The sequence below is a fragment of the Oncorhynchus clarkii genome, chromosome 11 (assembly GCF_045791955.1).
Source record: "Oncorhynchus clarkii lewisi isolate Uvic-CL-2024 chromosome 11, UVic_Ocla_1.0, whole genome shotgun sequence".
Classification (NCBI taxonomy): domain Eukaryota; kingdom Metazoa; phylum Chordata; class Actinopteri; order Salmoniformes; family Salmonidae; genus Oncorhynchus; species Oncorhynchus clarkii.
In genome coordinates this window covers 20,003,141-20,250,309 of record NC_092157.1, presented here as the reverse complement: position 1 = coordinate 20,250,309, position 247,169 = coordinate 20,003,141, and the positions used below count along the sequence as shown (strand labels likewise).

The following is a 247,169-nucleotide window of genomic DNA, read 5'->3' as shown; positions in this document are numbered from 1 at the left end:
AAGATCTCTTTGGTGATTTCTGTGGACTGAAATGGGACATTGGGATGTAATATGTAGTTTCTATGACAAGTCACAGACCTCTTCAGAGAGTAGCCCAATGAAATTGTTTTTCCAGAGATCCCAATTTTGAGAATTTCCAGTCAGATTTCCAACTAGGATCTCAAACATTGGGAATGGTTGTACTAGTGGCTTGTCCATACACACTAGGCTACAGTAAAAAAAAAGTGTGCTCAATTACTGATCGTGAATTAGGCTACTACCTAATTCCTTGATTGCCCCATAGCCTTTCCTTTGCAATATTTTATTTCCTGTCATTCAAAATACACCACGTGACCAAAAGTATGTGGACACCTGCTCATCGAACATCTCACTCCAAAATCATGGGCATTAATATGGAGCTGGTCACGCCTTTGTTGCTATAACAGCCTCCACTCTTCTGGGAAGGCTTTCCACTAGATGTTGGAACATTGCTGCGGGGACTTGCCACAAGAGCATTAGTGAAGTCCAATTCATCCCAAAGGTGTTCGATGGGGTTGAAGTCACAGCTCTGTGCTGGCCAGGGAAGTTCTTCCACACCGATCTCGACAAACAATTTCTGTATGGACCTCACTTTGTGCACGGGGGCATTGTCATGCTGAAACAGGAAAGGTCCTTCCCCAAACTGTTGCCACAAAGTTGGAAGCACAGAATCGTCTAGAATTTAATTGTACGCGGTAGCGTTAAGATTTCCCTTCCCTGGAGCTAAGGGGCCTGGCCCGAACCATGAAAAACAGCCTCAGACCATTAATCCTCCTCCACCCAACTTTACAGTTGGCACTATGCATTCGGTCAGGTAGCGTTCTCCTGGCGTCTGCCAAACACAGATTAGTCCATTGGACTGCCAGATGGTGAAGCGTTTCCACTTCCTCCAGACTCCAATGGCAGTAAGCTTTACACCACTCCAGTTGACGCTCGGCATTGCGCATGATGATCTTAGGCTTGTCTGCAGCTGCTCCTCCATGGAAACCCATTTCATGAAGCTCCCGGCGAACAGTTCTTGTGCTGACGTTGCTTCCAGAGGCAGTTTGGAACTCGGTAGTGAGTGTTGCAACCGAGGACAGATTATTTTTATGTGCTAAGCGCTTCAGCACTTGGAGATTCCGTTCTGTGAGCTTGTGTGGCCTAACTGAGCCGTTGTTGCTCATGGACATCACTGTGCTCTTCAGTAAGGCCATTCTACTGCCAACGTTCCTATGGAGATTGCATGGCTGTGTGCTCGATTTTATACACCTGTCAGCAACGGTTGTGACTGAAATAGCCAAATCCACTCATTTGAAGGGGTGTCCACACACTTTTGTGTATATCGTGTATGTGTATGTTTGAGACCCATCCGTTTGCTGAGATCTCTATACTTTGGTAACATGTTAAAGAAATGCTGGGCAGAATGTTTTCAATACACTGATACTAATCTGATTGAGACTTCCTGAGTTTGTATATTGGAAAGTGATATTCATTTGTGCTTGTCCATGAACAACGTCACTTGTCAGGGTACATGTACATGTAATCTGTTTACAATAAAGCAAACTGTAATCAGTTACGATACCAGCAAAAATATTGTAATCAGATGATGGATACTTTTGAAAAACTAGATGATTACTTCTTGGATTGCTTTGACATTTAGTTTTGTTTTATGACACCATTCTGATTTTTTTCAATGGCATTCAATTCAGCATTGAAAAAAGGCGATAGTTTAAGTTTGCTCCACCTGAGCGAGTCTGACCACAAGTCAGAGACCACTATGATGACACACCAATGCGTTTGATGGATCCTTTTTGTCTTCTTCCAATGCCTCTTAAAGGAAGAAATCGAAAACTGAAGTTACTGATTACAATTTTGGACAGGTAAGTAGTAACTGTAACAGATTACATTTAGAAAGTAACCTGCCCAATCCTGTCCCTTGTTATAATGTTGTAGCCTAAGTGCTGTAGCTTACCCTACTAGTCTAGAATACGTGAGTATATTACCAAAGAGAATATATGTTTAAAATATACATGTTTTAAAATCTGTGATATTGCTGTGATGTCTATTTCATCAAAGACATAATTATTTTTAATTTCATCCACTGGGACCTGCCATGGACTTAAACTGCCAATGCCTCTTCCAAGAAAACTCTATCTCCCATGATTTTTCGCGCTTGTACAGTGACGACATGTATGCGCCGGAGGTTCAACAGCAAGCTCCCTAACTCAACGCTGACAGTCTTGCAAGTACTTATTGAAGTATATATTGAATTGTGTTGCAATTAGGTCATTTATATCGTATAATAGTTCGACTTTAGTAACAGTTAATTCATGCTGGGAAATTTTGCGAAATAGGTGCAAGACACAGCGTGCGTTTTTTTTGATAGCTGAAGTAGCTAGCAAGTCAACGTGAATAGAGGACAACATGGTGTATTCTTTCATACTGAAAGTTGTGCAGCGTAATTTGCATCAATATCAAACACTGTCAACGCAATCCGTTCTACGAATATGTAAACGCATGCAGAACAATTTGCACCTTCAGAAACCGTCTACTGCAACATCCAGATTCGTTTTCTATGGGACTGCATATCACTCACCTATTGTGAGCAATCTATTTTGTACACGGAGTCGAAGCATTTCTGTCGACACAAGATTGAGAAGTAAAGGAGAAGAGAAGGATGGTGGACAGGTGTCAGTACCGAGGCAAGGACCTTCTACTGCACATAAAGGTAAGCCTGTCGAACACAATGTATTGTTATTCAATCAGAGCCCGTATGGAGTTTGCCTTGTTAATCACACTTCTTGCACAATAAGAATGAAAGAGACTAAACTATTGAAAGTTTTGACATTGGCATAATGGCATCATCCTTTTCTCCAGCTATCAAAGAGTTTAGAACTAGAAGGGTGTACCATAATCAGAGTTCTCTCCCTCGCAACAGTAAAGGAAGCTGGCAAAGACTTTACCTACCTCATAGTTGTGCTGATTGGACTCGGAGTAACAGGTGATATTTCACTTCCAGAATATGATATTGAAAGATCAATTGATGTAATCTGATTAAAAGACAGTGTTGCCCCAACCTGTTGACACCTCTGTGTTTTGCTCTCAGGTGGGTTGTTGTATGTGGTTTTCCAGGAGCTGTTCTCCTCCTCCAGCCCCAACAAGGTCTACAGCAAAGCCTTCAACAAAACCAGGTTACACCCAGAGGTGAGATAACAAGCACAGAAACATAACATCAACGAGACAATCTACTCTTAGTCTGCATCTCAGTTGAGTTAATTTATGTATTTGCCTTTTGCCAGAATGTGTCTCGCATATGAGAGAACTGAGTTAAGACAACATTAACCATCTACGTCTCATTGGCTCGTCTCTTTCCCTGCATCTGCACTTCTCTGAAAACACAGGATTGATAAAAGCAATGTGGTGTCAGGGGTCGCGTTAACAGGATTCTGCATTTTTCACACAGAAAGGGAAAGAGAAAAACGGAGATCTAAAATCCCTCTCTTTGTAAATTGTGCTCGGCTTCAGTCAGGGTTCGCTCCAAATCATGAATGTAAAAGGACACATTTTGTGCTTCAGTTACACTATCTTTGCTCACATCATTGGATCACAAGACAGCGCTCTGACTGATGGATGTGTAGCCTACTTTTCTCCTGTACTTTCCTCTGGTGTAGTTTTTCTCTGGTATCAAAGTAAAATGCAAGATTTACTTCAAGCAAAACATTAGGAAATGTAGCTGGCTACATTCTTTCTACGATATATATTATACATATGATGGCCATGCATCATTTTTCCTAAAAAAAAAATACCTTGCTTTTTCATTGTAAGCTAATTTGCTTATGTGTGGCTGCTAGCCAAATAGCGTTTCACGTCTGTCATCTGATGGGAAAAAATTCTGCCAAATGTGTTGCGTTAATGCGTTTTGTGGAAAGATTGAAGCAAAAAAAACACTGTCGACATTCAATATAAAACACAGGTGAAATGGTTTAAAACGGATTTTAAAGTTGATTGTTCTCTTCCTTCCTCTTTGTAAAACCACAGGTGATTGGAGTGTTCGGGGAGCCAATCAAGTGCTTCGGTGAAACGTCCCGCCGAGGTAGAAGACAGAAAATCAGGTGAGATCAACGTTTGTTTTTACCATTATGGTCTTTCTTTATACACTGTGATAGGAATACAAGATCACTGCATTAAACAGACTCTGTGATTACTAGCATGTTTATTATGTTATTCTTTTCCCCCACAGTCATGTGGAGTACATGAAAGATGGACTGAAGCACATGAGACTGAAGTTCTACATCCAGGGAGAAGAACCAGGCCGGCAGGGAACTGTGCACACAGAATCTAAAGAGGTTAGACATATTCCCTAGCCATATTATTTTATGTGCAATTTATCTGCTTGATTGACCTAAACACTATAGCGTTTAGAGACATTATTTTATTAATATCAGAAACAAGATTCTCCATTAATTAGAGAATAAATATTGGCATAAACGGCTCTTTTTGTTGTGACATAAGGTGAACGTGTTTTAACTCTTTCAACAGAACCCTGAAACTGGAAAGTTAGAGTTCCGCTACATCTTTGTGGAAGTAGACACTTACCCCAGGAGAACCATTGTCATTGAGGATAACAGATAAGATGGGGATTGATTCTCAGACCTGGTCTGAAGAGGTGCTGCAGCTGTCTAGCATCACTCAGATTATGTAGGCAATGCATCACTTTGTTGATGAACTTGTTTGTTTCAAAAAGTTTTTCAACAAATGCCAATAAAGTTTTATAGAGTCCGTCGGTGGTTAAACCCAATAATAATTATTGATGGAACCAAGTTCCTATATCTTGTTGTTTAGTATGAGTTTCAGATTTGTTGGGTGATTTAGAAAATGTACTGCCATTGCTGACTTTTCTGAGGACAATTTCCTTATTTTTGAGAACTGAGTTAGTGAGGGTGAAGTATGATCTCTTTTTGACGTGGCTGTTCCCTTCTGAATGCCAATAACTGGTGTTTTAAATTAGCAATGATTTGAAGCTATCCGTTTTAATGCTCCATAGGATAAATGGCTTCTAAAGAATGGTTTACTTTTGTTGTCAAATCACGGAAATGTAATGCTTTTAAAGAAAAGCATCTGATGCAGAGATGTTACTTGTCTATTGACAGTGAAAATGTTCAATGTCTTTGTTCCTGAATCTACTACACTGATTAGAGATATGGAAAACCGTTAAAGATTTTGAATTAACTAAGACTCCTGTATTTTGAGAGCAAATCAATAGAATTGTTTTATGAGTATGTGGAAATACAAAAAAAGTGTGACTTGGTTAAACCCCCAATAATAAAGGATTCACTGGCCATGAGAAGTTAGACATATTCTGTCACTGCAAATGTTCTATCCCACCCTGAACTTATTGGAAATACATTTTAGAAAAAGTCTGTTGTTACTTATGGAACACAGGAGGTTGGTGGCACCTACATTTGGGAGAAAGGGCTCATGGTAATGGCAGGAGCGGAATAGGTGGAATGGTATCAAACACATGGTTTTCATGTTTGATTACATTTGCTCCGTTCCAGACATAATGAGCCTTTCTCCCCTCGGCAGCCTCCATTGTTATGGACAGTATTGTTTTTATTTCATTATGGCAATATTTGATAGGATATTATAGCATACCCAATATTACGTATGCAAATGTTTACTCGGACCTGATGAAATTAGTGTAAACATCATCCTATGACTGACGGAGTACAGTGCCTTCGGAAAGTATTCAGACCCCTTGACTTTTTCCTCATTTTGTTACGTTACAGCCTTATTCTAAAATGTATCAAATAAAAATAATTCCTCAGCAATCTACACAAAATACCCCCTGATGAAGAAAAGTTTATTTTTCAATTTTTGCAAATGTATTAAAAGTAAAAAACATCTACCTTATTTACAAAAATATTCAGACCATTGGCTATGAGACTTGAAATTGAAGAAAAAAAGAAAAGGTTCCTGGCGTATCCTCTAAGGGTTCTTCAAAGAACCCCTTTTAATGGATCCTCAGAACCTTTTGGGGTAAATTTAGTAGGGTTTAGTAGGGTTATTGCACAACAATAACACCATATTTTATTTGTCCGTGTTTATTATGATATTAGTGGCAAAGCAGAATAAAATCATCCAAACTCCCAGCAGAGCCCAAAGTCCAATGGGTATATTAATGTTCTCCGTATCCATAGCCAGAATGATTTTGCAGTGCATAGTGAACAGGTGTAGGGAACAGGCATAGTGAACAGGTGTAGGGAACAGGCATAGTGAACAGGTGTAGGGAACAGGCATAGTGAACAGGTGTAGGGAACAGGCATAGTGAACAGGTGTAGGGAACAGGCATAGTGAACAGGTGTAGGGAACAGGCATAGTGAACAGGTGTAGGGAACAGGCGTAGTGAACAGGTGTAGGGAACAGGCGTAGTGAACAGGTGTAGGGAACAGGCGTAGTGAACAGGCGTAGGGAACAGGCGTAGTGAACAGGTGTAGGGAACAGTTGTAGGGAACAGGCGTAGTGAACAGGTGTAGGGAACAGGCGTAGTGAACAGGCGTAGGGAACAGGCGTAGGGAACAGGCGTAGGGAACAGGCGTAGTGAACAGGCGTAGTGAACAGGCGTAGGGAACAGGCGTAGGGAACAGGCGTAGTGAACAGGCGTAGGGAACAGGCGTAGTGAACAGGCGTAGGGAACAGGCGTAGTGAACAGGCGTAGGGAACAGGCGTAGGGAACAGGCGTAGGGAACAGGCGTAGTGAACAGGCGTAGGGAACAGGCGTAGGGAACAGGCGTAGGGAACAGGCGTAGTGAACAGGCGTAGGGAACAGGCGTAGTGAACAGGCGTAGGGAACAGGCGTAGTGAACAGGCGTAGGGAACAGGCGTAGTGAACAGGCGTAGGGAACAGGCGTAGGGAACAGGCGTAGTGAACAGGCGTAGTGAACAGGCGTAGGGAACAGGCGTAGGGAACAGGCGTAGTGAACAGGCGTAGGGAACAGGTGTAGGGAACAGGCGTAGTGAACAGGTGTAGGGAACAGGCGTAGGGAACAGGCGTAGTGAACAGGTGTAGGGAACAGGCGTAGTGAACAGGTGTTGGGAACAGGCGTAGTGAACAGGTGTAGGGAACAGGCATAGTGAACAGGTGTAGGGAACAGGCATAGTGAACAGGTGTAGGGAGGGTGAAGTCTGTGAGTCCAAATTTGTTAAATTATACACATTAACAAAAAATGCACACAACAGTATTCATACCTTGGTTTTTGAGGTAAATGTGAATGAAAAACACTTTTGATAATGGTTTCCATACACATTTAGTACCTTGTCCACCCAGTATATAGCCTCGCTTGTTATTTTACTGCTGCTCTTTATTATTTGTTACTTTTATTTTCTATTTTCATTATTTTACTTAACACTTATTTTTATTTTTTTCTTAACTTCTTAAAGCATTGTTGGCTAGGGGGTGGTTTTTTCACGTCCGGATGAAAAGCGTGCCCAAAGTAAACTGCCTGCTACTCAGGCCCAGAAGCTAAGCTATGCATATTATTAGTATAGATTGGATAGATTTGGATAGAGAACACTCTGAAGTTTCTAAAACTGTTTGAATAATGTCTATGAGTATAACAGAACTTATTTGGCAGGCAAAACCCCGAGGACAAACCACCCAGGAAAAAAAATATATTTTGAGGTCACTCTTTTCAATGGGTTTTCTGTGTGGGTCTATATTTCTAAGGCACTTGCTTGCAGTTCCTGTTGCTTCCACTAGATGTCAACAGTCTTTAGAAATTGGTTGATATTTTTCCTTTGAAAAATGAAGAGGTAGGGCTGTTCAGAACGAGGGTCACGCGACCTGAAAGCTCGCTCCACTTTGTTTTTATCTGCTATGGAACGCAGTTTATCCTGTCTTAAATTGTATTGATTATTTACGTTAAAAACTACCTAAAGTTGTATTAGGAAAGTTGTTTGAAATGTTTGACAAAGATTACAGGTAATTTATTAGATATTTTGTAGTCATGTTGCGCGAGTTGAAACCGGTGTTTTTCTGGATCAAATGCGCCAAATAAATGGACATTTTGGAGCTATAATGACAGAATTAATCGAACAAAAGGACCATTTGTGATGTTTATGGGACATATTGGAGTGCCAACAGAAGAAGCTCGTCAAAGGTAAGGCATGAATTATATCGTTATTTCTGAGTTGTGTGTCGCGCCTGGCGGGATGAAATATGATTGTGTTTGTTTGATGGGGTGCTGTCCTCAGATAATAGCATGGTTTGCTTTCGCGGGTAAAGCCTTTTTGAAATCTGACACGGTGGCTGGATTAACAAGAAGTAAAGCTTTAATTTGGTGTATTGCACTTGTGATTGTATGAAAGTTAAATATTTATAATAATTTGAATTTGGCGCTCTGCCATTTCACAGGATGTTGCCAAATCGATCCCGTTAATGGGATTTGATCCCTAAGAAGTTTTAAGGGCTTGTATGTAAGCATATAAGCATATATAAGGTCTGTCGTATTCGGTGCATGTGACAAATATAATTTGAGCTGTGAGGTGTTTATTTATTTTTATATTTTATCTTTGTTCCTATGCACACTGGCAGATCTAGTTTGACTTGGTGATGACTTGAAGTGGACCTTCTGTATTCTCCCTCTCCCCTTCATCATAGGATTTGTAATGGCACACAGGAGACATCAGGGTTTGTTTTGCAGGGGGCACTGAAGTGCAAATGATGGCACTCTTACAAAGTAATATAAACAAAAATGAACAAGAAAACGAATTGTCAAAACAACTGCCAAAGTGAATCATTTTTCAAAAACATTCATTGCTTTAAAATCAACTCTCTTGTTCATGGAATAAATATTGCTGCAAAAATCACTAAATAAACAACCATTCTGAAAATGTTATTTTGTATTCATTGACCACAGTCTGTCTTAAATCTTTTTACATTTATATTAATATTTTTTAAATAAACTATTTTAATTGTTTTACTTGTCTTTTATTTTAATTGTTTTACTTGTCTCTCTCCTCCTCATAGCCATGGAGGTGTAGAATGTATCTAATGTCACAGGTATGTCCCAAGTAAACTGCATGTCATGAGAAGGGCATTGAATAATATCTGATAAATGTTGATGAATATCCCTCCAACTCTTCGTCCAATGACTAGATGGAAACTAACTGGTTGGATCTGGTACATTTACAGAAATGTTGATTGATGTGCTTTGGCCCAGTAAATAAATAAATGACAAGACCCCCTCCCTTCTTTCCACTCTCCTATTCATAGAACTCCAGCTCATCGATGGGTATCCAGATAAGTAGTTTCAAGCAAATATCTGTGAGTTTTAACCATACCTCCGTAGCTCAGAGTTGTGCCACTTCTTCATTCCTGGTTTGAATTATATGGTTTGTTTTAGATGGTGAAGCTGTCTTTTTCCAGATTCCAATTGATGCCTAAGTTTTACTGAAGAGGTATTAGATCTACCCCTAAATCTTTAAGGCGATCCTCTGGAAGAAATGCTTCCATGACTTTGCTGCTGTTGGAGGCTATCTTGTGCAGCCTCGCGCTTGACTCAGCTGACATTTCTTTTGTTCTTTTCAAGAGGTCAACTGCTTCCTCGTCTCATGACAAACTGTTTTGCATCTGTGCCGTGCTCTTCTTCACCCTTCTGGGCTGCCCACCTCAGGCCGTAGACGGTTTGTTTGTTTTTCATTTTCTTCTGTCAGTGGTTACTGTATGTGCTCTCTCTTTCTCTCTCATTGGGGTTATGTGCAGGTGAGTTCTAACCCTGCCCCCGAACACACTAACACACATTAAGGGTTCCAATTATGGCAATGAACTCAAGGATACCATTTGTATGTCTCTGTATCCAGTATGAAGGAAGTTAGAGGTAGTTTTGTGATTCAATGCTAATTAGCATTAGTGCAATGTCTGGAAGTATATGGTATCTATTAGCATGTTAGCAGTTACCATATACATTGAGTATACAAAACATTAGGAACACCTTCCTAATATTGAGTTGCACCCCCCTTTCGCCCTCAGAACAGCCTAAATCCATCGAGGCATAGACTCTACAAGGTGTCGAAAGCGTTCCGCGGGGATGCTGTCCCATGTTGACTACAATGCTTCCCATGGTTGTGTCAAGTTGCCTGGATGTCCTTTGGGTGGTGGACCATTCTTGATATACATGGGAAACTGTTGAGTGTGGAAAAAAAGTTTTTGACACAAACCAGGGAGCCTGGCACCTACTACCAAACCCCATTCAAAGGCACTTAAATATTTTGTCTTGCCCATTCAACTTCTGAATGGCACGCATACACAAGCCATGTCTCCATTGTCTCGAGGCTTAAAGATCCTAGAAAATCTATGCACCCTCAATCATGAGAAAGGAGAATAGGTCACAGCCTATAGGTGAGCAGAAGTGTAGACGCTAAATGGTTTCCATTGGAAATTATACTATATATCATTGTGATACTGTATGTATTTCAGTCTTGCTTTGCTACACTCCATAGTCTTGTCTTCACTGTGCCAGGAAGACTGGAGATCAAGGTTCAGTTGTATTAGAGCAGTTTAAAGGGCATCAATGTCCACCAATTCAAACATGATTATGTCAGTGGATGTTAAATGTTAACTTGCCTGGTTGTGTCAGTCTTTCCGTCAGACTAACCTAACTGTGGATTGCACGACACAAGCGTTTTTCAGCTCATCAAAGAACTGGCCAAGGAGGTGAAGGATATCAGTAAGGTATGACATCGTTCACAATCACACATAAACACACACTGTCCCAGTCATTCATTACATCAACAACAAAAAATACTAAGTCAAGAAGCTGTTCATCGACAAACTTTGACATATTAAAAAAATACAAACCTTCACATCAAGACTGTTACCACAGGTGATATGAACAGATATGGCCATGGCTGTCCTTCCTTCCTTGCAGCATGCTCAGAAGAGAGTGGTGATAGAGGTAACTGCATCACTTAGCTTCGATAGCAGCAGGAGTCTCATTCTGGAGTGGTCCAAGGAGCTAAACCAACTAACCCGGGTGAGCAGGCTAACTGGGCAGTTACAACAGAAGGAAATAATTGATTAAACCTTAGTGGCCAGGCACCTGTGTTTATGTATTTACATCATGATTGCTGAGAAAGTCCCTGTAGTGTAAGGTTTGTGTCATGGGTCAGGTGGTCAAACATTTTACATGGTCCTACTCATTCAACAGAAAGGAGCACACCACTCCGAGGCTGCAAAATATTTGGAATTCAGATCAGCCAAAAACTATGTGTTTTTTTGGTTAAATGACCCTCTAAATAAACTAGCAGAGTACACATGCAAATTAATTCTGGGTTCCAAACTTGAAATACAAGCCAAAATTCAAGGTAGACAATTAGCAAATATGGATAACTGAACAAGCAGATCTTTACCATCAAACTTTAACATAACAGATGCAATCATATTTCATGACGCACGTGGATTGTTACCAGTGATTAAATGAACAGATTATGACAATGGCTTTTCTACCTTGCTTGTAGCATGCCCGGAAAAGAAAATTGGAAAAAGCTGTCACTCCACCACCTATCAGCCTAGAGAGCAGCAGGAGTCTCATCCTAAATTTATCCAAGGAGTTGAACCAACTTGAACCAGTATGCAGGCATAAACATACCATACTGCCAAAGGAGATCATTCATTGTCTTTGACTCCCAGTTCATGTAGTATTTTCTCAATTGCTGTTATAGATCTGGGTCTGCTTTACATCTGGACCTCATATCTCATTTAATATAACTGCCAAAATAAAGGAAACACTTGAGTAAATGATGGATACAAATTACAGTGCATTTGGAAAGTATTCAGACCCCTTGCCTTTTCCCACATTTTGTTACGTTACAGCCTTATTCTAAAATGAATTCAATTGTTTGTTTTTTGTCATCAATCTACACACAATACTCCATAATGACGAAGCAAAACAGGTTTAAAAAACTGAAATATCACATTCACAAAATGTTCAGACCCTTTACTCAGTACTTTGTTGAAGCACCTTTGGCAGCGATTACAGCCTTGAGTGTTCTTGGCTATGACGCTACAAGCTTGGCACACCTGTATTTAGGGAGTTTCTCCCATTTTTCTCTGCAGATCCTCTCAAGCTCTGTCAGGGTGGATGGGGAGCTTTGCTGCACAGCTATTTTCAGGTCTCTCCAGAGATGTTTGATCAGGCTCTGGCTGGGCCACTCAAGGACATTCAAAGACTTGTCACGAAGTCACTCCTGTGTTGCCTTGGATGTGTGCTATGGGTCGTTGTCCTGTTGGAAGGTGAACCTTCACCCCAGTCTGATGTACTGAATGTTCTGGAGCAGGTTTTCATCAAGGATCTCTCTGTACTTTGCTCCATTCATCTTTGCCTCGATCCTGACTAGGCTCCCAGTCTCTGCCCCTGAAAAACATACCCACAGCATGATGCTGCCATCACAATGTTTCACCGTAGTGATGGTGCCATGTTTCCTCCAGATGTAATGCTTGGCATTCAAGCCAAAGAGTTCAATATTGGTTTCATCAGAATCTTGTTTCTCATGGTCTGAGAGCCCTTTGGGTTCCTTTTGGCAAACTCTAAGCAGGCTGTCATGAGTAGTGGCTTCCGTCTGGCTACTCTATCATAAAGGCCTGATTGGTGGAGTGCTGCAGAGATGGTTGTGCTGCTGTGCGGTTTGTTGCAAACGTTTCTTTGCTACCTGCCAACTTTACAGTTTTTACCTTTTTTAATTACCGTTTTATGTTTTTTATTCAACTTTTTCCCCCCGGACGCTTTATCTGGACATGGTTCTACACGACCTCCACCAGCCGAAGCTAAGTAGTAACATTAACATCATGCCTTCTAATTGCAATCACTGTACTCGTAATATACAGGAGAACGAGGATAGCTGTGCTGCAAGCCCAGCTTCAGACGCAAACGTTAGGCAAGGGTAATTTTAAGTGTAGGAAGGGATGAAACAGCGTCTGTACCACCAATAAGTACAGATACTAGTATAAATCCCCTCGCACAGTCCCCGCAGTCTGACAATTTTCTCATGGCTTCTGGAAGGAAATGCTGTAGGAATGCTCAACCGGTGTCGCTCATTCAGCTGACAGAAACTTTCAACCGGTTCTCCCCATTAAGCAACGAGTCAGTCAGTCTTCTCTGGTCTGTCCTCCACCCGTTATGGGATCTGAGACGCTGACGCCTCCCACCATTAGCTCTGACAAATTGAACAACCTAGTCATTAGCGACTCCATTACCGTTAGTATTACACTTCAAAATAACCATCCAGCGATCATACACTGTTTTACCAGGGGGCAGGGCTACCGACATTGAGGCTAGTCTGAAGATGGTGCTGGCTAAAGCTAAAACTGGCGAGTGTAGCGAGTATAGGGATATTGTTATCCACGTCGGCACCAACGATGTTAGGATGAAACAGTCAGAGGTCACAAAGCGCAACATAGCTTCAGCGGGTAAATCAGCTAGAAAGATGTCGGCATCGAGTAATTATCTGGCCCCCTCCCAGTTAGGGGGAGTAATGAGCTCTACAGCAGAGTCTCACGACACAATCGCTGGTTGAAACTGTTTTTGTTTTTTTTTCTTAAAAAAAAAAAATCTGCCCTTTTTCTCCCGAATTTTGTGGTATCCAATTGATTTAGTAGCTATTATCTTGTCTCATCGCTACAACTCCCGTACGGGCTCGGGGGAGACGAAGGTTGAAAGTCATGCGTCCTCCGATACACAACCCAACCAAGCCGCACTGCTTCTTAACACAGCGCGCATCCAACCCGGAAGCCAGCCGCACCAATGTGTCGGAGGAAACACAGTGCATCTGTGGATCGGACCAAAGCGCAGCGTGGTAAGTGTTCATGATTTTTATTATCACTGAACACTAGAACAAAATAACAAAGTGAGAAACGAAACAGTCCTGTCAGGTGCAGAACACTAAACAGAAAACAACTACCCACAAAACACAGGTGGGAAAATGCTACCTAAGTATGGTTCCCAGTCAGAGACAACGATAGACAGCTGTCCCTGATTGAGAGCCATACCCGGCCAAAACAAAGAAATTCCAAAACATAGAAAAATGAACATAGAATGCCCACTCAAATCACACCCTGACCAAACCAAAATAGAGATGTTCTGGGATTCATCCAATGACATTGAGGAATGTACCACCTCAGTCATCAATAAGTGCATTTACGGCGTCGTCCCCACAGTGACCGTACATACATATCCCAACCAGAAGTCATGGATTACAGGCAACATCCGCACCGAGCTAAAGGCTAGAGCTGTCGCTATCAAGGAGTGGGACACTAATCTGGACGCTTATAAGAAATACAGCTATGCCTTCAGACAAACCATCAATTCAGGACTGAGATTGAATCCTACTGCACCGGCTCTGACTCTCGTCGGATGTGGCAGGGCTTGCAGACTATTACGGACAACAAACCCATTACGGACTACAAACCCAGCCGCGAGCTGCCCAGTGAAGCGAGCCTACCAGACGGGCTAAATGCCTTTAATGCCTCTTCGATAATCACTCTCCCTCGCTTGGGCAAGGGACATTTAAGGTACACTCGGATGTGACGATGTAAAATGTAATTCAAGGGCTGAGGCTTTAGGGCCGAGGGCTGTCTACTTTGAATTTGGACTGCAGCCTAGGTAGGAGGAAGTCAAACAAATGGGTGCTTAATGCCACGTTCAAAACAACTGCAAACTCTGAAAAATACCAGGTAAAATCATGACGCCAGGGATCTTAAGGTCGGAAATTCGGAGCTACTGAGTTCCCGAGTTGGAATTTACATTGGAATTTTGGAGTTCTGAGTTCCCACTTGGTTTGAACGTAGCAAAAGAAAGTGCATTAGTGTCATGGCAGCAACATTCACTTCCGGTTTCCCGATTTTGCCTACATAATTCAAGTCTGCGGTAAAATGCTATGTATGTGAAATCTAGAATTTGTGCATAGTGCATAATGTTAAAATAATGTTACAAAATTGTAACTAAATCTGGGAAAATAACTAGTACTTTATATAAGATACATAATATTATAAGGTGGAGCACATTGAGAAATGGTTGGAGCTTAAGTAAATTAATGTAAAGATCATAATATTCCATAGACCCTATTAATCTAGTCTATGTATGGTGTTATTTCTTGAATGACTGTCATCTAAATACCCAGTAGCCCTTTCTACTCCACCCATCCCTTTAGTCCCAATGCAATACACTGTACGACTGACTATAAATTACATATTAGCTTATAGGGGAAAAATTATTATATGTGCTGATGTAAAGGTGGGGTTGGAAATGCTTAGTAGGGTCTGTATATGGTGTCATTTCATGGGGCTTTGAATAATACTGAGTGTTGCTGGCCTTTTACTGTGGTCAAATGGCTTAAAATCGGGTGCCTGGACACTATACGGTACCAATCTAGAGCTGTACATGAAAATAATTTTTTGTGCAGATGTAAAAGTGGGGTGGGGAGTACAGGATCTGTAGAATCTATATGTGGTGTCATTTCATGGGGGTCTGATTAATACGGAGTGTTGCTGACCTTTTACTCAGCCCATTACATTGGCCACAGCACATTACACATTGGCTTATAGAGAAAAACCTATTATATATTCTGTTGTAAAAGTGGGTTGTGGAGTACTCAGAAGGGTCTGTAGAATTTATATATCAGTGGAGGCTGCTGAGAGGAGGATTGCTCATAATAATGGCTGGAACGTCGCAAATGGAATGGTATCAAACACATGGAAACCATATGTTAGATGTTGTTGATAACTTTCCACTTATTCCCCTCCAGCCGTGCCCGTCCTTCCCAATTAAGGTAACTCTGAATAATACGGAGTGTTGCTGGTCAAACATTTTTTTTTTGCTCTATAAACCAATATGTATTCCATATACAGTTGAGGCCAATGGAATAGGTGGAGTAAAAGGCCCCATATAATATTATTCAGAGCCCCATATAATGACACCATATACATTGTACAGACCCCACTAAGTATTCCCTATAATACTTTTACTGCGGCACCCAGAATAGTTTTTGCTCTATAAGTTGATATGTATTCCATATACAGTGATTAGCATTGTGGGCATTTATTTTTTACCTCGGGAATATGTTTTAAAAACCCACATTTAATGAAAATGTCATTTAAATATGAGCAAATAGGAATCAATGTTATTATTTAGAGAATAACTTTTCATATATCATGAATAAATACAGGTTATTTATTGACACGTTTCTACTTCTCCAGTTTCAACTGTTCTGCCTTATTATTATTCGACCATGCTGGTCATTTATGAACATTTGAACATCTTGGCCATGTTCTGTTATAATCTCCACCCGGCACAGCCAGAAGAGGACTGGCCACCCCACATATGCTCTCTCTAATTCTCTCTTTCTTTCTCTCTCTCGGAGGACCTGAGCCTTAGGACCATGCCCCAGGACTACCTGACATGATGACTCCTTGCTGTCCCCAGTCCACCTGACCGTGCTGCTGCTCCAGTTTCAACTGTTCTGCCTTATTATTATTCGACCATGCTGGTCATTTATGAACATTTGAACATCTTGGCCATGTTCTGTTATAATCTCCACCCGGCACAGCCAGAAGAGGACTGGCCACCCCACATAGCCTGGTTCCTCTCTAGGTTTCTTCCTAGGTTTTGGCCTTTCTAGGGAGTTTTTCCTAGCCACCGTGCTTCTACACCTGCATTGCTTGCTGTTTGGGGTTTTAGGCTGGGTTTCTGTACAGCACTTTGAGATATCAGCTGATGTACGAAGGGCTATATAAATACATTTGATTTGATTACTATTATGCTGGGGACTTTTATTTTGAAAAGTTTCAAAATTCCGTGACCCGGACATACTTTTTTTATGCTAGGTGGAGGGGAGTCATCACTAGGGTCCCAATATCTTTTTCTATAGATGATATTAAATCAAATGTGAAGGGAGGCAGAGTGATTGATGGCAAAAGGTTGATCAGTAGGAAAGAGTCAAAGAAGTGCAAGCTTATCAGTGCTGTTGAGGTTTGAGAAGGTTTCTCCTGGAAAAGTAGATTTGATTCCTTAGTTTCAATGTCAGAGGATTTGGCCCATCTCCATTGCAGTGTTTAAAATGCCAAGATGGGACATGTAGCTGTTCAGTGTAAAGGAAAGAAAAGATGTGCCAAGTGTAGAGGGGAACATGATTGGGGTGAATGTGGGAGCAATGTGAAGGTTTAGTGGTGTAATTGTGGGAGGGAACATAGTGCAGCATTTGGTGGATGCCAGGTGTAGAGAGAGGCTCAGAGATATAAAAGCAGTCATGATGTAGCATATGCAGAGGCTGTAAGACTGATTGGTGGAACTACAATGCGGACTGATGGAGCTCCCATGGCTGCTACTGTAGTAAGTGGACCTACTGACGGGTTGGTGCTTCTGCTGGTCCTGGCATGGTTTCCAGACCTGTTCAGAAATCTTGCACTCATGAACGTGCTGTGTCAAAGGACACTTTGATAGTGAATAAAGTTAACTTCATAGCTTTCACTGGTAAGGTTATCAACACGACTCGGGAGGGGGAGGATGTGGTAGAAGTTAGTAGGGATGTATTTGTTTTTTTAATTAGATTTTCTTAGTAGTACAGAATTTAGCAGACCATGATTGATTGCACACTAGACAACCGTTGTTTAAGGACTGCCATGATATCATAGAAGAAGAATCGAAGAACTGATAGAAAGTGCTTTACGTTGCACTCATAAAATGGCAGAAGTGGATGGTATGTTTGCATCAGATGGCATGTCGAGTCAAGATGAGTGTGAGAAGAATTGGATTACAGTGGTAAATCCAAAAGGAAATAAGAGAAGTAAAGTGGAAGTGTAATCTACTAATTCCATTCGTAGTTCTGATTAGTTTTTGGTTGGAGTAAGGGTTTTGGATCGAGGTTGTGGGAGATCCGGTTGAAGTCGCTATTAAAATTGTGGATGCGTTGGATGAGGTGGCGTCGATGAGAGTAACAAGAAGTGGGCTTATTTAGTGTTTTTGTATATATTTTTTTATTTAACTTTTATTTAACCAGGAAGGGCTCATTGAGATTAAAATCTCTTTTTCAAGAGCGCCCTGGCCAAGATAGGCAGCACCAAGTCATTACAAAACAATTACAGACAGACAACATGAAAAACTACAAGTAATCTAGCAAAAACCATTGAATTAACAAGAGTATAAAACAGCAAATTAAAAACATTGACAGGTCAGGGAATCAGCCTCAAAATCTTTCATCAGTGATTTAAAAACACCAATCGGGACAAGTTCTTCCAGAACTATATCTATGGAACAGAAAGAGCGTGCTCTGCGACTCAAGAAGATAGCGGATTGGAATGTGTTGTGTGGATCTAGTGGTTAGAGCGTTGGACTAGTAACCGAAAGGTTGCAAGTTCAAATCCCCAAGCTGACAAGGTACAAATCTGTCATTCTGCCCCTGAACAGGCAGTTAACCCACTGTTCCTAGACCGTCATTGAAAATAAGAATTTCTTAACTGACTTGCCTAGTTAAATAAATCAAATAAAAAAATCTTCAAAGCGGGGCGCTTATCATGGTGTTATCTCTGAGGTGGCGCTAGAAGTAAAAGCAAAGAGTTTATGTGAAGAATTCAAATCAAATTTTATTTATCACATGCGCCGAATACAACAAGTAGGTCTTACTGTGAAATGCTTAACCAACAATGCAGTTCAATAAATAGTTAATAAAATATTTACTAAATAAACTATAGTTTAAAAAAAAAAATATCAATCAAAAAGTAACACATCAAATGTACATAACAATAACGAGGCTATATACAGGGGGTACCGGTACCAAGTTAATGTGTGGGGTTACAGGTTAGTCGAGGTCATTTGTCATGTGATAATAAATAGCGAGGGGGGGGGGGGGGGGGGGGGTCAATGTAAATAGTTATGGCTTGGGGGGAAAAGCTGTTAAAGAGCCTTTTGGTCCTAGACTTGGCGCTCCGGTACTGCTTGCCGGAGCAAAGAGAACAGTCTATGACTTGGGTGACTGGAGTCTTTGACTATTTTTTGGGCCTTCCTCTGACACCGCCTAGTATATAGGTCCTGGATGACAGAAAGCTTGGTCCCAGTGATGTACTGGGTCGTACGCACTAGTCTCTGCAGCGCCTTACGGTCAGATGCCGAGCAGTTGCCATACCAGGTTGTGATGCAACCGGTCAGGATGCTCTGGATGGTGCAGCTGTAGACCGTTTTGAGGATCTGGGGTCACGTGCCAAATCTTTTCAGTCTCCTGGTGGGAAAAAAAAAGTTATGGACACCAAGGAACTTGAAACTCTTGACACGCTCCACTTCAGTCCTGTCAATGTTAATGGGAGCTTGTTCGGCCCTCCTTTTCCTATAGTCCACGATCAGCTCCTTTGTCTTGATCACATTGAGAGAGAGGTTGCTGTCCTGGCAGTGTGTCTCATCTTTGTCGCTGATCAGGACTACCACTGTTGTGTAGTCAGCAAACTTAAAGATAGTGTTGGAGTGGTGCTTGGCCACGCAGTCGTGGGTGAACAGAGGGCAGAGGAGGGAGCTAAGCACGCACCCTTGAGGGGCCCCAATGTTGAGGATCAGCGTGGCAGATGTGTTGTTGCCTACCCTTACAACCTAGGGGCGGCCCGTCAGGAAGTCCAGGATCCAGTTGCAGAGGAAGGCGTTTAGTCCCATGGTCTTAGGTTAGTGATGAGCTTTGTAGGCACCAGGTGGGAAAGGGCAGTGTGGAGTGTGATTGAGGTTGCGTCATCTGTGGATCTGTTGGGGCAGTATGCGAATTGTAGTTGGGCTAGTGTTTCTGGCATGATGGTGTTGATGTGAGCCATGACCAGCTTTTCAACGCACTTCATGGCTACCGATGTGAGTGCTATAGTGCAGTAATCATTTAGGCAGGTTACCTTCGCTATTTCTTGGGCACAGGGACAATGGTGGTCTGTTTGAAACATGTCGGTATTAAAGACTCGGCCAGGGAGAGGTTGAAAATGTCAGTGAAGACACTGGCCAGTTGGTCCATGCATGCTTTGAGTACACGTCCTGGTAATCCGTCTGGCCTCGCGGCTTTGTGAATGTTGACCTGTTTAAAGGTCTTGCTCACATTGGCTATGGAGAGCATGGTGGATGGAGTGAGGAAGTCCACTGTATCCGTTCCACAGTTTTTTGATGACGAGTCTCTCCCTTCCTTTTCACGTTTATTTGGGTTTTATGAGATTCCCTGTGAGAGCTTTCATGCCCAAACCCATGCAGTGTTATAAATGCTAAATATTTGGTCATGTGTCAAGTATATATATCATATGCCAGCTGAGCCTAAATGCTGCAGTTGTGGTGGTGAACATGCACCCGCATTTCTGAAGTGTCCTGTTAGAGTGAAGACGGATGTAGCAAGAATAAGGGCTGTCCAGTAGATTCTATCCGGAGCTGGTGAGAAGAGTGGAAGAAAGGAGTGAAGTTGAAGAAGTAATGGTAGTAGTAGAGACACCAGATTATTACCAGAATTACCAGATTGCATGTTAAGGAGGTGAACTTTGTAGAGTTTATTGCATTGGTTATCAACTGCAGAGCGCAAACGGGGAATCTGAGAAAATAGGCATCATTGGGATTGCGCTGAACCTTTTCTGGGACTCAAGGATTTTACTGCAGAGGCATTCCAAGGAATCCTGTCAATTAATGTTCCAACCTCACAGGCACCTGAGCCTGTTCATGGATGTGATTTGGACTGTGACTGTTTTTAAAATGTATTTTTTTGGTATTTTGTCCCCCATACAGTAGGTGGCAGCAATACACCAATAGGTGTAGTCTGCCATAATACTTTATAGAAGAAGCACTACTCTTTGTTTTCGTTTTACGGTCTTACAAATGTTTAAATCGCAATGTTTGCAAGGAAAATAAACTTTGGAAATTGACAAGTAGTCAGTGGATTACCCCAGCATGCTGATTACAATAGACAGCATTTGAATAAATTGTTGTTCACGCTAAGCTAAAGCTAGCTGGCTAACATTCGAAAATGTCCCGCAAGCCACAGCTGAAATGAAAACATAATGACAAGCCTGGGCGATTATACTCCGCTGATACGGTAAGTAACTTATTAGTTCTGTTTAGCGAATTCGCTAAGTTTACTATTAGCTAGCACGACGTAAACAACTGACTAGCAAACGTTAGCTAGCTAGTCTAATTAGTAGCTACTTTAGCTAACTAGCCAGTACCCTTGCCTTGTAATACGTTCTCACTAGATTATACATCTAACACCTAGCTAACGCTAGATACTTTATACTGTTTTTGATTTGCTAGCTAGCTGGCTGTTTTCGTTTGTATAACTCGCTGTGCTTTCTAATAGTTGACAGGCTAGCTAGTTACGTTACTAGCCAAGTAAAACGCAACTCCACGATGTAGCGTTAGTGTTCACGGAGACGAGAGGGCGGAGTGTACCTCCTCCGACTACATCGAGTCACCCGCTGTCAGTCGATATGAGGAAACAGTCCGTGGATGTATTTGTTTAACGTTTTATTCAAAAGTATAGATTTCAGCAAACAAATACACGCAGCTACAGAGGGACAAGTACACGGTAAGGGTTTAAAGGTCAACTCCGACACTTTCTACATTTGCGTTGTTATTATAAAGTATTTACTGATGTCCTGAACAGTTTTAGTGTAATTGTATGATTTCATGTCTATTGACTGGTGATGAGCAAAACCAGAAATTGCTTCTCTGTTACGTTTTTTCAGCAGGATCCCTGAGATGACTAATACAATAAATTATGGTCGGTCATTTTCATCTATATAATTTGGGTGTTAAGGGTCAAAATGAAACAGTGGTTCTAGTGTTTTACTCATGTATTCTATGTTATTGAGAAGCTTCCCAGGAACAGAGTACACTTCATTTCATGAGGATAGGACTTTGCTGAGATTTTTCTTTTTCAAGTGAACAGAAAATACTCAAAAGGTCGCAGACTGGTCAATGTTAATCCCAAGTCAATAATGGCACCAAATTCTTAATTTTAACACGTTTTGTCCAATATCTCAAGATAGTTTGGTCATATTGTTAGGACATTTTCAAGGCTGATGTAGAACACACAATTGATTCAAATAAAAGTAAAATGTATTAAATTAAATTGCAATATTATGGAAATGTGGCACTTAATATGCAAATGAGGCAGTATGGAATACATAGGTCTACTGACAGTAATTTAAGGTAGGGTGGTCATGCACTACATGGCCAAAAGTATGTGGACACCTGCTTGTCGAACATCTCATTCCAAAGTCATGGGCATTAATATGGAGTCCCCCCCTTTGCCTCTATAACAGCCTCCACTCTTCTGGGAAGGCTTTCCACTAGATGTTGGAACATTGCTGCGGGGACTTGCCACAAGTGCATTAGTGAGGTTGGGTACTGATGTTGGCCGATTAGGCCTGGCTTGCAGTCGGCATTCCAATTCATCCCAAATGTGTTCGATGGTGTTGAGGTCAGGGCTCTGTGCAGGCCAGTCAAGTTCTTCCACGCCGGTGACGATTAGGCTAAAAATAAAAACAAATACAATTGAAGTGAATGGAACTTTGCTATTCACTAACTCATTTGCATAAAGTAGTATGAAAAGTTGCATTCTAATTTCATAAGTTGTTACAAACTCTGTTTTGCAAAAAGCATGAATATTTGTTAATAATACTGTGGCTTACTTCTAAGGTAAGCATAAACCAGAGTTGGCTTACATTGTTATGTTTGGTGTTGATGAGTTACTCTAGTGATGGGAGGATAAACGGCATTGTTTCCAGCAAATAATTATCCTTGACTGAGACAGTGATTTGCCTCACAGTTTTGTTTAAAGATAGATGGAACACATTTTCAATTCACTGGTATTTAGCGATGTTTTTATCGATTGTAGGGCTGTAACCACTGCATTCTGGTAGAATTAATAAAATCATCAAACACAATTCGCTGCTGGCAATAATACAGCCTGGCATAATGCTGCCTCTGACCAAGAGCGTTACCTCAGCGAATGGCGTCAAGCCAACAAACACTCCCTCACACAGCTAGCTAGCATCTCATCATGAAAAAGGGTGGTGCCAATCCCTAATAACCCATACACCAAAATGTAGCTACGAAGTTCTACTTGGTGAGATGCTATGTTTTTTTTCTGTGTCTCTGAAAACATCTGAATGACCGAAGGGAAAACATTTTATCTTTATATTTCAGTCCAATGACATCTGATGAACGTAAAACCTCAGGACTTTCCCATACTTGTTGGCAATGCAAAGTCACATCGATCTTACTCTGCGATGGGTATTCCTCACTCTACCAAAGAGCAAATTTGAACACATCAACACACCGATTTCATGGGTTTCATAAAAAAGACTGTCTCACAGAATTGAACGTTCTAAGCACGGCACCTACTTTACATTTGGGCTCCTATCATGTAAATATCAGAATATACAGTATATATAGACTCCAATGCTTCCCACAGTTGTCAAGTTGGCTGGATGTCCTTTGGGTAGTGCACCGTTCTTGATACACACGGGAAACTGTTGTGTGAGAAACCCAGCAACACTGCAGTTATTGACACACTTAAACCGGTGCGCCTGGCACCTACTACCATAACCTGTTCAAAGGAACTTAAATATTTTGTCTTGCCCATTCACCCTCTGAATGGCACACACACAATCCATGTCTCAATTGTCTCAAGACTTAAAAATCATTCTTTAACCTGTCTCCTCCCTTTCATCTACACTGATTTGAAATTAATTTAACAAGTGACATCAATAAGGGATCATAGCTTTCACCTGGTCATTATGTCATGGAAAGAGCAGATGTTCCTAATGTTTTATTTACTCAGTTTAATAATAGCGTATTAACTAGTTATAAAGTGGTGGAATTGTCCTTTTAAGAAGTATCGACCTTCGACGACTCGGTGTAGCCGGAGATACAGTACACACAGTCTCGTCTCCGCTCAACTCTGTTGATGTGAAGTACATGGTGGAGTTGAGTTTTACTTGGCTGGCCAGCTACATGGTTGGAGGAGTAAATAACAGCCTGTAGTTTGAAGTGCCTCTCCCACGAGTTAATGGTGTTTAAAACCACACAACATCCCTCGGATCGGATGTTGAACTGTTACTCACATTGTGCCACGTGTGTCTTGCAGATTGAACGGGACTCCTTTATTCTTCACAGAGGTGATGTAGCTATGGTTTCCATTCTGAGTTTTCCATTTGGGTTTACAGTAAACAAATTCTCTCTGTCATCTTGTTTTAGAAGAACACACACAGTGGACTGTGCCTCTGGAAATGTCTAAAGACTGCTTTGGTTTTGTGTTTCAGGGACCATGATACCCTGCAACTAGTGATCTCAATATGGAGTTGTACTGGTACATGTAAGTAGCTAGCTAGTTGCATTTCTATTCTACATATTTTCCATTCACTTCAATTCACACGATGCAGTAGAATTTGATGGATAGAATTACAATGTGAACAACATTAACTTCAGCATAAGACATTATTGCTGCTACTTCTCTCTCCTTTCTGTTTACCTTCAGAGTGGTCATCGTATTCATCATCATCAAGATCTTCTTCTACGTGTGCTGGTACCGCTCACGTCAGAGACAGCTGGCAGCGTACCTCAACAACCCTCGTAATGCCCAGATAGTCATCGTGGGAGGGAGGGCCTATCTGCATCAAACGTGTGAGAGACCGAATGTAAGTAGCAGTGGTTCTTTGACATTTGTGTTATTGGGGCATCAAACCAAGGCCATGGATTGACATAATAAAAGGCTGATTATGTACAAGTAATTGTATACCAATTAGCAACCAATTTGACTAGGTTTGGGGGGAGGTGGCATCCTGTCTGCAACGTGGTTCTCAGGCACACATTCTGAGAAAATAGTTTGAGATGCAGACCTACTAATTCAGGTTATTCAGAGACTAGAATCACATTGTTTTGTTCCAGTCATGCGCGGGGAAGCATATCATATTGACCCTGAGTAAAGAAGAAGAGGTCAGGAGGGTTGCTAAAGGTTGCCCTTTCAGAGGTTTGTGAGTTGGTGGGTTGGCAGTTTGTGTTCCTGAAAGTGCTTGTGGTTTTAGATGAGTTATACTTTCACTCAGAATGTCTGAGAATGGGAGGCTTTCTCACTGTGTCGATTACTCAGCTTCCCACGTCTTGTGGTGTTAAACAGCAGGTTGACTCTTTGTTTAGTAGGTGTGTATGCTCATGTATATGTGTATCAGTAGTCTGTGTGTTTGTGTGCACGTACGGGTGTGTTTGTGTGTGAGACAGTGCCCTTGCTGAAACGTCAGGCCTCTGGAAGGTCTCATGGCTTTGTGAAGCAGTGCAAGGGCTACAATGGATGTGTGAGAGCCAATGTTGGGGTAGGTTTTTCTACCGGTGACTGTCCAGCACTTGTAAAATCTAACCCAAGCTTGTGAAAGTCTCTGAGCCAATAGGAACAGCTAAGATGGACGGGGCAAGAGAAGTGCCTTAGAGAAGAGGACGGACCACCACGCTATACATCTTGTTTCCCGGAGTTTTCAAAGTGACATTCATGGAACTTCTGCATTCCTTTGTTGTACTGGACAGGGACTTCTCCCTAAACATCAAGTGTTACCATCTGTTGTGTTTTTTTTGTCCTCTGTGGACTAATATCTCTAGAACCACTGACCCGTGACTTTGATGTTTTCATAGTCTGGGAGAAGACTTCAAAACCAAGGTTGCGTTATAGAAACTGACATCAGCCCTACTTCCAGTACTTTCTGCCTTTGTGTTCTGCGGAGGTTCTTAGAACACGTTTTAACAGCTCTTCGTAGAACACCTGGAAGTAATGAATCAAAACCCGGCTCAAACGATCTATGAGGGAACAAATTCAACATCTCTCTCTCCGACTCCTCTGCTGTCCCTTTTAATAGCGCTCAGACGGTTCCATACTATCCTGGCCTAGGTCTATATCCTTCTGATTGACTGGATAGAAAGAGCACCGGTACGTGAATAAAGGACTGCAAATGCTATGTTACTCAAACAAGTGTCTCAAAGTTTGTCAGGGGCCCAAGTCGTTAGGCTACTCAGAGCAAGTAGTCTCCTTTTTTTATTGTTACAAACACCGGATAGGTGCAGTGAAATGTCAACATGCACACCATAACAATTGTGCTTTATTACCGTCCTTGCCTTTCCTTTACTGAATTACTATAGGTGCCCTTGTCTTCCAGGTGAGCTTTTTAGAGCTATTTATAGCGTAGCTTTCTCATGGCGGAAATGCCCCAATTCTAAGAATGAAGGCTGTAGTCATTAAGGGGAGATTCCAGCCACTAGCTAGCTCTTCTTGGAAACTCTCCCCAGTAATGACACTACTCTATGTGCTTTAGTATCTCTGCCTTTGATCTGATTTGAACATTTGGTTTGAACGGAAGCCTGTTCTGCTTTTGATTGTTAGTGTATTTGGACTCGAAATGAAACGGCTCTACAAGGAAGCCAAGTTCAAATAACTGGAGATTTTTGTACAGGATGAGCAAACCTTACAGTTCTGTTAGGCTGGAATTAGAATTAGGGATGCACTTTTCAGTCAATTTTACAGCCGACTAACCGACTCTCATTAACTGGTCAACAAACTGTAAAATAAAATCTAAGCAGTAACATGACGTGAGCAACAGAAAATACTATGCATGCACAGACATTTGTAATGGAATGGAATGGAAACAGGCTTGCTATTGTTGCATATCACCTTGCAGTCAAAAGGCTATAGCCTATTATTGAACATCCAACTCCTGTAATGACCAGCTAATAAAACGTGGCAAAATGCAATTCGCGAGAAAGCACTGTTCTAAACAACGGGACTTGATTGAGAAATAAAAATAGTAGCTATTTTTAATTGTGGCCATCAACTGTTTTTAACACTCGATTTTCATTCCTAATTATTTGTTGCGCAATGACTGGGCTTACAAAAGCTAGCTTTTTGAGAACAGGTGATAGGCCATTCCGCTCCTCAAACTAGGCTCCCTATGCTGTGAGCATGTGATAAGTAAGATGCATGGCGACAAACAAAAATACACGTGCCAATTTTAATTCCAATAAATGATGCAAATGAACCTATAGACCAATAAGCATTATATCGTTTTCGCCCATTAACAGTTAACCGTTAACATGCCTAACTAGAATCTACAAATTAGAATGTCAGGCAGAATGTAGCTGTGCTCGGAACAGAACCCAGGTAAAGCTGAGTGTTCTAACCCTGTGATTCCGCCTGGTCCTCTTCAGCCACCCCAGTGAGCCAGCTTGAATGATCTGTTGCTCTCCATTCCAAGCCTTTACTGCCTCACTGCTTTAGTACCCCTCTCTGGCTCACCTCAACCTCCTTCTCTTTTCTGTTTGCCACCCCGTCTCCTCTTTCAGTCTTCTAGTCTAAAGCATGATACTCCCTGTTTAGATTGTAATGGAATGTTCAGCAAGGAGGCCCCCGAGCCATCCATAACTCCAGCAGGCAGGCAGCAGCCTCCCCGAAGGGCTCTGGAGACAGGCCAGGGGGAGACCAGAGACAGTGTGCGTTCCAAATAGCACCCTATTCCCAAAAAGTGTGTTACTTTTGGCTGGGCCCCATATGGCTCTGGTTAAAAGTTGTGCACTATATCGGGAATAGTGAGCCATTTAAGGCGCTGCTTGAGGGGGAGGGAGAGAGATGGGGAGATGCAGGGTGAAGATTCTGTCTTTTGGCCGCTAGTGAGCTTTTGCTTCTGTTTAGCTTGTGTTTATCATCACACTCCAGTTGAGAATGAAAGTGTGCGTGTGTGTGGTATTAATTCCTTTTCTCTTTCTCTCTTTCGATTCTCCCCCCCCCCCCATCCCCCAGACGTCTATCTGGCCCAGTTGGAATGGGGTTCAGGATGAGGAGTCAGTGGGCGAGCCTTCCACCTCTCTCCCCCCGGCAGCATCCTTCTCTCACATGGACATGCCTCCACCATATGAAGCCGTCTCTGGAGGTACACATACAGGATATGGTTAGGTGACGAGACACAACTGCAGAAAATTGGTCATAGAAACACCACTTAAAGTCGTACATGTCTTATCTAAAGAAGGGGCTAACATTACACTTAGAGTTGATGGCTTTTATCTCTCACAAATACTGCAGCCTACTCAAGATTGCATTGGAGCTACTTAATAAGGCTACCGTAAGCCTGTCTTCACCACTGTTTAGCTCATTAGCTAACTCCTTCAGAGGGGTTGTTCATTCTGCCATCCTGGTGCTGAGGTCTTGAGCCTTGAGGCAGCAGCCTTACAGACCACCGGGACAAACAGGGTTATATTCATTAGTGTATACCGTTCAACATGTTTTGGAACAGAAAACATTTTGCAACAACAACAAGTTCCCTACTGGACAAGTTGAGGTAGTCCCTCCCCGTTTCTGTCTGTGTGCTTCATTTTGGTCCCTCGTGAACACAACCCAGGAGAGAAAAAGCGCACATCTCCCAGTATAAAAGCACTGCTTGGCTGGCCATCTGGTACCACTGCCAAAAGGCTTGTTTTAGGCCCGTCACAGCCACACTGCTGCCAATGATACACCATCTTACCCTGTTGAAAGGAGTGATTACTCACATCCAGCCATAACACAGGAGCTGGATACAAAAAATGACTCATCGTTTGCTCTTCCCAGAAGCTCTCTTTAGTGACACAATTACGTCATTATTTCTAACAGCATGGTCTTCATCACATTCAAAAGGTGAGTGTTCTTTCCCTCATATCCCAGTCACTATTGCCACCAGTGGTTCCTGACTACAGTAGCAGGCAAGATGTAAAGGAACCGAGCTCTAGTAGCCCCATTTTAAAATGAATGAGGACTTCCCTGCTTGGCTGTACTGTCACTTAGATCTTCAGTGCTTAGATCACTCACCCTCAGTGATTGTGTGTGTGCTGTATCAAAGACACCTTTACCCCTCAGATCTCTCCATGATCACAGAGCCTCCTCCACTCACACATGTAACTGATGTCAGTGTTAAACCCACACACTGGTCCTGGTACTGTCCCTTTCCTTGTCATAAATACAAAAAATACTGTCAAAAGTACCTTATTATTCCCTCTTCCTCCTGCGTGGCTAGCGTGTTCTCCTGTCACTGGGTTGTTGCCCGGCGTTCTAGCGCTCAGGAGTGGTCTCCTCTAGGTACAGATCTAGAATCAGTTTCCCCTCCCCCAATTCTAACCTTAACCCTCAGTGGGAAAAATGCTAAACTGACCCAAGATCAGCATCTAGGAACAACTTTACCCTAAACCGGTTCTAGCCAGCTCACTGAACAGTAACAGGATGTGGTAGGGGAGGATATGAGTCTGTTGAGTGGTTACTTCCTCCTATGATTTCGCAAACTATATTCTCTAGGACAATGCCAAATAGAGGTATGTAGAAGTTGTGTGTACCCAATTTCTTTTATTCCAAAGTACTGTAAACTTCTATTAATAACCCAGACATTTATTTGTTTCAACTGCCGAGTTGGCCGGTACATATGGGAGGCTGGCGTTTAATATCACTCGAGGTGTGGAAGTTCCTCTACAGATACTGTAATTAGTACGTTCTGTCACCGGTGGCCCTGTGAAATATTTAAGACAGTGGTTGCATTTAGAACGCACTGCAAATGTTACAAACTTATCTTTTTTCCCCGCTGCTTACAGAGACTTTTCACATGCAGTGATCAATCATTTGATTCAGGTGGCAATGCTGTGACATTCTACTGGAGCAGACGAGTCAAATTTGTGCATGTGTCATTTCACTTTTTTGACCCGGCGCTTATAAGCGGACAGCATTTATTTGCTAAAATTAAAAACGATGCCCAGCATTTGTTGGAGACTTGAGTTTTAAGAATGTTTGCCGACCATCGCAACATTCTTTACAGTTTCTTTATTTCTTTAGACTGCACACAGATGTTCATGGCATGGCTCTGTATTTCTGCTTATTGACCTCTAACCTCTGACCCCACAGCTGATGACCTGAAACCTCCTCCGTATAGCGAGGTTGCCCAGAGCGACGCCATGGACACTTCTCGCCCCTCCCACCACGCCCTTCTCCCTCCCCCTCTCTCTGAGGGTGGAGACTCTGCTAGCATCATCAGCGAAGCCCCACCTCCATACACCCCCCAGCCCCAACCGGCATGAGGGCCCTGTCAACTCCAGCCAATCATACTCGGAGGACCAACCCAGCTAGACCAATCACGAACCCTGATGCCGACCGACTCTTTACCTCCTTTCCAAGTGCTGTCCTCCTCCCTGCCTTCTCACCTCGGCGATCCCTGACAGCTATGCTCACTCACTAAACCGAGAGGGCAGACTGTTGTTTTGGTTTTCTAGGTTTTAAAACAGTTTTCTATTTTCTACTGTTTGAAAGTGATTTGTGATGAAGAATATGATAAATAATAAGATATAATGTTGTGGAGTTGATGGGGAGTTTGACTGCTGGACAACTCTTCCCTCTGGAACACCCCACTGCATCATGGGAACAAGAGAGAGAGGGCTAGAGGGAGAGATTTACACAACAGCCAAGCAGTGGAGAGGATAAAGGCAACAATAACGTCCAATATCGTCCAATATCCAATGAGTCCAATGATGGCTTTTGGTGCTGCGTCCAGACACCCATTCCAGTGTCCCCATCAGAGTTCTATACTAAGCACCTTCTCAGAACTGATTTTTTAAAAGAGACTATTCTACAGGCCTTTATCTGTAACATCCAACAGCATTTGCCTTAGAGATTGAGAGAGATCAATGCATTTCCAAGAAATCTACCAGATGAAAGAACCATGTTGGAAAAATGTAGTGGTTGAATGTGATGATTATTGTACAGTCACAGAACAATAATGATCACTAACATCTTCAGTCCATCGGTGCTCCATCCCCTCTTCACTCTGTCAGTGGCTTGGTTATGCCATTTTGGCTATTCTTATGTCATAAATGTTCTGTTATTGCGTCATTCCAGGGGCCAGGAGTTTTTTTTCCTTACCAAAAACTCTGGACCTTAAAGTTTAACTAGGGTCCAGTGTTTTTCTAGGCAGGTCATGTAGTTAGGAAAATTCCTAACCGTAGTCATATCCATTCATTGAAGATTGCTGCTGTGTCAATGCAGTCTGTGGGGTTACAGTAAATATGTCCCAATTACAGTGAGCTCCGAAAGTATTGGGACGGTGTCACATTTGATTTGTTTTGGCTCTGTACTTCAGCACTTTGGATTTGAAATGATACAATGACTGAGGTTAAAGTGCAGACTGTCAGCTTTAGGGTGTTTTCATCCACTTCAAAATGACACAATACATTATTTACCATTCATTTCTGTTGGGCACCAAATCATCTGAAACACAACTAAAACAACCAGCAAATGAATCCAACAAATGTGTAGTCACAAGCTTGATGTAGTCATTGCGTGCTGTGAATATGGGACCAAATACTTAACTTTTTACAACTTTAATACACATATAAGTGAAATAGTCCCAATATGTTGGGTCCCCTAAAATGTGGTGACTGTGTGTAAAAAAGTGCTGTCATTTCTAAACGGTTCACCCGATGTGGATGAAAATACCTTCAAATGAATGCTGACTGTCTGCACTTTAACCTTGGTCGTTGTATCATTTTAAATCCAAAGTGCTGGAGTACAGAGCCAAAACAACAACAAATGTGTCACTATCCCAATACCATTGGAGCTCACTCTGAATCTCCTTCCTCCCAAAGTGTGCATTTGTTCATTACCCTTCACTGATTTGAAGAAAATGACTGCTCTAAGTTGGTGGAAACTCCCACTAGCCATGCCTCCACCAATCCAATGCTTTTAGATCTGTAGCAAGCAGTGAAGGAGTGCACACTTCAGGAGAAAGGAGATATTATTGGGACGAACCGTTAGTATCCCTGCTATCTGGTTCCTTCGTTCCCTTGGCTGTAAATGGATGGGCTAACACGCCTGATCATGATGACCTTTCAACAGAGGTTTTTGGTGTGTTTACAACGACAAACAAACAATAACAATGTTGTAAAATGTGTAGTAAAGAATACAGGGGGAACTTGGAGGAAGTCATCTAGGGAAGTCATCTAGAGACCCATTTGAAACATAACTTTAAGCATAGAATAGAAAGGTTGCCAATGAGTTTAAAATTACTTTAAAATATATTGTTATATGATATGATTATGATAATCTTCCATTTTGTGGTGACAAATCAGTGTATGTCTGTCCCAGATTCATAACCTTGCCACATGCATTATGGGGAGTTTAACCCAGTTTGATTCTGCATTTCTGAGACTTGATTTCGTATTCATACATTTTGGGGATTAATCAATTGTACATTAAACATATGATTACATTCATATCTCGTTTCTGGTGTTTTGTCTTTTCACAGTGCAAATACATTTTGTCACCGTAGCTAGGCTTCCATCCAATTGGTGACTGATTTTACTGCGGATATTCTAATATCCCCATAAAAATAATATGCACATTTTCCAACCAGAGAAGTTTCCATCAAATTGACGTCTGGATAAATGTCTGTGCTTGATGACGTAGTGCACATAAACAACAACTGCTGCTGTTAAATGGGTTTCCAACGTATTTTAAACTTGACAGAGCTGATATAGTGATTTCTTGATATCCGGAAACTCCCTTTGGTGACTGCCATTTGTCAATTCCAGTGTTATGAGACTGATGGTTTCTTGATAGAAGTCACCTTGTCTGATTTACATGGCTATCAAAACATCACCCAGGGTAAGCCTACACGAAACACAGCCCTTATTTTCTGTGTTTCTAAAATCCCCTGTTGGAAAAATTAATGGTGGAAAAATGATTGGAACCATTCCCCTGTTTGAGGTTTTATGGGTATTATGACACCTCCACTATGGGCTCTATCGGTGAAACTTGATATCAAGAAATTCCCCTAAGTGCGGTCTGAAATGACACCCTTTGTTCCTGTCCACAATACCCCCTCAACCAGTGGTGATATTTTTGAGCCACTAGGGGGAGGTGTTGCTCTGTTTGATTTCAACCAAGCCACTGTCAGGGTCTCTTTGGCAGGGAGTAGCCTAGTCTACAGGCACCAACTGTTGACCATGTTTCTCAGGGCTAGTTTATATTATGGTTTTTGGCATATCTGTTTTATTTTCCTCTTGACAGATAGAGCTAATTCTAATCAGATTGGTTTTAGATTGCTCATATTATTTAGGATCAGTGGATTTGAAAACCGTATACTATTTATTGGTGGGTGTGTGTTGGTACGTGGGTGGGTGACTGCTAAGTATAGTGACTAGTAAATGGTAAACAGACAATGCCGTTCCCAGAGGTGTGGGTGGCAGTGATAGTTTCACCCAGCGCACGATGCCACTGCTGCCTGCACTCAATTATTTATTTTTAATTGGCAGGACAAATAAATGCCCCTAAAAGGGATACACTCACATTTTCAAACACACCTCTTACTAATTGCATATGTATGAGAAGAAGTTACACTTTTTCAGTTGGAAACTTTACAAACAAGCAGTGTAGCTAGAAATGAATTGCATGCCACAGATATCTATCTCAAGGTAGACTAACATAGATGAAGTTGTCTTTCCTCTCCGAGGTTCTGAATACGACATATTGCCCTTGGCTATTTTATATATTCATCTCATCTGGTTGACAATTCACATTAATCAATGTTAGGTAGCGTAGGTGTAGAGCTAAATTAGTTGTGTATGCTGTGTTTGTCCTTGTCTAAATGTGAGGCGGTGTTCAATGTTTTTGATTCCTCTTCCTGAGAACTTTGGGTTGGAGCTGGAGATAAGCACATAGAAGGGAATAGGAGTTTTGGAAAAAACACCTACATGCATAATTGGACTTACACACAGACACACACACACAGTCTGACACGAGGCGGGGAAGGTCGTTTGTGCTTGTCACCTCAGCAGTACACCACACTGACTCCCACATGAAAAATAATATGTTCAGTTCAGGTGAAATGTTTACGTTGTAAGAAATTCATGTCTGCAATCCATACTCACTAAATGTGACATTTCTTTCATAAGCAATAAATTAAAAGGTGACACATGGGAGTTGAGGCTATTTCAGTTGGGTTTTTAAGGAGGGATATTAGATATAGGCTACGTCCCAAATGTCAAACTATTCCCTACATAGTGTACTACTTTTGACCACAGACGTATGGACCCCGGTGAAAAGTATTGCACTATAAAGGGAATAGGTTGCCATTTGAGTTGCAGAAGTAGTCTTACACCTCCCCACCACACAGCTCCGCACATGACATTTGTATAAATCCTCGGAGAATCATTGACAGCTTGAGAATCAATGAATAATTACAGAGACATGAATTCAAATTAAGATTGGGTTTTGTTTTTGTCATTGGGGCTCAGGATAGGGTATTGCTCTCGAATACCCTGCCTAAGGTACCTATCAAATGTCAAGTATTTTTGGAGAGGTATTTGGCATCCATGGAAATAACACACCTTGTGTTTTTTTAATTCCGCACGAGAACACATTCCTGCCAGGGGTGAAGATGGATAAAGTGTTGAGAGCTTTTAGTTATTTTTCTTCTCCCCTAAATAATTTCAGTTGGGGACGCCCATGAGTACCATGACTAAAGATAATATTTTAAACGGTTTAAGATGTTATTTCACTGTGCAGGAACAATATAACTTTTCCCCTCTCGCAACAAACTGATATTTGAGCTAATGTCTGATGCAAAGATCAATTAAAGTCCAACTTGTCAAAATATAAACCAAAGTTTCCTTATTAACCTATCTGGGGCACTACATTTTCAGTAAATGCTTAATTTGCAGTAATCATTCTGCTTTGGAAATTAACAGCAGGCACGCACACACACGCATACTGTACACACAAACACGCTAAACTAAGAGATGGCCAGCCAAACTCCTGTCAGCTCTGTTGGTCTGGGCAACAATTGATTGACTTTTGAAACACACACACACACACTCACAGAAATGTATTGGCTTAAGAATGCGATGGGGCAACAGCAGTAATATCCTTGTCCTCATCTCCCTATTGAATAAATCACAGTGTTCTCCTCAGACAACCTGCAAATAGACACTTAAGGCCTTCCCCTTGTTTCACAGGAACTTAGGTAAAGCAAGCACATACAGTGCCTTGCAAAAGTATTCATCCCCCTTGGCGTTTTTCCTACTTTGTTTTATTACAACCTGTAATTTAAATGGACAAATACACAAAATAGTGCAAACTGGTGAAGTGAAATGAAAAAAATGACTTGTTTCAAACAATTCTAAAAATGGAAAGGTGGTGGGTGCATATGTATTCACCCCCTTTGCTATGAAGCCCCTAAATAAGATCTGGTGCAACCAATTACCTTCAGAAGTCACATAATTAGTTAAATAAAGTCCACCTGTGTGCAATCTAAGTGTCATGATCTGTCACATGATCTCATAATATATATACCTTTTCTTAAAAGCCCCAGAGTCTGCAACACCACTAAGCAAGGGGCACCACCAAGCAAGTCAGGTCAGGTCAGGGACAAAGTTGTGAAGTACAGATCAGGGTTGGGTTATAAAAAAATATCAGAAACTTTGAACATCCCACGGAGCACCATTAAATCCATTATTAAAAAATGGAAAGAATATGGCATCACAACAAAACTGCCAAGAGAGGGCCGCCCACCAAAACTCACAGACCAGACAAGGAGGGCATTAATCAGAGAGGCAACAAAGAGACCAAAGATAACCATGAAGGAGCTGCAAAGCTCCACAGCGGAGATTGGAGTATCTGTCCATAGGACCACTTTCAGTCGTACACTCCACAGAGCTGGGCTTTATGGAAGTGGCCAGAAAAAAGGCATTGCTTGAAGAAAAAATAAGCACATTTGGTGTTTGCCAAAAGGCATGTGGAAGACTCCCCAAACATATGGAAGAAGATACTCTGGTCAGAAGAGACTAAAATGAAAATGCATTGTCTGGAGCAAAATCAACACCTCTCATCACCCCGAGAACACCATCCCCACAGGGAAGTATGGTGGTGGCAGCATCATGCTGTGGTGTTGTTTTTAATCAGCTGAGACTGGGAAACTGGTCAGAATTGAAGGAATGATAGATGGCGCTAAATACAGGGAAATTGTTGAGGAAAACCTGTTTCAGTCTTCCAGAGATTTGAGACTGGGACGGAGGTTCATCTTCCAGCAGGACAATGACCCTAAGCATACTGCTAAAGCAGTGGGGCCCTAGTCAGACTCCACCACTTCTGATTGTACTTGTATTACTCGCTAATATTCAGTCCCTGGACAATAAAGTAGACGAGCTCAGGGCGAGGATCTCCTTCCAAAGAGACATCAGGGACTGTAACATACTCTGTTTTACGGAATCATTTTTCTCTCTGGATATATTGCCCTGTCCATTCACCCAGCATGGTTCTCCATCCATCGTGCTGACAGGAAGAAAGAAGTCTCTTGAGAAAAAAAGGCAGAGGAGTTTGTTTAATGATTAACAACTAATAGTGTAATTGTGGTAACGTACAGGAACTCAAGTCCTTTTCTTCTCAACCTGTTTCAGTCTTCCAGATATTTGAGACTGGGATGGAGGTTCACCTTCCAGCAGGACAATGACCCTAAGCCTACTGCTAAAGCAACACTCGAGTGGTTTAAGGGGAAACATTTACATGTCTTGGAACGGTCAAGTCAAAGCCCAAACATCAATCCAATTGAGAATCTGTGGTATGACTTAAAGATTGCTGTACACCAGCAGAACCCATCCAACTTGAAGGAGGTGTAGCAGTTTTGCCTTGAAAAACTGGCAAAAATCCCAGTAGCTAGATGTGCCAAGCTTATAAAGACATACCCCAAGAGACATGCAGCTGTAATTGTTGCAAAAGGTGGTTCTACAAAGTATTGAACAGTCAAAGGGGGCGGTGTTGCAATCTACTAAAAAAGGTAGCCTGCAGAGTTCTGTCCTACTATCCAGGTCTGTACCCAAACAAATTGAACTTCTACTCTTAAAAATCCACCTCTCTAAAAACAAGTCTCTCACCATTGCCGCCTGCTATAGACCACCCTCTGCCCCCAGCTGTGCTCTGGACACCATATGTGAACTGATTGCCCCCCATCTATCTTCAGAGCTTGTGCTGCTAGACGACCTAAACTGGAACATGCTTAACACCCCAGCCATCCTACAATCTAAGCTTGATGCCCTCAATCTCACACAAATGATCAATGAACCTACCAGGTACCACCCCAAAGCCGTAAACACGGGAACCCTCATAGATATCATCCTAACCAACTCTAAATACACCTCTGCTGTTTTCAACCAAGGTCTCAGCGATCACTGCCTCATTGCCTGGATCCGTAATGGGTCAGCGATCAAATGACCTCCACTCATCACTGTCAAACGCTCCCTGAAACACTTCAGCAAGCAGGCCTTTCTAATCGACCTGGCCGGGGTATCCTGGAAGGATATTGATCTCATCCCGTCAGTAGAGGATGCCTGGTTATTTTTTTTAAATGTCTTCCTCACCATCTTAAATAAGCATGCCCCGTTCAAGAAATTTAGAACCAGGAACAGATATAGCCCTTGGTTCTCTCTAGACCTGACTGGCCTTAACCAACACAAAAACATGCTATGGCATTCTGCATTAGCATCGAACAGCCCCCGTGATTTGTAACTTTTCAGGGAAGCTAGAAACCAATATACACAGGCAGTTAGAAAAGCCAAGACTAGCTTTTTGAAGCAGAAATGTCCTTCCTGCAAAACAAACTTCCTGGGACACTGTAAAGTCCATGGAGAAGAAGAACACCTCCTCCCAGCTGCCCACTGCACCGAGGATAGGAAACACTGTCACCACCTATAAATCCACTACAATTGAGAATTTCAATAAGCATTTTTCAACGGCTGGCCATGCTTTCCACCTGGCTACCCCTACCCCGGTCAACAGCACGGCACCCCCCACAGCAACTCGCCCAAGCCTTACCCATTTCTCCTTCTCCCAAATCCAGTCAGCTGATGTTCTGAAAGACCTACAAAATCTGGACCCCTACAAATCAGCCGGGCTAGACAATCTGGACCCTTTCTTTCTAAAAAAATTATCGGACGAAATTGTTGTAACCCCTATTACTAGCCTGTTCAACCTCTCTTTCCTGTCGTCTGAGATTCCCAAAGATTGGAAAGCAGCTGCGGTCATCCCCCTCTTCAAAGGGGGGGACACTCTTGACCCAAACTGCTACATACCTATATCTATCCTACCCTGCCTTTCTAAGGTCTTCGAAAGCCAAGTCAAGAAACAGATTACCGACCATCTCGAATCCCACCATACCTTCTCCGCTATGCAATCTGGTTTCAGAGCTGGTTATGGGTGCACCTCAGCCACGCTCAAGGTCCTAAACGATATCATAACCGCCATCGAGAAACAATATCTTAACCGCCAACCGCCATTGAGAAACAATACTGTGCAGCTGTATTCATTGACCTGGCCAAGGCTTTTGACTCTGTCAATCACCACATCCTCATCGGCAGACTCGATAGCCTTGGTTTCTCAAATGATTGCCTCGCCTGGTTCACCAACTACTTCTCTGATAGAGTTGAGTGTGTCAAATCGGAGGGCCTGTTGTCCAGGCCTCTGGCAGTCTCTATGGGGGTGCCACAGGGTTCAAATCTTGGACCGACTCTCTTCTCTGTATATATATCAATGTGATGTCGCTCTTGCTGCTGGTGAGTCTCTGATCCACCTCTACACAGATGACACCATTCTGTATACATCTGGCCCTTCTTTGGACACTGTGTTAACAACCCTCCAGACGAGCTTCAATGCCATACAACTCTCCTTCCGTGGCCTCCAATTGCTCTTAAATACAAGTAAAACTAAATTCATGCTCTTCAACCAATCGCTGCCTGCACCTGCCTGCCCGTCCAACATCACTACTCTGGACGGTTCTGACTTAGAATATGTGGACAACTACAAATACCTAGGTGTCTGGTTAGACTGTAAACTCTCCTTCCAGACTCACATCAAACATCTCCAATCCCAAGTTAAATCTAGAATTGGCTTCCTATTTCGCAACAAAGCATCCTTCACTCATGCTGCCAAACATACCCTTGTAAAACTGACAATCCTACCGATCCTCGACTTCGGCGATGTCATTTACAAAATAGCCTCCAATACCCTACTCAATAAATTGGATGCAGTCTATCACAGTGCCATCCGTTTTGTCACCAAAGCCCCATATACTACCCACCACTGCAACCTGTACGCTCTCGTTGGCTGGTCCTCGCTTCATACTCGTCGCCAAACCCACTGGCTCCAGGTCATCTACAAGACCCTACTAGGTAAAGTCCCCCCTTATCTCAGCTCACTGGTCACCATAGCAGCACCCACCTGTAGCACGCGCTCCAGCAGGTATATCTCTCTGGTCACCCCCAAAACCAATTCTTCCTTTGGCCACCTCTCCTTCCAGTTCTCTGCTGCCAATGACTGGAACGAACTACAAAAATCTCTGAAACTGGAAACACTTATCTCCCTCACTAGCTTTAAGCACCAGCTGTCAGAGCAGCTCACAGATTACTGCACCTGTACATAGCCCATCTATAATTTAGCACAAACAACTACCTCTCCCCCTACTGTCTTTATTTATTTATTTATTTATTTATTTATTTTCTCACCTGATTTGCTCATATTGCATATAGACTTATATTTCTACTGTATTATTGACTGTATGTTTGTTTTACTCCATGTGTAACTCTGTGTTGTTGTATGTGTCGAACTGCTTTGCTTTATCTTGGCCAGGTCGCAATTGTAAATGAGAACTTGTTCTCAACTTGCCTACCTGGTTAAATAATGGTGAAATATATATATATATATTTTAAATGACTTTGGGGGGGTGAATAGTTATGCACGCTCAAGTTCTCTGTTTTTTTGTCTTATTTCTTGTTTGTTTCACAATAACAAATACTTTGCATCTTCAAAGTGGTAGGCATGTTGTGTAAATCAAATGATACAACCCCCCCCCAAAAAATCAAATTTAATTCCAGGTTGTAAGGCAACAAAATAGGAAAAATGCTTACGCAAGCCACTGTACGCGCAACGACAGTAAAGCAATCATTCAGAGGTACAATAGAGCAATCAGACTCTAAATGTAGAAGTTATTTTGAAATGGTATAATCTGGGTAAGGCTATTTCGTTAGCTAACATCAGTTTGATTGACTTTCCATTACATGACATAAACCACAGGATACTAAGTAGCTGTGTATGTACACTACTGTAGACTACATTCAATGAATACTGTAACAGCTTGTGTTATATGGAGACTGACATATCTTCTGGTCAGTTCTAAAAAGACAACATCCACTTTTAACTGTGTTTATAGCATTTGTCATAATACAATGACTGTTTAATGTAAGCCTTATGATGGGAAAGTTCAAGTGAAGTATAGCTAGCTGCTTTTAAGAGGCTTGTGCCCGAAGAGCTGAGTGTGGGCATATGTTTGCATGTGTGCTTGCATGTTCATGTTTTGTGTGTGTGTGTGCATGTGTGCGTGCATGTGTGCATGTGTATGTATATGTGTGTGTGTGTGTGTGTGTGTGTGTGTGTGTGACTCCTGAATGTATCTTCTCTCAGCCTCTTCCTTCCTCCATCTTTATTCTTTCTGTTCTCATTCTCTCTTTTTCCTACTCCAGCTTATCAGACGCCTGAGTACCCTGTTATCGCCTGTTCATTAGCGCTGGTATTAACGGATTAAAAGAAAATGTGGAATCAGAGTTTGCCTCTACTGAGGGTTTGACACTAGAGAATTCGGGGGGATGTAGAGCTTGCCATGCAACTAAAAGCTGTAAATTCAGACTTAATTGCTTTGGAGACCATATGTGATATGAATCGTTATGTAAACAAACTATGTTAAGTAACATGGAAGATGGAATAGTAAGCCACCAGCCTGACCTTTATGAATTAAAAGCAACCAAGACCTTTTAACGACTGAGCACAATTATAAACTAATTGTGAGCTGATACTATACTGTGATACGTATACAGTTTTAATAGAAACAGACTACCGAGATGCAAAACACCACATTATCAGTAATTAGACTGCTTTTACCCCTCTGACCTTCATTAATTGTTCAGTGCCTATTATTCCATTCCAATATGCTCATGTTATTTTCAGCCTTAACATTTAACATTTTCTATACAAGTCTGACATCTCAAGGCCTTTCAAACTGAATAAAATACAATACAATGCAACAGAATGAACATGTATACTTCTGTTTAAGTCCATAAGTGTGTATATTCCCCTAGTCTCTTCATGATTCTGTGCTCCATTACCAGCCATAGCCATGGTGGTGATGCATCAGTGCTCATTGTGTCATGTCTGGGGGCAGAAAGGCCCATTCTGGATGGATTGGAAGGTTTTAAAGAAACGAGTGCAGAAGTGACTGATGTGTAGGGACAAATGAGAAAGGGAGAGCGATGTTTTAGGAACGTGTGAAAGAGAATGATGTTTAAGGGAGGAGATAGGGAGAAAATTATGCTGTAGGGTTGGAAGGGAGAGTGAGTTATGTTTTACGAGAGAGAGAGAGAGAGAAAGAGAGAGAGAGAGAGAGAATGATGAGCTACTCCAATCAGTCCCATTACATTGGCATTTCTACAGCACCATCTGTGGACCAATACACTCTCTTGTCAGCTGGAAATGTCACGATTAACGGCTGTGTTGCAAAACACACACACACCCACAGACAGACACACACTATGCCCTGTTGTTTACCCAACGCTCCCGAGTGGCGCAGCGGTCTAAGGCACTGCAGCTCAGTCCAAGAGGCGTCACTGCAGTCTCTGGTTCGAATCCAGGCTGTATCACATCCGGCCATGATTGGGAGTCCTATAGGCTGGTGCACAATTGGCCAGGGTAGGCCGTCATTGTAAATAAGAATTTGTTCTTAACTGACTTGCCTAGTTAAATTAAATAAAAAATCTGGGTGGAAGCATGGGTACCAAATGAGCGCTCCTATACACCAAGTGTTGAAAACATAATAACGACCTCACCGTTCAACCAAACACAATAGATCTAATCTGTCTGGGATCAGACTCCTTTTCTGTGTGTGAAGTTGTCTGAGATTCATAAAAGGAGGATGAACACAGTGAACAATAGAGAGGTTGTTTGAATATTATCTTATTGTTAAGTTGAAGACAGATCCTGCAAAGACAACACAATACTTAATGACAACTCCAGACATCTTAATGAAATGGAAGAGTAATGTGGTTCATCGTGTTAGTTATAGACTCAATGCTCTTGTTGGGTCAGAAGTAGGACTATGCTCTAGTCTTGGTTTGATTACTACATTATTGGTACCCACCAGAGTAGGACTACAGCATATATAGCAGCAATACCTCTTGCCCTGTGGTAATTTGTTGGTCATTGGAGCCGATTTGTTCTGCGTAAGTTATCCCCAAACATTTTCGCTGAGTGGAAAGTTGTTCTTCGAGCGAGTGGATTCGTGACATACGATGAAGCTTACAGTGAATCACGACGGGTGGAAATTAAAAACTCTGTTGGCGGCTGAGAACCTCCATGGCTTTAATGCTGGCATAAGTCATTCATCTACGCTACCACTCTTCCCTCTGCAGTTTAAGGTGGGCTCCAGATATACCTGTAGAGGTGACACATCACTCCAGTGGCTGTTGAGATTTACTGGATATCCTGGATATTCTAAAACGGTTGTGTAACGGTGAATTTTGCCACCTTAAGATGTTGAATCACTATCATTTGAGTGTACAAAATCTCAGTCTACCTTACATAGTTTAAAGGCTCACCAGTTGTAGACACAAGGTGTGAAGCGCAGTTTCGTCTTATCGCAAAGCTTTCAACAGCCTGGACAAGTTCTGTTATTCACAAAGATAAGACGTGTTTATGAAGGGGAACGAGAGTAGCAGCCGGGCAAATACCAGGAGTCAAAGATCACCTGCTGATCCCTTAAAGTGACAATATCTTGCCTGAGCGACACCTGAACGCCCATGACCTTGGGCCTTATGCTAATCTGACCTTTATCCAGCGAGGCCTCGGTCTGTCTGAGTTCACCTGCTTACAGACACTATGGAAGCCTCTGTAAAACACACTTCCTGTCTAGCAGCCCCTTTGTTCCTCAGTTGTCAGCAGAATGTTACATTTACATTTGAATTGGATCATGATGTGGCCGTAGGACGCCCTACACTTGCTGTTAAACTTAAACACGTCAGAGGAAAGTGTTACAGAGCCGTGTTATTATGAGACGACTGGCAGTCAGACCAACTCACAGAATCCAAGTTAATATCCGACAAACTGACTCATGTTAGGGAGTATCCTTGGAGCGCGTGTACAAGGGTACAGCAGAATTAGAGCAGGGCCTTAGAGAGTTGTGTTTGAGTATGTGCGTACATGTGCCTGTGCTTGTATGCTTGCATGTGTCTGTCTGTGAGTATGCGTGCATTCCTCTTTCTGACCTGCATGTGTGTGGACTAGGATAACTTTGATCCATCACTCCTCTGATGTGTGATTGAAGATGATGTGTCCACTCCCACTGTCTGTTTGATATGCCACCTTCACTAACTCCGCTGACGTTACAGGACACTCTATTAAAATACAAGACACCTGAAACAGATGTGATTCGTCAGCTCCTTTGTCTGTTGTGATTGAGTTGATGTCTCATATTGACAGTACTGTATAACACTGGAGAGGAACAGAACTCGGGGAGGAACACTTGTTAGCATTGTCCTGACTATTCTGCTGACTCTGCCTACAGAGCGAAAGTCTCTGAAGAGAACCCTTGCTGTTTTCTTTGAGTTGAATGTTTTTTAATAAGGTTAGTTTAGATACAGGCGTACAGTTCATTCACATTCAGCGTTTGATCAGTATAACTCCCTCACTGCCGCCTTCTTGCAAAAAGTATATTTAAAACGATTTCTTACCGATTGTGGTAACTGTAACACTGTTGCCTCTCAACCAAACCTATTCTATTTATTTATTCCCTATTATTTTCTATCACTCAACCACACACAGCAACAACTTCTTCTCAACATGTTACATTTCCAAGCCCTGATCGTTGGGCGCTTCAGTCTTCTTTTCCACCCAGTCACTAACCCACTAACTTCAACCCTGACCCTGGAAGACAGGGGGCTAGATTGGTTCCATCAGGACCTGTGATTGGTTGAATGAGCATCATAATTGGTTCAGTCAGGATGGTGATTGGTTAGATGAGGAGTTGTCTGGCATGCACCTCAGGCTGCAGACACTGTGGCACTCCAGGACCAAGAGCTGTTCATCTGATGTGAGAGGCAGGATGTATTGATCATGTCTGGTCTAGCTGAGTGTGTGCGTGTTTGTGCATGCAAGTGTGAGCAAGTGTGTGCGTGTTTGTGCATTTGTGCATGCAACCGAGTGAGCAATAAATTGTGTGAGGATATTTCTAGGAACTCTGTACCGGCCCAGAAAAGTCAAGAGTGTAAATTGATCTAAAGGGCAGCAGAGATACTTTCTCAGTTTCCTAAAGACAGTCATTAATATACTACACTGAGAACCATATGTCCTGACCTTCCATTCTCATCGCTTCATCTAAAACAAAACCTGTAATATATTGTCCTTACCTTCCCATGTGAATATCCCCCCAAAATTATATTCAACATTAAATAGCAGGATAACAAAACAATAAGTTGACTGCGGATTGATGTCATACTGAAAGATGCTATTTTTATGGTGTCACTGAAGCTAATAGTTCATGAACTGATCATGTGACTCTATTCCGTAAGACTATAAAGCAGAGAAGAGGAGTGAAAGGGCGAGACAGAATCATGGACATTAGGGATAATAGAGAAACGTGTTCAATTAAAACTACAGATGGAGTTTCACATTGTTGAAGGTTGAATATGAACAATACAGGTTATTCTTCATTACTTTCAGTCCACAACAATGGCCCGAATTAAGGGTATGAATTTCAATGTTTTCTATTGCTCTAGGTAGGAAGCTGCCTGAGAGCACAAATCTAGGATCAGCTTAGCTCCCTTAAACTATTACGGGAAAACACAAACCTGACCTTAGAGCAGTGTCTAGGGGTAAACTTCATCCTAATCATTGTAGACTTTGTTAAGTTACATAAATCCCTGGAAATAGCTGTGTCAACCTTGTTCTTTGATCTCTTGAAGATTACCTGTTTCATTCCCTCCTCTTTCACTTCTAAAGCGAACTGCATCAGACCAAATCAATATGAGCACCACCAGGAAATGAAAGGAATTCTATTTTTAATAAAAACAAACTCAATAGATTTTGACCAAAAAACAACAACACCGTTCTTCCTTCTTGGATATGACGCTTTTGATCAACTTTCCCAACCAGGCAAGTCGGCGCTGTTTCGGTTATATCCTCGCTTTCTCTGCACCAATGAGAAACAATGTGCTTTATTCTATTACAGAATAAATCCAATCTCATGCTTCACGGTTTAGAGAGGAAAAGTGGAAGAAGCGATGAAAGAATGAGACAGCGTGGCGGAGCGAGGGAGAATGTTGACACAAATCCCACAATCCCTAGGGTGTCTCCGGTGGGCCGTAGGGGCACAGATCAGCGATTCCAATCAATTAACCAATCAATTAACAATTCAATTAACCAATCAATGACCCAGTCGATTACAGAGTTAATGGGAATTTGTGTAGCTATTGGGAAGGGGTGTGTGCTGAGAAGGGCATACCAGTAAATCAGTGTGGTTTATGTTAGCACATCAAAGACAATCACATAAAACATACCAATATACCAAACTCATAGTCCAAGCTCTCATATTGGTCAAATAATTAACTTGTTGAAATAACCAGACACACAATTGCCCTCCACAGCTGCTGTTGACTCTACTCCAAACCTGATGAATATATGAATGAATAATGAATCAGCCCCGAATTAATATAACATTCCTAGTCCTAAAGCAAATAACTTGTAATATCCACTGATGTCGTGCCTGTGGACTGTCATTCATAAAATAATGACAACATTAAACACAGTGGCACTAAGCTGGCGTCAATCAGAATACACACACACATGTGCATACTGTTTTACCCACTTCATACAGTATGTACGTATATACTGTACTCTAGTCATTGAACACTGGTCACTTCAATAATGTTTACATACAAAACACAGCATTATATGTGTGTGAAAATATAATACAGTACAGTATAGTATAGTATATACGTACATACTGTATGAAGTGGGTGAAACAGTATGCACGCGTGTGTGTGTATTCTGATTGGTGCCAGCTTGGTGCCACTATGTTTAATGTTGTCATTATTTTATTATCCCAGATAATCTATTTTTATAATAACACATTCTCTGTTTCAAAATACTTCCTGGGTTTGTTCCCTCGTTAAAATGATGGTCGAGCCTGCTATGCGTCCTTTACTTCTATAGTGCTGCTGTGAATGGATATTAGTACTGTGGGCAACACTTACCCATTGAAGGTAACCCGTAATCTCCTGTCCTTGTTTGAACCCAACAGGTAACCTGCACACACTGCTGTTCTGTGTGTGGTGGACAACAATACTAGATGTTATTTTGCACCGTTCCAGTTCTGTCATGTCAAGACAAAGCTGACGTATGACTGTTTTTAAGCCCGGCTCAGCCTATCAGAGTAGTGACGTCCGACGAACATACATTTCACTGTACGCTCGGAGGAAGAACACAAACAGCCTAACAAACCACAAACTTCTACTTCTGTCTTGCCTGTCACTCCGTCTCTCTCTCTCTCCCTCCATTTGACCCCAAGTGGATGCCTGCCAGTAATTAAAATTAATTAACTTGTCCGGCATGAAGCTAAAACCAATTATCTGGGAACACACTTGCTTGTCAACAAAGCAGCGTTTGGTTGGGAGAGGAATGGGCAGATTGTCCCACCGTTGGCTCCCGCTGGAGACCCAGTAGGATGATGGATGTTGGGAAGTTTGTGTGTGCGTGCGTGTATGTGCGTGCCCTGTGTGCGTACGTGCGTGTGTGTGTGAGTGAGTAAGATGGATGTAGGGTTTTACAACAGGGGCTTGTTTTTAATGAGTTCCAACAGCATACTGCCGGCTCATTATTATAAAAATAGATTATCAGGGATAATAAAATATAATAATATCCAAGTAATATCGATGATTATTATTGGTTAGGGAGCTAGTTTTTGGTATTATTGTTGTTGTTATTGTTGTTGGTGTTGTTGTTGTTGTTGTGGTTAATCTTTAAGGTTGTGTATTTCCCAATGGGTAGAACAGATGATACAGTGAATGTTATATTGTATATGTAAAAAGGCCGTAGAAGGAGCATGCTGCAGTACATTAACTATGAAAAGAGGGTTTTCCACGATGACGACATAGAGGCCTGTGGCTGTGGGTGATCCAGGAAGAAGAGTATCATAAGCCATTCCATGTATTTATTCTCTGTGGTACCTACACAGTTAAGGTATCCATGATCCCGCACTGTGAAAAACTCTGCAGATTTCTGTCATTTTTCTGTGCCTCAGTAGAGCCCCAAAACACACATAAATCTAGATTTGTACAACTCAGAGAAACAGAGGCAGTGTAGCGGGAAGCCTAATCTTGAATTGCTGTGCACACCTGCTCAGAAAGCATCACGGTTCACACACACACACACACACACACACACACACACACACACACACACACACACACACACACACACACACACACCCCATCCACACTCTCCACCTGTTTGTGTGTGTGAATGCATTCTTGCCTCTGTGTGTCTGTGTTTCGTCCTGTTGGAGATGTGTGACCCGATGATATAGGACACTGTGAGTGTGTGTAGCTGACACAATAAGACCTAGTGACAGAAGAAGACAGGGCTGTGAGGAGAGGCCAGGGAGGCTCAGAAACACAATCCGGTGTTGAGAGAAACAAATTGCCTTTTGGTGAGTTAGGAGGGGAGATGAAGGGAGAATATCAGTGTGTTCTTGTTACACTAGGAAAACAAAACATTCACTGTGAGAGATTCGTTTCAAGCCCCGCTGGAATGCACACGAGATAGACACTTTGATTACACTCCCCATTGCTGTTATACTGTACCTACATAATATTGGGACAGTATGAAAAGTTCAGGTTTCATATTATCATATTTGTTTTTGGATAGTAGGTCTAAGTAATTACAAAAAAACAAAGCCCTTGTCACCAATACTATTAGTGGTCGCAAATGTTGGTCACATTTTGTACCCATTGCGGTGGATAATTGCTCCCATCACATGGGATAGCGATGTAGATAATTGCTCCCTACAAATTCAGGCCATTGTCATTTGTGACATTAATTAATTCTGTGTAATTTAAAAGGCTGTCTGTGGACAGGGGACCTCACGCCTCCTCTGGCCTCCGCTCCATGATTGAATTTCACAAAGTTCATCTCTGCCGCTCTTAACTTTTCCACTCCACTTCACGTCCAAGGGAGAGTGAGAGGGAACAAAATATCCTTAAAAAACTCAAAGTATCAGCCTTATTCTGGTTACTATCCATCACGGTGGAAGCAGGGGAGGACAGGGAGGAATCTAGCCAGCCAGAGTATCAGTAGAGTAGAGGAAGATGACCCTATGGACCTAGCACCCCATGTCATTATCTCTCTCTCTCTGTCTGTCCATTCTCTCTGGAGCTGCTGGGCTGGAGGAGGCCAAAGCTCCACTCCATCAAGTTGTAGAAGCCATGAGAAAAGACAGAGGGCACACTTACAGGCAATGCATACACCCACAAACACACACACACACACAGACACAAACACACAGACACAAACACACACACACAAACACTCACACATACACACATACACACACACACACACACACACACCCACACACACACACACACACACACACCACACACACACACCACACACACACACCACACACACACACCACACACACACACACACACACACACACACACACACACACACACACACACACACACACACACACACACACACACACACACACACACACACACACACACACACACACACACACACACACACACACACACACACACACACACACACACACACACACACACACACACACACACACACAGATAGACACAGACACACACACACACACTACATCAGACTAGCCAATGCCCTAGATCAGGTATTCTCAGGGGACAGGGGAACACAATGCCGTCAGAGGTACGCCAAATAAAAATGTGATTCACTTTTTTTTTTTAAATAGATAAAATATATATATATTTTTTTCAAACTTTTTTTTCCTTCACATTTTCAAACAGTCCATTTATATTTTCCAACGGGGCTACTTGGAAGACAGCTTGGAAGACGTTTTGGACACTACAGTGAAAATGGTTGACTTTGTTAAAGCAAGGCCCCTGAACTCTCATGTATTTTCTGCACTATGCAATGATATGGGCAGTGACCATGCAACACTTTTACAACATACAGAAGTGCGTTGGTTATCAAGGGGCAAAGTATTGACACTTTTTTTTTAATTGAGAGATGAGCTTAAAGTTTTGTTTACTGACCATGATTTTCACTTGTCTGACTGCATAAAGACGAATTTCTCACACGACTGGCCTATCAGGGTGATGTTTTTTTTTCTCGCCTGAATGATCTGACTCTAGGATTACAGGGACTCTCCACAACCGTGCGGGACAAAATTGAGGGTATGATTAAGAAGTTGGAGCTCTTCTCTGTCTGCATTAACAGGGACAACACGCAGGTCTTTCCATCATTGTATGATTTTTTTATGTGCAAATGAACTCAAGCTTACAGACAACGTCAAATGTTATATAGCAATTACTGGAAACGGATGCACAAACAACTGAATTCGTTATCCCTTTCATGCCCTGCCTCCAGTTCAATTACCGATATCTGAACAAGAGAGCCTCATTGAAATTGCAACAAGCGGTTCTATGAAAATTGTATTTAATCAGAAGCCACTGCCAGATTTCTTGATTGGGCTGCGCTCAGAGTATTCTGCCTTGGCAAATCGCTCTGTTAAGACACTGATGCCCTATGCAACCACGTACCTATGTGAGAGTGGTATCTCGGCCCTCACTACCATGAAAACTAAATACAGGCACAGACCGTGTGTGGAAAATGATTTAATACTGAGACTCTCCAATACAACCCAACGTTGCAGAGTTATGTGAATCCTTTCAAGCACACCCTTCTCATTAACCTGTGTTGAGTTATTCACCGTTTTCAATGATGTTCGATGTTTAGTGTGTGTGTGTGTGTGGTAGGCTTACAACGATGGCAAAAAAACAACATTTGAGAGTGCGCTGACCCTGGTGCTAGGGGGGTACACAGCTGGAGGTTGAATGTTTGAAGGGGTACGGGACTATACAAACTTTGGGAACCACTGGCCTAGACAGACCTGAGGATGAGTTAAAGATGGATTGGACAAAGATGGTGTCATGAAAGAGACAGGGAGCTATAGGATAGCTATAGAGTTCCCACCGTAAATCCACTACAGAATAGATTTACTAAACTGCAGTTTTGCAGACAATTCACCATGTTGGCATGGAATGCTCAATGAGAAAACATTTTAATCAGCATTCTAGAATGGCATATTTGTTGCCAATATGGCAGCCATTCAAAATCTAAATCTCACCCAGATTTTGCTGAGCTTCTGTATATCTGCGGTTCAGGTGTATTCTGTTATACACCTGGGAGACACTGGGTCTATGGAGTTCAATAATTTCCCCTCACTGTGTCTTCCACAGCAGAAATACTTCTTGGAGAACCTTGGTGTTTATGACATTATTGTTCCAATCCTTCTTCCTCTGGACCGTGGCAGTTAACGTTACACAGGACATTCTGAGTCTCAGATGCTACAGGGACGTCTCCCTCGGCACCGCAGGGACACGGCAAGGCTGGGTAAGCCTGAGAAATCAGCTGCTCTTGGACCCAGTGCAGTGTGGGATGGCTCATTGGGCCCACGCAGGTACAGTGGCAGGGTGAAAGATGACTGTAGAGATTCACAGCTGGTCAGCACTCCTTCCTCCATCCCTCCATTGTTCATTCCTCTCCTCCTTTTTCTTCCTTCCGGGGACTATGCTCTCCATCACCTTTTTCCCCAATCCAATCTGACCCACGGTCCATATACACAGTACCAGTCAAAAGTTTGGAGACACCTACTCATTCAAGGGTTTTTCTATATTTTTACTATTTTCTACATTGTAGAATAATAGTGAAGACATCACAACTAGGAAATAACACATATGGAATCATGTAGTAACCAAAAACATGTTAAACAAATCAAAATGTATTTTATATATTAGATTCTTCAAAGTAGCCACCCTTTGCCTTGATGAAAGCTTTGCACACTCTTGGCATTCTCTCAACCAGTTCATGAGGTAGTCACCTGGAATGCATGTCAATTAATAGGTGTGCCTTGTTAAAAGTTAATTTGTGGAATTTCTTTCCTACTTGATGCATTTGAGCCAAAGAGTTGTGTTGTGACAAGGTAGGGGTGGTATACAAAAGATAGCCCTATTTGATAAAATACCAAGTCCATATTATGGCAAGAACAGCTCAAATAAGTAAAGAGAAATGACAATCCATCATTATTATAAGACATGAAGGTCGGTCAATCCGGAAAATTTCAAGAACTTTGAAAGTTTCTTTAAGTGCAGTCGCAAAAACCTTCAAACACTATGATGAAACTGGCTCTCACAAGGACCGACACAGGAAAGGAAGACCCAGAGTTACCTCTGCTGCATAGGATAGGTTCATTAGAGTTAACTGCACCTCAGATTGCATCTCAAATTTCTGCATAGAAAACACAAGGAAAGGATACCAATAAGAAGAAGCGACTTGCTTGGGCCAAGAAACATGAGCAATGGACATTTGACCCGTGGAAATCTGACCTTTGGTCTAATGAGTCCAAATTTGAGACTTTTGGTTCCAACCGCAGTGACTTTGTGAGATGCAGAGTAGGTGAAAGGATGATCTCTGCATGTGTGGTTCCCACTATGAAGCATGGAGGAGGAGGTGTGATGGTGTGGAGGTGCTTTGCTGGGGACACTGTCTGTGATTGATTTAGAATTCAAGGCACACTTAACCAGCATGCCTACCACAGCATTCTGCAGCAATACTCCATCCCAACTGGTTTGTGCTTAGTGGGACTATCATTTGGTTTTGAACACGACAATGACCCAACATACCTCCAGGTTGGGTAAGGGCTATTTGACCAAGAAGGAGGGTGATGGAGTGCTGTATCAGATGACCTGGCATTCACAATCCCCCGACCTCAACCCATTGAGATGGTTTGGACCGCAGAGTGAAGGAAAAGCAGCCAACAAGTACTCAGCATATGTGGGAACTCCTTCAAAACTGTTGGAAAAGCATTCCTGGTGATGCTGGTTAAGAGAATGCCAAGAGTGTGCAAAGCTGTCATCAAGGCAAAGGGTGGCTACTTTGAAGAATCTAATATATAAAATACATTTTGATTTGTTTAACATGTTTTTGGTTACTATATGTGTTATTTCATAATTTTGATATCTTCACTATTATTATACAATGTAGAAACTAGTAAAAATAAAGAAAACCCCTTGAATGAGTAGGTGTATCCAAACTTTATAATGGTACTGTACACAAACATTAAATGTATGCATACACCCGATCTCTCTCTTCAGGTCATTGTTGCAGCTGCTGTATACTTGGTGTGTGTGTGTGTGTGTGTGTGTGTGTGTGTGTGTGTGTGTGTGTGTGTGTGTGTGTGTGTGTGTGTGTGTGTGTGTGTGTGTGTGTGTGTGTGTGTGTGTGTGTGTGTGTGTGTGTGTGTGTGTGTGTGTGCTTGTTGTTTTTTAGGGTTCCCAGAGTCCGTCCAGTCCTGAGCTGACCAGCGGCTGGGTAACATTAGCTGTTTGACTGTTGCTGGAGAGCGATTTGGGAGTTATATAGAGGCTGGGTAGGCAGAGGTAAAGCTCACACACACACACACACACCTTTTCAACGGTAAACACAGTTGGGCCAGGTGAAGGGATGGAGGAAGGGATGGATGGAGAGCGGGATAGAAGAGAGGAAGGGGACTCATGCCTAGCCTAGATTTTTTGTGTGTTGCTTGGCAACTCCAGTTCATTAGACTGACTGGCACCCAGTGAATATGTGTACTGTTTAAGGAGACACACACACGCGTGCACACACACAGCACACACCAGAGAGGACTGGGGGACACTTGAATACGTGTGTGTGTGTGTGTGTGTGTGTGTGTGTGTGTGTGTGTGTGTGTGTGTGTGTGTGTGTGTGTGTGTGTGTGTGTGTGTGTGTGTGTGTGTGTGTGTGTGTGTGTGTGTGTGTGTGTGTGTGTGTGTGTGTGTGTGTGTGTGTGTGTGTGTGTGTGTGTGTGAATGCTCCCCTCTCCATCCCCCTTCCATGCCCTGATGCACTAACAGCCATCCATCAGCAGGCCCATTTATCTGGGAACTCAGTTAAGACCCACCATTGTCTGGTTAAAGAATCTCACTTAAAGCTGAGGTAAAGAACCCTTTCAGGAGGGTTTTTTGGGAGTTCTCCGGCTGGAGAGGGTTTTTGGGAGTTCTCCGGCTGGAGAGGGTTTTTGGGAGTTCTCCGGCTGGAGAGTGTTTTTGTTGTAGTTTAGGCTAGATCCAGATTGAGGCAGAATCAAACAGTAGGTTATATGCTACACATTGGGGGTGAATGTAGTGAGTTACTACTGTACCTCCATATTCTTTAAACCTTGTGCAAGGTGAAATATACATTTAAGTCATTGTAAGTTCTACGTTAGAGCGCAGATGTTGAGTAAATAAGATGTTCTTCGAAACACTTTGACAGCTAGTGAGTAATGTGTACAACTAGATGTCACAGTGATATTTGTAGGATCAGTGGTTGTAATCCCCCATGTGTCCTGTCTGCTCTTTGTCCTTCCCTGGCATCGAGGCACAAACGCATCATACATCTTGTAGGACTGCCTTTTCTCAGCCCTGTAAATATGTTAACGTTCTCTGACTACTGGCATTTTGGGTTGGTCGGCATTCTGTGAGAGAGAGAGAATTCAAAAACAAATCCAATTTTGAAAAACTCCCACATCTATTGGGTGAAATATCACAGTGTGCCATCACGGGAGCAAGATTTGTGACCTGCCACAAGAAAAGGGCAACCAGTGAAGAACAAACACCATTGTAAATACAACCCATATTTATGTTTATTTATTTTCCCTTTTGTACTTGAACTATTTTCACATTGTTACAACACTGTACATAGCCATAATATGACATTTGAAATGCCTCTATTCCTTTTGAACGTTTTAATGTTTCCTGTACATTTTTTCTTGTTTATTTCACTTTTGTTTATTATCTATTTCACTTTCTTTGGCAATTTAAACATATATTTCCCATGTCAATAAAGCCCTTTGAATTGGAGCGAGAGCGAGAGAGAAATACCACTTGAAATGTAAATCTCAGCTTTACTTTATCCTCTATTGGGGGCGGTTTGCATTTTTTTATGGAATGTTCCTGATTTGAATGTAGATGTGTGGATACAGAGAGCCTATCATACTGTATCTGTATTCACCCAGGCCAGTATATGAAGAGACCGTCTGTGTTTGACTTGAATAAATGCATCTGTCAAAGCAGCAGACGTCGCCTCTCTGTCATAGTGTCAAAAACAGGATGACTGTCACTCGCATTGGCCGTGTGTGTGTATAGCTTGACACATGTTAATTTGGCTGGAGGGATAAACATTACAAGGAAGGTATTGAATTGAAGATGTCACACTCAAGGCATGTACATGTACAGTGGGGCAAAAAGGTATTTAGTCAGCCACCAATTGTGCAAGTTCTCCCACTTAAAAAGATGAGAGATGCCTGTAATTTTCATCATAGGTACACTTCAACTATGACAGACAAAATGAGGGGAAAAAATCCAGAAAATCACATTGTAGGATTTTTAATGAATTTATTTGATTTTGACTAGTTGTGATATTAAAAACATTTGCAGACAGTTAACTTAATAGTCAACAAATGTTGGATAGACCCACACTCTTTCAAAATATTAAAGTGCAATTATGCCAATGTTCAACCTCATCCATCTCCAGCAACAAACCAGTGTCTTATGTGAAAACAGCACACTTCTATGATCTGTGGTCAAATAGATACGAGGAATAGTTATCAAAAATACTCATCTGTGATATCACAGATAGTATTACTACATTTTTTACATTGTGATTGTCAAAACCGGCAGTAGAATATTTTAACTTTATATTTTTCTTCTACAAAGCGTAGATATTTGCCGTTTTCACATGTAGACACAATTGTGTTGGAGATAATGAAAATTAGGTTTAAAAGTGGTGGAATTGCCCTTTAATGTGAACATGAATGCATAAAAGTGCCTCCTAGAAAATGCACTTTGCATAGTCCCACCAAAACATTGGGATCTCATGGATCAATGTTCCCCTATTGTATCCGTCTGCAGTACGTAATCTACCTGCAGGACAGCTGTGCGCCGCTGCCTGCCACGTCTTCCAGAATCATGCGAGAATCATGGCCAATTCACCCAGTGTGTGAATGAACGGACGCGGCAAGGGGGGGCGCACTCTTACTTCAGTTCTTTTTTAAATCCTGCGAACCCGATGGCTATCATAGAGCGCTTGCATTGCACGCAGCAACTCACATAACCGCGCATTCTGCAATGCTCTGCCTGATCTCCCTTCTTGCTACAGTTTTAACAAAGTTTTAAGAGTTCGCGTCACTTGGCTTGGGTCCTTGTCTCGTGGCCGTGGCTATTGTCTGTGAGGTGAAGCGGAGCGCGGCAGTGCAATGCGGTGTAGTGTCCAGTTACAAACAGTGCACTGTGCTGCTGCGAAGAGGCACCGCGACAGAAATATATGGCTCTAGAGAGACGGCAGAGAGAGAGAGAGAGAGAGAGAGAGGGGGGGAGAGAGAGAGAGATCTGAGAACTGCACAGTAGTCAGAGACTGACCCGGAGTTACTGGATTTTGTTTTAAATAGGAGAACGCAAACTGGGATTACTCCACCTTTACCGTATTTTTTCCCCCTGAGCCACAACAACACTCACCTTCTTCAGACTGGTTGAGACTTGCAGTTGTTCTCCTGCTAGATGAATAGGAGTAGTTGGAGACTTCACTAGGTGAGTGGTTTACACATATTGGCATTTGAAATGCTTTACCATGCCGATGTTTTCTTCTTTCCAAATCAGACCTTTCACTGGACATGCTGAACTGGTTAATTTGCCGTTTTGCAGTCTGAATGCTGTAATCTCTGGAGTAAATTGTATTACTGGTGAAATATTTAACGTTTCCACCTTCTCTTTTCTATTGCTGTGCATAATTCACGACTTCATAGGATACAATAAATACGTATAATACATATAATTATCAAAATAATGTTGGCCGTATGATATTATTCACATACTAATATGAATAGCCCGGTGTATAAGTTTACTACTATGGTTATCTAAAAGGTTTTAGTGCCACTTGGCGGTGCTAACACTGTGAGTATTCACTCTTATTACACGCACTTAATAAGATTTCTCGCCTCTGCGCTATGCAGATGTATTGCCTTTTACACATTAATTTTAATAACAAAATGTCCACGGGTAGTGATAGTTCGTTCCTCGTGCTGTGCAAACACTGTATTTTGGTCTGTGTAATTACAGAGGTAGGCTACTGGTCCCGTTCTATACTTACATTGTCAGTTTAACTCTGAAAGCATTTACTTCTTATAATATCTGTTTGTCTCCTGGTCCCATTACATGTAAACAAAACAACAGTAAGTAAGTCAGCTTTAATTGAATGCAGAGTAAGTCACTTACTTTTGGGGTGAAATATGGTTGGATATCTTGGCAATTATTCTAATTGACTTTGTTAATAAGCTATTGCTACCATGTTGGATAGTGTTTACAAATTGAACAGAGGATAGATGTAAGGTTGTATTTTGTTATATCGCTTTATTTTTGTTGACTACTTGACAGTGATTTTGATGACATACAGCGGGTGTTAAATTCTTCCATGTCCCTTCTTTTGACTTGTGAATGCATCAGGATTGGCACTTGCAGTGTGGGCAAATTGTTCCTCTCCTCAGTAACAGTAGGCTACAGTACACTGCCATCCATTCTAATTCAACACCACAGATTCTGTCTTGTCAGCCCATTACATATATTTTTTTTATTTTACCTTTATTTAGCTAGGCAAGTCAGTTAAGAACAAATTCTTATTTACAATGACAGCCTACCGGGGAACAGTGGGTTAACTGCCTTGTTCAGGGGCAGAACGACAGATTTTTACCTTGTCAGCTCGGGGATTCGATTCTTGCAACCTTTCAGGTTACTAGTCCAAAGCTTTAACCACTGGGCTACCTGCCGCCCCACATATATAACCTTTAGTTAGTATGAAGGACGTTCACATTGAGGCTGGGATTGTTTACAGTAGGCCTGTAGTGCCACATTTGAGACTTCAAGAGAAAACAAAGACAAGGAAATTCAATGCCTTTTTTCAAGACAAACTATTTACTCCAACACCTTGTCTTTTGAAGCAGGCTTTACTCTATAAAATGCACCCCAATGGTGGGACATTTAAAGGGTTTGAGGTAACAATATGCATGTGACCTGTTCAGTGTGTGTGAAACCTCAGAAACATAACTGTCTAGCTCCCGGCATCGGCTCCTAATTGGGAATCCCAACATGTGAGTTATGATTCATCTTGATTGTCTATTTCCATATGCTAAGTGGATCAAAAAATGCATCCCAACGGTGGTTCATTTAAAAGGGGTTCCGGTAACAGTATGTGTGTGTGACTGTGTGAGTTCACAGTACCTCAGAAACCTAACTGTTTAGCTCCCGGCATCGGCTCCTAATGGGCCTCCATGTCTACATGTGAGTTCTGATGAATCCTGAATGTCTCTTTCCATCATACTGAGTGGGGAATGATGATGAGGTATCCACTGTGGGTTAATACCTTACTTACAGATGCATTTTGCGAGCGTTGAGTGCATTCAGACACCCTCAGACCCTCAGAGAATATGAATGTGGCTGTAAAAATCACAACTACAAAAATATCCCTTTTTATCACAACAGAGTAATCACAACATATGCTGTTTTTATATAACAACTCAACAATATGTCTTAATGCCATTTCCATTCTTTGACACAATGATGGATGCTTCAATGATGTATTAATGTGTTTTTTGGCTTGAAGGAAGTGGCTCTCATGAACACAGCATCACTGTAATCTCAGAGCCTCTCCTTGCTGTGATGCTGTGCACGCGGTACTGTCTCATACTGTGCGCTCCGTGACAAACAGTGACCCCATCCAGATGGTTGAATTACTCTGAGAGTTTGGGCAGAGAGAGTTCCTCGAGTTCACCCCTCAGAAAGGCCTGCTCGGCTCGGACTGCTAAAGTCCCTGAATACATGAGATAAAGTGAGAATGAGAGAGAGAGAGAGAGAGAGTGAGAGAGTGTGAGTGAGAGAGAGAGAGTTACAAACGGGAGGGTGAGAGAGAGAGAGAGAGTTACAAAAGGAGGGTGAGAGAGAGAGAGAGTTACAAAAGGAGGGTGAGAGAGAGAGAGAGTTACAAAAGGAGGGTGAGAGAGGGAGAGAGGGAGAGAGAGAGGAGACTGGGGAAGAGAGAGGGTTGGGGAAAATTGCTGAATCGAGAAATGATCTGATGGGATGCCTCTCGGCAAAGTTACTGGGTTTATATTACAGCTGAGTTTCAACAAGGGAAACTGGACAGAGAAAAAAACAATATATGCTCAAAAACATCCCTCCTCCCTGCTCTTTCCTTTCCCCTCCCAAGCTTCATAACAAAGATAACCACCAGTGTGAACTGTACTTACAGATAAGTACAGAGCAGCTGAGAAGCATCTCTCTCAGCTCTTTCTTTCATTCTCTCTCTCTCTCTCTCTCTCTCTCTCTCTTTCTCTCTCTCTCTCTCTTTCTCTCTCTCTCTCTTTCTCTCTCTCTCTCTTTCTTTCTCTCTCTCTCTCTCTCTCTCTCTTTCTTTCTCTCTTTCTTTCTTTCTTTCTTTCTCTCTCTCTCTCTCTCTCTCTCTCCCTCTCTCTCTCTCTCTCTCTCTCTCTCTTTCTCTCTCTCTTTCTCTCTTTCTCTCTCTCTTTCTCTCTCTCTTTCTCTCTCTTTTTCTCTCTCTCTCGCTTTTCTCGTTGTTTGGTGTGAATAGCAGCATATGATTAGCTGGTGTGATTGATATTTGCGCGGTGCTGGTAATTTGCCCGCTCACTGACACGGAACACCAGCACAAACATAGCAATTAGTCCCTGTTCAGAGAATTCTGGAATGAAAGTGACCTCACGGACCCCTGCGTTCTGTGCGGTCACTATGGAGACAGGTTGAGTGACAGCGCCATTGTTGACCGGCTTTGTGATTGGGCACCTCTTTGGGGAAGGGACTTGGGAGCATGGGGCGGAATGCTGTTCAGGATTAAAAGAGACATTGTCATGCGCGTGTAACCTAAACATGCATTACCCTCAGTCCCTCAGTGCTCTTAAAAAGCCTTTAGTTACTCATTCAACTGACACGGGCTAGAGCCACTGAAGACTGGCCTTACAGAGACAAACCTCACAATAAGATAATAGATGAGCTTGTATTGGTTTGAAATAGGATTTTAATCTGACGTAAACTCTCTCCGGAATTGATTTACTGCTGGTCAAAGCAAACATTATATCCCAAAGAAAATATATCCTCCCTGTCCCCCACACCTCTAGTGCTCCGCTCTATCATGTCCCCCCTTTTAGTTGAAATATAGATCCACTTCATCAATATCTCTTCTCTTCCCTGTCCGGTAGCCTCTTCTAGATTAAGTAGAGGTCTTTCTGTAGGCTGGTAACCAGTAGACACACACTGGAGTATCAAAGAGCCGCCCGGCTGAATGGTTTATTACCTTGGCATAGACAGCCTGCCCCTAGGGATCCCGCCCCTAGGGATCACCTTTGTGGATCAGGGTAGACTTTGCCTGTAGGCACAGATCGAGCATCAGTTTTCCCACCCCCAAAACCTAACCTTAACCATTTGGCCGAGAGACGAGTGTAAGGTTGGAATGACCTGACCTGGTTTAAGCACTATACTTTCAATTGTATTTGTCCCAGAACATTTCTGTCAAAATAAGAAGCATGATTATTTTTCTCATCTCCTCTGTTCATCGCCCTTGTTTATTTATCTGTTTATCGAGATGGGCACATTGCCATGTCTACCCCAGGGGTTCGGGGAGGTGATTGCTTTCCGCGGGATACAATGAGAAATGGAAATGTTGACAATATGATAAAACTTGATCATCTGTAGCTGGCTCGCTGTTTAAAGGCCAGCGTTGTTAGGGTGACTGTGTTACCATAGCTACTGGGGAAGAATGCAACATGTTGTTTGCTGAGTGCTTCTATTGTTGAGATCCTGTCTGAATAACATATTGCGTCAACCTGTTTGTTTTGTTCAGCATTTGCGTCAGCTGTCAACACTATAAACGTCTATTGTTGTTATATGCAAGGCACACCATGTGGTTGATTCAAGTCAAGGTCTGACACATAATTATGCTGAAACAAGTGCTACTTAACGAACATCAGCAGCTTATCTGTGAATAGTGGAAGCTATTTAGTGAGATTGTATTCTATTTCTGGCAGTGGATAGGGGACCAGTTTATGCAAAAAAGGTGAGATGGAACACTGTTTGAGGGAAATAGGAGGGAAAGAGGAGGGAAAGACACATGTATCGATCAGGTACCGGTGTTCCATTTCAGAGGTTTCCTCTAAGGTGACTTGAGTCCTGCATTGTCATGGTTTGGGGCCCCTCGCTCTCTCCTCCTTTTCTGTCCTATCTCTTCTCTTCTCTCCCCTCCTGTTCCTTCCTCTCTCTTCCCTCCTCTTCCGTACTCTCTCTCCCCTCCTGTTCCGTCCTCTCTCTTCCCTGCTCTTCTGTACTCTCTCTCCCCTCCTCTTCCATCCTCTCTCTTCCCTCCTCTCCCCTCCTCTTCCCTTCTCTCTCAGCCTCCTCCATCCTCTCTCTTCCCTTCTCTCTCCTCCTCTCCCCAACTCTTACATCCTCTCTCTTCCTTTCTCTCTCCTTCTCTCTCCTTCTCTCTCCAACTCTTCTGTCCTCTCTTCCCTTCTCTCCTCCTCTCTCCAACTCTTCCATCCTCTCTCTTCCCTTCTCTCTCCTCCTCTCTCCAACTCTTCTGTCCTCTCTCTTCCCTTCTCTCAACTCCTCTTCCCAACTCTTCCGTCCTGTCTCTTCCTTTCTCTCTCCTCCTCTCTCCAACTCTTCCGTCCTCTCTTCCCTTCTCTCAACTCCTCTTCCCAACTCTTCCATCCTCTCTCTTCCTTTCTCTCTCCTCCTCTCTCCAACTCTTCCGTCCTCTCTTCCCTTCTCTCAACTCCTCTCTCAAACTCTTCCATCCTCTCTCTTCCTTTCTCTCTCCTCCTCTCTCCAACTCCTCCGTCCTCTCTTCCCTTCTCTCAACTCCTCTCTCCAACTCTTCCATCCTCTCTCTTCCTTTCTCTCTCCTCCTCTCTCCAACTCTTCCATCCTCTCTTCCTTTCTCTCTCCTCCTCTCTCCAACTCTTCCATCCTCTCTCTTCCTTTCTCTCTCCTCCTCTCTCCAACTCTTCCATCCTCTCTTCCTTTCTCTCTCCTCCTCTCTCCAACTCTTCCGTCCTCTCTTCCCTTCTCTCAACTCCTCTCTCCAACTCTTCCATCCTCTCTCTTCCCTTCTCTCTCCTCCTCTCTCCAACTCTTCTGTCCTCTCTCTTCCCTTCTCTCTCCTCCTCTCTCCAACTCTTCTGTCCTCTCTCTTCCCTTCTCTCTCCTCCTCTCTCCAACTCTTCTGTCCTCTCTTCCCTTCTCTCAACTCCTCTCTCCAACTCTTCCGTCCTCTCTCTTCCCTTCTCTCTCCTCCTCTCCCCAACTCTTCCGTCCTCTCTCTACCCTTCTCTCTCCTCCGCTCCCCAACTCTTCCGTCCTCTCTCTTCCTTTCTCTCTCCTTCTCTCTCCTCCTCTCCCCAACTTTTCCATCCTCTCTCTTCCCTTCTCTCCCCAACTCTTCCGTCCTCTTTCTTCTCTCCTCCTCTTCTGTCCTCTCTCTTCCCTTCTCTCCCCTCCTCTTCCATCCTCTCTCATCCCTTCTCTCCCCTCCTCTTCCATTCTCTGACTTCCCTTCTCTCTCCTCCTCTCCCCAACTCTTCCGTCCTCTCTCTACCCTTCTCTCTCCTCCGCTCCCCAACTCTTCCGTCCTCTCTCTTCCTTTCTCTCTCCTTCTCTCTCCTCCTCTCCCCAACTTTTCCATCCTCTCTCTTCCCTTCTCTCCCCAACTCTTCCGTCCTCTTTCTTCTCTCCTCCTCTTCTGTCCTCTCTCTTCCCTTCTCTCCCCTCCTCTTCCATCCTCTCTCATCCCTTCTCTCCCCTCCTCTTCCATTCTCTGACTTCCCTTTTCTCTCCTCCTCTTCCGTCCTCTCTCTTCCGTCCTCTTCTCTCCCCTCTTCTTCTGTCCTCTCTCTTCCTCTGTCCCTTCCTCTTTCCTCACTCTACTCAGCTTCAATCTCTCTGACAAGCAATTAGCTGCGACTTGCACACACACCGAATGACCGCACGAAAAAGCTACATCATAAACTGTAGCAATTTCACACCGGGTTTTAGTTTGAAATTATTTAAATTCTCACCAGAGAGGTAGAAACAGAGAGAGAGAGAGTCATGTTACTGGCTGTGTGATTATTCTCACCGCTGTTTGGGTTCCTGAATGAGTGAATGGCTGTGGGTTGTATGGAACAGGCCTGACATGTCTACATGTCAAACAGAATTAGAAGCAGCAAACCAGCATTCTATTATCCTCCACTAAAACACGACAGCTAGCTCTGCTTCCTGCACCCAAACCTGAAACCTCACTTCCTTACTGGAGCATGGAAATCTGTGTTCTAAATCTGAAACATTGTTAAGAAATCTTGTATGCCTGTTTTCTCGGAGGGATCGTGTCAAGGGGTGTTTGTGAATGAGAAGTAGAATAAAAATGGACTTAAATCGTTACTAACAGGGGTCGTTTAATAAGAATTAGAAGTGCTGTTGATCTGTTCATCTGGAGTCTGTTCTGCTTGTTGGAGTTAGAATCTCAGACTGCTGAGAGAGGAAGAGAAAGAAAATCTATTCAATCAATTCAAATGGTATTTGTCACATGCTTCATAAACAACAGGTGTAGACTAACAGTGAAATGCTTACTTCCGGGTCCTTTTTCAACAATGCAGAGTTAAATTATAAACAAATATATATATAATAATACACCATTATAATATAAATATTGACAATAAAATAGAGAGAAAAGACAAGAAGAAAATGTATCAAAAGCAGTTATAAGGAGTAGTGAGTCAGGAGAGAGCAGGTAGAATGATAGACTATTAGAGAGAAAGAGAAGGAGTGGAAGCAAGTGGAAGAAAGAGTGAAAAGGCATATTGATTGCCTACCAGTGTATCAGTACAGAGGTTGCCCTTGAAGGAGAGGTAAAGAGAGTCATTATGTCATTGTTTCTGAGTCACTTTCTGTTTCTCTCTCTCTCAATTCAATTCAAAGGGCTTTATTAGCATGGGAAACATGTTTACAATGCCAAAGCAAGTCAAATAGACTCTATCTATTTCTCTCTCTCTCAATTTAATTTCAGGGCTTTATTGGCATGGGAAACATATGTTTACATTGCCAAAGCAAGTTAAATAGATAATAAATAAAAGGGAAATAAACTAGAGGTTGACCGACTAATCGCAATGGCCGATTAATTAGGGCCGATTTCAAAGTTTTCATAACAATTGGAAATCGGTATTTTTGGACGCCGATTTTGCCGATTAAGAAATATATATTAAAAAAATTACAACTTTATTTAACGAGGCAAGTCAGTTAAGAACACATTCTTCTTTTCAATGACGGCCTACCAGGGAACAGTGGGTTAACTGCCTTGTTCAGGGGCAGAACGACACATTTTTACCTTGTCAACTCGGGGATTCAATCTTGCAACTTTACGGTTAAATAGTCCAACGCTCTAACCACCTGCCTCTCTAGGAGACTGCCTGTTACGCGAATGCAATAAGAAGCCAAGGTAAGTTGCTAGCTAGCATTAAACTTATCTTATAAAAAACAATCAATCATAATCACTAGTTAACTACACATGGTTGATGATATTACTAGTTTATCTAGCGTGTCCTGCGTTGCATGTAATCGATAAACATCAATGCCTTTCTTAAAATCAATACACAGAAGTATATATTTATAAACCTGCATATTTAGCTAAAAGAAGCAGGGAATATTAACCAGGTGAAATTGTGTCACTTCTCTTGTGTTCATTGCATGCAGTGTCAGGGTATATGCAACAGTTTGGTCCGCATGGCTCATTGCGAACTAATTTGCCAGAATTTTACCTAATTATGACATAACATTGAAGGTTGTGCAATGTAACAGCAATATTTAGACTTAGGGAGATAAAATACGGAACGGTTCCGTATTTCACTGAAAGAATAATGGTTTTGTTTTCGAAATTATAGTTTCCGGATTCGACCATATTAACGACCTAAGGCTCGTATTTCTGTGTGTTATTATGTTATAATTAAGTCTATGATTTTGTAGAGTAGTCTGACTGAGCGATGGTAGGCACCAGCAGGCTCGTAAGCATTCATTCAAACAGCACTTTCGTGCATTTTGCCAGCAGCTCTTTGCAATGCTTCAAGTATTGCGCTGTTTATGACTTCAAGCCTATCAACTCCCGAGATTAGACTGGTGTAACCGAAGTGAAATGGCTAGCTAGTTCGCGGGGTGCGCGCTAATAGCGTTTTAAACGTCACTCGCTCTGAGACTTGGAGTAGTTGTTACCCATTGCTCTGCATGGGTAACGCTGCTTCGAGGGTGGCTGTTGTCGATATGTTCCTGGTTCGAGCCCAGGTAGCGGTAAGGAGAGGGATGGAAGCTATACTGTTACACTGGCAATACTAAAGTGCCTATAAGAACATTCAATAGTCAAGGGTACAGTATATGAAATACAAATCGTAAAGAGAGAAATAGTCCTATAATTTCTATAATAACTACAACCTAAAACCTCTTACCTGGGAATATTGAAGACTCATCTTAAAAGGAACCACCAGCTTTCATATGTTCTCATGTTCTGAGCAAGGAACTTAAACGTTAGCTTTCGTACATGGCACATACTGCACTTTTACTTTCTTCTCCAACACTTTGTTTTTGCATTATTTAAACCAAATTGAACATGTTTCATTATTTATTTGAGGCTAAATTGATTTTATTGATTTATTATATTAAGTTAAAATAAGGATTCATTCAGTATTGTTGTAATTGTCATTATTACAAATACATTTAAAAAATCGTCTGATTAATCGGCTTTTTTGGTCCTCCAATAATCGGTAACGGTATCGGCGTTGAAAAATCATAATCGGTCGACCTCTAAAATAAACAATAAAAAATGTACAGTAAATATTACACTCACAAAAGTTCCAAAAGAATGAAGACAATTCAAATGTCATATTATGTCTATATACAGTTTTGTAATGATCTGCAAATAGTACAAAAGGGAAAAAAATAAATTAACACAAATATAGGTTGTATTTACAATGGTGTTTGTTCTTCACTGGTTGCCCTTTTCTTGTGGCAACAGGTCACAAATCTTGCTGCTGTGATTGCACACTGTGGTATTTCACCCAATAGTTATGGGAGTTTATCAAAATTGGATTTATTTTAGAATTCTTTGTGGGTCTGTGTAATCTGAGGGAAATATGTGTCTCTAATATGGTCATACATTTGCCTGGAGTTTAGGAAATGCAGCACAGTTTCCACCTCATTTTGTGGGCATTGTGCACATAGCATGTATTCTCTTTAGAGCCAGGTCTGACTACGGCGGCCTTTCTCAATAGCAAGGCTATGCTCACTGAGTCTGTACATAGTCAACGCTCTCCTTAAGTTTGGGTCAGTCACAGTGGTTAGGTATTCTGTCACTGTACCCTATGTTTAGGGCCAAATGGCATTATAGTTTGCTCTGTTTTTTTCGTAAATTCTTTCCAATGTGTCAAGTAATTATCTTTTTGCTTTCTCATGATTTGGTTGGGTCTAATTGTTTTGCTGTCCTGGGGACCAGCATGCTTAGGGGGCTCTTCTCCAGGTTAATTTCTCTGTAGGTGATGGCTTTGTTATGGAAGGTTTGGGATTCGCTTCCTTTTAGGTGGTTCAATTAATGTCTCTTTTCTGGATTTTGATAACTAGCGGGTATCGCCCTACTTCTGCTCTGCATGCATTATTTGGTGTTTACATTGTACACAGAGGATATTTTTTCAGAATTCTGCATGAAGAGTCTCAATTTGGTGCTTTTCCCATTTTGTGAATTCTTGATTGTTTAGCGAACCCCAGACCTCACAACCATAAAGGGCAATGGGTTATTACTGATTCAAGCATTTTTAGCCAGATCCTAATTGGTATGTCTAATTTTATGTTCCTTTTGATGGCATAGAAGGCCCTTCTAGTGGTTAGAGCGTTGGGCCAGAAACCGAAAGGTTGCTGGATCTAATCCCCGAGCTGATAAGGTAAAAAGCTGTTGTTCTGCCCCTGAGCAGGGCAGTTAACCCACTGTTCCCCCGGGTGCCAAAGACGTGGATGTCGATTAAGGCAGCCCCCTGCACCGCTCTGATTCAGATTGGTTGGGTTAAAAACGGAAGACACATTTCAGTTGAATGCATTCAGTTGTACAACTGACTAGGTATCCCCCTTTCCCTTTCTTGCCTTGTCTCTCAGATCGTTGACAGCTTTGTGGGTGTTACCAGTGGCGCTGATGTTAAGGCCGAAGGTATGTATCTTTTTTTGTGTGCTCTAGTGCAACAGTGTCTAGGTGAAATTTGTATTCGTGGTCCTGGCAACTGGACCTTTTTTGGAACACCATTATTGTTGTCTTACTGAGATTTACTGTTATGGCACAAGTCTGACAGAATCTGTGCAGAATATCTAGGTGCTGCTGTAGGCCCTCCTTGGTTGGGGACAGAAGCACAAGATCATCCGCAAACAGTAGACCTTTAACTTCAGATTCTAGTTGGGTGAGGCCGGCTGCTGCAGACTGTTCTAGTGCCCTCGCCAATTTGTTGATATATATGTCGAAGAGGGTAGGGCTTTAGCTGCATCCCTGTCTTACCTGCCGGCCTTGTGGAAAAAAAGTGTGTTTTTTTGCCAATTTTAATCGCATACTTGTTTGTGTAAATTGATTTTTTAATGTTGTATGTTTCTCCCCCAACACCACTTTCCATCAATTTGTATAGCAGGCCATCGTGCCAAATTGAGTCGAAAGCTTTTTGAAATCAACAAAGCATGAGAAGACTTTGCCTTTGTTTTTGGTTTGTTTGTTTGTCTCTCTCTTTTTCTCGCTCTGTCTATTTCTATCTCTCGCTCTGTTTCTCTCTCTTTTCTCTCTCTCTCGCTCTCTCTACCTCCCTCTCTCCCACTTTCTCTCTCTCCCTCGCTCTCTCCTCTATTTATCACTATCTCTTTCTCTAAGTGAGATGAATTGGAGTCAATGAGAGGATCTTTTCATAGCCTCTTGTAGTCGTATTTCAGTTCTGTCCTGTGTGTTTCGCACAGCAGCCTGTGGCCTGGAGTTTATCCTAAACGTAAGAGACATAGCTCTTGCACCTTCTACAGAGCAGCTCAGTACTGTAGAAATGTCAAACCCATCAGAATACATTTTTATTTCACTTTTATTTAACCAGGTTGGCCAGTTGAGAACAAGTTCTCATTTACAACTGTGACCTGGCCAAGATAAAGCAAAGCGGTGCGACAAAAACAACAACACAGAGTTACACATAAACAAACGTACAGTCAATAACACAAAGAAAAAATCTATGTACAGTGTGTGCAAATGTAGAAGAGTAGGGAGATAAGGCAATAAATAGGCCATAGAGGCCTAAAATTACAATTTAGCATTAACACTGGAGTGATAGATGATGATGTGCAAGTCGAGATACCGGGGTGCAAAAGAGCAAGAAGATATTCAACAATATGGGGATGAGGTAGTTGGGTGTGCTATTTATAGATTGGCTGCTCTGACAGCTTATGCTTAAAGTTAGAGAGGGAGATACAGTGGAGAGAACAAGTATTTGATACACTGCCGATTTTGCAGGTTTCCCTACTTACAAAGCATGTAGAGGTCTGTAATTTTTTATCATAGGTACACTTCAACTGTGAGAGACGGAATCTAAAACAAAAATCCAGAAATTCACATTGTATGATTTTTAAGTAATTAATTAGCATTTTATTGCATGACATAAGTATTTGATACATCAGAAAAGCAGAACCTAATATTTGGTACAGAAACCTTTGTTTGCAATTACAGAGATCATACGTTTCCTGTAGTTCTTGAACAGGTTTGCACACACTGCAGCAGGAATTTTGGCCCACTCCTCCATACAGACCTTCTCCAGATCCTTCAGGTTTCGGGGCTGTCGCTGGACAATATGGACTTTCAGCTCCCTCCAAAGATTTTCTATTGGGTTTAGGTCTGGAGACTGGCTAGGCCACTCCAGGACCTTGAGATGCTTCTTACGGAGCCACTCCTTAGTTGCCCTGGCTGTGTGTTTCGGGTCATTGTCATGCTGGAAGAGCCAGCCACGACCAATCTTCAATGCTCTTACTGAGGGAAGGAGGTTGTTGGCCAAGATCTCGCGATACATGGCCCCATCCATCCTCCCCTTAATACGGTGCAGTCGTCCTTACCCCTTTACAGAAAAGCATCCCCAAAGAGTGATGTTTCCACCTCCATGCTTCACGGTTGGGATGGTGTTCTTGGGGTTGTACTCATCCTTCTTCTTCCTCCAAACACGGCGAGTGGAGTTTAGACAAAAAGCTATATTTCTGTCATCAGACCACACGACCTTCTCCCATTCCTCCTCTGGATCATCCAGATGGTCATTGGCAAACTTCAGACGGGCCTGGACATGCGCTGGCTTGAGCAGGGGGACCTTGCTTGCGCTGCAGGATTTTAATCCATGACGTTGTAGTGTGTTACTAATGGTTTTCTTTGAGACTGTGGTCCTAGCTCTCTTCAAGTCATTGAACAGGTCCTGCCGTGTAGTTCTGGGCTGATCCCTCACCTTCCTCATGATCATTGATGCCCCACGGGGTGAGATCTTGCAGGGAGTCATCTTGAACTTCTTCCATTCTTGCGCCAACAGTTGTTGCCTTCTCACCAAGCTGCTTTCCTATTGTCCTGTAGCCCATCCCAGCATTGTGCAGGTCTACAATTTTACCCCTGATGTCCTTACACAGATCTCTGGTCTTGGCCATTGTGGAGAGGTTGGAGTCTGTTTGATAGAGTGTGTGGACAGGTGTCTTTTATACAGGTAATGAGTTCAAACAGGTGCAGTTGATACAGGTAATGAGTGGAGAACATGAGGGCTTCTTAAAGAAAAACTAACAGGTCTGTGAGAGCCGGAATTCTTACTGTTTGGTAGGTGATCAAATACTTATGTCATGCAATAAAATGCTAATTAATTACTTAGAAATCATACAATGTGATTTTCTGGATTTGTGTTTTAGATTCCGTCTCTCACAGTTGAAGTGTACCTATGATAAAAATTACAGACCTCTACATGCTTTGTAAGTAGGAAAACCTGCACAATTGGCAGTGTATCAAATACTTGTTCTCCCCACTGTATAAGACTTTTTCTTCAATTCGTTTCAGTCATTGGCAGCAGAGAACTGGAAGGAAAGGCGGCCAAAGTTAGTGTTGGGTTTGGGGATGACCAGTGAAATATACTTGCTGGAGCGCGTGCTGCGGGTGGGTGTTGCTATGTTGACCAGTGAGCTGAGATAAGGTGGGACTTTACCTAGCAAAGACTTATAGATGACCTGGAGCCAGTGGGTTTGGCGACTAAGTGGGTTTGGCTGTTTTGTAAATGGGTTATCGCCGAAGTCAAGGATCGGTAGGATGGTCAGTTTTACGAGGGTATGTTTGGCAGCATGGGTGAAGGAGGCGTTGTTGCGAAAAAGGAAACCAATTCTAGATTTAATTTTGGATTGGAGGGCCTCCCGGGTGGCACAGTGGTCTAGGGCATTGCATCGCAGCGCTAGCTGTGCCACCAGAGACTCTGGGTTTGTGCTCAGGCTCTGTCAGAGCCGGCCGCGACCGGGAGGTCTGTGGGGCGACGCACAATTGGCCTAGCGTCGTCCGGGTTAGGGAGGGTTCGGCCGGTAAGGATATCCTTGTCTCATCGCGCACCAGCGACTCCGGGCCGGGCGCAGTGCACACTAACCAAGGTCACCAGGTGCACAGTGTTTCCTCCGACACATTGGTGTGGCTGGCTTCCGGGTTGGATGAGCGCTGTGTTAATAACCTCTTGGGGCTAGGGGGCATAATTTTCACTTTTGGATAAATAGCGTGCCCAATTTCAACTTCCTGCTACTCATGCCAAGAATATAAGATATGCATATTATTCATAGATTTGGATAGAAAACACTCTGAAGTTTCTAAAACAGTTTGAATCATGTCTGTGAGTATAACAGAACTTATGTAGCAGGCAAAACCCCGAGGACTAACTGTTCAGAATTATTTTTTTTTGCCTCTCTCTGTTCCATGATCTGTTATTGCCAAGGGATATTTCTTAGGAACCTGTTTTCAGTTCCTTCCGCTTCCACTGGATGTCACCAGTCTTTGAAATTTGGTTGAGGTTATTCCTTTGTGCAATGAAGAAGTAGGCCAACTAGGAACTGGGTACACTTTTGTGAGTTGCGCAAGACGTGAGAAGTGGCGCTGGTTTGTTTTCATTCCTGTATTGAACACAGATTGCCCCGTCTACAATTTGATCGATTATTAACGTTTAAAAATACCTAAAGTTGTATTACAAAAGTAGTTTGAAATATTTTGGCAAAGTTTATAGGCAACTTTAGAAATATTTTGTAGTGACGTTGCGTTTTTTGTAAGCTGTTTTTTTCTGGATCAAACGCGCTTTATAAATGGACACTTTGGATATATATGGACGGAATTAATTGAACAAAAGGACCAATTGTGATTTTTTTTATTTCAGCGTTTTGTGTAGCGCCTGCAGGGTTGAAATATGCTAACTCCTTTGTTTACTGCTGGTGTAGATGGTGCAGGCTATCAGATAATAGCTTCTTATGCTTTCGCCGAAAAGCATTTTAAAAATCTGACACGTTGGCTGGATTCACAACGAGTGTAGCTTTAATTGAGTATCTTTACATTTGTGATTTTATGAAAGTTTGAATTTTATAGTATTTTAGATGAATATGGCGCTCTGCATTTTCCCTGGCAATTGGCCAGTTGAGACATTAGCGTCTCGCCTATCCCTAACTAGTTTTAAGAAGCAGTGCGGCTTGGTTGGGTTGTGTTTCGGAGGACGCATGGCTTTCGACGTTCGTCTCTCCCGAGACCGTACGAGAGTGGAAGCGATGAGACAAGATAGTAATTACTAACAATTGGATACCACGAAATTGGGGATAAAAAGGGGGTAAAATATGTTAAAAAATATATATATATTTTTGGGATTGGAGATGCTTAACGTAAGTCTTTATATTTGGGGTTGTCCACATATTCTATGTCAGAACCGTCCAGAGTAGTGATGCTAGTCGGGCAGGCAGGTGCGGGCAGCAATCGGTCGAAGAGCATGCATTTCGTTTTATTGCATTTAAAAGCAGTTGGAGGCCACGGAAGGAGTGTTGTATGGCATTGAAGCTCGTTTGGAGGTTTGTTAGTGACATAGTGTCCAAAGAAGGGCCAGATGTATACAGAATGGTGTCGTCTGTAGAAGACTATAGAAACACGGTAAATGTTTTAAATGGATCCTAAATCCTTAGGGATGGTGCATCCTGTGTCATATCTAGATTTTGCATGTCTTTACGATAAGCAAGCCTTTTCATGCAGCAGCGTTTAAGTCTACGTGAGATTCATTAATCGCGTGGCTGCCTAGCCAGAGCAAGGCAGAAGGCAGCTAATTTGATCAGTGGATGAGATTTGAGTATGGAGCCTTCTTTAATCTTTGGCTAATGAAAAAAATGTATCTTAGCTTTGAAATCGTTATGAAAGGGTAATTAAGAAGATATCTTCTGAAAGATTTATCGTTAGTGAAAATGCATTTGGTGAATGGTAATGATATTTAAAAAGATGCGCCAATGGATGAGAGAAATAAAAACCTCTCAGCGGAACTTTTGGGGAGATTGTGTGATCATATGAAAAAGAGAATACTGTGTAGACTGAGGAGAAGCCGATTGACTGAGAAAGATGCACAGAAAGAGGTGAGACAGAATAGGAGGACGATAGAGATTGGAAGAGAATGGTGAGGAAAGGAAACAGAGAAAGAGGTTTCCGGTGCATAGCCTACAGGGAGGGAGATGCAGCTTAATCTAGTGTTTTTTTTATCCATATGCACTGGACTGGGTGTTCCCAGGGGCCCCAGCTGCTCTGTATTGGCCCATCTCTGTCTGTGGACTCCATATATCACTAACACAGACCTACACAGGGGAGGGAGGGAGGGAGGGAGGAAGAGAAGGAGGGATGGAGCGAAAGAGTGTGAGAGAGGGAGGGAGAGAGAGAAAGTGGGATAGAGAGACAGGGGGAGGGTGGGAGAGAAAGAGGAAGTAGCTCTCTGTCTAGAGATATGAATTAATGAAAGGAGCTGGTACGTGGTCTACCAGTCAGTTCTCCACATGTCTGGCTTTAAATACAGTCTGCTTTTCTAATAAGCACACTCTCTGGGCACACACTCCTTGCGTACGCCAGTTCACACAGACGCTCACACACACATGGACACACACACCCCCCCATTGTGCTCCCCAAACTGTCTCACACACACACACACACACACACACACACACACACACACACACACACACACACACACACACACACACACACAAACACACACACACACACACACACACACACACACACTGCGGCTCCAGACAAGGGCTCCTGTGAGTCAGCCCTTTATTGGTGTGTGTGTGGGGGGGGGGGGGGCATGCGTGTGTCTGTCCCTACAGACACAGTGCTGTCTCTGTCCTAAAGGTGGACCACAGGCAGGATGTGTGGTCTGAACCGTAGGCTCTGCATAACATGTCTCTATTCTGCCCTGAAAGAACTGCTCAGTCAAAAGGCCATGTGGGCATGGGATGTTTTAACAGTGGAAACCACAGCTCTGTGTTGAACGCACCTCAGTGACATGATAGTTAGATTTGGGAGCTGCGTTCAAGATAAATAGTTATTTGGAGTTGAATGCTACTGTAGTCTGTTGTATGAGTGCAGGTTTAAAGTTACTCTCTTTGTGTGGGGTGAGATTTCCTAACAGTATAGTACAGTATGTATGGTACACTTGCCTATCAATCGTCTAGCCATGTATTGTGTTAACCGACAGCTCATGCACTTGAGACGATGTATAACCCTCGGTTAACCCAAAAGACAATTGAGAAACTTGAGCGTTATCACGAGGAGTGCCCCTTTTTCCAGACACTATTAGTAACCGGTACACCAGTCTGATTTGGCTGGTTGTGAAACAAGAGTGTGATGCCTATTCTGGTGTATTTGAAACCTCCTGAGATTTGGAGGCAGGTACATTCGAAAGCTGACTCTGTCCTGTTCTTTTCTGCCTCGTGTGCTGGGGACTGAACAGGGTTGTTTATTAAGGATTCTGTAGGTGGCACAGCATTTTCCTGACAACTGCTGAAGAGTTTGTTTACGCACGCACACACACACACACACACACACACACACACACACACACACACACACACACACACACACACACACACACAGAGAGAGAGGTTGTCTTGGTATCTGACAGGTGGACCAGCACCAAGCCCCTGGGCCACAGAGGAGACCTGACAGGAGAGAGGGAGGAAGGAGGGAGAGAGATAAAGAAAGGGATTGAGAGAGAAAGAGAACAAAGAGATGTGGTCTCTGTTTCTGTGTATACTTTGCTAATAACTATTCAATCCGTATCCAAACATTTGGAGTCCGATAATCCAAATCCGGCAGGACCAAGCATGACTCTGATGCTATCATTAACATCCCTGTTTTTCCATTGCAACAAAGCCCTCCAGACATAGGGTCATTTAATGTAAATGTAAAAGGACCCATGAGACACGTTTTTCAACCATTTTCCATCCTAAAACTTAGGAATAAGCAAAGGCAAAGGTCACAGATGGAAAAGGGGTCTTAAAAAACATTACTAAAATGTATTAGAAATGCATGAAAACACAATAATGTTTTGCAGAAATTATTTGACTAGTGTCTTGTAATTCTGTTACCAAAAAACCCAGATATCTTTCAGATATTTTCTCATTTCACTCCCTCATGAGGAGGGAGGATTATGAAAGTTCATAGAAGTAACAAGGAAAGGTAGACCTACCAATTAGGTATTGTTTTTTTAAATTAATTATTAAATGATTTAAACATTTCACTCTGTTACCAAATCAGTAACTGATTGACCAGAAAATCTGTAACAGAATGACGGCAATTGAATTGGGCAAAATGAGAAATCATAGTAGTCACAAACTACAGTGCAGTAGAGTAAAGTACAGTAGAGTACAGTAGAGTACAGTAGAGTACAGTAGAGTACAGTAAAGTACAGTAGAGTACAGTAGAGTACAGTAGAGTACAGTGCAGTAGAGTAAAGTACAGTAGAGTACAGTAGAGTACAGTAGAGTACAGTAGAGCACACATGAGTGTGCTTTTTAAAATAATTGTACCAATATGTTATTTGGCTGATTTCCGGAGGTGAAAATGACTTTTTAAATGGTGTCAGCATAATTTAATTTTCATTCATTTTGGAGTAGAATGTCCTTTTGAAACGTAATCAGAACTGAGCTTCTCAGATCTTCGACCCCCCCTCCCCCGCCCCCTTTGACCTTTCCCACTGCTACATATGTTAAAACTGACCTTTCCCACTGCTACATATGTTAAAATTGACCTTAGATAAGTATAGAGGCGATTTGCTTCCTCCTTCACTGGGCTGAGATTCTTGGAGAGACAAAGCACGTAGAAAGTCAATACCAGATCCGCTCTCTAGAGAGGCTGGTGTCATTTATTTTTCAGGCCTGAAAATGGTTTTCCAGTGCTAAATCTATACCGTACGTTTCTGTGAAATTCATTTAAACTCTAAGTGGGATGACTTTTGAATGAAATAAGATAAATACTTATAGCTGATTAAAATTGATTCCCCTAATGATAGTGATGAATCATTGTCCTTGTGCTACGATGAGAATACAAGAGGTCCAAAACAAGCCTGAATCTGGATGTACGGTAGATGATGCAGAATATTTATAGATAGCCTGTTTGTTTCTCATGCTTCTCTGTTTTCAGATATTTTTGCTGTACCAGCCATCCTGAGATCCTGAGGACTCACGGCTGGGTTAGAGAGGCCGGCGGCTTGGTTAGATAGTCCTGTGGCTGGGTTAGAGAGGTCTCACGGCTGGGTTAGAGAGATCTCACGGCTGGGTTAGAGAGGCCGGCGGCTGGGTTAGAGAGTTCTCACGGCTGGGTTAGAGAGGTCTCACGGCTGGGTTAGAGAGGCCGGCGGCTGGGTTAGAGAAGTCTCATGGCTGGGTTAGAGAGTTCTCATGGCTGGGTTAGAGAGGCCTGCGGCTGGGTTAGAGAGGTCTCACGGCTGGGTTAGAGAGGCCTGCGGCTGGGTTAGAGAGGTCTCACGGCTGGGTTAGAGAGGCCGGCGGCTGGGTTAGAGAGGTCTCACGGCTGGGTTAGAGAGGTCTCACAGCTGGGTTAGAGAGGTCTCACGGCTGGGTTAGAGAGTCCGGCGGCTGGGTTAGAGAAGTCTCATGGCTGGGTTAGAGAGTTCTCACGGCTGGGTTAGAGATGCCTGCGGCTGGGTTAGAGAGGTCTCACACCTGGGTTAGAGAGATCTCACTGCTGGGTTAGAGAGGTCTAATGGCTGGGTTAGAAAGATCTCACGGCTGGGTTAGAGAGGTCTCACGGCTGGGTTAGAGAAGTCTCACGGCTGGGTTAGTGAGGTCTCACGGCTGGGTTAGAGAGGTCTCACGACTGGGTTAGAGAGGTCTCACTGCTGGGTTAGAGAGGTCTCACTGCTGGGTTAGAGAGGTCTCACTGCTGGGTTAGAGAGGTCTCACGACTGGGTTAGAGAGGTCTCACTGCTGGGTTAGAGAGGTCTCACGACTGGGTTAGAGAGACAGGAAGTACAGGCTCAGGTTTCAACAGAGACTGGTTCCAACTTCCCAAAGATGGCTATATGTTACAATGGTAATGAGATGACAGGACTGCGTTTACCCTTGAGATTATAACTTTCTAGTGTTGAGCATCGAAACATCGGATTCAAATCAGGCAGGGTGGTTGTTTTGTCATACCCCAGCAACTTCCTCCTACCTGTTTTGATTGAATAGTGTAATAACACTAAGTAGCTAAGGAGGGAGGGGCTATTCAGTGGAACCATATCCTGTTGCACCACACTAAAAATAGCTTCCTGCACGTCTCTTGATGAAGATAGGCTGTTGCCAACTCTGTGCATTTGTCTTGAAATGAAATGTTCTACAGAGAAAATAAAGCAAAGATGTCATGTGAATTGAATTGAAGGTGAAGTAGATAATATACAAAAGTGAAATGAACAGTAAACATTACACTCACAGAAGTTCCAAAAGAATAAAGACATTTAAAAATGTCATATTATGTCTACATACAGTGTTGTAACGATGTGAAAATAGTTAAAGTACAAATTGGAAAATAAATATGGGTTGTATTTACAATGGTGTTTGTTCCTTTTCTTGTGGCAACAGGTCACACACCTTGCTGCTGTGATGGCACACTGTGGTATGTCACCCTGAGGGAAATATGTGTCTCTAATATGGTCATACATTTGGTAGGAGGTTAGGAAGTGCAGCTCAGTTTCCAACTCATTTTGTGGGCAGTGTGTACATTGCCTGTCCTCTCTTTAGAGCCAGGTCTGCCTACGGTGGCCTTTCTCAATAGCAAGGTTATGCTCACTGAGTCTGTACATAGTCAAAGCTTTCCTTAAGTTTGGGTCAGTCACAGTGGTCAGGTATTCTGTCACTGTACCCTATGTTTAGGGCCAAATGGCATTATAGTTTGCTCTGTTTTTTCGTAAGTTCTTTCCAATGTGTCAAGTAATTATCTTCTTGTTTTCTCATGATTTGGTTGGGTCTAATTGTTTTGCTGTCATGGGGCTCTGTGGGGTCTGTTTGTGTTCATGAACAGAGCCGGTGACGGCTTTGTTATGGAAGGTTTGGGAATCGCCCCCTTTTAGGTGGTTGTAAAATTTAACGGCTCTTTTCTGGATTTTGATAATTATCGGGTATCGGTCTGCATGCATTATTTGGTGTTTTACGTTGTACACTGAGGATATTTTTGCAGAATCTCAATTTGGTGTTTGTTCCATTTTGTGAATTCTTGTTTGGTGGGTGAACCTCAGACCTCACAACCATAAAGGGAAATGTGTTCTATAACTGATTCAAGTATTTTTAGCCAGATCCTAATTGGTATGTCGAATTTTATGTTCCTTTTGATGGCATAGAATGCCTTTCTTGCCTTGTCTCTCAGATCGTTCACAGCTTTGTGGAAGTGACCTGTGGAGCTGATGTTTAGGTCAAGCTATAGCATGTCTAGTTTTTTTTTTTTGTGTGTGTGCTCTCTCTCTCTCTCCACTCTACTCTCTGTTTTCTGGGAGTGAAAGAAGCCTCCTGGCACCAGTGGTTAATGGTGGAGACAGAGAGGAAGTGTTTTACTTCACATCTTTGTATTGACTTTGGAAAAACAGTGAGACGGGAAGAAAGTGTTAAGGGTGAGTGAGGTTGAACTCAACTCTGTGTAGCTGTAGGCTATTGATTTCTATAGGTACTGATATTCCTATTGAGTTAAGTTGAGACTTCCCCTCCCTTGCTTTCTCTCTTTCACACCCTTCATCCCCTTTCTTTTTCAGGTCTCTAAATAATGCTAAAATACCATTCTCCTATTTGTTTACAATGCAATTTGTACTGCTTAATTTTTTATATTCAAATAAGAGTTTATTCCAAATTGAACAAGCACCCCAACCTCTGTGTCATGGTTTAAACCAGATTTTCCCATGTTGCTTTACTTGTCCTCTCTGGACAGTCCCGTATCTCAGTGCCATTTCAGGTGTCCCAACTTTTCTACAAAAAAGGTCATTTTGTCAGCGAGACGCATCAATTCATTCAGGCTACAAGAGTGTAGGCCCAATGACAATCGCCGAATGTCCTTACACTTTATGGTGTTTTGTAACATCTGTTTCTTTCCATTCATCAAGTGGTGCGAGTGCATAGTGCTCTGTTTGGATGCTCAAATTATTTTGGTGTGGACAGGCATGGACAGGTAGCCTACTTTTTACAGGGATTTGTTTGACAATAAGATGAAAACATCAAAACTGATTGTGTTCATGCCAAATTAAAAGTTAATACAAAATGAAATGTCTTTTCGATTAGGCCCATACATGTTTTGGACTGGGCCTAATAGTAAAGACGTTATTTAACGGTAAAAACATGTTTATAACCAAATTAAAATGAGACCTACCGAATGTCACGGTATAATTCACATTGGTGTTAGGTGTTACGAAATACAGGACAGCAAGCCCCAGAACCCATTGCTGTTAGGTCTGACTCTGATAACTCTCAAAAGTCCACTTGGGTTCTCTCAACTTACCGGAGACAAAATCTTAGACCTGTTATCTGTGGCACTAAACCTCACTCACTCACTCACTCACTCACTCACTCACTCACTCACTCACTCACTCACTCACTCACTCACTCACACTCTCTCTCTCTCTCTCTCTCTCTCTCTCTCTCTCTCTCTCTCTCTCTCTCTCTCTCGTTCCCCCTCTCACCTTATTTCTGTCCCTCCCTCCCTCCCTCCCTCCCTCCCTCCCTCCCTCCCTCCCTCCCTCCCTCCCTCCCTCCCTCCCTCCCTCCCTCCCTCCCTCCCTCCCTCCCTCCCTCCCTCTCCATCACTGTGCATGTCACAAATATTATCTAAATGATTCCTCATTCACTATGTCAAATACAGGTTACTTTCTGGCCTGGTCCCATTGAGATATGAAAGAGGCATTCATAACTCATGGTAATTGATAGCTTTGAATGTGTCTGTCTCTGTGTGTGTCATATCATGGGCAGCCAGATAAGAGACAAGATAGAATTATGGTAATTTGCAAGTTCACCTTTTCCACTTGTTTGATTGTGATTTAAAAAAACATGTCTGACCCCCTCTCCCTTAATCAATCATGAAACTCTATATGAACCGAAAGACCCCTTATACCTTTGTGTGATTGTTGTAGTTGTTAAGAAAAGTCTCTCCTGTAATTGACCATTGACAGACAGCTTCGTGGTGAGTGGTGACTGAGCCATAGAGAATGTTCTGGTCAAGCTGATAGAGGCATAGCTGATTGTTAAGAAGGGAGATAAGGAAGGAGGGAGAGCTAGTGGGGATAAGGGGATAATGAGGGAGGGAGTGGTAGAGGGGGTTAATTTATTTATTTTATTAGGCAAGTCAGTTAATTAAGAACAAATTCTTATTTTCAATGACAGCCTAGGAACAGTGGGTTCAGGGGCAGAACAACAGATTTTTACTTTGTCAGCTCGGTGATTTGATCTTGCAACTTTTCGGTTACTAGTTCAACGCTCTAACCACTAGGCTACCTGTCACCCCATAATGAAGGAGGGAGTGGTAGAGGGGGATAATGAAGGAGGGAGAGGTAGAGGGGATAAGGAAGGAGGTAGAGGGGATAAGGAAGGAGGTAGAGGGGATAAGGAAGGAAGTAGAGGGGAAAAGGAAGGAGGTAGAGGGGGATAAGGAAGGAGGAAGAGGTAGAGGGGGATAAGGAAGGAGGGAGAGGGGATAAGGAAGGAGCTAGAGGGGGATAAGGAAGGAGGGAGAGGTAGAGGGGGATAAGGAAGGAAGGAGGGAGAGGTAGAGGGGGATAATTGGGGTTAAGTTCACAAACTCTCTTGTACCAACCAGGCCTACAGTGATGGAATGTTTCACAGAAACAGTTAGGAAGCATGTTCTGTTATTTCTGCCTGAGTAGTCAAGAGTTAGTTTAAGTGTGTGTGTGTGCGATCTCACATCTGGTCCCCCCCCCCCCCCCCCCCCCATCTCTCACTCCCACGCACACACAATGGAAAGGTGACAAGTTAAGGAGGATATTTAATCAGGACTCGAAAAGAGTAGATTGGAATGTGAGTGTGTGTTCCGGGAGAAGGGCGTTGTACACCTGGAGACCACATGTAGCCCCCCACACACACACCACTGTGGACTTCAGTCATGAAAGTGAAGGGTGGTGGTGCTCATTAGGACGTTATTTATGAGAGCTCCACTACTTAATCACCTCCAGACACACTCATACAGCACAGTCAGCCCAATACTATACACACACACACGCACAAACACACACAGGGGCAGGAACACACACACACACACACACACACACACACACACACACACACACACACACACACACACACACACACACACACACACACACACACACACACATTGACAGAAGAATAACTCAAAGTCTAGAGAAAGGGGTGTCCCCAAGAAAAACTGCTGACATTAACAGTCTAGTCATCAGTGTGAAAGCTCTGCGTTTCTCTGTTGATGGAAACTTTGTGTCTTGTTTTGCACCTGGTTTTATTTGTGTTTTATTTACGAACTGCTTGGAAAATGAACCCCCACTCATTTCCCAAATTAGTCCAATTACACACACACACACACACACACACACACACACACACACGCGCACACACACACACACACACACACACACACACACACACACACACACACACACACACACACACACACACACACACACACACACACACACACACACACACACACACACACACACACACACACTCGCCGAGGAAGTTTTACAGGCAATTTCCTCCTTACAAGGGTAGCATGTTTGTCTGATAAACCAGGGTGGAAACAAGGCGGAAACATAGAGACTTTGAATCTCTTCCTCTCACCCAATTTGAGGCTGTTTTATCTGGCTGTTTTTATTAGATTGGAGCTGTTTTCACAGTAAAATTAGCATATTTAGACATTCAAACATAACAGATACTTTAGGTTTTAACAAGGTGTCTAGTTGGCACAACTTAGAGGGCTCTATTCAATCAGATCCGCTTTAGCCGACTTTGGCATAGTGGTTGTTTTGGCGTTGGAGGAGGAACTGCGTTAGAGCTGTCAAATCTACAAGGGGTTCCTGGCATTGTACTTAAAGTGGACATTGCCTTTGGCTGCACGGAGTCACATTAACCTTCTACGACACACATTTAGGGGTTTTCCTAGAAGGTTCTGGCATTATGATAATGTATCAATAATAATACAAATAAAACGTTTACCCCCACCCAGAATTGTTTTTGTTGTCTCTGAAAATCGGATATGTTCACAACATTTATGAAGTGAAACATAGTAGAAACAAGTACTCTTTTCATGAGAAAATAAAAGTTGGGCTTATAAAAGAGTATTTCACTGCCTTTCAAACCTGATTATTGGGTCCATTCTTCCTAGCTGTCACTGTCCTCAAGTTCACTGTCCTCACTATCAGAGGGTAACTGCCCGATTTGGCTCCTTTCACCCATAGAATGTCCCTGTATCCACTGCCTTTGAATGTCAGTAGATATGTTGGCAAAAACATTATCCAAGGCCATAATTTTACAACGAATTACATGTCTTTTAATGAGCATGATATTGCCCTGAAAAGTAGCCTGGAGGCAACAACAAAAAGATTTGCTTAACTGCACAATGTTGCCCTGAGGCAACAAATAGTAATTATTATTTTTGGAATATATATATATATATATATATTTTTAAATATGTTGAAAACCTATCAAATATGGTTCTAAAAAGGTTCCTACACCAGCATTTTTTTATCGTCAAGTTATCTCTATTTAAACATTCAAAATAATGAAATGTATCTTACCCTTTGCTCACACCCTGCGCTCACGTTGCTCTGCTTCCTGAAAGAAGGTCCCTCCCCCGTTTGATTATATCATACCAACTTCCACACGGTGTTGAATTTTTTTTCCCAGACATGTCATCACATATTGTCATGTCAGGGGCAAAAGGGATTTCTGTTGTCTGAGGGCAGCGATGTTTAGTAGAGCCATGCAGCCTTGTTTACAAATTCGAGCACTGGAATGTGAGATGTAATCTACACCTCGATTAGGCTGATAGAAATCCTCATTATTTAGTTTAATGATTTTCAATTTGAGCGTCATTATTTCTATAGAGCCTACACTTCGTTCTGGACTTCAAACACCAGTGGGACGAGTTTGGATTCGTGACCATGATCAAGAGCAGCGGCTCACCGATTTGACAGCTCCAGCAGTTCCACCTCCGACACGGCCAAAACATCAGCTGTGCGGGTGTCGGCTATCTGTTTGAATCTAGGCCTTAACCTCTTGACCTGGTCTATCCAGTATGATAACATCTAAGCTTAATGGATTTGGGTAACGGTTTTATAAAGGAAAATAAAGCAGACATTCTGACATTTGTAATGTTTTTTCCCTTGATTGGACAAAATACCTATTCTGGCATTCTAGAGTATTTTAGTAGAAATAACAGAAATAAAATGTAATAGTATCTTAAACCATATACCCTGTAGGTATTTATAACTGTTATGCTTCTGTGTATAGCAAGAGAGAGAGAAAATGAGCGAGGCAGCTAGCATTATGGCTTCAGGCATTGTAGGTTCAGGCTCGTCCAAATAACCACCGTTTCTCCTGGTGTTTCCGTTCAGTGTAGAAAGTAACTCTTGCTTTTCCAGCTGCGTATGTCCGACTGCCGGTCTCCCTCACCGCCGGTCTCCCTCACCCCCGGTCTGCCTCATCCCCAGTCTGCCTCACCCCTGGTCTGCCTCACCCCCTGTCTCACCCTTGGTCTGCCTCACTCCCGGTCTGCCTCACCCCTGTCTGCCTCACCCCTGGTCTGCCTCACCCCTGGTCTGCCTCACCCCCGGTCTGCCTCACCCCCGGTCTGCCTCACCCCCGGTCTGCCTCACCCCTGGTCTGCCTCACCCCGGTCTGCCTCACCCCGGTCTGCCTCACCCCGGTCTGCCTCACCCCTGGTCTGATATGTATGGAGATCCCATGCTCTCTTTATATTTATAGCAAGGCCACTCTCTCCACACACACTCACTCTCAACCCTGCTCCACTGCTCCCTCTGCTCTCCTCACATCTCCTTATGTCTCATCTCTCCTCTCTACTTTCCATAATCCTCTATCTTTCCCACTGTCCTCTAACTTTGTTTTCTGTGTGGAGACCTTCCTTCTAGTCTAACTTTGTTTTCTGTGTGGAGACCTTCGCTCTAGTCTTAACTTTGTTTTCTGTGTGGAGACCTTCCCTCTAGTCTAACTTTGTTTTCTGTGTGGAGACCTTCCCTCTAGTCTAACTTTGTTTTCTGTGTAGAGACCTTCCCTCTAGTCTAACTTTGTTTTCTGTGTGGAGACCTTCCTTCTAGTCTAACTTTGTTTTCTGTGTGGAGACCTGCCCTCTAGTCTAACTTTTTTCCATTCACAGTCACTCTCACCCTCCTCTCCTCCTCCCCTCCCCTCATCTCTCCTCTCCTCTATCTTCCTTCTTATTTCTCTGTCCTCCACCTCTCAACTTCCTTCTCATCTCTCTGCTCATTTTGGGCCTTCTCTCTCTCTCTCTCTCTCTCTCTCTCTCTCTTTCAAATATCATATTGTGTCTTTTTACAGTGTTGTAACGATGTGCAAATAGTTAAAGTACAACATCAAAAATAAATAAATATGGGTTGTATTTACAATGGTGTTTGTTCTTCACTGGTTGCCCTTTTCTTGTGGCAACAGAGCACAAATATTGCTGCTGTGATGGCACACTGTGGTATTTCACCCAATAGATATGTGAGTTTATCAAAATTGGATTTGTTTTTGAATTCTTTGTGGGTCTGTGTAATCTGAGGGAAATATATGTTTCTAATATGGTCATACATTTGAAGTAGAAGGTGCAGCTCAGTTTCCACCTCATTTTGTGGGCTCTTCTCCAGGTTTGTCTGTCTGTAGGTGATGGCTTTGTAATGGAAGGTTTGAGAATCACTTCCTTTTAGGTGGTTGTAGAATTTAAAGGCTCTTTTCTGGAGGTATTGGCTTAATTTTGCTCTGCATCCATTATTTGGTATTTTATGTTTAATTTGATGTTTGGCCCATTTTGGGAATTCTTGGTTGGTGAACGGACCCCAGACCTCACAGCCCGAAATGGCAATGGGTTGTATAACTGATTCAAGTATTTTTAGCCAGATCCTAATTGGTATGTCAAATTGTATGTTCTTTTTGATAGCATAGAAGGCCCTTCTTGCCTTGTCTCTCAGATCGTTCACAGCTTTGTGGAAGTTACCTGTGTCACTGATGTTTAGGTTGAGGTATGTATAGTTGTTTGTGTGCTCTAGGGCAACAGGGTCTAGATGGAATTTGTATTTGTGGTCCTGGCAACTGGACCTTTTTGGAACACCATTATTTGTCTTACTGAGATTTACTGTCAGGGCCCAGGTCTGACAGAATCTGTGCAGAAGATCTAAGTGCTGCTGTAGGCCCTCCTTAGTTGGGGACAGAAGCACCAGATCATCAACAAACAGTAGACATTTGACTTCAGATTCTAGTTGGGTGAGGCTGAGTGTTGCAGACTGTTCTGGTGCCCTTGCCAATTCGTTGACATGTTTCACCCCACGGCCCTGTGGAAAGAAATGTGTGTGTTTTTGCCAATTTTAACCGCACACTTGTTGTTTGTGTTCATGGATTTTATAATGTTGTATGTTTTCCCCCAACACCACGTTCCATCAATTTGTATAGCAGAGCATGAGAAGACTTTGCCTTTGTTTTGGTTTGTTTGTTTGTCAATTAGGGTGTGCAGTGTGAATACGTGGTCTGTCATAAGGTAATTTGGTAAAAAGCCAATTTGACATTTGCTCAGTACATTGTTTTCACTGAGTCTGCTATTAATGATAATACAGAGGAATTTCCCAAGTTTGCTGTTGACGCATATCCCACGGTAGTTCTTGTGGATTGGTGTGATCAGTCCTTGGTTCCAAATATTGGGGAAGATGCCAGAGCTGAGGAGGATGATAACGAGTTTAAGTATAGCCAATTGGAATCTGTGGTCTGTATATTTCATCATTTCATTTAGGATACCATCAACACTTTTTGGGTTGAAGGGTTTGTATTTTGTCCTATAGGTCCTTCAATGTAATTGGAGAATCCAGTGGGTTCTGGTAGTATTTAATAGTTGATTCTAAGATTTGTATTTGATCGTTTATATGTTTTTGCTATTTGTTCTTTGTTTTAGGGACAAAACGATTGGATTTTGGTGGTTAGATTCTATTACATTGAGCTGATTTCTGAAGTGCTGTTCCTTCTTTTTCCGTTGTGTATTTCTGTATTGTTTTAGTGATTCACCACAGTGAAGACGTAGGCTCAGGTTTTCTGAGTCTGTCTGTTATTGGTTGGATAGGTTTCTCAATTTCTTTCTTAGGTTTTTGCATTCTTCATCAAACCATTTGTCATTGTTGTAAATGTTCTTAGGTTGTCTGCTTGACATTTTTAGATTTGTTAGGGAAGCTGAAAGGTCAAATGTACTGTTTAGGCTTTTTACTGCCAAGTTTACACCTTCACTATTACAGTGAAATGTTCTGTCCAGGAAGTTCTCTAAAAGGGATTGCATTTGTTGTTGCCTAATTGTTTTTTTGGTAGGTTTTTACACTACTTTCCTTCCATCTATAGCGTTTCTTAATATTGTGTAGTTCCTTTAGATTTGATGCCTCATGATTGAGTGTTGCTCTGTTCAGGTGGACTGTGATTTTGCTGTGATCTGATTGGAATGTTAGTGGCCTGACTGTGAAAGGTCTGAGAGAGTCTGGGTTGAGGCCAGTGATAAAGTAATCTACAGTACTACTGCTACGGGCTGAGCTGTAGGTGTCATAGGAGTCTCTCTCTCTCTCTCTCTCTCTCTCTCTCTCTCTCTCTCTCTCTCTCCCGGCCACAGTCTACAGTGCAGAGCAGAATAAGAGTGGTTAAGTGAGCGTCTGTCTACAAGTCATTACTCCATCTAATGTCTGTCTGACACACACACACACACACACACACACACACACACACACACACACACACACACACACACACACACACACACACACACACACACAGAGAGATCCAAAACAGCCATCTACTAAAATATAATCCACATTTCAGATATATAGCAGGTTTCAGCATGTAAATCATACTGCAGACCTAGACATACTGCAGACCCAGCATGTAAATCATACTGCAGACCTTTGTCCACATACAGCTCAGCGTTGGTCATGGTTATAAGTATCCTCTTTAGACATCAACCACAGTATGATAATAGAATGATGATGATGAACTTGTGTGTTATCAGCAGAGGGGAGAAGGGGTAAGTCCATACAGGTAGACAACTTTAGACCAGTACAACTCCACTGTTAAACTGTAACTCTGCACCCACAGTGACACCGATACCACACTCCAGTGTGGTTAAACTGACACAAAGACAAAAACACTCTCCTTCTCTAGACAGACATCTGCTCCTACCCTACAATCACACACATGGACTCAGGGGCCCAGGGCTGCTGCTGCTCCACTGTGTTATCCCAGGTGCTCTTTATAGAAAGACACTCTCACCTCTTCACCCCCTGCTCCTCTCTCCCTCTCCTCACCTCTCCTTCCACACTCACCTCCTGCTCCTCTCTCCATCACCTCCCCTCTCCTTCCACACTCACCCCTTCACCCCCTGCTCCTCACCTCACCTCTCCTTCCACACTCACCCCTTCGCCCGCTGCTCCTCTCTCCCTCTCCTCACCTCTCCTTCCACACTCACCTCTTCACCCCCTACTCCTCTCTCCCTCACCTCCCCTCCCCTCTCCTTCCACACTCACCCCTTCACCCCCTGCTCCTCTCTCCCTCTCCTCACCTCTCCTTCCACACTCACCTCTTCACCTCCTACTCCTCTCTCCCTCACCTCCCCTCTCCTTCCACACTCACCCCTTCGCCCGCTGCTCCTCTCTCCCTCTCCTCACCTCTCCTTCCACACTCACCTCTTCACCTCCTACTCCTCTCTCCCTCTCCTCACCTCTCCTTCCACACTCACCCCTTCCCCTCCTGCTCCTCTCTATATGATGGGTACTTGGAGTTATTTTCCAAATTAATTTATGGCATAATCTAAGGAGATTTAGGTCAGTCGCCAAGGCCAGGAGATAAAGAGAGGGAGAGAAAGACAGAGACCGAGAGAATGAGAATGAGAATGACAAAGACAGAGACAGAAAAGGAGATTAAGACAAAGGGAGGAGAGAAGAGATATAGTGGGAAAGAGGAAGAGAAGAGTAGAGACTCAGGTGTGTTGTAGTTCCACTATCATGAATATACATTGTTTTTCTCTCTGGCAATATGGGGCATTACATGCTAAAGATAGATGTTGAATGAATACATTGGAGTTAGAGTTGAAAGTGATGGCATCTTCCTTTGAAGGGAAACATAGCATCAAAAGCATCGCTGATTAGGTCGGCTGGGCCGGGCTGGAATGTATATTTAGCAGGGAGACAAACTGGGTCTGGAATGTATATTTTGCAAGGAGACCTGACGAAATGGAGACATGCCATACCAACACACATCTTCATTCAGGGTTTGTGTTGATTTAGCTGTGTGTTGTTTTGACAGAGTTGTTCAGTTGTGATGATATATGATGTCTGGAAGACCCCCAAGGTGTGGGAGTGTTTGTTACAGCCCAACACTAACACACCTGGCTCAACCAATCAGCTACTAATCAAGACCTTGCTTGGCTGAATCAAGTGCTGAATCAAAGTATGTTAATGCTGGGCGAGAACAAAAGCCCCCACAGGATTGGGCGTGAAGAAGACTGCCTGACTGGGCAGAAGAGGAGTCTTCAGCAGTTGTTGATTTGGGATGTGTTGACGTTTCCCTCTAGTCTCATCAGACAGATATACAAAGCCCTGGGACAACCTGGTGTAGTCCGGGTTTAGGATCAGAACACACGCACGCACGCACGCACGCACGCACACACACACACACACACACACACACACACACACACACACACACACACACACACACACACACACACACACAGACCTCATGGTTTTGTTGTCTGAATGGTAGGAATGTAAAACACAGATTAACTGCTATGTATAGCAGTAGTTTACAGCTGGGCTAAACGGTTTGATATGTTGTTGGGGTTGATCTGGCCCAGACAGACAGACAGCCTTGTAATCAGTTTTGTAAAGGATTTACAGGGGCTTGTTATCTAGCGTCTCACACATGCAGACAGGATATGTTACACCTATTCACTGAATGAATTTCCTCTTCGTCTTGTCTTTCTCTCTCTCTCTCTCTTTCTCTCTCTGTTTCTCTCTCTGTTTCTCTCTCTCTCTGTTTCTGTCTCGCTCTCTCTCTTTTTCTCTCTGTTTCTCTCTCTGTTTCACTCTCTCTCTCTGTTTCTGCCTCGGTCTCTTGCGCTTTCTCTCCCTCTCTCCCTTTCTCCTTCTCTCTCATCCCAGTTGAATTGAATGTCTGTGTCTGTCTGTGTAGGGAGGCGTCGCCGACAAATTATCACAGTGCTTTGTAATTCGTACAACATGCATTTAGTTAAATTAGGAGAATCTCCTTTCATGTTGCCTGTATTTTGGAGAAGTGCTGTTGTACCCTGAAGACCTGCTATTAGCTGTCTGCTGTTTAAAAGCGATCAAATATTCACAACATTTAGCCTAATCTTTAAAAGGCTCTATTAATGATATGAGTTGGAAGCCTAAAGTCTGTGATCATGCGAGTGGTGTTCAGCAACCCCACTCCAGGCTCTCGCGCGTGCGTGTGTGCGTGTGTGTGCGTGTGTGTGCGTGTGTGTGTGTGTGTGTGTGTGTGTGTGTGTATGTGTGATGCAGATGATTCACTACTCTCCAGTACAGTAGATTAAAGGTTTAGTATGTCCTATCTGTCTGTCTGATGTTTCCTGTGTCAGGGGGAGTGTGGGATTGATCAGACAGATCGGAAGTGATGTGTTATAGTGGGTCCTGATTAGATAAGGGTGGTGTGTGAACTGCCTGAAGAGAAAACATTAATAACCCTACCCTCTTAGGAAATCACTTTTGGCTTCATTTTTTCTCTCACTCTTAACGTTTGATAGATCCTTTCTGTCCTCAAAATCCTGACAGTGGAAATGGAATTTCTATTGATTGTTTGGTTGTTAACTCTTTGACATCGTATTCTATCAGAGCTTCTTGGATCGGCTCTTGAAACGTGACGTTACATGGCTGTTTACAACAGTGATACCGGTTTTGCCGTTTCTGTAATTACGAGTGGCTATCTTTACACACACCACAAACATTTTGAAACAAACTCAACTTAGTTGTGTTTAAGGATGATTTATTTTTTACCATCTGTGCTCTCTTGGGGCATTTTCACTCAATTCGGGCACCAACATCACACTCCACTTCACTGGGTCCCCCATCACCTCTCTCCCCAACTTCCCCCAGTCACTTGACCTTCACATTGACATTTACACTGATGTTCCCGCTAGCAAGCTTTCAAAGACAACCTTTCCTCTGTAGCGATGGCTTTGTTGCGCTGGCTAACGAGCTGTGAGAAGGACAAACCGGTACCTCTGATGACCTTAGCGTGTCCGTAACGACTGTCATTGATGTCACAGATATAATGATGGGGACATGAGGGCACAGGGTGTGTGGTCTGGATCTTTTAGACGTGATGCCGGCTGAAGTGTAGGTTTTGCAGCAGTGCAAAGATGAGCATACAGAATACATCTATAAAACAAAGGATGGACAGCATAAACAAAAGTCCGCCTTTGAAGGTTCTCCCTGGAGGAAATGCCATTGGAGATCTTTAAAGCCCAACATGATCGAACATCTACAGGCAGGTGTCAGGAGGTTGTTGCCCGTGAGTGGACCCTAACCATCTCGCTATACGCGAGTTCTACCAATCTCTTATTAAAGATGGGAGGACCTCTTTTATTGAGATTTATTTTAGGTATTCGTTTTCAACCCATCACCACCACTCGTTGTAGGCCTACAGTACTTCATCAGGTTCTACATGATTTACCTATTCAAAAATAGCGGCGCTGCGTTGTCCTTGTTTTTCACCTTAATGTTCTACCGTTTCATGGTTTACCATTCAGCATAGGTATAGGTCTGTGGAAGGATAAATTGGTTTGTTGTGATACTTCAAAAACACTCTGCTTTCTCTCAGGGGAAGAATGCATCAGCTCTTAGAAAGGAGGGGAAGAAACACAATTACCATCTCCCTATAGTATCATAATAACCAAGCCTTGGTGTCCTAAGAAATGTGCTTTTCAAAACGTGTTGAATTTCAAAGACCCTGCAATCGCAAATGATCTGATTTATTTACTCTCCTCTCAGGGATGGAAATGAGCTTATTAGTAAGGAGGCCATTTTGAATCTCTAACTCTACTGTACTTTATTACTGGCTCAGGAGAGATAGAGAGGTAATCAGTGTGTCATTATTAAGACACGTCTCGGAGGACCCAGTAGGGAAGTCATGTGTCATTTACTGTCCATATGTGTCAGACTCCTCGTCCTCATTCTCCTCCCCCTTTCTTCCCCCTTCCTCCTCTCCCTCCTCCTCTTTAATGAACTTCATCTAATATACTGCCAGAAGACCGATATGAGGAAGAAGCAGATAAATCACAGAGAGTATATTGGTCAAGATTTCTGTGTTGTTGGTCTAAAGTTTCTGGGCTACTTGTTTAATGGCACATCACATTGTACTGAACCTTTGTCCCTCTTTGTACAGGTTCTCTTAGGACTGTGGTCAAACCTCGGATACACATGCTCAATTCGAAGACTTCAGTCATTCACTTAAACAATTGACTTTACATATTTTAGCTGCACAAGCTTCTGCGCAAAAGGAAACCTGTGAGATTTGGGACTCTACAAATGAGCACGTGACACTGCTCTTACTTTCACTAGCGGTAGTTGAGATTCAGATCTCATTATCTGCACTGTTTCTATCCATCCTAGCAGGGAGCAGAAAGAAGGGAGGGAGCCGAAAAAGAGGGAGGTGGCGCTCAGATCAAAGGCTCTCCTCTTTTCTTAGTTGGCCAATTAGGAGTCAAATGCCCAATGCCAGTCCCTATACCCCCTTGGCCCTAGGCACGTCTTCCAGATCTGAGCGGAAGAGATGAGGAATATTGTCATTATTTTGTATGGTAGGCTGGGAGGAATTATTCTCCAGCTTGCTTATGCCAATACTCAATCCTTTCAGATCAAGTTACAAGAAGTGCCTACGGGTTGAGACTAGGGCAGAAGTCAGACACCAAGCTATGATTAGAAAATGTAAAATCCTGATTTAACTAAATCCTTGTCTGTGTAAAACAATTCACCAAACTGCTGTCATCCTCTTCCAGATCTCTCAGTCATCAGAAAACCCCACGCAGGCAGACATGCAGGCACACAAAGACGCACAGACACACACACCAGCTAACAGGAGACAAAAAAAAGGCCTCTACATCTGTTTTCCCCGGTCTAGTTGGGACGTGATCAGATCGGATGCCTCTAGGCTCTGTCTCCATTCCTCTCCTTCACGGTCTCCTCATGTCCTGAGGAGAACACCCACACGCTCTGCTTAGTCTCTGTCCTGTTCGGATGTCTCTCCCATCCTGTCTGTGACTCTCCATCCATCTCTCTCCTTCTCATTATCTTTTTCACTCACTCACTCTGTGCTGTTGTGCTAGTCTGTATTTTAACAGGACAAATGATATCCTCTGCGCTTGCGCAAGCGCACACATACACACAGGCACGGGGTGATTAATTGGTTCCACTGGTACCAATTGCTTATTTGATTTGACCCTCCACATAGTCTCAGTATCGTGACACATCAGGGCTGCTCAAGGCTTTCAGATGCCTTATGATCCTCATACTGCCAGGCTGTCCTTGTAAATAAGAATGTGTTCACAATTGACCCGTCCGGTAAAATAAAGGTCAAATAAAATACATGTACAGTAAGCCTCATTCACCCTTTCGTGTGGGACTAGTGTGGAGACAGTGAGAGAGTTATGTTTTGGGGAATATAATTATGTTGGATTTGGGGTTTGTCAACTTGTTATTATCTGTATGTGTAGACAAGTGGACGATTTTGTGTTTTGCAACATATTCTCATGTGCTCTCCCTCTCTCACTCTGATTTGTACTTTAAAAAATATACATATTTCACCTTTATTTAACCAGGTCGGCCAGTTGAGAACAAGTTGGAAAGCATGGCCAGCCGTAGAATAATGCTTATTGAAATGATCGATTATCGTAGAATGATCAGTGGTGACAGTGTTTCCTTAAGTTTGGTCTGGTTACGGGTTTTGCACCTAAGTGTCCTCATCACCAGACATCTATTAGTCCTTAACTCACACCTCTTCTCACCTCTCCTAGCGGTGTCTCTGGAAGATTATTATCTTGGTTTCATTGAACCGGGAAGTTGGTTAACTTTTTCTACTCTCTAATTCCTGTGAACAGTACTGACAATGAGAAATGTGTTTTTTCAGCTGGCAATTTACAGCGACTTATAGGGTGGCAGGTAGCCTAGCAGTTAAAAGCATTGGGCCTGTAACCAAAAGGTTATCCCCGAGCCGACTAGGTGAAAAGTCTTGAGCAATTCCTAATTCGCTCTGGATAAGAGCGTCTGATAAAATGTCTTGGCTATTGTTTATACACAGCTGTTGCTTCTTGCTTTGCTGTCATGCGGATTTGAAGAAAGTAACTATTGTGGCCTGGTTGAAGTGCTGCTAAGAATAGATTAGATTGCTGTACTTAATATGTCGACTCCCAAAAAGGTCAAACTTTGACAAAGCAATGGTTGAAACATGTTCTGCCATTCTGAAGTCCTTAGAATAACACTTTATTCTAAACTTTAAGGAGACATACAGTAGCACCAGTGGCCAGTCCGGGTAACACTCCTGTCAGCTTTTCAATTAAATCCAGTCACCTTAGGCCCTGGTGCTGTGTCCACGCTGTATCTAACAGAAAGAAAAGACAGAATCCTCTTCCACTCTGCAGCTGGAGACACTGATAGACTGTGTGTGTGCATGTGCGTGTGTGCATGTGCATGTGTGTATGACAGTGATAGTGTCATTTCCAGCCAGAGAGCCACTAGGCTCACGTTAGCCAACCATGTAATTAAAGCCTTAAAAATGTCACCATCCCTCGCCAGACGGCTTTATGTCCCTTATCACAGCATTACCAGGTGTGTGTGTGTGTGTGTGTGTGTGTGTGTGTGTGTGTGTGTGTGTGTGTGTGTGTGTGTGTGTGTGTGTGTGTGTGTGTGTGTGTGTGTGTGTGTGTGTGTGTGTGTGTGTGTGTGTGTGTGTGTGTGTGTGTGTGTGTGTGTGTGTGTGTGTGTGTGTGTGTGTGTGTGTGTGTGTGTGCGAGAGAGAGATTGGTGAAAGAGTATCATGGTATTGGTCGACCGAGGGCTCACATTTCATTGTCCGAGTTATCAACTCTCCACCAGGCAGCAACAATAAAGACCTCTCTAAATTGTATGGGTTGTGACTGAGGTGTTTTAATGTTGTGGTATAGGACACGTTGTCTGTCTTTTAAGGAGAATCTACATTTAGATTATTGACATCAGACTTGCTGATGGTAAGTGTATTTTTGTGTCGGTGTTGTTATTGCTCCAGGCATGGCATTATTCCAAATAAAATGTAAAGTGGAACTGACAGCATTTTAGCAACATAAAATCTTATTAAAATCTGTTCATATACACCCCCTGGAAGAACATGACATTTCGTTTTTTTATGCTTTCTGACAAGTGAGCACTTAAGCTGTAGTGGAGCGGGTCGAGACTTGTACCCCCACACATTGACTCTGTATCTCCTGTGTATAGCCTCATTGTTGTTATTTTATTGTGTTACATTTTGTGTTTCTGTATTTTTTACTTTAGTTTATTTAGTAAATATTTTCTTAATCATTTTACAGTGAGGGCAACCTGTTGTATTCGGCGCATGTGACAAATAACATTTGATTTGTTATGGTAATTTTCATGTTTTCATAAATTCTTGGAATATTTGGGAATTGCGTATACTAAGGCATTTTGTCACGTTTTGACCTTTTGTTTCCTTTGTTTTGTCATTATTTAGTATGGTCAGGGTGTGAGTTGGGGTGGGCAGTCTATGTTTGTTTTTCTATGATTTGTGGATTTCTATGTTTCGGCCTAGTATGGTTCTCAATCAGAGGCAGGTGTCATTAGTTGTCTCTGATTGAGAATCATACTTAGGTAGCCTGGGTTTCACTGTGTGTTTGTGGGTGTTTGTTTCCGTGTCTGTGTTTTTTTTGGGTTTCGTTCATTCCACGTTTATTGTTTTTGTATTCAGTTGTTCATGTGTACTATTTCTTATTAAAAGAACCATGTACACTTACCACGCCGCATAATGGTCCTCCGATCCTTCTCGCCTCTCCTCTTCTTCTGAAGAGAAGGAAATCCCTTACACATTTGTGAAAATTCTATAGGAATGTAGAGTGGGAAAGCAGCCGTGTGTTTGGACAATTAATATACACTGCAGTAAATAAAACCAAATAAAAACATCTGTCTTGTCCCGGACTGGAGTCTACACAGACCGGTGCGCTGTAGCCAATCAGAGGCCACAAGGGCTTGCATCATTCAATTTGAACTGGTCTGTGTGTTTACAGGAAGTTGCAGCAGCGTGACTTTAGGTCATTAGAACACATTTGGCAAAAGACATAAAATACACTTGAATGGATTTCTGCAAATATGTAAATAACATAGGAGTCCTCTTACATTTGTGAACTTTACAGTCCTATTGACTCAACAACCATAAAAATGGAGGCTATTTTCCCCTATTTATACATCAATAACAACAAGACCAACAACTAATGCTAGCCAGAGCAAGATTAGCTAAAATCTAACGAAGGAACATTAGATAAAGTCTCTCAAACTTTTTTTTAGCTTGTTGGCTGTCAGAATTGCACTTATAAACGATGGGGAATAGCCTGCTCGTCCTTCTGCAGCTTGCCTGCCAATGCATCCGTTGTCTCAACCAAGCACCCAAGCTAACTGGCTAAAGTTGGCTAGCTTGCTAGCTAGCTGCTTCAAGACACAAATAAGAGAACCTCACTCTGACCATTTTACTCACCCTAAGAGAGCTGGTTAGGCTGTTTTGATGTTATCTAGAGCGTTCGTGACTAACTATTACTTTTTTTAAACTTATGTTTACTGACACAGGTCATATTCAATGGGTGTGGCACGTTTTTAAATTCATCAGTTATTCTGTGCTCTGGCACACTCAGACAAGAGTGCCCTGAATTCGGAGTAGGTAGCTAGCCAGAATGAATTTGTGAACGCAAGAGATATGCTAACTGGAAAACAGTTGTTCAGCATAGCTAGCTACCAAAGCAATTCACATTTCTCTGGCTGTGTAGCTGCCTTTAAATGATAGGAGTGGAAAAAGTCACTCACCCACTCCTCCAATGACATGATGTCCTCCTGTCAACTAGCTAGCTATCTAGCTAAAGTTAAGCTCTGTGTTTTCAATAAATAGGCTAGCATATTAGCCACGTTATGACTGACTTGCCCTTGCTAGTTTGATCATTGCCCTTGCTAGTTTAATTGTATTGACATTTTTAAAACGTCTTATGAAGTTGGTTTTGTAGCGTAAACTGCGAATTTTATATTTTTTACTGATATTATGATTGTCTGTCTGTTCAATATCTGCAAAGTAGTTAAAACGCTGTCAGTCCCACTTTAATAAAATGGCATACACAGATTAGCAGATGCCTAAAGCAGGTGCAGCAAAATGCTTGGGTTTCTAGCTGTCCGCGACAGCAAACATAGAACAAATGAGAGAGTTTGTATACTAGAACTGAATATACCAGAACTGAAAAAGCGTATACGAGCAAGGAGGCCTAAAAAACCTGACTCAGTTACACCTGCTCTGTCAGGAGGAATGGGCCAACATTTACCCAACTTATTGTGGGAAGCTTGTGGAAGGCTACCCGAAACGTTTGACTCAAGTTAAACAATTTAAAGGCAATGCTACCAAATACTAATTGAGTGTATGTAACTTCTGACCCACTGGGAATGTGATGAAAGAAATAAAAGCTGAAATAAATCATTCTCTCTACTATTATTCTGGCATTTCACATTCTTAAAAGAAAGTGGCGATCCTAACTGACCTAAGACAGGGAATTTTTACTAGGCTTGAATGTCAGGAATTGTGAAAAACGGAGTTTAAATGTATTTGGCTAAGGTGTGTGTAAACTTCCGACTTCAACTGTATGTGTGTTGATGTAGACTCCTCTGGGTCTTCATAGTGGCCAGCTCTCTCTCCCTGTCTCTCCCTCTCTCTCTCCTTCTCTCTCTCCCTCTCTCTCCCTCTCTCTCTCCCTTGATCAGCTTTCCGATGACACTCTTCTCCTTTCCAAGTTTCAGTCTATCGACATGTCAGTCTTTGAGGTAATATGGATCTTTGATGCCGAGGCATTTCCTAAGCATTCTAATGTCTGGAAAACATCAGAGTTTGTGCAGGAAATACTTCAAACTATGTCAGAGATCACTGTGAGCCATCTGTAGACAAATATAAATGCCATTTTAGTTGTTTAAACTAAAGCTTCTGTTTACCAATGAGATTGTGTGAAATGTGCATTGTCACTCAAACACAGAAGGAGAGAAAAGACTTTAGAAACACAAAGAAACATCAGTATATGATTTGACAGCTAAGGAGTCATTTAAAATCCTCTGGATTGCTGATAAGTTGCGTCCTAAGTTTTTGCTCACCACGTGAAATGGTTTCCTGGTCAGGTTAAGTGGTCTCTACCATAGACTTTACCTTGGCATCCACTCAGAAAACATTTTCATTACATGTCAGGATTTCATTGTTTGATTAACTGAAGTTCTCCTTAACTGCGTACACAGCTTTATTTGACCTTGACCTCGACCTACTGTAGTTCTGGAGTCTCTCTCTCTCTCTCTCTCTCTCTCTCTCTCTCTCTCTCTCTCTCTCTGTGTGTGTGTGTGTGTGTGTGTGTGTGTGTGTGTGTGTGTGTGTGTTGGAGGTAGAGTCACCTGTTATAAAGCCATGAGGCCAGATCCCCCAGGCATTATTTAATGGGTTTAACTCCCATCTCATTCTGGGATACCTCCAAAAACCACAGGGCAAGGTTACCCAGGTAATTGCTTGCTTGTGTGTGTGTGTCCAAACATATATCCCCACTGCTACAGGTACCCTTCAACTCTGTATTGTAGGTGAAGGACTGCTCTGTCTAGTGTCAGTCATCAGTCCTCACTGTGATTGTCATCCCCCTTTTCTGACACACACACACACACACACACACACACACACACACACACACACACACACACACACACACACACACACACACACACACACACACACTGCTGGAGGCTGAGAGTGATGGGTAAAAATAACATCAGGATTTGGGAACCTCTGAGAGTAAGGGCGGGACACAGCTGAAATTGCTGGGTTTATTGTGATTGCGTGCGCGTGTGTCTGTGTGTGTGTGTGCTTGTGTTAGTGCGTCAGATTTAAATGGGACCAAGGCTGTGGCCAGTCAACTCAGGGTTAGTTCAAGAGTCCTTCAGACCTTTGTACAATACAGTCTGTTACCACAGTGGGTGTGAGAGAGTTTTTCTCCAAAGACAAAGATTTAGTACAGTTAAATACAGTATTTGCGTAGTCATCAGGGTTTCAGTACATTTGGATATTCCAACAATTGTCATTGAATACGGTTGCTTTTAATGTTATTCATTTTATTAGTGTTTTAGTTTTTCCTCAACCTTTTCACCTCACCCTCAACCACACACTTGCAACAGCCCCTCTTCAGCCCCTCTTCAGCCCCTCTTCAGCCCCTCTACAGCCTCTCTACAGTCCCTCTGCAAATCCTCTACAGCCCCTATACAGCCCCTCTGCAATCCCTCTACAGCCCCTCTACAGCCCCTCTGTAATCCCTCTACAGCCCCTCTCTTCAGCCCTTCTACAGCCCCTCTACAGCCCCTCTACAGTCCCTCTGCAATTCCTCTACAGCCCCTCTACAGCCCCTCTGCAATCCCTCTACAGCCCCTCTACAGCCCCTCTGTAATCCCTCTACAGCCCCTCTCTTCAGCCCTTCTACAGCCCCTCTACAGCCCCTCTACAGCCCCTCTGCAATTCCTCTGCAATTCCTCTACAGCCCCTCTTCAGCCCCTCTACAGCCCCTCTTCAGCCCCTCTACAGCCCCTCTACAGTCCCTCTGCAATTCCTCTACAGCCACTCTACAGCCCCTCTACAGCCCCTCTGCAATCCCTCTACAGCCCCTCTACAGCCCCTCTGTAATCCCTCTACAGCCCCTCTATAGCCCCCAGTCCCTCTACAATCCTTCTACAGCCCCTCTAAAATCCCTCTACAGTCCCTCTACAATCCTTCTACAGTCCCGTTTACAGCCCCTCTACAATCCTTCTACAGTCCCTCTACAATCCTTCTACAGTCCCATTTACAACCCCTCTACAATCTTTCTACAGCCCCTCTAAAATCCTTCTACAGTCCCTCTACAATCCTTCTACAGTCCCGTTTACAGCCCCTCTACAGTCCCTCTACAGCCCCTCTAAAATCCCTCTACAGTCCCTCTACAATCCTTCTACAGTCCCGTTTACGGCCCCTCTACAATCCCTCTACAGCCCCTCTGCAATTCCTCTGCAATTCCTCTACAGCCCCTCTTCAGCCCCTCTACAGCCCCTCTTCAGCCCCTCTACAGTCCCTCTGCAATTCCTCTACAGCCCCTCTACAGCCCCTCTACAGCCCCTCTAAAATACTTCTACAGTCCTTCTACAGTCTCGTTTACAGCCCCTCTACAATCCTTCTACAGTCCCGTTTACAACCCCTCTACAATCTTTCTACAGCCCCTCTACAGTCCCTCTACAGCCCCTCTAAAATCCCTCTACAGTCCCTCTACAATCCTTCTACAGTCCCGTTTACAGCCCCTCTACAATCCCTCTACAGCCCCTCTGCAATTCCTCTGCAATTCCTCTACAGCCCCTCTTCAGCCCCTCTACAGCCCCTCTTCAGCCCCTCTACAGCCCCTCTACAGTCCCTCTGCAATTCCTCTACAGCCCCTCTACAGCCCCTCTGCAATCCCTCTACAGCCCCTCTACAGCCCCTCTGTAATCCCTCTACAGCCCCTCTACAGACCCTCTGCAGCCCCTCTGCAATCCCTCTACAGCCCCTCTTCAGCCACACTACAGCCCCTCTACAGTCCCTCTACAGCCCCTCTAAAATCCCTCTACAGTCCCTCTACAATCCTTCTACAGTCCCGTTTACGGCCCCTCTACAATCCCTCTACAGCCCCTCTACAATCCCTCTACAGCCCCTCTACAATCCCTCTACAGTCCCTCTACAGCTCCTCTACAATCCCTCTACAGTCTCTCTACAATCCCTCTACAGTCCTGTTTACAGCCCCTCTACAATCCCTCTACAGTCCCTCTACAGTCCCTCTACAATCCCGCTACAGTCCCTCTACAGTCTCTCTTCTGTCCCGCCACAGTCCCTCTAGTCTCTCTTCAGTCCCTCTACAATCCTTATACAGTCCTGTTTACAGCCCCTCTACAGTCCTCCATCCATGTGTTCCATTACTCATGCCTTACACCATCCATCTGTCCACAGCAGAGAACACTCACTGTAGAACGTTTCTGTTTTAAAAACCCTCCACTCCAGAGAGTCAGCTACAAACCAAACAGATTGGAATCTCAGTGTGTTTTTCCGAGGGGACTTACATACATACACACACAGCCCACACTCGAGTGTTTATTCCACCGGAATACTGTTTGTGGAACAGATTGGGTAGAAGCAATCCTGAAAGTTAGTAGAGTTAGGTTTGTGATGGGAAATGTTCTAACTCACCGAGGGAAATATCAACATACGCGCACAGCGTTTCGTATGACTGAGGAGAAATATCAACACACACAGCTTTCTGTCTGACTGAGGATAAATATCAACACACACACAGCTTTCTGTCTGACTGAGGAGAAATATCAACACACACAGCTTTCTGTCTGACTGAGGAGAAATATCAACACACACAGCTTTCTGTCTGACTGAGGATAAATATCAACACACACAGCTTTCTGTCTGACTGAGGAGAAATATCAACACACACATCTTTCTGTCTGACTGAGGAGAAATATCAACACACACAGCTTTCTGTCTGACTGAGGATAAATATCAACACACACAGCTTTCTGTCTGACTGAGGAGAAATATCAACACGCACAGCTTTATGTCTGACTGAGGATAAATATCAACACACACAGCTTTCTGTCTGACTGAGGATAAATATCAACACACACAGCTTTATGTCTGACTGAGGAGAAATATCAACACACACAGCTTTCTGTCTGACTGAGGAGAAATATCAACACACACAGCTTTCTGTCTGACTGAGGATAAATATCAACACACACAGCTTTCTGTCTGACTGAGGATAAATATCAACACACACAGCTTTCTGTCTGACTGAGGATAAATATCAACACACACAGCTTTCTGTCTGACTGAGGAGAAATATCAACACACACAGCTTTCTGTCTGACTGAGGATAAATATCAACACACACAGCTTTCTGTCTGACTGAGGATAAATATCAACACACACAGCTTTCTGTCTGACTGAGGAGAAATATCAACACACACAGCTTTCTGTCTGACTGAGGATAAATATCAACACACACAGCTTTCTGTCTGACTGAGGAGAAATATCAACACACACACAGCTTTCTGTCTGACTGAGGAGAAATATCAACACACACAGCTTTCTGTCTGACTGAGGATAAATATCAACACACACAGCTTTCTGTCTGACTGAGGAGAAATATCAACACACACACAGCTTTCTGTCTGACTGAGGAGAAATATCAACACACACAGCTTTCTGTCTGACTGAGGATAAATATCAACACACACAGCTTTCTGTCTGACTGAGGAGAAATATCAACACACACAGCTTTCTGTCTGACTGAGGAGAAATATCAACACACACAGCTTTCTGTCTGACTGAGGAGAAATATCAACACACACAGCTTTCTGTCTGACTGAGGATAAATATCAACACACACAGCTTTCTGTCTGACTGAGGATAAATATCAACACACACAGCTTTCTGTCCGACTGAGGAGAAATATCAACACACACAGCTTTCTGTCTGACTGAGGAGAAATATCAACACACACAGCTTTCTGTCTGACTGAGGAGAAATATCAACACACACAGCTTTCTGTCTGACTGAGGAGAAATATCAACACACACAGCTTTCTGTCTGACTGAGGAGAAATATCAACACACACACAGCTTTCTGTCTGACTGAGGAGAAATATCAACACACACAGCTTTCTGTCTGACTGAGGAGAAATATCAACACACACAGCTTTCTGTCTGACTGAGGAGAAATATCAACACACACACAGCTTTCTGTCTGACTGAGGAGAAATATCAACACACACAGCTTTCTGTCTGACTGAGGAGAAATATCAACACGCACAGCTTTCTGTCTGACTGAGGAGAAATATCAACACACACAGCTTTCTGTCTGACTGAGGAGAAATATCAACACACACAGCTTTCTGTCTGACTGAGGAGAAATATCAACACACACACAGCTTTCTGTCTGACTGAGGAGAAATATCAACACACACAGCTTTCTGTCTGACTGAGGAGAAATATCAACACGCACAGCTTTCTGTCTGACTGAGGAGAAATATCAACACACACAGCTTTCTGTCTGACTGCGGATAAATATCAACACACACAGCTTTCTGTCTGACTGAGGAGAAATGTCAACACACACAGCTTTCTGTCTGACTGAGGAGAAATATCAACACACACAGCTTTCTGTCTGACTGAGGAGAAATATCAACACACACAGCTTTCTGTCTGACTGAGGAGAAATATGAACACACACAGCTTTCTGTCTGACTGAGGAGAAATATCAACACACACAGCTTTCTGTCTGACTGAGGAGAAATATCAACACACACAGCTTTCTGTCTGACTGAGGAGAAATATCAACACACACAGCTTTCTGTCTGACTGAGGAGAAATATCAACACACACACAGCTTTCTGTCTGACTGAGGAGAAATATCAACACACACAGCTTTCTGTCTGACTGAGGAGAAATATCAACACGCACAGCTTTCTGTCTGACTGAGGAGAAATATCAACACACACAGCTTTCTGTCTGACTGAGGAGAAATATCAACACACACAGCTTTCTGTCTGACTGAGGAGAAATATCAACACACACACAGCTTTCTGTCTGACTGAGGAGAAATATCAACACACACAGCTTTCTGTCTGACTGAGGAGAAATATCAACACGCACAGCTTTCTGTCTGACTGAGGAGAAATATCAACACACACAGCTTTCTGTCTGACTGCGGAGAAATATCAACACACACAGCTTTCTGTCTGACTGAGGAGAAATGTCAACACACACAGCTTTCTGTCTGACTGAGGAGAAATATCAACACACACAGCTTTCTGTCTGACTGAGGAGAAATATCAACACACACAGCTTTCTGTCTGACTGAGGAGAAATATGAACACACACAGCTTTCTGTCTGACTGAGGAGAAATATCAACACACACAGCTTTCTGTCTGACTGAGGAGAAATATCAACACACACAGCTTTCTATCTGACTGAGGAGAAATAAGCACACACAGCTTTCTGTCTGACTGAGGATAAATATCAACACACACAGCTTTCTGTCTGACTGAGAAGAAATATCAACACACACAGCTTTCTGTCTGACTGAGGAGAAATATCAACACACACAGCTTTCTGTCTGACTGAGGAGAAATATCAACACACACAGCTTTCTGTCTGACTGAGGAGAAATATCAACACACACAGCTTTCTGTCTGACTGAGGAGAAATATCAACACACACAGCTTTCTGTCTGACTGAGGAGAAATATCAACACACACAGCTTTCTGTCTGACTGAGGAGAAATATGAACACACACATATTTCTGTCTGACTGAGGGGAAATATGAGTTTGGGATAAGAAGCTGGAGGCGGTGAAATGCATTATGGGCCTGAAAGCAGTAAATGTTCACACACTGACACACCTGGGGAGAATACACACACACACACACACACACAAACACACACACACACACACACACACACACACGCCACCTGGTCTAGAGAACACTGAGCTGTTTGCTCAGCCCTGAATTTCTCTTTACCACTCTTTCTCTCTCTCTGTGTGTGTGTGTGTGTGTGTGTGTGTGTGTGTGTGTGTGTGTGTGATCCCTGTTCCAACCGCACATACCAGGCTTTAACAAACAGCTTTCTAATCTGACTGTGATAATAATCTTCTGTTTGAAATGAATCAACATTTATTCAGTGGCTCAGCCCTCACATCATTTTGAGAGAGAAAAGCTGAAAAGCCTGCTTACTGACCCAGTGACTTTGATGCTGATATCATCATTCTATTCTTAATCATATTCTTATTCTCATTATTTTACAAACACACTGATTCACACTTCACATCGGACACACAGTTCATATAGTTCATGTATTCTAGACTAACTGACAGACAACCAACCTACCAACTTAGTCAAATGACAGAAACACACACACACTTCAGGCCTCTCTTTTTGGTTTTCCTCTAAACTTAGAATGTAATGTAAAGTCTGGGGTTGCTTTACGTGTGTGTGTCTGTGTGTCTGTGTGTGTGTGTGTCTAGTGTGGAGAGAAGCAGCATCTATCAACATGGTGATGTGACCCCAAGCTAACACCCTACTGTCTGTTTACACAGATGGACCATTAGGGTGTGTGTGTGTGTGTGTGTGTGAACTCGCATGCGTTCGTGTTGACCACTAAGCTGTGGTTATTTTCAGAGGTTATTCATTAACCATGCAATATTGCTACCGTAGACGAACTCAGACATGATCAATATGGGTGTGACAGTATGATTCTCCCTGGATTTCTGACATATTGATCAGTTCAATTACACCATGTGTAATGGAGCTGGTTTGTAACCACACTCGCAAGATAAGTGACCTTGGCTGAAACATGAAGACTCTCACTGTCCCCCCAAGATATCACCCTGGTTTTAGCCACGCAGGCTTTCACAGTATTGCAACACGCTAGACACCCAGGTTTTAATCCCGATCGGTCTCACAAAGACCTCCCACTCTACAGAATAGTGTGAATGTGTTTCAGTGTGTTTTTGTTTCCCCTGAATTAAAATGACATTCAATGAGTTTCAGTTCCATAACAAAAATTTTACTCTCAAAATGTACATATTTAAAAATGAATAATTATTCATCTTCCCAACATGTGTTTTTGTATAACTCTTTGAGGGTTGGCGATAGCATTCATCTCCACCATTCTATTTCCATATCTTCTGTAGCTGTCTACATGTTGTAATGGAGATAAATGGTGTGTTGGTCTTAATACAGTCCGTTTGTCTGGGACAACACAGGGTTAAACCCGAGTATTTATGGTCTGTAATGTAAATACATGACCTTGAACACGTGTTCATCTTGTTTAGGGAGGAACACTGTGTGTGGCCTCTAATGCGGTGCTACTCCAGGAGTATTATGCGGAAGATGATGCCATTGAAAAGCAGTGTGCAAGTTATGGTTGTGTGTTTGTGGGAGAGATCAAGAACGGGTTTACACAATCGCCCTGGATAAAAATGATTTAGACTGGGTTGTATTATTACTGTATACATCTCTTACAATGCTGCTGGTTGATTTGTCCGTCCACCCACTGTAAATCATGGCGGCCTCAGCAATGTATAAGGGTGTGTGTGTGTGTGTGTGTGTGTGTGTGTGTGTGTGTGTCAGTCGTACTCTGGCCTCCACCTAACAGATAGCATCAGCAAACACACACGCACACGCACACACATGCACATACACACACACACACACACACACACACACACACACACACACACACATGCACACAGCACTCAGTCAGCCCAGTAGATCTGAAATCGAGCAGTCAGTCAATACCATGTCTATGTGCAGATTGTCATGTTGGTGACATTATGAATTCAGGCCTTGAGATAATTGACTGCAGGTTTTCCCAACTCTTTGGAATGTTTATGACAAATGATGTGCAGACTGTCAGAAAAGGGGAAAACATCAATCCAAAAAAATGCTAGAATGGTTAAATATTACTGAAGTTAAAGGCTTCCTGACAGTTTCTGATAGAATAGGTAAACCTTCCTTTAGGGAAATGATATTTAGGCTGTCAAAAGGGTAGGAAAACTTAACTAAAGAAAAATTACATTTGGACAGTTTTATTATATAGAGTTGAGGAAATATGCTCACTAAAGGGGAGACAAGCTAAAAGCCATGAGGATATTATTTCTATAGAAAAGGGGAGGAAAGAATTGCTAAAGACAGTGGTCTTGACTGGCAGTATTTGACAGGTGATTTACATTAGAAAGTCAAGAGTGCTGTACATTCCACCATCAAGCTTTCCTTCAAAAGAGACATATTTCTCTACACGATGCCAAGACCATGGAGTCGGAATAGCCATGCATGTACCTTTAAACACTTCCATTTGGAGCTGAAGTGAATGTGTTTTTATGGGATCCACGTTTAAACGGGCCCCATGAGGAGTAGTGTGTCCCACACGAAGGTCATGTGTACACACACACACGCACGCTCATGCTGTGTGAGGGCATGCAGATCTGATTCATGTATTAGGGGTCAGAGGTTACAGTTCAGGGGCCATCAGGGTGAATGTGACAGCAGCTGCCTCAGCTCTGCATGAATCTGACACTAGAACCATATCTCTCTCTTTATCTCCCTTTCTCCTTTCTCTAGCACTTTCTATCTTCGCTCTCTGCTTTTTCTTTGGTCTTATCTCTCCTCCTTTCTTTTATTCTCCCCTGCTCTCTTTCTGTCTCTTCCTCACTCTCTCGTGGTTTATTAAGAGTTCCAATTATTACCAGCTGAAATTCACAGCTCCGTCTTTCTCTCTGCCTCAGAAATACTTTTTTGCAAGCAAACTAAAGGAACTTCTGTTGCTTCTCTCTCTCTACAGGCGTGTCTCTAATGCGATTAGCTCACGGCCCAACAGGAAGTAACCGACGCCCCACCTTCCCATGGCTCCGCCCCCCGTGGGTCGCCTCTCCCTTTCCCGGCATGCGGTGCTGCTGCTGCACTGCATGCTGGTCCTGTGGGCTGGGGGCGTGGTTGGCAGGAGAGGGCCGGTGCTGCTGCCTGAGTCGCCCTGTCACCGGGCAGAACACCCCCTCATCTCACACACAGGTAGGTCACACACTCACACACTCACAGTCATGCACACACTCATTCCCTTTCCGTCGTGAAAGCTCATATTTTGTTATTCAGTGTTTCCTGTAATCTAATAACATTTTTTATATTTCCTGCATTAAAGAACATATTTTATGGAGCAGTTCAGCCATAAATAATACTATAAACCTTCACCAGACGAAAACATGGATAGAAATTAATTCAGTTCTCTCCACTAACAACATACCAGCCAAATGCCACTGCGCCCATTCCATCCTAGCAGAGACTGTCAGCTAATCATATAGCTCTCTGTCTAGGGTGTAATTGAGCGAAAGGGCAAGGTCACCACACACTCACTCACACACTCACACACTCTCACACACACACATACACACACACACACACACACACACACACACACACACACACACACACACACACACACCATAGTCTCCTCTGTTAGCTCATGGTTAGTTGGGTTGCCTTCAGCACTCAGTCTATTGAGTGTGAGGACGATGACTAACGGTCTAGCTAATGCTATCTGCTGTCCTCTGTGAGTCTCCTTGGGAGTTGGGGTGACCAACCCGCACACTAGCATTGTCACCTGAGGTCAACAGTTTGTGTTCCCTAATGTTCCAGTCCAAACACACAGTGCCTGCTGAAGTCGTGGAAATGCAGTGGTCTTAATAAAGTATGGAAACAGTTTGGTTACTAATCAGATATGAACACTGAACACAGATAAAGAGGAGAAGAGGGGAGGGGTAGAGGAGAAGAGGGGAGGGGGTACATGAGAAGAGTGGAGGGGTAGAGGGGAAGAAGGGAGGGGGTAGAGGAGAAGAGGGGAGGGGGTACATGAGAAGAGGGGAGGGGGTACATGAGAAGAGGGGAGGGGGTACATGAGAAGAGGGGAGGGGGTACATGAGAAGAGGGGCGGGGGTACATGAGAATAGGGGAGGGGGTAGAGGAGAATAGGGGAGGGGATAGAGGAGAAGAGGGGAGGGGGTACATGAGAAGAGGGGAGGGGGTAGAGGAGAAGAGGGGAGGGGGTTAATGAGAAGAGGGGAGGGCGTAGAGGAGAAGAGGGGAGGGGGTAGAGGAGAAGAGGGGAGGGGTACATGAGAAGAGGGTAGGGGGTAGAGGAGAAGGGGGAGGGGGAAGATGAGAAGATGGGAGGGGGTACATGAGAAGAGGGGAGGGGTAGAGGAGAAGATGGGAGGGGGAAGAGGGGGGGGAAGAGGGGAGGGGTAGAGGAGAAGAGGGGAGGGGAGGGGTAGAGGAGGGGAGGGGTAGAGGGGGAGGGGAAGAGGAAAAGAGGGGAGGGGGTAGAGGAGAAGAGGGGTGACTGTAGAGGGGATGGGGAAGAGGATAATTGGGAGGAAATGTCTCTAAATGTAGTATAATTAAGCAATAAGGCCAGAGGGGGTGTGGTATATGGCCAATATACCACGGTTGACGGCTATTCTTATCCCAGACGCAACGCTGAGTGCCTGGATACAGCCCTTAGCTATGGTATATTGGCCATATACCACAAACGCCTTATTGCTATTATAAACTGGTTACCAACGTAATTAGAGCAGTAAAAAGTAATGTTTTGTCATACCCAGGGTATACAGTCTGATATACCACAGCTGTGAGCCAATCAGCATTCAGCCTTCCACCCAGTTTATAAAATGTAGTATAATAGAACACGGCCACACACACACACACGCACACGCACACACACGCACATACTGCTCTCTATATGCTGTATACGTCATGTCCGGCTGAGTTCTAAAGTTAGGAGGGACATCCCAGGTCCTCCAAAGAGTGGGAAGAACTACAAAGACCTCAAACATAAATATGAAAATATATCAATATAACATAAATCTAACTCCCTGGAGAGTCAGGTGTTTTCTTATGGTGGACACACACTGACTGGGCTAGACGTGGTGGGCCTCGCTATACTCCCATGTCTTCCATGTATCCAAGGGCCATATTCAATCTAAAGTGAAAAACGGATTTCTGGGATTGTTTGAAAATAACTTATCCTGGGAATCTGGTTAGTGGGTTTGATGGAATATGGCACTAAAGCTGTTCCAGTGACACACTGTTGTGTTTTGTCTGGTCTGGTGCTTGTGGGTTGCTCAGAGCAGGGTGTGCCACTCTAACACACATGAAAGACTCAACCCTAAAGGGTGGTGATTTTCTGACTTGGCTCTTTGCTCAGCCAAAATAACTGCTACTGTACAGCAATACTCCCTTGTGATATTTTCAAAGACTGAATTATATTATTATTATTATTCTGGGTGCAGTTTTCTTTCCAAGAAAAATGTTTTATAGTGAGAAGTATTTGAAGCGGCGTAGCTCAAAACTGACAGACAGAACTTAGATCTTTGAACTAGTCATAGAACTTCTGATTCTGAAAGGAACCTTTCGGGAATGACTTCTTAATGTCAACCATGATGAAATCAGACTTTAAACAAAAATGTGTCCTCTATCAGGAAAAAGGTTCTAAAAACACAGTTCATTCTTTTGGAACACGTGTGGGTTTATGAGTCAATCAGCAGTCCTAACCTCCAGAGATATATTATTGAAGTTATGTGTTTAACGACTGTTCCTTGGCCGATGTTGAAGTTATGGAAGATAGTTAAAACGTGTGCAGTAAACAGTGTCATCTCACCACCATTCAAGGTCTCGTCTCGGAGGATCTGAGAAGACGTGTCTGTTTAACAGCGGTGTATAGACTTTCACTTTTATCACTCCTCAAAGAGTAACACATTGTTAGAGAGTTGGTGTGTGTGTGTGTGTGTGTGTGTGTGTGTGTGTGTGTGTGTGTTGTGTGTGTGTGCTCGCAATCGCCACATCAACGATTGGAGACCAAGACGATTTAATTGGTCCATGGGGAATCTTTTTTACAGCCCACTAAGTCCATTGCGAGACCAACTTGTTACATTCTTAAGCATCAGTGCATTCTATTTACGGCCAAACTTCCCACAATGCTGCATTTGAATACTGACACAGGAAATTAAATGTAGTCCACACTGCCTCTACCTTCATGTGTTTTCTTTAAGTCTTAAGTTACAGCTGTGTTTCTTTTTCCCATGTGGCACACAGAGGTCATTAGGTCATCTTGTTAAATGTTTCTTTTTTTCTTCTCTTAAACGGTTTCGCTCTGAGGTGCATGATGCATTGAACTGTTTTATTGTGGTTTGTCTGTCCGGATTCACCCTCTGCAGTGCATCTTTAAGGTTTTCTTCTCAATTCACAAAATAGTTGTAATTTCACATTTTCCCTTTACCACATGGGACAGCAAACACGCCACAGTCTCCCCAGTTGGACACATCTTGTCAGGCTGAATTCAAATTGAATATAAACGTAGGTACTCCATTTATACCCTCAACGACCCCCGATTTACTCCTAGAAACCGGCAGTATTCTAGTCCCAGTTGTTTCCAAATGTGCCTATTGTTTCAGGTCAGGTTGTTCTTTATACAGTTTGAGCACTCTGAGACTGAACACTGCCCTAGTTTCTGAAGCTAGGGTGTAAATATTTATATAGTCTGTCACTTTGTCATTGTGTGTCAGCCGCTCTGTTTCAAAACCCAGAATAACAAACCTGGAAAGAGTGATGGAGAAGGAAAAAGGCTAAGTTTGGAAAGGGGATAGAAAGGAGGAAGGGAAGGGGGAGGGGAGTGTGCCGGTTTCGGCTTGGCTCTTTGCCATGGCAGCCCTGGCCGCGTTCTCAGAGTTATTTTCCCAAACCGTGCACACACACACACACACACACACACACACACACACACACACACACACACACACACACACACACACACACACACACACACACACACATACACACATGCATGCTGTACGGTTCTGTCTCATCAGCAGCCAAGCCCCCGATGCACCCGGCTGTGGTACAAGCACAGTAATGATTCGATTACATTATCGCACACGCATTAAAAGCATGAAGTAAAGGACATGAAAAAGACTAGAGAAATGCCTGGAGAGAGAGAGCGAGTCGGGGGACCATATTTTAACACTAGAACCGCTAAAGCAATCATTTTGACTGCTCATGATTCATTTTTTTTTTACTCTGCCATTTTTAAAGTCTTGCCCCCCTCCGTTTTGGACTTTTCCTAAATAAGTCTCTATAACACACTGTCTGTGTTAGAATCTTAATATCACAAACAGAACTGGAGTTATAACCAGTTTTACAGGGGCGTGCCATTTTAAAAATGGTTTTCCCCCATTGCCCCTCCTTCTCCCAACAGTTGAAAGTGCAGTGCCCAGTTGAGAATCACCACGATAATTGCCTCGAAACTATACGGAAACAAATTTCACACGTATAAAATCAGATTAATTCAATTAAGTAAGAATGACTGGGGAGAAAGGGGGAGAATGGTTGAGTTGATGAGGGAGGGGAAGAGAACAATGCATAATTGTGTAATCACCAATTGTGATTGAAGAACAGGGGGGGGGGGCATTCTATTGTATTGATCCATTCTAATGATAATCTTAAAATGGTATGTACCCTATTTCAGTCCACTGAATAAAAAAGGTAATATCGGTCTACTCTAGGCCTACTTGGAATAGGCTACACAGTGAGAGCGTGTGTAATTTACGGCTTTCAATATCGGGCAGCAGGTGAGGGAGTGACAGAGAATGTGGTGACGAGGCTTGTTGAACCTTACACTGGCAAGGGGAGAAATGTCACCATGTACAATTTCTTCACTTCACTGTAATTGGCCGGCACCATGAACTAAGGTAGACGGCGCTCACCGGCACAGCCGTTGTACTCCACAACGGTGCTGAAGATTGACAAGACCACAGGGATGCAATAAAGAGAGAACCGGAAACTATAATGCACTACAACCAAACAAAGGTATGTCAGTGTGACAAGCAAGTGAAAGTTACAAAAATCCTGTCAATTGCTAGGACAAGGAATAACAGTTCAATGAACTCCAACTGATGCCATGGTGTGAAGATGCACACAAGCACGTAGCTGACAATAATGTTCTGCTTTTGACTGCTGTCATGTCGACACATTCATTATAATGCAACTGTTGCTTTTGTGCTGATTTTCACTATTTATCAAGGCCACTTGGCATTTATAATGATGTTTTGGCTAATGATGTTTTCATCGTTTGACCACGCGTCTTGCTGACTGTATTTCTTGTTGACCACCCGTCTTGCTGACCACCCGTCTTGCTGACCACCCGTCTTGCTGACCACGCGTCTTGGTGGTTGGGGTCTTTATTTCATTTTGTCATTATGAAAAGAAGCTGTTAACGTGTTCCAACACACATGCCTTCTGTTCCATAGTTGTAACAAACCCAACCCACAAATAAAATGTATTAAACACTTGAATGTGTTTTTTGTGTTTTATATTTTTACTTATAGCCTAACAATAACAAGCTCATGAAAATGCTATTTTAAACAAATCATTGTTACCCAAGGTCTTCATAAACACAACCAAATGATTACCTTTTGCGATCGCATATATGAAATGTATTAATTACAGTGTTAGAATGTTGCAGTCAGAATGCTCATTAACTTGAAGGGGGAGGGGTCCCTTGAGGCCCAGACGTTCTACTGTTTAAAGGGGCTATTTTAAAAAACCACATCTTGTTTAGTGAAGAAGTTCTTTAAATCCCATTGGGATCAAGGTCAGAGTTAATTTGAGGTTCAACTGTAATATAATGCTCCTAAGGGAGCTATTGCTACTCCCCTAGAGCCTTACAAAACATACCAATGTTATACTGAAGCCCTGAGGTAATCCACCAAATCACTCAATGTTCCATATAACTTTCTAGTATTCTACCAAGATCACTCAACGCTCTACCAAACCGTAATGTCCTGCTGCCATTCTCCAACATTAGTCTGGTCTGCTTCTCATTAGAGCCCAGAGCCCAGGGTAACACATCTGCTCTGGTTATGAATGCTTATCAATGCTTATGAATGTTTATGAGCCCTTCACCTTGTCATAAAACACATAAATCCTCTGTGTTGTGGCTGTTGTATTCACTTAAAAACCCTTCTCTGCCTCCCCCTCTGAGAGGGACCTGAGTGGGGCTATACCCCAGTGGGATCTTAGCATGATTTATGGGGGAAACACAGGGTAACTGAAGCCTTGGTTTCCCTCTGATGGTGTCGCTGCCACATTTGTATGCTCTGAATGCTTCCCCCCGGTATGAAAAACTAGCCTGTCACCGGCACCAGAGAGGCGCATCCCAAACTCCCGTCCCCCTGTAGAATTAGAGGGGAACAAGCCATTAACCACAGCCAAATCTTAGGGCGGAATTTGTCGTGATCTCTCCACAATATTTATTTCACCCAGGCTAATGAAAATGTATTAGCTTTGCGTCTGCGAGTTGAAAGTTCCCTCCTCCCAGTTTAACTGGTGCTCATTCTCATTAATATTTTAGACCCTGGGGAGTGGAAGGAAGAGGAAAGGAATGTCTTTGTTAGCAGTGATGCCATCATGTTAGGCGGAATGAATGTGCTATGATAGTGTTCTGTGCTCCTGCAGTTTGACAAGGAGGTAGAGTCAGTGCTGTATTTTTTAGTATGTAGCTCCTAACAGTGACTCACAGGAAGGCAGGCCGGCAGGCAGAGATTCCCTGTTGTATTGGGCTGAATGCTTTGGCTTGACAGAAGTAAACAGTGGATTGTTGGTTTGATGCAGTGAAGGGAGACTGTGGTTTCATTTCAAGATGTCTTCTGACAGGTGTTTCACATTTTTGACGCAAAGTTTTTCGAGGTGAGTTTTTTACCTCAACCCGAGCTGTATTCGATCAGTGCCAGGCCCACCCCATATCAGATTTTGTACAGGACAGGTATAGACAGATCACAACATAATATTCACCACAGTAATTGCCCTAAAATGGCTTCATTCTCTACCATGCAAAGTGTTTTGAAATCCCTGAGCCACAGTGGCACCAGATATTTAGAAATACTGTATTTAGATGAACATAAGACATACTGCTTGCAGTTTCAAACAGGGATTATTAGAATAGAATACTGTCTAGTATCAGTGTGTAGTGATATGTTATTGTGACTACAGAGCAGGTTATGTGCCGAGTGAGCGGAAACAAACGCCCGGAGAAGAACCTGCCCTAACCACAGTGTAAGAACCGACGCTGGAGTAGAGAAGCAGGTAGGGAGAAAATAACATTTTAATTTAGCACAGACATGGAATAGGACAGGAACAGCGTCAGAACCGGGTAACAAAATGACAAACAACAATTAATGCTGAAGCGGGGAACAGAGCTGGGGAACAGACAGATATAGGGGAGGAAATTACACAGGTGATTGAGTCCAGGTGAGTGCAATGAATTGCTGATGCGCGTGACGAGGGAAGCAGGTGTGCGTAATGATGGTGGCAGGAGTGTGTAGTGCTGGGCAGCCTGGCACCCTCGAGCACCGGGGAGGGAGAGCGGGAGCAGGCGTGACACACAGATCTAGAATCAGATTATCTTCTCTCCAATGTTTACCTTAGCTATTAGGGGATTGGACAATATCTGACCCAAGATCAGGGATTATGGTACATTTACTCCTAGTCCATAGCCTTAACTATTGACTCACTACCTATCAGATTACAGGACAGTAGGGGCCCGACACTAATCGCCCAGCAACCCGACAGGAATATTTGATTCTATTGGTCAAGGGCTAATGGGTTGGGCGCCATGGAGACGTGTTGAGGGTGATCCGTCTCTGTGTGTCTGGGGTTTGACGTATTGTGTGTGTGTGTGTGTGTGTGTGTGTGTGTGTGTGTGTGTGTGTGTGTGTGTGTGTGTGTGTGTGTGTGTGTGTGTGTGTGTGTGTGTGTGTGTGTGTGTGTGTGTGTGTGATGTACCAATAGGGAATCTCTATCTCTGGGTTCAGGGCCAAGGTCAAGGCACTGACAACCATGAGATGCATCCGTCTCAGATTCACTTTAGAAGGACCTTGGATTCAGACAGGCATGCCCATGCACACACACACACAAACAACCCTCCTCCTCTCACACACTATGTACTGTATGCATTAGTTCCTGCTAGCTGCAGTAATGGTTTAGTAAATGGAGTGGAAGGCATTTGGATGAAAGCCCAGGTGGGACACTGTACTTCTGTGCCCTTGAGATAGACTACAGCTATCTGGAGACACACAGGATATAGGGTACATTAGGTCTCCTTGGAAGGCTTTTTTTGACTTAATATTCATTCTACCAGGAACTCCCCTCTGGTTTGAACCTCTTTTGCAAGGGAGTGTGTAACATCACCAGGCAAAAAGCATTTGTTTTCATAAAATCACAATACAGAACGATACACACAAAGACAATATAATATAGGCCTACATCACTTTATTACATATTGGCTAATCTCTTTATCCACCCCTTTTTTCTCTTTTCCTCCTGTTTCATTGATTACTTTGTATCTTTCTCTACACTGATTGGCAGATATGGAGCCGTGGATCCACAGGTTCCGGGCTGAGGGCACGGTGGATTACTCCCAGCTAACCTTTGACCCCAGCCAGAACGAACTGATAGTCGGAGCCAGGTAATATGTTGTTTTCTCTCTCTCTCTCTCTCTCTCTCTCTCTCTCTCTCTCTCTCTCTCTCTCTCTCTCTCTCTCTCTCTCTGCTTATCTCTCGCTCTGTCTGCTTCTATTCCGCAACAAAGCCTCCTTCACTCACGCCGAGAAATTTACCCTAGTAAAACTGACTATCCTACCGATCCTCGACTTCGGCGATGTCATCTACAAAATAGCTTCCAATACTCTACTCAGCAAACTGGATGCAGTTTATCACAGTGCCATCCGTTTTGTTACTAAAGCACCTTATACCACCCACCACTGTGACCTGTATGCTCTAGTCGGCTGGTCCTCGCTACATATTCGTCACCAGACCCACTGGCTCCAGGTCATCTACAAGTCCATGCTAGGTAATGCTCCGCCTTGTCTCAGTTCACTGGTCACGATGGCAACACCCACCCGTAGCACGCGCTCCAGCAGGTGTATCTCACTGATCATCCCTAAAGCCAACACCTAATTTGGCCGCCTTTCCTTCCAGTTCTCTGCTGCCTGTGACTGGAACGAATTGCAAAAATCGCTGAAGTTGGAGACTTTTATCTCCCTCACCAACTTTAAACACCTGCTATCTGAGCAGCTAACCGATCGCTGCAGCTGTACATAGTCTATCGGTAAATAGCCCACCCAATTTACCCACATCATCCCCATACTGTTTTTATTTATTAACTTTTCTGCTCTTTTGCACACCAGTATATCTTCCTGCACATGACCATCTGATCATTTATCACTCCAGTGTTAATCTGCTAAATTGTAATTATTCGCCTACCTCATGCCTTTTGCACACAATGTCTATAGACTCTTTTTTTATTTTTTTCTACAGTGTTATTGACTTGTTTATTGTTGTTGTAAATTAGAACTTGTTTTCAAGTAGCCTACCTGGTTAAATAAATGTGAAATAAAAAATAAATAAAAATAAAAAGTATCTTTCCCCCTCTCTCTATGCTTCTCCCTCTCTTTCTCTCTGGCTATCCCCTCACTTGCCACAGAGTGTTCTCAAATTAAGCTCATTGTCTCTGTCAGGCACATCATATTTAATCCAGAGTGTCTGTGTTTGTCTGAAGTGTTCTCTGGCCAGCTGAGATTGGGCTTAGATTAACTCTAACTAGAGTGTCTGTGTGTGTTTGTGTGTGAGTGCATTCATGTGTGTGCCTTACTATGCATGTATTTCACTTCTGCTTATGGCCTAGGTTGTCAATTCAAGCCGTTCTCTCCAGTTTAGCAGATGGCTGAGGAGACAGAGAGCTGGAGGAGCAGGACCAACACAGAAAAGCAGAGCTGGGGGAATAAACTAATGTACTGCATATGGGATACAGGGAAACGGAGAAGTTGGAAAGACCTGCAGGGCCTGACAGATAAGGAGAAGATAGAGGGAGGGAGAGAGAAGAGCTCTTACCCTTTCCTTTCAAACACTAACCTGACTCTGGGGCTTTAGGGTGGTCCTGTCTCTGTCTGCAGTTGTCTGGCTTAGTCTGTCTTCTCGCTCTCTCTGGAGTCGGCTCTGTAAAAGGGATCTAGGAGAAGTGTCCAGGGCTCGGGGTTGACTTTAGGACCAGGCCTCACTGAGTCCTTTCACGCAGGCCATCAGGCCACAGACATACCCTCTCTGGCTAACTACATTTGAGTTTTAGACATTGATGTGAGCCATATTGGCACCAGAAGTTCTAAGGCAATTATAAGACTGCTCTAATGTTAAACATCTTGAATTAAACCAACTGTATCCAAAATACAGGTCTAATTGGACTCATGGAAACTCCATGTTAGACGGATTCAACACACAGTGTATTCCGAGCCCATTCACACAGACAGAGAAGCCTAGTACCAAATCAACCCCTAGCTCCTTAAATGCTCAGTGACAGGGATCTAGAATAAGTGTTTAAGGAGCTAGGGGTTGTCTGTGGCCTGATGGCCAGAGTGAAAGGACTCAGTGATAATGGAGGTAGAGAAGGAGAGGCAGATCGAAGTAAATGTCAATATACTGTGAAGATGTTCTTAGACCACAGCCTGCCCTGCGAGATAGCCACGCTTCAGAAGATGGATCCGTTTGTGCGTGTCCGTGCGTGCGTGTGTCTTCGTGCGTGCACCTATGCATATGTGTGTAAGCTATCGAGTCATCTTATGGGAAGAGGTTTCAGCTGATGAATAATATTACAGACTAGATGCATTACTCTGACAAGAGCTTGGAGGGTTGTTATATCTTCATGCACCAAGTTGAACTGAAATAGAAAGATTGATTCTCTGACATTCAAGGCCAAATTTATTTGAAATAAAACGTTTTTTAAAAGGAAACGACAATCTGCTGAAAATGTAATAAAGCTGTTATAACTCAAAAATAAGTACTGAGAACCCGGGAATTATTGTGGGAATAACTTCCGAGGCGAAGCCCAGGGCTGGCAAAACCGCTCTTAGGAGGGTGTTATTCACAATAATTCCTGGTTTTGAGGGCCTTATTGCTTTTATAAAATGGTTGCCAGCATTTCAAAAAAGATGAATGACATGTTTTCATTAAAAACGTTATTTTGATTAGTACATTTGTTTTACGTCATCCTTCCAACATACAATATAGTCTAGTCGTTAGTTCTGAGATTCTGAAGTTGCTAGCCAAATGGGGTGATTGTCCATTCCAATTTCATGGACATCCTAAGTAAAACATTTTGCAATGGAGGCTAGCTACTTCTACTTTGCTAGCTAGCCAGCTAAAGCGAACACACAATCTCATCAAGCAGCTGAAATGACAGGAAGCTATGTGCATTTTTGTTTTACCTTCGTTTTCATTGCCATTTCTTTGGATATATCCATTATACTTGTTCTGATAAAATGAATTTGCCTGGCTCAGAGAAGCTGTCAGTTTCGTAACGTTCATATGCATGGAATAACTCCCTGCTGTCAACCAATCAGTATCCAGGATCCAGACAATCGTTTTGAAATGATGATTCTGTGATGCAATAATGCTGACTTTACAAACCCATAGTGAGACATTGATAGTCAATATAGAGACTACTCACTGTCATGTTTCCAAATAAACCGTTTTTTTAGTTGGCTTACAATGGAAACTTCACAATTCAAAAGAGCTTGAGCCAAGGATAGGCTAAACAGTTTCACTGTTGGGCTTAAGGTTTCTTTCACTGTGGTTTGCACACACACACACACACCGCCTCATGGGCCTATGCTCTTTTCAGATTAGAGTATATTTTTCTTTAGACCGAGAGAGAAAGATGTACCTGTGAAAGTCTTTATAATCAGACAGCGCCAGAGAGATGCACCCGTGAAAGTCTTTATAATCAGACAGAGAGGTGTACCTGTGAAAGTCCTTATAATCAGACAGAGACAGAGATGTACCTGTGAAAGTCTTTATAATCAGACAGAGATGTACCTGTGAAAGTCTTTATAATCAGACCGAGACAGAGAGATGTACCTGTGAAAGTCTTTATAATCAGACAGAGATGTACCTGTGAAAGTCTTTATAATCAGACAGAGATGTACCTGTGAAAGTCTTTATAATCAGACAGAGACAGAGAGATGTACCTGTGAAAGTCTTTATAATCAGACCGAGACAGAGAGATGTACCTGTGAAAGTCTTTATAATCAGACAGAGATGTACCTGTGAAAGTCTTTATAATCAGACAGAGAGATGTACCTGTGAAAGCCTTTATAATCAGAACGAGACAGAGAGATGTACCCGTGAAAGTCTTTATAATCAGACAGAGACAGAGAGATGTACCTGTGAAACACAGTTTCCATTAGCCGGTAATAGCCGGCTTTTGGCCGATAAAAAAAATTGAAAAGGCGATAAATAAAATTGACGCCGGGCAATGGTCGGAGAGAAGACGAAAAAATTCCATCCCGAAATAATGCTTTTTAAACTATTAATTGATGGAAATACCAGTTTGAATGGTCATCCCTATCAGTTTCTAGGTTCATTTGCCTAATTTAGTGGAAGTAAATTGGCGCATGTGTACAGTATATTTGTTATGTATCTTATTTAGCACACACGTACACAATACAGATAGCCTTTCAGCGGAAAACATGTCTGACAGCGTGAGAGCTGCTGCTACAGCATCTCAAATAGCGAATGCGTAGTTAACGGAAGGCAGGCATCATCAGCGCGTCACACACCACTTTGCAATGAGCTGGAGGCAGTATGCCTTTTAAAAACAAATACTTAAATGTCTGAAACCTGAACATTTTACTACATATTATGAGGCATGTCTTACCTTGCTTTAAAGTAGCCTAGACAAAATCAAACCATATCCGTGGAGGAAATGAATTCATATGAACTTTCTTTCTTTGGCCAATAGCCAAAGGCACAATCGTTGTAATAACAGCAATCCGTGCTAGTTGTTGCATATTAGATCTACCCTCTAACGGATATTGTAGTCTCTGTCACATGAAACCGCTCGTATGTACGGTGTGCTTTTGACAACAGTGTTTTCCCGCTAATTGCGTTATGGAAAGAACATTCAAACGTGGCCTGCTGCACATTGCGACTCTTATAATGTGAAATAATAGTCGTTTATCAACATTTTAAGCTAAACGTTGTGATCTGTTGCATCAGACTCATTGCTTTTGAATGTTTTATTTATTTAGTCTAGGCCTATTGGGATCTATCGTCCCACAACTGTCCCATAGTCTGTTTGGAATAGGCTATTTCTTTCTCGTCAAGCTGACTAATAGAATATGTATTTTTCTCACAAAATGTATGAACTAGGCCGTTATTACTCATGTATTAACAGAGACAAATACTCATCAGCAGAGAGGAGAAAAATACTCCTCAAAACTCCCATTCAGTTGGATGAAGTTACCCGTAAAAAATATCTAATGGTTAAGGTTTGGATTTGTCAAGGGTAAGCTGATCCCACATCTGTGTCTACGGGAAAGTTCTTCCCAGACAAGGGCATATCACTGGGAGAGATGACATAAAGTATGTAATCTTGCAAACTATATTCAGTTCAGTTTTGACTGGGTTTCTATTCAACAAAGATATACCTTGTTTTGGAATGCTATAGCAGCAAAGTAGTCTAATCAAGTGTTCCTATATGTCGTTACATCTGAACAGGCGTTTAGAGTGGCCCAGAAACAAGTGTGCTACATCAAAGATGTGTTATTAAGGGAGAGAAAATGACCAAAATAGGGATAAAATAACCCAGAGATATCGTTGGACACCTATTACCAGAAATGCTCTCCTGTCCACTTTTATGTTCTCCGATGTTGTTCTTTTAGAGAAGATTCTACCTTCATCTGTCTTTTTTCTTTCAGAAACCACCTCTTCAGACTCAATCTGGAGGACCTCTCGTTGATCCAGGTGAGTCTTTACCAGCGTTACCATTATCCCCCCTCTATTTTACTATCTATCGCTCTGTCACTCCCTCTTTCTCCCTCTCAATCCCCTTCCTATATATATATATATCCCTCTCACTCACTCTTCCAGTCACTTCTCTCTTTTCTCATTTTCTCTCTCTTTCTTCTCGTATTCTCTCTCTCTCTCTTTGTTCCTCTTCCTTCTTTTCTGCCCCCTCCCTCCCTCTCCCACCACCTCCTTATTCTCTGCTGGACCACAGTGTCATCTATAAGAAGTCCCGTCTGTCTTGTCTTTGTGTGTAACACAGTTATGCAGTAATTATCGTAACACTTACTGGAACAGCCCAGCTGTCAGGCCCTTAAGAAATGGTCACAAACAAGACACAAAGCTTGTCATAGCATGCCATGGGAGCTACAGTAATGAAAACCCAGGGAACATTTCAAATAGTTCCAAAGTTTCTCGCTGTTATAGGCTATGCATCTTGACAACATCATTCAGTTAAGTGCTGATAAATGAAGCCAGGATCAGTCTTATTTTGTCAGGAGGTCCTATGGGTTTGGATTGTACCATGGGCTATGTGCAGAGGCCATCTCTAGGCTACGCTGGATCAGGGATTCAGGAAAGTCCACCAGCCACAGTAGTCAGTCTTCATACCCCACCTGTCTAACTGTAGTCTTCCCTTCAGTCAGTCTTAATGCTCCATCTGTCTAACTGTAGTCTTCTCTTCAGTCAGTCTTAATGCCCCATCTGTCTAACTGTAGTCTTCTCTTCAGTCAGTCTTAATGCCCCATCTGTCTAACTGTAGTCTTCTCTTCAGTCAGTCTTAATGCCCCATCTAACTGTAGTCTTCTCTTCAGTCAGTCTTAATGCCCCACCTGTCTAACTGTAGCCTTCTCTTCAGTCAGTCTTAATGCCCATCTGTCTAACTGTAGTCTTCTCTTCAGTCAGTCTTAATGCCCCACCTGTCTAACTGTAGTCTTCTCTGCAGTCAGTCTTAATGCCCTATCTGTCTAACTGTAGTCTTCTCTTCAGTCAGTCTTAATGCCCCATCTGTCTAACTGTAGTCTTCTCTTAAGTCAGTCTTAATGCCCCACCTGTCTAACTGTAGTCTTCTCTTCAGTCAGTCTTAATGCCCCATCTGTCTAACTGTAGTCTTCTCTTCAGTCAGTCTTAATGCCCCACCTGTCTAACTGTAGCCTTCTCTTCAGTCAGTCTTAATGCCCATCTGTCTAACTGTAGTCTTCTCTTCAGTCAGTCTTAATGCCCCACCTGTCTAACTGTAGTCTTCTCTGCAGTCAGGCTTAATGCCCTATCTGTCTAACTGTAGTCTTCTCTTCAGTCAGTCTTAATGCCCCATCTAACTGTAGTCTTCTCTTCAGTCAGTCTTAATGCCCCATCTGTCTAACTGTAGTCTTCTCTTCAGTCAGTCTCAATGCCCCATCTGTCTAACTGTAGTCTCCTCTTCAGTCAGTCTTGAAGCAGCCCCATCTGTCTAACTGTAGTCTTCTCTTCAGTCAGTCTTAATGCCCCATCTGTCTAACTGTAGTCTTCTCTTCAGTCAGTCTTAATGCCCCATCTGTCTAACTGTTGTCTTCTCTTCAGTCAGTCTTAATGCCCCACCTGTCTAACTGTAGTCTTCTCTTCAGTCAGTCTTAATGCCCCACCTGTCTAACTGTTGTCTTCTCTTCAGTCAGTCTTAATGCCCCACCTGTCTAACTGTAGTCTTCTCTTCAGTCAGTCTTAATGCCCCACCTGTCTAACTGTAGTCTTCTCTGCAGTCAGTGTTAATTCCCTATAAGTGTATGTCTACCCCAGCTCCTAAAACCATGTGTGAAATTCCTGTGGTTCCTGTGGTCCAAACCCATTCTGTTCTGCTGCATGACGATAGTAAGTTATTTGCACCTTGTGTTCTGCCTGCCAGAGGAAGAAGCACAGATGCTCATTCTCTATCTCTTCTTAGTTAAGACTGGCAGCACAAAACCAAATCAATTGAATCAAGCAAATTGATTGTTATTTGATTTTTAAAAATGTGTTATTAAAATTATGCTATAAAATAATATCTCTTATATTTTTTGTCAACCTTTGTTGTTGAAAGCAATAGCATGTGTTTGAGCAGTGCAAAGGGATATTTGTAAACATACTGTACAGTATAATTGTAGCTCTTTCCCTCCCTTCATCCCTCCATCTCACAATGGCATAGTAACCATTACCCCAGCATGCTCCCTCCTTTCTCTTTGATTTCCATGGCTGAAGGCTGTATGTGTGTACTTACCCCCTGTGGGGCTAAGAATCGTGTAGCCCAGTGAGTAACCAGTCAAACATTGACACGTTAGAGGTTTATCTGGATCTCTTCCTGGGGGAAAACAGCAGGCTCCTTTGATGCTCTGGACAGAGGCTAGACACTGGCAGTTTACTGATGCTCTGGACAGAGGATAGACACTGGCTGTTTACACCCTCAAAGACCAGGGGAGAATAGAGAGAATGGGGGAGGGGGGTTGGGGAGAGAGAGAGAGAGAGAACAAAAGACATGAAGAAGACGAGGAGAGGGAAGAATAGAGGAAAAAGAGATCGGAGATCATGATAGACAGAGATGAGAGAAAGAAAGTGAGGTAGAGTGAGACAGAGAGATAAGAAAAGAGAGATATTGAAAGGCAGAGATCCATGGGGAGTCACTCTTTTGTTGTTGCTCACTGGGACAGGGCTGGTTATTAAAGATGCTTCATCCCATCCCTTCTTCTCTCATCCTCCCCCCATCCCTTCATCCATCCCTCTTAGCCTTTATCTCATCCCTCACTCAGTGTAGATTCCTCTAGCCCTTATCAACCCTCCTTCGCCCCAGGCAGGCCCCATCTCCAAAGAGAGAAAGCCTTGGTAATCTGAACCACGGGCCAACTGCCAATTTAAACTGACCCTGAGTCTAGAGGCTGCTTTGCATCTGACTGGAACACGGTTTTAGGCTAGAGAATTAAGGAGCTACCTATCTTAAAAAAAAACAGGGCTCAGCTGAAGTGGTCGGAGTGCTATTGTGAGATTTGGTTCTACTTTGGTTGCTACCATCTTCTATTTTTCTCTTCTTCTCTTCTCTCCTTTCTTCTTGTAATTTTCCTCTCCCCCTGTCCTCTTCTCTCTCTCTCCTCTAACTCTCCCCCTCTTCACGTCTCTTCTCCTCTTTCCCGCTCTCCTCTCTTTTCTTCTCCTCTCCTCATTTACCTTCTTCTATAATGACACAGGGCGAGACCCAGATGCAGACACAGGAGGCAGATGGTTCGAGTCTCTGATATTTATTAAACAACAAGGGGCAGGCAAGAGGCAGGTCGAGGATAGGCAAAAGTTCATTAACCAGGTCAGAGTTCCAAACGGTACAAGGAGGCAGGCAGGCTCAAGGTAAGGGCAGGCTGATTGGTCAGGCTGGTGGGCTCAGAGTCAGGGCAGGCAAAAGGTCAAAACCAGGAGGACTAGAAAAACAGAGGCAAGGAAAAAGCAGGAGCACGGAAAAACACGCTGGTTGACAAGACAAGACGAACTGGCAACAGACAAACAGAGAACACAGGAACAAATACCCTGGGAATAATGGGGAAAACGGGTTACACCTGGAGGTGGGTTGAGACAATCACAAAGACAGGTGAAACAGATCAGGTTGTTACATCTTCTGCTTTGTCCCTTAGCTCCACTACCCTTTACCCCCTCCTCTCATTTTAATTTCCCCTCTCCTCTCTTTAAAAGATACAATTATTTTCATTGCGGTGAGATTTGCATCCTTGGCGTCCTTGGCATGGCTTATATTCTTTCTGTGTTAGGTTTCATTATGAAGGAAGTCTCCCCTGCTGGTGCCTCTCAGCTCATATTAAGAGCATTAAAGATGGATCAGGTTGATTTGTGATGGGAATATTGTTTATGAAACCGCAATACGGGAACTACAGATGAAAATGTACTATCTAGCTAAATCTGGTGCAATGACATGTTGTACATGGTCCCTAACAAATAAACAAGTAAATAATACGTTCCTAGAAAGAATGCACTACCAGAATACTCACAGGTTTTGTTGATTTTACTTGTCTACATTGTTGTTGAAAAAGTAGTCTGCTGTGGGAAATGACCTACAAAACTACACTCTCGTGTCTTGTTTGTCTTGATGAAGCTCAGTGCTGAGAGCTATGACGTGCATGATTTCTTTTTTTTACAAGAAGAAACGAGGTAGAATTACCATTTGATGTTTAATCAATGCTCAGACGTAATCCTTTATGAACCAAGGAAATATATTTCTGAGCATGTCAAAACAGCCAAGGTCATCCTTCAATGTATGAAGGAAAAATAAACCAGCACTCTAGAAAATCTTTCCGGCATTATTGATTGAAATCTCTCTAATTTTCCCTCAAACTAACCCTCATCACTTAAAATGAAACCTGGAGCCTCTTGGCAGTGTTGTGTTGTTTGGAGTTTCAGAGAGCGGTGGCAGTTGATGTGCTGCTAGCCAGCTAACTGCCTTCTGTCTGTCCTGTGGTACTGCAAATATAGAGTTCACCAGGAGATCGATACTGGCTGAGGCCTGCTATCATAATCTCACTGGCCTCTGTTACCTCAGCAAAACGCTCTTCGACCCTCCCTCCTTCTCTCCCCCTCTCTCTTCCTATTCCCTAACTGTAATGAACAATAAAGTCAAGGTTTTAGAAAAGCATAAGGGAGAGAAGAAGTGAAGTCCTCTGCTCTGAGAAGAAGGGATAACATTGGAGATGAAGAGAGAGAAAGCGAGAAAGCGAGAGAGAGAGAGAGAGCGAGAGAACTCTTTTGCAATTTCTGTGTGTCTTTGATTGCATTCCCCATGGATTATCTCTTCAATTGGGGCTATGAACAGGAAGGGTACAGACGACTCAGGCGAGAGATAGTACTTTGTCTGATGAACTGTTTTCGTGTTGTAAACACTCTCAGAATACAAAGCAAAACAATGATTTGAAGTGAAAAGTTTCTGAGAAGTTTCTGATTGCCATCAGATGGAGTGTTTTTACAACACAAACACACACTCAGAATCTGGTTTATATAGAATCTGACAGCAGGTAAAGTAGGCCTACTCTGCAATGACTAGCATGTCACTGTCCTACACTCACCCCTTACCCCCTTCTACCCCCTAGCCTTACCCCCTACCCCCTCACTGTCCTACACTCACCCCTTGCCAACCCCAGTCAGCAGAGTCAGCCTTGGCACCCTGTGAACAGCCCCTATGTCAATACCCCACCCCTTACCCCCTTCTACCCCCTAGCCTTACCCCCTACTCCCTCACTGTCCTACACTCACCCCTTACCCCCTTCTACCCCCTAGCATTACCCCCTACCCCCTCACTGTCCTACACTCACCCCTTGCCAACCCCAGTCAGCAGAGTCAGCCTTGGCACCCTGTACACCCTGTACAGTAGCTGCTGTGTGTTGGACGTAGCACTTCCTTGATGAATTACCTGCTCTCTGTCTGCATTGTGTTCACATCCCATTGTGTTGCTCACGGTGATGGATGATCACCTGGGTTCTAGACCTCAGTGTTCCTTCCTTCCTGTCCTGTTTTCTCTCTCTCTCTCTTTCTCTTCTCTCTCCCTCTGTTATATCGTTAATAGAATGGCCTTATGAGAGACATGAGAGACTTTAAATCCTTCATTAGTAGGCTATTTCCTCTGACACAGAAAATGTTAACTGGAACACAGAGACAGTCTAGTTTTTCAGAGAGTGTTGTGGATCGAAGCATTAGGCAATTATTGCTGGACAAGTTCTGTAGTAGCAGTAGCATTGTTCACATTCAATGTGGAGTGCAGTATGTGAAATAAATAGCACATATGCCATGAAACATAATTTTTTGCTATAATGAAGACATCTAATGCAAGATGCAAAATAAGTTCCCAGTGTGTTGTATTTCAGCAGCTTCTCTCTTCCCATCACACTTTCTGTCTGAGAGACAATTACCCCTGCTTAGCAAGCACTAACGGAACACCTCTGTTAGCTTCAATAGCACAGCTTCTTTAAATTGGCCAAGTCGGGATAACTCCTCCATTTAAATGCATGGAATAATACAGAGGACTGAGTCAGTGGAATGGGGGCACAGAATAGAGATACACAGCACACTCAATAATAACTTGGACTGGTCCATTAAAGTGGCTGAGAGGGGTGATGGGGTTCGGAAACTAATGGTTTGACCCTGGATGATGGTCAATGTTCACACTGATAGTGACTAATTGACTGTCTGCCCTGTGTATACTGAACACCTTCATATTTGATGTCATACATTATGGTGAGACGACAGTCTCTGTGGAGTTCGGATGTTTCTCTGTCAATTAAAACATACCCTATTAAGATTTTAAATACCCTACCTGCATGTTGACTGACAGCTCTGCTCTGATGACTGTAACTACCTGGGATTGTTGTGAAACAGACACATATTTTAATATGACTTCAGGGCCAATTTCTTGTCAGAACCTTTCATCGGCTTACATCAGCCAGACATCAGTCAGAATTCTAAATGTCGCGACAACAAAAAAGAAACGGTCAAAAGACATTTCGAACAGATACAGATGTCTCTGCTCTCTGTCTCTCCTCATAATGTCCTAGTCTTACGAAGGAGTCCCAAGACAGTATCTACTCTAGACATAAAGTGTGGCTCTCTTTATGCAAAATAGATGCTATCATGTCTGGGTGTCTGGGGAGAAGAACACTTCTCTGTTTTTCTCTCTGTCTTTCCATTCCTCTTCCTTGCTCTCCCTTTTCTCTCTCTGCCTAAGTCCCTGTCCTATGCTATGTCCCCCCAACCTCTCTCTCTCTCTCTCTCTCTCTCTCTCTCTCTCTCTCTCTCTCTCTCTCTCTCTCTCTCACCCCAATGTCTTTTTCTGCCACCCTTCTGTTTCTCTCTCCCTCTGTCTGTCCTCTGACCACGCTCTCTCTGTCTCTCCCTAACACCCACCTTAGGGTAACAATGGGCCTCTTAGTAGTAAAGACACACACATGGTCTCTGCACAAAGGCTCATCTCTTGGTTATCAAACAGTACTGAGGACAGTGTAGTGAAGAGAGAGGGTGGGCAGAGAGAACATGCATATCTCCAGATTCAAATCACTTTAAGTCCCAAACACTGAATGCCTGCATGTGATTATGCCCTACAGCTGCTTTCAGACCAGTAGATACTTCTGGAAAGCAGCTTTTCTTTCTAACTAAAAAGGGCTGTGTATCAGAGACCTAAAGTTGAGAGCTGATAATTAGAATAAATGTCAGCACACTAGAGATTAAATTTCACTTTAAGAGAGCTATTTCGTCTGCAGAGTACTGTGAGGCTAAATAATAGGGTTGTAATGGGTGTTTAATGTTTTAAGATTTTGGTTCTAGACTTTGCATCGATGCACGGCTAGGTATTCTGGCCCATTTGATGTCTTGGCACTGAGGTACTGGGGTGTGGGAGGTGGTAAATGATGCCAATATATTACTGGTTTTTAGGAAAGATGGATAATATTCACTTCATATTTTATTATAGTAGCCGTTTTTGAAAGTGGAATAAGTATGAGTATCTATTTATATTTGATTATTATAATACATTTGAATGAGTAATGATTTGTTTTATTGAATCCGTTAGTGCCCACAAAGCTCTTTCGTAATATTATTGATTATGTTACTTCATCATTACTATCTAATACCATATCACAGACGGACCAGCGAAAGTTTGTGTTTGAGTTAGACCAAACTTTTTGGTATTTTCCCTGTAATTTCTGAGCGCACATACTGCACACACACAGCCTACTCATAGGGACAGCCAGTGCTGTGCAAGCTGGGTTGGCATGCTGAGCTGCTAGTGCTTATGTGTGGTTTGTGTCAGAGGAGCACTGTCCCTAAAATAGCTAGCTTTGGCCTGGAATGTCATCTGGCATCCTGACAGATACAGCTGAGTGGTGGCCACGCACACATGCACACACACAATCCACCACCTTCTGCTTCCCTCCACTTTATGCTGGGCCTCTATCCTATTTTCTTTCTCCTTCTCATCCCCCCTTCTCCCGCCTCCTGTTCTCACGTGAACCTGCCAGGTGTGTGGGTAATAATAATAATTATTTTGTTATATTTTGTCCTGTTACACACAAGTGTGTTTTTTTCCACATCCCAACTCTCCCTGAGATTTTTTCACCTTGCCGGCCCCGGTTTCAAACCAGGAAACTTTGAGTTAATGGCCCAATGCACTAACCTCTAGGCTACCTGTGCGTGTGCCCGTGCGCGTGTGTGTGCGTGCAATATCTCTACTTCCTGTTACTGTTTTGAGGCCATTGGGACGGTGGAGTTAAGGCTTTCTCATAAAAACCACGGAGGAGAATTTCAGTGCACTGTTCCTGTCTGAGGAGGAAATTAAAGAAAGTTTCTGCTGAGGGGTTTCAACTTTACCTCTCTTTCTGTCTGCACGATATACAGCTGATATACAACTTTCAATCCTGAATCAGATGGAAACATTATAATAATGTGTTTGGTATAGTTTAACAGGTTCTTAATGTAAAAGGTGGTTTCAACTCATTAGGCTACCTTCCCCTCATTTCGTCCTTATACAAAGTTGAAATATAGAGTATATTTAAGATGAAACACGATTTATTTTAAATCCCCCCCCAAAAAAGTACCCATACAGTATAAAGTTCCCTCAAGTAGTTTACCATATTGTAAAAATAGAAACTGCTCTCCATGATTTACCTGGCTAAATGAATGATTGGGGAAGGTGGCCTAGAGTTACAGTGAAACATACAATTACAATGGGACTGATAGCTAGCAAGTGGTTCATAAACTTCCGGAGTGGTACATTAAGTTACAGCGGCACAGTAATTATTACAGAAACTTTCCATTCACTCCCTAATCTCTGGAGTGGCGGTAATGGCTGTTCTCCTCCTCCGTCCATCCATCGTTTCACTGGCTTGACGCCAGCAGTCATTTCATTCCATTACTACAGAACCTTTATCAATGAAAACCCCCTGGAGGACCAGAAGTGAAATTACAGTTGAGGAATCAGAGTGTATTGAATTCTCATCCTTAGAGGACAGGCTTAGGTTTTATCTCCTAATTCCTCTCTGCTAGTAAAAACGTGAAAAGCATCTCAACATTTCCTCCCATGTAAATCACATTGACATTCAGTTCTGTGCTTGCTCTCTCATGTCTAAGTATCCCTCATTTTCTCCCCTGGTGTAAATCACATTGTCGTCCGTCTCTGTGCTCGCTCCCTCGTGTCTGGAATGAGCCCTGGTGGGTGGTCGCGCGTTAATTGAATTCAGTGTTCATATTTAACGTGCACTGGTACACCGATAGGATGCGGTCTGCTGTGTAGGATGTATTCATTCAGCCTCGTCGATGAACCACAGCCATATAAACGAATGGGAAAGGGAAAGAGGTTGGTTGTAGTGGCCGATATTATACCACCTGGTCAAACCAACTCAAGACTGGAGGAAATAGTCTACACCGTATTTAAAACAATGTGATGTGGTATACCTGCCTACAGAAAACGGCTATTGTAGAATGTTGTCATTGTTCATTATTCAACTGTTGTCTACTGCTCAAGTATCAGTTTATTGAGTGTTTCTAAAAGCTCTTCTTTTGTTGGTTTACAATGGTGTTAAGGAACAGTTCCTACTTTTTTGCCCACTGTTTAATGTTCTCTTCGTTTAATGCCTATCTGTTTCCATTGTGCTATGCTGCTTCAGTGTCTGTTTCTAATGCAGTTTAACACCAGTATCTTGTGTTTCTCATGTTATTTTTGTGTTGACAGGAGGCGGAGTGGCACTGTGATGAGTTCACTAAAGGAGCCTGCTTCAGTCGGGGGAAGTCAGAGGTGAGGCCGTTAACACACTCATTCCATCATGAAACAAACCCACTCATAACTCAGACTTAACTTAGACTTCACTCAAACTGGAGAAAACCCCTCATGGACAACAATGTGTGATTTATGTCTGAAGTAGGTGGATTTATGTCTGAATTTAGTGGGTTTAGTGCACACCTTTCATTTAAACTGACTATACACAGACACTGTTTTCCTTTCTTCTGTTTGGGTGTGTGTGTATGTGTGTGTGTGTTTGTGAGTGAGTGAAAACAGTGTATTTAAATATCACTCCACAATAATATAAAATACATATTTTTTTAACTACATTGTGGACCGTTCAAATTGAGTTGAGACACTAAACACAATCATGGTCAAACATGGTCAAACATGGTCAAACATGGTCAAACATGGTACATTACAATTATTGTATTTTTATTAAATACAGTGGATGAAAGGACAATTAGGCTTAAAAAGAAATGTCTCCGTTGGAGGATTTTATTTTATTTAACCTTTATTAAACCGTTGGAGGATAAGATGGAATGTTTTGGCTCAGACATTCACACTCACACGGCTCAGACATTCACATGGCTCAGACATTAACATTCACACGGCTCAGACATTCACACGGCTCAGACATTAACATTCACGCGGCTCAGACATTCACATTCACACGGCTCAGACATTCACATTCACACGGCTCAGACATTCACACGGCTCAGACATTCACATTCACACGGCTCAGACATTAACATTCACATGGCTCAGACATTAACATTCGCATGGCTCAGACATTCACATTCACACGGCTCAGACATTAACATTCACACGGCTCAGACATTAACATTCACACGGCTCAGACATTAACATTCACACGGCTCAGACATTCACATTCACACGGCTCAGACATTAACATTCACACGGCTCAGACATTAACATTCACACGGCTCAGACATTAACATTCACACGGCTCAGACATTCACATGGCTCAGACATTAACATTCACACGGCTCAGACATTCACACGGCTCAGACATTCACACGGCTCAGACATTCACACGGCTCAGACATTCACATTCACACGGCTCAGACATTAACATTCACACGGCTCAGACATTAACATTCACACGGCTCAGACATTCACATTCACACGGCTCAGACATTCACATTCACACGGCTCAGACATTCACATTCACATGGCTCAGACATTCACATTCACACGGCTCAGACATTAACATTCACACGGCTCAGACATTAACATTCACACGGCTCAGACATTCACATTTACACGGCTCAGACATTAACATTCACACGGCTCAGACATTAACATTCACACGGCTCAGACATTAACATTCACACGGCTCAGACATTCACATGGCTCAGACATTAACATTCACACGGCTCAGACATTCACACGGCTCAGACATTCACATTCACACGGCTCAGACATTAACATTCACACGGCTCAGACATTCACACGGCTCAGACATTCACACGGCTCAGACATTCACATTCACACGGCTCAGACATTAACATTCACACGGCTCAGACATTAACATTCACACGGCTCAGACATTAACATTCACACGGCTCAGACATTCACATTCACACGGCTCAGACATTCACATTCACACGGCTCAGACATTCACATTCACATGGCTCAGACATTCACATTCACACGGCTCAGACATTAACATTCACACGGCTCAGACATTAACATTCACATGGCTCAGACATTAACATTCACACGGCTCAGACATTCACATGGCTCAGACATTAACATTCACACGGCTCAGACATTCACACGGCTCAGACATTCACATTCACACGGCTCAGACATTAACATTCACACGGCTCAGACATTCACACGGCTCAGACATTCACACGGCTCAGACATTCACATTCACACGGCTCAGACATTAACATTCACACGGCTCAGACATTAACATTCACACGGCTCAGACATTAACATTCACACGGCTCAGACATTCACATTCACACGGCTCAGACATTCACATTCACACGGCTCAGACATTAACATTCACACGGCTCAGACATTCACATTCACACGGCTCAGACATTCACATTCACACGGCTCAGACATTAACATTCACATGGCTCAGACATTCACATTCACACGGCTCAGACATTCACATTCACACGGCTCAGACATTAACATTCACACGGCTCAGACATTAACATTCACACGGCTCAGACATTAACATTCACACGGCTCAGACATTCACATTCACACGGCTCAGACATTCACATTCACACGGCTCAGACATTAACATTCACACGGCTCAGACATTCACATTCACACGGCTCAGACATTCACATTCACACGGCTCAGACATTAACATTCACATGGCTCAGACATTCACATTCACACGGCTCAGACATTAACATTCACACGGCTCAGACATTAACATTCACACGGCTCAGACATTAACATTCACACGGCTCAGACATTCACACGGCTCAGACATTTTTCTTAATAACATTTCCCATAGTTTATACAGCAGTAGACATGCACTCCTAATGCAGTATAAGTATAGTTCTAGACACACATAAAGACATAATGCATTATAAGTATCATCATAATCACTTAGAATATACTGCAACATAGTGCTTCATAATTGCTGATCACTTCTTCCTCAAGGGTCATGCAGCATTATTGACTAATAATGAAGTAATCAGCAATTATGAAGCACTATGTTGCAGTATATTCTAAGTGATTATGATGATACTTATAATGCATTATGACTATTGGTATATGGAATTATGAGTCTTTATGCATGTCTATAACTATACTTATACTGCATTAGGAGTGCATGTCTACTGCTGTATAAATACATTGTCCGTGTGGACTTCATAGAAAGTATTACCCAGGTTTGTTAAAACCTCTTACTTCTAACCCCTCCTTTTTTGAACATTCTGTTAAAAATCGCGCAACTTTTCAGCGTCCTGCTACTCATGCCAGGAATATAGTATATGCATATGATTAGTATGTGTGGATAGAAAACACTCTGAAGTTTCTAAAACTGGTTAAATCACGGCTGTGACTATAACAGATCGTGTGTTTCATTGAAAAACGCAAGAAAAACTGCTCTCTGAAAGCTAAAAATAATTTCCATAAGTCACTTCCATGGGTTGTTAAAAGGGGACAAAATTTAATATCGACCTGCATGCAATTCATACAAATTCCACACGATGTCGCCATTGTCGTCATTTTCAATTGAATTTTTTGTTGGAAAATCCAACTATCTGGATTCCGTTTCTTCCAGTCTCCACCAGGATGCTGTGAATGTGGACATTGGCAGCCATTGATTTGCAGACGAGGAGCTATTGAATATACATCGCCCTGTAATCATTTTGATAGATTATAAACGTTTACTAATACCTAAAGTTGGATTACAAAAAGATTTCGAAGTGTTTTGTGAAAGTTTATCGTCGACTTTTTTAATTTTAAAAAATGACGCAGCGTTTAAAAACAATGTTTTTTTCTGAATGACACAGCTTCCATAGAAAGCTATTTTGGGTATATATGGACCGATTTAAACGAAAAAAAGACCCAATAGTGATGTTTATGGGGCATATAGGAGTGCCAAGAAAGAAGCTCGTCAAAGGTAATGAATGTTTTATATTTTATTTCTGCGTTTTGTGTTGCGTCGGATAAGCAGAGTCTTTGTTTACGTCGCATTCAGGCATTTTGAGGTGTTGCATGCTATCAGATAATAGCTTCTCATGCTTTCGCCGAAAAGCATTTTAAAAATCTGACTTGTTGGCTAGGTTCACAACGAGTGTAGCTTTAATTCAATACCCTGCTTGTGAATTTTGATCAAGGTTTGAGTTTTAACGAGTACATTTAGCATTTAGCGTAGCGCATTTGCATTTCCAGGTGCCTACTTGAGACATATGCGTCTCAAGTAGAATCAAGAAGTTAATCACTTGGTACCACTTTAGTTCATTGCTCTCTAAAAGTGATGATTCAAAAGCATTATGGTAATTCCTAGAATACACTATGTCTGTGTCAGTGAGCGCTGTGTGTGTGTGTGTGTGTGTGTGTGTGTGTGTGTGTGTGTGTGTGTGTGTATACACGCGCACACATGCACACACACACACAACTATGAGGAGTTCAGTAAAGGAGCCTGCTTCAGTCAGGGCAAATCAGAGGTGAGGCCGTTAACACACTAATCCCAACATGAAACAAACCCACTCATAACTCAGACTTAATTTAGACTTCACTCAAACTGGAGAAAACCCCTCATGGACAACAATGTGTGATTCATGTCTGAAGTAGTATTTAGTGGGTTTAGTACACACCTTTTCATTTAAAATGACTATACACAGACACTGTTTTCCTTTCTTCTCTGTGTGTGTGTGTGTGTGTGTGTGTGTGTGTGTGTGTGTGTGTGTGTGTGTGTGTGTGTGTGTGTGTGTGTGGTTTTCCTGCATACCCTCCTCCAAATAACATGCTTTATAACTGAATGTGACTGTGGGCTGAACTGCAGGGGCCTCGTGGGTATTTCAGTTGTTTGGTTGGAGTCTGAGAGATTTGACTGTGTGTTTATCCCTCTGTGAAAGGTTGTTAGAGGCCTATAACACACACACACACACACCGCCTCATGGGCCTATGCTTTTTTCAGATTAGATTATATTTTTCTTTAGACCGAGAGAGAAAGATGCACCTGGGAAAGTCTTTATAATCAGACAGCGCCAGAGAGATGTACCTGTGAAAGTCTATAATCTGACAGAGAGAGAGATGTACCTGTGAAAGTCTTTATAATCAGAGACAGAGAGATGCACCTGTGAAAGTCTATAATCAGACAGAGAGAGAGATGTACCTGTGAAAGTCTTTATAATCAGAGACAGAGAGATGTACCTGTGAAAGTCTATAATCTGACAGAGAGAGAGATGTACCTGTGAAAGTCTTTATAATCAGAGACAGAGAGATGTACCTGTGAAAGTCTATAATCAGACATAATAGGTTTGCAGGGATTGGCCAGTGTATGATTGTCATTCTGAATTAGAGACCTAAGGAACAGTTTTTCTTGTTGTTGCTTCTGAAGATACACTCCAGTAATGTACAGTAATATTTCGCAGAATGTTTCCCTTCCCTGGCAAATAATGCAGACAGGCAATGCAAAAATAAGCAGGAAGGGCACAGGACAATTTTGATTTGAAGCGCACGAGACAATGACACTAAGAACAGCATTGAAGACATCATTCTCTGCATATTTATTTATTTATTTCTCTCTCTTTCTTTCTCTTTCTCTCTTTCGCTCTGTCTTTCACTCTCTCACATTCACTCTATTTGTCACTCACACTCTGTCTCTCTCGGTCTCTCACTCTCTCGCTCTCTCACTCTCTCACTCTCTCGCTCTCTCACTCTCTCGCTCTCTCGCTCTCTCACTCTCTCGCTCTCTCACTCTCTCGCCCTCTCACTCTCTCGCTCTCTCACTCTCTCACTCTCTCACTCTCTCGCTCTCTCGCCCTCTCACTCTCTCTCTCACTCTCTCGCTCTCTCGCTCTCTCACTCTCTCGCCCTTTCACTCTCTCGCTCTCTCTCACTCTCTCACTCTCTCTTCATCTCTCCCTTTTACTTGGCAGAGTTGGGGGGTTTTATTACTTAGTCCGCCGCACAGCAATATACCGTAACTTAAGTTATTTCACAGATACGGTGTCTCCGCCTTGAGTGAATTTACAAGTGATTGTGCTCTTTAAAGCCGGTGTCTGCCTTTCTGAACCGCCTTTGATTTATTTCCACCAGGAGAAGAAAAGGGACTTAAATTGACTTGACGGGAGTCGATCGGCAGCTCTGTCTGGTTTGTCATTCGAGAGCCGTGCATAACAGTCTCCGTGTTACTATAAGGAGCCTGAACGTTTGTCAGGAGGTTTTCAACACTGTGACACAAGACACGCATTAAAATCAGCTTTTTATTTGCTGGGGGAACAACCTCCGTGCTGAGTTGAGTTATACACACAGGCAGCCACACTACAAAAGGCAGACACACACACACACACAGCGAGACACACAAACACACAGCGAGAGAGACACACACATACAATGTGCTTAGTACAGGAAAATGAATCGATTTACGAGTTAACCTCCATCTTGATAGGGGGAAATAAAATATACCCGGCTTCTACCCCTCCCACAGACACACATATACTGCTCCCACTAACCCTTCAGCGGTCCCTTGTAACACTCCTAAATCAGGCACCACTGATAGAGAGAGAGGTGGAGGAGAGAGCGAGTGTGAAAGCGAGAGAAAGGAGAAAGAGAAAGGGAGATTGAAGAGCGAGAAAGAGAGGAAAAAAGAGAGTCAGAGAGGGGCATCTCTAGTACACCAGACAGTCTGATTTACTGGCCCTAAATCTGAACGAGGCCCCTCAGAACCACAAGCCCCAGGTCCCTTCAGACGGACTCAGGGGAACTTACCATACAAGTGGTTTATTTTAAGACTCCAGTCAGACAATGCAAAAACACACATCCACCATGTTCTGACAAGACTTCTCACTGCTAGCATCGTGTTAGTGTTGTGTGTTTTTAACAAAGTCCACTGATAGACTGAGCAGTGTGAACAGTGTTGGGGGAAACAGAGGTCGTGTTGTTACACTGTTTCAATCAATCACATTTTATTCATTTTTTATTTGTATAGCACTTTTCAACCCGGGCTTTAAGCTAACCCCAAAGGATTAGCCAAGGCAACAGAGGCAAAGAAAAACTCCCAATACAGATGTAGGATCTTAATTTGATCACCCTGTTGCAGGAGAACTTTCCTGCTGTGCAGGACATTTAAAACATGAGGTTTAAAAAGACTTGTGAAGTTTGTAATTTCCACTTTGACATTTTTGACTTGATTTTCCCTTACAAAAAATGTATCAGCCCCTACATTCCCTGTTGCTGCAGGATAATTTTATTACTGTAGCAAACTGGCTTGAATTAAGATATTACATCTGTAGGTACTCTAGGGCTGCAGCTTCATTATTCCCAGTTAGTGCAATGTTTGGATGTGACTGGCTAGTATTTACACATATACTTTCTTATCTTGCATATGTGATTATTTGTATTATATGTAATCTTTGTGTTTTTTTTTATCTTCTTCTACCTTTTTTGAGCTCTCGTTGAAGAGAAATTCCAATGTATGTACTTACAAATGGCAAATACTTGAAACTTGGTTAAGGTGTTTATTCCTGTGTTTGTGTCATTCTATTAGTGCTAATGTCAGCTGTGCTGTTCTGTCCTCTCCACAGGAGGAGTGTCAGAATTACATCAGAGTGCTGCTGGTGAATGGAGATAGACTGTTCACCTGTGGAACCAATGCTTTCACACCCATCTGCACCAACCGCACTGTAAGAATCTATTCATGTCTCTTCTCTCCTCTCCTCTCCTTTTTTCTTCTCTCCTCTACTTTACTTCCTTATCTGTAACTATCTTCTCTTTTCCTCTCTTCTACTACTCCTGCTCCTCTACTTCTAGTTCTACTCCACCTACTGTATATAAGCCTGCAGTTTAATCCGAGGGAAGTGTGTGGGCTGTTGGTTATATTATATGGTGTGTAGGTGGAGGGAAGGACAATGTTTTTATTTTATTTTTAATTTTGTTAGCAGCAAATGCAAAGGTCACCGTCTCATAACGACTACTCCGTCAGAAATACATATGGTATAAATGTCAATACATTATTACGATGGTATTTCATCAGCCCTGTTATAGGAGAACACATATTTACTCTGAGTGGGTCTGCTAATATGAAAGATAAGTGCTGCATAGCTATAGAGAGAGGGAGAGCGAGAGAGACAAAAAATGGAGTGTAACAGAGAGGGAGAGAGAGGGGGGATCGGGAGAGAGGGAAAGAGAAAAGAATTGAGTGTGACAAAGGGAAGGAGAGAGTGGGGGGGGATCAGGCAAGAGGTAGAAAGAAAGGGATCGAGAGCGACAGAGAGGTAGAGAGAGGGCAGGAGAGGGAGAGAGGAAGAGAGAGAGGCATCGTGAGGGAGAGAGGTGGAGGGAGAGAGAGATTGCGAAGGAGGTAGAGAGAGGTCACGAGGGAGGGAGAGAGAGATCGCGAGGGAGGGAGAGAGATCGAGAGGGAGGGAGAGAGAGATCGCGAGGGAGGGAGAGAGGGATTGAGTGCGACAGAGAGGGAAAGGGAGAGAGTGGGATCAAGTGTGACAGAGAGGGAGAGAGAAAGATCGTGAGGGCGGGAGGTATCGGGTGCGACGGGGGGGGAGGGGGGGAGTGTGTGACAGAGAAGGAGATTGAGAGGGAGGGAGGGAGAGGGAGAGAGAGCGACAAAGAGGGAGGGAAAGATTCCAAGGGAGGGAGAGAGAGAGCGAGAGAGAGGAGAAGGAAATAAATATGCATTTAGTTATCATAATGTGTGTACATAACCACAGATTAATATCCCGTTAATGACCCATTCACTGTCTTTACAGGCATTTACTGAAATTAATTCTGTCCAAATGTCCTCATTCATGACACTGTATTAATTAATTTCAAGACCTTATCAATATTTATGGCCTTGAATGGCAGGATTATTTTTGCCCACTATGGATTTGTCAGAAATTAGAGAATGCAATCCTCTAGTCATGCTATTGATAATGGCGATGATGATATTGCTACTGATGATGATGAGTATGATGATTGTGATGATGATGAGTATGATGATGATGATGAGTGTGATGATGATGAGTGTGATAATGATGAGAAAGGAGGATGATGATGATGATGAGAATGAGTATGATGAGGAGGATGATGATAATGATGAGTATGATGATGAGTACGATGAGTATGGTGGTCATGATGACGAGGATGATCATGATGACGTTTTTGATAATGATGATGAGTAAAATGATGATTATATAGAAATTTTTATTGCTGCCCCAATGTCCTCTTTGCTGCCCTGTAGACAGCTATGAATCATCAGACACCTAACACCTGCTTGGCTGTCTCTTTCTGTGTCTGATCACATTTATGAGACGGCTGCAAGGAAATGTAACATGGCAACTGACCAGGAAGGAAGGGAGAGAAAGAGAGATGATCTGAAAGCCAAGTCAACAGCACTGAGTGTGTCTCAAATGATTGGCTATTAGAGGTGTGAAAGTGACCCGTTTCCCCAGCCCGTCCACCCAACCACAGCTGCTGTGTGTCCTGAAGAGAGAACTCATTCACTCCATTGCTTTAATATGCATGATAGATGCAGCCTCTATTTATACTCTATCCCCATTCCACCTGTCTTACAGACCCAGCTCGACCCAAACACTTCCCTCAACACACAGAATAAACTCCATCAATACCCCCTTTCTTCGCAGACTTCAGGCCCAGACACAGTGACACTTGTTGGGTCAAGCTGGGTCAGACCGGAGGCCCGGAGCGGAGGTAGTTTGTGTTGACGGAACCAACGGTGGTCCAAATCAACCCACTCTAATAAATCTATACAAAGTGACCCGCTCTTAGGCTGTTTTATTAATGAGCATCACGTACTTTAAGGAAGTGGAAAGTCCATCTCTCATTGATTAACCAGAAACCCAAGCCAGCATTAGAGAGAAGCTTCAGTGTGTCAGTTGGACAAAGCTTGTGTTCTGTATAGTTAGACATCTTCTGCACGTCAGGCAGGATGTGCAGTTAAGAACACACCTGGGTCGATGTGAGTAATGTGTAGCATTGCCTCATAGCTTAATGCGATGGTTAGTGGGGGGGAGAAACTATAGTGGCCCTAGAATTGACCATTGCAGAACCCCATTTGGGGAATTAGTAAGCATTTAAAGTTTATTGGAAGGGTTTCCATTGAAACAAAGATACATTTCTACAACAGTATGTGGTTAACCATAAATGCGAATTACGGAATGATGGTTTATATAAATAATGTATAAAAATACATCACGGTTTAGATTGATAGGAATGGAGGTGGAAGTCTTGCCCTAAGCATCTCTCCTTCACGGTTACACCATGAGTTTAATTTTCATATTGGCAAAGAAAACACTGTGTACATTCCAGCTCTTAAACATATCCAAGGCTTTTGCCTCAGTTTATGTTGGGTGGGTTTTTATTGGGAACAAGTGTACTGTCTTAGGGCCAAGTGTAGGTCGTACTGTAGAGTATTTTTAAACACGGAGAGCTGGATTTGGCCTCGCTTTCAAAGGCAGACAAACCAAACGTCTGAGCTCTGAGCTTCGCATGGAGCTGCTTGTGAAAACGGAGAGGCTTTCCCTAAGTCACTGATGTGGTTTAACAATGCTTTATCAAGGAAAACAGATGTATGTCCGCTAGTCATCAGAACAACCAAACCAGGAGGAATAAAATGTACATGAACTTCTCCAGGAAGTACAGTGAAGATGGAGGTTTTCTATTAGCATTGGTCCTGTTCCAGATGTTGTGTTCTTGTTCTTAGAGTGTGGTTTTGGATAGGTTAAGCTGATTATAAAAGGCTGTGGGAATAGTCATATTCTTGCCTAAAAAGATGCTATAGCTAATTACCAGCAATACCCACCCACATAGATATGGCCATAAGAGCTCTGTGCTGGGAACTGCGTAGGTAGAATGTAGGTTGCCTCTATTTTACCTCAGTTGATTCTCCAGGGATTAGTTTTGTATACAAACTTGATAGCTAAAGGTAGGATTTTAGCTATGGTTCTGTAATATTGTTTTGCCGTAACAATAAGAGACAGGCTTCTTCCTAGAGGAGAAACAGCAGTTTCACAAGGTATTATTGTTTATTGTTCCATATCCTTCTTTCTAATCTGAGGTCTGTCCAAATGAAGTTTAATTCCCAAACACTATATCCACCAATTTTTCACATTTGCGTTTTTTCATCCGAAGTGATTGTTTATGGGTACCTTCATGTGTGTGTAAAATATTACTGCTCTCAGATTTGTTTGCAAAACGATATATGTCCATTGTTTCGCTGGAATGGAATGTTCGTATCCTGTTTATTTGACTGTGATATGTGGTTGTCTCACCTAGCTATCTTAAGTTGAATGCACTTACTATACGTCTCTCTGGATAAGAGCATCTGCTAAATGACTAAAATGTCAAATGTAAATGTTTTACATACAGATCTCATATTACTGTCTTGCATTTTTTTTTTATTGATGTCACAAATGTACAGTATAATTTGTAAATGTCTTTATAAAAAATGTAGTTATTTGTTGCATTTGACTGTTTAATAAGGATCTGACCTTTTTTTCACATTTTCGCCTAAAATGACATACCCAAATCTAACTGTCTATAGCTCAGGCATTGAAGCAGGGATATGCATATTCTTGATACCTTTTGAAAGGAAAAACTTTGACGTTTGTGAAAATGTAAAATTAATGTAGGATAGCATAGTGCATTAGATCTGGTAAAAGAAAATACGAAAAAAACAAAACATTTTTTTTTTTTTTTTTTTTTGTACCATCATCTTTGAAATGCAAGAAAAATACCATAATTTTTTATTCCAGCCCAGGCGCAATTTAGATTTTGGCCACTAGATGGCGGCAGTGTATGTGCAATGTTTTAGACTGATCCAATTAAGCATTGCATTTCTGTTCAAACTTTTGGGTCAAGACTGCCCAAATGTGCCTAATTGGTTTATTTGTAACTTCTCAAGTTCATAACTGTGCACTCTCCTCAATCAATAGCATGGTATTTTTTCACTGTAATAGCTACTGTAAATTGGACAGTGCAGTTAGATTAACAAGAATTTACGCTTTCTGCCAATATCAGATATGTCTATGTCCTGCGAAATGTTCTTGTTATTTACAGCTTCATGCTAATCGCATTAGCCTACGTTAGCTCAACTGTCCCATGGGGGACCCACCGATCCTGAAGAAGTTTTCAAATCTGCTATAGCAGTACTAGTTATTTCTCTTAGAGTGAGGCGGATATATAGCATTTAGCAAAAAAAAACATTTGTCTCTCTGAATTGAAACCACCAAGTGATAGATTTTAAACAAGAAACATGTCTGTCATTGAACAACCTCATGCCATCATGATAAGATAGTGAAAAAACACAATCATTTATTTGATCATTTCTTTTTTTTATCAACTAATTCCACAACATTTCTGAAAATTGATAAAGTTTTTGAATTTAAATGAGCTCATGTTGAGCCAACCAAGCGGTACATGTGTATGTATGTCTGTGTCTTTTGGTATTGACTGTATGTGTGAGGTAGGCAATGATTAGCATTAGCAGGAACGAGCTGGATGTTAGCGATGACAAGCTAGTTATGAGATGAGAAATCGGCATAGTGGTGAAATAAACAATCATATAAAGGTGATTTGTAAAACAGTCTGCACTCACACTGCTTTGCCTTTATCAACTATAAATGCTGCCAATTGTGACTTCTCTGTTTCACTTGAACTTTTACTATCATAATCAATTATTCAAGTCAAACCCCAAATCTCTCTCATGGTTCTGTGGTAACCAAGCAACGTGCTCAATGTTTAGCCTTGTCTCATTGTGTGATCATTCTGCTAAAACTCACAGTATTTGAGAACAATAAATGTTTGTATGGGAGTGATGAATTCCAGTCAAGTAGAGGGGAGTTAAAAATCATGTGATGTGTGCTCACACTCCCTCTCTCTCCACTCCTGCGTGCATTTGTGTGCATTATAAACACATTAATCCTCTCCCTCCTCCTACCCCTCATCTCCTCCCCCTCTCCACCCTCTCTTCCCCGCCCCCTCTAGCTGACCAACCTGACAGAGATCCATGACCAGATCAGTGGGATGGCCCGTTGTCCCTACAACCCTCTCCATAACTCCACAGCCCTGATCACCTCCAGCGGAGAGCTCTATGCTGCCACCGCCATGGACTTCTCTGGCAGAGACCCAGCTATATACCGCAGTCTGGGGGGGCTGCCGCCTCTACGCACTGCACAGTACAACTCCAAATGGCTCAATGGTAGGATGGGGTAGAGGTAGGGGTAGAGAAGCAAGCGGTAGGCGATAGGCGGATGCTGCCAATAATGCACTGCTTAGTACAACTCCAAATTGCTCAATGGTAGGCTGGGAAATAGAAGGTGGTAAGGGGGCAGGGGAATAAGCAGTAAAGGTATGGAGAGGAGGATAAGTAGTTCATATAGAAAGAGAAAAGGGGTGGATGAGGGGGAAAGGGTAGAAGTTGGTGGTGTTTACAGGAAGTTGGTGGTGTTTACAGGAAGTGTCAAAATGTATTTTACAATATATAGGAACGAATATATATATATTATTTTTTAAATATTTTGTTCTTTCCTTTTGAAGGATATACAAGTGACATTTCCATCTGGTACTGAAACAATGAAATCAGTGTGTCGTTCTGAAGAGCTCAGTGGATCGCAGTTCAACAGCACACCCCACCTGGAACAGGGCAGCTGATTGAATACGCTGCTTCAGTCGTTCACTTGCTCTAAAAGAGCAGGTCAATCGCTATCTTGTCAGGATTTTATCTGATTCACATTAAAGCCAGATTGAAAAAATAAATTAAAAGCCACCACATACATAGCGCCGCGACAACCTTTGAGAAAAGGTTTAATAACTAATTTTATGGCAAATTGATTTTTTCTCCCTTTTCTCTTGTGATGCTGTGCAAAGGTGCAGAGGAGAGGAGGGGCTGAAAGAGCAAACAAGGGAAAAAAACTCTTTCATTTAAAAGTGAATTAAATCACTGTCAGAGAGGATAAAGCGTGCGGTTAAGGTCCAATAATGTCATACATAAAAATGAACAGCTCATCAATGAGCGCTCTAGGAAGGTCAGCAGTTTTAGATGGGTTGACAACTATTACACCATTGTTTTGGTCATACCTCATCCTAACCTTTAGGGTTTCCCTGGATAAATAATTAATTTTGAAACACAAAGTCATTAATAACAATGCCATAATTTATTAAGACTAATCCCTTCAACCTCACATTCCTATGGACCCCTAGTCAATCACTCAGAACTCATTGTCATATACAGTGCATTCGGAAAGTATTCAGACCCATTGACTTTTTCCACATTTTGTTACGTTACAGCCTTATTTAAAAATAATTTTCCTCAGCAATCTACGCACAATACTCCATAATGAGATAGTGAAAACAGATTTTTTTGAAAATGTATAAAATAAAAACAAACAGAAATAGCTTATTTACATAAGTATTCAGACCCTTTGCTATAAGACTTGAAATTGAGCTCAGGTGCATCCTGTTTCCATCGATCATCCTGTTTCTGCGACTTGATTGGAGTCCACCTGTGGTAAATTCAATTGATTGGACATGATTTGGAAAAGCACACACCTGTCTATATAAGTTGACAGTTGACAATGCATGTCAGAGCAAAAACCAAGCGAGGAGGTCGAAGAAATTGTCCTTAGCTCTGAGACAGGATTGTGTCGAAGCACAGATCTGGGGAAGGGTACCAAAAATGTCTGCAGCATTGAAGGTCCCCAAGAACACAGTGGCCTCCATCATTCTTAAATGGAAGACGTTTGGAACAACCAATAATCTTCCTAGAGCTGGCAGCCTGGCCAAACGGAGCAATCGGGGGAGAAGGGCCTTGGTCAGGGAAGTGACCAAGAACCTGATGGTCACTCTGACAGAGCTCCAGAGTTCTTCTGTGGAGATGGGAGAACCTTCCAGAAGGACAACCATCTCTGCAGCACTCCATCAATCACGCCTTTATGGTAGAGTGGCCAGACGGAAGCCACTCCTCAGTAAAAGGCACATGTCCACCCGCTTGGAGTTTGCCAAAATGCACCTAAATACTCTCAGACCATGAGAAACAAGATTCTCTGTTCAGATGAAACCAAGATTGAACTCTTGGCTGGAAAACCAAGCGTCACATCTGGAGGAAAACTGGCACCATCCCTATAGTGAAGCATGGCGCTGGCAACATCATGCTGTGGCGATGTTTTTCAGCAAGACGGACTTGGAGACTAGTCAGGATCAAGGGAAAGATGAACGGAGCCAAGTACAGACATACTTGATGAAAACCTGCTCCAGTGAACTCAGGACCTCAGACTGGGGAGAAGGTAAACCTTTCAACAGGACAACAACCCTAAGCACACAGCCAAGACAACACAGGAGTGGCTTCGGGAAAAGTCTCTGAATGTTCTTGAGTGGCCCAGCCAGAGCCCGGACTTGAACCCGATCAAACATCTCTGGAGAGACCTGAAAAAAGCTGTAAAGCGACACTCCCCATCCAACCTGACAGAGCTTCAGTGGAGAATGGGAGAAACTCCCCAAATACAGGTGTGACAAGCTTGTAGCGTAATTATAGGGTAGTGTATCGATTGTTGAGGGAATTTTTTTTTTAAATCAATTTTAGAATAAGGCTGTAACGTTACAAAATGTAGAAAAAGTCAAGTGGTCTAAATAGTTTGTCTCCTCCTTTAACAGAACCTAACTTTGTCTCCTCCTACAACAGAACCTAACTTTGTGTCCTCCTTCAACAGAACCCAACTTTGTCTCCTCCTACGACATTGGGAACTTCACCTACTTCTTCTTCCGAGAGAACGCAGTGGAACACGACTGCGGTCGGACCGTGTTCTCTCGCGCTGCCCGGGTCTGTAAGAACGACATTGGGGGCCGCTTCCTATTGGAGGACACCTGGACCACGTTCATGAAGGCGCGGTTGAACTGCTCTCGACCAGGGGAGATACCGTTCAACTATAATGAACTACAGGGGACGTTCTACCTACCAGAGCTAGAACTGCTCTATGGGATCTTCACTACTAATGTGTAAGTGTGAGATGCATACTATACACACACACACACACACACACACACACACACACACACACACACACACACACACACACACACACACACACACACACACACACACACACACACACACAGAGGGTATATTCTGCCTGTATTATTAAGCAATGATGCCCGAGGGGGTATGGTATATGGCCAATATACCACGGTTCGTACAGTAAAAATAAATGGTGTGTCATACCCGTCTGATATACCACGGCTGTCAGCCAATCAGCATTCAGCGCTTGAACCACCCAGTTTATAATGTATGAAGTATACTTCAGGCACAGCTTAAAATGAACAGTCATGTTATACATACTATCGTCATTCACACACGTTTAGTTTCACAGTTTGACTTTAAACTAATTTCTTTCATTTTCAATTTTCTCACCTCTTAGAAGAGACATGCTTTTGTGGAAAGTGACAGTTTGAAAAGTCAAAGCTATTCGTCAGGCCCGATCCATACACTTAGCCACAGAGGCAGAACATTTTAAATGAAGCCTGGTGTTAAATTTATAGTCACCTTACACCATCACTCACAGTAGGATCTGAGTCTGTGTAGGGACAGATGTGTAGGTATATTTAGAGGACAAAAACAGAGACTGGACATTAACAGTCAGCAGACAAAATCCTAACCATATACAGTGCCTTCAGAAAGTATTCACACTCCTTGACTTTTTCCACATTCTTGCCTACACACAATACCCCATAATGTAAAGTGGAATTCTATTTTTATTTTCTTTCCAAATTAAGTAAAAATGAAAGCTGAAATGTCTTGAGTAAATAAGTATTCAACCCCTTTGTTATGGCAAGCCGGAATAAGTACAGGAGTAAAAACAAAAGTCACATAACAAGTCACATAGTAAGTTGCATTGACCCACTCTGTGTGCAATTTTAGTGTTTAACATGATTTCTGTACCCCACACGTACAATTATCTGTAAGGTCGGTCAGTCGAGCTGTAAATTTCAAACACAGATTCAACCACAAAGACCAGGGAGGTTTTCCAAAGCCTCGCAAAAAAAATAACCTATTGGTAGATGGGTAAAATAAATTAAAAAGCAGACATTGTATATCCCTTTGTGCATGGTGAAGTTATTAATTCAACTTTGGATGGTGTATCAATACACCCAGTCACTACAAAGATCCAGACGTCCTTCCTAAATAATTTTCCGGAGTGGAAGGAAACCACTCAGGGATTTCACAATGAGGTCAATGGTGACTTTAAAACAGTTACAGAGTTTAATGGCTGTGATAGGAGAAAACTGCAACATTGTAGTTACTCCACAATACTAACCTAACTGACAGAGTGAAAAGAAGGAAGCCTGTACAGAATAAAAATATTCCAAAACATGCATCCTGTTTGCAACAATGCACTAAAGTAATACTGCAAAAAATGTGGCAAAGCAATGAACTTTTTATCCTGACTTCAAAGTGTTTTGTTTGGGGCAAATACAATACAATACATTATTGAGTACCACTATCCACATTTTCAAGCATAGTGGTGGCTACATCATGTTATGGGTATGCTTGTAATCATTTAGGGGAGTTTTTCAGGATAAAAACAACCCAGAATGGAGCTAAGCACAGGCAAAATCCTAGAGGGAAACCTGGTGGTCTGCTTTCCACCAGACACTGGAAGATGAATTCACCTTTCAGCAGGGCAATAACCTAAAACACAAGGCCGAATTTACACTGGAGTTGGTTACCAAGAAGACAATGAAAGTTCCAGAGTCTCACAGTTACAGTTGTGACTTAAATCTGCTTGAAAATTGTTGGTTAGACCTTAAAATGGTTGTCTAGCGATAAACAACAACCAATTTGACAGAGCTCGAAGAATTTAGAAAATAATAATTGGCAAATATTGTACAGTCCAGGTGTGCAAAGCTCTTAGAGTCTTACCAAGACTCACAGCTGTAATCACTGCCAAAGGTGATTCTAACATGTATTGCCTTAGGGAGTTGACTCAAGATATATTATTGTTTTATTTCAAGATATATTATTGTTTTATTTTTCATATTTATTTTTTTCAAATGTAATGTCAAGGTGAAAGAAAATCCACTTTGACATTACAGAGTATTTTGTATAGATAGTTGACAAAAAATGACAACTAAAAAACGTTAATCCCACTTCCTAATACAACAAAATGTGTGAAAAGTCAAGTGGTGTGAATACTTTCTGAAGGCACTGTATATTTATCGCTATCCCTCTCTTCCCCCTTCAGGAACAGCATAGCAGCGTCTGCGGTGTGTGCCTTCAACCTCAGTGCCATCACCCAGGTGTTTGGAGGTCCCTTCAAGTACCAGGAGAACTCTCGCTCCGCCTGGCTACCCTACCCTAACCCTAACCCTGACTTCCAGGTAAATACTCACCTACCCCAACCCGGAAGGCTGGTTTGCAGTTGGTCGATCAACATGTCTGTAGACAGTTGTCGCAGTGACATCGTGACCATTCTATTATCATCCAACATCAAACTTATCGTCTTCGTTATGAAAAAGTATAATTACAAAACGACAGCCTCTGCATGGCATTTTTATTAGATTTTTTATTTTGCCTTTATTTAACCAGGTAGGCCAGTTGAGAACAAGTTCTCATTTACAACTGCGACCTGGCCAAGATAAAGCAATGCAGTGCAACAAAAACAACACAAAGTTACACATGGGATAATCAAACGTACAGTCAATAACGCAATAGAAAAATCTGCATACAGTGTTTGCAAATTAAGTAAGGAGGTAAGGCAATAAACAGGCCAATAGTGGCGAAGTAATTACAATTTAGCAATTTACACTGGAGTGATATGTGCAGATGAGGATGTGCAAGTAGAGATACTGGTGTGCAAAAGAGCAGAAAAACAAAAACAAATATGGGGATGAGGTAGGTAGTTGGTTGGATGGGCTATTTACAGATGGGCTGTGTACAGCTGCAGCGATCGGTAAGCGGCTCTGACAGCTGACGCTTAAAGTTAGTGAGGGAGATATAAGTCTCCAACGTCAGTAATATTTGCAATTTGTTCCTGTCAATGGCAGCAGAGAACTGTAAGGAAAGGCGGCCAAAGTAGGTGTTGGCTTTGGGGATGACCAGTGGAATATACCTGCTGGAGCGTGTGCTATGGGTGGGTGGTACCTAGCAAAGACTTATAGATGACCTGGAGCCAGTGGGTTTGGCGACGAATATGTAGCGAGGACCAGCCAATGAGAGCATACAGGTCGCAGTGGTGGGTAGTATATGGGGCTTTGGTGACAAAACGGATGGCACTGTGATAAACTGCATCTAATTTGCTGAGTAGAGTGTTGGAGGCACTCTCTTGTAAATGACATCGCTGAAGTCGAGGATTGGTAGGATAGTCCGTTTTACGAGGGTATGTTTGGCAGCATGAGTGAAGGAGGCTTTGTTGCGAAATAGGTAGCAGATTCTAGATTTAACTTTGGATTGGAGATGCTTAATGTGAGTCTGGAAGGAGAGTTTACAGTCTAGCCAGACACCTAGATATTTATAGTTGTCCACATATTCTAAGTCAGAACCTTCCAGAGTAGTGATGCTAGTCGGGCGGGCAGCGATCGGTTGAAGAGCATGTATTAAGTTTTACTAGAATTTAAAAGCAGTTGGGGGCCACGGAAGGAGTGTTGTATGGCGTTGAAGCTCGTTTGGAGGTTTGGTAAAACACAGTGTCCAAAGAAGGGCCAGATGTATACAGAATGGTGTCGTCTGCGTAGAGGTGGATCAAAGAATCAGCCGCAGCAAGAGTGTCATAATTGATATATACAGAGAAAAGAGTCGGCCCGAGAATTTAACCCTGTGGCACCCCCATAGAGACTGCCAGAGGTCCGGTCAACAGGCCCTCCGATTTGATACACTGAACTCTATCTGAGAAGTAGTTGGTGAACCATGCGAGGCAGCCAGTAGAGAAACCAAGGCTGTTGAGCCTGCCGATAAGAATACGGTGATTGACGGAGTCGAAAGCCTTGGCCAGGTCGATGAAGATGGCTGCACGGTACTGTCTTTTATCGATGCCGGTTATGATATCATTTAGGACTTGGGTGCACCTCAGGCACCCCCGTGACCAGCTCGGAAATCAGATTGCATAGGGGACAAGGTATGGTGGGATTCGAAATGGTCGTACGATCTGTTTGTTCACTTGGATTTCGAAGACCTTAGAAAGGCAGGGCAGGGTTTGGGTCTAGAGTGTCTCCCCTTTGAAGAGGGGGATGACCCCAGCCGCTTTCCAGTCTTTAGGAATCTCAGACGATACGAAAGAGAGGTTGAACAGACTAGTAATAGGGGTTGCAACAAAGGTGGCGGATAATTTTAGGAAGAGAGGGTCCAGATTGTCTAAACCAGCTAATTTGTAGGGATCCAGATTTTGCAGCTCTTTCAGAAGGTCAGCTGTCTGGATTTGGGTGAAGGAGAAGTGGGGGGCTTGGGCCAATTGCTGCGGGGGGTGCAGAGCTGTTGGCCGGAGTAGGGGTAGCCAGGTGGAAAGCATGGCCAGCCGTAGAGAAATGCTTATTGAAATTCTCAATTATCGTGGATTTATCAGTGGTGACAGTGTTTCCTAGTCTCAGTGCAGTGTGCAGCTGGGAGGAGGTATTCTCCATGGACTTTACAGTGTCCCAAAACTTTTTGGAATTAGTGCTGCAGGATGCAAATTTCTGTTTGAAAAAGGTGGCCTTTGCTTTCCTAACTGACTGTATTTATTGGTTCCTGACTTCCCTAAAAAGTTGCATATCGCGGGGACTATTCGAAGCTAGTGCAGTATGCCACAGGGTGTCATAGGTCAGTCTAGCCTGGAGTTAACCAAGGTCTATATCTTTTCTTGGTTCTACAATTTAGGAAAGGGGCATGCTTATTTAAAAAGAAAGCACTTTTAAAGAATAACCAGGCATTCTCTACTGACGGGATGAGGTCGATATCCTTCCAGGATACCCAGGCCAGGTCAATTAGAAAGGCCGGCTCACAGAAGTGTTTTAGGGAGCATTTGACAGTGATGAGGGGTGGTCATTTGACCGTTGACCCATAACGGGCGCAGGGAATTCATCAGTGACTGCTGAGATCCTGGTTGAAAACAGCAGAGGTGTACTTGGGGGCAAGTTGGTCAGGATGATATCTATGAGGGTGCCCATGTTTATGGGTCAACTAGCAGTACGAACTCTGACGATAAATGGGGGGGCAATCAATTCACATATGGTGTCCAGGGCACAGCTGGGAGCGGAGGGGGCTCTATAACAAGCAGCAACAGTGAGGGACTTATTTTTGGAGAGATGGATCTTTAAAAGTATAAACTTGAACTTTGGGCATAGTCCTGGATAGTCTGACAGAACTCTGTATCTCTACAGTAGATTGCAATTCCACCCCCTTTAGCAGTTCTGTGTTGACGGAAAATGTTGTAGTTGGGGATGGAAATTTCAGAATTTTTGGTGGCCTTCCTAAGCCAGGATTCAGACACGGCTAGGACATCAGGGTTGGTGGAGTGTGCTAAAGCAGTGAATAAAGCAGACTTAGTGAATAAAGCAAACTGATGTTAACATGCATGAACCCAAGGCACTGGGCTTCAGCAGCCCAGTGCTCCAAATAGCATACTTGCTCTATTTGAACACCTATAAACCCATCAATTTAAAAATGAACTTGGTAAATTGCCATCTAGCAAGCACGGCAACTAAAAGCAACTTTCTAAACAATGTTTTGGTTTGTTAGTAGCTTGTTAGCTAGCTAACTAGCAGGCTAACCAGTTCAAATAATGACCAGAGTATAGCTGACAACACCTTAACTTTAGCTACTTTTCATTCATTATTAAAGGAAAATAAACCCACCACAACAACATAATTACAAGGTAATGATGGCGAGTTTATAGAAATGAGCTTTTGGTTGTGTGTATGACAAGATAAAAGTAGGACATTCAAAATGAGAATTTTAGAACTACTGCACTGTCTTGTCACAGTGGATTTGGTCTTGTTGCTGTAGCAGCCCAGTAACCACGACAACGGGCATTGCGAAGTTTGCAGAGACATACATTTTTTTCATGTCTGTGCAACAAGGAAACAGTCGCAGCGCCGGTCGACAGACATTCCACCAGAGTATAAATTAAATGTTGTTTTGACCAGCGACACTTGTCACATTCTAATTGTCTACAGACATGTCATTAAACCAAGTATACACCACCCTTAACCCTGACTTCCAGGTAAATATACACCTACCCCAACCCTAACCCTGACTTTCAGGTAAATATACACCTACCCCAACTCTAACCCTGACTTTCAGGTAAATATACACCTACCCCAACTCTAACCCTGACTTTCAGGTAAATATACACCTACTCCAACTCTAACCCTGACTTTCAGGTAAATATACACCTACCCCAACTCTAACCCTGACTTTCAGGTAAATATACACCTACCCCAACTCTAACCCTGACTTTCAGGTAAATATACACCTACCCCAACTCTAACCCTGACTTTCAGGTAAGGAACTCCAGTATGGCCGCCGACACAGCTCACAGGAAAATCTTCTGTCTCTATTGTAGAAACAAGGCCTTGAGCCATGAGCTCAGCTAGGTGTTATTCTATCAGGGTTAAGCCAGGCACAGGATCAGATTGGAATATGTTTTGGGAGGGATGAGCCTGAATCAGTTTTTAAAGTTGAATATGACCAATTGAATATAACAAATCAGGCTAATAGCTACTACCATAGTGTGACAAGACAGATGTATGACTCAGGTCAGTGCCTTACAGATGTAGGATCTTAATTTGAGCCAGTTTGCTACAGCAGGAGATATAATTAATGGACGTTTTTGTATGGGTTGATACATTTTTCGTTAAGGAAAATTAAGTGGTTTTTTTAAATTGGAAATTATACACTTTAGAAGTGTTTTAAAAACTCAAATACACTAAGTTTGCATCTCCTGCTGTCCAGGAATTTTGTCAGCAACAAAAGAGTGATCAAATTAAGATCTTACATCTGAGATGGCGACGGACGACCGCGCCTGTGTCTGTTTCCCATGGACAGTCAGCTCTGGTGGACATCTAGCCGTCATGGACACAGGTTTTCACCTGGTTATTCTGAGAGATTTTATCACCTCAACAACTCTGTCCAATTAACCAACACACACAAACATAATCGCATACAACAGAAAGTGTGTGTGTGCATGTGGTTATGTGTATGGGTGGGTATGCATTTGTGTTTGTGTTTTGTTTGTGTGTGTTTTGTTTGTGTGAAGATGTCACCCAAACCTAGATAAAGTGTGCTGTGCTCCAACAGCGAAATGTGTGTGTGTGTGTGTGTGTGTGTGTGTGTGTGTGTGTGTGTGTGTGTGTGTGTGTGTGTGTGTGTGTGTGTGTGTGTGTGTGTGTGTGTGTGTGTGTGTGTGTGTGTGTGTGTGTGTGTGCGTGCGTGCGTGCGTGAGTGCTGATGAGCAAGCCCCAGAGTTCCTGTACACTCCCTCTCATTAATTAATTCTCTCTCACTCTCTCTCTTTCAATCTCCTCACAAACCTGTTAATAATGACGACCTCGCGTTATAAAACTCACTGATGTGAAATTTACAACATCCCAATCGCACCACTACAGTACTTTCCCTGGAGCCGGAAGAAGTTGCCCCTAACCACTGACCCAGGACCAGGTGTTATTACATCTCCCTTATAGTTTAAGGTTAGGAGTGGGTTGAGAGTAATCTGATCCTAGATCTGTGTTAAAGGGCAACTTCTACCTATCACGAATGGCACTTCATTTTCTGAAGCCTCTCTGACCCATAGCCAAGGAAATTTGTTTGGGGGTGGGGGTGCTGTGATTTGTTTTGCCTTTTGGGGGGATGCAGAATATTTTTTTTTGCCCAAGCTGAAGATGTCTTTATCGGTCTACTAATACAGGACTAGTAAAGGCTCAGTGCATGACTTTTGAGAAAAAAATTACTAAATGTATTTGAATGTTTACCAGCATTTAAAAACAGTTAATCTGATTAATACTGTTGGAATATAAAAATAGTTGCTTGATATGTTTTCCAGTTTCTTGAAATACTTTGCAAATGCAACTTATTTCTATGTGAACTGAAATGGTCTATTCATTCCTTTTCAGTAGACACTCTTATCCAAAAGAACTTACAGTAGTGAGTACATACATTTGCATGCTTTTTCAAACCCACAACCCTAGTATTGCAAGCGCCATGCTCTACCAACTCAGCCACATCATCACATCATCACAAACCACTTGATGTCTCAATGTACTCAATTACTCTACTGTACATTGTTTTTCTTCATGGTGATGGAAAGTCTAGTTACCATCCTAGATGACCAGCTTGTGTACAATACAGTAATGTACATTATGTGGTTTGTAACGATGGTAAATTAATACTGCACAAAAAGTGGTTGTTTTCCATGTTATTTGATCAAGAAAAATATTTGATTTGGAGTGGATGTTTTGTGTCTTTGCCCATAACTTTGCAGCTTTTGATGTAAATGTTTGAGGAAAGAGTTTTGTTCTTCATGGATTCCATTAAAATGACAATCAAAGAGAAAGGGACAGGGCAACAACTCTTACAACTCCAACTGTTGAGTCATGTTCTTAATTATACAACTATCTTTTTTGCCAAAGTGGAGATGCTGAAAACACGCTACACGCTACACGCTACACGCTACACGCTACACGCTACACGCTACACACGTCGATGGCGCTCAACTAAAACTACAATGAACAAAAATAGGAATGCAAAATGCGACAATTTACAAGATTTTACCGAGTTACAGTTCATATCAGTCGATTTCAATAAATGAGGCCCTAATCGATGGATTTCACACGACTGGGAATACAGATATGCATACAGTGCCTTGCGAAAGTATTCGGCCCCCTTGAATTTTGCGACTTTTTGCCACATTTCAGGCTTCAAACATAAAGATATAAAACTGTATTTTTTTGTGAAGAATCAACAACAAGTGGGACAAAATCATGAAGTGGAACGACATTTATTGGATATTTCAAACTTTTTTAACAAATCAAAAACTGAAAAATTGGGCGTGCAAAATTATTCAGCCCCTTTACTTTCAGTGCAGCAAACTCTCTCCAGAAGTTCAGTGAGGATCTCTGAATGATCCAATGTTGACCTAAATGACTAATGATGATAAATACAATCCACCTGTGTGTAATCAAGTCTCCGTATAAATGCACCTGCACTGTGATAGTCTCAGAGGTCTGTTAAAAGCGCAGAGAACATCATGAAGAACAAGGAACACACCAGGCAGGTCCGAGATACTGTTGTGAAGAAGTTTAAAGCCGGATTTGGATACAAAAAGATTTCCCAAGCTTTAAACATCCCAAGGAGCACTGTGCAAGCGATAATATTGAAATGGAAGGAGTATCAGACCACTGCAAATCTACCAAGACCTGGCCGTCCCTCTAAACTTTCAGCTCATACAAGGAGAAGACTGATCAGAGATGCAGCCAAGAGGCCCATGATCACTCTGGATGAACTGCAGAGATCTACAGCTGAGGTGGGAGACTCTGTCCATAGGACAACAATCAGTCGTATATTGCACAAATCTGGCCTTTATGGAAGAGTGGCAAGAAGAAAGCCATTTCTTAAAGATATCCATAAAAAGTGTTGTTTAAAGTTTGTTTAAATTCAGTCTCTCGATGTGCAAAACTGATAGCGACTTACAGCTGTAATCGCAGCAAAAGGTGGCGCTACAAAGTATTAACTTTGCACGCCCAATTTTTCAGTTTTTGATTTTTAAAAAAAGTTTGAAATATCCAATAAATGTCGTTCCACTTCATGATTGTGTCCCACTTGTTGTTGATTCTTCACAAAAAAATACAGTTTTATATCTTTATGTTTGAAGCCTGAAATGTGGCAAAAGGTCGCAAAGTTCAAGGGGGCCGAATACTTTCGCAAGGCACTGTATGTTGCTCATAGATACCTTAACAAAAAGGTAGGGGGGTGGATCAGAAAACCAGTCAGTATCTGGTGTGACCACCATTTGCCTCATGCAGCGTGACACATCTCCTTTGTATAAAGTTGAACAGGCTGTTGATTGTGGCCTGTGGAATGTTGTCCCACTCCTCTTCAATGGCTGTGCGAAGGTGCTGGATATAAATGGGAACTGGAACGCGCTGTCGTACATGTCGAGCCAGAGCATCCAAACATGCTCAATGGGGGACATTTCTGGTGAATATGCAGGCCATGGAAGAACTGGGACATTTTCAGCTTCCAGGAATTGTGTACAGATCCTTGCTACATGGTGCTGTGCATTAAAATGCTGAAACATGAGGTGATGGTGGCGGCTTAATGGCACGGCAATGGGCCCAAGTATCTCTGTGCATTCAAATTGCCATTCATAAAATACAATTGTGTTTGTTGTTGATAGCTTATGCCTGCCCATACTATAACCCAACCGCCACCATGGGGCACTCTGTTCACAACGTTGACATCAGCAAACCGCTCACCCACATGACGCCGTACACACTGTCTGCCATCTGCCCAGTACAGTTGAAATCAAGATTCATCCATGAAGAGCATACATCTCCAGCGTGCCAGTGGTCATCGAAGGTGAGCATTTTCCCACTGGAGTCGGTTACAACGCCGAACTGCAGTCAGGCCAAGACCCTAGTGATGACGGCGAGCCCTGAGACAGTTTCTGACAGTTTGTGCAGAAATCCTTCAGTTGTGCAAACCCACAGTTTCATCAGCTGTCCGGGTGGCTGGTCTCAGACGATCCCGCTCGTGAAGAAACCGTATGTGGAGGTCCTGTGCTGGCGTGGTTACACGTGGTCTGTGGTTGTGAGGCCAGTTGGACATAATGCCGAATTCTTTAAAACGACATTGGAAGCGGCTTTTGGTAGAGAAATGAACATTAAATTATCTGGCAACAGCTCTGGTGGACATTCCTGCAGTCAGCATGCCAATTGTACACTCCCTCAAAAGTTGAGACATCTGTGGCATTGTGTAGTGTGACAAAACTGTACATTTTAGAGTGTCCTTTTGTTGTTCCCCGTGCAAGGTAATGTACAAGGTAATGATCTTGATGATCTTTCAGGTGGATGGATTAATTTGACCAAGGAGCAGGGCTAGCAGCTCTCAGGGCTAGCAGGCTTAGCATATGACCTAATCTACACACAGCAGTCTGAATATGATTTCATTTTCTCAGGGGGTTGGGCGAGCCAGTGGAGGGCGCACACACACACACACACACACACACACACAGACACACATACAGACACACACACACACACACACACACACACACACACACACACACACACACACACACACACACATGTTCCATATCACTCATGTAACCAAAAGCCTAAGGTGAACTTGGTCAGCGAGTTTTACGCTTGATAGACACACATATTTGCACATGAAGAAACGCACACACACACAGATTCCAGTCACTTGAGGCTAGGAGAAATTGCCTGGATGGAAACCAATTTCCTCTGGCTTGTAGTATCTGACCAAAGCCTTGCCCTGCCCACTGTGGCTGTGTAGGTCTGCACAGGGCCCTGTTAGAGAGGATAAAGTGTGTGTGTGTGTGTGTGTGTGTGTGTGTGTGTGTGTGTGTGTGTGTGTGTGTGTGTGTAAAAACCAGCCTTTTCCAAGCTAAGGGGGAATTGCTCTGAGCTGCACCATTTGACACACGCACGCACACACATACATACACATGCATACACACACACACACACACACACACACACACACACACACACACACACACACACACATACAGACACACATACAGACACACACACACACACACACACACACACACACATTTCACTGTTGGAGCACAGCACACTTTATCTAGGTTGGGGTGACATCTTCATCAAGTATTTGTCAATGTTAGAGGATTCGATTTACGAGCTTTGGATTTATGGCAGCCCTGCATTGATGTAAAATGGCCTACCCATATATCTAGCACCCTACACACACACACACACACGCACACACACACACACACACACACACACACACACACACACACACACACACACACACACACACACACAGAGTGAGAGAGAGACTCACACACACACATACATACACACCGCAATGTGGATCTTTCCCCAACTTCCTGTGAAATCATTACTCACACACACCCTCGCCATTGATTGAATGGTTAATGATCTATCTGTCTAGAGAAATATCTCCCTCTTCTCTTAAACTGTATGAATTGATCCAGTAGTCATAGATCATGGTGAATCATGTTGCTGTGTATTAACAGTTAATATACCATCAGACTGGGGTGGGTGTGTCTGAGTGCAGATAGTCATCTCTCACTTTTAAATGCAAAATGAATTCATTGTTTAACTCATTGTCAGAGGGAGATTTATGTGTTTTGCACAAAACTCTTATTGATGATTTCCCAATGGTTGTTATAATATATTTTACATGCATATCTCACTATATTATACAGTTAGTACCAGACCTGGGTAGAAAATAGTTATGTTTTGTAGTTCATTTGAAAATACTACGTTTTCAAAAACTCAAGGTCGTTAAATATAGGTTATGACATTTCAACTAAAAGGCAAATATTTTCTTTAATATTCAAGTACAGGTCTCAGAAAAACAACATAATATTAAAGTATTGGAATATGTCTCAGAAAACCCCAAAATATTTTAAGATATTTTAATAAATGCAATTATTTATAAGCAAAAACATGTATTTTTGATGGCTGCCAAAAAGCTACAACAGTTTAGTTCAATTAGTCTAAATATATTATCATAAGCATGTGGTTTAGGGGGCTCTTAGATATTAATCTTAATATAGTTTATAGTCTAGAATGAAATATATGAGGGACATGGAATCACCTCAACATTAGAGTAGACCACTTTTGCAGCTTCAAAATGGCTAACAAATACATTTTCACAATGAGTGAGACATACGGTAATACAGTAAAACTTGGCATCAGGTTCTTGTGTAGCAACTTTGGGATTTTAACAATAGCAACATTGTTGTTACATAGGACTTGCATGATAATGGAGTTATTACATAAGTAGAATAAGGAATAGTCACTATTCCTCTTGTGTGCAGTAGTTACAAAAAACTCTCAGCTCATTTCTATGCAATTAAAATGCAATTGCAAAAGTATTATGTAACAACATGCTAATAAAATGTTGGTCCAAAAGTAATTACAGGTTTATTACTTAGGCACAAGAACAGTTGAATGTTAAACTGAGAGCGCTAACCATAACAAATGATGGCTATTGAGTGTCAAAAGGAAACTAAATATCCCAAAACTGCCCTCATGAATCAACTGCAGCCAAGGTAGGTGGAAAATCTTTTGTTTTAGTCTGATTAAACTATCCCTTTAAAGATGGTCAAGTGTGTGTGTTCGTAACAAGAACATTTACCCTCAGATGGACAAAGAGGTTCAAAGTTGTTTTTGCTAAGCATCCAACTTGCTGTTTCCAATGTTTGCAAATGGATTTGAATTACTCTGCAGTATTTTCAGGTATCATACAATTAATTGCAGCTTTCAAACTTTTCAGTGGCATGTTGGAAGAGTCCGTAGTTGAGCATCACAACTTATTTATACTTTTGTGTGCAAAATTCATTGGTTTGATTTGATTGTACAACTGGGGCAATGGATATTCAGGAGAATGAACGTTTACAAAATGTTCAGAAATAAATGTATTGTGTAGATCCAATAAGACTCTCAGATAAATTGTAATAGTACAGGAGATTGTGTGTGCTCTATTCCTTATATTTCTATCTTCAACGTGCAGTTCCAGATACAGCCCTGCCATTAGTTGAAGGCAGCCAATCCAATAGTTTCAAAAAAGTAGTCACTTCCTCAGATCTGTAAACTGTCATCAAGGCAAAGGGTGGCTACTTTGTAGAATCTCAAATATAAAATATATTTTGTTTGTTTAACACTTTTTTGGTTACTACATGATTCCATATATGTTATTTCATAGTTTTGATGTCTGCACTATTATTCTACATTGTAGAACATTGTTTTTTTTAAATAAGAAAAACCCTGGAATGAGTAGGTGTGTCCAAACATTTTGACTGGTACTGTATATATTGCATTAAAATACAAAAACACAGTCATGGGAAGCACAAATAAATGATCTCTGTCCCTCTCTTTCTCCCTCGAGTGTGGTACCATAGACTACGGCTCCTACGTGAATCTGACAGAGAGGAACCTGCAGGATGCCCAGAAGTTCCTGCTGATGAATGAGGTGGTTCAGCCGGTCCAGCCTGTCCCTTACTTTATGGAAGATAATATCCGCTTCTCCCATGTAGCTGTGGACGTGGTGCAGGGCAAAGACATGCTGTTCCATATCATCTACCTGGCCACAGGTACATTTGGAGTGTGTGTGTGTGTGTGTGTGTGTGTGTGTGTGTGTGTGTGTGTGTGTGTGTGTGTGTGTGTGTGTGTGATTCCTAGCCCTTTGACTCTGCACATGGTGGAGTGGTTCAGGAAGGTGAATGAAGGCATTAGATGTGAAGCTCTGAGGAGACATCAAAGCTTTCATTCAGCTGACATTAATGGGATTGCAATGAACTGCCATGTGTCCTCCATATGCAGCAGTACACACACACACACACACACACACACAGAGGCACACAAGCTTACACACGCACACAACCTTGCACATCCAGCAGACTCACCCCCCCCCCCCCGCCCCAGACACACACAATATCCTTTTCCCCACACTCAATCCCTCACTGAGAGATGTTAAACACCATGAAATTGCAACCAGTCGCCTGTCAAGGGGAAGCATGGCGGTAATGAGAAAAACACAGGTACCGTATGTAACACAGCAACCAGACAGAGGACAGGAAGTATGTAACACAGCAACCAGACTGGAAGGCTTAACCTCCTCTTACACTGCTGGATTATACAGCCATGCTCTGTCTCATTCTGTGCCCCTGTTATTTCTGGATCCCTCCTCCACCTGTTCTGCATCACTAGCCCTGGGGCATTTCTGTCTGTCTGACGGTCCTGCTAACAAAACATTGCTCCCATTGTGGTTGTGTGTATTCGTATGTGCATGAGTGAGTGAGTGTGTGTATCTCCACTCTCATTGTGTGTGGATGTGTGCTTATACGTGCGTGAGTGTGTCTGTGTGATCAATGCGGCAATGAGATCGGTGGGTTCACACAGAGCAAACAAGTTTCTGGATGCTAACCAGACCCTAATGAAAACATCTGAACCAGTGTCAGGCCATTAGCAATGGCTAGCAGACATATAGTGGGGCAAAAAAGTATTTAGTCAGCCACCAATTGTGCAAGTTCTCCCACTTAAAAAGATGAGAGAGGCCTGTAATTTTCATCATATGTACACTTCAGCTATGACAGACAAAATGAGAAAAAAAATCCTGAAAATCACATTGTAGGATTTTCAATGAATTTATTTGCAAGTGATGGTGGAAAATAAGTATTTGGTCACCTACAAACAAGCAAGATTTCTGGCTCTCACAGACCTGTAACTTCCTCTTTAAGAGGCTCCTCTGTCCTCCACTCGTTACCTGTATTAATGGCACCTGTTTGAACTTGTTATCAGTATAAAAGACACCTGTCCACAACCTCAAACAGTCACACTCCAAACTCCACTATGGCCAAGACCAAAGAGCTGTCGAAGGACACCAGAAACAAAATTGTAGACCTGCACCAGGCTGGGAACACTGAATCTGCAATAGGTAAGCAGCTTGGTTTGAAGAAATCAACTGTGGGAGCAATTATTAGGAAATGGAAGACATACAAGACCACTGATAATCTCCCTCGATCTGGGGCTCCACGCAAGATCTCACCCCGTGGGGTCAAAATGATCACAAGAACGGTGAGCAAAAATCCCAAAACCACACGGGGGGACCTAGTGAATGACCTGCAGAGAGCTGCGACCAAAGTAACAAACCCTACCATCAGTAACACATTACGCTGCCAGGGACTCAAATCCTGCAGTGCCAGACGTGTCCCGGCCCATCTGAAGTTTGCTAGAGAGTATTTGGATGATCCAGAAGAAGATTGGGAGAATGTCATATGGTCAGATGAAACCAAAATTATTATTATATTTTGGTAAAAACTCAACTTGTCGTGTTTGGAGGACAAAGAATGCTGAGTTGCATCCAAAGAACACCATACCTACAGTGAAGCATGGGGGTGGAAACATCATGCTTTGGGGCTGTTTTTCTGCAAAGGGACCAGGACGACGGATCCGTGTAAAGGAAAGAATGAATGGGGCCATGTATCGTGAGATTTTGAGTGAAAATCTCCTTCCATCAACAAGGGCATTGAAAATGAAACGTGGCTGGTTCATGACAATGATCCCTAACACACTGCCCGGGCAACGAAGGAGTGGCTTCGTAAGAAGCATTTCAAGTTCCTGGAGTGGCCTAGCCAGTCTCCAGATCTCAGATCTCTTATAGAAAATCTTTGGAGGGAGTTGAAAGTCCATTTTGCCCAGCAACAGCCCCAAAACATCACTGCTCTAGAGGAGATCAGCATGGAGCAATGGGCCAAAATAACAGCAACAGTGTGTGAAAACCTTGTGAAGACTTACAGAAAACGTTTGACCTCTGTCATTGCCAACAAAGGGTATATGACAAAGTATTGAGATAAACTTTTGTAGGTGACCAAATACTTGTTTTCCACCATCATTTGCAAATAAATTCATAAGTAAATCCTACAATGTGATTTTCTGGATTTTTTTTCTCATTTTGTCTGTCATAGTTGAAGTGTACCTATGATGAAAATTACAGGCCTCTCTCATCTTTTTAAGTGGGAGAACTTGCACAATTGGTGGCTGACTAAATACTTTTTTGCCCCACTGTAGCTCATCACTGGCTATTAGCGCTCTAGTGCACTGCTCTGATTGGGACCATGCTCTGGTACCTGATTGTTTTACTAGAGGGCCGAACAACTAGGTAGTGGCGTACAATTTTTTTCCAACTTTTGGCTTTGTAAACCACACAAATCCTCTTTAATTCCTGTTTGTATAAAATAGACAAAACAAACTGTTTTTAGGCAGGATCAAGCCATGAACGCTAACACTATTGTAGCATGTTGAACTAAACTATTTCCAACATTTCTTTGCTTGTAGCTTTTAGTCAAGTGTAGTCATCAATTTCTGAGTATCTCGGATATCAGTTTCCCTACAGATCTATAAAACATCCATTGCTGCCGCAGTGAAAAACTACTTCGGGGCAGGACTGTACTTTTGTATTTTACCACCTTGAAGCTTTGTTTTCGGGAATAGGAATTCAACTTTCTTAGATCTAATTACATTCCCCTCCCCACAGGGAATACATGTATAATTGACGATGTTTGCTTGAGTTGCCTCCAAATTCTGTATCTTATGCAATCACATGGGATGTTCCCATTCGTGCCAAGAATAAATGGAATTGAATGGAGGCAATCTGCATGAAACATTACAGTATTGGACCACAGAGGTCATCTGTTAAATGCTGACCTAATCTGTAAATCAAGACTTCCTATGATGGCAGTTTAGCATGTCTAAAAACACTTAAAATTAGTGGATTAGGCTATTTCATTCACATCCGTTGTTGACAGTTGTATAAAATCGAGCACACAGCCATGCATTTTCCATAGACAAAAATTGGCAGTAGAATGACCTGATCAGCTCAGTAACTTTCAACATGGCACCGTCATAGGATGCCATCTTTCCAACAAGTCAGTTAGACTAATTTCAGCCCTTCTAGAGCTGCCCCAGTCAACGGTAAGTGCTAATATTGTGAAGTGGAAATGTCTAGGAGCAACAACGGTACAGCCGCGAAGTGATAAGCCACACAAGCTCACAGAACGGGACCCCTGAGTGCTGAAGCGCGTAGCCTGTAAAAAATATTTTGTTCTCGGTTGCAACACTCACTACCGAGTTCCAAACTTCCTATGGAAGCAATGTCAGCACAAGAACTGTTCATCGGGAGCTTCATGAAATGGGTTTCCATGGCCGAGCAGCCTAATACACAAGCCTAATATCACCATACGCAATGCCAAGTGTCGGCTGGAGTGGTGTAAAGCTCGTCGCCATTGGACTCTGGAGAAGTGGAAATTAGTTATCTGGAGTGCTGAATCACGCTTTACCATCTGGCAGTCCGATGGACGAATCTGAGTTTGGCGGATGCCAGGAGAACGCTACCTGTCCGAATGCACAGTACCAACTGTTTGTTAGGGGAAGAATTATAGTCTGGGGCTGTTTTTCATGGTTAGGGCTAGGCCCCTTAGTTCCAGTGAAGGGAAATCACTACAGCATACAATGACATTCTGGATGATTCTGTGCTTCCAACTTTGTGGCAACAGTTTGGGGAAGGCCCTTTCCTGTTTCAGCATGACAATGCCCCAAAATGCACAAAGCGAGGTCCATACAGAAATGGTTTGTCGAGATCAGTGTGGAAGAGCTTGACTGGCCTGCAAAAAGCCCTGACCTCAACCCCACCGAACACCTTTTGGATGAATTAGAATGCCGACTGTGAGCCAGGCCTAATTGCCCAACATCAGTGCCCGACCTCACTAATGCTCTTGTGGCTGAATGTAAGAAAGTCCAGGCAGCAATGTTCCATCATGTAGTGGAATGCCTTCCCAGAAGAGTGGAGGCTGTTATAGCAGTTAAGGAAGGACCAACCCATATTAATGCATATTAATATTTGGAATGAGATGTTTGACGAGCAGGTTTCCACATACTTTTGGTCATGTAGTGTACTTTTCCAGTGGGAGTAAGCTATTGTAGTTGATTGGGGATGTTGCAACTTTGCCAAATGTGGAGTCAATGGTGACTTCCTTTCCCTCATCCACTCCCTTTGAAAAAGAAGAATACTGTTTAATACATATGAGACAGAAATGTTCCCTCTTTTTTTTATCTACCTCCTTCTGCTACTCTCTCCTCTCCAGATTATGGAACCATCCGTAAGGTCCTGTCTCCTCTGAACCAGTCCATGGGCAGCTGTCTATTGGATGAGATTGAGTTGTTTCCGCCCAGGAGGAGACAACCAATCAGAAGCCTCCTGATCCTTCACAGCAGCAGTGAGCTGTATGTCGGGGTCAGAGACCAGGTCATCAAGATACCACTGATGAGATGCAACTTCCACAAGACCAGAGAGTGAGTAGTACACACAGACGTGTACACACACACACACACACACACACGCACACACACACACACACACACACACACACACACACACACACACACACACACACAACCTCCTAAGTATCAAAGCTGTGCAATCCAGGTGACCAAGAATATTATTTTATGGAGCTTAAGCACCACCTTTGCTCAATCCTGATTCATCCAAATAATCAATCACAAAAACCGAAAACCAGAAACTACTGCTGCTCGTAATCACATAATTATACGTGTGCCTTGACAGATTCTCAACGTTTCATCTGTCCATGAGAATCTGTCCACCAGAGATTAGGTTTCAGACAAAGACCCACCCACAGACCCACACACATACACTACTTCTCCACAACTGCATGTAGTTTCATAGTTGTTACAAGCTAATTACTTGTTAATTAATCCAATTATAGTGGGCCTGGCATGATGCCAATGTAATATAGTGTTGGTCTGCCTTCTTGTCCCCTCAGCTGCTGTGGCTATTGTAGTGGGAGTATGTTAATGAGACATATTGAGTTTCTGACAGTGGCACCAGATCGTTCAGAGCAGAGGCCTGGATATGAACACAGTGCCAAGGATAACAGTAGACACGTGATTCACAGAGACGTACTGTGTATTAAGTGGCACCCTATTCCCTATTTAAGGCACTACTTTTTGATAGGGCTCTGGTCAAAAGTAGTGCACTATATAGGGAACAGGGTGCCATTTTGAGCGCAATGCATGATTTACAAAGACAGACTCCAATGAAGAGATTTGGAGAAACCACAGCAAATAGGTGAAAACCAATCTACAATTTTCATCTCACATAGACATAAGTTATTCTCTGGTTTAGATTTAGAGATGGAGGGTAACACCTGGGTCAGTTGAGTAGATTATAAACTGTTATTTTTTTCTCTTCTGACAGACGAGCGAGTGTGTGTCAGTACACAATCTATCACTATTATATTCAACAGACTATTACTATAGCTAATACCATCTGTCTATGTCTCAGAGATGAGTGTAGGTTGTGACACGGTTCTCTTATTTGCATGACAGAAGAGAGACATCAGGTACTTTATTGTGCTGGAAACCTCTACGCCTCCTAAACAGAGACCTGGAAAAGCCAGAAGGGGATTGAGCTGGTATTAGACTGGTCCCATTACAAATCTGTACTGTGATAATAGTTTGTGATAGTCTTGCTTATTCCTAAAAAGTTTACAGATCAGAACATGACTGAGGACTAACCTTTTCACACCCTCTCGCCTTTTCTCTCATTAATTAATATATGAATCAATTAATCAGTCAATATGTCTCTTCTCTGTCAGGGCGTGTGTGGGTGCGAGGGACCCGTATTGTGGCTGGGACCTGATGTTGAGGAAGTGCACCACACTGGAGGAGAGCGTCAGCATGAGCCAATGGGAACAGAGCATCACTAAGTGCCCTGTGAGTACCCAGAATGCACTGTAACACACACACACACACACACACACACACACACACACACACAAAGAGAAATGCATTCTCTCCCCAGCAAAGCCTCAATCAATCTCCTCTGTCTTCGCGATCATTAGCTAATTCGCAACAGTTCGCCCCATTCATTCTGTTCACTCCCAATTCCGGGGGATTGATTTCACGGCGACCCCGCTTAATGAAACGGTAATTGACGTGTATCTGACAGATCTCCATTCTGGGGCAGTGACCATTGGCAGTGTTGAGTGCTGGTCTAGTCTTGTATGTGGTTTCCCTGTTCAACAGGTTATTTGGCACTACTAGACAGCCCACTGCATTTGTTGGCGAACACCTACACACACAAACACACACACACACACACTAACACACACACACACACACACACACACACACACACACACACACACACACACACACACACACACACACACACATACCAAAGCATTACTTATTCAGAATCTTTAAAGTTCACCGACATACCTAAGGGGCACTCTCTACTGATCAGAGAACACTGGCTGTCTCCTTCTGATGACATAATAGTCAACTAAAAGACAGTGAAGGTTACAGACACTATTACAGGTGTCATCGCCTGTGCTCTGGTGTCGTGGCCTGTGCTCTGGTGTCGTGGCCTGTGCTCTGGTGTCGTGGCCTGTGCTCTGGTGTCGTGGCCTGTGCTCTGGTGTCGTGGCCTGTGCTCTGGTGTCGTGGCCTGTGCTCTGGTGTCGTGGCCTGTGCTCTGGTGTTGGGGCCTGTGCTCTGGTGTCGTGGCCTGTGCTCTGGTGTCGTGGCCTGTGCTCTGGTGTCGTGGCCTGTGCTCTGGTGTCGTGGCCTGTGCTCTGGTGTCGTGGCCTGTGCTCTGGTGTCGTCGCCTGTTCTCTGGTGTCGTCGCCTGTGCTCTGGCTATTCTTAGCGCCTGTTATTTGCTCAGACACAACTGCCAAAGACAAGAAGGGAGCGTGCATTTGCTTATGTAACCTTTATGTAGCCAGTTAAATCATTGGAAATGAGAATGAATTCTGCTCCAATAACGACCTGATGGCCAGCGGAACAATGGAGTCCTGTGTTGCCCAGACAAACTGTGATCCATTTGGTTATTATTGTAGGACTTCCATGGCTATTACAACAGACTGACGTCTGGCAGTCCAAATGCACGTAACTGTTGGACAGGACTGGAATACTGGGGACAAAATGACTGTAAAGTCAATGACGCTTTTGTGAAGCTGCGTAGATTTATTTCCCATACATTACAATAATCGGCTTTTGGGATTAACATGGTTTTCTTCAACATGGAACTGAACTTTCAAATAACTTAGAGGAGGGATGAAGTCATACTGTATTTTACATGTTTTTGTGGTTAAGATTTGGATAGGATCTTGTTCCAAGGTGTAACGTGTACCACAGTGAGTAGGTAGAAAGGAGACAGCTCTACCAACCTATTCACAAAACCATCTGGTGTTTGGGACTGGACTCCCTGTGGAAATAAACAATATTGAAAAGAGGTGTGTTTTTGGTGAAGTAAAATAAATCTTAGTCACCATGCTCACCGAATGTGTCTTTTAGGCATTAAAAGTACAAATGGAACTGAAATAGAATGGAAGCATTCTGTTCCTTCCCCCTCTACAGCACATTTCAGACCCAAGAACAAAACAATGCACTTCATCTTATAAGTGAGAAACAATGGAAATGTCTGCTGATACAATTCCACTGAGGCCGTGAAATTATACATTATTATTGATGTGATGTTCCCTAGTGTATGTTCCCCACTTTTTTTTCACAAACAATTGTTTTATCTAGCTCCCCTTGCCACGGCAGCTAAATATCACTCTTTTGTCCATCCCTCTATTCTAACCTTTAATTTCATTAGCAGATTACGCACTTATTTATCAGTCCTACAATAAAAGAGGATGTTAATATCTTCTAATAGATATGCAATATAGCTCTCTCTCTCTCTCTCTCTCTCTGCCTTTCTCAATTCAATTGAAGGGTTTTATTGGCATGGGAAACATTAGTTAACATTGCCAAAGCAAGTGAAGTAGATAATAGACAAAGGTGAAATAAACCATAAAAATGGACAGTAAACATTACACTCACACAAGTTCCAAAATAATAAAGATATTTCAAATGTCATATTATAACTATGTTATGTTATAATGATGTCAAATAGTTAAAGTACAAAAGGGAAAATAAATAAACATAAATATAGGTTGTATTTAGAATTATGTTTTGTTCTTCACCGGTTCTTGAGTTTGTACTCCTTTCAAATATTTCCTTCCTTTTGGGTCAGTCACAGTGTATTCTGCCTCTGTGTACTCTCTGTTTAGGGCCAAATGGCATTCTAGTTTGCTCTGTTTTTTTTCCGTAGATTCTTTCCAATGTGTCAAGTAATTATCTTTTTTATTTTCTATTGATTTGGTTGGGTCTACCTGTGTTGCTGTCCTGGAGTTCTGTGGGGTGTGTTTGTGAACAGAGCCCCAGGACCAGCTTGCTTAAGGGGCTCTTCTCCAGGTGAATTTCTTTGAAGGTGATGGCTTTGTTGTTGTCCTTTTAGTTGGTTGTAGAATTTAACGTCTCTTTTCTGGATTTTGATAATTAGCGGGTATCGGCCTAAGTCTGCTCTACATGCATTAGTCGTTGTTTTACGTTGTACACAGAGGATATTTTTGCAGAATTCTGCATACTTTCTCTCAATTTGGCGTTTGTCCCATTTTGTGAATTATTGGTTGGTGAGTGGACCCCAGACTTCACAACCATAAAGGACAATGGATTCTATAACTGATTCAAGTATTTTTAGCCAGCTCCTAATTGGTATGTAGAATTGTATGTTGCTTTTTATGGCATAGAAGGCCCTTCTTGCCTTGTCTCTCAAATTGTTCACAGCTTTGTGGAAGTTACCTATGGTGTTTAGGTTGAGGTATGTATAGTGTCTTGTGTGCTCTAGGGCAACAGTGTCTAGATGGAATTTGTATTCGTGGTCCTGGGAACTGGACCTTTTTTGGAACACCATTATTTTTGTCTTACATAATCTGTCCAGAAGATCTAGGTGCTGCTGTAGGCCCTCCTTGGTTGGGGACAGAAGCACTAGATCATCAGCAAACAGTAGGCATTTTCTTGATTTTTTCCTTGCTCTTTTCTTTACATTTTTATTTTCTATGGTGGAGGGTTAGCGCACTGTTAGTTTAGTACCCATTGTTTGTTTTTTTTAAGTTAGGGAAGAAGAGGACAGAGCTTTAGTTTCCTGGGGTTTTGAACGGTGTGGTGTACGCGATGGCTTCGCAGCCTAGCTCGGAAGAAACACTGTTGTTACAGCATGGATTCAGGTGTGTTCCTGAGATTGGAGTTAAGATGGAGGTTCTGCTCACGGTCGGCGAAAAGGTAGGAGCTGAATTTATAAGTTCCGCATCCAGAATGAACAAAGAGGTGGTTGTGTTCATAAAAATAGTACATTTGTTGGGTATACTGATTGCTAGTGGAATATTTGTAAGAGATGTGTTGGTGCCGATTTCTCCTCTTTCGACTCTTTCGACTAGGGTGGTAGTTGCGAATCTGCCTCAGTTTATTACGGATGATCAGATACGGAAAGAGCCGAGTTGGTTTGGTAAGTTTGCTAGCATTTTTTGTGTACTGTTGGCAGGTTTTCAGAAGACGCTCTTAAGCATGTTGTTTCGTTCCAGAGGCAAGTGTTCATGTTTCTGAATAACAATTAGCAACATTTAAATTTGCATTTAAAATGAGGCATGGGGAGGGGCTCTATGCGGGGTTTGCCAGCACATATAGTCTACGGTGCTTTGAGTGTGGGGATTTGGGACATAAGAGCGCCCACATAAAGGCCATAGACATGGTGAGGGTACAACCACCAGTGGGGGAAATCGAGGTCAACGTGCAGGAGCCATGAGACGCAGGCAGCAGAGGCTGGGCCTAGTCATGCTATAGATCAGGGGTGGGCAATTCCAGTCCTCGAGGGCTTGATTGGTGTCACAGTTTTGCCCCAGCACCAGCTAACACAAATGTCATATTATGACTATGTACAATGTTATAATGATGTGCAAATAGTTAAAGTACAAAAGGGAAAATAAATAAACATAAATATAGGTTGTATTTAGAATGAGGTTGCCCGTTTCTTGTGCAAGGCTATGCTCACTGAGTTTGTACACCTTTCAAAGATTTATTTCCTTTTGGGTCAGTCACGGTGGCCATGTATTCATGTATACCTGACTCCAATAATGACCTAATCATGGTCTTCAGTTGGGGGGAGAAGGGGGGAGAAGAAAGGAGGTGGGAGGGGAGGGGAGAGGCTGGTGTGTTCAAAGGCACTAAGGATCCTTTGCCTGGTGTTGGGAGGAGGCTCCGAATTTAGATAAAGGGCAGCTGGTCAGGACGGGAGATGGAGATGAGGAGGAGGAAGATGAGTCTGAGGAAGAGGACAATGAGGAGGCTTTCTTTTCAGACTCCTCCACAATGGGTCCAGAGCTGACAGCCAGCCAGTCAGGCAGAGGGGTCAAAGTACACAGTGAGGGAACTGCCAAGGTTCCTGAATGAGACTAAAGGGAAAAAGGTTCATCTTGAAGCTTTTTTTGCGACCCGGGAAAGTTTTGTAAGATCAGTACAACATGCTATGAAAAATGAGGGGCATGGTGTCTTCTCACCCAGCAAACGTTTTAGGTTGAGGAAGTGGGTCACAACCATGCGTAAGGGTCTACCTTCAGATGCTTTTTAGATGAATAGTTCTTATCTGGCACTGGGATTTTTTTAGCTTTACAATTGGTCTCTGTCTCTGCTGGCTTTTCTCCCACTTCTTATGGAGACTCTTCGGGTAGGCTCGCTCAATATAAATGGCGCCAGAGATGCGGGAAACAGGAGTGTGTTGGGTGAATATGTAAAACAAAAATAGTACAGGTTTTGTTTCTGCCGGAGACGTGGGACACCCATGGCGCAGCGGTCTAAGGCACTGCATCTCAGTGCTAGAGGCGTCACTACAGACACCCTGGTGCGAATCCAGGCTGTATCACAACCAGCTGTGATTGGGAGTCCCATAGGGCGGAGCACAATTGGCCCAGTGTCATCCGGGTTTGGCCGGTGTATGCCATCATTGTAAATAAGAATATGTTCTTAACTGACTTGCCTAGTTAAATAAGGTTAAATACATTTAAACAAATTGTGAATGAAGTCAATTGGGGGCTCTGATGGAAAGGGACAAGTGTGCTGAGCTATGGAGAAAATGTTAGTGCAGGGGTGGCAGTCCTGTTTGCACCGGATCTGACTGTAAAAATGTGTTCCTCGAAGGAGGTGTGTAGGGGTAGACTACAAGTAGTAGAAGCAGAAATTAAAAACAGGGGTTTTGTCCTAATAAATGTGCATGTGCCTCACAAAGGGAGCGAGAGGGTGTCGTTTGGGTGTCTTAGAAAGGAAGTCTCACAGGTAGCGCATGAGGAGATACTGGTGGTCGGCGGGGACTGGAATTGTACGATAGATTTTATGAAAGATAGAAATGGGGAGGAACATCATTCAGGCTCAGTGGGGGTGATAAGCAACATCATTAAGCAGTTCGCTCCTGGTGGATGTTTGGAGATCTAGACATCACAAGACAGCATACATGGGTGAAGGTCTTTGGGACTAGGGTGAAAGTAGCCAGACAGAGCAATAGACTGTTGGGCGCTACCATTCTCCCGGTGTGTTTTTCGGATCACCACATAACAGTGGCTCAGCTGTCTATTTAACCAGGGCCTCTGTAGGCATCCTATTGGAAGTTTAATGTAAAGCTTTTATAAGATGCCACTTTTTGCTCAGGTTTCCAGACTTTTTGGGAAAGTTGTGGGCAGCACAGAGAGGAGTTTGAGTCAATTTTGGGATGCGGGAAAAGTCCAAATTCAGCTTTTCTGTCAACAGTATACAGCTCTCTCATCCTCAGAGGCTATGAGAGTATTGGGGGAACTTGAGCGTAGTATCAGTGAAGTGGAAGTAGAGCTGGTGTGGGTGGCAAGGCAATGTAGGCCTCCAGGCTAATTTAGATGAATTACGTAGGGACCTTGGCAGTTTCTTCAAGGTTAAAGCAAAGGGAGCACTTGTAAGAGCTAGGTTCTCCATGCTCAAGGAGATGGATGCTCCCAGCTCCTTCTTTTTTGGTTTGGAAAGACAGAGCGGTGAAGCCGAGGGTATGCATTGTCTACGGCTGTTGGATGGGTGGATGACCTCTGTGGTTGGTGAGATGCGGGAGGGGACTGTGGAGTTTTATACTGAGTTGTATAGGGCAGAATTGTGTGATCCTATGTGTGGTCAGGTTTTGTTTGCAGAACTCTGTAAGCTCTCTCTGGCACTGATGGATGAAATGGACATTCCCCATGAACTGGCAGAGGCCATAACCAAGATGTCCCCCGGCCGAGCACCGGGGGTCGAAGGAAAAAATTCTGGAGAATAATAAAGACTCTATAGTACACAAGGACCAGACTTTTGCGTACCGGGTCGCTCAATCGCGGACAACTTGTCCTTAATAAGGGACATGTTAGACTTATCAAGACTTTCTAATGTGAACTCTGACTGGTCTCTTTAGACCAAGAGAAGGCTTTTGATAGAGCGGACCATGATAATCTGTTTAATGTGATGTTTGGGGAAAGGTTTTTGGTTCTTGTGTGAAGATGTTGTATGCTGGGGCGTCATGTATGGTCAAGGTGGGAGTGGGGCTCAGTAGGCCAGTCTGGGTTAGACGGGGCATCAGACAATGATTCCATCTATCGGGGCAGTTATATACACTAGCCATTGAGCCTTTTTTGGGCCTCCTACGCAGGAGACTGCAGGGAATGTGCTGGACAGGCATATCAATGTTGGCGTATGCAGATGACGTTTCTGTGATGGGCAGGGATGGGCAGGATATGCAGCTACTAGAGACTAGTCTGAATGTGTACGAGGGAGCTTTGTCAGCTAAGGTGAACTGGGGCAAGAGCAAGCTCTGTTATTTGGGGCATGGAGGGATAGCCCCCCCCCCCCCCCCCCTCTGCTTCCAGGGGGTTTGCAGTGGGGTTGTGAAGGGCTTAACATTTTGGGGGTGTACCTGGGCTCACAGAGGTGGGTCAAGAAGAACTGGGAGTGGCTGTCACAGGCAGTGGTGTCAAGACTGGCCAGGTGGCTCCTGTCCGAAATGTTATATAGCGGGAGGGTGCTGATAATCAACAACCTGGCAGCATCCTCCCTGTGGTATAAACTGGCCGTCCTCCACCCCCCCCCCTGCCGGTCTCATCGAAGACCTGCAACGCAAGCTGGCGGATTTTTTTCTGGCACTTCACGAAAGAGGACAGGGCCTGGTGGAATTGGAGAGCATGGTGGCTGCATTCCGACTATAGGCGTCGCAGAGACTTCTGTACCATACTGAGGTCGGCTGGAGAGAACCAGCATGCGTGCTGCCGAGGAGAGCTGGTGGATTAGGGTTGGACTAGCAGATCTTCCTCATGAGGCTGGAGAGGCTGAGTACAGCAGGTCTCTCTGATTTTTTTCTCTGCGGTTCTGAGGGCCTTGCAGCTGCTAAGGGCTGTCGGTGTGGGAGGAGCCTATCTTCCACAATTCAGTCATACTTTTGAGATCGGTTCAATCGGCCACCCTGCAGAAGCGACTGATGGCAGCGGGTTTACTAAGGCTGGGTGACCTGCGGCTGCTGGGGGAGGAGGAGTGGAAAACCTCGGAAGTTCTGGCACAACAAAAATGACTACCATCTCTTAGGCTGTAGATATTCCAGACCACGTATTCACCCTGCACACCCTAATTGACAAACAAACAAACCAAAACAAAGGCAAAGTTTTCTCATGCTTTGTTGATTTCAAAAAAGCCTTTGACTCAATTTGGCATATGAGGGTCTGCTATACAAATTATTTGAAAGTGGTGTTGGGGGAAAAACATACAACATTATAAAATCCATGTACACACACACATTTCTTTCCACAGGGCCATGTGGTGAGACAGGGATGCAGCTTAAGCCCCACCCTCTTCAACATACAGTATATATCAACGAATTGGCGAGGGAACTATAACAGTCTGCAGCACCTGGCCTCACCCTAATAAAATCTGAAGTCAAATGTCTACTGTTTGTTGATGATCTGGTGCTTCTGTCCCCAACCAAGGAGGGCTCACAGCAGCACCTAGATCTTCTGCACAGATTCTGTCAGACCTGGGCCCTGACAGTAAATCTCAGTAAGACAAAAATAATGTTGTTCCAAAAAGGTCCAGTCGCCAGGACCAGAAACACAAATTCCATCTAGACACCGTTGCCCTAGAGCACACAACACACTATACATACCTCGACCTAAACATCAGTGCCACAGGTAACTTCCACAAAGCTGTGAACAATCTGAGACACAAGTCTGCTCACCAACCAATAATACACTAAATGGGACAAATACCAAATTGAGACTCTGCATGCAGAATTCTGTAAGAATATCCTCTGTGTACAACGTAAAACACCAACTAATGCATACAGAGCAGTTTTAGGCCGATACCCGCTAATTATCAAAATCCAGAAAAGAGACGTTATAAATTCCACAACCACCTAAAAGGAAGCGATTTCCAAACCTTCTATAACAAAGCCATTACCTACATAGAAATTAACCTAAAGAAAAGTCCCCTAAGCAAACATAAACAGACCCCACAGAGCCCCAGGACAGCAACACAATTAGACTCAACTAATCATGAGAAAACAAAAATATTACTTGACACATTAGAAAGAAAAAAACAGAGCAAACTAGAATGCTATTTGGCCCTAAACAGAGAGTACATTGTGGCAGAATACCTGACCATTGTGACTGACCCAATCTTTTTTTTGAAAACTCTGTTTATTACGTTTTACAAACACACACACACACACACCCAATGCTCGTATTCTCACACACACACGCACACACACACACACACACACACAGACAAGACAACACAAAGCAATATAAATAATATACTCAACTAGAAAAAAATACAAATAATACATTTTTAAAAAAAATAGCTTTAAAGATACCATACTTTAGACAAGTTAAACACACCAGGCAGAAGGCTACAAAGGTTAAAGGGCAATCTATAGTACAGGGACAGAGCAAACACCTCACCATTGTTCCTGTAAACAGTCAAGGGATAGGGGTGGAGAAATGCAACCACTCACAGACAGTCATGGCCACAGACCGACCATCCACTGGACCAAAAATAAAACGTTTGCAATGCTTTAAAATAAAAAAAGGAATAATAATAATTGTATCTAGACGTGAACAAAATGTAAAAATAAATCAAATAAAAAAACAAGGAAAAATGAGCCCAAGCCTCATTAAACAGTTTGGGGTTCCCACGTGAATTTGATTGATTTTTTTCTAGTTTCAGAGAGCACAACACATCTCTCACCCAATATTTATAAGATGGGGGAGCTGCCATCTTCCAGTTCTGTAGTATTAGCTGTCTAGCTAAAAGAGTTGTATAAGCAACAGTGTCCAACTGGATTCTTGACAGGGGGGTACCTATGGGCAGTTCTCCAAAAAGGTCTGTAAGGGGAGGCGGATCTATAACAGTGTCATATATATCAGAGAAACATTTAAATATTCATTCCCAGAAACCTGACAGTTTATGACAGCTCCAAAACATATGCAACAGTGTGGCTGGTTCCACCTTACATCTGACACAGTTAGGATCAAAATCAGAGAATATTCTTCCAAGTTAGGCCCCAGACCAGTGGATACACCTTGAATTGAATTAGGCTGTGTCTAGTGCTAAAAGAGGACGAATGCACCCTGTGCAGCACAGATTCCCAGGTGTCTTCCCCAAGTTCCTCCCCCAAATCCTTTTGCCATCGAGTCTTTAAAGGCACCAAAGAAGGGTTCTGTAAGTCATGAATGATTGCATATACATCTGAAATTGCAACCCTAGGAAGCTTGTTCATCTCCAAGATGGTCTCTATAGCTGTATTCGCAGGCCTATGGGGAAATGCAGGTGTGTTAGCTCTGACAAAGTTCCTAGTCTGGAGATAGTGGAAAAAGTGGGATTGGGGGAGGTTGAACTTTTCCTGTAGCTGAGCAAAAGAGGCAAATGTATCATCAAATAATAATTGGGCTAGTGAGGAGAGGCCTAGTGAGTGCCAGATGGCAAAAGCTCCATCATTCAGAGATGGAGGAAATAAAATCTTATGATTAATTGGGCCTGATAGAGAAAAGCCTCGGAGGCTAAAGGCTGAACGGAACTGATTCCAAATTTTAAGAGACAATTGGGTTGAATTGGGTTGACATACCTTTTTCCTCTGGACACTGGGAGAGACGAGCACAACACAGAAGAAAGTGCAGCAGGTTTACACGATTCAGACTCCATCTGGACCCAGAGTGGTCTAGGGCCAGTAGGATCAGTCTGCAGCCAGTACAGAAGGGCTCTGAAATTTGCAGCCCAATAGTATGTCTGAAAATTTGGTAGAGCTAAACCCCCAATGACTTAGGCTTCTGTAAATGTTTTCTACCAATCCGTGGTACCTTGCCATCCCAAATAAAATGCATGAATGTTTGATCCAGTGAAATAAAAAAAGATTTTGGAATAAAGATGGGTAAACATTGAAATAAATATAAACATTTGGGCAACACGCTCATTTTAATGACATTAATCCTTCCGATAAGAGAACGAGTAAAATATTTTTCAAACTGTGCTAGAGCAACAAAGATTTCCTGAAACAAATTTTAATATTTCCTTGTCACTTTAACTCCCAAGTAGGTGAATTGATCCCGGACAATCCTAAACTGAGAACTTGTAAAAGAGCACTTTAAAGCACCCTTGTTTACAGGAAAAAGCTCACTCTTTTTTCAGCTTGTACCCTGAGATTGTTCAAAACTTTTAAAGAACAGATAAGGCACGTGGCAATGAGATATCAGGGTTAGAGATAAACAAAAGGAGGTCGTCAGCATTTAGCGAGACTTTCTGCTCTAAGCCCGTCCTGATTATTCCTTGAATGGCATCATTAGAGCATAGTGCAATGGCGAGAGGCTCGATTGCCAAAGCAAACAACAAGATGGAGAGTGGACAACCCTGTCTGGATCCGCGGTGCAAGGGAAAATAGAGGACAAGTTGTTACTCCGTACTGAAGCCATGGGGGAAAAATAAAGAATCTTTATCCACGCAATGAATTTGGGGCCAAAGCCAAATCTCTGAAGGGCAGCTGTTAGGTAATCCCACTCAACGCGGTCAAACGCTTTTTCCGCATCAAGTGAGACCACCACCTCCGGGTCCTCCGACGCTGGGGAGTACAGTATATTCATAAGGCGCATAATATTGAAAAACAAATGCCTATTTCTCACAAAGCCAGTCTGGTCAGAGTGTATTACTTGGTGCAGCGAGCCTTCCATACGGATGGCTAAAAGCTTGGCTAGGATTTTGTAATCACAGTTTAAAAGCGAGATTGGGCGATAGGATCCACATTCCAGGGGGTCTTTGTTTTTCTTTAATAGTAATGAAATTGAATCCTGATAAAGACTAGGCGGTAGCTTTGAGGTATTAAGGCACTCTGCAAATAGTTGAGACAAGAATGGCCAAAGCAGACCAGAAAACGTCCTGTAAAAACTCTGCAAATAGTCGAGACAAGAATGGCCAAAGCAGACCAGAAAACGTCCTGTAAAATTCTGTTGGAAAACCGTCCGGAGCCGGTGATTTACCACTTTTCATTGCAGACACTGCTTTTGCAATCTCCTCAGGTGTAAATTCTTCTTCTAGACAGTCATGGGAGTCTGTATCAATTGAAGGCATATTCAAGCCATTAAAGAAGGAATCAATCAGCAAAGGGTCTTGAGGGGATTCAGAGGTGTATAGCGCAGAGTAAAATTGTTTGAATTGATCATTGATCTCTTTATGTATAACTGTGATGGCACCAGACGGGGTCCTTATTTGTAGGATTAAACGTGAGGCCTCAGATTTACGGATCTGATGTGCAAGGAGTTTACTGGCCTTGTCGCCTTGTTCATACACTCTGTACCGAGCTCGCAAGAGTAACTGTTCAGCTTGCCTGGTAGAAAGCTCATCAAATTCAGGTTGGAGTAGTTGGCGCTGTTTATGCAGATCAGAGGAAGGATCTGTAGGATACTTCTCATCCAATGTGGCTATGGACTCGCTCAGGTCCTGAAGTCGCTGAGAGCGAACTCTGTTTTGGTTGGCTGTATAAGAAATAATTTGGCCACGTAGGTATGCTTTGAGAGACTCCCATATGGTAGAGCAGGACATACCTGGTGTTGAATTAGTTTCTAGGAATAAGGTGATTTCAGAATAAATGAAATTGACAAACTCCTTATCTGAGAGTAAAATGGGGTTAAGACGCCATTGATAACACATAGGAGGTCGCTGGGGAAACTCTAGTTCAAACACTAATGGTGAATGGTCAGAAATAACAATACTCTCGTAAGTACACTGCCGAAGGTTAGGCAGAAGTTTTTTGTCCAAAAATAAGTAATCAATCCGGGAGTTTGTTTGATGAACATGAGAATAAAAGGAATACTGTCTATCTGTAGGATGTAGGAAATGCCAGGCCTCAAACATTGAAGAAAGGACCATCTGAAGAAAGGATTGAATAAGTAGGGCACATTTAGATGGGCCTGTAGTTGTTCGTGAGGACTTGTCAAGAACTGGGGACATTTTACAGTTGAAATCCCCCCCGAAAATCAACAAATGAGAATCTAAATTGGGTATAGCAGACAAAAAGGAAGAAATGAAACTTGTGTCATCCAAATTGGGAGCATAAACACTAGCCAAATCAAGCGGGGTAGAAAACAGTTTACCGGTTACTATGACGTATCGTCCCTTAGGATCAGCAATAACCTCAGAAGCTACAAAGGGAGTAGCTTTATCAACCAAAATGGCAGCACCTCCTGATTTACTATGAAAGTTAGAGTGGAACACTTGACCAACCCAGTCCCTACGCATCCTAAAATGCTCACCAGTCCTCAAGTGAGTCTCTTGTATAAATGCAACATTTGCATTCAAACCCTTTAAGTGTGTCAACACCCTCTTACGCTTCACCGGGTTATTAACCCCTTTGATGTTCCACGAAATGTACTTGATCGCATTATTTCGGCCCCCCTGGGCGTTCCGGTTATACAACCCTGTCGTTAGAGCATAGAATGGAAAAACAATGAGCGCACAAAAACCCCAGAATAACTTGTCTCAGAGTAATAATGTACGGTGGAAAATGTTTGGAAAAAGTACAGAAAAAAAAACTAAAAAGACAGAATGACAACATTAGAACTGAACAATACAACCGGTAATGGGGGTGTTGTGAGCCGGTAATGGGGGTGTTTGAACGGCCAAAGGGGGAGGGGCCACCAATGTTTCCGCCACTGAAGGTGACGGCAGAGACTGGGGACTGGCAAGGGGGATGGAGGACTTGTTGGATTTTAACACTCCGAGCCTCTGAGGGGGTGGGAGGTAAAGCCTTCTACAAGCTCTGCATTAAGGTGAGAACATTAGGAGCCTAACAGGAGTAAAGGCACATCAGTGGCAGGGAGTATGTGGGGTGAAGAGTATGGTGGGTTTTAGGTGGAGGGGGCTCTACAAACTCCCAGTACCAAAGAGGTCAGGGGACCTCCAGTGGAGGGTTCTACATGGAGCCTGGCCACTAGTAGCTGGTTGGCAAATGTGGGTTGTTGAATTTTCTGTTTGCTCAGGTAAAGTTAGCTATTTGGCTAACAAGGAGGAGCAGGGTCAAAGGTGGGGGGATAACAGACCCTTTACTATTATTTAATGGGGTGGTCTCTGCACGCCTTAGGGTGGAATTTGAGTTATATAAAATTATTAAAAAGTGTGGAGATGTTTCAGAAGATATTGTGTGTTTAGCTGGGGAAGATGGGTTGGATATATGATTGTAGAAGTAGTTAGGTTTTGATTATTGAGATGTATGTTGTTGTTTTGTATCGTGGGGTAGAGGGCAAGGTGAGTATACAGCACCAGGGATATTTGCTTTTTGAAGGTGGGTGGGGGTGGTGAGGTTTTAATGAAATGAGGATGTATCATTAAAGAAAGACAAAAAGTCAAAAGTCTCTCTCTCTCTCCCCCTTCTTTCTCTCTCTCTCTTTCTTCCTATCTCTGCTCTCTCTCTGCTCCCCCCCTCTCTCTCTCTCTCTTCCTCTCTCTGCTCTCTCTCTCTCTCTGCTCCCCACCCCCTATCTCTCTCTGCCCCCCCCCTCTCTCTCTTTCTCTCTCTCTCTCTCTCTGCCCCCCCTCCCCTTTTAATGAAATGAGGATGTATCACTAAAGAAAGACAAAAAGTCAAAAGTCTCTCTCTCTCCCCCCCTTCTTTCTCTCTCTCTCTCTCTCTCTCTCTTTCTTCCTATCTCTGCTCTCCCTCTCTCTCTCTCTCTCTGCTCCCCACCCTCTCTCTCTCTCTCTCTCTTTCTTCCTCTCTCTGTGCTCTCTCTCTGCTCCACCCCCCCCCCATTCTCTCTCTCTTGCCCCCCCCCCTCTCTCTCTCTCTCTCTCTCTCTCCATTCACCAGAGTATGTTTCTCTCATTGAGATGTCTTCCAATTTAGACCGTCGACTGGGTTCAGTTACCAATAAGAGAAGGGCAGACGCTATTTCAGTTCCCGCCAAAGCAGTGTCACATCAAGCATTCTCTCTCCTGTTGTTAAAATGCTCTTAGCATTTTTTAAATTAGCCGGAAATGTAACCATTACATGGCTCATATCACCTGTGGTTTTGAATGTCACATCATTTCTTTCCAGTTAGCCCGTACGGCCGGGCCGTCATTTGTAATACATTGCTATCGAAATTCTGCACTGTTTTCTGTTTTATACAAATGGACATTTGTATATGAGTAACTATGTGTGTGTATGTGAATATTTATTTCTCTCTCTCATCATTCATCATCCATTTCCCAGCTAAAGTATGTGTTTTGTCCCTTGTGGATTATACTTTTAAAAAATCATGCTGTCTTTTTATTTATATATCTCCTTATTTGGATCTCAGAGTGTCCATATCTACATATCTGTAGTGACTACATTATTATTTATTACCCTTGTGGATATACCGTACATGAGTATATGGTTTAGTCAAACTTCCTGTTTGTGTATAGTTATCTCTCCCTCCATCCGCCTCAACTTTCTCCCCCCTATTCAAACTCCCTCCCTGTATTCCATCTCTCTCGATCTCTCTCCTCCTCTATCCTTCGTTCTTTTCTATTTACCTCCAACATAGTTCTAAGTATTTTCTTCCTCCTCTCTGTATTTTCCCCAGGTGCGTAATGTGACAGTAGATGGAGGGTTTGGGTCCTGGTCAGGCTGGGGGGCCTGTAGCAATACTGATGGAGGCAGTGCTGGGTCCTGTCTGTGTCGGACCAGGGCGTGTGATAACCCCACACCCCAGTGTGGGGGTCAGTCCTGTCATGGACTCAACGTGGAGGTGGCCAACTGCTCCAGGTATATGTCTGTCCTGTCTGTCCTGTCTGTCCTGTCTGTCCTGTCTGTCCTGTCTGTCTGTCTGTCTGTCTGTCTGTCTGTCTGTCTGTCTGTGTCTTGTCTGTCTGTCTGTGTCTTGTCTGTCTGTCTGTGTCTTGTCTGTCTGTCTGCCTGCCTGCCTGCCTGCCTGCCTGCCTGCCTGCCAGCCTGCCTGCCTGCCTTTTCATTTGTATTTGTCAATCTGCCCTTTTCTCACAAAGACACCACAAGCTTACAGTTCATGTTATGGATAATACATGAAATAGAGTATATATTTCATTCGACAACAGAAAGATTTTCCCAATAGCAAGCATTCTATCTTTCTCCAGCGTCTCTCTCGTTGTGTGTGTAACCCTGTGGTCTGTGTTTCTCTATAGGAATGGAGCGTGGACCCCGTGGACTCTGTGGGCTCCCTGCAGTACCAGTTGTGGCATTGGCTTCCAGGTCCGCCAGAGGTCCTGCAGCAACCCCACTCCGCGCCACGGAGGACGAGTGTGTGTGGGGCAGAACCGAGAGGAGAGGTACAGGACTCATACACATGTACACACGCACATAGCCACTTATACTCAACCGTAAATCCACACAAGATCACCTCACACGGTCCCCTTGCTGGTGTGAGTGTCACAGAAGTCTTGAGTCCTTCATCTAGCCAGTCATACATTATAATGTAAAATATATGGCTGGAAGAAATTACTCGCTGTTGTCATAATCACTTCTGTCCGACTCTGACAGCCAATTAAGAGAGAGAGGGATGTTTCTGAGCCTGGTAATTATCTGAGCTCCACACAGACGAGGGAAGCTGCATTCCTTCTGAAGCTCTGGATCCTCTGCTTTGGTCTGGAATAATCACCTCCAAAAAAATATGTTTTGAAGGTTTCTAAGCAACCGATGTGGCCCTCTGAAATATGGGATTTGCAGAGAAAGAAAGTGAGAGAAGAAAAATAAAAGTGAGAGAACATGAAACAGTGCAGGTAGAGAAGGTCAACACGTCTACAGGTTGTTTGAAGTGAAACTTCTTTACCTGAAACTTTACAACAAAGTAAATAATAATATGAGAATAACTTCAGACAGATTCCTTAGTGTCTGGGAACTTTGTTCCTCTATATGTCATTTATACATGGTCCATTTCATCATAGTGAAACATGGGGGACTTGGGCATTCTTTATATGAGACTCCAGCTTCTTTTAGCTACCCAGACATCATGCTGCTAATTTCATTGACCACCTCTGGGGGGAGGGAAAGAGGGAGGGGGATAGATAGCGAGAGAGAGCGACGCACACACTGAGAGCATCAGCTCCTGAGTTCTGCTGAAAAAATATAGAATTAGAGTTGGATAAATACAGGATACTAACCTCAACATCAAAACCTTCAATCCAAATCACAATTCCACACCAAAAACCTTGATTTAAGACAAAATGACCTGAATGGACTATTACTACCAAGGACTATCAAGAAAAATACTTCTAACAAACCAAAACCTGCAGAAGAAACACAGCAGAACCTGGAAATTCCATCTGCAACAACACTGAGTGAGTAAAGTTCAGTCTGAATTTACTTCTGAAGGCTAAAAGGAAAAGACAATAATCTGGAGGGAATTTCTATGTAAAGCTTCATAAATAAGGCTACAAAGTACCAAGCTGCTAGGAAAGAAACTGAACTGATCAATTATCACTTAAGTGTGAAGTGAGAGGAGGCGAAAACTCTTGAGCCTAACAATGGCAGGAGAGTTCCCCAGCTCCCCCATCCACCCAAATGTAGAGGCCTTGGAGCCCCCATGGCTTATCCCTGTCCAGAGGTTATTAGAATACAGTACCCCATGGATATTAAAAATACACTGCAAGGAATAAGTACAAAAAAAAGCTCCTCAAGAACAATCCAGAAACACTATTTGCTGACTGCTACAAAGAGGGGAACATAAGCAACTTAATTTTCCACACAGACCATCCCCTGGCATGGCACAGTGCTACAAAGGCACACTAGCCCTATGTCAAGAGACGGCAGTCTGAGAGAGCTGTCTGCTCTACGGACTGAGGTGAGAGAACTTAGAGGCACACATGGCACTGAATGAAGAGGTGAACGCTGAGGTGTGACAGAGAGCCGGACACTCCCACAGAGAAGCCAGACCCCGACTCCAACACAACAATGGGACAGACAACACAGGACCCACCAACCCCTCCTAACAGCCCCCCTGTCAGCTCCCCTGATTTCTGTCTTGACAACCCCAACACATCCACTGAGAACAGACCAAAGCCAGAGATTGTGCTCCTCATTGACTCAAATGGCAAATACATTCAAGAGGATCAACTTTTTCACAAACACACTGTTGCTAAACTCTGGTGACCAAACACTAGGCATGCCCTGGAGCTGTTGTCAGGGGACAGACTAGGGTCCCCAGCCACATCATAATTCACATGGGCACAAATGACCTGAGGACGCAGCAGGAAAGGATAGCCACAGCACTCAAGGGAGTGATTGAAAAAACATCTTCCACATTCCCCAAAGCACAAGTGGTTATCTCCACCCTGCTATCACAAAAATATGTTCACCCTGCCACCATACAGAAGGTGAATGCAAGCATTTCACAAGACTGTGCCTCAAAACCTAATGTATACCTGGCCCACCACTCCACCCTGGACTTTACGACCAGGTCTACCTCTACAAGGCAGCCATCCCATTGTTTGCCAGGACCCTGAAGGACCCTCAACCGTAGCTCCAGCACCTCACACAGGAGCAACAGAGAATGGACACCCCTCCGAGACCAGCAAGACACCCTCCCAGACCTGCAAGACCCCCTCCTGAAGGACCTGCACTGAGACAACCCATGCCAAGAGGAACTACACCCAGACCACAGCATCACCAGCCACACCCCAACCAGCTAAGACCACCCCAAGCAAACCCTGGCCACACTCTATATAGGCCCCCACATATCAGACGTATGCCCCTTCTGTCCACCCCATGCCCCACGCCCCTGCGACAAGGACCTCAACATGACAGCAGGACATATGCCCAAGCCGTGAGCAGAGCAACAGGCCCAAACCCCAATATTACACTCGCCCATATCTCATTCTGCGACCTAAGAGGTATGTATCAGATGCTCAACATGCTCTGCTCACACCTACTGTGATGGTCCGGGCCTAAACCACACAAAAACAACACTAGACACTATGGAACACAAAGCTTTTACTATCTCATCCTGGAATATACAAGGTCTAAGGTCATCTGTCTTTGGCCTAAAGAGCAGGAACACAGACATCATCAAAGAAATTGGAAAAACAGACATTGCCATCCTACAAGACACATGGTACAGAGAAGATGGACCCACTGATTACCATCTAAGTTACAGAGAGCTGGTAGTCCCTTCCACCAAACTACCAGGTGTGAAACAGGAAAGATATTCAGGGGATATGCTAATTTAGTAGACCTAACCCACTCTATTAAATTAGTCAAAACAGGAACATTTTGCATCTGGCAAGAAATTAAAAAGGGTATTATCTAATCAGAGAAAAATGTCCTCATGTGTGCTATGTATATACCCCCAATAGAATCCCCATACTTTAACAATGACAGCTTCTCCATCCTAGAGGGGGAGATCAACCATTTCCAGGCCCAGGGACATGTACTAGTCTGTGGTGACCTAAATGCCAGAACTGGACAAGAACCTGACACCCTCAGCACACGAGGACAAACACCTACCTGGATGTGACAACATTACCTCCCCCATATACCCCCTAGATGTAACGGATGTGAAATGGCTAGCTTAGTTAACGGTGGTGCGCGCTAAATAGCGTTTCAATCGGTGACGTCACTTGCTCTGAGACCTTGAAGTAGTAGTTCCCCTTGCTCTGCAAGGGCTGCGGCTTTTGTGGAGCGATGGGTAACGATGCTTCGTGGGTGACTGTTGTTGATGTGTGCAGAGGGTCCCTGGTTCGCGCCTGGGTATGGGCGAGGGGACGGTCTAAAGTTATACTGTTACATAGACACAACTACGACAACATAACCAACAAAAACTGGTCACAACTCCTGCAGCTCTGTCTGACTGGGTATGTTCATAGTCAATGGTAGGCTTCAAGGGGGCTCCTATGGTAGGTACACATATACAGTTGAAGTCGGAATTTTACGTACACCTCAGCCAAATCCAATTAAACTCAGTTTTTCACAATTCCTGACATTTCATCCTAGTAAAAATTCCCTGTCTTAGGTCAGTTAGGATCACCACTTTATTTTATTTTTTTGTCAGAATAAATGTAGAGAGAATTATTTATTTCAGCTTTTATTTCTTTCATCACATTCCCAGTGGGTCAGAAGTTTACATACACTCAATTTGTATTTGGTAGCATTGCCTTTAAATTGTTTAACTTGGGTTACAAGTTTTGGGTAGCCTTCCACAAGCTTTCCAATAATAAGTTGAGTGAATTTTGTCCCATTCCTCCTGACAGAGCTGGTGTAACTGAGTCAGGTTTGTAGGTCTCCTTGCTCGTACACACTTTTTCAGTTCTGCCCAAAAATGTTCTATGGGATTGAGGTCAGGGCTTTGTGATGGCCACTCCAATACCTTGACTTTGTTGTCCTTAAGTCATTTTACCACAACTTTGTAAATATGCTTGGGGTCATTGTCCATTTGGAAGACCCATTTGCGACCAAGCTTTAACTTCCTGACTGATATCTTGAGATGTTGCTTCAATATATCCACATAATTTTCACCCCTCATGATGCAATCTATTTTGTGAAGTGCACCAGTCCCTCCTGCAGCAAAGCACCCCACAACATGATGCTGCCACCCCCATGCTTCACTGTTGGGATGGTGTTCTTCGGTTTGCAAGCCTCCCCCTTTTTTCTGCAAACATAATGATGGTCATTATGGCCAAACAGTTCTATTTTTGTTTCATCAGACCAGAGGACATTTCTCCAAAAAGTACGATCTTAGTCCCCATGTGCAGTTGCAAACCGTAGTCTGGCTTTTTTTATGGCGGTTTTGGAGCAGTGGCTTCTTCCTTGTTGACCGGCCTTTCAGGTTATGTCGATATAGGACTCGTTGTACTGTGGATATAGATACCTCTGTACCTGTTTCCTCCAGCATCTTCACATGGTCCTTTGCTGTTGTTCTGGGATTAATTCCTTTACACTTGTGTGTATAAGGTAGTTGTTGTGGAATTGTTAGGTTATATTACATGTTAGATATTACTGCATGGTCGGAACTAGAAGCACAAGCATTTTGCTACACTTGCATTAACATCTGCTAACCATGTGTATGTGACAAATAACATTTTATTTGATTTGATATGCACTTTTCGCACCAAAGTAGGTTCAAACATCTCCTTCCTGAGCGGTATGACGGCTGCGTGGTCCCATGATGTTTATACTTGCATACCATTGTTTGTACAGATAAACGTGATACCTTCAGGCATTTGGAAATTGCTCCCAAGGATAAAACAGGCTTGTGGAGGTCTACAATTTGATTTCAGAGGTCTTGGCTGATTTATTTTATTTTTCCCTTGATGTCAAGCAAAGAGGCACTGAGTTTGAAGGTAGGCCTTGAAATACATCCACAGGTACACCTCCAATTGACTCAAATGATGTCAATTAGCCTATCAGAAGCTTCTAAAGCCATTACATTTTTCTAAGCTGTTTAAAGGCACAGTCAGCTTAGTGTATGTAAACTTCTGACCTACTGGAATTGTGATGCAGTGAATTATAAGTGATATAATCTGTCTGTAAACAATTGTTGGATAAATGACTTGTGTCAAGCACAAAGTAGATGTCCTAACCAACTTGCCAAAACTATAGTTTGTTAACAAGAAATATATGGAGTGGTTGAAAAATGAGTTTTAATGACTCCAACCTAAGTGTATGTAGACTTCTGACTTCACCTGTAGCTCATCTCTTGGCAGTAGTACTGTAGACTACTTTATCACTGATCTCAACCCAGAGTCTCTTAGAATGTTCACAGTCCACTGACACCCCTATCAGATCATAGCAAAATCACACACTACTTGACAGAGATTTGCTCAGTAATGAGGCATCAAAGACAAAGGAACTGAATAATATTAATAAATGCTATACTGTAGATGGAAGGAGAGTAGTGTGGAAATCTACCAAAAAACAATTAGGCATCAACGAATTCAATCCCTTCTAGACTATTTCCTGGACAGAATGTTTCACTATAATAGTGAAGGTGTAAACCTGACAGTAGAAAACCAAAACAGTATATTTGACCTCTCAGCTTCCCTATTAAAACGTTCAAGCAGACAACCTAAGAAAATGAAACAACAATGACAAATAGTTTGATGAAGAATGCAAAAACCTAAGAAAGAAATTGAGAAACGTATCCTTCCAAAAAGAAGACCCAGACAACCTGCGCCTACGGCTTCACTATGTTGATTCACTAAAACAATACAGAAATACACTGCGAAAAAAGAAGGAACAGCACGTTAAAAATCAGCTCAATGTAATTGAAGAATCCATAGAATCTAACCACTTCTGGGAAAATTGGAAAACTCTAAACAAACAACAACACGAAGAGTTATCTATCCAAAACGGAGATGTATGGATAAACCACTTCTCCAATCTTTTTGGCTCTATGACAAAGAACAAACAGCAAAAACATATACATGATCAAATACAAATCTTATAATCAACTATTAAAGACTTCCAGAACCCACTGTATTCCCCAATTTACATTGAATGAACTACAGGACAAAATACAAACCCTCCAACCCAAAAGGCCTGTGGTGTTGATGGTATCTTAAACGAAATTATAAAATATACAGACCACAAATTCCAATTGGCGACACTTATCTCTTTACATCATCCTCAGCTCTGGCAACTTCCCCAATATTCGGAACCAATGACTGATCACCCCAATCTACAAAAGTGGAGACATATTTGACCCTAATAACTACCATGTGATATGCGCTAACAGCAACTGTGGGACAATGCTCTGCATTATCATTAACAGCAGACTCGTACATTTCCTCAGCGAAAACAATGTACTGAGCAAATGTCCAATTAACTTTTTACCATGTTACTGTACAACAGACCATGTATTCACCCTGCACACCTTAATTGACAAACAAACAAACCAAAACAAAGGCAAAGTCTTGATTTCAAAAAAGCTTTAGACTCAATTTGGCACGAGGGCCTGCTATACAAATTGATGGAAAGTGGTGTTGGGGGAAAATCGTACGACATTATAAAATCCATGTAGACAAACAACAAGTGTGCAGTTAAAATTAGCAAAAAACACGCATTTCTTTCCACAGGGCCAGAGGGTGAGACAGGGATGCTGCTTAAGCCCCACCTTCTTCAACATACATTGGCGAGGGCACTAGAACAGTCTGCATCAGCCGGCCTCACCCTACTAGAATCTGAAGTCAAATGTCTACTGTTTGCTGATGATCTGGTGCTTCTGTCCCCAACCAAGGAGGGCCTACAGCACCACCTAGATCTTCTGCACAGATTATGTCAGACCTGTGCCCTGAATGTAAATCTCAGTAAGACAAAAATAATGGTGTTCCAAAAAAAGGTCCAGTTCCCAGGACCACAAATACAAATTCCATCTAGACACTGCTGCCCTAGAGCACACAAAAAAATGTAACATACCTTGGCCTAAACACCAGCTCCATGGGTCACTTCCACAAAGCTGTGAGCAATCTGAGAGACAAGGCAAGAAGGGCCTTCTATACCATTAAAAGGAACATAAAATTCGACATACCAATTAGGATCTGGCTATAATTACTTGAATCAGTTATAGAACCCATTTCCCTTTATGGTTGTGAGGTCGTGGGTCCACTCACCAACCAAGAATTCACAAAATGGAACAAACACCAAATTGAGATGAATTCAGAATTCTGTTCACAAACAGACCCCAGGACAGCAACACAATTAGACCTATCCAAATCATGAGAAAACAAAAAGATAATTACTCAACATATTGGAAAGAATTTTGTCAGTGAAAATTTATGGATTAAAAAGTACATTATTTTCTTTAGGAATGTAGTACAAGTAAAAGTTGTCAAAAATATAAATAGTTAAGTGCAGATGCCCCAAAAAATGTCTTAAGTAGTACTTTAAATAGTCTTTACTTAAGTACTTTACACCATTGGTAACAGGATTGGCTGTTGCATGCAATTTGAATTGCGTTTGAATTGCCTCATGTATCAGCAAATGTGCTTTAGATGATGTCACTTGGAACTTGCATCTGCAACAGAAATTGTGTCCAAATTGCTTTGTGTGACATCAACAATTTGTTCTCAGTCAACTTACCTGGTAAAATAAGAGTAGAATTAAAAAATTAAAAAATTATTTAAAAAATGTGACCGTGAGAAAAATGGAAAGAAAGTGTGAAAAAAACAGAGCTGAAAATGACTGAAGAGTTTCCATGGTGACTGAAGCAAGTTTTCAAGGTGAAAAAGAGACTGTAGATTTATGATTTGTTCGAGTGCACTCATAACTATGACTACCCTGCCCCCTCCATCTCTCTCTCTCTCTCTCCCTCAGTCTTTCACTCCTTGACCCTCTCTCCATCTCTGTTTCTTTCATACTACCTGCTCAGCCAATAAAACACCTTGAACAGTAGAGCTGTGAGAATGAGAGAATCCATCAGGGTCCTATAGTAGGGCTTGGTGGCTTTACACACTGTGGAGGGAGACACGTGTTAATTGATGAAATATGCTGTATCACTCTGATCTTGCGGTGGAGAAGGGTCTGTCTGTTCCAAAAGAGTAGATTTTCTTGATTCTGCTCATGCTCTGTCCGCTCGCGCACTCTCTCTCTCTCTCTCTCTCTCTCTCTCTCTCTCTCTCTCTCTCTCTCTCTCTCTCTCTCTCTCTTTCTCTCTCTCTCTCTCTCTCTCTCTCTCTCTCTCTCTCTCTCAATTCAATTCAATTCAAGGGGCTTTATTGGCATGGGAATTATGTGTTAACATTGTCTATCTCTCTTACTGTCCTCTCTCTCATTCTGTCTGCTCTATCTATCTATCTATCTATCTATCTATCTATCTATCTATCTATATCCTCTCATTTCTGTCCTAATTGAAAGGCAAACTGTCTTGACTTGTTAAAGGCATGTAGTGATTCCCACCGAATGCAAGTGCAGATGTACAGAACAAATGGTGTGGAATGTAGACTCAGCTATACGTTGGACCACTTTGATTTTGGGAGTGCGCTCTCCCTTTAATGCTAGGAATAGGGTGGAGGGTTTTTCTGCTGTGGCCGTAGAACCTCCTTTAATAGATATTCATCTCAGATGTACAGGCACACTTTATTTATAAAGCCTGATGGCTGTAGTTAGAGCTTAGGTGTAGCGTCAAAATACGGTGCAGAGCGTTCGGTTTTCTTGCTGGGGGGGGGGGCAGGGAGACCCAGCTCCTCTAAAACTATTGACAACTCTGTGCTGTTTTCAAGGGATTGTTTAATAAATGTTAACACTATTTGCTTTTAATATCATCACCTATTGAAGAGCATAGTCAGAACTACACATTTCCAATTTTTCCATGCAAAACAATTGCACACAGTTAGCTTTATCATCAGTTACAGAGCAAGTAACTACATGCTTTTCATAATCAGTAAGCATCAGTTGATTATGTCATTTTAGATACGTGAGGGTAGCCTCACGATATCTCTCAATATTGGCCACCATTAATTGAATATTTGAGTGATATAAAATAAACGTTAACTATAACTGACAAGTATGAGTGGTTTAGGTTCATTTCCCATCCTTTGTGGGCTCTGTCTGTCAAGCAACGAAGAACGTATTTGCCAATGTACTGTTAGCTGATGTTTACTTTGCAAGCTACCGGCAGAAGCTTTGTACAGTTGGCTAAAAATAGTGATAAGTAGAGGTAATGTACTTTTTTCTCCAACCACAGAGGTCTACCCAGCGAAGTTAGCGAACAATAAAATTATCCCGTTTTTAAGAGTATTTAATAACGATTGCACTTTGTCATCATAGGGTATTGTGTGTTATAGAGTATTGTAAAAAATGTATTCAGGCTTTAACACAACAAAAATGTGGAATAAGTCAAGGGGTATGAATACTTTCTGAAGGTGTAAAGTTGTGAAGCTCACCGCCATTGGACACTGGAGCAGTGGAAACGCGTTCCCTGGAGTGATGAATCACACCGAATCTGGGTTTGGCGCATACCAGGAGAGCGCTACCTGCCCAATGTATAGTGCCAACTGTCAAGTTTGTTGGGGGTGGAGAATTAGTCTGGGGCTGTTTTTCATGGGTCGTGCTAGGCTCCTTAGTTCCAGTGAACTACAGCATACAATGACATTCTAGACAATGACATTCTAGACGATTCTGTGCTTCCAACTTTGTGGCAACAGTTTGGGGAAGGCCCTTTGCTGTTTCAGCATGACAGTGCCCCCATGTATAAAGGTCCATACAGAAATGGTTTGTTGAGATCAGTGTGGAAGAACTTGACTGGCCTGCACAAAGCCCTGACCTCAACCCCATCGAACACCTTTGGGATGAACTCCATATTAATGCCCATGATTTTGGAATGAGACGTTTGAAAAGCAGGTGTCCACATACTTTTGGTCATGTAGTGTATATATCAATGATGAAAAGTCACTCTTTTCACACCCAACTGTCTGAGTACCTGGCCAGGGGCATCCCAGCAGTTTGTCCTTGTTTGCTGGCTGTAGGAAGAGAAACTGTTATAAAAACCAATCAGTCAATGCCATGGGGCAGAAGTCTGGCTGGCTAATGCTCAGGTTTATGTACCTTATGCTAGCATCCCCCTCAGCACATGTCCACTGTATTCCCCTGCTTACTCAGCTCCTATAGGCAAATTATTAGTACCATTTTCTTCTTGACTTCCTCCCCAGTTTTACTGAGGGAGAAGGAGGGAGGGGGAGGCCGTTGCATTTTACAAAGGCTAATCTAATCAGTGAGCAGAACAATTTGCATGGATGGATTGACGATGAGTTTAGCGAAGCTCTAAATCTATTTACTATGGATCTGGCTTAGGTCTGACTCTTCCATTCTGAGGCTCAGCAGGGGACCCTGCAGATCAATGCTAATATCGCTACCATTTGCATTATATCCCATCCCTTTCACCCCCTCTCTTTCTTTCACTTTCTAATTTTTCCTGCAATCGGTGCTTCTCTCCCTCTCCCGTTCTACCTTCCTCTCGCTCTCTTTTTCTTTCTCGCTCTGTCATCTCTTGCTCTATCTCTCTCTTTTTCTCCCCTTTCCTCAGCCGAATCTCAGGCACTTTAATGTAAATAGGTTTATAGAAAAACAGAGTAATGCACCAATGTTTTCCTATTTCAACTTTTCATTGCGCTCCAGAAAGCAACATAATATACACTAAGTATAGCAAACATTAGGAACCTCCCCAGCCTGAATTCGTTGGGGCATGGACTCTGCTAGGTGGCCCATTTTAACTCCTATGCTTCCCACAGTTGTGTCAAGTTGGCTGGATGTCCTTTGGGTGGTGGACCATTCTTAATACTCACAGGGAACTGTTGATTGTGAAAAACCAAGCAGTGTTGCAGTTCATGACACAAACTGGTGTGCCTGGTACCTACTACCATACCCCGTTTTCTTTTGTGTGCCACGTTACAATTGTCTCAAGGCTTAAAAATCGTTCTTTAAAACCTGTCTCCTCCCCTTCATCTATACTGATTGAAGTGGATTTAACAAGTGACATCAATAAGAGATTCACCTGGCAGGTCTATGTCATGGAAAGAGCAGTTCTTCATGTTTTGTACACTCAGTGTGTGTTATCTGTTATATGTATAAGCAGATATAACAAGGCCTATCTCTTTCTCTCGGAGTCAAATCTCAGACACGATGAGGTAAGGGAAATCTGCGTGAGTCACCATCACTAAAGTTTTTATCCAACATAAAATGTTTTTCATGGTTACACAAACACTGCTGAAGTTGTAGTTTGTGTAAGTATATGGGCAATAATTAGACTATCAATAGCATCACATTTTTGGATAATGAACTCCACTAATTAACCTATGGAACAGTACAGTAATAATTAAATATTGCAATTAAACATGATTCATGAGTCTATGTGGCTTTTTCAAAGGCAGCACCATTAAAATATGTGGGATATGCATGTAGACTCATTAAGATATAACTTTCATAAAGGCACATTACATGCATGTTTAAGTCTGAATTTCAGAGGAATATCAAAATGGGTTACCACATACATGGTGCATTTGCAGGCTTTGTTAAATTCTAGTAATTCTAGTTTAATAGTGTGTAATTTCTCTGTCGTTGATGGCGACATAAAAGCAATATACTTCGGTCTGTAAAAGATCTTTGTTTTAATGGAGTTAACTTGTTAGCATTTGTCTATAAGTCTGTCTGTCGGTCTGTCTGTCTTTGGACTGTACAGAAGTGCTCTATAGTCATTGTTGTCTTGTGGCATCAGTAGCTCCAACTCCTTAAAAGCTATGTTGGTTCGCTGCCTTAGCTTGCGGTCTAAAATATGGTAAGGTTTTCAGAAGCCCAGTGTCCCTCTTTTATAATTGTGCTGTTGTGTATCATGTAAAAAATAACACTTATTATACAACCAACCATTCCAAAGACAGACTGACTCAGGGATACTATTGGGCAAGGTAAAGACCTCAGATTGCACATGGCCCCCAGCACTCCCATAGCCTCTCTGTGTGTACTCGTATTCTCACAAACACACACACACACACACACACACACACACACACACACACACACACACACACGCACACACACACACACACACACACACACACACACACACTCATCCGCCGTGGTCTTTGTCCTTCCTAGGTATTGTAATGAGCACCTGCCCTGCCCGCCTCATGTCTATTGGTCGGCCTGGTCGGCATGGGAACGCTGCACGGTGCCCTGCGGAGGCGGCATCCAATCACGTCGCAGGACCTGCGAGAACGGCAACGAGTGCCCTGGGTGTGCCCAGGTATGTCACACACACACACACAAACAGATCTGGGCTGCACTTCCATAGCAGCCTGACCTTGAACTTCTTAACCATCTAAACTGTAACATTGAACTTTAAGGCTCATCCCCTCCAAAACCCCATAGTATTTATATTCAGCCATGGCACTTCTTAACATGTTGTTAAGAACAGCAGATACATGACCAATGCTAACCATTAACATGTAACACTAAATCACCCCCCTATATGGTCTTACACTATATTCCCTCAACTGAATACACATATTAAAATACATAAGTACATGTTAGATTGCTAATCACTTTTATTAGTCTATCTACTGTATGCTGACAACAAATTAATATAAAAAAAATATGATTTTATTGTATTTTTGCCACCATCTATAAATGTTACCTACTGCATATGATATCCTAGTGCTTAGTAATGAAGTCCAAGGCTGGGTGATGCAGGAGGGATGTAATGGCACGTTGCTTCGCTGGTGTCCTCTTGGGTGTCAGGAGGATGATGAGACTGTCATGTTATTTTAACACTATTTTCAAACCCACTCCTCCCTCCGTCCACGGGCCTGGTAGAAATAGAAAGGAAGACACGTGACCATGAGATTCCTTTACAGTTGAAATGGATTAGTGAGTAGGGGTCAGAGAGAGTCACATGATAACCAGTAACAGATGTACAGTATAAGTGTGTGAGGGTCAGATGTACTGACTATAGACACTTTTATAAAGATAGCACCATGGTCTCTATATGGGTCGAATGATTAGAGAGTTACAGCTTATAAATGTTTCACTGTGCACTGGCAACCCATTTCAGAGCTATATAAATATATACTGTTGCATTATAGCATTCCATAGCAACCATATCTACTGTTGCATTCCATAGCAACCACATTAGGAGCTGGTAATGACGCATGACTAATGTAATATTGCTGGCAAGCTGAAAGTAGCAACTTCCAACCCACAGCAAAGTAGTAACATATCTGATAATGTTCTGTGATTAACCTAACTAAGCACAGATAACCCTTTAACAACTGAGAGAGCTGACCTCCCATACCTTAACAGTCTAACTGTAATGAAGCATGACTGATACCCCATAAAACAACTGAGAAAACGGCACGGCCACACACACTTATACAGAAGCACTATCTTTTCACTACCCTGGTGGGTGTCTGTTCACACACACACACCCTTAGTCCATCGATGTTGATGATGAAGAATGCTCCTCTTGTGAAGGGGGGGTAGGGGTAGGTTAGCGCAATTGCCGCTTGTGCCACTTCATGTGGTTGTGTGGGCCGATGTGGGAGCTGAGAAACGTGTGTTGGGAGTCGGATGGCGTTGTCCCAGCTGCACGTTGGTGTCTTTGGCTGCATCTCTCGCATCTCCTATGTAAGATGCTGTCTTCTAGGTTTTTCAGGCTAGAGGGATGGATGTTACAGTGCTTCAGCAGGTCCTCTGACCTCCAGCAGAGCGCTTGTCTGCACTTAGCTGGCCTAAATCGGCAGGGGAGGCAGTGTTCAGGCATCACGTGGCCAAACCAACAGAGGAGTCGGTCAACTTGGTGTTGGTGAGGATATTGTTATGGGGTACTGTGTCCTCCCAGGTTAGCCCTAAGATGCGTTGTAGGCATCTGATTTGAAAGGTTTCCAAGATGTTTATGTGTTGCCTATATGGGGTCCAGGTTTCTGAGCCATAAAGCAGGTGGATACACATTGTATACTGCCCCTTTGGTGTGGGTCTTGAGGTTTCTGATGTGAAAGGCTTCCAAGATGTTTATGTATTGCCTATATCGGGTCCAGGTCTCTGAGCCATAAAGCAGGTGGAGACACGTTCTATACTGCCACTTTGGCATGGGTCTTGAGGTTTACATTTTCCAAAACCCTGGCCCCGAGTCATCCGATGGAAGCAGAGACTTGATCATCTAGGGAGCACGCCAGAGAGAGGACAGCGCCAAGGTAGGTGAAATGGGGTACAACTTTGAGGAGAACACCACCAGTGATGAAAGAATGGAGTGGGGGGGATGTGGATGAGAGTTGTGCAATTATTTCTGTGTTTTGGGTATTGCCTTGGAGGTCGACAGGTGGAGGAGACCAGGTTGAAGGTGTGTTGCATGGATTCTGGGGTATGAGCCAGACGTGAATTCAAAGATATGTTTGGGTTCTGTCTTTTGTGTGAGCTTGAAGAGGTTTCCATCCAGATGGTACTGTAGCTGGATTCCGTTGGTTGAGCCAAGGGAGTTGTTTGACAGGCTTGTAACTGCAGAAATGGAACATGTTAAAAATGACCTGGAGCCAGAACACAGCCTTGCTTGACCCCAACCTCTACTATAAAGGGCTCTGATTGATGCCCACCATGAACCACTCTGGCGTGCATTCCCTCATGGAATTGTTTTAAGACACTCAGAAACTTGGGAAGCAACTCAAGTTTGGTGAGCTGCTGCCAGAGCATCTCACGTTTGATGGTGTCAAAGGCTTTGACGAGGTTTATTAAAGCCATGTAGAGGTCTTGGTTTTGTTCCTGGCACTTTTCCTGCATTTGTTTGGCGACAAAAAATAACTAACATCCCACCTGACCAACATCCAGTGAAAGTGCAGGGCGCCAAATTCAAACAACAGAAATCTCATAATTTAAATTCCATGTGTTATACACCACTTTAAAGATAAACTTGTTGTTAATCCCAACACAGTGTCCGATTTCAAAAAGGCTTTACGACAAAAACATACCATGCGATTATGTTACGTCTGCACCTAGTCACAAAAAAACACAGCCATTTTTCCAGTCAAAGAGAATAGTCACAAAAAGCAGAAATAGAGATAAAATGAATCACTAACCTTTGATGATCTTCATCAGATGGCACTCATAGGACTTCATGTAACACAATACATGTATGTTTTGTTCGATAAAGTTCAAATTTATATCCAAAAATCTCTGTTTGCATTGGCGCTTTGTTATGTTTTGCCTCCAAAACATCCGGTGAAAGTGCAGAGAGCCACGTCTATTTACAGAAATACAAATCATAAATGTTGATGAAAATACAACTGTTATGCATGGAATTAAAGATATACTTCTCCTTAATGCAACCGCTGTGTCAGATTTCAAAAAAGCTTTAGAACAAAAGCACAGCATGGAATAATATGAGTACAGCGCTCAGAGACCAAAACAAGCAATACAGATACCCGCCATGTTATGGAGTCAACAAAAGTCAGAAATAGCATTATAAATATTCACTTACCTTTGATGATCTTCTTCAGAATGCAATCCCAGGAATCCCAGTTCCATAATAAATGTTAGTTTTGTTCGATAAAGTCCATCATTTATGTACAAATACCTCCTTTTTGTTCGTGCATTTAGTACAGTAATCCAAATGCGCAGGCACTAGGTCCAGACAAAGTCAAAACAGTTATATTACAGTGCGTGTCAAACGATGTACAGTGGGGCAAAAATGTATTTAGTCAGCCACCAATTGTTCTCCCACTTAAAATAGGTACACTTCAACTATGACAGACAAAATGAGAAAAAAAAATCCTGAAAATCACATTGTAGGATTTTTAATGAATTTATTTGCAAATTATGGTGGAAAATAAGTATTTGGTCACCTACAAACAAGCAAGATTTCTGGCTCTCACAGACCTGTAACTTCTTCTTTAAGAGGCTCCTCTGTCCTCCACTCGTTACCTGTATTAATGGCACCTGTTTGAACTTGTTATCAGTATAAAAGGCACCTGTCCACAACCTCAAACAGTCACACTCCAAACTCCACTATGGCCAAGACCAAAGAGCTGTCAAAGGACACCAGAAACAAAATTGTAGACCTGCACCAGGCTGGGAAGACTGAATCTGCAATAGGTAAGCAGCTTGGTTTGAAGAAATCAACTGTGGGAGCAATTATTAGGAAATGGAAGACATACAAGACCACTGATAATCTCCCTCGATCTGGGGCTCCACGCAAGATCCTACCCCGTGGGGTCAAAATGATCACAAGAACGGTGAGCAAAAATCCCAGAACTACACGGGGGGACCTAGTGAATGACCTGCAGAGAGCTGGGACCAAAGTAACAAAGCCTATCATCAGTAACACACTACGCCGCCATGGACTCAAATCCTGCAGTGCCAGACGTGTCCCCCTGCTTAAGCCAGTAAATGTCCAGGCCCGTCTGAAGTTTGCTAGAGAGCATTTGGATGATCCAGAAGAAGATTGGGAGAATGTCATATGGTCAGATGAAACCAAAATATAACTTTTTGGTAAAAACTCAACTCGTCGTGTTTGGAGGACAAAGAATGCTGAGTTGCATCCAAAGAACACCATACCTACTGTGAAGCATGGGGGTGGAAACATCATGCTTTGGGGCTGTTTTTCTGCAAAGGGACCAGGACGACTGATCCGTGTAAAGGAAAGAATGAATGGGGCCATGTATCGTGAGATTTTGAGTGAAAACCTCCTTCCATCAGCAAGGGCATTGAAGATGAAACGTGGCTGGGTCTTTCAGCATGACAATGTTCCCAAACACACCGCCCGGGCAACGAAGGAGTGGCTTCGTAAGAAGCATTTCAAGGTCCTGGAGTGGCCTAGCCAGTCTCCAGATCTCAACCCCATAGAAAATGTTTGGAGGGAGTTTAAAGTCCGTGTTGCCCAGCCCCAAAACATCACTGCTCTAGAGGAGATCTGCATGGAGGAATGGGCCAAAATACCAGCAACATTGTGTGAAAACCTTGTGAAGCCTTACAGAAAACGTTTGACCTCTGTCATTGCCAACAAAGGGTATATAACAAAGTATTGAGATAAACTTTTGTATAAACTTTTGTTATTGACCAAATACTTATTTTCTTATTTTAAATTCATAAATAAATCCTACAATGTGATTTTCTGGATTTTTTTTCTTCATATTGTCTGTCATAGTTGAAGTGTACCTATGATGAAAATTACAGGCCTCTCTCATCTTTTTAAGTGGGAGAACTGGCACAATTGGTGACTGACTAAATACTTTTTTGCCCCACTGTATATAATCAATCTTTAGGATGTTTTCATCATAAATCTTCAGTAATGTTTCAACCGGAGAATTCCTTTATCTTTAGAAATGAAAGGGAACGGAGCTAACTCTCACGGGCGCTTGCCTGACTGAGCACATGGCCTTCTGGTAGACGCATGACTTAATCAGCTCTCATTCTCTCCCTATTCACAGTAGAAACCTGAAACAAGGTTCTAAAGACTGTTGATATCTAGTGAAAGCCTTAGGAAGTGCAATATGACCCCACAGACACTGTATATTGGATAGGCTAAGACTTGAAAACCTACAAACCTCAGATTTCCCACTTCCTGGTTGGATTTTTTCTCAGGATTTTGCCTGCCATATGAGTTATGTTATACTCAGACATTCAAACAGTTTTAGAAACTTCAGTGTTTTCTATCCAAATCTACTAATAATATGCATATCCTAGCATCTGGGCCTGAGTAGCAGGCAGTTTACTCTGGGCACGCTTTTCATCTGGACGTGAAAATACTAACCCCTACCTCAAAGAAGTTAAGACACTGCATCTCAGTACAAGGGGCATCACTGCAGTACCTGGTTCAAATCCAGGCTGCATCACATCCGTCCGTGATTGGGAATCCCATAGGGCGGCACACAATTGGCCCAGCATTGTCCGGGTTTGGCCAGGGTAGGCCGTCATTGTAAATAAGAATTTGTTCTTAACTGACTTGCCTAGTTAAATAAAGGTTAAGCAAAGTTTAAATAAATAAAAAATAAAACCTTCCTTCTCACTGAAAGAAGGGAGATGCCTCTGCTTTTACCACAAGCTGCCTTGTCACCCTTCTTGTACATGACTACAATATCGTCATCCTTTCGTTCCTGTGGAATGGTTCAGACAGCCAGATGGCTTTGGTGAGGAGGTGGAATTTGGCACAAGAGGAGATATCCCCCTTGCTCAAGGATTTCAGCTGGGATGCCGTCTGGTCCAGCACTTTCCTTATCTTTTAGGATTTTAATCGTCTGGTGGACCTCAGAAAACTGTAGTGGGGTGTCGAGTTCATGAATGGTGGGGATGTGTGGGAGTGTGTACAGGATGAGCAGGTTTGTTGAGTTGGTGTGGTTAAGGAGATTTCCAAAGTGCTCTAACCATCTCTCTGAGATCCTCTGGTGGTCTTGAAAAGTGTGTTTCCATGGGCAGTGATGACTTGTTTTTGAGGGCCGTAGAGGGCTTTAATGGCAGCATAGAACCCTTGGGTGTTGTTTTTGTCTGTTATACTTTTGATTTCATCAGATGTTTTGACCCTGGGAGAGGGAGGATTGGAGAGTGGGGGTGTCTGGGTTGGACAGGAGGGCTTTGTGGGCTTGGCGTTTGTTTTGTAGGAGTGTGTGAATGTCAGAAGCGTTCTCATCAATCCGGGAGGGTTGGGGGGAGTTTGGTGTAGAGGAAACGGCGCAAGTGATGATGGTGGAAGGGTTTTTAAGGGCATTACCCTTGAGTCGCTTATTCAAGGCCTTCCTTGGGTGGCGTGGGCAAATCTCAATTCGGAGCTTGGACCTAATCAAGCGGTGGTCAGTTCAGCATGGGTCAGTTCACTTAGTACCTGCTTTTGGTTGCACTGATGGACGATAATGTAGTCTAGGACGTGCCAGTGTTTGGACCACACAAATAAACACACACACACACAATCTCAGCTGCAGCTGCCTTAACTCTGTCACCACTGTTCTGCCATTATCCCATTATTTTGGGAATACCACTCCGGCCCTGAAGGCTTCCTTCCCAGAACCCCATTCCAAGAACCCATTCCTAGATGGAAACTGAGTCTGTCCCGGTCTCCCTATCCGTGTTGTAAACCTCCCTGAACCTAATTTCAAGATGTGAACCCTGTCTGTGGTGGGTGAGGTGTGTTTCCAGTTTTGGGGTTAGGGTTAGTAGCAGGGTGAGGAGGGGAGATGTAAGGAACTGTTTTTTATCAGCGTTGGGCAAAGCAAAGCCCACGGCAGATTGGAGACCATGAAGTAACAAATTTGAGAGGTGGGAAAGAGGGCCGAGAGGTCAGTGTCTTATGTTCTCTCTCTCTCTCTCTCTCTCTCTCTCTCTCTCTCTCTCTCTCTTCTCTCTCTCTCTCTCTCTCGCTGTCTTTCACTTTCTGTCTCACACACATTCTCTCTATTTAAAGTGATCAGAGAAAACCCTTTCTTTAATTAAAATACAGCACATTTTATTGGTCACTTACACATATTTAGCAGATGTTATTGTGGGTGTAGCAAAATACTTGTGTTCCTAGCTCAAACAGTCCAGTAATATCTAACAATACACACAAATCTAAAAAAGTAAAAGAATGGAATTAAGAAATATTGAAATATTAGGATGACAATGCATACAGTATGATGGGATGTATAGACATTATGGACAGTATATGGATATAATATGTAGTACATCTGAAGAATACGTAGGATAAAATATATTATGTACAGCAATAGTTAAATAGGATAGGCCTTGACTAGAATACTATACATACGAATGAAATGGGCAAAACAGTATTTAAACATTATTAAAGTGACCTGTGTTCTGTTATTAAAGTGACCAGTGTTCCATGTCTATGTACATATGCAGTAGCCTCTAAGGTGCAGGGTTGAGTAATTGGGTGGTAGCCGACTAGTGACAGTGAATAAAGTTCAGTGCACGGGACTGGGCGGAGGCCGGCTAGTGGTCTGATTGCCTGGAGATAGAAGCTGTTTTTCAGTCTCTCGGTCCCAGCTTTGATGCACCTGTACTGACCTCGCCTTCTGGATGGTAGCGAGGTGAACAGGCCGTGGCTGGGGTGGCTGAGGTCCTTGATGATCTTTCTGGCCTTCCTGTGACACCCTCTGCTGTAGATGTCCTGGAGGGCAGGCAGTGTGCCCCCGATGATGCGTTGGCCAGAGCTCACCACCCTCTGGAGAGCCCTACGGTTATGGACGGTACATTTGCCGTACCAGGCGGTGATTCAGCCCAACAGGATGCTGCCAATGGCGCATCTGTAAAGGTTTGTGAGATTCCTAGGGGTCAAGACACATTTATTCAGCCTCCTGTCTGTGTTGGTAGACCATTTCAGATAGTCAGTGATGTGTGCACTGAGGAACTTGAAGCTTTTCACCTCCACTGCGGCCTCGTCGATGTGGATGGTGGCGTGCTCCCCCGGCTGTATCCTGAAGTCCACCATCAATTTTCCCTGTAGGTTGTCTCGTCCCTGTAGGTTGTCTCGTCGTTGTTGGTAATCAGGCCTACCTCTGTTATGTCGTCTGCAAAGTTGGTGATTGTCTTGGAGACGTGTGGCCACATAGTCATGGGTGAATAGGAAATACAGGAGAGGGCTGAGCACACACCCTTGTCGGGGCCCTGTGTTGAGGATCAGCGTAGTGGAGGTGCTGTTGCTTACCTTCACCGCCCGTTACGAAGTCCAAGACCCAGTTGCACAGGGCGGGTTTCAGACCCAGGGCCCCGAGCTTAATGATGAGCTTGGGTACTATGTGGTTGAAGGCTGAGCTGTAGTCAATGAACAGCATTATTACATAGGTATTCCTCTTGTCCAGATGGGATAGGGCAGTGTGCAGTGCTATGGCAATTGTGCCGTCCATGGATCTATTGGGATGGTATGCAAATTGAAGTGGGTCTAGCGTGTCAGGTAAGGTGGAGGTGATATGGTCCTTAACTAGCCTCTCAAAGCACTTCATGATGACAGAAGTGAGTGCTACGGGGCGATAGTCATTTAGTTCAGTTATCTTTGCTTTCTTGGGTACAGGAACAATGGTGGACATCTTGAAGCAACTGTAATCAGATAGTCACCCATAGTTGTGATACGTGTAAAGGCTACCAATAAGTGATGTTACTCACAACTCCTTCATCATTGCTCCCGTTATGCCAGACGTAGACTACAAGTTGTAAAATCTTCCCAGATAAATCAACACATCCTTGTGTCTATTCTGCTATTTGTACCCACCATGCAAAGACAGAGAATGATGAGAATATTTATTTCAGCGCAGGAAAGGAAGCGTAAACCGGGAAGAGGTATGTTTTTATGAGCCATCTGTCCTCTCTCCCCAGGATACTAGAGGCTGCTATTAATGAAGACAGACAGGCAGACAGACAGACAGCAGTATGTCCCACACACACACACACTGCTTCTCTTCTCACAGCAGATATCATAGCTGTTCTGAGTTACAGTAAGCAGGCACCTGGGAGATGGATGGATAGTTAGCAGCAGGGCTGGCTGGGCTGGCTAACAGAACGGGTAGTGTCAGGAACCGCAGGGCCAGAGGTACACACACACCGTCACACATGTCTCTTAGTGCAGTGATATAAACACGACTGACTGTAATGATGTTAGGAGGCTCCAGAGACAAAGATCCCTATTACTCACCGTCAACACACACACACATACTCACACACCCACAATCATACACACACGTACACACACATACACACGTACAGACACATACACGTAACGTATGTCCCCCATCTGCCTCCCTTCACACACACACTCGAGACAGACACACACACACACACACACCCTCCAGACAGACACACACACACACACACACCCTCCAGACAGACACACACACACTCTCCAGACAGTCACACACACACACACCCTCCAGACAGACACACACACACACACACCCTCCAGACAGATACACACACACACACCCTCCAGACAGACACACACACACACACCCTCCAGACAGACACACACACACACACCCTCCAGACAGACACACACACACACACCCTCCAGACAGACACACACACACACACCCTCCAGACAGACACACACACACACACCCTCCAGACAGACACACACACACACACCCTCCAGACAGACACACACACACACACCCTCCAGACAGACACATTGATAAAACAACGGAGGAGAGGCTTAGGGGCAAGGGTTTAGGTAATGCTTTCACAAGCCACACAAATGGCCCCCTGACACCCCCCATTTTCCTCTGTCATCCCCCTCTCTCATCACCCTCTGTCGCCCCTCTCCCGGCCCTCTGCTTTTAACACCTAGAAAAATAACCAGGAGAGTCTAGGATGGAGAATGAATGAGACAGGAGATGCCTGAGTCCATTACTCAACTGTAGGCCTACACACACACACACACATACACACACACACACACACACACACACACACACACACACACACACACAGACACACAGACACACAGACACACAGACAGAGAGACTGGACAGAGACACACACACTGTATTTGCTGGGCAGAAAGCCCAACAGCTTGTGTGTCTGAAGCAGTAAAGAACATATCCAACATCCTTATACTCTCAGCCGAACGCTGAACTGGCTGCGGTACGCATTATTCTATTAGCAGCCTCTGGGCAGCTGTCTGTTAGAGGGGTTGTGAATTATAATGTACCTCAGCACATCCCGTTCCCCTCCCCTTTTTTCCTCTGCTCTTGTCCTCTCCATAATGCATATGAATGGTCCCAGCAGGAATGAGGCACTAATTGAATCCAATTTAGCGTTCCACATGCCACTCTACACGTTCCGATGATTTCTGCTGCGTTTTCAGTTTCCCTTAATTTTTTCCGGAAGAGAGCCGTTTGCGAGTGGAGCGATGTGTGACGGGGGTGTAGAGGAAGAGATACAGGCAATGATTCCTATTATTTTCATCACTAATGTCATTTTATTGGTGTGCCCGGCTCGCCCTAAAATCATCTGGTGTAAAATGTCATTACAATACACAGGAGAACATTTGTCTGAACGTTTTAGGGGTAAATCAACATTTATTTGGGATATTTCCCACCTATTGAACCTGTTTATTTCGTGGCCCTCGGTCCATTTCTAATACATTCTCACACACTCACACTCATTACAAATTCACACTGTTTGAGGACAACTCACAACAACAAACACCCCCTTCCTGTTTACTGTTGCATGCTGGGTGTTGTTTTTGTCATCCTTGGGGAGAGACTGAAAGAGGTTAAACGAGTCTTCCCCAGTCCTATATGGCTATTAGTAGACTATGAAGAATAGGTTATCATTCCAGACTGGGCCCGTTGGCTCATCTTTGGCTAGGTTTATTGGATCATGTTAAATATTGGCGAGCCATTGCTGAGAAGGAGGAAGTTCTATTGAAGACAGAGGCGGTTTGTTATGGCTGGGGCCGGGCCAGGTCCTCCTGATGCTTGATGGTGTTTAATATTAATGTGTGGCAGGCTGATGGTTACTAATCTAGACGGTGTGAAGTCAGAAAGGCGACGGGGATGACACTCTCATTCATCATCTCCGTAACGTAACCCAATCTGGATCCTCCTACTGTCTTTAACCTTGGACTCCTGTTCCTGGGCCCACGCTGGGAGAGAGATGGAGAGAGAGGGCGAGAGATATAGAGGCAAAGAGAGATATATATATACAGTATATATAGAGATATATATAGAGATATATATATATATAGAGAGAGATGCAGAGAGAGAGATGCAGAGAGAGAGATGCAGTGTTCCAGCCCCTCTGTCCAACCCCAGAATCACTGTGACAACCTGATGGATGAACAAAAGAGACTTTTATCTTATTTGGTCAAGGTCTGGCAGTCACTCAACTCAAGGCCTCACTCAGCATGAATAAGTAAGGAACTGGGAGAATGGCCGTCATATCAACTTCCACCCTCTAAACGACGCTGAGACGAAGACGATAGTGTAATTTAGTCCCCCGGTATCACTGCATCACCCTATCACTCCCTCCCACCTCTGCTCTCCTCTCGTTTTTATTCATCTGACTTGTCGTTATAAGCAGGTGCCGCTTGGATCGTTAGACATACTGAGGCTGCATGCACATCGGTATGTCATCATCACTAACAGTACCCTGGAAAGCATGTATTTATGGCTGCCTGGGAGAAGGACCAGAGAGAGTGAGGGAAAGGAGAAATGAAAGTAGAGGGGGAACAGAGGAGAAAGCATGCAACAATGGTTCTCTATTAGAGAGAGACACATTAGATAGTTAGACAACAAGGATGGAAAGGGGCTTTGTTGTGTGGGTCTGGGGTTTTCACTTTAACTATTGTAACAAACAGCCAGAGAGGAAGGCAGAGACCGACATCTCTCCTATTGCAGGTGGAGTGAACGTCAAATGGAAATGTCACTCAAAGTTGTGTATCATGTTTTTCCCATTATCATACCCTCACATGTCCCCCCTCCTTATTTTTCCCCCACCATCCTTCCCTTCATCCATCCTTCTTCCCTTCCCCACCATCCTTCGCTTCATCCATCCTTCTTCCCTTCCCCATCATCCTTCCCTTCATCCATTCTTCTTCCTTTCCCCACCATCCTTCCCTTCATCCATCCTTCTTCTCTTCCCCAACATCCTTCCCTTCATCCATCCTTCTTCCCTTCCCCACCATTCTTCCCTTCATCCATCCTTCTTCCCTTCCCCACCATCCGTCCCTTCATCCATCCTTCTTCCCTTCCCCACCATCCTTCCCTTCATCCATTCTTCTTCCTTTCCCCACCATCCTTCCCTTCATCCATCCTTCTTCCCTTCCCCAACATCCTTCCCTTCATCCATCCTTCTTCCCTTCCCCACCATCCTTCCCTTCATCCATTCTTCTTCCTTTCCCCACCATCCTTCCCTTCATCCATCCTTCTTCCCTTCCCCAACATCCTTCCCTTCATCCATCCTTCTTCCCTTCCCCAACATCCTTCCCTTCATCCATCCTTCTTCCCTTTCCCACCATCCTTCCCTTCATCCATCCTTCTTCCCTTCCCCACCATCCTTCCCTTCATCCATCCTTCTTCCCTTCCCCACCATCCGTCCCTTCATCCATCCTTCTTCCCTTCCCCACCATCCTTCCCTTCATCCATCCTTCTTCCCTTCCCCACCATCCGTCCCTTCATTCATCCTTCTTCCCTTCCCCACCATCCTTCCCTTCATCCATTCTTCTTCCTTTCCCCAACATCCTTCCCTTCATCCATCCTTCTTCCCTTCCCCAACATCCTTCCCTTCATCCATTCTTCTTCCTTTCCCCACCATCCTTCCCTTCATCCATCCTTCTTCCCTTCCCCAACATCCTTCCCTTCATCCACCCTTCTTCCCTTCCCCAACATCCTTCCCTTCATCCATCCTTCTTCCCTTCCCCACCATCCTTCCCTTCATCCATCCTTCTTCCCTTCCCCACCATCCTTCCCTTCATCCATCCTTCTTCCCTTCCCCACCATCCGTCCCTTCATCCATCCTTCTTCCCTTCCCCACCATCCGTCCCTTCATCCATCCTTCTTCCCTTCCCCACCATCCTTCCCTTCATCCATCCTTCTTCCCTTCCCCCCCATCCTTCCCTTCATCCATCCTTCTTCCCTTCCCCACCATCCTTCCCTTCATCCATCCTTCTTACCTTCCCCACCATCCTTCCCTTCTTCCATCCTTCTTCCCTTCCCCACCACCCTTCCCTTCATCCATCCTTCTTCCCTTCCCCACCTCCCTCCCCCTCTGTTATAAATCACATCTGATCAATGACCTTTTCTGCCTGTTTGCCACTTGCCACGTTCAGCACGTGGGTCTAATGGGACTGTTTCATAGTTCATATGTGATACCTGCTGCCCGTCAGCAGAAATTATGCTTGGCACAAACACCACGGGGTAAAGTCATCGTAGAATGTTAATAGGAATATACATTCATCTAGTTCTAAATCTATGAGTTTTGCTCTTTCCTCTCTGTTCTCATATCTGGCAGTAATATTAGCAGTTTCTCCCTCACCCAGAATATTTCCCAGCTTTATGTCATTAGTAAATACACAGAAGATGGGAATTGATTGAGATATTTTCTTTAAAAAGATGATCTTATTTGGGAGTATTCCTCACAGTAGAGGAAATGATGCATCTCTGTCTCTACCTCCCCTGTCGTGCAGTGACCAAATAGACGCTGCTCTTTGCGTAGCCATGTCTTTTTGTGATTCCCTTTTTCTATAGCCAATTGGTGGTCACTGCGCCTGTACTTGGTCAGGATCTGTCTCTGTTTTGTATCCCTGACAGAGTGCACTCTTAGAAAAAAAGGTGCAATCTAGAATAGGGTTGTGGTAGTCACAAACTTTTGTCAGCTGGTGATTGTCAAGCAAATAACTGTTGGTCTCACGGTAATTTACTGTTAATTCATATTAACACATTTAGCATCTCCTGGCTTCCACACAAGTCACTGATGCAGACCTTTGGAACATTTTAACAAGTCTAATAAATCCATGTAATATAGTCTACACCTTCACAATAAATCCATGTAATATAGCCTACACCTTCACAATAAATCCATGTAATATAGTCTACACCTTCACAATAAATCCATGTAATATAGTCTACACCTTCACAATAAATCCATGTAATATAGTCTACACCTTCACAATAAATCCATGTAATATAGTCTACACCTTCACAATAAATCCATGTAATATAGTCTACACCTTCACAATAAATCCATGTAATATAGTCTACACCTTCACAATAAATCCATGTAATATAGTCTACACCTTCACAATAAATCCATGTAATATAGTCTACACCTTCACAATAAATCCATGTAATATAGTCTACACCTTCACAATAAATCCATGTAATATAGTCTACACCTTCACAATAAATCCATGATTTATTTTAGACAGGTCTAAAGAAGCATGATTAGAAACTGTAGTCTATTTCAGAAGAACAGAGTAGCATACTCTAGGTTGTCCTTATCTTAGGTGCTGATCTGGCTATGCCAAATGGCTGTGGGCTATACTAGTTCATTTAGCAGACAAGATTTGCTTAGAATTGTGTGTAGTTAATCCGACCCTCTCTGCCTAGTCATCGCCATTTTACCTGCTGTTGTTGTGTTAGCTGATTAGCTGTTGTTGTCTCACCTGTTGTTTAAGCTAGCTCTCCCAATCAACACCTGCGATTACTTTATGCCTCTCTGTATGTCTCTCTCAAATGTCAATATGCCTTGTATACTGTTGTTCAGGTTAGTTATCATTGTTTTAGTTTACAATGGAGCCCCTAGTTCCACTCTTCATACCTCTGATACCTCCTTTGTCCCACCTCCCACACATGCGGTGACCTCACCCATTACAACCAGCATGTCCAGAGATACAACCTCTCTTATCATCACCCAGTGCCTGGGCTTACCTCCGCTGTACCTGCACCCCACCATACCCCTGTCTGCGCATTATGCCTGAATCTATTCTACCACGCCCAGAAATCTGCTCCTTTTATTCTTTGTCCCCAACGCTCTAGGCGACCAGTTTTGATAGCCTTTAGCCGAACCCTCATACTACTCCTCCTCTGTTCCGCGGGTGATGTGGAGGTAAACCCAGGCCCTGCATGTCCCCAGGCACCCTCATTTGTTGACTTCTGTGATCGAAAAAACCTTGGTTTCATGCATGTCAACATCAAAAGCCTCCTCCCTAAGTTTGTTTTACTCACTGCTTTAGCACACTCTGCCAACCCTGATGTCCTTGCCGTGTCTGAATCCTGGCTTAGGAAGGCCACCAAAAATTCTGAGATTTCCATACCCAACTATAACATTTTCTGTCAAGATAAAACTGCCAAAGGGGGAGGAGTTGCAGTCTACTGCAGAGATAGCCTGCAAAGTAATGTCATACTTTCCAGGTCCATACCCAAACAGTTCGAACTACTAATTTTAAAAATTACTCTCTCCAGAAATAAGTCTCTCACTGTTGCCGCCTGCTACCGACCCCCCTCAGCTCCCAGCTGTGCCCTGGACACCATTTGTGAATTGATTGCCCCCCATCTAGCTTCAGAGTTTGTTCTGTTAGGTGACCTAAACTGTGATATGCTTAACACCCCGGCAGTCCTACAATCTAAGCTAGATGCCCTCAATCTCACACAAATAATCAAGGAACCCACCAGGTACAACCCTAAATCTGTAAACAAGGGCACCCTCATAGAAGTTATCTTGACCAACTGGCCCTCCAAATACACCTCCACTGTCTTCAACCAGGATCTCAGCGATCACTGCCTCATTGCCTGTATCCGCCAGGGGTCCGCAGTCAAACGACCACCCCTCATCACTGTCAAACGCTCCCTAAAATACTTTTGCGAGCAGGCCTTTCTAATCAACCTGGCCCGGGTATCCTGGAAGGATATTGACCTCATCCCGCCAGTTGAGGATGCCTGGTCATTCTTTAAAAGTAACTTCCTCACCATTTTAGATAAGCATGCTCCGTTCAAAAAATGCAGAACTAAGAAGAGATATAGCCCTTGGTTCACTCCAGACCAGACTGCCCTCGACCAGCACAAAAACATCCTGTGGCGGACTGCAAGAGCATTGAATAGTCCCCGCGATATGCAACTGTTCAGGGAAGTCAGGAAAGCAAAGGCCAGCTTTTTCAAGCAGAAATGTGCATCCTGTAGCTCTAACTCCAAAAAGTTCTGGGACACTGTAAAGTCCATGGAAAACAAGAGCACCTCCTCCCAGCTGCCCACTGCACTGAGGCTAGGTAACACGGTCACCACTGATAAATCCATGATAATCGAAAACTTCAAAAAGCATTTCTCAACGGCTGGCCATGCCTTCCTCCTGGCTACTCCAACCTCGGCCAACAGCTCCGCCCCCCCCGCAGCTACTCGCCCAAGCCTCCCCAGATTCTCCTTTACCCAAATCCAGATAGCAGATGTTCTGAAAGAGCTGGAAAACCTGGACCCGTACAAATCAGCTGGACTTGATAATCTGGACCCTCTATTTCTGAAACTATCCGCCGCCATTGTCGCAACCCCTATTACCAGCCTGTTCAACCTCTCTTTCATATCGTCTGAGATCCCCAATGATTGGAAAGCTGCCGCAGTCATCCCCCTCTTCAAAGGGGGAGACACCCTGGACCCAAACTGTTACAGACCTATATCCATCCTGCCCTGCCTATCTAAGGTCTTTGAAAGCCAAGTCAACAAACAGATCACTGACCATCTCGAATCCCACCGTACCTTCTCCGCTGTGCAATCTGGTTTCCGAGCCGGTCACGGGTGCACCTCAGCCACGCTCAAGGTACTAAACGATATCATAACCGCCATCGATAAAAGACGTACTGTGTACTGTAAAGTACTCTGCAGCCGTCTTCATTGACCTGGCCAAGGCTTTTGACTCTGTCAATCACCATATTCTTATCGGCAGACTCAGTAGCCTCGGTTTTTCAAATGACTGCCTTGCCTGGTTCACCAACTACTTTGCAGACAGAGTACAGTGTGTCAAATCGGAGGGCATGTTGTCCGGTCCTCTGGCAGTCTCTATGGGGGTGCTACAGGGTTCAATTCTCGGGCCAACTCTTTTCTCTGTATATATCAATGATGTTGCTCTTGCTGCGGGCGATTCCCTGATCCACCTCTACACAGACGACACCATTCTGTATACTTCTGGCCCTTCCTTGGACACTGTGCTATCTAACCTCCAAATGAGCTTCAATGCCATACAATACTCCTTCCGTGGCCTCCAACTCCTCTTAAACGCTAGTAAAACCAAATGCATGCTTTTTAACCGTTCGCTGCCTGCATCCGCACGCCCGACTAGCATCACCACCCTGGATGGTTCCGACCTAGAATATGTGGACATCTATAAGTACCTAGGTGTCTGGCTAGACTGTAAACTCTCCTTCTAGACTCATATCAAACATCTCCAATCTAAAATCAAATCTAGAGTCGGCTTTCTGTTCCGCAACAAAGCCTCCTTCACTCACGCCGCCAAACTTACCCTAGTAAAACTAACTATCCTACCGATCCTCGACTTCGGCGATGTCATCTACAAAATAGCTTCCAATACTCTACTCAACAAACTAGATGCAGTTCATCACAGTGCTATCCGTTTTGTTACTAAAGCACCTTATACCACCCACCACTGCGACCTGTATGCTCTAGTCGGCTGGCCCTCGCTACATATTTGTCGCCAGACCCACTGGCTCCAGGTCATCTACAAGTCCATGCTAGGTAAAGCTCCGCCTTGTCTCAGTTCACTGGTCACGATGTCAACACCCACCCGTAGCACGAGCTCAAGCAGGTGTATCTCACTGATCATCCCTAAAGCCAACACCTCATTTGGCCGCCTTTCCTTCCAGTTCTCTGCTGCCTGTGACTGGAACGAATTGCAAAAATCGCTGAAGTTGGAGACTTTCATCTCCCATATAGCCCACCCAATTTACCTACCTCATCCCCATACTGTTTTTATTTATTTACTTTTCTGCTCTTTTGCACACCAGTATCTCTACCTACACATGACCATCTGATAATTTATCACTCCAGTGTTAATCTGCAAAATTGTAATTATTCGCCTACCTCCTCATGCCTTTTGTACACAATGTATATAGACTCTTTTTTTCTTTTTTTCTACTGTGTTATTGACTTGTTTATTGTTTACTACATGTGTAACTCTGTGTTGTTGTCTGTTCACACTGCTTTACTTTATCTTGGCCAGGTTGCAGTTGTAAATGAGAACTTGTTCTCAGCTAGCCTACCTGGTTAAATAAAGGGAACTTGTTCTCAACTAGCCTACCTGGTTAAATAAAGGGAACTTGTTCTCAACTAGCCTACCTGGTTAAATAAAGGGAACTTGTTCTCAACTAGACTACCTGGTTAAATAAAGGGAACTTGTTCTCAACTAGCCTACCTGGTTAAATAAAGGGAACTTGTTCTCAACTAGACTACCTGGTTAAATAAAGGGAACTTGTTCTCAACTAGCCTACCTGGTTAAATAAAGGGAACTTGTTCTCAACTAGACTACCTGGTTAAATAAAGGGAACTTGTTCTCAACTAGCCTACCTGGTTAAATAAAGGGAACTTGTTCTCAACTAGACTACCTGGTTAAATAAAGGGAACTTGTTCTCAACTAGACTACCTGGTTAAATAAAGGGAACTTGTTCTCAACTAGCCTACCTGGTTAAATAAAGGGAACTTGTTCTCAACTAGACTACCTGGTTAAATAAAGGGAACTTGTTCTCAACTAGCCTACCTGGTTAAATAAAGGTGAAATAAAAAATAAAAAAAATAAAAAAATATCCATTCTTATAATTACAATTCGATGTCTGTCCATCTGTCTCTCTCCCTCTCTCACTCCCTCTCCAGGAGTACCAGTCGTGTAACACCCTCCCGTGTCCAGACCTGAAGAAGACCACCCCTTGGACCCCCTGGACGCCGGTCAACATCTCGGACAACGGCGGTCACTACGAGCAGCGGTTCCGGTACACCTGTAAGGCCCGTGTCCCGGACCCTGCCCTGCTAGAGGTGGGCCGACAGAGAATAGAGATGAGATACTGCTCCAGTGATGGCTCCACTGGATGCTCTACTGACGGTGAGTGGAACACTTCATAGTCAACAGAATAAATAAATGGGGGGGATATTCTGTCAGGTGGTGACGGAACTCCCAGCTGACACTAGTTCTTCAACTGAACCTGCACACTCTTTTACTTCTCTCTGACTACTCTCTCTACCCTCACTTCACCTCCAGTCTGTTCTCTCTCACTCACTATCTCTCCATTTTTCGCCATCCCTCTTCATCCTTCTCTCTGTCCCTCTAGGCATGTTAGTCGGCTTTCACTCTCACAATCTCTCCCTCTCTCTCTCTCTGTCTCTTAGTAGTGTTATCTTAATCGACTGAAGTGTTTTCAGTCCCGGGCTGATTCCTTCAGCGCTTCCAAACGTCAAACGTGTTAATGAACTTCCACAATGAAAATTCACAGAGCTACTTAACAGTTTGGGGCTGCTAATTTTAGCATCCTCGCATCAGCGCCATTATGGATCCAACTCCCCACTCTCTCCCCCTCTCACTTCTCCCTGACACAAGCACCATTGTGGCTCCAATTCCCCAGGTTCTCACTCTCATTCGCCTCGGCTGATACCACAGAGTCTGACTCTTCCATCTCAGATTAGAGAGTCGTAAACACCAACAGGCTGCTAATTGACATGTTGTTGATGTTGTTTAGGAGCGGTCCAACCATTAAAGGGAGAGAGGGAAGAAAAGAAGGAGGGAGGGAAAGGGAGGGAGGGAAGGAGGGACAGCAGAGCAATATAGTGGCTTGGGTTACAGATGTACCAGTTAAAGTTTGTTTATTGAGTTGCTCGCAGCCCCAATGGGAGGAGGATCTCTTTTTAAAGCGCTTTGCACACACACACACACTTGCACACATACCGCAAGTTCATCAATTGGTGGGCACCGGAAAGAAAGTTAAGACTTACTAACTTTAGTCTCTCTCTCTTTACTCTGATTGCCTTCTGAAGTTAATGACTGTGGAGGTTTTAATGAACTGACATGGTGGCAGTGTTAACGTTGATTCACAGCCTCATGAGGAGCAACAGACAGACATCTAACAGGTTTTATCAACAAAAAGCCATGTGTTACTGGTCTGTCATCGTTCTAATTTAAAAGTGGAGGTGACAACATGTGATTCAGTCAAGCAGAATATTCTTTGCTTTCTGAACGCATTCAGTGTAAATGAAGAATCCATAGAATCGAACCACTTCTGGGAAAATTGGAAAACTAAACAAACAACATCACGAAGAGTTATCTATCCAAAATGGAGATGTATGGATAAACCATTTCTCCAATGTTTTTGGCTCTATAACAAAGAACAAACAGCAAAAACATATACATGATCAAATACAAATCTTAGAATCAACTATTAAAGACTACCAGAACCTACTGGATTCCCCAATTACATTGAATGAACTACAGGACATAATACAAACCCTCCAACCCAAAACGGCCTGTGGAATTGATGGTATCTTAAATGAAATTATAAAATATACAGACCTCAAATTACAATTGGTTATACTTAAACATCCTCCTCAGCTCTGGCATATTTCCCAATATTTGGAAACAAGGACTGATCACCCTAATCTTCAAAAGTGGAGACAAATTTGACCCGATTAACTACTGTGGGATATGCGTCAACAGCAACCGTGGGAAAATCCTCTGCATTATCATTAACAGCAGACTTGTACATTTCCTGTACTGAGCAAATGTCAAATTACCTTTTTTCCAAATTACCGTACGTCAGACCACGTATTCACCCTGCACACCCTAATTAACAAACAAACAAACCCCAAAACAAAGGCAAAGTCTTCTCATGCTTTGCTTATTTCAAAAAATCTTTTGACTCAATTTGGCATGAGGGCATGCTATACAAATTGATGGAAAGTGGTGTTAGTGGAAAAACATACACCATTATAATATCCATTTACACAAACAACAAGTGTGGGGTTAAAATTGGCAAAAAAACACAAATTTCTTTCCACAGGTCTGGGGGTTGAGACAGGAAGGCATCTTAAGCCCCAACCTCTTCAACATATATTGGCGAGGGCACTAGAACAGTCTGCAGCAGCCGGCCTCACCCAACTAGAATCTGAAGTCAAATGTCTACTGTTTGCTGATGATCTGGTGCTTCTGTCCCCAACCAAGGAGTGCCTACAGCAGCACCTAGATCTTCTGCACGGATTCTGTCAGACTTGGGCCCTGACAGTAAATCTCAGTAAGACAAAATTAATGGTGTTCCAAAAAAGGTCCAGTTGCCAGGACCACAAATACGAATTCCATCTGGACACCGTTCCCCTAGAGCACACAAATAAACTATACATACCTCGACCTAAACATCAGCGCCACAGGTAACTTCCACAAAGCTGTGAACGATCTGAGAGACAAGGCAAGAAGGGCCTATCTATTATTTGACATACCAATTAGGATCTGGCTAAAAATACTTGAATCAGTTATAGAACCCATTGCCCTTTATGGTTGTGAGGTCAGGGGTCCGGTCACCAACCAAGAATTCACAAAATGGGACAAATACCGAATTGAGACTCTGCATTCTGCAAAAATATCCTCTGTGTACAATGTAAACACCAAATAATGCATGCAGAGCCGAATTAGGCCGATACTCTCTAATTTTCCAAATCTGGAAAAGCGCTGTTAAATTCTACAACCACCTAAAAGGAAACAATTCCCAAACCTTCCATAACAAGGCCATCACCTACAGAGAAATGGACCTGGAGAAGAGCCCCGAAGCAAGCTGGCCCTGGGGCTGTTCACAAACACAAACAGACCCCACAGAGCCCCAGGACAGCAACACAATTAGGCCCAACCAAATAATGTGAAAACAAGAAGATAATTACTTGACACATTGGAAAGAATTTACAACAAAAAAAGAGTGCACAGTGGCAGAATACCTGACCCAAATTTAAGGCAATCTTTGACTATGTACAGACTCAGTGAGCATGGCCTTGCTATTGAGAAAGGCTGCCAAAGCCTGTCTTCTCTTGAGAGCCAGGTCTGACTATGTGCACACTGCCCACAAAATGAGGTGGTAACTGAGCTGCATTTCCTAACCTCCTGCCGAATGTATGACCATTTGAGAGAGAGAGAGAGAGACAGAGAGAGTTACAAACAGAGAGAGTTACAAACAGAGACAGAGAGTTACAAACAGAGAGAGAGAGAGTGACAAAAGGAGGGTGAGAGAGTGACGAAAGGAGGGTGAGAGAGAGACAAAAGGAGGGTGACAGATTCAGTGCTTTGGCAGTGAGGAGGATGGATTCAATGACCCACTTCCTCATTATCACACTCCACATCCATCCATCCAAAGAGTGCACAGTGTGTGTGACAGATAGTGTGTGTGTGCATGTGATCATCCATACGTAGCTCGATCATCCCAATGACATATTCCTTTTGACCCAGGGTCAGTAGTTATCATGCAAGGAGGCCGTCCTGAAGTAATCACCTCCATACTGAAGCTGTGTATTGATGTCTGCCACGGTGTGTGTGTGATGAAGCCACAAAGCCAAAGATCCATCAGTCCCCCTCTATCCTCCAGAGATGATGAGAGCCCAGTGGGAATGGACCGTACTGTCACCCAATGAAGATTTACAGTTAGCAGCGGGCTATTCGCTATCGATTGGAGTCCACACGCACACACAAACACATCCTAGCCGGTTATAAGAGGACGGTGATAAAGCAGGCTGATATAGTGTGTGAGTGTGTGTGTGTGTGCCTACATTTGTGCATTTACTGTGTGTGTGTGTGTCTTCTGAAATACAGAAGTATCTAGACATGATCACAGTAGATAGTAAAACTCAGAGACAGATAGCGTGTCGCCATACGTAGCCAGAGACTGAGACTGTGATTTATATTCCAATGAAACACATGACACATTATCATACACATAAAACGAGTGGTTGGAAAGAAGAAACTCCAGTCGTCATCAGTGAATAAAGACTGCTACACACACACCATATCATTATAGGACCAGGAGGTTTACCTGTGACAAGTCCAGGAAAAACTCTGGCCTCTATCTATACATTATACTGTAGGCCTAGAGGGACAGAGAGAAGGATTGAGAGGGAGGGAGATAAATGGAGAACAGGAGAGAATTAACTGGAGGTGAAGAGAGTCTGTCCTGAAAGTGTGCTAATCAAGCTACCACAGAAACAGAAACAGGAGCTTGTGCTCCTGGCTTACTGGCTTCTGCCCTATGGGCCGTTGTGGCTCGGACAAGGCTTACTGGCTTCTGCCCTATGGGCCTTTGTGGCTCGGACAAGGCTTACTGGCTCTTACCCTATGGGCCGTTTTGGCTCGGACAAGGCTCACTGGCTCACACCCTATGGGCCGTTGTGGCTTGAACAAGGCTTACTTACTGTACACAGGGTTGGGGAGTAACAAATTACATAACTTACTGTTTATTATCTATACATAGTCACTTTACCCCTACCTCCACGTACAAATTACCTCGACCTCCCGGTCGCGGCCGGCTGCGACAGAGCCTGGGCTCGAACCCAGAGACTCTGGTGGAACAGCTAGCGCTGCGATGCAGTGCCCTAGACCACTGCGCCACCCGGGAGGCCCGCATAGTTGTATTTTAACCCAATAATTGTTCAATTGAATAAGTGTAGGCTAAGCTGCCGATCAATCATTGTTTATGCGATCCGTGGACAGCAGTTGTAAAATGTGCTCTTGCAACAGATTAACGTTTGATGGAGTTCCTCCCTTGTAAATTCTTCCGTGGTGCTCCACACATACTGTCAAAAAACGAGTTTCATTTAAGAAGACCCCAAGTAGGGATTTTATTTCTTAATCTAATTCATGCCAAAAAAAATTAAGTCTGAAGGCCATTATACATGCCTGAACTCTCACACTTTTGATAGACTTCAACAGCTGCAAATGATCGAGATATCAAAGTGTCACCAATAGAGATCCTATTAAATTAACAAAGTATTCTAATTCCTAATTCTATAGTGTCACCAACAAAAACACAAACAATAGGTTTATAGCAAATTCCATTCATTTTTCACATCACAAAAATAGCATTTTTCAGCGATGACATTCCATGAGAGCAGCATTTTCTTCAACCATATTTTGATGCAATGAGTCCAATCATTCCACCATGACTACAACATAACTAGGCCAGAACCATGTATTTAGAAATATAAATAATACTGTATGTCTCTGGGGTAGACTAAGAAGTCCTCAATAAATAAACAAATATCACTGGCCTACTACACACAATACCCCATAATGTCAAAGTGGAATTATGTTTTAGAAATTTTTACAAATTATTAAAAAATGAAAATTTTAAATGTCTTAAGTATAAGTCAATAACTATTCAACCCCTTTGTTATGGCAAGCCTAAATAAATTAATAATTTGCTTAACAAGTCACATAATAAGTTGCATGGACTCACTCTGTGTGCAATAATAGTGTTTAACATGATTTTGAAATGACTACCTCATCTCTGTACCCTACACATACAATTATCTGTAAGGTCCCTCTGTCAAGCAGTGGATTGCTAACACAGATTCAACCACAAAGACCATGGAGGTTTTCTAACGCCTCGCTACTATTGGTAGATGGGTAAAAAATAAAAATAAAGCAGACATTGAATATCCCTTTGAGCATGGTGAAGTTATTAATTACATTTTGGATGGTGTATCAACACACCCAGTTGCTACAAAGATACAGGTGTCCTTCCTAACTCAGTTGCCAGAGAAGAAGGAAACCGCTCAGGAATTTCACCATAAGGCCAATGGTGACTTTAAAACAGTTACAGGGTTTAAATTGTCTGTAATAGGAGAAACTGAGGATGGATCAACAACATTGGGACACTGGGAGATTAATTCACCTTTCAGCAGGACAATAATCTAAAACACTTGGCCAAATCTAAACTGGAGTTGCTTACCAAGAAGACATTGAATGTTCCTGAGTGGCCGAGTTACAGTTTTGACTTAAATCTACTTGAAAATCTATGGTAAGACCATAGCAATGATCAACAACCAATAGACAGAGCTTGAAGAATGTTGAAAAGAATAATGGATAAATGTAGCACAATCCAGGGGTTGAAAGCTCTTAGAGACTTAACCAGAAAGACTCATAGCTGTAATCGCTGCCAAATGTGATTCTAACATGTATTGACTCAGGAGGTTGAATACTTTTCTAATCAAGATATATTAGTGTTTTTTAAATTTTGTTTATTCTCCAAATACATTTTTCTTCCACTTTGACATTACATAGTATTTTGTGTAGATCGTTGACAAAAATGACAATTACAAACATTTTAATTTCACTTTGTAACACAACAAAATGTGGAAAAACTCAAGAGGCGTGAATACTTTCTAAAGGGACTGTAATTAATTGTAAGGACTGGAAATCTGATAGACTTTGATTTTTAATGTAAAACTACAGCCTAATCATTTTATTCTCTGTATTGAAGAAGAAAGCAATGAGTCAGAAGCCTACATAACCCATAAAATAAAATGCAGCATCCGTTTATGGCCAGCTATGTAAACTCTAACATTTATGTTGCAATAATATCACTTCATTTGTTAATATACATTTTTGTTTTCTTCAAATGCCCCTTAAAGGGAAATTATCTGAAAGTAACTGAAAGTAATGAGATTACATTACTGAGTTTGGGTAATCCAAATGTTACGTGACTGAAAAAGAATGTAGGCAGGTAACTAGTAACTGTAACTGATTACATTAAGAAAGTAACCGACTCCTCTTTTGGAGATGAGCCGCCCTTTAATATGCAGGGGGACTCCCTGGCAGTCACCAATATGACATTTGTTTTATCAGGCCTTTTGAGGTCTACGGGTCCGTAGTCATTTAGGCAGGTTAGCTTAGTGTTCTTGGGCACAGGGACTATGGGGGTCTGCTTGAAACATGTTGGTATTACAGACTCAGACAGGGAGAGGTTGAAAATGTCAGTGAAGACAATTGCCAGTTGGTCAGCGCATGCTCGGAGTACACGTCCGGGTAATCCACCTGGCCCTGCGGCCTTGTGAATGTTGACCTGTTTCAAGGTCTTACTGACATCGGCTGTGGAGAGAGTGATCACACAGTCTTCCGGAACAGCTGATACTGTCATGCATGTTTAGTTTTACTTGCCTCGAAGCGAGCATGGAAGTCATTTAGCTCGTCCGGTAGGCTTGTGTCGCTGGGCAACTCTCGGCAGTGCTTCCCTTTGTAGTCTGTAATAGTTTGCAAGCCCTGCCACATCCGACGAGAGTCGGAGACGGTGTAGTACAATTCGATCTTAGTCCTGTATTGATGCTTTGCCTGTTTGATGGTTTGTCGGAGGAAATGGGAGGTATTTCTTATAAGCTTCCGGGTTAGAGTCCCGCTCCTTCAAAGTGGCAGCTCTACCTTATAGCTTAGTGCGGATGTTACCTGTAATACATGGCTTCTGGTTCACCCCAAAGGTGATTCATCACTTCAGAGAACGCGTTTCCAGAGTCCAATGGTGGTGAGCTTTATACCACTCCAGCCAACGCTTGGCATATCTTCCTCACTAGCTTGAAGCACCGACTGTCAGAGCAGCTCACAGATGACTGCATCTGTACATAGCCCATCTGTAAAAAGCCCATCCAACTACCTCATCCCCATACTGTATTTATTTATTTATCTTGCTCCTTTGCACCCCAGTATCTCTACTTTCACATTCATCTTCTGCACATCTACCATTCCACTGTTTAATTGCTATATTGTAATTACTTCACCACCATGGCCTATTTATTGCCTTACCTCCCTTATCCTACCTGATTTGCACACACTGTATATAGACTTTTCCTACTGTATTATTGACGGGTATGTTTATTTATTCCATGTGTAACTCTGTTGTTGTATGTGTCGAACTGCTTTGCTTTATCTTGTCCATCTTTGTTGTAAATGAGAACTTGTTCTCAACCTGGTTAAATAAAGGTGAAATAAAAAATATATAAAAAAATTGAGCATTGTGATCTTAAGCTTGTGTGGGGCTGCTCAGCCATGGAAAGCCATTTCATGAAGCTCCAGATTAACAGTTCTTGTGCTGGCGTTGCTTCCAGAAGCAGTTTGGACAGTCCCGTTCTGTGAGCTTGTGTGGCCTGCCACTTCGCAGCTGAGCCGTTGTTGCTCCTCAACGTTTCCACTTCACAATAACAGCACTTACAGTTGCTCGGGGCAGCTCTAGCAGGGCAGAAATTTGACAAACTCACTTGTTGGAAAGATGGCATCCTATGACAGTGCCACGTTGAAAGTCCCTGAGCTCTTCAATATGGACCATTCTACTGCTAATGTTTGTCTTTGGAGATTGCATGGATGTGTGTTCAGTTTTATACACCTGTCAGCAATGGGTGTGGCTGGAATAGCCGAATCCACAAAATTAAAGGGAGACACACACAGAGAGACACACACACACAGAGACACACACAGAGAGACATACTGGACAGAACACACATAAGAGAGATTTTTCTTTGAAAGGTTGCTGGTTAGAGTCCCTGAGCCGACTAGGTTAAAAATCTGTCAATGTGACCCTAAGGAAAGCGCTTAACCCTAATTGCTCCTGTAAGTCGCTCTGGATATTACTCAAATGGAAATGTGTGTGATGTTTTTCAGTTCAGATGCTCTGAGGCCACTTCCTTTCTGAGACAGTAGATTAGTCTCATCTGCCCACAGACATCACTAGCCGACAAGGAGACCATAGAAAGATTAGTTCTCCCTGTGCTCAGACAATAGGACACTGACCAGTGGGATTTTTATTATTTTTAAAGCACCTCTCTTTTTCTCTTTCTCTCTCTCTCTCTCTGTCTACCGTGCTATCCCTCTCACCCTCTTTCTCTCTCCCTCTCTCGTTCTACCGTGCTATCCCTCTCAAACCACTCTCTCTCTCTCTTTCTACTGTGCTACCCCTCTCACCCTCTCTCTCTCTCTTTCTACCACGCCAGCTCTTTCACCCTTTCTCTCTCTCTCTCTGTCTACCGTGCTATCCCTCTCACCCTCTTTCTCTCTCTCTCTCTCGTTCTACCGTGCTATCCCTCTCAAACCGCTCTCTCTCTCTCTTTCTACCACGCCAGCTCTTTCACCCCTTCTGTTTCTCTCCGGCTACACTTGACTATTGGGACTTCAATCCCTTAATCATATGTACACTAAACCAGGATTACATGTTAAATAACTCACACATCTACAATTGATCTGAGATAAAGCAGAAGTCTTTCATTAGCACACTCCGTCTCAGCAGATGGATAATAGATCTGTTAACCTCTTTACAAAAAACTCTTTACAAAGTCACTTCCACTTCAACTTACCTCTGTCGACCTCAGACAAAAGTAAATACAAAGTCCCCTGGTAATTAGCCCTCATCACTAGGTGTTAGTTATATTGTGTGTGTGTGTGTGTGTGTGTGTGTGTGTGTGTGTGTGTGTGTGTGTGTGTGTGTGTGTGTGTGTGTGTGTGTGTGCATACGTATGTGTCTCTTCTCTCTGATCCCCTTTCCCTTCAGGGTGGGAGTTTTAATTGCCCTCTCACTAACTTTTAATAAGCGATGTAAGAACACACACACACACACACACTAAGCAGCTCTCGAATCTCTCCCCAAGGCGAGTATTTGACAAACCAGATGACAGCTCTGGGAAAACTGTAACAGCGCTGTGGCGTAACTCTGTAATCCACCAGAGCTGCTCATTTTCTGATTTACACACTCACACACCCAGATGCATACACACACACACACACACACACACACACACACACACACACACACACAGATGCATACACACACACACACACACACATATGTTTGATGTGTTTGATACCGTTCCATGAATTCCATTCCAACCATTACAATGAGCCCATCCTCCTATAGCTCCTCCCACCAGCATCCGCTGACATACACACACACATACACACACACCAGACCTCTCACCCCTGTGGAGAGATTTCTGATCTCATCTCATGTGTGTGTGAATGTGTGTGGGACACTTAGTATTTGTACTTTTACAGTCTAAAGACATCACGTTGCTAACTCTATTCTTCTGTCCTGGTCTGTAAGCTGATAGGGGTTTGTATTGCACAGTACCCCTGCATTCTGAGAGAGTGGCTTCTAATTATCTCCACTGTACATGGTGGATACAGAGATCAATGGAACTACAGTACTCTCCTCATTTAAAAGGGAAGACAGGCCGCTGTTTTGTTTTAGCAACTGGGCGGACTGGGATTTCTGATCTCACCTCAAGTGTGTGTGTGTGCGTGTTGGGTGTTGTGTGTGTTGTGTGTGTGTGTGTACCTCTACCCGACCGAGCAGAGGGCTTGATAAAGAGTGCAGGTCACTGTGGCAGGCAGGGCTGTCCGTGCCACTACCTGTTCAGAATCAATAAAAAGCAGGGGCCCTCAGAGGACCTGTCAGTGCTCCTGCCAACTCAGGGTGAGGTAGAGAGAGTGTTTGTGCGCGTGTGTTTGTGTATGTGTGTCTGCGCGCATGCATGTGTGTGCGTGCGGACATGTTGACTCCCAAGGTTGTGTGTAGTTATGAAGAGGTCAGGACTGTACGTGTGATAGGTAAACACTCTAGTCTCTCTACTAAAGGGCTGCAGGGAGAATACAAAGCACCCAACAGCAGGGGAACTGGATGGTCGATCAGAAAAAGAGAGGGAGAGAAATAGAGGCAAAGGACATTTCCAAGACGCAGAGATAACGAGACAAAGGAAGGTCACAGAGAGAAAAGAGAAAAGGGCAGGAAAAGAGAGAGAAATGGTTTCATTGTTGTGGCTCAGACGGTTGATAATAGCAGGGTGGGTTGATTGAGTGAATCATCACTGGAGTGTTTGGGAGCGAACGCTGTAATTTAGTTTCGAGTGATTATCATTCACACAAAGACCTGATCTCACTCCTCTGTCTCGCACAAAGAGCAGCCAGACAGACTCACTCTGAAAGGGACATTTTCACAGCCTCTGATGATGAATGAATGCGGTAATTGAAGCTTAATAGAAATTATAGTTTCATATTTCATTTAGATTTCTCCGTTAACTCATGTCAGATGAGGGATCATACAGTAGTCAAAAGCTCGTAGAGTTGCATGAATTAGAGGATCTCAGTAGCTCTCAGCAAGCATGTTGTGAACGCGCTGAACTAAAGCGCTGTAGAGGTCAAGGTAACTTTTTTAGGGGACCTGCTGTAGCTTGTGTGTGTGTGTGTGTGTGTGTGTGTGTGTGTGTGTGTGTGTGTGTGTGTGTGTGTGTGTGTGTGTGTGTGTGTGTGTGTGTGTGTGTGTGTGTGTGTGTGTGTGTGTGTGTGTGTGTGTGTGTGTGTGTGTGTGTGTGTGTGTGTGTGTGTGTGTGCGTGCGTGCGTGCGGCACAGACTGAGGCTGATGTACTTTAAGCTCCAGTGTATGTCAGACACCTCACACACACACACACACATTCAAAGTGGCACAAACGGAGATTGGTAGCTCCTTTTGCGTAGACTTTGAAATCACTGTGGAGAACTCTTTAGTCTCTCTGTCTTGTAGCCTATGTATGAGTCATGTAGATGTCTTTCTCCAGGGATTCAGTTTTTCTTGGTCACCAAAAACTCTTGGTTCTATTATTATAAATTCTTAGCTTCAATACATATTCCAAATGGACAAAATATGATGTATTTCTTAATTCTCAGTAAGTAAGTCCATTTGTCCCACCCAGCTCCATCCTGACCCCCCTCTCTCGTCTCGCTCTCCACCAGGAGAGCTGCTGCTGTCGGGTAAAATCTCCGGCCACACTGTGAACGGAGGCTGGACATCCTGGAGCTCCTGGTCTCAGTGCAGTAGAGACTGCAGCCGAGGGATACGTAGCCGTAAACGGACCTGTACCTCCCCTGAACCACGCCATGGAGGACAGACCTGCCTGGGACCTGCTCAGGAGTACCAGGAGTGTAATGTCACACCCTGCCCAGGTGAGATATAGAGATGCACGCGCGAACATACAGGCAACTGCAAAAATAAAGGCAACACCAACATAGTGTCTTAATAGTGTTGGGCCACCACGAGCCAGAACAGCTTCAATGCACCTTGGCATCAATTCTACAAGTGTCTGGAACTCTATTGGAGGGATGCGACACCATTCTTCCATGAGAAATACCATCATTTGGTGTTTTGTTGATGGTTGTGGAAAACGCTGTCTCATGCAATGCTCCAGGATCTCCCATAAGTCTTCAACTGGGTTGAGATCTGGTGACTGATACACACGCACACACACACACACACACACACACACACACACACACACACACACACCCTTTAACAGTAGAACCGCCGGGCATAGACGATCCCCCTTCAAGCTACTATTAGTTTATTACATTCCTAAAGAAAATAATGTACTTTTTACTCCATACATTTTCCCTGTCACCCAAAAGTACATTCGTAATACTTAGCAGGACAGTAAAACGGTCCAATTCACACACTTATCAAGAGAACATTGGTTATTTGAAAATGAAATCATCTAAAAAATATTTTTAAAAGAAGCCATAGAAAGTCGGTTGCAATTTCATTTGAATCCACCAGAAACCATGTTAGAATAAGGGTGTAATGTAACAAAATACTTTCCGAATGCACTGTATATGGGGGTCATCATGGGGGGGGGGGGTTTAACCATCGGCTCTGAATCCGGTATGAGATGGCTTTGCACAAAGTTTTGGTTTTGTTGAGTCTGACCATTTAAAAAAATATATTTTGTTTCTTTATCTTGAATATCTTTGTTCCGTCTTATCCTCCAGCGGCTAGCTATTTTCAGGTGACAGTTTTCTTATCTAGAGTTTCTATAAGTATTTGTCTTGCTCAGGAGTACTTTCATAGTGGAAGTATGACACAAATACAGTTTACTTGTGTTGCTGAGAATTCTGGTATGTTTTGTTACCAATGAATGTATTTTTCATCTTTGATGCAGACAATTACATTGATGGAAGCTACAGTCTATCTGCCATATTAAAGCTGATCTTAAAGATAACATCCCTGGTCATCCCTACTGCTTCTGATCTGGCGGACTCACTAAACACTCGTGCTTCGTTTGTAAATGATGTTGGAGTGTTGGAGTGTTGGAGTGCTGGATTGTTGTAGTGTTGGAGTGTTGGAGTGTTGTAGTGGTGTAGTGCTGGAGTGTTGGATTGTTGTAGTGTTGGAGTGTTGGAGTGTTGTAGTGGTGTAGTGTTGGAGTGTGTTCCTGGCTAGTCGTTAAAAATCGAATCAAATAATGAAAGGGTGCTGTCTTGTTTGCTTACTATAAGGAATTTGATATGATTTATACTTTTATTTAACCAGGCAAGTCAGTTAAGAACAGATTCTTATTTTCATTGACGGCCTAGGAACAGAGGGTTAACTGCCTTGTGCAGGAGCAGAAGTACAGATTTGACCTTGTCAGCTCGAGGATTCGATCTTGCAAGCTTTCGTTTCCTAGTCCAATGCTCTAACCACTTGGCTACCTGCTGCCCCAATACTTAAGGTAAGTTTAGCAATTACATTTACTTGGGATACTAAAATATATTAACCAAATACTTTTAGATTTTTACTCGAGTCGTATTTTACTGGGTGATTTTCACTTTACTTGTACTCAAGTATGACAATTGGGTACTTCCACCACTAATTCTGACTGCAACATTCTAACATTGTAATTAATACATTTCATATATGCGATCACAAAATTAATAATTAGGTTGTGCTCATGGACTTGGGTAATTGTATTTCAAATAACACAATAGCATTTTCATTAGCTTGTTATTGTAGGCTATATGTAAAAAAAAATAAACACCAAACACCAATTCAAGTGTTCAATACATTTCATTTGTGGGATGCCTTTGTTACAACTATGAAACAAAAGGCATGTGTGTTGGAACACATTAACAGCTTCTTGATAAATAGTGAAACTCAGCACATAAGCGATAATGGCATTATAATGAATATAAGCAGTGGGGATTTTAACATGTAAATCTTGGTGGGGCAAACTCGAAAAAAAACATTCCTAGATGCATGCCAGCAAAGACACTAAACAATACATTCATTGCACTATAACGGTGACAAACAGTGCCCACAATCTGTTAGGGCCGACATAAAGTTGTCCCAATAGCAGAGCTTTCTTTTCAGCACCATGGAGTGAATCCTTACCATCGCTACACCTGGCTATCAGCGAAGCCTTGTCTAGCAGCCAAACAGTTAATTCAGCCTTGTTTACTGCCTTTTTCAAAAACATGGCTGACTGTGGTTTCCTACTGACAATTGAGATGTACAAACTATGGCATAAGGGAACGATGAGCGGATAAGAGGCATTTCGTAATTTCGGTTAAAACATGAATGAGTGAGCGACGATGGACGTAGTCTTAGGAATGTACAACGACAGAATACAGAACATGGGCTGCTCTTACAGTATTTTCCCTGTACATCAAGTCAGAACCGTAGTATAAAGGGGGCATATAAGCAGACAATGAAACCTCATAGTATTAGATGACATTTCTCAAAAACAGGTTACCCCAAGCATACTTCCAAAGTTGTGGTAAAATGGCTTAAGGACAACAAAGTCAAGGTATTGGAGTGGCCATCACAAAGCCCTGAACTCAATCATATAGAAAAATTGTGTGCAGAACTGAAAAAGCGTGTGCAAGCAAGGAGACCTACAAACCTTACTCTGTTACACCAGCTCTGTCAGGAGGAATGGGCCAAAATCCACCCAACGTATTGTGGGAAGCTTGTGGAAGGCTACTCAAAACATTTAACCCAAGTTAAACAATTTAAAGGCAAAGCTACCAAATACTAATTGAGTGTATGTAAACTTCTGACCCACTGGGAATGTGATGAAAGAATTAAAAGCTGAAATAAATCATTCTCTCTACCTTTATTCTGACATTTCACATTCTTAAAATAAAGTGGTGATCCTAACTGATCCTAATAATAATACGTTTTGTTGTGTTATTTGTTTTGTCTTTTCTGGTGGATTAAACTGAAATTGCAACTAATCACGGCCAACCTAAGAAATATATTTGACAATATAATTCTCCCCTACTCTCTATTGTCCAGCTACCTGCTAATAGCCATGATGGTGCTATACAATGTAACCATGTGTGTTTGAAAGAGTATTTTCCAGTAAGCAACAATTTGTTTCCCTTCATTAGACAACTTTGTTCCAATATTTCTGTAATTCAGTGATATTTATTCCCATAGTAATTTGTTAGGGATCCATAACAAATTTAACATCGGCATTTTGAAAGAGTATTTGTATCATTATTTTATTAAATAAGTCATAAAGATGCTGATGAAGAAATTCAGTACTGTACAGTATATGCTTTTACATTTGGTTAATAAAGCATTTAAAGCGTTTTGAAGATATACGTTTATTAGGCTATAGCAGAACAGCATAATTGTCCGGACGCCCCTTGCTGTGCCTGGTGAGCAGTTGGTCAAGTTCTGTTGTCAGAGAGGAATGGAAATGTCAGGGTGAACCGACGACCTGATGAACCCACCAGGTATCCAGAGCTCACAGGTGTGCCTGGCATGGATTGTGACTCCATCTCGTTCCTCGCCCTCTTCAACGCGTCATTCTCCGCCTGACTCTCCACCAATGCCACCTGGCTCTGGACCAAAGCATCAGCTGTCGCCCGTATCGCTGCCCTCAGATAATGTTTCTCTTTCTGCTGGTCTGCCTTCAATGACTTGATCTCGGTCTTCAAAGTTTGAATCTGATCCATGTGCACCTTCATCAGATGAGCAGAATGGTACCGCCCTGAGTTCTCATCGATTACAGCGGCCTATGATAGAAACTGTAGATCAATTAAGAATTAAAAGGGACTCCAATACACAAATACTGTGTACAAAACACATTCACGTTTTTGCTACACAATCATTTTTATATTTTTCATTTTTATTTAACCTTTATTTAATTATCGAATGTATTACATTGTATGCCTACACATTGATAGGCAATATATATACTGTATATATATTAAATAAAATTCACTGAAACCAAAATACCTTTAGTTTTGGTGATCCTATCAGCTCCGGCTCATTTTCAAGTCCTCTCGTGGTTACGGCCCTAACCCTGGAACGGGTAGCACCATAGAAAGAAGCTGGCTTGATGAAAACAATGTCCCTTTTGTCTCACTCTTTGGTCGCAATGTCATTTTTTGCAGGTAGGGGGATGTTCACACCTACAGTAGCTGGGCTATAAAGTGTCTATTGTCCTGCTAATCAGGCTACAAGTGTTTGGAAACCTGTTTTCAAAATGCCCCCAGCTGTCCATCACTACTGTAAATATAAACACAACATCTTGTTTACATATTGTTTACATTCTTTATTGTAACCACAGTGTCAAAAACTATTTGTATCTACCTTTCCAATTACTTTCCAATTAATTAGAGTTCGGGATTAATTTGATTAATATTATGGTGTTACTATTCCAAGAATAATGAAAAACCCTCTGGGTTTCCGTTAGGTTGGAATGGAAAATATGTTGCTGTACAATGTGACAGTTGGGAGTACAGTACTGAGCTCTTTAGCTAAAGAATCCCCATGTCATGCGGACACGTGGGAGACCGGGGTTCAATTCCCTGACGGTGAGGAAGGAGTAGGCTGTCCTTCTAAATAAGAATTTGTTCTTAACTGACTTGCCTTGTTAAATAAAGGTTACACTAAGAACATAACATGTCTACACCCTAATTGTATAATTGTAGTCTAACCAATACCCAAACAGAGATTCAGTCAAAATAAAAAATCTCATTGATTTATCAAGACCAGTCCCCATGCTTGTCTCAGAGCAAAGCAAAATAGTTAGAAACTATTGCTGCTAGACATGGTAGCCCAAATGATGGGCAACTGGGCTTTTTTACAGATGGCCCTAAACATGATGGGATGTTAATTGCTTAATTAACTCAGGAACCACACCTGTGTGGAAGCAACTACTTTCAATATACTTAGTATCCTTCATATGATCAAGTGTTTCCTTTATTTTGACAGTTACCTGTACATACACATACACACACACGACTCTGTTTCCAGGTGAGACATAGTACACACTTACTCTACAGCCACACACACAACCCTATAATAATATGAATTATTATAATAATAAATTGCATTTGTAGAGTGCTTTTCATTTACCCTCAGAGTGAAAACACGAAAGCTTCAGTAATATGACATCCATGAGAAATTAATAAAGAAATAAAGAAATTAGAATAAATATCCTCATAATGAGTATAATGAAGCACAAAACTACACAATAGGAATGTGTTTAAGTCAGGAGGTGTGACGAAGACACAAATTTACAGCTGGAATCAGAGACACAATCCCCACAGCGTGTAAGACTGTAATTACATTTCAAGGCAATTATACCGCTAGCTACGGGGAGCTGTGTGCGTGTGTGCGTGCACATGCACTCTTGCATGCATTAACTTGTGCGTTTGTGTGCGAGCCTCAATCTCTGTTGTGAAAAGCCAAAGAAGACAATGCGTCTATTTCTCCAGTCTTCTACCTGAGGGGGAACGGAAAGGAAGCAATTGTAATTAAATTAGTGTTCATAGTGACTGTAGAAGGAAATGTGCTATCTAAATGGAAATCCTCCTGCTTAGCTTCTTAATTAAAGAGAACACATGGCATCTCACACACACACACACACACACCACACACACACACACACACACACCACACACCAGACACACACACACACACACACACACACACACACACACACACACACACACACACACACACCACACACCAGACACACACACACACACACACACACCCCACACACCAGACACAAACACACAACAAGGAGTTTGTTTCAAATCATTATTAATCCGTCTTATTTGAAAGGAGTGCAAAGTTAGCATCTCGCTAACAGCCTGACCGGTGTCTGATAACGCCTTCAACAACAACTATCCATCATAATACTGTATGTGCTGACACAGAACCAAAGCTGTGATTTTAGCTGTTAATTTATTCACTGGAGAAAACCTGTCTGTCTCATCATGAATGAGGCTATGAATGGGGAGCATTGAGTTGCTGACCTACCACATTCTCACTGATGCTCTTTGAGTTGATCGAAGATCCCTCATCCCAGTTACCTTGAGGGTTTAGCTGCTAGCTACGGTGGCTTCAGAACGTATTCATACCACTTGACTTATTGCACAATTTGATGTGTTACAGCCAGAATTCAAAATGTATTAAATAGATGTCTCATCCATGTACACACAATACCCCATAATGACAAAGTGGAAACATGTTTTTAGGACTTTTGCTAATGTATCTTAAATGAAATACAGAAATATCTCATTTACATAAGTATTCACACCCCTTAGTCAATATGTTGTCGAAGCACCTTTAGCAGCAATTGTAACTGTGAGTCTTTCTGGGTATGTCTCTAAGAGCTTTTCACACCTGGATTACGCTACATTTTCCAATGTATTATTTTCTAAATTCTTCAAGCTCTGTCAAATTGGTTGTTGATCATTGTTAGACAACCATTTTCAGGTGGTCCAATATATTTTTAAGATTTCATTCAAAATTGTAACTCGGGAACATTCACTGTCTTCTTAGTAAGCAACTCCAGTGTAGATTAGGCCTTGTGTTTTAGGTTGTCTGACAGAAAGCAGACTGAATCAGGTTTTCCTCTAGGATTGTGCCTGTGCCTAGCTCCATTCCGTTTATTTTTTATCCTGTAAAACTCCCAAGGCCTTGATTACATGATTACAAGCATACCCATAACATGATGCAGCCACCACTATACTTGAAAATATGGAGAGTGGTACTCAATAATGTGTTGTATTGGATTTGCCTGTATCTTTGTAGTGACTGGGTGTATTGATACACCATCCAAAGGGTAATTAATAACTTCAACAATCTCAAAGGGATATTCAATGTCATCTTTTCTTATTCCCATCTGCCAATAGGTGCCCTTCTTTGCTAGGCATGCCAAAACCTCCCTGGTCTTTGTGGTTGAATCTGTATTTAAAATTCACTGCTCAACTGAGGGATCATATGTGTGGGGTACAGATATGAGGTAGTCGTTCAAAAATCACGTTGAACTATTATTGCACACTCAGTCCATGCAACTTATTTTTAGTACTGAACCTATTTAGGCTTGCCATAACAAAGGGGTTGACTCATGACAATTGAGCTTTTCTTTCTTAATTAATTTGTAAACATTTAGAAAAACATTCCACTTTGACATTATGGGGTATTGTGTTTATGGAAGTGACAAAAAAAATCTAAATTTAATACATTTAAAATGCAGGCTGTAACACAACAAAATGTGGAAAAAAATCAAGGGGTGTGAATACTTTCTGAAGGCACTGTAGCTAGCTCTTAGCTTTCCCCTCTGACACTTACTCACCTGGAGTGAACTGCCGGGTTACTTCAGGATAAGCCCTGTGTGTTCCGTGTGGCTCACTTGGTAGAGCATGGCACTTGCAGTGCCAGGACTGAGTCTTCGATTCCCATTTATGCACTCACTACTGTAAGTTGTTCTGGTTAAGAATGTCTGCTAAAATGTCAAAAAATGGAATGCTCGATTCAGATTAAGTTGACAGCCCTTAGGAATGTCATTGAGTAGAACCAATTAAAATGTTTAACAAAGGATGGAATGCTGTTTGTAAAGATTTAAAATTCGAATTTACTATAGCTCTAAGCTAGCTAACTAAACATACAGCTATTCTGTGGGCTTGAATTGCAGGAGCAGCAGTCACCCTCCAGTTCTATTGATGTAGACAATGGAGACTTATCAAGTCACCTGAATCGAAGAGATTTCATAGGAATGGTGCAACTTTGCATAGTGTGAATAATAATGAATAGTAATTTAGCTTAAATTAGCCCTCGTCTGGAAGTGTGATAATATTTTTGACGTAGGCCGCGCCTCAAGACATAATCCATCCGCTGGTTAAGCCAGGGCCTTTGAGAGAGAGAGAGAGAGAGAGAGAGAGAGAGAGAGAGAGAGAGAGAGAGAGAGAGAGATGTCTGAAGTCCATCTGGTTTTGAAACAAATGAATCTTTCCTAGTTTTCTGCAGCGGCTGATGGAGATGAGACTATCCATCATGTGCAGGCAAGAATCGACTGATGTGTCATTTTACCATAGAGAAATTACACAGAGATGACAAAGACCCAGGGAACTTCAATTACCACACAGCCAGTGCCTTACAGGTTGAGCTGTTTAAAACCAATTCTGAAATGGTCCTGAAAAGAGATTTTTCTCCTCAGATGAAGTGAAAGGATTTTGTTCTCAGTCTTTACTGAGAGGCCTTTTTTCGTTTGAGGTTTTGTCCTTCCCTGACATGTCGTCGAGGACGAAGGACAGTTCTAGGACAAAGCAAGAACAGCACAATGAGATTTTGCGTTTGCCCTGACGTCGAGACATTACAGTATTCTTTAAGGTTGTGTTTGTCTGTTTGGTCTCTTGTTTGATTCCTGGTGATGTTTTCTGTTACCATGTTTACACTGGTTTAATTAGCAGAAGGACCTCTCCTCCTTCCTCTGTCTGTCACACCGTGTGTTTGTGTGTGTTAACGTGAATGTGTGTGTGTGTGTGTGTGTGGTGTGTGTGTGTGCGTGCGTGCGTGTGTGTTAACATGTTTACGTGTTTGTGTGTTTGGATCTAGTTCAGATGTGACAGCTAGCAGGTTTTGTTTCATCCAGCTGCTCAAACCAACCCCCTCCTGACCCCTCATCTCCTCTCCTCCTTCTCCCCCTCCATACTCTCCACTAATTAACAAAGGGAAATTAACCAAGTCCTTCTTGTTTTTCCTCCCTTCGTGTGATGCCAAGCACTAGACGTCACACACACAGGAACACACTTACACACACATGGGCACACACACACACTCATACACTGTACAGTACACACATGGACTCTAATTCTCAACAACTTAATAACAAGTACTTGCCTCAACACCTCCCTCCCGCTATCTCCTCCTGTGTAGTGGACGGTAGCTGGTCGTGCTGGTCTGGCTGGTCTAAGTGTTCAGTGACGTGTGGAGGGGGACACTATATGAGGACGCGCACCTGCAACAACCCCCCACCAGCCTACGGAGGAGATATCTGTCTGGGACTGCACACTGAAGAGGCTCTCTGTAACACACAATCATGTCCAGGTACACACACACATACGTAGGCATGCACACACACACACAATCACACAGACCATCAGTTTTCTCTGTGTATTCAGCAGCCCAGTAATCTGATGTGGTTATGTTTTGTCTCCAGAGAGTTGGTCTAACTGGTCTGAATGGTCCCAGTGTGACAGTGCTGGCTCCCAGCTGCGTGTCCGTCACTGTGACATCCTGTTCCCTACTGGAAACCAGTGTTCAGGAAACCACACCGAGACCAGGGCCTGCCCACCTGACTCCAACTTTATACCAGGTAATACACACATACGTACTGATAAACACACACACATACAAACACACACACGCACACATTTATGCATGCACACACACACACACATTCACACACATTCACACAAATACACGCACACACACACATGCATAGACCAGATAGTATTTATGTGTATCCAGACAGTATCCATTGACAGTGTGTAATGTGAGACACACCAGAACATTGATTTCTACTACACCACTGGATAATTAGACCTCTTTCTCTCTCTCTGAGTTCTGAGGCTCAGTCAAACACACCCATTGATGTCTTCAACAATGATGTGTTCTACATAGTATCAATGGACACAATGCTACTCGAGTTACCAGAGCCGAATAGATTTTATACCGCAGAATGCTTTAGACTAACTAACACTTAGCAACCAATAAAACATTATTATTTCTTCAAAACTGCTCCAGTGATATGACAGTAGCCTATGCTAGGTGATAAGTGTGAGTACACTCTTAGAAAAAAGGGTTCCAATACTACAGAACTGGAAGATGGCAACTCCCCCATCTTATAAATATTGGGTGAGGGATGTGTTGTGCTCTCTGAAACTAGAAAAAATTCAATTCAATTCACGTGGGAACCCCAAACTGTTTGATGAGGCTTGGTCTCCATTCCGGTCTTACTTTAAACAGTCCATCCTCTGATGGCATTCCAATTAATACTAAAATAAGTCTGTGACTTAAGGGTTGGGGGAGTCTCTCTCTGTGTTTTTGCTGGGGGGGGATTAAGATCCATGTGCTTATTGATTGTGGTCCGCAGATGCCTTGTTCATCTTGCCCAGGCAGAGACTGAAGTGTGAGCTTGTTTTTCCCAGTTATTTTTACATTTTGTTCACGCCTACATGAATAATAATTTTTTATTTTTTATTTTAAAGCATTGTAAACTTTTTTTTTTGTCCAGTGGATGGTCGGTCTGTGGCCATGACTGTCTGTGAGTGGTTGCATTTCTCCACCCTTATCCCTTGACTGTTTACAGGAACAATGGTGAGATGTTTGCCCTGTCCCTGTACTATAGATTGCCCCTTTAACCTCTGTAGCCTTCTGCCCGGTGTGTTTAACTTGTCTAAAGTATGGTATCTTTAAAGCTATTTTTTTATTTGTATTTTTATTTGTATTTTTATTTTTTTTTTTCTAGTTGAGTATATTATTTATATTGCTTTGTCTTGTCTGTATGTGTGTATGTTCAAAACTTAATAAACAGAGTTTAAAAAAAAAAAAAAAGAATTATAAAGGGCAGGGTGACAGCTGAGGAGAAAGGCACCTGACGACAGACATCACAAATATCAGGACCTGTGAACGAACAAGATAGTATTTCACGATTATCTTTCAGCATTTGGTACTTAACTGTGCTGGCTCCTGGAATGTGGGCAGAAAGCAGGTAAACTCTGAGTAATTAAACAAGCATTTTATAATGTTAAAAAAAAAAAAAAAAAAAAGGGTTCCAAAAGAGTTCTACCTGGAACCTAAAAGGTTTCTGTCTGGAACCAAAAAGGGTTCTCTTATGGGGGCAGCCAAAGAACCCTTTTTGGTTCCAGATAGAAACCTTTTTGGTTCCAGGTAGAACTCTTTTGGGTTCCATGTAGAACCCTTTACACAGAGGAACCCCAAATAGTTCTACCTCGAACTCAAAAGGGACTCTACCTGGAACAAAAAAAAAAAGGTTATTCGAATGGTTCTCATATGGGGACAGCTGATTAACCCTTTTAGGTTCTAGATAGCATCTTTTTTTTCTAAGAGTGTACACTTTATCTTTCTGAAACACCAGTTTGTCTTTAGTTCCTTATCACTCATCTGTTTTAATGGGAATGCCACTCGATTAAGGGTCGTTAGTAGGGTTGTGTACTTCATTTCCCGTAATGAGGCCAGATACACTAATTATCATACAGTACTTATCATAAAACTCTTCAGGTGTCTAGTGATGGGCTTTATCATCCTCTGGTTCATTCTCAATATAATGTTCAAAGACCTCAACATTATCTATACAGTTTTGTCAAGGGAACAAGTGTGTTCTTCTGTTCAGCATCTCTTTTAATTTTTTATTTTACAGAAGTCTCCATTGCTCGTTCAAGTCAGGAGGAGAGAAGATGCGGAGGTATGACTGTGTATGGGTTTAATGTAGTGTTTAATGTAGTGTGATAGTGTAATAATGTAGTGTGATATTTAATGTAGTATGAAAGTGTGATAATGTAGTCTGGTAATGCGATGATGTAGTGTGATAATGTAGTGTGCTAGTGTAATGTAGTGTGACATTTAATGTAGTGTGAAAGTATGATAATGTAGTGTGGCAGTGTGATAATGTAGTGTGTTTGCGTGATAATGTAGTGTGGCAGTGTAATAATGTTGTGTGATAGTGTGGTAGTGTGATAATGTGGTGTGCTAGTGTGTTAATGTAGTTTGATATTTGATGTAGTGTGAAGGTGTGATAATATAGTGTGCTATTTGTTGGTATCAATAATGAATTCGTCCACACTTTTTAATGTGACATCAATCACTGCGCAGTCAACTTATTTTGACCATTGAAAACATTTTTCTCTCTCTTTTTCCCTTCTCCAGATTTCAACCTGTTCCATATGATTGCTGTAGGCCTGAGTAGTTCTATCATGGGTTGTTTGGTCACTTTACTAGTGTACACCTACTGCCAGCGCTACCAGCAGCAGTCTCACGATGCTACGGTCATCCACCCCATCTCAGCAGCACCACTCAACACCTCCATCACCAACCACATCAACAAACTGGACAAATATGACTCGGTGGAGGCCATTAAGGTTTGTATACTATCACACTCTGTGGCCTTCTAGAACATTCCAGGCTCACCTATACCTCTGGGCTGGTCTATAGTACTGTAGCTTTTTGTACTTGTGTGTGTGTGGTCCTGCGTCTACTCTGTGTGACTGCACTGTTCTGTGTCTATAGCCATATATAGCCATACACTGCTTTCTCATAAGTTACTAACAACATACATCACAATATGCATACTGTAAGTTACTTATATGTAGTGAATAGGTTCCAGGTCTTCATTCTAAAATAGATGTTTAAAATCAGTGGATCATCCTGGTTTAACTCAATAATAAATCAATAATATTAGTTAGTTATATTATCTCTGAGATTACTCTTGACACAAGGCTTGGTTTTGGAAAGACTTAGTTTAGAATTCTATGTAGTCAGGGGGCTAAGCAGTTGAGACACTATTTTATGTGAGTTAGCATATCGTGTGGACAGAGAGCTAGCTTTCAGAAGAGTATAAATGACTGAACAGACACGCCATCTAAAGTGAATGGAGTCTCTGACGCAGATCTAGAATGCAGTTTCCATAGCAGAATAAAGATTTGAAAAGTATCCATCTATCATGTAATTAGTGTCTGGTGTGTGAGCATAATCTAGTTTGCAGTTACGGATAGAGGATAATATGAATATGGACAATGCTCGTTTGGCTAAGTGAAAAACTCTAAAAGAGCCATTTAAAAAAAATTCAAAGCGTATTATTCCTCAGTCTTTACTCTTATTTTAATGGCTGGGTTGTACAGCTGAATATACATATTCTAAAAGTGAGAAGAGTGATTCTGTCATTTCATTTTGTATTGTAGGAGAAAGAAGAACACCTGGCACTATAATTCCTAAAGCTTCGTTCTTTGTTTGATTAAAATAATATCTTTATCATCCAGGTGAGCTCGGAAAGATTTTGCTCTAGAGCGCCGTTGAGACAAAGGCAGTGAGTGAGTGTAGCTGAAAGAATGCCATTTTTGATGATTCAGTGATGTGTCCTTTCTTATGGAGGGCATAGAATGACCATGTAGTCCCCTGCACCTACAGTAGCACAGACCACCTGTCTTCCTCAATGGGTACAGTAGAACTTAGTCGTCCATTGTGGCTCCAGTGAGGATGACTGTTGCCCGTTCCTCTGCTCCCGCAGCCCGATGTGTCCGTACTCTTGACCCTGGACGAACCCGGCATGCGTCAGCCTCTGTCTGCTAACATGGCCGTGTCCATGCGTGGCCTGGAGATTTTCTACTAACTTTCTACTGACCTCTGACCTCTACAACATCCCGCCTCTTGACTCTCCTCCTAGCCTATCAGCAACCTCCTTCCTCTTCCTCCCCACCGCGCCCCCACTTCCTGTGGCGCTTCTGTGTGCGGCAGGTTGGGGTAGACTCAGTTTCTCTCTCATTGCTCGGAAATCCCATTATTTCATATTCATCCCATAGGGCAAGAGGAAGGCAACTGCGGTCTTCAAGAGCCGTAATGTCTGCTGGTTTTCTCTTCTCTCTTTGGCACTTAATCAGTTAGTCAGTAGCTTTGGTGCTTTTAAGGATAGGTCATCCCTCTTCTATCACTCTTCACTTTGGTCAGGTTCTTAATTGATCAATTGGTTGATTGATCAGAGAGTGCACTCGCCTGGTCTCTCAGGTCTCGATCAGAAGGAAATGATGAAAACAAGCAGACATTGAGGCTCCTGAGGACCAGATTTGCCCCCCACCCTGCCATAGGACTACCCATAGACTTGTGAGAAGGCAGTGTATTTTCCACTCATCTCTTTCCGTTCTAAAACGTCCACCATGTTCTGACTCTTCTCATTTGCATGTGTTTGTTTTTCCCTTTTCTGTCTTTCTCTGTCTTATTAGCTCTGTTTGGCTTTCTAATGATGGGTTACCATGGAGAAAAGGGAACTCGTAACTCATTCTGTTTTCTCCGTAGCTGTCCTCTTTCTTTTTTATGCCACCCCACTGTTCAACAGATTTTGTTTACTCCACTAAAAACACTCCCTAATCACTCTTTAGCCAATTAAGCACAGTTAAGGAAGAAAGGCAGAGTAGACGAAGTCTGAGAACAGCTGGTTAATGGTTGAGGGCAGCCATGGGGCCACTGGCAGAGATACAAGAAATTACTGTTTCAGACAGATTTCGACTTTTGAGAATGTATATTTTGTTCCATTTTAGACATGGAAATTGACTTTAGACTCAACCAATAACACATGATTCGATCTTTAAGTTATGTTTGTCGCCTCTGTGTGCAAGCCATTTAAATGCGAGACAGAATAATAGTATGTGTGTTTGTGCTCAGCACTCACAACCCTATCAGGTGGTATACGGATCCATCAATCAAGAACAAACGCAGCATCATCAAGTGCTGAATTATGTCGCCTCCAGGGGCTTTCAGAATGCACTTAGCCAAGACAATAAGACAGAGGGGCGCACGCACATCAATTTAGCAAACTGCTGAGGTTGTACTGAGCGCAGGGTGCTTAACTCACATAAATGTATGGTATCTCCATAGAACCACAGAGAAGGGTACTACAGAGATACCCTGTGGCCCTTATTTTCTGACTCACTTTTCTTTCTTCATTTTTTTTCTTTGATTAATATTTTTTGAAATTGAACTCGTCCTCAGGGATTTGGAGATGTGAAAGCCATGAAAGCTGCTGATGTAGAGACATTAGAGAGGAGATCAATGGACATATGGTTTCTCATCATAATGCACCAGCTCAGTGGTTATCATTTTGCCAGCCTGTTGTTGTTAGTGCTTTGGCCTTGCTCATTGAAATGCTTTATTCATGTAGGGACCTCCTGTTGATTTGTATATTGTCGTCTCATAAACGCTACCAAGGTTTATTTTTCTGTTTGACGTATTCCTTTTACCTTGCACTCTCCCATCTAGACTGAATCATTATTTGATCCTTACAATACAGTTGACACTGACACATCTCTCTCTTCCTCTCTCCATCTCCCCTCTCTTGCTCTCGCTCTCTTCCTATTCTCTCTCTGTCCTTCACAGGCTTTCAATAAGAACAACCTGATTCTGGAGGAAAGAAATAAGTACTTCAACCCCCAGCTAGCTGGGAAAACATACACCAACGCATACTTCACGGACCTTAACACTTACGATGACTATTAACCCTTCGTTGGGCTACAGCACCGGGGATACACACCCTTGTGCAGACAACAACCCCACTCCACTCGCTTTGACTATGTCATATTTTTTTCTGCTTTGTGGTTTCTAATGTAATTTGTGACATTTTATGTGGGACCCTCCTACTCTGGGACACTTAGGCAGCTGCCATTCAATCAAATTACAGCCAGACAGTGACAGTCAAAGGGACATGCCCACTTTACTTTCCTTCAGGTGCTCTGATGGGGTTCACTGGGAATGTTCAACTTCGGAAAAACAAAAAACAACAAGATCCTGACTTGACTCTCAAACATGGAGACAACTGGAATTTCATTTTTTTCATGGAAGGAATGGAAAAAAAGTTTAAAAAATAAATAAAAAATATATAAAAAAGATCTATATATATATAAATATATATATAAAAACTTAAAGAGCTGTCTGAATGGGATGGATCCCTCTTTGATTTCCTGTGAATTATCTGATTCCAGAACTGTGTCTGTTCTGGGGGAAGAAAACCACCTAACTGCTTTGCATGAATTCATCTGACGTGTTTTTTCTGTCGCTCTGTTCAGTTTTGCATGGTTGGTCACATGCCACTCCACTGGTATGTAGTCCAATAACTGTTCCGTCTAGAGAGAGGCTATACGGACATACCTGGTGCCCAAATTGTTGACGTATGTCGCGCAGCTGAGAGTCGAGTGAAGACAAACGGATTCAGTTCAGTCAGTTGTCCTGATGAGCCCTTCCCAGCTAGCTAGTTTGCTTGTGGCTAGAAACTTCAGCAAGAATTTAAAACTTGTCTGCCGAAGTTGGGATTTGGGAGTGTTCAGAATCATTCCATTTTTATAATAATAATAAATAAATCATGGAGACGTAATGCCGTAACTGTAGATTTACGGTGCTTTAGCTGTCATCCTGGCTTGATATTAGCTACACTATCTAGCTACTTCCTTCTCCTAACTGCGGCAAGCGGGAGCGAAGAACACTACCCCGTGTTGTGTTGCCGGCTTGTAGCGCAAACTCTCCCAAATGAGCAGTGGACTGTAATCACTGTGACATCCAGATGGTTACTACCAATATTAGTAGCACGTTATCCCATTCAAAATAAAATCAAGTGACATGGTTAAGGTCATTTGCACCATCTTGTCGTTATGTTACCTAATTGGCATGTCATTGGCATGACATCCAGATGGTGACCAATAGCCTACAACTACTTTCTCCCTCGCCCATCAAAATAAACACAACTTTCTTTTACAAGTTGTAACTAGCGCCATGCTGCTGCTGCTAGCTAGCCAGCATAAACTATCTAATGGGGAAGGGCTCATCAGGATGACTGACTGAACCGAAATCATTAGTCTCCACTGGACTCTCAGCTGCACAATATATGTCATCAATTTGGGCACCAGATGTGTCTGTATAGCCACTCCCCTTCATCTGCTGTGCTAGGGTCCTACAGCGTACCCCAAATGGGGTGGCCTTAGTGATGCCTGATGAATTTGACCCAACTACTATGCTCAACGTTAGATAGTCACGTGCTTAGCGTACCCAGGGTAGCTGTCACTCAATGGCTACCCAATTTTAGACTTTTGTTAAACCGATCTAGTGCTTTTAACCATCTACCTGTGACAGCTATCGATCAGAATGTAGATATTTTAGAGATGTGACCATATTTCTTTATCTTACAGGGCTGGCGTCAGTTTAGCAGTTAGCAATGGTTGAGATATCAGTGTACAATCTTTTTTGCTTTTTGTTGATGTTATTGTACAGTGAGCTCATTTAGAAGCATATATATATGTCTCTGTAGCTTTTATAGGTCCATTTACTCAATGTCAGTGTTAAAAATAATAATTTTCTTTGTTTTTGCGAAGAAGTAATGAGTTCATGCAAGTAGATTGGATAAATTTGAAAGAAAGAATGGTCAGGAATATGTAACTAGATCATGCTTAAGCTGTCGTCATAGAGGAGATCGGGGGCAATTGTAACACTTTTTATATTTTACTCTATTGCTCAGAGACAACCTGAGCTAGGCCAGTCATTTTTATATATCAGAAACTAACATTTGTCTCCTAATCATTCATACCATTTATATGTCTGTACATAAGATGGTCAGATCCCAATATAGATTTTAATCAGAAAAGTCCTGTGTCAGGGGCAATTGTAACAGTGGCAGGGGTCAAATGTAACACCTAAAAAATAACCCAAATAACATGATAAATTATCATATTATCAGAGACATATGTAATGATTTTGCAATAAATATACATATTCTATGTAAGTAATCAATATTTACAGTAACACCCTGTGCATGGCCATTCAGTTAATCTCCAAACCTCTTGAATAGTCTGATAGTGCCCAGATTATATATTTTTACAATTAAATGGCACTCTACATAGGATCCAATGTTAGTTACTATTTGTATAATTATTTTAAAGGTTGAGTAAGTAAGAATTTTCTCCACAAATGTACCAACATTTATATTATGCCGTATGTAAATAGTTTATGATTAGTGAATGCCATAATGTAGTTACTTTGTTAGATGCTTCTCCCTATTAGCTGCAATCTTCTTTTTTTCAAAGCCATTTTAGCGATCACCCTAGCTGTTCGGTCTGAAAACATTTACAAATCATGGGAATTTGTCACACTATGATGTCGACTCCTTCCGAGGCACGTGTTGATAGGCAACCCCCCTGCACTTGCCATGGCAGGCCTGCTCCCTCCATGCTTAAAGCCAGTGTGAGAAACGTGCTAACCAGCATTTGTGCAATGAAACTAAACAAATACGTCACTCAAAACAAATACAAAACTGATTTGCTAAATTCAAGATAGTGATGTTGGACAAAGCAAGGAGTGAACTTCAAAAACGTAATATAGTTTCATTGGAATTTGCAGTTGTTGTTAGTAAGTAAGGAATCCGCTACCTTTGACATCACTTGTTTTCATAAGTTGTCTTCTTGGCTCAGGGTAATTTTAACATTGCATTGCAATTACCCCAAACCCTAGCAGCCATGACAAAACCTCATGTGCCTAACAAAAGACAACAATAGTGACACATGTCAATCATGTCAATGGTGAGCCAACATATAGTAATGCAAATGATGCTAGTTTGAATTCTTGAACATTAATTCTCAGGACAGTATAAGAAAAAGACAGCTGCTGGAAAACAAAGACTTTCACCCCTAAACAAACATTTGCCAATAAAGTGTGAAAATAGTGAGATATTTGGCTTTTCAAGCAGGGAGAAAACCTAAATGGACACGTGCTGAGGGATTTTGAATCATTCTAGCTGATTTCTGTGTGGAGAAATTCAAGGTGTTACAGTTGCCACTGGTCTCCCCTACTTTGTATAGTTTTTATAATTTTGGAATTCATAATTTTGAAACTGTTTGTTCACAATTGTTGATTTGGCTGTGTGGCTTAATGAATTGATTCTGTCTGGGGTTATAGTAACGGACATGGAGATAGTGCTTTACAAACATCCTTCTCCAGAACCTGAAGTGGTACTTTTCAAGGTGTAATATCTCTGTTTTGTTTAAAGATGATGTACATCTATAACTGAGTGAAATATTCAGTATGTTGGTTTCTTCAATGTTTTCAATTGTAACTAACTATTTTTTTTATATGTTTGCTTGTTTTATTGTGCATAAATTAAAAACCGCTTGGTACACTTCAGGGTTGTCATAGTCTACACTAACTAACAGAAACACACTCTAACATCAAAGAAAAATACTTACTGTAGGGAGAGCTACGTGAATCACTCAAGACCACGGTAACAGACTCTTTTAGCCTTTACAAGAGTCTGTTAACAAGTCCATAGTGATGAATGACATCAGTAGCAATGGAAGGATACATGAAGGATACAGATGCAGAGAGGGGGTGGTTAGGTCTAATGGATCTATATGACGTGGCGAAGCGCAGCAGTGTTATTCTCCATCAACCTTCAACCTGACGGGCCATCTGTGTGCAAAGGGTAATGGAGTGTGTGTGCATGTGCGTGTGTGTGCGTGCAGGTCCGTGTGTGAGTGTGTTATTAATCATCACCGTCAGTGGGCCCAAAAGGGTGAGAGTGCTGATCCAGCCAGAATGGAAGGATTCTGGCCCAGGAGAATCAATCTCAGTTTACCTTGACTCCACTTTACCTCTGAGAGAGATGGAGCTGGGGACCTGGGGGCCCTACAGAACTCTGGCTGCACTTTTCGGGTGCCTGGAGGATTGCTAAGTGTGTGTGTGTGTGTGTGTGTGTGTGTGTGTGTGTGTGTGTGTGTGTGTGTGTGTGTGTGTGTGTGTGTGTGTGTGTGTGTGTGTGTGTGTGTGTGTGTGTGTGTGTGTGTGTGTGTGTGTGTGTGTGTGTGTGTGTGTGTGTGTGTGTGTGCGTGCGTGCGTGCGTGCGTTGTATAGACATCCTTGCTTCTCATGAAACTGCAGAGCTACACCCACTCTCTCAAATACACTGATGGGCTGCTGAGTGCATGTTGTAATTAGCTATGGCTATTTGCCCCCTACATCAACCTTGATCAGTGTTATTACTTGATGCAGAAACATACAAACACGCACACACACAGATCTACAGGTACAAGAACACTGTTGGAGCTTTCCTCAGCAATTCCATTTCTCACAATAGCCTGCCTTCTCCCTTGGCTCTTGGACGGTATGATCTATGTTGCACTTAGTCATTCAGACACGTGTGGCATTCCCCCTCTCAGCCGCTGACATTAGCCCTTGGGACAATGGATGACTTACCCACACTGACATTTGGCTATGTCTCACTCAGAGAGAAGTTCACACAAGTCTCTGCCTCATATTGTGCCTTACTACATACATCAGACCATGCATAAGAGGATACCAATGAACACCATACTCTTCTATGTCTGTCTCTATCTCAACTTTCTCAGCAACACTAAATACACTAGATGGTAGGTACTCTGTTAGATGGATTACACACCTGTATCCCTTACGTCTCATTTAGCCAGTTTAGCACTTTTAGAATGTATTATTGTCTGCCACAGAGAAGTGTGTGTGCGTGTGCGCACATGTCTGCCGCTGTGTCATGTTACACTCTGTAATCTGCCAATTAGTGTGTCTACAGAGGCCGGTGAGTGACAAACAGGGCAAGTGAGTGACATTGTTCCTGTCACAGACTGACAGAGCGTGGATGTTCCATTAAGCCCTACTCCTCCCTTGGGAGTTCTTCTCTCTCATTCACATTTACATCAGAACAGTCCGGAACACCTCCTCAGACACTCAGATCTTTCCTTTCCACCGGCCCATTCATTCTAACAGGACCAATAAGAATGTTTCACTTCAAAGTTCCGTAGCAACAAAAGGGTTGGTTCTAATTGGGGCGGCAGGTAGCCTAGTGGTTAGAGCGTTGGGCCAGTAACCAAAAGGGTTGGTTCTAATTGGGGCGGCAGGTAGCCTAGTGGTTAGAGCGTTGGGCCAGTAACCAAAAGGGTTGGTTCTAATTGGGGCGGCAGGTAGCCTAGTGGTTAGAGCGTTGGGCCAGTAACCAAAAGGGTTGGTTCTAATTGGGGCGGCAGGTAGCCTAGTGGTTAGAGCGTTGGGCCAGTAACCAAAAGGGTTGGTTCTAATTGGGGCGGCAGGTAGCCTAGTGGTTAGAGCGTTGGGCCAGTAACCAAAAGGGTTGGTTCTAATTGGGGCGGCAGGTAGCCTAGTGGTTAGAGCGTTGGGCCAGTAACCAAAAGGTTGCTGGATTGATTCCCTGATCTGACAAGGTAAAAATCTGTTGTTCTACCCCTGAACAAGGCAGTTAACCTCCCGGGGAACAGTGGGTTATCATTGTAAATAAGAATTTGTTTGTAACTGACTTGCCTAGTTAAATAAATAATAATTAATGTTGCAATAGTTGACCTGTCAAATTGGAGAGCAAATGTAGGAGCCTTTTGAAGCTGTATTTGAGTGGGGAAAAGACAGGCTGTTATTTTGTTGCAGATCAGATGGAGTCTCAGAGCCGGATAAGAGTAAGTGTAACCATGTGGGTCTGAGTCTGGTGATGCCCACATCATTCAACCTGGAGAGAAAACAGGACAGTCTCACTCTAGAGTAAACACACACACACCCACACCCACACACCACACACACACCAGACTGTCTGCATCCCAGAAATCCAGACCACATGTCAGCCACATGTCCACCAGAGTCTGCAAGAGCCCTCTTCTCCCTACAAGAGCCCTCTTCTCTTTCTCTCTCTCTCCCCACCCTCTCTCGCACACACACAAACACACACACACACACATACACATACACACACACACACACACACACACACACACACACACACACACACACACACACACACACACACACACACACACACCTTACTTAGATTTTTTTT

The 247,169-nt window shown here is 42.8% G+C and overlaps 3 protein-coding genes across 9 annotated transcripts; all 3 read left to right on the top strand.

Moving 5' to 3' along the window:
• Positions 1-2,169: 2,169 nt before the first annotated feature.
• On the top strand, positions 2,170-6,257 carry LOC139420343 (translocase of inner mitochondrial membrane 21). The gene is made up of 6 exons (XM_071170340.1): positions 2,170-2,728; positions 2,939-3,001; positions 3,107-3,204; positions 4,039-4,112; positions 4,241-4,346; positions 4,540-6,257. Exons 1-6 carry the CDS (start codon positions 2,425-2,427, stop codon positions 4,630-4,632), a joined length of 738 nt encoding a protein of 245 aa, XP_071026441.1. The 5' UTR covers positions 2,170-2,424; the 3' UTR covers positions 4,633-6,257.
• A 14,525-nt stretch (positions 6,258-20,782) lies between these two features.
• Positions 20,783-32,300, top strand: LOC139420342 (uncharacterized). 6 transcript variants are annotated; one of them, XR_011635509.1, is made up of 8 exons: positions 21,442-21,570; positions 21,731-21,765; positions 24,139-24,169; positions 24,314-24,366; positions 24,529-24,688; positions 27,826-27,955; positions 29,941-30,664; positions 31,601-32,300. XR_011635509.1 is itself a non-coding variant. In XM_071170338.1 (7 exons), the coding sequence occupies exons 4-7, from the start codon at positions 24,347-24,349 to the stop codon at positions 30,111-30,113; spliced, it is 483 nt and encodes a 160-aa protein (XP_071026439.1). In that variant the 5' UTR covers positions 21,467-21,570; positions 21,731-21,765; positions 24,139-24,169; positions 24,314-24,346; the 3' UTR covers positions 30,114-32,300. The 6 variants fall into 6 exon arrangements, 3 of the variants coding, with proteins under 3 accessions (XP_071026437.1, XP_071026438.1, XP_071026439.1); XR_011635508.1 differs by lacking the exons at positions 21,442-21,570; positions 21,731-21,765 and adding an exon at positions 20,829-21,081; XR_011635507.1 differs by lacking the exon at positions 21,731-21,765 and having other exon boundaries at positions 21,456-21,570.
• A 23,375-nt stretch (positions 32,301-55,675) lies between these two features.
• On the top strand, positions 55,676-241,213 carry LOC139420340 (sema domain, seven thrombospondin repeats (type 1 and type 1-like), transmembrane domain (TM) and short cytoplasmic domain, (semaphorin) 5A). Of its 2 annotated transcripts, XM_071170335.1 has the most exons (23): positions 55,826-56,012; positions 66,648-66,699; positions 105,974-106,200; positions 114,601-114,700; positions 119,985-120,030; positions 129,779-129,841; positions 137,086-137,184; positions 142,505-142,718; positions 145,225-145,510; positions 147,754-147,889; positions 159,609-159,813; positions 164,362-164,569; positions 165,892-166,009; positions 181,240-181,421; positions 181,817-181,960; positions 194,208-194,355; positions 213,389-213,614; positions 225,274-225,483; positions 234,479-234,649; positions 234,762-234,917; positions 236,985-237,029; positions 237,491-237,702; positions 240,707-241,213. In XM_071170335.1, the coding sequence occupies exons 3-23, from the start codon at positions 106,035-106,037 to the stop codon at positions 240,824-240,826; spliced, it is 3,255 nt and encodes a 1,084-aa protein (XP_071026436.1). In that variant the 5' UTR covers positions 55,826-56,012; positions 66,648-66,699; positions 105,974-106,034; the 3' UTR covers positions 240,827-241,213. The 2 variants fall into 2 exon arrangements, with proteins under 2 accessions (XP_071026435.1, XP_071026436.1); XM_071170334.1 differs by lacking the exon at positions 66,648-66,699 and having other exon boundaries at positions 55,676-56,012.
• Positions 241,214-247,169: the final 5,956 nt, after the last annotated feature.

Coding starts and splice junctions, on each gene's coding strand:
- LOC139420340 (XM_071170334.1), top strand. CDS start 106,035: ATGGCTCCGCCCCCCGTGGGTCGCCTCTCCCTTTCCCGGCATGCGGTG. Junction 181,961..194,207: donor GGGCAGAACCGAGAGGAGAG/GTACAGGACTCA, acceptor TGTCCTTCCTAG/GTATTGTAATGAGCACCTGC. Junction 234,918..236,984: donor TGACTCCAACTTTATACCAG/GTAATACACACA, acceptor TTTATTTTACAG/AAGTCTCCATTGCTCGTTCA.
- LOC139420342 (XM_071170336.1), top strand. CDS start 24,347: ATGGAGTTGTACTGGTACAT. Junction 24,367..24,528: donor ATGGAGTTGTACTGGTACAT/GTAAGTAGCTAG, acceptor GTTTACCTTCAG/AGTGGTCATCGTATTCATCA. Junction 27,956..29,940: donor ATATGAAGCCGTCTCTGGAG/GTACACATACAG, acceptor CTGACCCCACAG/CTGATGACCTGAAACCTCCT.
- LOC139420343 (XM_071170340.1), top strand. CDS start 2,425: ATGGTGTATTCTTTCATACTGAAAGTTGTGCAGCGTAATTTGCATCAA. Junction 4,113..4,240: donor GGTAGAAGACAGAAAATCAG/GTGAGATCAACG, acceptor TTTCCCCCACAG/TCATGTGGAGTACATGAAAG. Junction 4,347..4,539: donor TGCACACAGAATCTAAAGAG/GTTAGACATATT, acceptor CTCTTTCAACAG/AACCCTGAAACTGGAAAGTT.